The sequence below is a fragment of the Homo sapiens genome, chromosome 11 (genome assembly GCF_000001405.40).
Source record: "Homo sapiens chromosome 11, GRCh38.p14 Primary Assembly".
Classification (NCBI taxonomy): Eukaryota; Metazoa; Chordata; class Mammalia; order Primates; family Hominidae; genus Homo; species Homo sapiens.
Window position 1 is genome coordinate 47,938,102 of NC_000011.10, and position 282,900 is coordinate 48,221,001.

Sequence of the window (282,900 nt, forward strand, 5' to 3'; positions counted from 1 at the left end):
TGGCCCCTGCCCACCTTCCTGACCTTATCTCCTACCAATCTCCCTTGCCCTCGTTACTTCCTTCAATTCACCCCGAGGACATGAGAAGCTTGTTTTCAGGGGCCTTTGCATTTGCTTTTTCTTTTGTCTGGAACACTCTGCTTCCAGGTCTCTGCATGGCTGTCCCCTTCCTACTCAGGTCTTCCTTAAATGTGTGCCCACAGAGAAGACTTCCTGACCACTAGGTCCAGCGCAGCCCCAGTGCCTTTCTGTCACTGCACCCTGATTCATGACGTTGTGTGTGCTCCTGCTATCACAGCCTGGCCCTCATCACTGTCTGCAATAATCGTACTCCTGTGTTTGCTTGTTTATTGTCCATTTTTCCCTCTAGAATGTAAACTGCATGAGGATAGAAATTTCTCTTGTTCATCACACCAGTGCCTACAGCTATGAGTGTTTGGCAATAGTAGGGATGTAGGCCGGGTGTGGTGGCTCACATCTGTAATCCCAGCACTTTGGGAGGCTTATAAGGTGGGTGGGTCACCTGAGGTCAGGAGTTCAAGACCAGCCTGGCCAACATGGTGAAACCCCGTCTCTACTAAAAATACAAAAATTAGCCAAGCGTTGTGGCACATGCCTGTAATCCCAGCTACTTGGGAGGCTGAGGCAGGAGAATCACTTGAACCTGGGATGCGGAGGCTGCAGTGAGCCAGAGTACACCATTGCACTCCAGCCTGGGAGGCACAGTGAGATTCCGTCTCAAAAAAAAAAAGTAGGGATATAATAAACAGTTATTGAGTGAATGGAGGGATGGGCTGAATTGATTGGAACAAAGAGTTCTGGTGAAACAAAGAAGTGAGTGGGTCAGGGAGACATATTTGAAAGGATTAGGGCGAGATTGAGGTGAGGTGGGCCTCAGATGGTAGCTGAAAGCCTCTAACTGTTTTCTGTGGGCAGTAGAGAGCTGCTGAAAGTTGTTGATTTCCTGAAAGCAAGGTTTGCTTAATACTAGTGTGTAGGATGGATTAGAGGAGTGCCTAGGGGTAGGCAGTTAGGAGAGTTAGGAGACTACTGGAAATCCATAGGCCGGGTGTGGTGGCTCATGTCTGTAATCCCAGCACTTTGGGAGGCTGAGGCAGGAGGACTGCTCGAGGCCAGGAGTTTGAGACCAGCATGGGCAACATGAGAAAACCCCATCTCTACAAAAAAATACAAAAATTAGTTGGGCATGGTGGCATGCCTGTTGTCCCAGCTACTCGGGTGGCTGAAGTTGGGGGATCACTTGAGCCTGGGAAGCGGAGGTTGCAGTGAGCTGAGATCATGCTATTGCACTCCAGCCTGGGTGACAGAGTGAAACCCTGTCTCAAAAAAAAAAAAAAAAAAAAAAAAATCCAGGCAAGTGAAGAATGATTTATTTTTAAACTAAATAAATTGCCTGCTTTGACCATATAACAACAATAATGATAACGACTCTTGCTTGCACAGAACTTACTGTGTGTTTTTGTTTGAGTGTTTGAGTGTCTGAGTAGACCAGCTGGAATGTGTCCCAGTGGTGGTGGGGTCTGAATTGAAATGAGATGGGGTGGTACCAAGGTATCAGCTTGTCCTTATTCTGAAATTACGGTTTGTGGGTAATATCATTTGAGTCAGTCTTTAAAAGGTTAACAGGCTGGGCGTGGTGACTCATGCCTATAATCCCAGCACTTTGGGAGGTCAAGGCGGGACAGATCATTTGAGGTCAGGAGTTCGAGACCAGCCTGGCCAACATGGTGAAACCCTGTCTGTACAAAAAATACAAAAATTGGCCAGGCTTGGTGGCACACTCTTATAGTCCCAGCTACTCAGGAGGCTAAGGCAGGAGAATTGCTTGAATCCAGGAGGCGGAGGTTGTAGTGAGCTGAGATGGCGCCACTGCACTCCAGCCTGGGTGACAGAGCGATCATTTGTCTCAAAAAAAAAAAAAGGGGGGTTAACAATCAGGTCATAGGATTTAAGAATTTAAAGTCTTAGCTCCAGAAGAGACCCAGTCCAAGTCTTTTCATTTTACAGATAAGGAAAAATGAGATTAGAGAAGGGAAGTGACTTGCCCAAGGTCAAGAGGCCAAAAGTGTTTCTTCTGTTTTCCAGAGATATTTCTTCTCTCTGAGTTAGGTTTCTTCATTTCGAAAATACAGAGTCAAATCCTTCTGCACAGGGCTAAATTAATATTATTATTTTATTTTAATTTTTTTTTTTAGACACAGGGTCTTGCTCTGTCACCCAGGTTGGAGTGCAGTCATGTGATTATAGCTCACTGCAGCCTCGAACTCCTGGGCTCAAGTGCTCCATCTGCCTCAGCCTCCCAAGTAGCTAGATTACCTGCCATCCCACCCAGCAGGATCAAATAAATATTATGAGAGGCCTTTATAAATATTATGACACCTCATCTCAATCAAAACCATAAAATGAGGGGCTCACTTGATATTTTATTATTATTTGGCCATAGCTGCGAGCTTGGCTTTAGCTCAGGCCCAGATTCATTCTTTTCTTTTCTTTTTTTTTTGAGACGGAGTTTCGCTCTTGTTGCCCAGGCTGGAGCGCAATTGCCCAATCTCCGCTCACCACAACCTCCACCTCCCAGGTTCAAGCGATTCTCCTGCCTCGGCCTCCCGAATAGCTGGGACTACAGGCATGTGCCACCACGCCCGGCTAATTTTTGTATTTTTAGTAGAGATGGGGTTTCTCCATGTTGATCAGGCTGGTCTCGAACTCCCAACCTCAGGTGATCCGCCCGCCTCGGCCTCCCAAAGTGCTGGGATTACAGGCGTGAGCCACTGCGCCCGGCCTGATTCATTCTTTCAACAAATTTTAGTGCCTACGAATGCAGGTCTTGTTCTCAGCACTGGAAATGCTACAGTGAATCCAGCATTCACAAGCCCTATCCTAACAGTGCTTTCATGCTAGTGAAATGTGTGTGTGTGTGTCTGTGTCTGTGTCTGTGTTTGTGTTCTGTGATGATAGGTGCTATGGAGAAAAATCAAGCAGGAAAGAGGAGCAGGGACTTGCCAGAGGCAGGGGAGGGACTGGAATTGTAAATAGGGGGATCCAGGAGGGACTCTCAGAAAAAGTGACGCAGATTCTGGGCTGCACCTTAGCACAGTGAAGGGGGACACTTTTTAAAGAACTATACTTGTTCTTGGGTAGCAGAGTCCTGAGGGAAGACTGACTTTGCTAGGATTCGGGGTGATGACCGTCGACACTGGCTTGGAGCAGAGGCTACAGAAATGAAATCTTCCCTATCAGCACTCTTCTAGACCATCAGATGTTAACTTTCTGCTTCCTTCTTGAAAACCAAACCCAAGCTAAAGACTTCAGGGGGTAGCAGAAATAATTTGCACTACGACTCATCTTCAAGTCTTCTTTGGGAAAGGGCAGGGACTGACATTGGTCCATTCCTACTATATGCCAAGTGCAGTGCTGGCCTCCTCCATACACCGTCCCATTTTATCCTCCAGGCAGCCCTGCAAGGGGGTATTTTTGTCCCCATTTTGGAGATGAGGTAACTGAGGCTCAGTGTGCGCATGTGACTTGCCCCACGTCGGCACAGCTGGTCAAAGATAGATCAGAGATTCAAATGCCGGGCCAGTTGGCCTGGCACCATATCCTGTACTCTCTCTGTGGCATCACAGCCTCTTCCGCAGATGGAGAGCAGGAGTGGCTTGAAAGCCACTACTGAAACCTTTCCCAAAAGGCAATTTAGAAATTGTATAGTCCAACTCCTTCATTTCACAATGCAAATGAGATAACGTGTGAATGCCTGCCTAAACACCTTATAAGCATACAATGAATGTTGGTTTTCTGTCTTTGCAGGTTAGAGATGTGGTTGCTTGCCTGAGATCGCACAGCAGGTTAGCAGCAAAGCTTGTATTCTAAAGCAGCCTCTGGACCTCCAGATCCCTCTGTCCTAGATTCACTACCCTCGGAGCCACTTCATGTTTAGTGGTCAAAGACTGTATTGTCAATGACAAAGAGAAAGAGGAAGAACTGTCAGGCTACAGAGGGCCAGATGCCCAGTTCTCAAGACCCCATGGGCAGGAGGGGAACAAGAAGAAAGTGGGAAGCTCTGCCCTACTCCTCCCCATCCCCAGATGGGGAGGGATGGAGAGGCAAGAGAAAACCTCTCTAGATGGCCTTTGTTCACACTTACAGCCAAGCGGTATTTATTCAGCACCGTTGGGTGCTAGACACCGAGGATCAGGAACTGCATGCAGGAGCAAAACTCATCTCAGCCCTTGGTGCTGGCAGGTTAGTTAGTGGGAGGGACAGAGGAGCAAACAGATTGTGAAACCTACCACTGGGGTCAGCAGAAGGATGAGTGATGTGTTCAAGGTTGCAGGACTGTCAGGTGATTCCTGTGATGTCTTCACACCGTTGTTTCTGGCAGAAATTGCCTAAAAATATTCACTCCTTCGTCAATGAGCTGTGATCATGTAAGGTTTCTATAAAAATGATGATTATGGCCAGGCAAGGTGGTTCATGCCTGTAATCCCAGCACTTTGGGAGGCTGAGGAGGGAAAATTGCTTGAGCCCAGGAGTTTGAGACCAGCCTGGGCAACATAGTGACACTTCATCTCCACAAAAAAGAAAAAAATTAGCTGAGTGTGATGGCGCGAGCACACCTGTAGGCTGAGGTCACTTGAGCTGGGAAGATTGAGGCTGCAGTGAGCCGTGATCATGCCACTGCACTCCAGCCTGGGTGATAGAGAAAGATCTGGGCTCAACAAAACAAAATTACTTTTTTAAAAAAGGATAATTATGGCCGAACGCGGTGGCTCAAGCCTGTAATCCCAGCATTTTGAGAGGCTGAGACGGGCGGATCACTTGAGTTCAGGAATTTGAGACCAGCCTGGGCCAACATGGTGAAACCCTGTCTCTACTAAAAATACAAAAATTAGCCAGTCGTGGTGGCGGGCACCTGTAATCCCAGCTACTTGGGAGGCTGAGGCAGGAGACTCACTTGAACCTGGGAGGCGGAGGTTGCAGTGAGTTGAGATCACGTCACTGTACTCCAGCCTGGACAACACAGTGAGACCTGTTTAACACACACACACACACACACACACACACACACACACACACACACACACACGGGGTCTGCTGAAATCTCAGTGAAGCTGCACAGACACGCATCTGTTACAGTGAATTTGCTTTTCCAAGTTCTTTGCTTTAAGAGGCAGGGTGGCGGTGGGTACTGAGAGCTGGCGTGGGGCTGGCTGTCTTGGTTTCACATTCACTGGAGTAACCCTAATAACAATAATAATGGCAATTATTATTAGTATTACTATTTTCTTTTAGAGTCGGAGTTTCGCTATCGTTGCCCAGGCTGGAGTGCAATGGCGTGATCTCCACTCACTGCAACCTCCGCCTCCCGGGTTCAAGCGATTCTCCTGCCTCAGCCTCCCGAGTAGCTGGGATTACAGGCATGCGCCACCATGCCCGGCTAATTTTATATTTTTAGTAGAGACGGGGTTTCTCCATGTTGGTCAGGCTGGTCTCGAACTCCCGACCTCAGGTGATCCACCCGCCTCGGCCTCCCAAAGTGCTGGGCTTACAGGCGTGAGCCACCCGCTCGGCTAATAATGGCAATTATTATAGGTGGGAGGGGGTGGGGGGAAGACAGAGAGAGGGAGGGGGACAGGCTAAGGGTGGGGGTGGGCCAAGTCAGGAGAAGGCGTGGTTTGCATTTAGTTTTCCCAGCAACCAATTAGGTCACTCCATTATTCTTGCTTTTTCACAGCTGAAAAGACACAGGCTCAGAGAACTCCAAGGCCACACAGCTGGTGAAAATTCTAATTTAAAGCCATGTAGGCTCCATTTCTCCATCTATGTGTGTGTGTGGGGGGGGGGGCGGGGTGTGACACGGGGACTTAATTCCTTCTCTTTTAATGAGAAAATGCCACGTGGCGGAGGTGGGGAGGGTGGGAGGAGTCCCGGCGATTTCCGTGTCTAGGACTGAAGCCTCCCTACTTTTGGAGCTGCCTGGCTTTGTTTGGAAAAGTCACCAGGAGGGCCTTTCTGAGAACTCAGGGCAAATCCCCGCCCATTGTCTTTGAGGACGAGGGTGGGGTCACCCCAATCTCGCAGTTGCAGCGGACTGCGCTAGGAGTTCTTTTTAGTGATGTGAATTGGGTGTCTTTTTAGCAGACCTTCACCCTTGGGGAGTCAGGGAGAAATAGTATTCCTGGAGGGAGATTCCAACTGGACAGTGGTTCCTCCCTAGGAGGTTACTGGAGATTAAATAATGGAGACTAAGATTCAATAATGGAGACTAAGAAGATACCGTGGGCCCTTGTGACTGCCTCCTCTGAGCCATCACGTTTTCATTCACTCCCTCACTCATTCCCTTGTGTCAGGAGCTCTGCTAGGCTTTGGGAAGGCACTGGTGAGTTACCCCCAGCTGAATCTTGGAGGAATTAAAAGGGCAGCACATTAGCCCAGAATAGAGCAGCTAGTAAGGATTGGAACTGACTGTTGAACCTGTGAAGCCACCTGGGGTCTTGATGTCATGGTAGTGCCCTCATGGAGGAAAAACATTTTCAGAAGAATAAAGGGCTCTGAATCATATTAATATTTGGATATTTTAAAATCAGAAAGATCAAGTGGGAGATAAGAGAAATTTACAGTTACAGACTGGAACCAGGGAATGCAGCCTAGAGAGGTGGTTGGCTGGTTATCTTTTGAATCTAAATTAAGTTCTCTTTTAAATTTGAATTTAAATGCCTTTAGGTGGGGGTTGAAAACTTCCTTGGTTCTCACCACTGTCTGTTGATTCACATACAGTATTTATTGGCCATCTGCCTAAAAAAAAATGGTGAATAAGTTGACATTCATTTCCATTCATTCCACATAGGTGTATGTACACACACACACACACAAACACACACACACATATAGTTGGTTGGTTGTTTTGTTTTGCTGGGGCTCAAGTGATTCTCCCACCTCGGACTCCCGAATAGCAGGATAGCAGGAACTACAAGCGTGTGCAACCATACTTGACTAATTTTTTTTTTTTGTGAGACAGAGTCTTACTCTGTCGGTCAGGCTGGAGTGCAGTGGCGCAGTCTTGGCTCACTGCAACCTCTGCCTCCTGGGTTCAAGCAATTCTCTTGCCTCGGCCTCCCAAGTAGCTGGGACTATAGGCGCATGCCACCACACCTGGCTAATTTTTGGATTGTTTGGTAGAGACAGGGTTTCACCATGTTGGCCAGGCTGAGGGTTTTTTTTTTTAAGTTTTTCATTTTTGGAGACGGAGTCTTGCTTTGTTGCCCACCCAGGCTGGAGTGCAGTGGCACAATTTTAGCTCACGGCAACCTCTACCTCCTGAGTTCAAGTGATTCTCCTGCTTCAGCCTCCTGAATAGCTGGGACTACTGGTATGTGCCATCACGCCCGACTAATTTTTGTATTTTTAGTAGAGACGGGGTTTCACCATGTTGGTCAGGCTGGTCTCCAACTCCTGACCTCAGGTGATCCGCCCGCCTCGGCCTCCCAAAGTGTTGGCATTACAGGCGTGAGCCACTGCTCCCGGCCTTTTTTTTTTTTAGTAGAGACAGATTTTCACTATCTTGCCCAGGCAGGTCTCAAACTCCTGAGCTCAAGTGGTTCTCCTGCCTTAGTCTTCTGAAGTGGTAGGATTAAAGATGTAAGCCACTGAACCCAGTCTTTTTTTTTTTTTTTTTTTTTTTTGAGACTGGGTCTCTCGCTCTGTGGCCTAGGCTGGAGTATAGTCATTATGATCAAGGCTTACTGTAGCCTCGACCTCCTGAGCTCGAGCAATCCTCATGCCTCAGCCTCCCGAGTAGCTGGGACTATAGGCAGACACCCCTACGCCTGGCTAATTTTTGTATTTTTTTATTTTGTAGAGACAGGGTCTCACTACGTTGCCCAGGTGGGTCTTCAACTCCTGAGCTGAAGCGATTTTCCCTCCTCAGCCCCAAAGTGCTGGAATAACAGGCAGTGAGCCACCCTGCCTGGCCCCCTATATGTATATTGAGAACTGCTATGTGCTGGCACTTTTCTAGGTCTTGGGAATACAGCAATGAAGAAAACAGACAACAATGGAACTTAAAATCCATTGTGGTTGGGGAGAGATCAATAGAGAAGATACATGCTAGATGGTGATAAGTGCTAAGGAGGAAAAGTGGGAAAGGGGTTAAAGAGTATTGGAGGAGGAGCAGTTAGAAGGGTTGGCCATTGTAGGCTTCACTGGGAAGATTAATATTTAGTAAATACCTGAATTAGGTGCGAGAGCTGGCCATGTGGCTGTCTGAGGCAAAAGCATTCTAAGCATAGAAAACAACAAATGTGGCGGCTAGGCGCGGTGGCTCACACCTGCAGCCCAGAACTTTGGGAGGTCGAGGTGGGTGGATCACCTGAGGTCAGGAGTTTGAGACCAGCCTGGCCAACATGGCGAAACCCCGTCTCTACCAAAAATACAAAAATTAGCCAGGCATGGTGGTGTATGCCTGTAATCCCAGCTACTGGGAGGCTGAGGCAGAATTGCTTGAACCTGGGAAGCAGAGGTTGCAGTGAGCCGAGATGGCACCACTGCACTCTATCCTGGGTGACAAAGTGAGATTGTGCCTTAAAAAAAGAGAGAGAGAGAAGGGAGGGAAAAGAAAACAACAAATGCAAAGGCCTTAAAGTGAGACCAGGTGTGTTAGAGGAACCCCATGGACATGCCACATACTATTCTAAGTTTTCTCACTCCTAGGAGGGAGATACTATTATTGTTCCCATTTACAGATGGGCAAATTGTGACCAGAGATGATAAGAAACTTGCTCCAGGTTGCATAAGAGGCAGAGGTAGCTGCTGAGGAAGGCAGAGTTTGTGCTCTTAAACACTAAGCTATTAAATCATTAAATAAATGATTTCATTAGCCTGGGTAGACCCAGGTACCAAAGATTTATACCTCCAGCTCCCAGTGAACTTTCCAAGCCCTTAAGGAAAACCCCGGGTGTGGTTGTAGGGGAGGGAGTGACTCAGGCCTTGGCTGGCTTCCTGCTGAGTCACTACTCCTGGGCCCAGGAGGGAGGCTCAATCCTCATCTCTTCGCAGTGGCAGGTTCCTGCCTTTTTGGGGGAAATGTCTGGCGCCAGGTCTTAACCGCACACCATCGGTGGATGAATTTGTCTGACTTTCCTAACAGCTTCGTTGTGAAATTGTGGGTGCGCTCCATTTCCTAATGTGACCCTTCAGCCAGCAAGAGGGAACTTTCTGCCCAGCCTAGCACTTCATTCTCCAAGGTGTCCTCGATGGACAGGTTCTGCCCCTTGACAGGCTGGCTGGCTTCCATCTCAGGTCAAACAGCTGTGTGCTTGGCACGCTCAAGACAAAGTTGAGCAAGATGCCAAGGGAGCCACACGCATTATCCTGGGCCTGGTGATGCTCACTCCAGACACATTCACAGATACAGCAAAGAAGAAATGGGTAAGGACTGTGATGTGGATGCCAAGTGCCATGCACCAAGTTGGTTAATACTTCAAACCAAGAGTCAGCCAGGCATGGTGGTGTGTGCCTGTAGTCCCAGCTACTTGGGAGGCTGAGGCAGGAGGATCACTTGAGCCCCGGAGGTAGATGCTGCAGTGAGCTTTGATTGTGCCACTGCACTCCAGCCTGGGTGACAGAGAGAGACTGTCTCTAAAAACAACAAACAGGCTGGGAGCGGTGGCTCACACCTGTAATCCTAGCACTTTGGGAGGCCGAGGCAGGTGGATCACCTGAGGTCAGGAGTTTGAGACCAGCCTGGCCCACATCATAAAACCCTGTCTCTAATAAAAATACAAAAAATTAGCCAGACTTGGTGTTGGGCGCCTGTAATCCCAGCTACTCGGGAGGCTGAGGCAGGAGAATCACTTGAACCTGGGAGGCGGAGGTTGCAGTGAGCCGAGATCGCTCCATTGCACTCCAGGCTGGGCAACAAGAGTGAAACTCCATCTCAGAAAACAAACAAACAAACAACCAGTGATTCATGAATAATAATAATAGTTAACATATAGTGAGTATTTAAAGTGTGCCAGGCAGTATTCTAAGCACGTAACATGTTTTATTTCATTTTTGTAAACCTCACAATAACTTGGAGGAACTTCCTATTTTATAGATAAGAAAACGGAGGCACAGAGACATCACAGCTAGGAAAGGGCACAGAGGACAGCAGGGACAAAATCCTGGAGTCAGGAAAGTCTGGGCTGGATTTAGGGAGCTGCAAGGAGCTGCTGTAAGTGGGTGGAGGAGGAGTTACAGTGAGAGATAAGGCTGGAGAGGACAGTAGGGCCAGAGTCAGAATTTGGACTGGAGTTCATGGCTGGTAGGGAGCCACTGAGGACTTTTGAACATGTCTTTCCTTGGTGCTTCTGAGTTGCATCTTTTTTTCTTTTTCTTTTTTTTGAGACGGAGTTTTGCTCTTGTTGCCCAGGCTGGAATGCGATGGCACGATCTTGGTTCACTGCAACCTCCACCTCCCGGGTTCAAGCAATTCTCCTACCTCAGCCTCTGGAGTAGATGAGGTTACAGGCGCTCACCACCACACCTGGTTAATTTTTGGTATTTTAAGTAGAGAACGGGGTTTCACCATGTTGGTCAGGCTGGTCTCCAACTCCTGACCTCAGGTGATCTGCCCGCCTTGGCCTCCCAAAGTGCTGGGATTACAGATGTGAGCCACCGAGCCTGGCCAGAGCTGCATCTTTGTTCATTTGGTTTAGCGCCACCTTGGAGAACAAAGAGTGAGGATTGAACAAAAACAGTAGAAAAAACTCAGGCTCTTTGTGTGATGAGGAGCCTGTCACTTGCTCACCCAGAATTTTCTGTATTTGTTGTGCTCCTGCTCTGGAATATCCTCTAGATAAGAAATGTATGTTCCCGGAAATGTTCCAACAGGTGTTTTCCACAGCTGGACCATCCTCTCCTTTCGAGCCATGCCCACCTACCCTGATTCAACTCACTTTTCCTGACTTTCACTCCTTGTTCCCCAACTCTAATGTGCACATTAGTTGTTTCTGGCTAGCTAGCATTTCCACTTCTGTAAAACTTCTCCTCATCCTTGTTACAAGATCTGGTGGCCAGGTGCCATGGCTTACTCCTGTAATCCTAGCACTTTGGGAGGCCAAGGGGGACGGATCACTTGAGCTCAGGAGTTTGAGACCAGCCTGGTCAGCATGGTGAAACCCCATCTCTACTAAAAATACAAAAAATTAGCCGGGCATGATGGTGCGCGCCTGTAATCCCAGCTACTTGGGAGGCTGAGGCAGAAGAATCACTTGAACTTGGGATGATTCAACCTGCGGATGTTGCAGTGAGCTGAGATCGGGCCAGTGCACTCCTGTCTGGGCGACAAAGCGAGACTCAGTCTCAAAAAAACAAAAACAAAAACAAGATCTGGTGAGGTTGCCTCACAATATTTTCTTGTGGTAGACACCATTAGTGACCTACCCAATGCAGTCTCCCTCCTTCCTGGCTCAGGAAATACCAGTTTTGCTGGGCACAGTGGCTCATGCCTATAATCCTAGCACTCTGGGAGGCCAAGGCAGGAGGATTGCTTGAGTTCAGGAGTTTGAGACCAGCTGGGTAATGTAGTGATACACCATCTCTACAAAAAATACAAAAATTAGCTGGGTGTGGTGGTGCGCGCCTGTAGTCCCAGCTCCTTGGGAAGCTGAGGTAGGAGGATTGCTTGAGCCTGGGCGGATGAGGCTGCAGTAAGCTGAGATTGTGCCACTACACTCCAGCCTGGGTGACAGAGCAAGACCCATCTCAAAAAAAAAAAGAAAGAAAGAAAGAAAGAAAGAAAAAGAGGCTGGACGTGGTGGCTCATGCCTGTAATCCCAGAACTGTGGGAGGCCAAGGCAGGTGGATTGCCTGAGGTCAGGAGTTTGAGACCAGCCTGGCCAACATAGTGAAACCCCGTCTCTACTAAAAATACAAAAAATTAACTGGGTGTGGTGGTGGGTGCCTGTAAACCCAGCTACTCAGGAGGCTCAGACAGGAGAATCGCTTGAACCCACAAGGTAGAGGTTACAGTGAGCCGAGATCACACCATTGCACTTCAGCCTGGGCAACAAAAGCGAAACTCTGTCTTAAAAAAAAAAAAAAAAAAAAAAAAAAAAGCCGGGCGCGGTGACTCACGCCTGTAATCCCAACACTTTAGGAGGCCAAGGCGGGCAGATCGCAAGGTCAGGAGTTCAAGACCTGCCTGGCCAATATGGTGAAACCCTGTCTTTAATAAAAATACAAAAAAATTAGCCGTGTGTGGTGGCATGCACCTGTAGTGCCAGCTACTTGGGAGGCTGAGGCAGGAGAATTGCTTGAACCCGGGAGGTGGAGGTTGCAGTCAGCCGAGATGGTGCCACTGCACTCCACCCTAGGCGACAGAGAAAGACTCTGACTCAAAAAAAAAAAAAAAAAGGAAAAAGAAAAAGAAACACCAGTTTCAGTTTCGTGGCCAGCCCTGGGTGGTAGATTCTTACATGCCTAAGCCAATAATGACGCTCTGTTTCCCACTTCCCCAGCCCCCCTTGCAGCTTTACCAATAAGACCTAAGGGGAGGTCTACTCTGGGGCTTCTGAGAAAGCTTTTGATTTTTTGACAAGAGGAAACATTTCCTACTTCCTCCCTTGGGACCACCCTGCCTCTCTGCCCCAAACTTAAACATAAGGGCTAGAACTCTGTGCAACTGGAAGGGTATGATCTGAGGGTTGTCAGCAGCAGTCATTTGCTAAAAGCCTGCTTGCTGAGGGGCTGCTACGGGCAAACACAGAGAGAAAAACAACAGGCCAGAGGGGGAGAAAAGTTGAGGCCTTATTTGAATGTCTAGATCCATCCATATCTAAAACCAGCATCATCCCTGAAATTCCAAGTGATGTGAGCAATGCAATGCCTTCCTTTTTCCCTCAGGATTATTTGAGATGGATTTCCATTATTTGCAACCAAAGGAGTCTGACCTATACTCCCTAGGCTCAGGTTTCCTGTCTTTTTTTTTTTGAAATGGAGTCTCACGCTGTCACCCAGGATGGAGTGCAATGGCATGATCTTGGCTCACTACAACCTCTGCCTCCTGGGTTCAAGGGATTCTCCTGCCTCAGCCTCCTGAGTAGCTGGGATTACAGGCATGCACCACCATGCCCAGCTAATTTTTGTATATTTAGTAGAGATGGGGTTTCACCATGTTGGCCAGGCTGGTCTTGAACTTCTGACCTCAAGTGATCTGCCCACCTTGGTCTCCCAAAGTGTTGGGATTACAGATGTGAGCCACCGCACCCGGCCAGGTTTCCTGTCTTTACAGTGAATGTCTAGTAGGGCTTCAGCCTTCCTCTGCCTGTGACACCTGGTGACTTTGACCGAGTGTTACAATGTGTGAGGGCTGCAGGTGCGCGTCCATCCCCCTGCCTATTCTCATCCTCAGCAGTTCCGCCCCCGAAGATAACTCTACTCTAGCCTCTTGGTCAAAAAGTGTCTCAAGGGAATGAGGATTGAAGAAACCTAGGATGTCACCACATACCAAGGCCACTTCAACTCCACAATGTCCTCAGAATGCCATTGCAACACTCTTGTTTGAGAAACACTGGGGTTAAGACATGGGAGTCAAAGAAAAGCAAGCAGGCTGGGTGCGGCGGCTCACGCATGTAATCCCAGCACTTTGGGAGGCCGAGGTCGATGGATCACCTGAGGTCGGGAGTTCGAGACCAGCCTGACCAACATGGAGAAACCCTGTCTCTACTCAAAATACAAAATTAGCTGGGCGTGGTGGTGGGCGCCTGTAATCCTAGCTACTCGGGAGGCTGAGGCAGGAGAATCGCTTGAACCTGGGAGACGGAGGTTGCAATGAGCCGAGATCGGGCCACTGCACTCCAGCCTGGGCAGCAAGAGTGAAACTCCGTCTCAAAAACAAAAAACAAAAAGCAAAAAAACAAAGAAAAGCAAGCAGAGTAGGCAGGGGCAGAGCGGCGTGGAGTTCATCTGATCTGTGAAGTACATTAGAGATTTCTCACTTGTTTCTTCATTCATGCAACACATTTTTGTTGCGCATGTTTTTTTTTTCTTTTTTTTTTGAGATGGAGTTTTGCTCTTGTTGCCCAGGCTGGAGTGCAGTGGTGTGATCTCAGTTCACTGCAACCTCTGCCTCCTGGGTTCAAGTGATTCTCCTGCCTCAGCCTCCCGAGTAGCTGAGATTACAGGCATGTGCCACCACTCCTGGCTAATTTTGTATTTTGAGTAGAGACAGGGTTTCTCCATGTTGGTCAGGCTGGTCTTGAACTCCTAATGTCATGTGATCTGCCCGCCTCAGCCTCCCAAAGTGCTGGGATTACAGGTGAGAGCCACCACACCCAGCCTTGAGCACCTACTTTGTGCCTGACTCTAAAATGTCCCTGCCTTCTCAACGTAGGTTGGGAAATGTGAAATACCTTATATGAAGGGTAGAAAAGAAAGAAACTGGTGAGTTTCTCTCTTCCCTTGGGCTTCTCAAAGAGAAAATGGCCTCAAAACAATTGAAAACTAGATTTGCAATGAGAGAGCCTTACTGTTGATTAAGACTCGGGATGTTAAAATGAGGTGTCACATTGGGATTTAGGATCTCCTTTCTAAATGGAAATCTTTAGGAATGAAGACCTAAACCATTGACTCCTTTTAAAATTAATTAATTAATTATTTTTTCATAGAGATGGCAGGGGGGTGGGGGGTGGGGGGTGGCGGTCTCACCAAGTTGCCCAGACTGGTCTCGAACTCCTGGGTTCAAGAGATCCTCTCATCTTGGCCTCCCAAAGTGCTGGGATTGCAGGCATGAGCCACTGCACCCAGCTCCATTGACTCATTTTTAATGGAAAGCTTCATGAGTAATGCATAAAGAAAGGGCTTCTGGGTGAACAGACTTAGGTTCAAATCCTGATTCCTTTCTTGAAATATGTGATTTTTGACAAATTCCTAAACCTCTCTGGGTCTGTTTCCTTTGGGTTGTGATGAGCATTGTATGAAGATGATAAGACCACCTAACATTTATCTTCTGGTTCTGAGCTAAGTTCTATATGTGTATCAACTCATTAATCCTCATTTAATCACAACAAATGGGGAAACCGAGGCATAGAAAGATTAAAATACCTTGCTGAGCAGTTGCAGAGCCTGACTTTGAATGTTGGTCTCTGGAGTCTTTGCTTGTAGCCAGATCATTTACTGACACTCCCACTGATAAAGCGGGGGGATGCCTCACTCATGTGATACTGTTCATCTATCTCTACTGAGAGATGATGGTGAAGTGGTAAAATGCACGGATTTTGGAGCTGGACTGCCATGGTTCCAATTCTAGGCTTATCTTCCGTAATGTGTAACCTGAGTTATTTTGAGCAAGTTATGTAACTTCTCTACTCCTGTCTTGACTTTCCCTTGTGTAAAGTGGAGCTGATAATAAACTTCTTAGGGTTTTGGGGAGGATTGAGTGAGTCAATATGATAAACTTAGAATCGTATCTGGTCCATAGTAAGTGCTCAATAAATGCTGCCTACTGTTAACTTTCGAGTCTCGTCACTTCCTTAGGGAGGCCTCTCCTCCTAATCTTAATTATGTTTTCCTTCCCTGTTATTCACTCTCGTAGCACTTAGGACAATTTGCAATCATATATAAGAGTAAACATCGGGCTGGGCACCATGGCTCACACCTGTAATCCCAGCATTTTGGGAGGCCAAGGCCTCCCAAATCTCAGATCACGAGGTCAGGAGTTCAAGACCAGCCTGACCAATGGTGAAACCCTGTCTCTACTAAAAATACAAAAATTACCCAAGCATGGTGGCACATGCCTGTAATCCCAGCTACTCCAGCTGAGGCAGGAGAATCTCTTGAACCTGGGAGGCAGAGGTTGCAGTGAGCGGAGATCATGCCACTGCCCTCCAGTTTGGGTGACAGAGCAAGACCGTGTCTCAAAAAAAAAAAAAAAAAAAAGAGTAACCATCTCATGGGCTTATTATGATGAATAAATAATAAGATGTGAGTAAAGCATGAATTTTGTGTATATTTGGCTCTCAATATATGTGAATTTTTTTTGTTATTATTATTTACACTGGATTCCTTCCTGGGTTAAAATCACTGACATGTCTACATTATTGGCAATTTCACCAAATCTAAGGCACCATCAATTGTAACCTACACCCTTACTGATGCGTTTCTAAGAAATAGGAAAACCGTGACACAAAGCTTTCCCATCACTTAAAAATTTCATTTTATGCATATTAAAAGAGCTCTTTTAAGTCTTATTTAGACATAGATTTTTATCGACTATCAAGCTGCTTGTTTCCTTACCCTTTTTAGTATATAATAATTTTTCATTTCAGTGCTGAATCAGTGTGGAATGTTTTTGAAGACATTGTAAGTAGTGATTAAACTCAATACCTATAGTGCTAACAGTGCACACAGCTTAAGGGAAAGGTTGGCAAGAGGAAGAGTTGTGACCAGCCCTGTGCACGTGTGGGCAGTGACTATGACCTGGCTGTCAGCAATTCATCAACAATTTGAGATGCCATCACTTGCACATCAATTTACACATCGGTGTAAAAATGTGAAAAAAAAGGTGTTGCAAATTGATGAAATTTAATATTAAAATGTGAATGTCCCCCCTAACAGTTGTATGGTTCCCTATATGGTTTTCCCAAAGCCACCATGGTTTAAATAAAACCTATTAGGTTTTTCCTATTTATTTATTTATGAGACAGAGTCTTGCTCTGTCATACAGGCTGGAGTGCAGTGGCATGATCTCTATTCACTGCAACCTCCGCCACCCAGGTTCAAAGGATTCTACTACCTCAGCCTCCCTGGTAGCTGGGACCACAGACGTGTGCTACCATGACCGGCTGATTTTTGTATTTTTAGTAGAGACGGTGTTTCACCATGTTGGCCAGGCTGGTTTCAAACTCCTGACCTCAAGTGATCTGCCTGCCTGGGCCTCCCAAAGTGCTGAGATTACAGGTGTGAGCTACCGCGCCCTGCAGGTTTTCCTTTTTAGTAGTGACTTCATCTGTCACATTGAACTTTATGTTGGTTAAAGCAATTCTAACTGCTGTAACAGCTAAAACCTCATCAGTTAATGCTATAAAGGTTTGTTTCTTGCTCATGTAGAGTCCAAATCAGATGTCTCTTATTGACAACAAGAGCTGTACTCCACGTTGCCGTTCAGGGATCCAGACACAGAGATTCTGTCAGTTTCACCAGGTCATTTGAAGGGTTGCCCTGGGCCCATAAGCATAAAAGGTTTTATGGGCTAAGCCTGGAAATAGCTTGCAAAGCACACTTTTGCTCACATTTCACTGCTAGAGCTTGAGCACAGGGCAGCATCTATCTGCAAGGGAGTCTGGGAAATGTAGTCTAGCTGGGTCACCAGGAAGAAAAGGAAATGGATTTGGTAATCAGGTAGCAATATCTGCTCTAAGCTTTATAGAGAATTAAAGGACTGTGATGGGCATTCTGTATAAATTAATTCATTTTGCCCTCACAATAACACTTCAAGTGGGCATTGTCCTCACTTTACAGATAAAGAAACTGAAACTCAAAGAGGTGAAAGACTTGCCCAAGGTCATATAGCTTTACAGTCATGGAGCTAGAGTTAAAGTCTTATCTGCCTATGTTCTTCTCATTACACCCATTTGCCTCTTTGAATTATACAAGAAAGATGGAGGGAGAGAGAAACTACATATCTATAGTCCTTTTCCTATGAGGCTGATCCACATATAGGGTTTCCTTTGGTTTTCTCCAAGGTCATGGATTTTACCCATAATCAGTCGTCTCTTACCAGTGGATAGGGGAGGACCAAACTACAGCATTTGGTACCCACAAATAGCCTGGGTTTCACTTGAGTGGGTCTGGCTAGGATGTGTCCTTTTTCTGGGTACATGACATTTGGGAACAGTCATTTGAACAATGGACTTATATCTATAGATATACATGTAGATATAGATGTAGATGAGATATAGATAAAAAATACTTAGAAGTAAAAACAACCAAACACAATGTGTAGACGATGATTGGATCCTAGTTTGAAAAAAAAATACAGCAGTAAAAAAATATTTTGGGGGTGGGTGCAGTGACTTACGCCTGTTATCCCACCACTTTGGGAGGCTGAGGTGGACCGATCACTTGAGCTCAGGAGTTTGAGACCAGTCAAGGCAACACAGTGAAACCCGCCTCCATAAAAAATACAAAAATTAGATGGGTGTGGTGGCATGTACCTGTAGTTCCAGCTACTTGGGAGGCTGAGGTAAGAGGATGCCTTGAGCCTGGGAGGCAGAGGTTGCAGTGAGCTGAGAATGTGCCACTGCACTTAAGCCTGGGCAACAGAGCCAGACCCTGTTTCAATAAATAAATAAATATATAAAAAATTATATATATATAGTTATATATAAACATCAAAGAGTTAATTATATATAATACATAAAAGGTTATATATAATTGTATATTTACATATATGTTATATATATGTAATATATACCATATAATACATATATAATATATATAATATGTATCTATATTACATATATACATATGTATATAGGTAGTGTCACCCAAGCTGGAGCACAGTGGCATGATCTCAGCTCACTGCAATCTCTGCCTCCCGGGTTCAAGTGATTCTTGAGCCTCTGCCTCCCAAATAGCTGGGATTACAGGCCTGCACCACCACACCTGGCTAACTTTTGTATTTTTAGTAGAGACAGGGTTTTGCCATGCTGGCCATGGCTGATCTTGAACTCCTGGCCTCAAGTGATCTGCCCGCCTTAGCTTCCCAAAGTGCTGGGATTACAGGTGTGAGCCACTGTGCCTGGCCAAATTTTTTATAGAGATGGCGGGCGGCGGGGAGGGGGTCTCACTATGTTGCCCAGGCTGGACTTGAACTCCTAGCTTCAAGTGGTCTGCCCGCCTCAGCCTCCCAAAGTGCTTAGGATTACAGGCATGAACCACCATGCCCGGCTGGATGTTTATGATATTATTCTTCCTTATGACATTTGCTTTTTGAGGTAAGACAATGAGGATATTTGGATGAAGCTTAAAAATGGATAGCACTTATCACTATCTGAAATTTTTATTGTTACATATGTTTATTTATTGATTGATATATTTTCTCTGCCTGCCCCCAACCTGACTGTAACTCCGTGAAAACAGGGACCTTGCTAGTTTTGTTTGTTTTTTTGAGGCAGGTTTTTCCTCTGTCACCCAGGCTGAAGTGCAGTGGTGCCATCATAGCTCACTGCAACCTCAACCTCCAGGGTTCAAGTAATCCTCCTACCTCAGCCTCCCGAGTAGCTGGGACTACAGGAACGTGTCACAACACTTGGCTAATTTTTTTTTTTTTTTTTTTTTAGAGGGAGTCTCGCTCTATCGTTCAGGCTGGAGGGCAATGATGCGATCTCGGCTCCCTGCAACCTCCGCCTCCCAGGTTCAAGTGATTCTCCTGCCTCAGCCTCCTGAGTAGCTGGGATTACAGGCAAGCACCACCACACCCAGCTAATTTTTTTTTTTTTTGAGATGGAGTCTCGCTCTGTCTCCCAGGCTGGAGTGCAGTGGCGCTATCTCAACTCACTGCAAGCTCTGCCTCCTGGGTTCACGCCATTCTCCTGCCTCAGCCTCCCGAGTAGCTGGGACTACAGGCGCCCGCCACCGCTCCTGGCTAATTTTTTGTATTTTTAGTAGAGACAGGGTTTCACCATGTTAGCCAGGATGGTCTCGATCTCCTGACCTCGTGACCCACCCTCCTCGGCCTCCCAAAGTGCTAGGATTACAGGCGTGAGCCACTGCACCTGGTGGCTATTTTTTTTTTTTTTTTTTTTTTGAGATGGAGTCTCGCTCTGTCACCCAGGCTGAAGTGCAGTGGCGCGATCTCGGCTCACTGCAAGCTCCGCCTCCCAGGTTCACACCATTCTCCTGCTTCAGCCTCCCAAGTAGCTGGGACTACAGGTGCCCCACCACCATGCCCGGCTAATTTTTTTTTTGTATTTTTAGTACAGCTGGGGTTTCACCATGTTAGCCAGGGTGCTCTGGATCTCCTGACCTCGTGATCCGCCCGCCTCGGCCTCCCAAAGTACTGGGATTACAGGCGTGACCCACCGTGCCCGGCCTATTTTTTTTTTTTTTTTAATTTTTAGTAGAGAGGAGGTCTTGCCATGTTGCCCAAGCTGGTCTTGAACCCTTGAGGTCAAACTATCCCCCAAAACGTTGGGATCACAGGCATGAACCATTGTACCCAGCCGACCTTGCTAGTTTTGGTTAACTCTATCCCTAGCACCTATCAAAGTGCCTAGTATGAAGTCGAGTGCTTTATTTTTATTTTTTCTGCTAAATTAAATTCTCACTGATGTAGTTGGCTCTCATCCATCATTGCTGGCCTTTTAGTTCTCCCTGGTTCTGGCTGCATCTCTGTTTCTTCAGCTTCTGTTGTCCACAGCCCTAGCCTGCCTTGTCTTAATCTATCTCTGGTCACAGGCCCAGTTAGGCAGGAAGTAAAAGGCTGCTGGTGGTCCAGGTGCCCCCATAGTCTCAGCAGTAGCCTGTAGCTATCTCCTACCATCCTGGTGACTTGCTGCTATCACACTGTTGACTCCTTGGGAGTTGCTGAATCAGGTGGCGCCATACACAACTGGTGCTCAGAAATCATTCCTTGATTGATCACCTGTACCCATCCTCCTCTTGGTCCCACTTCTCCTCTCGCTCTCTCTCTCTTTTAATTTGAGAAAGAGTCTTAAGACAAAATATTAAAAAAAAAAAAGAGAGAGAGAGAGAGACAGAGTCTTGCTCTGTCACCCAGGCTGGAGTGCAGTGGCATGATTATGGTTCACTGCAGCATCAAACTCTTGGGCTCAAGTGATCCTCCTACATCAGCCTCCCGAGTAGCTGGGACTACAGGCATGCACCATGATGTTCGGCTAGTTTTCATGGGTTTTTTTTTGTTTGTTTTCAGAGATGAGGTCTTGCTATGTTGTTCAGGCTGGTCTTGAACTTTTGGGCTCAAGCAATCCTCTCACCTCTGCTTCCCAGAGTTCTAGGATTATAGCTGTGAACCACTGTGCCTCGCCCACTTCTCTCTTTCTCAATGAGAAATGATTTCATATATTAATTTCTTTTATCTTCTTCTTATTATTTTTGAGATGGAGTCTCACTCTGTCACCCAGGCTGGAGTGCATGGCGCAATCTCAGCTCACCACAACCTCTGCCTCCCGGGTTCAAGTGATTCTCCTGCCTCAGCCTCCTGAGTAGCTGGGATTACAGGCACCCGCCACCACGACCAGCTCATTTTTGTATTTTTAGTAGAGATGGGGTTTCGCCATGTTGGCCAGGCTGGTCTCGAACTCCTGACCTCAGATGATGCACCCACCTTGGCCTCCCAAATTGCTGAGATTGCAGGCATGAGCCACCGTGCCCAGCTAATTTTGTATTTTTAGTAGAGACGAGGTTTTTAATTATACAAATAATACAAAGTAATTGTAAAAAAATTAGAAAATGGAAATAAACTAAATGAAAAAGTATTAAAATGACCTAAAATTTCATCTTCTATTACCATTTTGGCACATTATTAACATTTCTCTGTGCATATATTAAAATGTTTTTATTTTTTATTTTATTAAAATATTATTATTATTATTTTTGAGACGGAGTCTCACTCTTGTTGCCTAGGCTGGAGTGTAATGGTGCGATCTTGGCTCTCCACAACCTCTGCCTCCTGAGTTCAAGTGATTCTCCTACGTAATCCCCCTGAGTAGCTGGGATTACAGGCATGTGCCACCATGTCTGGCTAATTTTGTATTTTTAGTAGAGACAGGGTTTCTCCATGTTGGTCAGGCTGTTCTCGAACTCCCAACTTCAGGTGATTCACCCGCCTCAGCCTCCCAAAGTGCTGGGATTACAGGCATGAGCTACCACACCCAGCTAAAATGGTATTATTTTTATCCTGCATTTTTTACCCAAGAAAATATTGAGAATATTCTTTCAGAGGAATAGGTATAAATCTATTTCATCATTTTTTTTTCTTTTTGAGAGAGGGTCTGGCTCTGTCACTCAGGCTGGAGTGCTGTGGTGCAATCATAGGTTTGCAGGCTCAAACTCCTCATCTCAAGTGATCCTCCCAGCTCAGCCTCTTGAGCGGCTAGGACTACATGTGCATGCCAGCATGCCCTACTAATTTCAAAAACTCTTTTGGGTCGGGCGCGGTGGCTCAAGTCTGTAATCCCAGCACTTTGGGAGACTGAGGCGTGCGGATCACCTGAGGTTGGGAGTTCAAGACCAGCCTGACCAACATGGAGAAACCTCATCTTTACTAAAAATACAAAATTAGCTGGGTCTGGTGGCTTATGCCTGTAATTCCAGCTACTCGGGAGGCTGAGGCAGGAGAATTGCTTGAACCCTGTAGGCGTGGAGGTTGTGGTGAGGCGAGATTGTGCCATTGCACTCCAGCCTGGACAACAAGAGTGAAACTCTGTCTCAAAAAAAACAAAAAAACCAAAAAACAAAAAACAAAACCAAAACAAAAAACTCTTTTGTAGAGATGGGGTCTTGTTATGTTGTCCAGGCTGGTCTTGAACTCCTGGCCTCAAGTGATCCTCCTTCCTTGGCATGTCAAACTGCTGGGATTACAGACATAAGCCACTGCACCCAGCCTCCATCTTTTTTTTTTTTTTTTTTTTGAGACAGAATCTGACTCTGTTGCTCAGGCTGAAGTGCAGTGCAGTGGTGTGATCATAGCTCACTGCAGCCTTGATCTCCCTGGGTTCAGGTGATTCTCCCACCTCAGCCCCCCAAGTAGCTGGGAGTATAGACGCATACCACTACAGGTGACTAATTTTTGTATTTTTTTGTAGAGACAGGGTCTCATTATGTTGCCCAGGCTGGTCTCGAACTCCTGGGTTCAAGCAGTCCTTCTGCCTTGGCCTCCCAAAATGGTGAGATTACAGGCGTAAGCCACTGTGCCCAACTCATCTTTTTTTTTTTTTTGAGACAGAGTCTGGCTCTGTTGCCCAGGCTGCAGTGTAGTGGTGCTATCTCAGCTCACTTTAATCTCCACCTCCCAGGCTCAAGCGATCCTCCCACCTCAGCCTCCAGAGTAGCTGGGACTACAGGTGTGCGTCACCACACCTGGCTACTTTTTCTTTTGGTAGTAGAGATGAGGTTTTGCTATGTTACTCAAGCTGGTTTTGAACTCCTGGGCTTGAGCAATCCACCCGCCTTGGCCTCCCAAAGTGCTGGAATTACAGGTGTGAGCCACTGTGCCCGACCACACTAGCTTTTAATACATACTGCCAAACGGCCTCAAGAGAGACTGGATTGGTTTCCATTTCCACCTGCAATGTGTGAGCCTCCTGTGCTCCCTCCCACCACTGTCCTTAAGAGCCAGCTCCAGACAGCCTCTGGAGGGAGGTGTCCAGCAGTGTGTCCACATCTATTTCCTGCTCACTCCCTCTCCCCCTCCTTCTGGGTTCTCTCATTGGCTACATACCTTGTCTTTCAGTGTCAGCCCCGGCCTTTCAGTGTGGCAGCCTTTGGCGCTGCCCATCTCTGGCTCCTTGACTCCAGCTTCCCGCCTGCTCTGAGCAGGCCTTTGGTTTTGAGGTTCCCTGCAAATCTTCCTGCCATTTACCATGGCACCACGCAGTGCTTCCCACAGGATCAACCACCGACTCAATGGTCCCCAAGTGGAGGCCTTAGACAACCAGAGGGCAAGAAGCAGGCTGGAGTCTGGGGCTTCATGGCTGAAGGCAGGTTTTTATCTTTCCTCTGCTTTCCTGTCCAATTTCATCAATACTCTCAGGAACCAATCAGGGAATCTTCCTTGATCTGCATAGGAGGAATAGCCACGGCTGAAATTTAATCTTAACCCTTGGCCCAGGTCCTTCTAGGCCTACAGGAATATCCCTTGCATCTAAGGATTAATGTGGAGTGAGCAGGAATGCATTTGGATGGTGGGAACAGGGGGATCAGTGGTCCTATGGAAAGAGCATTCTGTTCTGAGAGTCTGGACACTGGGTTGGAGCCCTGATTCTGCATGCCCTGTGTGACCATAGTAGATAAACTTTGGGGCATCTGCTCAGCTCAATGCTACCTCCAACTGTGCATCTGCTTTCCAGTGGGGTGCTCTTTGGTAGCCTTTTTTTTGTTTTTGAGATGGAATCTTGCTCTGTCACCCAGGCTGTAGTGCAGTGGCGTGATCCTGGCTCACTGCAACCTCTGCCTCCCGGGTTCAAGCCATTCTCCTGCCTCAGCTTCCTGAGTAGCTGGGAATTACAGGTGCATGCCACCATGCCTGGCTAATTTTTGCATTTTTAGTAGAGATGGGATTTCAGCATGTTGGTCAGGTTGGTCTCGAACTCCTGACCTCGTGATCCACCTGCCTCGGCCTCCCAAAGTGCTGGGATTACAGGCGTGAGCTATCGCGCCTGACCTTGGTAGCCTTTTAACATTTTTATTTCATTTTTTTCCTGTAGCTCCAGCTTAAAGGAAGTAGGCACCTCCCCCCGCCCCACAACCTTTTTTTTTAAGAGACAGGGTCTTACTATGTTGCCTGGTCCGGTATCGAATTCCTGGCCTCAAGCAGTCCTCCCACCTCAGCCTTCTGAGTAGCAGGGACTGCAGGTGTGCATCACTACACCAGGTGATAGCCATTTTTACACCATATGACCCTGTCCCTTTAGCCACATTGATGGGACCAGGGGTGGACATGGGATCCAAGCTGGGCCAATCAGATTCCCTTTGAGAATTAGGATTTGGTTTTTGTTTTTGTTTTGTTTTGTTTTGTTTTTTTGAGACAGAGTGTTGCTCTGTTGCCCAGGCTGGAGTGCAGCGGCATGATCTCAGCTCACTGCAACCTCTACTTCCCAGGTTCAAGTGATTCTCCTGCTTCAGCCTCCTAAGTAGCTGGGATTACAGGCAGCCGCCACCACACCCAGCTAATTTTGTTGTATTTTTAGTAGAGACCAGGTTTCACCATGTTGGCAAGGCTGGTCTTGAACTCCTGACCTCAAGTGATCCACCCGCCTTGGCCTCCCAAAGTGCTGGGATTACAGGTGTGAGCCACCACGCCTGGCTTGGGAATTGGGATTTGAAATGGACTAGGAGTCACTATAAGAACATGAAATAGAGGTCAGGGAAACTGATGAGAAGGTCACGGAGATGCAGAGAAGGGTGGCCTGCTAGAGAGAACCAAGAAGCAGATGTGCAGACAGAAAGAGAAACAGCTGGTCTGGGCTCCTGGTGGTTTTCCAGTTCTTGGTGCCAGGCCTTGGGGAGTCCCTGCTGTGTCCCTGCCCTGGGTACGGGAAGTCTATGAGACACTCCAGTGCCCTCATAATAAAGCCCTTCTTTGCTTAAGCTACTTCTGCAACCTGCACACAAGCAACACAAATCTTGTTTAAGGTGGTGAATAGGGCTAAATATTAATCTTTTTTTTTTTTTTTTTTTTTTGAGACGAGTCTCATTCTGTCTCCCAGGCTGGAGTACAACGGCATGATCTTGGCTCACTGCAGCCTCCGCTTCCTGGGTTCAAGCAATTCTTGTGCCTCAGCCTCCCGAGTAGCTGGGATTACAGGCATGCACCACCACACCCGGATAATTTTTGTATTTTTTGGTAGAGGCAGGGTTTTACCATGTTGGCCAAGCTGGTCTTGAACTCCTGACCTCAGGTGATCTGCCCGTCTCGGCCTCCCAAAGTGCTGGGATTACAGGCATGAGCCACTGCTCCCAGCCTAAATATTAATCTTTCTGAGCCTCCACTTCTGTGTCTGTTAAGATGTTGCGTTAGGTCATTCTTGCACTGCTATAAAGGATTACCTGAGATGGGGTCATTTAAAAAAATTATATTTAATTGGCTGAGGGCTCTGCTGTCTATTCAGGAAGCATAGTGCCCAGCATCTGCTTGGCTTCTGGGGAGGCCTTGGGCTGCTTACAGTCATGATGGAAAGCAAATGGGGAGCCAGCATCTCATATGACAAGAGTGGGAGCAAGAGACAGGGAGAGGGCGCTACACACCTTTTTTTTTTTTTTTTGAGACAGTCTCGCTCTGTTGCCCAGGCTGGAGTGCAGTGGTGTGATCTGGGCTCACTGCAACCTCCGCCTCCCGGGTTCAAGCGATTATCCTGCCTCAGCCTCCCAAGTAGCTGGGACTACAGACTCACGCCACCACACCCGGCTAATTTTTTTTTTTTTTTTTGAGACAGAGTCTCACTCCGTCACCCAGGCTGGAGTGCAGTGGCACGATCTCAGCTCACTGCAACCTCCATCTCCTGGGTTCAAGCAATTCTCCTGCCTCAGCCTCCCAAGTAGCTGGGATTATAGGCACCCACTACCATGCCCAGCTAATTTTTGTGTTTTTAGTAGAGATGGGGTTTCACCATGTTGGCCAGGCTGGTCTCAAACTCCTGACCTCAAATGATCTGCCCACCTTGGCCTCCCAAAGTGCTGGGATTACAGGCGTGAGCCACCGTGCCCAGCACTACACACTTTTAAACAACCGGATCTCCCGAGAAATTATTCACTATCGTGAGGAAAGCCCTCAAAGATGGTGCTAAACCATTCATGAGAAATCCACCCTCATGATCCAACCAGCTGCTACCAGGCTCACCTCCAACACTGGGGATTACATTTCGAACATGAGATTTGGCAGGGACAAATATTCAAACAGTATCAGGTGGGAATAGAAACAATGCCCATTTCTCAGGGTTGGTGAAATGCCAAATGTATTAATATCTGTAGGGCTGCGAGCTGATGCTCATCCTGATTCATCAGAACCTGTGCCCGACTGGCTAAAATAGTTTGAGTATTACTCCTGATCATATGTGAAAGAACTTTGTAAACTTTAACATGGTATAAAATTGTGTGTGTTTGTGTGTGTGCATACATGTTTATACCTACATAGACAGCAGCCCCTGCTTATCCATGGGGGACATGTTCAAAGACCCTCAATGGATACCCGAAGCAGTGGATAGTACCAAACCCCATATACACTATGGTTTTTTTTTTGCTTGTTTTGAGACAGGGTCTTGCTCTGTCACCCAGGTTGCAGTGCAGTGTCTCGATCACTGCTCGTCCCACTGCAGCCTCAACCTCCTGGGTTCAGGTGATCCTCCCACCTCAGCCTCCCAAGTAGCTGGGACTACAGGTGTGTGCCACCACACCCAGCTAATTTTTTGTAGAGACAGGGTTTTGCCATGTTGCCCAGGCTGGTTTCAAACTCCCGGGCTCAAGCAATCCTCCCACCTTAGCCTCCCAAGGTGATGGGATTATAGGCATGAGCCACTGCGCCCAGCCTACACTATATTTTTTCAATACATCCATACTTATGATAAAATTTTAGTTATAAATTAGGCACAGTAAGAGATTAACAGCATTAACTAATAATAAAATAGTGCAATTATAACAATAAGCTGTAATAAAAGTTACGTGAGTGTGGTCTATCTCTCTCAAAATAATCTTTTTTTTCTTTGAGACGGAGTCTTCCTTTTGTCACCCAGGCTGGAGTGCAATGGCGTGACCTCAGCTCACTGCAACCTCTGCCTCCCTGGTTCCAGCAATTCTCCTGCCATCCTCCCAAGTAGCTGGGATTACAGGCGCATACCACCACACCTGGTAAATTTTTGTAGTTTTAGTAGAGATGGGGTTTTGCCATGTTGGCCAGTCTGGTCTCGAACTCCTGACCTCAAGTGATGCGCCTGTCTCGGCCTTCCAAAGTGCTGGGATTACAGGCGTGAGCCACCGTGCCTGGCCCTCAAAATATCTTATTGTACTGTACTCACCCTCCTTGTGATCAAGGGAGATGATGAGCTGCCTGTGTGATGAGATGAAGCGAAGAAAATGAGGCAGGCATTGTGTTGCAGCGTTCGGCTACTCTTGACCCTCTGAGAGCCAGAAGGAGGATCATTTGCTTCGGGTGATCCTGGAGCACTGAGCCATGACAATGTCCATGGTTGGATGTCAGGAACACAGGATGTGGATGACTGACGTTAGGTAGTGGTAGCGTATACAGCGTGTATATGCTCAACTCAGGCAGGACAGAGCGGTATGGCGAGAGATTTCTTCACACTGCTCAAAACAGTGCACAATTTAAAGCTCAGGAATAGTTTATTCCTAAATTATTCCTAAATTTATTCCTACATCATTCCTGTTTGAGGGTGACTGTGGGTAACTGAAACCATGAAAAGTGAAACCATGGATGAGGGGGGACTACTATATTCCACATCCCATCCCTGTCCTCATTCTGACTTTTCCTGTAAATTTTCCTGTGGCCTTACCCAAGTTGTTATCCTTCTCTGGGCCTTTATTTTATTTTTAATTTTATTTATTTTTTTTGAGACGGAGTCTCACTCTGTCCCCCAGGCTGGAGTGCAGTGGTGCGATCTCGGCTCACTACAACCTCCGCCTCCCAGGTTCAAGTCATTCTCCTGCCTCAGGCTCCTGAGTCACTGGGATTACAGACACATGCCACCACGCCCGGCTAATTTTTATATTTTTAGTAGAGATGGAGTTTCACCATGTTGGTCAGGCTAGTCTTGAACTCCTGACCTAATGATCTGACTACCTCGGCCTTCCAAAGTGCTGGAATTACAGGCGTGATCCACTGGGCCCGGCCTCTCTGGGCCTTTTTTAATCATCAGTAAATCAGGGGTTGAATGCATGACTTCTAAACTCTCTTCCAGCTGACAGCCAAAAGTTGAGTTGGTTGGCTAACACCTGGATATGGCCCAGGCGTGCAGGAAGCATATCTACCTCTGGCTGGTGCTAAAGGCCCTAAGGCCGGGAAGCAGGGAGCCAGGGATCCTCCCAGATAACAAACTCCAGGGTGAGTTGGGGAGTAAGGCAGGATCCCTTCACTGCTCTCCTTTGTTTGGGTTTATAATTCTGCAATGTAGATGTTTTACCCCAGGCATAATGATCCTCCAGGTTGGGTGGGGCGTGGTGGCTTATGCCTGTAATCCCAGAACTTTGTGAGGCCAAGATGGGTGGATTGCTTGAGCTCAGGAGTTCGAGACCAGCATGGGCAATATGGTGAGACCTCCGTCTCTGCTAAAAATACAAACATTAGTCAGGCATGGTGGCACACACCTGTAGTCCCAGCTACTTGGGAGGCTGAGGTTAGAGAATTGCTTGAACCAGGAGATGGAGGTTGCAGTGAGCCAAAATAGTGCCACTGCACTCCAGAGCAAGACTCTGTCTCAAACCCCACCGCCCCGTTAAAAAAAAAAAAAAAAAAAAAAAAAAATTAAAATGATCCTCCAGGCTAGGCGCAGTGGCTCACGCCTGTACTCCCAGCACTTTGGGAGGCCGAGGCAGGTGGATCACCTGAGGTCAGGAGTTCAAGACCAGCCTGGCCAACATGATGAAACCCCGTCTCTACTAAAAATACAAAAAATTCGCCAGACATGGTGACAGGTGCCTGTAATTCCAGCTACTCAGGAGGCTAAGGCGGGAGAATTGCTTGAACCCAGGAGGCGGAGGTTACAGTAAACGGAGATCACGCCACTGTACTCCAGCCTGGGCAACAAGAGCAAAACTCCGTCTCAAAATAAAAAAAGTGATCCTCCAGGTTGTCATTGTGTCAGTGGGGACCAGATTAAGGCAAGTCTAACATTGCCAGGAAAGCCAGGACACCTGGGACGCCTGCTGTAGCCTCATCTACACCAGGATCATGATTGGACGATGGCCAGGTTAGAACCAGGCCCAGGATGAGCTAAGCCCAGGCTGATTCCCCAGGGTCCAGAAGCCCAAGGCAAAAAATGCTTAACATTCTCTACATCTTTGGTGACTACAAACTTCAAGACTTGGCTAAATCAAGCATTCAAGCATATTGACATTTCTTTGTTTCTTCTTTTTCTTTTTTCTTTTTCTTTTTGAGACAAGGTCTGGCTCTGTCACCCAGGCTGGAGTGCAGTCGTGTGATCTCTGCTCACTGCAACTTCTACCTCCTGGCTTCAAGCCATCCTCCCATCTCAGTCTCCTAGGTAGCTGGGACTACAGGCACATGCCACCATGCCTGGCTAATTTTTGTATTTTTTGTAGACATGGGCATTTTGCCTTGTTGCCCAGGCTAGTCTTGAACTCCTGAGCTCATGCGATCCACCCACCCACCCACCTCAGCCTCCCAAAGCGCCGGGACTACAGGCATGAGCCACAGAGCCTGGCCGACATTTCTTAACAGCCCAGAAATTAATGGAGGTCAATTCAGAAGGGTGGGGGCCCAGAATGAGGAAGATCTCATTTTCTTCCCTGACAGTCACACAAAGGAGAACGAGCCATGTCAAGGAAGATGACAGGACAGAAGCCTCATGGCTAAAGTGCTGCTGATTTCTAGATCAGCTGTTACCATTTGCAAGTTACTTAACCTCTCTGAGCCTCAATTTGTTCATCTGTAGAATGAGCAGGTTGGACTGGATTTCTCCAAGGTTCTTTGTCATGTGTTACATGTTACAACTCCCTGAACCTCGGAGCAATAAACTTCAAGAGCAGCGGCAGCAGCTTTTAGTAGAGTGGATGCAAGGCTAAGAAAAAAATGCCTGATGAAAATGTTACCGGGGCATGGTGGCTCACACCTGTAATCCCAGCACTTTGGGAGGCCAAGGCAGGCAGATAGGCTGAGGTCAGGAGTTTGAGCCTCACCAACATGGTGAAACCTCGTCTCTACTAAAAATATAAAAATTAACTGGGTGTGGTGGAGGGTGCCTGTAGTCCCAGCTACTTGGGAGGCTGAGGCAGGAGAATCACTTGAACCCAGGAGGTGGAAGGTGCAGTGAGCCGAGATCGTGTCAGCATGAGACTCCATCTCCAAAAATAAAAAATAAAAAAAGAGGTCGGGCATGGTGACTCACGCCTGTAATCCCAGCACTTCGGGAGGCTGAGGTGGGTGGATCACGACGTCAGGAGATTGAGACCATCCTGGCTAACACGGTGAAACCCCGTCTCTACTGAAAATACAAAAAAAATTAGCCGGGCGTGGTGGCGGACGCCTGTAGTCCCAGCTACTCGGGAGGCTGAGGCAGGAGAATGGTGTGAACCCGGGAGGCGGAGCTTGCAGTGATCCGAGATCGCGCCACTGCACTCCAGCCTGGGCGACAGAGCGAGACTCCGTCTCAAAAACAAAAACAAAAACAAAACAAAACAAAACAAAAAAAGAATCAAGGGAGATGAAGAATTTCTATGTCTATGTTCTTGTCTTGAAATGGTTCATTTATGATGTGCATTCAGTGAGGTCAGGGGTGTCTGTAACATGCTGCCCTTTCCAAGAAGCTGGAAGTTAAAGGACCATGTAGGAGACTGCCCAGGGCAGAGGAATTCTTCAGAACGCCCTCCTTAGGCTAGGGATGTCTGTCCTGAAAAGTAGATCATGTACCGGTTAACACAAGCTTGGGCTTGGCCTCCTGTGTGTCGTTGAGCAAGTTTCTTAAACTGCGCATGGTTTCCGTAGCCATAAAATGGAGATCATGCTAGTGCCTGTGGTACAGAGTGGTGGTAAGGATTAAATGAGATAAAGTGTATGTGATAGCTTGCCCAGACCCGCGTACATAGTTAGCTGCCCGTAATGGTTTTTGCCCTCTCCTTATCTTGGGTTATGGTTTCCAAGCAAGTAAAGGGAAACTCTCTACGCTCTTCTGCTTAGATGTGGTAGTCTAGGCCTTTTAACATTCTTTTTGCATCATAGAAAAATAAAAAACCAGATGGGGCATGGTGGCTCATGCCTATAATCCCAGCACTTTGAGTGGCCAAGGCTGGAGGATCACTTGAGCCCAGGGATTTGAGACTAGCCTGGGCAACAAAGCGAGACCGAGTCTCTACAAAAAATTAAGAAATAAACTTAGCCAGGTGTGGTGGCATGTACCTGTAGTCCCAGCTACTTGGGAGGCTGAGGCAGGAGGATCACTTAAGCCCAGGATTTCCAGGCCAGCCTGGGCAACATAATGAGACCCTGTCTCTACAAAAAATTAAGAAATAGACTTAGCGAGGCGTGGTGGTGAACACTATAGTTCCAGCTACTTGGGAGGCTGAAGTGATAAGATTGCTTGGGCCTGGGAGGTTGAGGCTGTAGTGAACTATGATTGCACCAGTGCACTCCAGCCTGGGTGACAGAGTGAGACCCTGTCTCTAATAAATAAATTAATTAGTTAAAATTAAAATAAATAAAAAGGAACAAAAAACAATTCAGAAAAAATTGAGGCTATTTTCTCAAGGTGGGGTTGGAGGAAGCTAACTGCATGTGAATTACCTGTGTGCCTCTTACTACAGATTCCTGAGCTCTCCCTCCAGACTCTAACTGAGTCCCCTGAGGGTGGCCCAGGCATAAGCATGTTTCACCAATCAAGGCCGAGCTCCAAGCTCGTAGGCAGCATGCTGCCCTGCCACCCAACAGACTAGGCTAGTGCTTCTCAAACCTTAATGTTCCTAGGAATCTAGATCGTTAAAATGTAGATTCTGGCCAGGTGCAGTGGCTCACGCCTGTAATCCCAGCACTTTGGGAGGCCAAGGCAGGTGGATCACAAGGTCAGGAGTTCAAGACCAGCCTGCCCAAGATGGTGAAACCCCGTCTCTACTAAAAATCCAAAAATTAGCCAGGCGCGGTGGCAAGCACCTGTAATCTCAGCTACTCAGGAGGCTGAGGCAGGAGAATCTCTTGAACCCGGGAGGCGGAGGTTGCAGTGAGCCGAGATCATGCCACTGCATTCCACCCTGGGCAACAGAGTGAGACTGTCTCAAAAAAAAAAAAATGTAGATTCTGATCCAGCAGGTTTGGTGTAGGGCCAGAAATTCTGCATTTTCAACCAGCTCCCAGGTGGTGGCCATGCTGCTGTCTGTGGACTCCATTTTTGTTATTATTTTTGTTGTTGTTGTTGTTTTTATTTTGAGATGGAGTCTCACTCTGTTGCCCAGACTAGAGAGCAGTGGCGCGATCTCGGCTCACTGCAACCTCTGCCTCCTGGGTTCAAGCCATTCTTGTGCCTTAGCCTCTTGAGAAGCTGGGATTACGGGCGTGCACTGCCATGCATGGGGGTGGAGACAGGGTTTCACCATGTTGGCCAGGCTGGTCTTGAACTCCTGAGCTCAAGTGATCCACCCACCTCAGCCTCCCAAAGTGTTGGGATTACAGGCATGAGCCACTGTGCCTGGCCTGTAGATTACATTCTTTTTTTTTTTTTCTGAGACTGAGTCTTGCTCTGTTGCCCAAGCTGGAGTGCAGTGGCGCGATCTCGGCAACCTCCACCTCCCTGGTTCAAGCGATTCTCCTGTCTCACCCTCCTGAGTAGCTGGGACTACAGGCTCGTGCCACCACGCCCGGCTAATTTTTTTTTTATTTTTAGTAGAGACAGGGTTTCACCGTGTTAGCCAGGATGGTCTCAATCTCCTGACCTCGTGATCGGCCCGCCTCAGCCTCCCAAAGTGCTGGGATTACAGGCTTGAGCCACCCGCGCCTGGTGATTACATTCTTAATAGCAACATTTTAGAGACTCTCTGATTGTGGTGGTTATTAATGCTGTTCAGCAGCCATTTCTCACCCTGCTTTCTGACATATGATAGGATTATACTTCCCAGCTTGTGTGTTAGGTGGGGCCAAGTGACTTGTTCTGGCTAATGAGCTGTGAACAAGAGATGCATGTCACTCCCAGGACTGGACAGTTAATTGCTGGTTCCAGACCCTTTCAAGGTCTCTTTCCCTTTGCCATGGCAACTGGCAGTGTTTCGGTGTCTGCTCTAGCAGACAGGCCCTGAAGTGAGGATGGCATGGAGCACAGCCCTGTGCTGACCTGTGATGGACTTGCAGCGAGAAAAAGACATACAGTTTTGTTGTCTTAAGTCATGAGATTTGGAAGGGTTGTTTGTGACTCTAGCCTAACCTAGCCCATTCTGACTGGTACGCCAATCTAACCCACATTTTATAAAAGAAGAAACTAAGCCCAGGAGGAGTAACTTGTCTGTGCTCTGATACCTGCTTAATGAAGTCTCAGGGCTCTGACTTCCAATCTCCTTTCCATCAGTTACTGTCTTTACCACTCGGGTCTCCTGGAAAATGTGCCAAGAACTTCGTATGTGTTATTTCCTTTTCTTTTTACAGCTCTTTGAGGTCAAAAATCATGGGCCAGGTGCGGTGGCTCATGCCTGTAATCCCAGCACTTTGGGAGGCCGAGGTAGGCAGATCACCTGAAGTCGGGAGTTCGAGACCAGCCTGACCAACATGGAGAAACCCTGTCTCTATTAAAAGTACAAAATTAGCCGGGCGTGGTGGCACATGCCTGTAAGCCCAGCTACTTGGGAGGCTGAGGCAGCAGAATCGCTTGAACCCGGGAGGTGGAGGTTGCGGTAAGCTGAGATCATGCCATTGCACTCCAGCCTGGGTGACAGAGCGAGACTCTGTCCCAAAAAAAAAAAAAAGAATGAGTTTATTTTTAATTTTTTTTTTTTTGAGACGGAGTCTCGCTCTGTCGCCCAGGCTGGAGTGCAGTGACGCGATCTTGGCTCACTGCAAGCTCTGCCTCCCGGGTTCACACCATTCTCCTGCCTCAGCCTCCGGAGTAGCTGGGACTACAGGTGCCCGCCACCATGCCTGGCTAATTTTTTTGTATTTTTAGTAGAGACGGGGTTTCACCATGTTAGCCAGGATGGTCTCGATCTCCTGACCTTGTGATCTGCCCGCCTCGGCCTCCCAAAGTGCTGGGATTACAGGCATGAGCCACTGCACCCGGCTATTTTTAATTTTTATTTATTTATTTATTTTCAAATTTTTCTGAGAAGGAATCTCGCTCTGTCGCCTGGGCTGGAGTGCAATGGCGCGATGTCGGCTCACCGCACCCTCTGCCTCCTGGGGTTCAAGCGATTCTCCTGTCCCAGCCTCCTAAGTAGCTGAGATTACAGGCATGTACCACCACGCCCGGCTAATTTTTTTTTTTGGTATTTTTAGTAGAGATGGGTTTTCACCATGTTGGCAAGGCTGGTCTTGAACTCCTGACCTCAAGTGATCTGCCCGCCTCGATCTCCCAAAGTGCTGGGATTACAGGTGTGAGCCACCGTGCCTGGCTACCATATATAATTTTCATTTGCTTATTTAGATTGCAGGTACTTTTCCACATGACACAAATGGTCCAAGTTAATTTAGAGACCGAGGTGTTCTATGCAGCCAGCACAATGTGATTAAGAATTTTTTTCAGCCTGAAAAAAAAAAGAACATTCTTTTCAAGTCTGGAAAAAAATAATTTATTTCTAACAAGCCTGGAGGACCCAGATGCAGAGAAGCCGTGGGCCTCTGGCCTTGCGCCCTTCTTGTCTTTGTACCTCTCAGTCCTTTCTTTGTTTGAGGTGATGGTTCTGCTGCAGGCTTGACTGCCTCCTGCCCACTGCTTGCCACTTCTGGGCTTTGATTTTTTTTGAAATGGAGTTTCACTCTTGTAGCCCAGGCTGGAGTGCAATGGTGTAATCTCAACTCACTGCAACCTCCGCCTCCTGGATTCAAGTGATTCTCCAGCCTTGCCTCCTGAGTAGCTAGGATTACAGGGATGCACCACCATGCCTGGCTAATTTAGTATTTTTACTAGAGACGAGGGTCTCACCATGTTGGCCAGGCTAGTCTCGAACTCCTGACCTCAGGTGACCCATCTGCCTCAGACTCCCAAAGTGTTGGGATTACAGGCGTGAGCCACCATGCCCAGCTCACTTCTAGGCTTTGTATAGAAGTTGTTCTCAAGCCCTGGACAAAAGCTCCTTGCCCTCTAGGCCTCGACTCTCCTTGTCACACACTCCCTGTGTTTTCAGATATCCTGAAACCCTGTGTCCTGGGTCTGTCCTGCCAGACATGCAGGTACTGGGCTCACTGGGGGTTTGACTCAGATCCTAACAGCTCAGGAGGTGGGCTGGGGCACAGAGGCCAGTGGGTTTCTGACATGGGGACAGGGTGGGGACCCTTGACAGCAATAGCCCTGTTTCTGCTCTCCCAGACGTTACAGGGTTTTATTCCCCTGCATTGAAAATCTGGGGAAATTTATGGTTAAAATATGATTGTTGGGTTCTGACTGGGTTGCATTCTAGTCTCTTGCTTTTGGGGTTTGGCATGCAACTATCTCTTTGGAAGTCAAACTTTGTTTCTTATCTCAACACACACACACACACACACACACACACACACACACACGCAGGCACGCACACACTAGAAAAGAATTGGGAAAATGCTTAATGTTGCAAATGCTTGAAATGAGAAACAAGAACAGGACTGCCAAGGCACTCCCGAGCTCTGTGCATGGGCAGGTGACTAAGACAGTGTTTAGAGAGGAACTGAGGTCTGGTGGACAAACATGGAGTTCTAACCACAGCCCAGTTATTAGTCCACAGGAAACATCCTGTTACTATTATAAAGATGAAGTGCTACTTTTTTTTTTTTTAAAGAATTTTCTAAAAGTCTTCCTTTCCATTCTGATTCAGTTCAGTCTGTGAGGCAGAAAGGTCTCAGGGCAGCCATGCCTGCAACATTAGCTAATCAGACTCCCAAGAAACATTCCATTCCGCTTAGGAGGGCTTTGGAGAATGGTTTGCTCATGGTGGCTTTTAAAATACACTGAGGGTTGCCAGGCTGAATGGGATCCCTGCGGGGCTGGTGACCTGGTTCTAGGCTGGTGCTCAGCAGAGCTGCCTCCTGGTGGGTTAGTGGACTTGTTAAACATAGTTGCCTCTCCTATTCCCTGTTCTTGGGGGATGAAGAAGAAAGTCTTGTACTCTATCCCTTCCCATTCTAAAATTGGGGTAACGGAGGCCCAAGAGAGTAATAATATAAGAAATAAGAGCCAACACAGATCACTTTATGTTAACTTGTCTACAAATGTCAAGGGGAGGAACATCATGGCATAGTGGCAAGAAAGATATAGTTTTAGATCCTGGTTTTTGCCAGTCTGAAACTGTGTGACCTTGTGTAAGTAAGTAAGCCTGAGACTCAGTTTCCTTATTTGTAAAATACTGATGATGATGCCTATTATACAGCATTGTTGTAAGGAGTAGAAATAATGGATGTAAAGTACCTGGATGAGTGCTGGCATCCAGTGGGTACCTGATAAGTGGTCTGTATTTATTTATTTATTTATTTATTTTTGAGATGGAGTCTCACTCTGTAGCCAAGGCTGGGGTGCAATGGCACGATCTTGGCTCACTGCAACTTCTGCCTCCTGGGTTCAAGTGATTCTCCTGCCTTAGCCTCCTGAGTAGCTGGGATTACCGGCATGCACCACTACGCCCAGTGTGTTTTTGTATTTTCGGTAGAGACAGGGTTTTGCCATGTTGGCCAGGCTGGTCTCGAACTCCTCACCTCAGGTGATCTGCACCTGCCTCGGCCTCCCAAAGCGCTGGGATTACAGGCATGAGCCACCGTGCCCTGCCTTCTTTCCTTTTTTTGAGATAGGGTCTCACTCTGTCACCCAGGCTGGACTGCAGTGGTGCAATCTCGGCTCATTGCAACCTCTGCCTCCCGGGCTCAAGTGATCCTCCCACCTTAGCCCCCCAAGTAGCTGAGACCACAGGGATCCACCATTATGCCTGGCTAATTTTTGTATTGTTTTGTAGATGGGGTTTAGCCATATTGCCCAGGCTGGTCTCAAACTCCTGAGCTCAAGTGATCCGCCTGCCTCGGCCTCCTAAAGTGCTGGGATTACAGGCATGAGCCACCATGCCCAGCTGTAAAATTTTTCCTTTTAGAGAACAGGGTCTTGCTGGGTTTGCCAGACTGGAGTGCAGTGGCTATTCATAGGCAATGACCGTGGCATACTATAGCCTGGAACTCCTGGGCTAAGGTGATCCTCCTGCTTCAGCCTCCTGAGTTGCTGGGACTACAGGCACCCAGCAGATAAACAATGTTTTGTAATCATGCCTGACAGTAAGAATTTTCCAACGGCTAGTTAAAAATACAGATTCCCTGGCCAGGTGTGGTGGCTCACGCCTGTTATCCCAGCAGTTTGGGAGGCCGAGGTGGGCACAGATCACTTGAGGTCAGGAGTTCAATACCAGCCTGGACAACATGGAGAAACCCCATCTCTACTAAAAATACAAAAATTAGCCAGGCATGGTGGCGGGCACCTGTAATCCTGGCTACTAGGGCAGCAGAATCACTTGAACCTGGGAGGTAGAGGTTGCAGTGAGCCGAGATCGGGCCACTGTACTCCAGCCTGGGTGACAGAACAAGACTTTGCCTAAAAAAAAAAAAAAAATACAGATTCCCAGGCTTCACCCTCTACAGTCTATGGAAAGGCATGGGAATCTATATTATAACAAGCCATTGAGTTTCTTTTTCTTTTTCTTTTTTTGAGACAGAGTCTTGCTCTGTCACCTAGGCTGGAGTGCAATGGCGTGATCTCAGTTCACTGCAACCTCCGCCTCCTGGGTTCAAGTTATTCTTCTGCCTCAGCCTCCTGAGTAGCTGGGATTATAGGCGTGTGCCGCCACCCCCAACTAATTTTTGTATTTTTTAGTAGAGACAGGGTTTCACCATGTTGGTCAGGCTGGTCTCAGACTCCTGACCTCATGATCTGCCCACCTTGGCCTCCCAAAGTGCTGGGATTATAGGTGTGAGCTGGCACTGGGTGGCTTCTATGAGGAAGTTTTGGAATGCATCCAGGAGCCCTCCACTCCAGGTTCTTGGTTTATTAGCCTTTTGGTCCTCTATTTATCTAGCCCTCTGTTCAGTAAAGCTTTAGGTTTGTTTGAAGGAGACATGATTAGAAGGTCAAATATTGTATATTCTCAAGGCGAATGTGTCCTGAACTTTGCATAGTAGAATTTATTCCTGAAAAGTTGTTTGCAGATGGAATTTGTTTTGTGCGTGAGAGAACAGGCATATACAGAATACCTTAGTTTGCTATTTAATTTAAATCAATATTATCTGAGTGACTGTTATTTGCTGAGGATACAATGATAAACAAGATGCAGACCCCATCTTCAAGGGTCTTAGAGTCCAGCGAGGAAGGTGGTCAAATAAACAGGCAATTACAAAATTGTGGTTAGATAAGGTTAAGCACAGGGAGCTATGGTGGATGGAGGAGGAAGTGCACCCAACTCAGTGTTGGGGCATCTTGGAATTTCTAGGTGAAGTGACATGTGATGGAGAAACCTATAGACTGGAATATAGTCTCAAATCCATTGCAAAGGGAATGATCCTTCCCCAACTTATCTTCGTGGAAAAATAAACTTTCTTTCTTTCTTTTTTTTTTTTTTTTTTATTGAGATGGAGTCTTGCTCTGTTGCCCAGGCTGGAGTGCAGTGGTGCGATCTCGGCTTACTGCAACCTCCGCCTCCCAGGTTCATGCCATTCTCCTGCCTCAGCCTCCCGAGTAGCTGGGACTGCAGGTACCTGCCACTGCGCCTGGCTAATTTTTTCTACTTTTAGTAGACGGGATTTCACTGTGTTAGCTAGGATGGTCTCCATCTCCTGACCTTGTGATCTGCCCACCTCGGCCTCCCAAAGTGCTGGGATTACAGGCGTGAGCCACCGCGCCCAGCCGAAAAATAAACTTTCACATCATGTTACCCCTGGATACATTTTTGTGGCCATGCATCTGCACGAATATTCAATCCCTGCTACAGGCAAGACACTGAGTGGGACGTTGCAGGGCTACCAAGGTGAGGAGGTCCCAACCCCTGTCCTCAAGGAGTTGATGTAACACCTACCCAGGATTAATTTCATTTCTCTCAGAGGTCATTAATCCAGTGTGATCTGTTTATGGCTGAAGAGGTAGTTTATTATTCAGGTCTTCACTCCCTTTCCTGAAAAGGCTGTTTATTTTGTTTCATCACTGTGCAGTGGCGAAATCCAGTTCCAACCAATACTTAAGCTGGGCATACATTTTACCCAGGAGAAAACTGAAGGGCGTGCAGGAGTTCACAGAGCTGTTTGCTGACCCAAGCCATGAATCTGTGGAGACCTGGGTCGGTCTTCAGGGTTAGTAGGGTCTGTAGGGTCTGTGAGGATCCGAGGCAGCCTGCAGACCTACTATCATCTTCTTTTTCTTTTTTATAATTGGCAATCATCCTTGGCTACCCAGTAGCATCTTTTTTTTTTTTTTTTGAGATAGAGTTTCACTCTTGTTGCCCAGGCTGGAGTGCCATGGCGCGATCTCTGCTCACTGCAACCTCTGCCTCCTGGGTTCAAACGATTCCCCTGCCTCAGCCTCCCGAGTAGCTGGGATTACAGGCATGCGCCACTACACCCAGCTCATTTTGTATTTTTAGTAGAGACAGGGTTTTTCCATGTTGGTCAGGTGGTCTTGAACTCCCGACCTCAGGTGATCCGCCCACCTTAGCCTCCCAAAGTGCTGGGATTATAGGCGTGAGCCACTGTGCCCAGCCCCCTGGTAGCATCTTAAATCAAGCTTTCCTTCCCTCTGGGTATCATGGACATGAACACCTTTTATGTCTCTGCCTCAAGAGGGGAGGAGGCACAGAGGAACAAAAATCCTTGTGAATTATGATAATTACATAGTGTTTAAATGAAGGGTGGCAAGGTGTGTAAGTCCATAGGTAAGGTTTCTTTTTTCTTTTTCTTTTCTTTTTTTTGAGATGGAGTCTCACTCTGTCACCCAGGCTGGAGTGCAGTGGTGCAATCTTGGCTCACTGCAACCTCCGTCTCCCGGGTTCAAGCGATTCTCCTGCCCTCAGCCTCTGGAGTAGCTGAGATTACAGGCACGCCATCACGCCCAGCTAACTTTTGTATTTTTAGTAGAGATGGGTTTTCACCATGTTGGCCAAGCTGGTCTCGCACTCCTGACCTCAAGTGATCTGCCTGCCCCGGCCTCCTGAAGTGCTGGGGTTACAGGTGTGGTGTGAGCCACCACGCCCAGCCTCTTCTTTTTTTTTTTTTTTTTTTTGAGACAGGTTTTCACGTTATTCCCCAGGTTGGAGTGCAGTGTTGCCATCTTGGTTTACTGCAGCCTAGGTTCAAGCCATCCTTGTATCGGCCTCCCAGGTAGCTTAGTCTACAGCTGTGTGCCACCACACCCGGCTAATTTTTGTAGAAACTGGGTTTCACCCCGTTGCCCAGGCTGGTTTCGAACTCTTGAGCTTAAGTGATCTAGTCACCTTGGCCTCCGGAAGTGCTGGGATTACAGGCGTGAGCCATCGTGCGGCCTGGCAAAGTTTCTTTATCCTCAGTGCTTGTCTGGGTGTGTTGTCTGGTGGGAACCACTTAGACCCTGTAAGTGAATGTGTATTCCCATCTTGTAGATGGTAACCTGAGGCCCAACGGGTGTCTGGAGGTAGTGTTGGACACCTCGTGGTCTGCATCTTGCTGCACACAGAATCCAGCCTAGACTCATTATCCTGGCCTTTGAAGTCTCCCCCAGTATGAATCCCCCAGCCTCCCATTCCTGTTTCTCCGAAGGCCAAGCTCGAAGCATCTGCTGCCTCGTTTCTGCCAAGTTGGCCCCACCTCCTGAGACACTTCTCCCCTCTACTGGCCTGGTGAAACTCAACACATCCTTCAAAGCCCAGCTCAGGTGTCACCTCTCTCCTGGTTGGAATTAACCTCTTCCTCCTTAGCACTCTCTGGTTTGGCCCTTTCTCTTGCGGCTTCTCCTGGGCAAGTGGCATAGCCTCCCTGATCCTAGTGTCTTCCTCTGTGCATGGGCACAGGAGTAATATCTGCTGTGATCTTTAACTCCTGTCAGTTCATTGACCTCTTTAACAACGTGATGAAAGCTTCCAGAAGAGCTAATGTATGTGGAGTCCCACGATGTGTCAGGCTAGGTGTTTAGGACTTTACTAACTACTGTCTCGTTTAATCGCGAATGCAGTGGACCTCTCTCTCCACACGTCCTAGTACGATCTTTATTTCACACGGGAGGAGAGGAGGGTGGGTGGGGTCGGCCAGAGAGGAGAAATGCGTCTCCAGAGTTCACAGGGCTGGTACTACCAGCAGAGCCCCGTCCACCATATGCCACAGCTGGGGTTCTAATCCCTGGACTGGCTTGTACTGGGCTCTCTGCCTCCCTGGCCGGCGCTCGGGGGCTGGGGGACAGAACACAATGTACAGCGTGCCTTCTACAATTTCGGGGTTCACGCACCCCCAAGCCCACCCAGGGCCAGGTCAAACGCGCCTTCGCCGGGTTGCTGTCTACAATCAGGCTTGGCTGCGCTCTCAGTAGGGGTCTCGGTCAACCTCTGCCCACCCGAACCCGGCGCCGTGGACCTGGTGTGAGGCTGGGGAGCCCGTCCTGAGGGGTGCCGGCTCGAGGCGCTAGAGCCACGGAGCCTGGTCCCGGGCTCCAAGTCCCAGGAATGTGGGAGGGCTGGGCGGAGGGGCGGGCGAGGCGGGAGCGCTTCCTCTGCCCGCGGGAGGGGATCCGCGGCCGGCTCGGAGGGGGCGGGGGCAGCGGCGGGCGGCGGCGAGGGGCTGCGGAGCTCCGCAGCCGCCGGGCCGGCCGGGGCGGGAGGAAGCGATGAATATTCAGAGGGGGAGGGGAAGGGAGGGGGCCGAGCGCTCGCCGCGGCTCCCTGCAGCAGCCCCAGCCGCATGACGCGCGGAGGAGGCAGCGGGAGCAGCCGCGGGAGCCGGGACCGGGTAGCCGCGCGCTGGGGGTGGGCGCCGCTCGCTCCGCCCCGCGAAGCCCCTGCGCGCTCAGGGACGCGGCCCCCCCGCGGCAGCCGCGCTAGGCTCCGGCGTGTGGCCGCGGCCGCCGCCGCCGCTGCCATGTCTCCGGGGAAGCCCGGGGCGGGCGGAGCGGGGACGAGGCGGACCGGCTGGCGGAGGAGGAGGCGAAGGAGACGGCAGGAGGCGGCGACGACGGTGCCCGGGCTCGGGCGCACGGCGGGGCCCGATTCGCGCGTCCGGGGCACGTTCCAGGGCGCGCGGGGCATGAAGCCGGCGGCGCGGGAGGCGCGGCTGCCTCCGCGCTCGCCCGGGCTGCGCTGGGCGCTGCCGCTGCTGCTGCTGCTGCTGCGCCTGGGCCAGGTAAGCGCCGGGTGGGCTCGGGCGGGGGGCAGGAGGCTGGGGCGGGACTGGCATTGACTGCACCTGCCCGAGCGTACCCCCCCGGGGGGTTCCGGGGAAGGGGGCGGGGGTCCGGATCCCCGGATCCCCGGAAGGCGACTTGCGGGGACCCCGGCCGGCCTCGCACGCCGGCGATCGATCCCTTTTCCGGCTGCCCAGGATCGGGGGAGAGAGGCGGGATCCGGGTGCCGCGGTGCCCGAGCCTCCCGGGGAAAGCCTCCGCGCGGGCTCCAGGCCGTCCCTGGCCCGGCTCTTCCCGGCGCTGGGCACATCTGGCGGGCACGGGCCCGGCTTCCTAGCCGGAGGCGGCCGGAGGGGGCGTGTTTGCGGAGGTCTGGGGACGCAGAGCCGGGCGGCCTGGCTGAGCCTTTGCCGACAGACCTCCGACCCGGCCTGCAGGGGCCCGAGGGGCGGCGGGGGCGACAGGGCAGGGCCAGGCGCTGGGCAGTGGGGCCCTGGGCGAGGCGCGGGACTCCGGGCCGAGGGCCCTGTTCCTGGGGAAAGTTCCCAGGCCGGGGAAAAGGTGGCCGCACGCTGGCTTTTCTCAAGGCAGCCGGCCCTCTTGGCGTCGTGCTTGATTTCATGGGTGTTTAATTCGTGCTTTGTGGGCGCTGGCTCCCCCTCCCCACCCCACCCTCACCCTCTTTTCTGGCTTCACTTTTCAGATAATGCTGTCCCTGGCGTTTTGGTGACCGACCTTTCCCCTTCCTGGCATTTCCATAGGGGCTGAGGCAGAGCAGCTGAAGGGGCATTCCCATTTCACAGATGGGGAACTGAGGGAGAGAAGTGAAATAGCGGAGCACCCAGCCCGTGCCATGGGAGCTGAGCCAGCGGGCACGTCCTCTTAGCCTCTGGAGCCTGTTGGGGTTTGAACCCGCAGGGGAAGCGGTCTAGGGCTGCCTTGCTGTGCGTTTCTGCAAATGACCATCTTGCTTGTTTTATACAGACACCATCTCTGAGGAAATGAGTTATTGGCTGGGGATGGAACCTGGTTTCAGGGAAAACTTCTCCAGCGCGAATACAGGAGAGAGCAGAAGCATCACCCTGGGGCAGCAATGCCGCCTAGCAGGCTGTAGGAGAAGGGGGCTGGGGCCTGGGGGCTGCGTGACCCTCGGCACCCAAGGGTCTCTCCTCGCAGTTTCCCCAGCAGGTTCTGCACAGGCTCTCCTGGGGGCCAGAAGGCAATGTGACCTCCTGCAGAGAACCTGGGAGTAGATGTCAGGAGACTGGCTCCAGGGCCGGGCCACAGGGCTGGACTTGCTCTTCAGGCTTCTCTACCCTCAGTTAACCGCATCTGTAGAATGAGTATAGCACCCTCTGCCCAATGGAATTGTTTGAGGGGCTTCCACTGGCCAATGTCTAAAAGAACTTTGTAAATATTAAGGGTTTCCACATGGGATTCTCATTATTAAGGTACAGTGCCTGTGGGGGCTGTCTTCTCCCTGTCCATGTAAGGAAATTCAGGGAAGCAGTGTCTGAAGTTAAAAAAGCCTTGTATTTGAAGATTTCTTGTATCAAAAGTTTATGCTAAAACAAAAACCACAAAAAACAGAAAACCCCCAAACTTAAAGCTTCATTTATTTTTAAATGTATAATATATGTAATTTTTTTTTTGCTTCAGCAAAAAAATTTTAAATTATATATATATAAAATTTATTTATTTTTGCTCCAGCCATAGTGGTTGCTAGCTGTGTTCTCAATCAGCAAAAAGTTTCTTGGGTAAATTTATTGCTTGCTCAATCCTTCCTTGTATTTCATTAGCATATTGCCACTCTACACTTGTCCTGTATTTAGATATTTCCTTCCTCTATGGTTTGTTCTGTAGAACCTCAAAAGGACTCTCTTATTTCTTTTTTTTTTGGACACATTATGAAATAGGAAGTCTAAAAGGCTCCCAGAAGAAGCATCTTCAAAATCCACATTCAGCAGTTCATTTTGATAATGGATATTTCAGGGAATCAGTGCATTTTTGAGCTGGACCAGACTTTCAAGACAGCTGAAACCCCTCAGAGCTCTTAGATGAGGATATTGATGTCCAGAGAAGACAGGGAGCAGGCTGAGGTCACCCAGCAAGGTATTAGAGAAGACAAGATGGGAACCTGGGTCACCGGCCTGGGCCTCATATTTTCAAAGTGCTATTTTTTTTTTTCCCGTGTTTTCACTTTGATCTTACTTTTAATGATAGGGACGTATCACTGTGTCTTCTCAAAATGGTGGGTGTGAATGGAATTTTTCAAAGTTGAATCAATTTGAGATATTTCTGAAGTTTGTTTAGGAAACAAGTATGTGACTACCTTCCTAAGAGCTGACTGGTTTTTTGAGGCCTGGATTGTGTGTGTATGTGCTTATGTGTGTGTTATAAAATGGAATCAACTATACCAGGTTAAACAAATGGACAAGTCATGGAAAAGACACAGCTCTGTTTGGACATTAATAAGGGCGGGTGTGGAAGCTGGAAAGCTGAGATGCCGGAAGGCTCAGTGCTTAGTAGGCCCGGAAAAGCAATTTTTGAACTGGCATCTCATTCCCCTTTTCTAAGACAGGAAGGACGGTCAGAGATGATTCCAACATGAGGACTTTGCTAGTTGCAGTGTCTGACTCCTCCCATTCTCATAGCAGTTTTGCACAGTAGTTTTGGTTTGTGTGTATGTTTTAGGCAATGTGACAAAGCAGTTTTCCTCCTGCCTCCTTGAGAAATTTAATCCTGACAGGTTCTTTAAGAAATCAGCTTGATGTGGGCTGATTTTAAAAGAATAAATGAAAAAAAAAAGCTGGTGACTGATAGCTGTTTTATTGGTCTTGTAGTGTTTTGGTTTTGTTTTATCTTCACTTTCTTGTTTCCTGGTGAATAATAACTGGGTTTATTATCTCTCATGGCTAATCCTTAAGCCTGATTCCTTACCTGTTCCATCCAGAGTACAAAGTATATTTTGACTCCTCTTTAAACTGCTTGTTAGATTCTCATATGAGTGACTTTAAATATTTTTGTTTTGCTTCAGGACAACGGGAAAACCAAACGATTATGTTTTGTTTGCAGACAGTTTACGAAAACAGCAAATTGGTTTATGGTTAGACCGTGACTTTGAGCTGACTTCAAGTTGGGCCCCACGATAAAGATAACCATGGAATACCCAAGCTTTCCTAAGCAGAGAGGATCCTGGCTTCCAAATGAGCAATTTTGGTCAGCAAAGGGGTTATTTAGCTCCTAAAAGTAATTTTTGCTTGAGGTTGGGGCTGAGGCAGAGTGGCTGAACAACCGTAGGCCTGGGTGTAGCCAGAGGATCATCAGTAATTACTTCTCAGTTCATTCACTTCTTGGGCTAGGGAATTATTTTGAGTGCAGGATAAGAGGCAATTTTCTGTGTGTTTCCCTTCTAATATAATGCCACTGATGATATTATAATTAATAGGTAACATTATGCATGACAGGCACTGTGTGCTAAGGGTTTTAATGCATTATTTCATTTGGCCATTTCAGAAATACCAAGAGGTAGGTGCTGTTCTTGTTTATTTGTTTGTTTTTTTTTTTGATAGGGAGTCCCACTCTGTCACCCAGGCTGGAGTGCAATGGTGCAATCTTGGCTCACCGCAACCTCCACCTCCTGGGTTCAAGTGATTCTCTTACCTCAGCCTCCCGAGTAGCTGGGATTACAGGCGTATGCCGCCATACCTGGCTACTTTTTGTATTTTTAGTAGAGATGGGGTTTCACCATGTTGGCCAGGCTGGTCTTGAACTCCTGACCGTAGGTGATCTGCCTGCCTTGGCCTCACAAAGTGCAGGGATTATAGGCGTGAGCCACTGTGCCCGGCCTTTTTTTTTTTTTGAGATGAAGTCTAGCTCTGTTGCCAGGCTGGAGTACGGTGGTGTGATCTTGGTTCACTGCAACCTCCGCCTCCTGGGTTCCAGGGATTCTCCTGCCTCAGCCTCCCAAGTACCTGGGATTACAGGCACGTGCCGCCATGCCCAGTTAATTTTTGGATTTTTATTAGAGACAGGGTTTCAGCATGTTGGCCAGGATGGTCTTGATCTCCTGACCTCATGATCTGCCCACCTCGGCCTCCCAAAGTGTTGGGATTACAGGCGTGAGCCACCGTGCCCGGCCTGTTTTTGTTTTTAAGAGACAGGGTCTTGCTTTGTCACCCAGGCTGGAGTGCAGTGGTACAAACGTAATTCACTGCAATCTCAACCTCCTGGGCTCAAGGGCTCCTCTCGTTTTAGCCTCTCAAGTATCTGGGACTAAAGGCGTGTGCTACCATTCCTGGCTAATTTTTTTTTTTAATAGAGATGGTGTCTCGCTATGTTGCCCAGTCTGGTCTTGAACCTCTGGGCTCAAGTGATCTGCCCACCTTGGCTCCCCAAAGTGTTGGGATTACAGGCATGAACCACTGCACCCAGCCATGTTTTTATTTTATCTGAGAGAAAACTGAGGTTCAGAACTTAACTGTATACTTCTGGAATCTTCACAGAGAAATAAAAAAAAAGAAAAATAATTTACTATAGATTCATTAACTACTACGTGGCGGAGCCAGGGCTGATGTCTCCACTGCCCCAATTTACCATCCTGTGCTGTAAAAAGTCATGGAGAAGGTTTTCTGTGTGCAGCTAAGAGAGGAGGTGGCAGACATTTATTTATTTATTTATTTATTTATTTATTTATTTATTTATTTATTGAGACGAAGTCTCACTCTGTTGCCTGGGCTGGAGTGCTGTGGCACGATCTCGGCTCACTGCAACCTCCATCTCCCGGGTTCAAGCGATTCTCCTGCCTCAGCCTGCTGAGTAGCTGGGATTACAGACGTGCGCTACCATGCGCAGCTAATTTTTGTATTTTTAGTAGAGATGAGGTTTCGCCATGTTGACCAGGCTGGTCTTGAACTCCCAACCTCAGGTGATCCGCCCACCTCGGCCTCCCAAAGTGCTGGGATTACAGGCCTGAGCCACCGCACCTGGCCCAGACATTTTTTAGACAGTCTTGCTGTGTTGCCCAGGCTGGACTCGAACTCCTGGGTCCAGTTGACATCCCTCTTCATCCTTCCAAGTAGCCAGGACTGCAGGGACATGCTACCTTTATTTTGGGTTCTTTGTGTCCTAAACCCTGTATGATCTGCTCCATTTGTAACACAGAGAACCCAGGTGCCCTCTTTCCTGCTTATATTTCTTTGGGGCCTCAGTTTACAAGGCAAGTCTGCCTTTGTGGAGATAGACTGGGGTCTGGGATGGAAAGACCTGGGTTTGGGTCTTTGCTCTGCCACTGCATAAACTCAGCAAGTCACTTAACCTCTGTGACTTCTCATTTCCTTATCTGGAAAATGGGACTAACACTTCCTGCTTCACTGGGTGGTTGAGAGGATCAAATAAGATAGAAAAGGAATTGCTACGTAACACCTAAAGCAAGGCCCAACTGCTAGTTGTGGCTGCTGCTGTTACTTGGAGAGAAGAAATGAGGCCCCAGATCATTAGTTCATATGACAATTTTTTCTTTTTTTAAGACGGAGTCTCACTCTGTTGCTTAGGCTGGAGTGCAGTGGCGTGATCTCCACTTACTGCAACCTCCGCCTCCCGGGTTCAAGCAATTCTACTGCCTTAGTCTCCTGAGTAGCTGGGACTACAGGCACGCTCCGTCATGTCTGGCTAGTTTTTGTATTTTAGTTGAGACGGGGTTTCACCACATTGGCCAGGCTGGTCTTTAACTCCTGACCTCAGGTGATCCACCTGCCTTGGCCTCCCAAAGTGCTGGGATTACAGTCTGAGCCACCACGCCTGGCCCATATGACAAATATTTATGAAGTGTTTTCCACAGAGTAGTATGGAATAACTCTGGGTGTGTGCAAGATGAACTGAGCTCAGTCACAATACTTTTTTTTCCCCTAATGTTAAGAATTATTGGCTGGGCAGGGTGACTCATTCCTTTAATCTCAGCACTTTGGAAGGCAGAGGTGGGAGGATCAGGTGAGCCCAGGAGTTTGAGACCAGCCTGGATGACAAAGTGAGACCTTGTCTATACAAAAAATTAGCTGGGCATGGTGGTGTGGACCTGTGGTCCCACCTACTTGAGAGGCTGAGTTGGGAGGATGGCTTGAGCCCTGGGAGGTTGAAGCTGCGGTGAACCTTGATAGCGCCACTGCACTCCAACCCAGGCAACAGAGTGAGACCCTGTCTCAAAAAGAAAAAAAATAAAAAATAATTTATTTTAGGGGGTCTTAGTAAAGAAAGACCCCCAAAAGTCCATGATTTTATAGGTCGAATGAGGTGAAAAGTGGTATCATGATAAATAAATTTGTTTAAATATCATAAAAAGTTGGTCTAAAGAAAAACATTGGGTAAATAATTATGTGAGTATGATGTGGTTATGACCAAATTGTAAAGATGATCAGTTTCTTAAGTCTGGGGGACAGGCACTGAGCAGAGGCCGTGGTGGGGAACAGGAGCCTGTCTTCATGGCTCTTACTGGCCACTGGGCAAGACTCAGATAGCACCAACCAACCAGTCACAGTTGTGATGTAGGATGTGACTGTGAATGACATCCCTGCTGCCCGCTTCAGAGAAAGGGCTGCCACTTGCCAGAGAAGGAATGGTGATAATGAGGGACAGCCAGTCCCTAAGTGGAGATCCCTGAAAGTGGTGAATATCTTAGACCAGAGAAGCCCAGAGCAGTTTTTTTACCACCTTGTATGGCTGGTTTTCCAGTGGCTTTACTGGTGCCCCCTCGGAGGACAGGGGCTGTAGGAAGTTTGTTATTACTTCCTTATTAGTGACAGCTGCAGTCATCCTATTGTCTCAGAATTTCCCTGGCATGTAAATGGTAGGATAAGGGGTGGTGGTAAGCAGATGGGGGGCATTTTGAAAACGAGGCAGTGTCAGCTCCCACAGAAGGTCTAATTTTAAACATGCAAATAATTTTCAGTTCCACTTTTCCTTCTTCCTGTTAGAGGGAAGTTGTCCCCTGTTGCCATTTCTGAAACTTGGGCGGACAATGTCGTTATTGTGTTACAAACGATTTGCGTCTCCAGGGCAGGAGTTGGGTGATATTTTTCTGGGAGCCTGTGCCAGGGCGTAGCCCAGTGTTATCTCATGGTTTCTGAGTGAATGAGTGAGTGAGTATTAAAACTTCATATCAACATGGAGCCTATAACACAGTGGTTCTGAATCTTTCTTGGGGGGGAAAAGAAGAGATACAAGACCCCTAGAGAGTATAGAGAGTATGTAAAAGGGAAGAATCCTTCCCCAAAAGGGAATGCACATATTTACAATATTGTATCCAATTTCAGAAGGTTTTTTTAAAATTTTTAATTTTATTGTTTTTTTTTTGAGACACGGTCTCAGTTTGTACCCCAGCGTGGAGTGCAGTGGCATGATCTTGGATCTCGGCTCACTGCAGCCTCTGCCTCCTGACCTCAGGTGATCCACCCACCTCGGCCTCCCACAGTGCTGGGATTACAGGTGTGAGCCACCATGCCTGACCATGACTAGTGTTTTGATGTGTGGATTTACTACAATTTATTTGACCATTCTCCTATCAATGGACACTTTAGTTGTTTTAGTACACCTCCCTGTCCCGTCACAAATCATACTTTGTAATGTTTCTGGTGGATATTTCTTGTAACCTTCACAAGTTTATCTGTAGAGTAAATTTCTAGTTTCAGGATTACTGGATTGGAAGATGCATGCATTTAAAAGTGTGATTGCTGTTGTCAGGTTGTCCTCCAAAAGTGTCCCCTCAGTTTGTACCTGTATCCATAGGTTTGGAGAGTGTCTGTTTCTCCATACCGTCTCATCTGAAATGAAAATTTTTACATGTTTGCTAGTCTGAAAGGTGAAAAATTGTATCTTGTTTTTTTTTTTTTTTTTTTTTTTTTTGAGACGGAGTCTTGCTCTGTTGCCCAGGCTGGAGTGCAGTGGCGCTGGGCTCACTGCAAGCTCCGCCTCCCAGGTTCATGCCATTCTCCTGCCTCAGCCTCCCGAGTAGCTGGGACTACAGGCGCCCGCCACCAAGCCCAGCTAATTTTTTGTATTTTTAGTAGAGACGAGGTTTCACCGTGTTAGCCAGGATGGTCTCGATCTCCTGACCTTGTGATCCGCCCGCCTCGGCCTCCCAAAGTGCTGGGATTACAGGTGTGAGCCACCGCGCCTGGCCGTATCTTGTTATTTTTATTTATATCTTTAATTTTGAGTTAGTTGAGTTTTTTGGTCATTTGCCTCTGCTTCTTCTTCTTTTTTTGTTTTCTTTTTTTTTTTGAGACAGAGTTTTGCTCTTGTTGTTCAGGCTGGAGTGCAATGGCGTGATCTTGGCTCACTGCAACCTCCACCTCCCAGGTTCAAGTGATTCTCCTGCCTCAGCTTTCTGAGTAGCTGGGATTACAGGCGTGTGCCACCACGCCCAGCTAATTTTTTGTATTTTTAGTAGAGATGGGACTTGTTCCTTAGGAACCATGTTGGCCAGGCTGGTCTTGAACTCCTGATCTCAGGTGACCCACCTGCCTCGGCCTCCCAAAGTGCTGAGATTACAGGCGTGAGCCACTGTGCCAGGCCCCATTTTTTGTTTTTTGGTTAACTCCCTGTTCATTAAAAAAAAAAAATCTATATCTATAGATAGATAGATATAGATATAATCTTTGTTATCAATTTGTATAAGCTCTTTGGAAATTAGTCCTTCGATTGTCATTTGTATTGCAAACACATTCCCCCTCCCCCATGCCAATTATTTTAGATGTAGCACTTGTTCCTTAGGAACTCAGAGATAAATAAGACCCTAGGGTGGTGAAGAGAGCATAGAATTTGGAACAAGACTCCTTTGTTGGAGTCTTGGCTCTACCACCTCATTAGCTGTGTGATCTTGGGCAGGTATCTTGACCTTTCTGATCCTTGCTCTTCATATTCCAAAAATGCTAATAATAGGAGTACCTCTGACACAGGGTAGTTGGAGAAGCTAAGTGTGATCATATTATGCTAAAATTCCTTGTAAATGGCTATGGAAACATAAACACAGCATTTTATAAAATACCACGAGGTATTCCATTTACTGAAGAGTTACATCAGAAGAGTATTTCTGATTGTGCCACTGCACTCCAGCCTGGGCGACAGACTGAGATTCCATCTCAAAAAACAAACAAACAAAAAACTAGCCAGTCATTTATAAGAATGAGTTACAGCTATAGGTGCAGGCGGTAAATACTCTCCAAGATATCTAAATAAATTAAAAGGCTATGTAGAGAACAATGTATATATAATGTTACCTTTAAAGTGACAAAAAAAGGTGAATATAGATACTTGTGTATCAGAAGAGAGAGGTATTCCATTTACTGAAGAGTTAGGGCAAAGACCATAATATTGTAATTATCAATAATTATGAATTGTCAAAATTATGTCATGAAACCTCTTTTTTTCTTTTTTTTGAGGGGGAGTCTTGCTCTGTCACCCAGGCTGGATTGCAGTGGTGTGATCCTGGTTCACTGCAACCTTTGCCTCTGAGGTTCAAGTGATTCTTCTGCCTCAGCCTGGGATTACAAGCATGCGCCACCATGCCTGGCTAATTTTTGTAGTTTTAGTAGTGACAGGGTTTCATCATGTTGGCCAGGCTGGTCTGGAACTGCTGACCTCAAGTGATCTGCCTGCCTTGGCCTCCCAAAGTGTTGGGATTTTTTTTTTTTTTTTTTTGGAGACGGAGTCTCACCCAGTCACCCAGGCTGGAGTTCAGTGGCGCAATCTTGGCTCACTGCAAGCTCCACCTCCCGGGTTCACGCCGTTCTCCTGCCTCAGCCTGGCTGGGACTATAGGCGCCCGCCACTATGCCTGGCTAATTTTTTTGTATTTTTAGTAGAGACAGGGTTTCATTGTGTTAGCCAGGATGGTCTCAATCTCCTGACCTCATGATCCGCCCGCCTCAGCCTCCCAAAGTGCTGGGATTACAGGCATGAGCCACCGTGACCGGCGGAAAGTGTTGGGATTACAGGTGTGAGCCACCGCGCCCGGCCCCATGAAACCTCTTATATTGGGTTTGAGATTAAATCCACAATGGATTGTGTGTATTATATATACACACACAGACACACGCAAATGTATTAAAATGTATAATATGAAGCAGTGGAACTTCCCTGATAGCACAATTTAAATATTTCCTTTTTGACAAACGTGCATAGTTAAATAAATTAAGTGACCACCAGGTGTGACTGAAGAGTGGCCAGTGTCTATTCCTAGCCCCGAAGGAGCACAGGGATATTGACTGTGTCCCTTAAAAAAAACAAAACAAAACGTAGGGCTTTCTTTGTATTGGTTTGAACATTTCTCTTTATCTTGTGACCTGGCCAACTCTGGCTATGGCTGCCTCCTGTCTCTCGGTACATTTTCTGTGGCGGTCAAGAGGAGTTATTTTAAGCCACCAATGGGAAAGTTTAAAGACATAATCCTTGGCTGTAATTGCGGGAGACGGGAGGCTGAGAGTCTGTGCTGACTTGCCACCTGTTTCCACGGCAGCAAGGTGATTGTGCATTTCCTGCTGCTGGCTGAGGGGCCAGCAAATTTTCATGTCGTTGTGTCATGGGGAAGTTTTCCTGTCTCAATGAGAGCACACCGTGCTTGTGGTCTTGTTCCTGTGACCAGGACATGGAGAACTATGGGGAGATTGTTCTGGGTGTGAAGGGAAATTGCTGGCCAGTGCTTAGTGCACGGGCTTTGGAGTCAGAGCCAACTTCTCCACCTCCTACCTGTGTGACCTTGGGCCTATCCTTCTAATGCTTGGAGTCTCTTCTGTCCTCATCTGTATGATGGGGATAACAAGAATACCTACTTTATAGGATTGCTGTGGAGGATTAAATGGATCTGCATGACAAATGCTTAGCATGAAAAAATCCCTCAACAGATATTGGCTGCTATTTTATTATCTTATTGTGCTGAGACACTGGCATAATTTACAATTCAAAAATTAAATTTTTTTAATCTTATACTGTAGTTTACAAGGCCCTTTCACATATATGAGCTTGTTCAATCCTCACAGCGTCCTTGAGTTTGTCATTGTTATTGCCATTTAAAAAGGTATGACTCAGAGTGGCTGTAATTGACTTGTCCAATTCAGGTTTCATCTGTCTTTTGCAGAATAATAATCATGTACGTTCATAGTATAGGCCACCTCTTTTTTTTTTTGTTTTTTAAGACATAGTCTCGCCCTGTCACCCAGGCTGGAGTGCAGTGGTGCGATCTCAGCTCACTGTAACCTCCGCCTTCTGGGTTCAAGCGATTCTTGTGCCTCAGCCTCCTGAGTAGCTGGCATTACAGGAGCCCGCCCACCATGCCTAGCTAATTTTTGTATTTTTAGTAGAGACAGGGTTTCACCATGTTGGCCAGGCTGGTCTGGAACTCCTGACCTTGTGATCTGCCTGCCTTGGCCTCCCAAAGTGCTGGAATTACAGGTGTGAGTCACCGCGCCCAAGTATAGGCCACTTTTAAGAATTACTCAGAGTTAGCTTATAAGAGGCGAATCAGTGGAGTCCTCCAGTTTGGTTCACACATAATTATTAGGTTGAACCATATAAAGTTACTGTTTTTGGTCCTGTGAATATTAGTATTTATATATGGTTCCAATCTGATATGTTCCAGAAAATACACACTTAAGTAAAGTTTGGAAAACCAAATCATAGACTTACATACTGTAAGGCGGTGTATTTGAAACTGGGATGTAAAATCAATTTAGTGAGTTATGACCTGCATTAAAAAAATGGTAGAATATCAGAGTTTGCTGGTAAGTATTGTAAAAATACCAGAGTTTGCTGGTGAGTATTGTCCATTTCAGTTATATATGTGCGCACGTGTGTGTGGTGTGTATGTGTGTATACTAAATTGCATATAAAATGAATTTCTTATCATGGGTTCACCTGTTGCCAGAAAACACTGGAAGTCACTGTTCCAGGGAATGGAATGGTGGAAGATGCCTGGTGGGGGATGGAGGTGGATTCTGTTTCCAGACACAGTAAAAAAAACCAGTATAAAGTCCCCAATTATGCATTGTCAGTGTCTCTATGTGTAGCTGGAAACCATTCCTGCAGCAGGTAAGCAGGAAGAACCAAATTGTCGAGAGGCACTTCAGGAAGGGAAGTGGGCCGACTGAAAGCTTTGGAGGCCTGCCTTTAAGTAGCTGCTTTTCTGGAAACTTCAGGGTGACCAGCCTAGTGAACAAGCTATGGGTCAGCGTTGTGTGTTCCTTTGGTAAATGGATTTGGTAGAGAGCTAACACTACTGCATTTGTAGTTTATTTGTTTGTTTGTTTTCTTTTTGAGACGAGTCTCACTCTGTCACCCAGGCTGGAGTGCAGTGTTGCGATCTCGGCTCCCTGCAGCCTCCACCTCCTGGGTTTAAGTGATCCTCCTGCCTCAGCCTCCTGAGAAGCTGGGATTACAGATGTGCACCACCACACCCAGCTAGTTTTTGTATTTTTAGTAGAGACGGGGTTTCATCATGTTGGCCAGGCTGGTGTTGAACTCCCGACCTCAAGTGATCCTCCCATCTTGGCCTCCCAAAGTGCTGGGGCTATAGGGCTGAGTCACCGTACCCAGCCTGCGTCTGTAGTTTAAATGATAACTTAATGACCACCATCCAGTAGCTGAGGCTCTAAGAGGGAGGTCTGAATAGTGGGTGACTCAGCTCAGCCCTGCCTGACCTCTAGCTCTAGGCTGTGCTGTCTCTAGGCTCCGGCACTGATTTGCATGGGCCTGAATGAACCTTCTGGAGATTGTTAGCCCAACTGGCTGAAGGATCCTGATCCCCAGGTTAATTTGATTCCCATCAAACAGTTCATTTTTTTTTTTTTTTGAGAGGCAGTCTCGCTCTGTTGCCCAGGCTGGAGTGCGGTGGTGGGATCTTGGCCCACTGCAAGCTCTGCCTCCCGGGTTCAAGCAGTTCTCCTGCCTCTGCCTCCTGGGTTCAAGCAGTTCTCCTGCCTCAGCCTCCTGAGTAGCTGGGACTATATGTGCAGGCCGCCACACCCGGCTAGTTTTTTGTATTTTAGTAGAGACGGGGTTTCACCATGTTTTCCAGGCTGGTCGTGAACTCTTGAGCTCCGGCAATCCACCCGCTGCAGTCTCCCAAAGTGCTGGGATTACAGTTGTGAGCCACTGTGCCTGGCCTTTTTTTTTTTTTAATATAAAAAAATTGAAAATACAGATAAAAGGAAACAAAATTACCTGTAATCTCCACTCATCCAGGTTAACTCCTGGTACCTTTTTGATGCGATTTCTTTGTCTTTTTAAATGCATGTTCTGTCTATTTATACTACAATAGGATAACCTCCTACATGTGCTTTGTAACTTACATCTTTTAATTTTTAACAGTTGAGGTGGGCCGGGCACCGTGGCTCATACCTGTAATCTCAGCACCTTGGGAGGCCAAGGCAGGCGGATTGCCTGAGCTCAGGAGTTAGAGACCACCCTGAGCAACATGGTGAAACCCTGTCTCTACTAAAATACAAAAAATTAGTGGTGGTGCACGCTTGTGGTCCCAGCTGTTTGGGAGGCTGAGGCATGAGCATCACTTGAGCCCTGGAGGTGGAGGTTGCTTGAGTCCTGGAGGCGGAGTGAGCCAAGATTGCGCCACTGCACTTCAGCTTGGGCTGCAGGGTGAGATTCTGTCTCAAAAAAATAAATAAATAAATAAATAAAATAAAAAAACAATTGAGGTGGATGTCTCCCTAGGGGTACCCCAGGAAGCCACAGGATAAAAAGCAGGCATCTTGCTGGAGGGTCTCTGTTGCTCAGTAGAAATTATTTTGTAATGTTTTTTGAAAACCACAAACATGGACATATTATGGACTGGATACCACATTTGCATCAGGATTTTTTTTTCAACCAGTACAGTACATAACAAAGAAATCTCTACCCTGCAGACCCTCTGGGGGTGTGAGAGCGCTCCTTGCTATTCTCAGGGTCAATGTATGGCAATCTGTGAAGGACTGACAATATATTGCAAACGTTTCCCCCTGCCAGTAAATATTCTTCTTTTGTATAACTGTTAGCTGTTGCATCCATTCCATTATGTGGAGGTACCTTAATTTATCTAATAAGTCCTGTGATTAGTCTTATAGTTTGTTTTCAAAATTTTTTTTGTCACGATAGGCCCTATTCAGTTGACTTTGTGATCAGCTCTGAACATATAATCTGGTGATTGCCTTAAGATAAATTGAATAATAAAAGTAACAATAGTAGCTACCATCGGTTGAATATTTATCATCAACTGTTGTGAGCACGTTGTACATATTAACTCATTTAATCCTATGACGTAGGTATAGGGAAGGAAACTGAGGCTCAGAACCTCTGCCAGCTAGTTGTGGGCTTCCTTTGAGGCACAGGGGAGCTGAATGGGAGGGTCTACATAGGACAGGGCGTGTCTGAGTCCAGGAAGGACAGCTGGACTTGGGCCAGTCTCACAGGTGGGAAGGCTGTCTTTCTGTGAGGATGGGTGACTTGTTGACCTTTGATCCTCAGAGCCCTGATGCAGCAGGAGTGAAATGATTCCCAGAGCCACAGAAAACAAGAGTATCTTTGTCTTGGATTTTAGATCCTGGAGCTATCAGGTGGTAAGAAGGCTGTCTGACCCAGATTAAGTGATGTCATGGTATCATGTTGGGGTGTGGGCCTTCCTGTTGTAAATTATTTGGGATTTCATAGAGATCGAAGTCATGTGTGGATGACATGACTTCAGGATGTCCCATTAGAAGAGGAACGTGGGGGTCAGGCGTGGTGGCTCACGCCAGTAGTCCCAGCACTTTGGGAGGCTGAGGCGGGCGGATCACGAGGTCAGGAGTTCAGGACCAGCCTGACCAACATGGTGAAACCCTGTCTCTACTAAAAATACAAAAATTAACAGGGTGTGGTGGCACATGCCTGTAATCCCAGCTACTCGGGAGGCTGAGGCAGGAGAAGTGCTTGAGCCCGGGAGGCACAGGTTGTGGTGACCTGAGATTGTGCCATTGCACTTCAGCCTGGGCAACAAGAATGAAACTCCATCTCCAAAAAAAAAAAAGGCTGGGTGCGGTGGCTTACGCCTGTAATCCCAGCACTATGGGAGGCCAAGGCGGGTGGATCACAAGGTCAGGAGATCGAGACCATCCTGGCTAACACGGTGAAACCCCATCTCTACTAAAAATACAAAAAAAATTAGCTGGGCATGGTGGTGGGTGCATGTAGTCCCAGCTACTCGGGAGGCTGAGGCAGGAGAATGGCGTGAACCCGGGAGGCGGAGCTTGCAGTGAGCCAAGATCGCACCACTGCACTCCAGCCTGGGGGACAGAGCGAGACTCTGTCTCAAAAAAAAAAAAAAAAAAAAAAGAGGAACTTGGGAAAGAGCATGGGCTTTGGTGTCAGCAGAAGCATGTGTCCAGTTCCATGCTCTTCCCTTATAGCTGTGTGACCCTGCTATCTGCACAGGGACTTGAGCCTCTCAGAATCTGTTACTGCATCTGGAAAATGGAAATCTGGAAATGTCACTGCATCTGTAGCAACAACCAGGCCATTTTGTTACTAGGTTTAAGTGAGGGAAGGCATGTAAGGCACTCAGTCCAGATCATGGCACTTAGTAGGCCTGAGCACATTTGCTCCCACCTCAGTGACCTCCTTGTTAACACGACATCTCCTGACTTTGGGGCTGCAGAGTGATGCAGAGCACTGGCCAGTGTTGCCATGCACCCAGGGTGCAGGGAGACCTGTCTTGCAGGTGTTCAAACAACTTTTGTCAGCCTCAGTGTCAGGGACTTTTGTTGCGTAGAGCAGTCACCAAATCCTATGGTGAGAAGAGAAATCGTTGGAGATGGGGGTGCAGGGGTGGAAGCTCTTATTTCAGAAGACCTGTTGTGAGGTAAGACTCAGACCCTCAGCTTCTATCCGGCCACAGAGTTTGGGACCAGCCTTTCGATGTCTTTTGGAAGATGCACATGGAATGCTTAGCCTTTGCTCTTCCCTGGAACCTGGCTTAGGCTTTGCACCTATCCCACCATGTGGTTGGGGTGAGTGAGGACAACTTCTTTTCCTCCAGAACATGGTTTCTCCATCTCAGCCCTATTGACATTTTGGGCTGGATAACTCGCTGTTTTGGGAGGCTGTCCTGTGTGCCCCGTAGGATGTCCTGCAGCCTCCCTGGCCTCTGCCTGCTAGGAGCCAGTAGCGCCCCCTCCCCCACAGACAAAAATGTCTCCAGATATTGGCAGATGTCCCCTAAAGGGCAAACTACCCTTGCTGTAGGTAATACTTGCTTTGAAGTACTGGTGTGGATGGCCTATGCCCTGGCAGTCTTACTAGGTGGGACTGGCTGTCCTCTCATTCTCATGGGATTGGCCTCATGCTGGTAGCTGACTTCCTCCCCGTGAGACCGTAGGTCTAAACTAACAAGGTTTACACATGTGACAAACATCCAGGTTGCCAGGGCTCAAAAGAGGGTTCACATCGACTCCCTTCTCATTCACTGAGTCCTTTTTCGGGAGCTTTGGCCGAGTTTGTGCTGCGTCTGGGCATCTAGGTGTCGAGTTCTTCCCTAGTGTTTTCAGCCTCGGCTTCCTCCTCTGTAAAATGGGAGTAACTGATACTTTTCCTGTCTGGGTGGGAAAGGAACCCCGTGCTAATGTGATTGATGGTGTGGTGCTAAGCTCTGCTGCAAGGGATGTGAAGTTGAGGGAAAGGTTTACCATTTATTAGGAGCTTTGAGACCAAGTTCCTTCCACACAAGAGATATGCCCTGTCAAAGGGAGATCCCATTGCAAAGAGATTCACTGCCAAGTTCCCCCTCCCACTAGCTCCCTGGAGCAATTTTCAGCTTTTAGAGTGTTTAGAGGCCTCAGGGTGTAAAGCGAGAGAGAGAATGCCTTCCAGCCAGCGAGAGAGAATGCCTTCCAGCCGGTGACATTGAGAATAGCAGGAAAGAGGCAGAAGAAGAAACTGACTTGAAGGGTGATGCCAGCCAGGGGTGAGTGGAGTGAGGTAGGATTTGCTTTCTGAAAACTGGGATGTGCACACAACCTATCAAGAATACTTCACTTTGTGAGGCCCAAAAACAGCTCCTAGCACAGTGTAGAGCAGACTTGGTCAGAACTTCAATCCTTGATTTTTTTTTTTTTTTAACCCGAATTTCATGAGGTTTTTCTGAGACATCCACTGGACTGTCATATACCGTGTGCTGGGCTCTCATTTTATCCTTACAATTATTATGTTCATTTTAAAGACCTCATGTTAGCTAGATCAGTAGGGTGACTACAGTTTACAGTAATCTACTGTATATTTCAAAATAGCTAGAAGAGAACAATTTGGTTCTAGCATAAAGAAAAGACAAATATTTAAGGTGATACATATCCCAAGTACATTGATTTGATCTTTACAAATTGTGTGAATGTATTAAATTACCACATGTGCTCCAAAACTGTGTTCTTGAAAAAATTATCACGCCCATTTTAGAGATGAGGCACAGAGAGGTGGAGGGACTTGCCCAGATCCAGGTATGTGGCTCTCCTGTAATCTCGCTTCTATTGCTTTGTGATCAGCAGCAACTTAGTAGCTTTCAAAGCTTCAATTTTCTTGTGTGCCAAATGGGGCTAATAAATACCTTAGAGGATTGTGATCAAGATTCCGTGAAAAAATGTATGCAGTGCCCCCGGCAAGGTGCCTGGCATACAGAAAGTGCTCTGTACGCACCAGCTGCTGTCATTATTATTGTTTCAACTACCAGTGATCATAAAGGATGCCTGCTTTGATGAGCTTTTCCAGGAATATGGACTGGTCTGCCCTGATCTACTTGAATAATCTGTCTCAGGCCCTATTCGGTAAATACATGTAGGAGGTGCAGCTGCCAGGGAAGGGAGGGATGTTACCTGGAGAGGACAGAGTCTGAAGTTCAGGAAATACAGCAAGAGCCTTCCTCAGGGATGAAACATGTGATCTTATGGTCTGACTAGCCTCAAGCCAGCTGAGCTCATTGCCATGCAACTTGGTAGTTAATGATTGCTAGTAAGAAGTTTAAAAGGATCATCCCCTCAAAGAATGTCAGAGTTGGAAAAGACCTTAGGGACATTAGGCTAGGAAAGACAATGTCCTAGTGAGTGACTGCTTGGGCCCTGTATAGAAGGGATTCTCAGATCACTTGGGATGTCCTGGCTCAGCAGGAGGCTAAGGTGGGATCAATTAGTGATGTCTGCCATGGCCACAAGAGAGGCAAGGAGTGGCACATGTGCTGTTTATTTGCTGTCTTTGGCTGCAGCTGAGGACACTGAGGCCCAAGACTTGCTTGCTTACTGGACGATCACCCAAGTCATTAAACCACAAAAATCTCTTTTGGAAGGAATCTGTTAAGAATGTCTGATTATAAGAGTTGCACCTTTGAGCAAGTATTTTTTGCTTGATAGTCTTCAGTGAGGAGGAACTGTCTTCAAAGAGCACATTCTGTCTTTTGGCAATTCTCCCAATTAGAACTTAGACCACTGAGGTAGAAAGGCCTTAGAAGCCCCTTTAAGTGGGCTCTTCTCAACTGGGGCTGCACCTGAGAAGCTTTTGGAAAATACCAGTTGGAGGCTCCCTCCCCAGACCAGTGGATTCTGGATATCTGGGTGTATGGACACCTCTTGCCCCCATTGGTGTTTTATTTTCCAAGCTCCTCATGTGTTGTTAATATGTAGCCAGGGTTGAGAACCACTGAGACCAAAACTCTTTGGAAACAGAGACCCAGAAAGGGAGAACATGATTGTCTATGGGTATGTAGGGCTAGTGGCACAAGGAGAAGGAAAACTAGGGGGGAAAAGGCCTTTATCAAATGCCACCCATATGCTAGTCTCTTTTACTTTCATGCCGAGATTCTTCTTTTTTTTTTTGAGTCAGAGTCTCGCTCTGTCACCCAGGCTGGAGTGCAGTGGTGCGATCTCGGCTCACTGCAACCTCCGCCTTCTGGGCTCAAGTGATTCTCTTGCCTCAGCCTCCTGAGTATCTGGGAGTACAGGCTTGTGCCACCACAGCTGGCTAAATTTTTTGTATTTTTAGTAGAGATGGGGTTTCACCATGTTGGCCAGGCTGGTCTTGCCCTCCTCACCTCAGCTGATCTGCCTGCCTTGGCCTCCCAAAGTGCTGGTATGCCTGGCCCTTTTTTTTTTTTTTTTTTGAGATAGGGTCGTGTTCTGTTGCCCAGGCTGGAGTGCAGTGGTGTGATCACAGCTCATTGCAGCCTCAACTTCCTGGGCTCAAGCGATCCTCCTACCTTACCTGCCTGAGTAGCTGGGACTACAGATGTGTGCCACCTCTCCTGGGTAATTTTAAAATTTTTTTTTTGTAGAGATGGGGGTCTCACTATGTTGCCACAGCTGGCCTCCAAGTCCTGGGCTCAAACGATCCTCCCGTCTTGGCCTCCCAAAGTGCTAAGATTATAGGTGCAAGCCACCTCTCCTGGCTTGCTTCTTTCCCGTAAATTGAGGTGTGTTATTCCACTGCTTAAAAGCCTACATGGCTTCATATCGCTGTTAGTATAAACCCAAACAGTGGTCTGCAAGACTCTGAACCTTAGATCAGGATGATCAGACCCCTCCCTCCCCTCCACCCTCCGACCTCATCCTGGCTACCCACTCCCTGTTCACAGACTACAGTCACCTGGCTCTAGTACAACAGACACTTGAACCTACCCCGCCCCTCTCCCTCAGGGCCTGGTACTATCCTCCTCGCTCCTTCTTATCACTCAGGCCCCTCTATCCCATCATCCTCCTTCATTTCCTCCCATCCTTATCACCTACTCATTTCTGTCTGTCTCCCCACCTCTTGGATTATGAGTTCAGGGGAGTGGGACCCCCTATGTCTGATTTCCTTATGTGTAGGACAGAGCGTGCCTCAAAAGCATGCTTGCTTGGTGAATGAATTGAAAGAACCACCCTGACATGGAGCTGGTATTATCCACAGGTTACAATGGACTGGACCTCCTCTTCCAGTCCCATATAATTTTTTTTTTTTTTTTTTTTTTTTAAATTTTGAGACAGAGTCTCACTCTGTCGCCCAGGCTCGAGTACAGTGGTGATCTTGGTTTACTGCAACCTCTGCCTCCCAGGTTCAAGCAATTCTCGGTCCTCAGCCTCCCCAGTAGTTGGGACTACAGGCATGTGCCATTACACCTAGCTAGTTTTTGTGTTTTCGTAGAAACAAGGTTTCACCATGTTTGCCAGGCTGGTCTTGAACTCCTGGACTTAAGTGATCTGCCTGCCTTGGCATCCCAAAGTGGTGAGATTACAGGCATGAGCCATTGTACCTGGCCCCATATCACTTCTTATTATCTCATAATATTCTTACCTTTTGCAGTGACAGCCCCAAAGTGTGTGTGTGTGTGTGTGTGTGTGTGTGTGTGTGTGTGTGTGTTTGGGGTGGGGATCATAATAATCCTGCAGGTGGGGTTTAGCTCTGGTGAAAAGAGCACAGATCCTTTGATTTGGGTTTGAATCCCAGCACTTCCTCTTACTAAGCTGTGTGATCTTGGGACATTACTAACCTCTGTGAGGTTCAGTTTTTCTTGGCTGCAAAATGTAAGCACAATACTAATAAGTAACTGACAGATGCTGTGCTTCTGCCAGACACTGTACCCAGTGCTTTGTGTGTATTGGCTGAGTGAATCCTCATGACACCCTAATGAGGTAGGTCTCTTCTCTTCTTGCTTTCATTTTACAGGAGAGGAAAATGAGATGCAGAGAAGCTAAGCAACCAGCCTGAGGCCACACAGCCAATCAGTTGAGAGTCAGAGTTCAAGCCTAGGCTGCTTGCTGCCAGAGTCAGAGTGTTAGGTAGGACTTTATGAAATCATGCCCACAGGCCCCGGAACAGGTAGTGGTGCAGACACTTGGTAAACCGTAGTTACCCCTCCCACTTTGACATTTACTCTCCTGGTGACATTTAAGTTTTCTGACTGTTTTGTTGTTCAAGTTGGTGACAAAAGTACCAATTTCCTGCCTGCTCACTTCCAAACACAGCTTCTGTTGATGAGAACTAAGGGAGTACAACTTTTCAGGCCGGGGGTGTGCATGGTGTTTTGGGCCTTGGTGCTCAGGAAGTGTGGGCACTCCCTTAAATTTTTTAAATGGGCAAATGAGTGCATTTTCCTATTTAAATTTTTTTTTTTTTTTTTTTGAGACAGAGTCTCGCTCTGTCACCCAGGCTGGAGTGCGGTGGCGCCATCTCAGCTCACTGCAACCTCTGCTTCCCGGGTTCAAGTGATTCTTGTGCCTCAGCCTCCCGAGTAGCTGGGATTACAGGAGGCTGCCGCCACACCTGGCTAGTTTTTGTGTTTTTAGTAGAGATGGGGTTTCACCATGTTGGCCAGGATGGTCTGGAACTCCTGACCTCAACTGATCTGCCCACCTCGGCCTCCCAAAATGCTGGGATTACAGGCATGAGCCACCATGCCTAGCCTCACTCCCTTAAATTTTTAAAATGGGTAAATGAGTGCATTTTCCCATTTGAAACATTTTCTGCTTCAAATCCTTATTGAGCACTTTGTGCTAGGCATTGTGACTATGATCAGTATAAAAACCCCAAGAAAACAAAAAAACAAAAACAGTAATTCACTGTCCTGTCACCCCCAACTCATCAATCCTTTGCTTTTCCATAACTGGTTACCTGGGTGCTTTTCTTCGTTGTGATTATTTTTTATTGGAAATGCAGATTTGTGACTGTGATGGGCCTGAGGTCAGGTCACCTTGCTGAGGCGAGTTTCCTGGGCGGCTTTGCCCTGTTTTGATAAACAGAAGAATGAGCAGCTGGAGCTGCATTTCAAGTGGCTGCTTTAGTTGAGGCAGGCAGGCCTCAGTGTTTATGTGACACCGAGCAGCTTCAAAATGAGCTTGGTCATTTAAAAAAATTTATTTTTTCCTAGTTAGGTAACAGTGGTATAACAACATTAAAAGAAATGTAGAAACTAGAGAAAGGAAAAAAAAAAGCCCTTTATCCCCCCCATCACAAAACTATTATAATTTCAAAATAGTTACAAGTACAATGTATTCCAAGTGGCTTCTTATTTAAGATAATTATATTCACAGAGCAGGGACCGTTTCAGGTCCTTTAATGCTGAAAGGCTAAATAAAGAGAACTTTTTATTTTTTCCATGTTAATACATGGATGATATTAACCATGATGTTTAATAGCTACAGAATACTGCATGAAATGGATGTACTATAATTCATTTAGCCTTTTTCGTATTTAGAGATTTAAGCAGTAGCCAATTTTTCACCATTACAAGTGGTGCAAGGACCAATATCTTCATGAATACAGCATTTTCTGTAAAGCAGAAATTCTTTCTTCAGGATTAATTTCCAGATATCTTTCTGGTATTAGACACATACCACTTGCCTAATAACGTTCCAAAAGGAATTCATTGTTTACATTGCTATTAGAACATATGAGATTGCCTGTTTCATTATGTCCGTCCCAGCACTGGGTATTATCATTAAAAAAAAAAGATTTTAAATTTATTTATTGAGTTATTTACTTGAGACAGAGTTTTGCTTGTCTCCCAGGCTGGAGTGCTGTGGCACGATCTTGGTTCACTGCAACGTCCGCCTCCCAGGTTCAAGCGATTCTCCTGCCTCAGCCTTCCAAATAGCTGGGATTATAGGCACCCACCACCATGCCCAGCTAATTTTTGTATTTGTAGTAAAGATGGGGTTTCATCATGATGGCCAGGCTGGTCTCGAACTCCTGACCACAGATGATCCACCCACCTTGGCTCCTCAAAGTGTTGGGATTACAGGCGTGAGCCACCGTGCCCAGCCAATATTTTAAATTTAATGTTTACATTTGCACACATGCCAATTGGGCTTCATGGTGGCTGCCTCACACCACTTTTTGTCCGTGTGTGAGACTCACATAGAGGCTGTTTTCTGTGATCCTTTTTTAAAAAATAATTACATTTTTTTAATGCTCAGGGAAAATGTCAAATAATTGTTTATGTTTTGTACTGAAATCTGCACTGGTCTGATGGTACCCAGAAAAACTCTTAACTGTAGCCAGAAACCAGCTGAGCCTAGTTGTATGCAACCTGACTGCAAAGGTCATCAGGTGCTCTCATTTTATTTTTAGAGCTATATTTTAGCTCTAACGTGATTGTTGGGTGAACACTTGCAGAATGAAATATGACTGACACCTACCAGCTGTCTACACATTCCTGGTTATATCTTAGGAAGGCAGTGTGTGCTAGCACCTTGGGAAGAGAATGTTGAGTTCAAATCCTAGTTTTGCCCCTTGCACCAATACCTTGATCAGATTCCTCCCCTGCGTCCTCCCTACCCTTTCTTCAACTTCACACCTTAGTTTCTTTACTTGTAAATTGGGTTGATAGTGGGCTGCTGTCAGAATTAAGGACATCGTTTTGTCAAGGATTTTGCATACAGGAAGTCATGGTGACAGCTGTTGTTACTGTTGTCCTGAGGAGTGGGGACAGGAGAGGAGGAAAACAGGCTGGTCCAGGTGTCTTTCCTTAAAGGAGGCTCCAGCTTAGTTGGGGAGATAGATGGGCTGGTCAGAGTTTCAAGTCATAGGCAGTGCAGGCCTCAAAGGAACAGCCAGGACTTGAGACAAGAATCAGGCCAAGTGAGTAACTGTTGCTGCTGTGGCAGTGAATGTTAGCAGCCCAGGCCTGCAGGGGGGAAGACTCATTTGGGGTACAGTGAGAGGTCTTGCTGGGCAAATGCAGGGTGTTTGCGGCAAGGTAGGCTGGGGCTGGACTTGGAGGATGCCTGCGTGATTTAGATTCTATCTTGTAGAGAATGAGGTATCATGGAAGGATTTTCTTTTCATGTTGTAAATATTAATCATTTTATTGTTTTGTATTTTTGATGGCAATATAAAAATACCAGCTTTGTTGAGATATAATTTACATACAGTAAAATTCATCCATTTAGAAAGTATACAGTTCAAAGCTGGGCGCAGTGGCTCATGCCTGTAATCTCAGCACTTTGGGAGGCTGAGGTGGGTGGATCACTTGAGGTCAGGAGTTCAAGATCAGCATGGCCAACATGATGAAACCCCGTCTCTACTAAAAATACAAAAATTAGCCAGGCATGGTGGTGGGTGCCTCTAATCCCACCTGCTTGCGAGGCTGAGGCTGGAGAATCACTTGAACCTGGGAGGTGGAGGTTGCAGTGAGCAGAGATCATGCCACTGCACTCCAGCCTGGACGACAGAGTGAGACTCTATCTTAAAAAAAAAAAAAGCATACAGTTCAGTTGTTTTTAGTATATTCAGAATTGTGCAACCATCACTGCTGTCTAGTTCCAGAATATTTTCGTTACTCACAAAAGAAACCCCATGCCCACGAGTGCTCACTCCTGATTTCTCCCTCCCCCACCTCCTGGCAACCACCAATTTGCTTTCTGTTTCTGTGAATTTACCTGTTCTATGTATTTCATGTGAGTAGAATCATACACTGTGTGTCCTTTTGATTCTGGCTATTTCGCCTAGCATAGTGTTTTCAAGGTCCATCCATGTTGGAGCAGGTATCACTGCTTTGTTCTTTTTTTATGGCTGAATGATATTTCATCACAGAGAGATACCATGTTTTGTTTATCCTTTTATGAGCTGATGGTCGTTTGGGTCATTTCTACTTTTTGGCTATTGTGAGTGACACTGCTATGAACGTTTGTCTACCAGTGTTTGTGTGGCCACGGGTTTTCAATGTGGGAGGATTTTGAACTGGGGAGTGGTGTTTGGAGCCTTTGGGTGGGGTGGGCTGTGAGGAGCCTGTGTGTGTGTCTGCCCTTACTGGGCTGGGTTTAGGGCAAGCTTCATGTGCTTCCTTTCTTTTAAGGGACTCTCTGAGACAGGGTTATTATCCCCTTTTTGCAGATGAGGGCACTCAGGCTCAGTGAGGTTAAATAAGCTGCATGGCTAGACAATGGCAGATAGCAGCCCTGTCCGGCTCTTAGCCAGCTTGCAGCCACCTGCCCCTGCTGGGCCAGGCGATTGCAGTGGTCTTGGCTGGGAGGGGCCCAGAGGCTGTGTGGTGCTGGAGAGAGGCAGCAGGCTGGACCTGGTTGGGCAAGGCTGAGTGGTTGTGGGATAAGAGGAGATGTTTCAGAGCAGCACCCACAGAACCGCTGTGATGGGAGAAACAAGACTTCGAGTTAGGAGAGTGGGTTGGACTCTTGGTGCAGCCTATGTGACCTTGGGCTGATCTTGTCTCTTTTGAGCATCACTTTCCTCATCTGGAACCTGGGGCTCTTGTGGCTTCCTGCCTCTCTCAAGGGTGATTCGGGAGGAAGAGTGGGAGAGAGAGAGAGAGAGGGAGAGGATGGAGGCGAGAGAGGTGGAGTGGGAAAGGAGGGCAGAATCTGCTAGAACCTGCAGAGCTCATAATCTAGGGGCGGGGAGGGACATGCAGCAGGTGCAGGCAGGTGTGGGAGGAAGTAGCCTGGTCATCTGGATGGACATCCCTGCCCATTCAGAGAAGCTCTGAACCCTGCAAAAGCTCCCACGTGGAGGCCAGTGAGCTGGTTATAATCCAGAGACTGTCAGTTTTTCCTAGTACATATTTGGACCTGAGCCTTTGTTTCTGCAAAGAGTCTGGTACTGACTCACACAGTGTCAGCAGCCCCCTTCCATCCCCTGGCACACCCCTCCCTCATTCCTACTGAGCATTACCTTAAAACCAGTGAGGTCTTTCTGGGTCTTAAAGGTCACCCAGTGTCCTTGCCTATCTGGGCCTGTCTCTGTTCAAGTGGCAAGGCGGACCATCCCCTTTATCACTGACTTGCAGCTTGCCTGGGTTTTGTAAAAAGCTTGTCATTGCCAGTTAGAAAATAAAGACAGAAACCTCCCCTTTGGCATTGGTATCGTGATGACTTGCTCTTGTTCTGACTCTATTTTGCTGGCTTGTTATGAGTCAGTCATTTTTTTTTAATGAAATGAATACCTTTGTCTTAATATGAAGCTAGGCATATATGATAAAGGTTAGATGATTTTTCAAATATGAAATCAGAATTCTACCCATACTCCCAAATTAGAGAGCAGTCTGATGTGTTCCCCTTTACTGTGACCAGTGGCTTCATAGGGGACCTAGTTATGAGTCCTGTTTCTTTTTTTTTTCTTTTTTTATTTTGAGACTGAGTCTCGCTTTGTCTCCCAGGCTGGAGTGCAGTGGCGCAATCTCTGCTCACTGCAAGCTCCGCCTCCCGGGTTCACGCCATTCTCCTGCCTCAGCCTCCCGAGTAGCTGGGACTACAGGTGCCTGCCACCACGCCCGGCTAATTTTTTGTATTTTTTTTTTTTTTAGTAGAGATGGGTTTTCACCATGTTAGCCAGGTTGGTCTCGATCTCCTGACGTCGTGATCCGCCCACCTCGGCCTCCCAAAGTGCTGGGATTACAGGCATGAGCCACCACACGGGGCCAGGCCTTTTTCTTTTCTTTTTTTTTTCCTCACTGTGTCACCCAGACTGTAGTGCAGTGGCACAATCTTGGTGCAACCTCCGTCTCCCAGGTTCAAGCGATTCTTGTGCCTCAGCCTCCTGAGTAGCTGGGATTACAAGCATGTGCCACCACACCTGGCTAATTTTTCTATTTTTAGCAGAGATGGGGTTTTGCCATGCTGGCCAGGGTGATCTTGAACTCCAGACCTCAAGTGATCTGCCCGCCTCCCAGAATGCTGGGATTACAGGTGTGAGCCACTGCACCCGGCTGAGGCCTTTTTCTTCTGTGCGTTCCTGCTGTCTTCCCTCCAGGCAGCAGCAAGCTGGTAGGAGCTGTACTTGTGAGTTGACATCATGATGTACAGTCACTGGTCACTTATAAAACTGGGCAGGCCCAGAGCAGGAAGGGTCATTGAGGGTCATCTAATGCAAACCGTTTACTTTAGAGATGTTGAAACCAAGGCGCAGAGAGGGGAAGTGACTTGCCCAAGACCACACAGCTAATATCACTGTGAGCCCAGGTTCCTGGCTCCAGTTCCTGGTTCTTTCTGCCCCCTTCTTCCCGACACTAAAGATACAGTGGTGAGCACACAGGGTATTCAGTAACGTATCTATTTTTGACCTGTTTTTAATGGAGGCTGAATTGGGCTTTTAGGGTTGAGTTCTGACACGTGCCAGGTGATCTGCTGGAGGGAAATCTGTTACTTCTGGGGAAGAGTTGAAGGTGTCTTCTGAACTCTGGAATCTGTTTTGAGGGGAGGCTGAGCCCATGCGTGGACCCTTAGGCTGAGCCCATGCCTGCTTCAGATGTTCCACACCTTTCACCACAATTTATTTATTTATTTATTTTTTGAGACGGAGTCTCGCTCTGTGGCCCAGGCTGGAGTGCAGTGGCGTGATCTTGGCTCACTGCAACCTCCGCCTCCTGGGTTTAAGCAATTCTCTGCCTCATCCTCCCGAGTAGCAGGGATTACAGGCATGTGCCACCACGCCCAGCTAATTTTTGTATTTTTAGTAGAGACGGGGTTTCACCATCTTGGCCAGGCTGGTCTTGAACTTCTGACCTCGTGATCCAACTGCCTCGGCCTCCCAAAGTGCTGGGATTACAGGCGTGAGCCACCATGCCTGGCCTATTTATTTATTTTTTATTTTTTTGAGTTGAAGTTTTGCTCTTGTTGCCCAGGCTGGAGTGCAATGGTGTGGTCTTGGCTCACTGCAACCTCCGCCTCCCAGGTTCAAGCGATTCTCCTGCCTCAGTCTCCCAAGTAGCTGAGATTACAGGCATGCGCCACCACGCCCGGCTAATTTTTGTATTTTTCATAGAGGTGGGGTTTCACCATGTTGGCCAGGCTGATCTAGAACTCCTGATCTCAGGTGATCCACCCACCTCAGCTTCCCAAAGTGCTAGGATTACAGTCGTGAGCCACCATGCCTGGCCACACCCCGGTTTATTGCATTTGCTTCTAATAGAGAAATCAACCCAGTAAACAAATGAATTATTGTTAGCAAAACTGGGGGGTGGGTTGGGAAAGGAAAGTAGTTCCTTCTATAATAAAACTTGCTGATATTTCGTTGAAAGTCATTGTCTTACTCATCCTTGTATAAGATAAGTCACACAATGAGTGGTATCAGGGTTGCAGGGTTTCCCCCTGTGAGGACACAATGGGATGAACCGTGTGTGGGATGGTCTGTTAAAGAAAAACAAGAAGCCATGTGTTGGAAACAACCTAAGTATTGAGCGGTGGAGGATTGCTGAAATTGTGGACTACTATGCAGTCATTACCAACGCACTGAAAAAATGTTCCATGATATGGCAGGATGTTTATGCTATAAGAAATTTAAAGACGCGAGCTTCAAAGTAAAGTATAAACCTAATTTGGTCAAACAGGCTGGGCGCAGTGGCTCACGACTGTAATCCTAGCACTTTGGGAGGCCGAGGCAGGTGGGTCGTTGGAGGTCAGGAGTTCGAGACCATCCTGGCCAGTATGGCGAGACCCCATCTCTACTAAAAATACAAAAACTAGCTGGGTATGGTGGCTCATGCCTGTAATCCCAGCTACTCAGGGGTCTGAGGCAGAAGGATCACTTGAACCTGGGAGGCGGAGGGTGTAGCGAGCCGAGATTGTGCCACTGCACTCCAGCCTGGGCAATAGAGCGAGACTCTGTCTCAAAAAAAAAATATTGGTTAAAGAAACAAACGTTAGACTTGAAGCCGTGCTTTATATGGATATGTGGTGCACTATAATGTGGTGCTTAAAAAGCAACTTAGGCAGACCTGGGCCAAGTCTGGGCTCTGCCACGTAACTGCTATGTGCCCCTGGGCAAGTCACTGGATCTTTCCCAGTTCAGGCTTCTCAGCTGTTAAGTGGGACTAGTACCTTATCTCTTTGGGTTGTTGTGAGAATTAAATGAGCTATCTGGGCTTTCAGAGAAAGGGCTTCATGTGCCGTGGCTCTGATCAGACCAAACAAGTTATCTACTGCTCTAAGCCATCAAGGCCCCCCATGCCTGTTGGATACTGTTGAGTTATTTGGGTTGGCATGTAGTGCAGCGTTTCTGGACATACATACTCTGGGGACTCCCCATCCCAAATTTCTTACAGTCTCTCCAGTGTGCCACACGCTTTCTTGCCACTAGGTCCTTGCATGTGATGGAGTAACTCTTGTACCTCTGTCTCCCTAAATAGACGGGGTTCTCCAAGGACATCGTGCCACAGGGCCTGGTAACCCAGTAGGTGCTCAGTAATTTATTTATTTATTTATTTTTTTTGAGACAGAGTCTAGCTCTGTCGCCCAGGCTGGAGTAGAGTGGCGTTATCACGGCTCACTGCAACCTCCCACTCCCAGCTTCAAGCAGTCCTCCTGCCTCAGCCTCCTGAGTAGCTGGGATTACAGGCGGGTGCCACCACGCCCGGCTTATTTTTTATATTTTTAGTAGAGATAGGGTTTCGCCATGTTGGCCAGGCTGGTCTCAAACTCCTGACCTCAAGTGATCCGCCCGTCTCAGCCTCCCAAAGTGCTGGGATTACAGGGTGAACCACTGCGCGGCCCATTAGGTGCTCAGTAATTTGTTGAATGAATTGAAGACATGGGACTTGAGTTAGGCTTTTATTATTATTATTATTTTTTGAGACGGAGTCTCACTCTGTCACCCAGTCTGGGAGTGCAGTGGCGTGATCTTGGCGCACTGCAACCTCCGCCTCCTGGGTTCAAGTGATTCTCCTGTCTTAGCTTCTTGAGTAGCTGGGATTACAGGCATGCCACCACGCCCAGGTAATTTTTGTATTTTTAGTAGAGATGAGGTTTCATCATGTTGGCCAGGCTGGTCTCGAACTCCTGACCTCAGGTGATCCACCTGCCTTGGCCTCCTAAAGTGCTGGAAATATAGGTGTGAGCCACCATGCCTGGCCTATTATTATTATTATTATTATTATTTTGGAGATAGGGTTTTTCTGTGTGGCTCAGGCTGGACTTGAATTCCTGAGCCCAAGTCATCCTTCCGCTTCAGCCAATTGAGTAGCTGGGATTACAGGTGCACTGTCCCTCCCAGCAAGTTGGGTCTTTAAATAAAGAGTGGGGTTTGGTGAGCAGGGTGGGTGCACTGTTCTAGGAGGTGGGCAGGACAGAGGTCAGTGGTGGTCCCTACTGCCTATTCAGGGACCAGGGCCCCTGGGCAAAGGCAGAGATAACATTGGCACAATCTGCCTTTCAGCTTTCATTGTCATGCGGGAGTCACCATGCTTTGTAAGACATTTAATCTATAAGACTTGATTAGTTTTGCTACCTTTCATAGCTTGGGGCTGTGTATGCCTGTTTGTAAGAGAGATCCATCCAGATCAAGCCTGTGCAGCAATAATGTATGTGCACAAGGCCTCTTGTGTTGTGCTGATGGTAAGATAGGAGCTGGACTTGGAGGCAGGAGGTGGCCTGGGTTCTGTTTCTGGACTTACCACTTACTAGACGGGTACTCTTGAGTGGAGTCACTTAAGAAAGTAATGCCGATCAGGGGCTCAGAGTGTCCCAAGTGTTTTCTCTTGCCTTATTCTCATTAAACAGAAGTACAGCTCAGAATATGATGGGCCAGTCTTATGTGATTGGTGTTAATAAGGCAGTAGAGAGTTGGGGGTACTCTGGCAGACCATGAGAACCTGCCCTGTTTGAAGGAGAATGCTGCCTCCTCTTCCTCCTTTTAAAATTCACACATATGATGCTCACTAAGTGTCTGGCACCCTTTTTTCTTTTTCTTTTTGGGGCAGAGTCTTGCTCTGTTGCCCAGGCTGGAGTGCAGTAGCACAAACACACCTCACTTACTGCAGCCTCAAACTCCCTGGCTTTAAGTGATCCTCCCACCTCAGCCTTCCAAGTATCTGGGACCACAGGCACATGTCACCACACCTGGCTAATTAAAAACATTTTTTTGTAGAAATGAGGTCTTACCAGGTCGCCCAGGCTGATCGTGAACTCCTGGGCTCAGGTGATCCTCCTGTCTTGGCCTCCCAAAGTGCTGACATTATAGGTGTGAGCCACTGTGCCCCGCCTCAGTTTTTAAAAATACTTGCTTAAGGAGAGAGCACTGAAGGAAGATTTAGATCTGCTCTGTTGAAGTGACAGAGTACGGTGGTTTCCATTTATGCGTATTTTGTAGTTCGGATGGCTTCTTGTGGGGAGTCCTGTGAGTTCACACTTGGGGGCATGGTGTGGGGGACCTGTGAAGTGGGTGTTCTGGGGTGAGTGCGATGCTAGTCACTGTCCCAGTTTTCTTCTCATTTCTTTTTTTGTGAGTGCTTGGCTAGTGGCAGCCTTGCAGATCAGCTAGTTTTGACCCACATCCTCCCTCTAAGTGGTGCTCATTGAATTGAGCCACAGCCCCAAGGTCATGTTTTCAAGGTTGGCATTTGGGAGGCCTTGTCAGAAGGTCTTATACCATATTCCAGTCACCCAAAGTGCTGCCCGCCATGCCTGTTCGTTCAGCAGGATTTCCCTGAGCACCTGCTCTGTGCCAAGCCCTATGCTAAGCACCAAGGGAGTAAATATGGAGGGCAGTGTCCCCAGAGTCCAGGAACTCGTGATCTAGTCGGGGAGGAGAGGGGTACCTACTCTGTCTTTTACACAGCAAGTGTAACCTCTGAAGAATGATGTTCCAGGAGGCAAGAGCAACCCTGGCGGACTGGTGGAGCTGGGAAGGGAAAGATGCTTCTGGAGGGGCCTTGGGAGAAGAGTCCTCCAGGGTGAGCCCCTTGAGAGAGGTTTCAGAGCTCTCATCCATCTTCATATCCTGGCACTTAGCCCAGGCACTAAAATTTGCATATTTTTGATGGCAATTAAAAAAATACTAGCTTTACTGAGATATAATTCACATACAGTAAAATTCACCCATTTAAAAAGTATACAGTTCAAGGTTAGGCACGGTAGCTCATGCCTGTAATCCCAGCACTTTGGGAGGCTGAGGCAGGTGGATCACCTGAGGTCAGGAGCTTGAGACCAACCTGGCCAACATCGTGAAACCCCATCTCTACTAAAAATACAAAAATTAACCGGGTGTGGTGGTGTGTGCCTGTAATCGTAGCTACTTGGGAGGTGGAGACAGGAGAATTTCTTGAACCGGGTGGGGGAAGTTGCAGTGGGCTGAGATTGTGCCACTGCACTCCAGCCTGGGCAACAGAGTGAGACTCTGTGTCAAAAAAAAAAAAAAAAAAAAGGTTCCATTCAAGATGTCAAGCCCCACGGGACTGAGGGTAACATGAGGGTAACAGACAGGTGATGTTAAATTCCATTTGGGCTCATGTTCACCCCCAGGCCCCTTATTTTCTTTCAAACACATGGAATGGGCATTTAGAACTAGGAAGATCATGAATCTGGTGGCTGTGTAGATGCCATACCAGGTATGGACCACAGGCTTGGAGCGCAGCAGCATACAGGGGTCAGAGGTCAAGGCCAGTGGTCTATCAGAACCCAGTTCCTGCAGGAGCCAGTGCCGGTACTAGGTAGACTCAGATGACTGAATGGTCCTCGGGATCTGAAGGCCAGTGGGGGAGATGAGGCCTGGCCTCCCGGAAGTGCTCAGTAAACATTTGTTAATCATTTCCTGCCTAGGGAAGCTCTGTGGTATGCTCAGGAGAATCTTGCTTCTCATGGGGGAATGGGTGGTTGTCATTTGGGTGGCCTGACTGCCAGCCTGCTTGCTGGCTCTCTGGGAGTTGGGGTGGTGGCATCAACCTGCAGAGGCGGGGCAGTGGGGCAGCTCACGGCTGTGTGGGTAAGTAAGCAGTGAGCACAGTGAGGGAGCTGTTGCCAGGAGCCTCTTGGCTTAGTGAGCCAAGCAGAACCATGTGATGCACCCTGTGGGCGGCCACCTGGGGACTCAGGACATGCACCCAGATCCCTCCTCCCCTACCCACTTCAAAGAAAGTGCTGCCCTCCCAGTGGTGATGAAGACCTTCCGCTGGCCCCAGCCTCTGGGATCTGGCCTTTACTTGGGTATTCATGTGGCCCTGGGGGTTGGCTTTGCTGAAGTTGGGCAGAGCAGGTGGGTTCTGGAATGTGCAGGGGCAACCAGAGTGTCCATCTGTTTGGGTGAAGCCAGCTGTTTAGGTCTGAAGGATCTGTTTGATTTTTAGAAACATGATGTGTTCCAGAGTTAGTAGGTGGTGGTGATGGAGGGTATTGGCGTGAAGAGTGTGGATGCTCTTCGTTCCTTTGCTGTTTTGGGACTATCTCTCTATGGGGTAGTGGCCCCTTTCCTTGTTAGGATCATTTAGAACCCCCTGGGATCATGAGAATGAATGTGGGTCTATCCTTCCTTCTGTGTGAGGAAAAGGGGAGGTATTGTGGTTAAGCAAGTTTGGAGAACTCTGGCCTGAACAAAATCAAACAGATGTCTTTCTTGCAGGACTTAGAAGAAACTTAAATCTGTTGGTAACTCTTTAAGAGGGAAGGGGATATAAAACCCTTGTTTTCCCTAGATTTTTGTTTTACTCTATAGCTGTCTCTTTTTAGAAGCATCTCATGAGACTAATGTTTTTAGGAACCTGCTGTAGGAAATTCATTTATTCAAAAAATATTTGTTGAGCATCTGTTATGTGCTAGTGACTGCTCCAGGTGCTTGGGATACAGCAGTGACCACCTCCAACCAAGATCCCGCTTTCAAGAACTTCCATTCTAGCAGAAGTGATGAACTCATTTTTATGGAGCACCTACTGTGTATTAGGCATGTGAGTTATCACACATTATCTGCTTTACCCCTCACAACAGCCTGGTGAGGTAGATGGACTATTTTATTTTATTTTATTTTATGACAGTGTTTCACTCTTGTTACCCAGGCTGGAGTACAGTGGCGCAATCTCGGCTCACTGCAACCTCCAGCCTCCACCAGGTTCAAGCGATTCTCCTGCCTCAGCCTCTCGAGTAGCTGGGATTACAGGCATGCGCCACCATGCCCGGCTAATTTTTTTGTAGTTTTTAGTACAAATGGGGTTTCACCATGTTGGCTAGGCTGGTCTCGAGCTCCTGACCTCAGGTGATCTGCCTGCCTTGGCCTCCCAAAGTGGTGGGATTACAGGTGTGAGCCACTGTCCCAGGCCAGATGGACCATTTTAAAGATTAGGTAACTGAGCTCTAGGGGTCAAGAGACTTGGCCACTTTGGCAGCTGCATTGTCGTTTTTGGATTATGTCATCAAATTGCAAGGGGAGGTGGTGAAATAAGGAATTTCTGCAACAGAAATTGGAGTCTGCGGTGGGGATGCTGCAGGCCTTAGCTGCTGTATCACTGTGTCCGTTTATGAAGGCCCGATGGAGAAGAGGCTCTGAATCAGGCCGGGAAAGAGGTATTTCTCTGGAACAACTGGTTTGTTTCTGTGTTATGGGCACCGAGAAGCGTGTGGCTCATCATGTTTTCCTTTGGCTTTGGTTACTAAGCACCTGAGAGCTAGATTTGTGGCCCATCTTGACACTTCTGCAGGATGGGACCATATGGCATGCATTTCTATGTGCTGATCTTACCCCAACCTCCCGCCCTCCATCCCGCTTTATTATTTTCTCTATACTCATTTTTGCCTTGCCTGGTTCTCTTGTTTGTTTTATTCTTTTGTGTTATTTGTATTATTCTAAACCACCACATATACTTGGTGGGATGGAGCTGGGTATAGTTAAATTTTAAAAATAATGGTGAGGGCCAGGTGTGGTGGTTTATGCCTGTAATCCCAGCACTTTGGGAGGCTGAGGCAGGTGGATCACTTGAGGTCAGGAGTTCAAGACCAGTGTGGCCAGCATGGTGAAATTAGCCGAGTATGGTAGCGTGCACCTGTAATCCCAGCTACTCGGGAGGCTGAGGCAGGAGAATCCCTTGAACCTGGTGGAGGTCGGAGGTTGCAGTGAGCCAAGATCATGCCACTGCACTCCAGCCTGGGCAACAGAGTGAGACTCTGTCTCAAAAAAAAAAAAAAAAAAAAAAGAAATAATACTAATGATGAGATGACTTGCATAAGATCCCCCAGCTACTCTGTGGGGAAGTCGGGCTCCAAGCCAGCTCTCCTGGCCCCACCCTCTTTCCAACATACTCAGTGCCTTTCTGGATTAGGATCCACTGCAAGGTTCCTTTGCAGTGGGAGCCAGGTCTGTTTGGCTTTTGCAGCCATTGTGTTATGGGTTCCAGTGGAAGCTGGGCTGGCTGGATTGGAGGTGTTGAGGGGCTTGGATTGACCTAAGTGTCACCTGTGGCTCAAGCAAGGCTCTGGACTGTGGATTCCTTCTTGGTGAGGGCTGTTCAGCCTCACCCAGGAGAGAACCCATACCTCTGCTTCTTGCTTGTGAGGCATCAGGTTTCAAGCAGGGGTCAGACCAGATGAGCACTGTTATGTTCTTCACAGCTGCTTCCCACTCGTTATCCTCATAGTAGCCCAGGGTAGAAAAGGAGAGGATGAGTGGGTGGTATTGATGAAGAAACGGAGACCTACAGAGGTGAAATGACTTCACCCACCAGGTGATGGCTGAGTCTGCAACCCAACAAAAAACTCTGGCTTGCTGGCATTTCTCAGGCCAGACAGTTCCAATGTGAACCCACGGTACCTTCTGCGGGAGAAAAGGTGGCATGGGAAGCAGGAAGAGCCTAGGATTTGGGAGTTGGATGCCATGGACTTGAGTCCTGGCCACTACTATGTGCATATGGGGAAGTCACTTTTCTGAGCCTCAGCCGCCTCATCTTTAAAATGTGGGCCCTAATTTCTGCCCTGCCAGCCTCACAGGATGGTCATGAGAAACTGAATGAGAAGATGAACATGGAAGCCTTTTGTCTGGCATTAACCACATGTGCCTGTGTGCTGGGTTCTGTCTGCATTGTGCTAATGATGGTGGTGATGGTATTAATAGTAATAATAGTGAACATTTAAGGAACACTGCCTCCTATAATAGTCACCATGGTAAACTTTACATACATTATCTTAATGAATGCAGAAAACAAGCAGATGAGCAGGGACCGTCTATTATTTTCCCATTTATTTTTGTTTATTTTTAATTTTTTTTTTGTAGAGACAGGGTCTCATGTTGTGGCCCAGGTCTTGAGCTCCTGGGCTCAAGCAATCCTCCCACCTCGGTTCCCCAAAGTGCCAGGATCACAGGTGTGAGTTACCTCACCTGGCTGTATTTTCCCATTTTTACAAGTGGAAACAGGGGGTTCAAAAAAGTTTATGTAATTTGCTTAAGGTTGTAGAGATGTTACATAGTGGAGTCCAGATTTGATCCCAAGTAGGTGACCCTACTGTGGTATCACTGCTATCAGATTGGAAACAGCAGAAGTCTAGGACCTTTTTGGTTTGGTTGATGACATCTGTGCACATCATTCTGGTAGGTAGGGGCCATCTGGGGGCAGGAAGTTGGGTGTGGGTAGGGGTTGGCCCTGGAGAGGCAATAGAAGCTGGGGCTTGGCTGGATAACAAGCCTGGCACACTGAGTTTGTCTCTGAGGTTTAGTTTCTCACCTGTAAGATGATGATATAATAATGTGCCTCATGGGATTAAAGAAAATAAGAGATGCCTAGATACTTATACATTGCTATAAAAATGTCTGTGTTATAAGAGTGACATGGCATTCCACAAAATGCAGTGTAGATGTAAATTAGTTGGAATGGTGACCTCACCCCTGCTAGGTAGCACTGGCTTATGTCCCACCTGAGAGTAGTAGCATCTGAGGGCTAGCCACACTGAACAAGCCACACACCTGACCTCAGCATCCTCTTCTGTGAGGGGAATGCTCTCTGCTCTTCTACCTGCATGCACCGTGTTTGTGGAAGTGCTCTGTGTAGGACAGGGAAAGCACCTTGCAGAGAGCAAGGGCCCACTGGCTGCAGAGAGCCTGGTGGGTGATGGACCAGAGATAAGGGTGAGGGACAGTTTAGAGTGTCACAGTTTCTCATAGAGCTTTGGGCAGTGACACCAGTATTAGTCTCAGGACCATCATTGACTCCTGGTTAGTTTTTCTGTTTTCAAAACACTTTATCAGCTGTAAAGCACTTAAAAATGTAAATTAGTTCCTGCAAAAACAAAATGCACAAAAAATGATGGCTCTGCCAGGCTGGGTTGGGAGATGAATGTGTATGCATGTGTGAATGGATTCATTTCTGATGATAAAAATACTTTATGCTTATTTATGTGAAACTTGGAAAATAGAGGAAAAGTATAAAATTGAAACTAAAAGTCATCCATAATCCTTCTAAGTAGCTTTATCATTTAATGTTTTAGTATATTTCCTTCCTGTTTTTTTTTTTTTCCTTAATTCTGGGTGTATGCAAAGGATTTTGTAACCCTTTACATTCTGGAAACTGTTCAACATGACTTCTTTTTTTTTTCTTTCAACCAATTTGTGGAGAGTCCATTTTGCAAAGCCTTAGCACAGTGCCAAGCACAAGCTACACACCCGGGATGCTGCTGAATGCAGATGAGAGCATGCCAGCTCTGCTGAAGTTGGGGGCTGGGGGCAGTGGATGGCTGTGAGTGGTGTGAAGCCCCGGGCCACAGTGAAGACCCTGGAATGGCTGAGAGACTGGGATTCCAGGAGACCGAGGTTTGAGGGGAGGCTTTTCATTGTTTGATTAGCTCTTTTTTTCTTACCACATGTAAGTCATCATAATACTTAAAAAATTGCTGTAAAAAGCAGCTAATTAAAAATATAAATACAGTCTTTTTGGAGACTAGAAACAGTCACAAGAGAAGCAGTTTCAGTGAGAACCAGATCCTTTGTCAGTGTCAGCGAGGGGGAGGGGCGTCGGGGCCCAGCCAGCAAATCCTTCCCTCCGAACTGGGGGTGCGGAATGTGGCACTCCCTTTAGTTAGACTTGATGAGCTTTGGATTTGAGTAAGTGACAGCCCCTTTTATTTCCTGCTTTGTTCTCTCCCAGGTACCAGTTGACCACAGTTTTCATTCATGCAAATGGAAGCTGACAGCTGCCCAGGGAGGGTTAGATACCTGGGAGGATAGAGCAGAGGCCCTCCTTCTCCCCGACCCCTCGCCTCTGCAGGCTGGTGGGGAGGGGGGCAGGGGAGTCGAGTTACCCTCTCTCCACGCTTTCTTCTTGTGTATGTGTGCGTGTACGTGCGTGTGTGTGTTGTGTGTGTGTGTCTTGGGGGATGGAGAACCCCTCTCAGGAGGGCCTGTGGAAAGGCTGGGGTAAGTGGAGTGAGCCCGTGGGTCCTGCCCTTCCAGGCTGCCAAGAGTTTAAGTTGCTGCCTCCCGGTCTCTGTGCCCTTTTCCTGCCTGTGGAAGGCCCTCTCTCTGTTTAGGAACGTGGATGTGGCAGGGGCTGGGCGGGCACTTGGCCTTTATAACAACAGAAGAGGATTTTCAGTGACGAGGAAGCATCCCGCCCTTCTGGTTCCCTGTCTTCCACCTGGCCCCACTGCGACAGCCTCTCCAGGCCTCTGACTTCACTAGAATCTGCCCCTCCACCCCACCTTCCCCCGAACCCCACCTCCTTTCTCTGAGCCTGAGAGGAGTTAATTGTGTTAGAGTGCACTGAGAAACCTCCAGGAAGGGGCCCTAGTCCCTGTGTTGCCTGTTCAGCAATCACATTTGCTCACGTCTAGAAAGTACAATATAATGACTCAGGTTAAGGGGTGAAAAAATGTGGTGGACATTTTGCCAGGGTACTGTGTTAACTGTTCCAAGGTATCACCCTGTGTGAGACTCAGGAACATTCAGTGTTTTGGTTTCCCCCCTATTGTACTGAATGCCGGCAGCTTTCCCCTTCTAATTATTTATCTTAATAATTTGAGGAAAGTTGATTTGCTTTTTAAAAACTGGCATCCAAGCGTACCCTATCGCACTGCACACAGCTGAGAGATTAAGGCAGTTCTTTAGAATTCCTAGTCCGTGTTGTGTACACAGCGATAGGCTGGGGTAGTGGTTCTGGGTGCAACTGGGGACAGGCGAGGAACCATAAATTTGGCAGGAAAGATTTGTGTTGGTACCCTGTTATATTTGCTTTGCATCACATATTGTTTAAAAAGAGCGATATTTTCGTTAAAGGAAAAGGAACTGTGTATTTGAGATAAGAAGTAGAATAAAATGAAATGAATAGTTGGGTTTCGTCCTGTGGCCTTCAAAATGGCGTTATTTCTGAGATCCCTGTTTCTATGCTGTTCCAGTATTTATACGGAACTTATAAAATACAAAGTATAGGCATGTCCCGAGATCCTGGCGAGGCTGTAATTTATAGTGTTGTTCTTTTTCTTTTGTTTTACAGAGCTGAGTTTGGTGAAACTTCAGGAGGTTTTAGCTAGTGGCGATCCAAAGACATTAAATATTGCTTTGTGGGTACGTCTCCACCTTGCGTCTTACTTGGTGACTGTTCAGTGGTAGGCAAATGTCAGAACCCAGTATGCAAATGTGGAAGTGGACAGATTTGAGTCAGTTATCTCAGCTGGTGTTATGAAATACGGAAATTTTTGGCGTTGGTGGTGGAGGGCGTTGGCATAGGAGGCGTGAATGCTCTTTGTTTCTTGCTGTTATGGGAGTATCTCTTGATTGCCCCATCATCTTGTTTGGTGTGGCCCCGTTTCCTTCTAGAAGTTGAGTTCCCTGGGCTTGTGAGAACCCTTGTACATCTGCCTCCATTAAACTCACATTTGGAGATCTCGTAAATGAACGCAGTGCAGTCCGGGGGCAGAGTGAAGGCTCAGACTGCAGCCGGACATGGCTCAGTTACCCTAGGTGGGTTAGCAGCTGAGCAGGTACTGGTCTCAAAACCCTCTGAAGCGAAGCTGCCTGTCGATTCCACAGTTGCCAGCTTCCAGCATGGAGCTTCTGGAAGTATCACGGACTGAGTTGGGTCCCAATGCTGGATGTCCCTACTCTTCCTCCTGCCCCTCCCACGTTTGGATGGGCAAATGCACTAAGAACAGCCCGTGGGCAAGTGAATGAAACCAAAAAGCAGCAAGGGATTTGGACAGTCCACCTCAGAGTATCTGACTTTATTTTGAGGGGCATGTGTCAGAGTTGGGTGAAGAAAGAGATTCTCAGATGGAGATAGAGAAAGATCCCCAAAAGGGCAGGCTGGCTACCAGTGATTTATTTTTATTTTTCTTACTTTTTTAAGAGAATGCAGGGCATTTTACTCTTCTGTGGTAGGAGAGTAGACTGGCCACAGCCCAGCCCAGAACCCTTAACAAAAGGTTAAGCTGCTGGGCATGGTGGCTCACGCCTGTAATCTCAGCACTTTGGGAGGCAGAGATGGGTGGATCACCTGAGGTCAGGAGTTTGAGACCAGCCTGTCCAACATGGTGAAACCCTGTCTCTACTAAAAATACAAAAATTAGCCGGGCGTGTTGGCATGTGCCTGTAATCCCAGCTACTGGGGAGGCTGAGGCAGGAGAATCGCTTGAACCCAGGAGGCGGAGGTTGCAGTGAGCCAAGATCACGCCATTGCACTCCAGCCTGGGCGGCAAGAGCAAGACTCCGTCCCTAAAATAAATAAATAAATAAATAAATAAATAAATAAATAAATAAATAAAATAAAATAAAATAAATAAAAAAAGAGGTTAAGGTTTATACGCAGGCCATTTCTAATAGATGTTATGGAAGCCCCAGGTTTTGGGGCATCAGGGTTGGAAAGGAAGCCAAAAATGGGTGTGTCCAAAGGACAGATGCATTGAGAATGGGTTGTAAAATTTCAGCCATTGTGTAGATTAACCAGCACGGCACCCTGCCCCTCAGCCATTGTGTAGATTAAGGAGCACTGCACCCTGCCCCTCCTCCCCCAAGCATGCAGCACCTGAGAAAGAAATCTGACAAAGATGCTTTAATATGAGTCTAGCGCTTTGAGCCTTTCATTGTCATCTCCAGTGCAATTGTCTGTGGGTTTTGTTTTGTTTTGTTTTGTTTTTTCATTTTTATTGGACTTTGCTTTGCCTTTTAAGGGAAACTCTGGATGATATACTTCATTATTTCACTTGTCAGATGGTTAGTAATATGGTATTGCCATTCCTGACCTAAGGCAGCAAGTGATTCCTTCTGGCAAACTCTTTAAGAAACATGGGCATGGAGCCTGGCTGCCTGAGTTCAAACCCCTGCTCTGCTGCTTACCAGTTGGGTGACCTTGGTCAAGTTACTTAATCTCCGTGCCTCAATTTCCTACTCTGTAAAATGGAGATAATAATAGAACCTGTGTCATTACATTATTGTGGGAATTAAATGTGTTAGTCTACGAAGAGGGGTGCCTCAGGCCCATGGTAAATTTTATGTAAGTGTTGGTTGTATATAAGATGATGAAGTCCGGGCGCGGTGGCTCATGCCTGTAAATCCTAGCACTTTGGGAGGCCGAGGCAGGCAGATCACCTGAGGTCAGGAGTTCGAGACCAGCCTGGCCAACATGGAGAAACCCCGTCTCTACTAAAAATACAAAATTAGCCAGGCCTGGTGGTGCATGCCTGTAATCCCAGTTACTCAGGAGGCTGAGGCAGGAGAATCGCTTGAACCTGGGAGGCAGAGGTTGCAGCGAGCCGAGATCGTGCCATTGCATTCCAGCCTGAGTAACACGAGCAAAACTCCATCTCAAGAAAAAAAAAAAAAATTAAGATGATGAAGATGCAGCGTGGGGCCATGAGAAGAGTCCTGGTCTGGTGAGTTTGGAAACCTGGCTTCTGGCCTGTTTCTAACACTGTATGTCCTTGGGCCAGACCCTTTCCCCTGGGGTGCTGATTTCACACCTGTAAAATGAAGAAGTTTGACTTGCACAGTGCTTTTCTTAGACTGTGGTAAGGGGTGGATGTGGGGGTAGTGCCAAGACCAAGTGAAAGAGGCTTCTGGACCTCCATCCTTGCTTCAGCCAGAGCAGCGTGGGTTCATTTCATTTTTGGATTTTGGTTTGTGGGAAGAAAGGGTTCTCTTGCCGGTGTGTGTGTTTCTGATAAACAAAGAAGTGTGGAAGTGGCTGAATGAGATGACCCAAGGACTCTTTCTGGGAAGATGCAGGAGGAAGTAGGTGAGCTGAGGGGAAGCTGGTGGGGATAGGCCTGGTGGGGCCTGGGGAGAAGGATTTGAAGGCTCAAGTCACACGGTGCAGGATGGGACTCAATATAGGGTGGGATAGGGCGGTGGGTAAAAGCCGTTACAATTTTGTCCAAATGGTATGGGCTGATTTACTTATTAGGGAGGTACAAATGGCTTCGTGTTATAAAGTGTCAAGATCCTTATTTGGATAAGGCAACCAGAGTGTAGACGAGAGAGTAAGAGTAAGAAAACAAGGAGAAAAATGAGTGTCTTAAGGATGTAGAAATTTAGTTTGCTGGAAGTCTCTGCAGCCTGAACAAAACAGCTGTTAGGTTTGCCAGAACTTAAACCAGAGGGTGCCTGCCAGTGGTTCATATTCTTGCTACCTCTTCCTCCTCTTGTCTTGTTTTTCCTTTCCATTCTAATAATCACGATGAGTTTCCCTGACATGCACGCCCCTTCATTCATTTGTATGATCACTTAGAGATGAGGAGCTGCCTTGCCAGGTAGAAAAACCATTCTCAGGATGAATCTTTGGCTTTCTGAATCAGAGTTTTCTTTGGGTTTTAGAACTTCATTCTTATTAAAGTGGGAATTTACCGGCCGGGTGCGGTGGCTCATGCCTGTAATCCCAGCACTTTGGGAGGCCAAGGCAGGCCAATCGTGAGGTCAGGAGTTCGAGACCACCCTAGCCAATATGGTGAAACCCCGTCTCTACTAAAAATACAAAAATTAGCTGGGTGTGGTGGTGCGCGCCTGTAGTCCCAGCTACTTGTGAGGCTGAGGTAGGAGAATCACTTGAACCTGGAAGGCAAAGATTGCAGTGAGCCGAGATCACACCATTGTACTCCAGCCTAGGCGACAGAGTGAGACTCGGACTCAAAAATAAATAAATAAATAAATAAATAAATAAATAAATAAATAAATTGGAATTTAATATCTCTTATCATTTCTTCAATTCCAGTTTTTATTAGATCCACAACTTTTTTGGTCAAAACCAGAATTTTGATTATGTGTGCCATCCTAGGCTACCTCACCATCCAAAAATCCTCTTGGAAAACCCCACGCTTATCAGGAAAAGGAGATGGAAGTGAAAAAATAAAAATATATATAAAAAAAGGAAAACCTAGTGTTAGCACCCCTTATCCAGCAGGCCCCCCACCTGGACCCCCACCTGTATTCACATTCCTCCCACACTTACAGTCAGTGGCTTCATTAATCTCTAAGGTTCCATGTTCTGCTCCCCAAATAGACTGTTTGCTCATTGAAGACAGGCACCACACTTACATTTTTTTTCTTTCTTTCTTTTTGTTTTGAGATGGAGTCTCACTCTGACGACCAGGCTGGAGTGCAATGGCGTGATCTTTGCTTATTTCAACCTCCGCCTCCTGTGTTCAAGGAATTCTCCTGTCTCAGCCTCCCGAGTAGCTGGGACTACAGACGCATGCCACCACAGCCGGCTAATTTTTGTATTTTTACTACAGGCAGGGTTTCACCATATTGGTCGGGCTGGTCTCGAACTCCTGACCTCAAGTGATCCACCTGCCTTGCCCTTCCAAAGTGCTGGGATTACAGGCGTGAGCCACTGTGCCTGGTCTTATATTTCTTTTCTATTTTTCTACCCTGATCAACCTTTTCTTTTCTATCTCTCTCACTGTTTCTACGATCAAAGTAGTGGAGTCAGTTTCCTTGCATCTGTCCCAAGCAGCCGTTGCTAATGGGAATGAGTGTCAGGCACTGTACATCAGCCCTGTTTTGAAACTCTGTGCCTGCTGCCTCATTGACTAGCTGGAGAGTGTTGAACATTTGGTTGTAGAATGTATGTGGATTGCTGAGTTTCACGCATGAGCTGTGTTGTCATTTCATTCATTCTGAGTGGCATCTGCGCCAGGGCTACCTGGAGTTTTTCCAGCTCCCCAGGCCTAGCAAAGGCAGGGATCCTGTCTCATTCAGCTGCATTTCTTGAGCTGTGCTTAGAAGGCCTGCCACACAGTAGGGAATCAGGAACAGTCGCGTTTACAGAGCTCTCGGGTGATAGAAGGGAAAGTAAAGGTATATTAAATTTCTTCTAGGCTTGCTGCCTAATCCCCTAAGGGGCCTTCTCATTTCTTTCAGCAGTGCCATCTGGCAGGCCTGAGAGTATATGGGAATAAGTGGGGTGCTGGATCTTGTGGGCAGGCTATGGGATCTGGGAAAGGGGTTAGCACCTGGGCCTGGAGGGACCTGGAATCTAGGGGGGGCATACATCTAAGCTAAATGTGGCTGTGGCTTGCAAACTCAGAGGCCTTTCGGGCAGCCTGGTGAAATGATAAATGGGCAGTTGCTGTTTATTCTCAGTCCTAGAGATTAAAAAGAGGTGCCCCCATTGGAAACTGGAGGTTACATGTTCTACCCAAAGGGAGCAGCTGCCAGTCGGCTTCTTGCGATGTGAAAGTACAGCCCCAGAAAACCCAGGTTAAGTGATGTCCCCTAATTTTTAAAAGTTGGCAACCAATTCAACTATAAAATCATGCCTGCTGGCCTCTGAGCAGTAGGCAGGGCTGGTGTATGCCGGAGGCCACCAGGGGACATAACACCTGCCATAGGGTCAGAATAGGTGGGTGTTAGTCACCATCCAGATGGTCAGATACCGGAATTGCCACAGAAATGAACATGACATGCAGAGCAGGCAGAGCAGGTGCCAAAAGTTGGTATCAAGGAGGCGAAGGTCAAGTTCTTTGCCCACCAGAAAGCCTTCTGTTCCTTGTCTCCTTCCCTTCCTGCACCTCCAAGGACTCTCCACTGCTCCCTACAGCTTAAGTCCAAATTTCCCTGTCTGGCATTCAAGGTCTTCCATACCTTCCTTACAAGTGCCCTTTAGGCGCTCTAAATGGCGCGTCAGCTCCTATGTGTGGCCTCAGCTTAGCAGTCCAGTGTTCCCTCCCCCTGAATCCCTCCAGACTGCCCAGGCTGCATCTGCCTCAGACAGCCGGGTGTTCCCAAGACATGCTGCACTTTCTTCCCTCTCTGATTTGCTCATGCTGCTCCTCTTCCTGGAATGCTCATCCCCCCAATTATGGAAATCCCACTCCCCACTCATCCTTCAAAAGGCTCTGGACAAAAGGCACATTCTCCCTGAAGTCGGCTACCCTCCCGACTCTGTAAATTTGGAATAAATCACATCTTTCAGCTTCTATAGCACTCACCCTGCATCTCCACCACAGCCCTTATGACATAGCTGTTGAGAAAGGTCTGTCTTCCTTGGTAGATGATGAGGTCATTGTGGAAGGTTCGAGTCTTACTTACTGTGTCCACAGCATTTGGCTCAGGGCAACAGTCAACAGAGGCTTAGTGACTTAGACACTTGATGGTAGAGTATGGAAAACTGATTCTCATGAGGAAGGTGCTTAAGGTCTTTGGTAAGCCTGGGAAAGGGGCAGTTGGCTGGAACAGAGGGTGTGAGAGGAGCAGGTAAAGCTGGATCCAGCTCTCTTTCAGCCCAAGGCAATACCTAAAACCCTATCTCTGACTTGGAAAGGCAGTATCCTGCTGTCTTCCTGCTGTGGCCATGAGCCTCACTGGGGCTTGACTTGAATGTTAGGACTTTTTTTTTTTTTTTGAGACGGAGTTTCGCTCTTATTGCCCAGGCTGGAGTGCAATGGTGCGATCTTGGCTCACCGCAACCTCTGCCTCCCAAGTAGCTGGGATTACAGGCGCCCGCCACCATGCCCAGCTAATTTTTGTATTTTTAGTAGACATAGGGTTTCACTGTGTTAGCCAGGATGGTCTCCATCTCCTGACCTTGTGATCCGCCTGCCTTAGCCTCCCAAAGTGCTGGGATTACAGGTGTGAGCCACCGTGCCTGGCCATGAGTAGGTTCTTTAGTGGTGATTTGTGAGATTTTGGTGCACCCATCACCTGAGCAGTATACACTGAACCCAATTTGTGGCCTTTTATCCCTCACCTGCTTCCCACCCTTTCCCTCTGAGTCCCCGAAGTCCACTGTGTCATTCTTAATGCCTTTGCATGAGAGGGAAGGCTTTTTAAAGGGCCCTTTTCAAGGTTTGAAATAAGGCTCCATGACAATGGCCTGATTTGGATGGGTCTTGGAATACCCTTTTTTTTTTTTTTTTTTTTTTTTTTGAGACGGCGTCTCGCTTTGTTGCCCAGGCTGGATTGCAGTGGCGCGATCTCAGCTCACTGCAAGCTCTGCCTCCCAGGTTCACGCCATTCTCCTGCCTCAGCCTCCAGGGTAGCTGGGACTGCAAGCACCTGCCACCGCGCCCAGCTAATTTTTTTTTGTATTTTTAATAGAGATGGGGTTTCACCGTGTTAGCCAGGATGGTCTTGATCTCCTGACCTTGTCATCCGCATGCCTCGGCCTCCCAAAGTGCTGGGATTACAGGCATGAGCCACCGCGCCCGGCCCGGAATACCCTTAAAATATAGCCAGAAAGGGCTGAGGATGGGTAAGAACCCAGGATATAGAGTCTTCCCATAAAAGGGAGGGCCATCATGCAAGATGAACAACTTGGTCCTGATATGGATGGGGCTAGAATCTCCGTATTGTTGCTAATAAGGTGGAACTGAATCCCCTCCCTGTTCCCCAACACAATAAAACTTCAGTGTCGTCTGGGTGCAGTGACTCACGCCTGTAATCCCAGCACTTTGGGAGGCTGAGGCAGGTGGATCACCTGAGGTCAGGAGTTCGAGACCAGCCCGGCCAGTGTGATGAAACCCTGTCTCTACTAAAAATACAAAAAATTAGCTGGGCATGGTGGCACATGCCTGTAGTTCCAGCTGCTCAGGAGGCTGAGGCGGGAGAATTGTTTGAACCTGGCAGGTGGAGGTGCAGTGAGCAGAGATCATGCCACTGCACTCTGGCCTGGGCAACAGAGTGAGACTCTGTCTCCAAAAAAAAAAAAAAAAAAAAAAAAAAAAAAATCTTCAGTGCAGGGCCTGTCTGCTCTCCAGGGAAGGCTGCAGTATTGTCAGGTTTGTTTCTTTTTCCCCACAAAACTGCTTCGGAGAGCTCTTAGGTCCCAAGTTTGCCTGCATCCAGGGTCCAGATGCTTCCAGGGTCCAGATGCTTCCAGGGTCCAGGCAGTGAGTGGAAGTGAAGGAGGCTCCTCTAGTGAAAGAAAAAGGCATCCAGTGTTAATAGTATTTCTTCCCAGTTGCATGGGGCTTGCATATTAGAGATAAAGGAAACATCTTAGCTACTACTGAGCCATAAGTGGTCTCACCTTTCTTGAAACATAAGGCCGTCTTGGTTTGTTGTTCTGTTTTGTGCTTTTCACAGAGGCATGGACACTGAAAGACGTTTCTCTGACAGTGGAGATATAGGACTGAAGAGTGACATGGCTTGCAGAGCACTACCTGTCCCCCTAATCCACACTGTCCTCTCTCCTCATGGGCAGCCTGAGAATGTGGACCCAAGGTAGCCCATCATGCAGTTCTTCATGAAATCTGGAAATCTTGGCATTTCATGGGAAATCTCATCACTGCTAAAGTAGGCTTAGATTTGTTTTAAAACCTTGTGTGGGCTGGGTGCAGGGCATTTTACTCTTCTGTGGTAGGAGAGTAGACTGGCCACAGCCCAGCCCAGAATCCTTAACAAAAGGTTAAGCTGCTGGGCGTGGTGGCTCACACCTGTAATCCCAGCACTTTGGGAGGCTGAGGTGGGTGGCTCACCTGAGGTCAGGAGTTTGAGACCAGCCTGGCCAACGTGGTGAAACCCCGTCTCTACTAAAAATACAAAAATTAGCCAGGTGTGGTGGCGGGCACCCATAATCCCAGCTACTTAGGAGGCTGAGGCAGGAGAATTGCTTGAACCCAGGAGGCAGAGGTTGCAGTAAGCAGAGATTGTGCCACTGCACTCCAGCCTGGGCAACAAGAGTGAAACTCCGTCTCAAAAGCAAACAAACAAACAAAAAACCTTGTGTGGGTGAATCAAACACGTCTGCAAGCCTGATTCAGCCTGTAGCCCACCAGTTTGCAGCCTTTGTTTAGATCCGTAGTGGAGAAAGAGGTTAAAGCTACAAGTTAGGACCCCTGAAAATGAAAGATGGTTTGGAAGTGAATCTGAAGTAAATTGTCACTGTATGGTTTCAGACCGTTTTCTGGTAGTATGTGCTGTGTGACACAGGTTGTCCCTGTGTTGTGCAGTGGTTTTGAGCACAACATTGGCCCTAGGCCTGCAGTGTGGGGTGCAGGCCCTCTGCTGAGGGCTGCAGATGCTGCCGGGAGTGCAGTGGATGAGGTCCTGCCCGCACAGCCTCATTCGGCGTTGATACCCATGCCTGGAGGATGTGGGCTCATCTTCTTGGGTCAGGTGAGCCTCTTACACCTGTGTTCATTGCTTAGCTCTTTTGATGTCATTGCATATTGGTTCAATTACTTTTCCCTTTTCAGAGCCATGAATAATAACTATGATTTTGCTAGAGGGAAAAAATGAAATGATCAAGGTAATGCATTTACATGTTACATAAAATTCATATCATACAGAAAGGCAGAAGGAAAACAGGGAGAATTACTTGTTCCCTTTTCTCTCTTCCCCTCCCAATTCCTTTAACAGGAAGAATGTCTCACTAGTCATGTGATCTACAGCAAATCCTTTAACCTCTTCAAACCCGCATCTCTTATATGTTACAGGACAGTAATAAAACTTAACTCATATTATTGTTATTTTTTATTTAATGTGGATTAAGTTAGTTGGTATGAAATTCTCCAAATCCTATGCATATATAAAGGGTGCTCATAGAGCTTTTTTCTTCTTTTTTGTATATCCAGGATTTCTTTAGCGGTCTTTTGTAATTATAGTAAAAGCACTGAGGTTAGATTTATGGGTTTTTTTTGAGGAGGATAGACTGAATCCCTTTCCCGCCTCAAGGCTATAGTGGGTCGGCACAGTTTGTGTTTGCTAAACATATCTTTAGCTGCGTAAGAGAAAGAAGGAAAATAGTAAAGATGAACAGTACTGTTTTCTACTTGAAGTTCTAGTTGGCCCCCACTCCCTTCCATGTAGGAACCTTAGCTTGCTTTCCACACCCTCCCACCACTGGACTCACAAAGGCCCCTGATGAGTGCCTCCGGTAAGACAGGGGGAAATTTTTATCTTAATTAGAAAAAGGCTTAGTATCTTGATTGTATGTTCTCTGGAGCCAGTGATAGAGATAGTATAAGAAATTCTGGACATTCAAATGTAAAACAGATTAATTTGTAGGAATGTTGGATTTTTATCTGGACAGATGTTTTGTCTTTTATGGAGTTGGTTGGGATTAAGAAGTGGGGGCAGGGTCATGTTGGTATTTTATTTTTGCTTTGGGCTTATGTTACTTAGGATTAACTTTAGCTGTGTATAACAACAGCAACAAATCAGATTTATAGTCAGTTAACGGAGGCTTAAGTGATGTAAAGTTTTATTTCTCTCTCACATAGAAATTAGTTAGAGGTAGTAGTTTAGGGCTCTTAGAGGCCCCAGGCTGTCATATTCTACCTGCTTACACATGGCTTTCAGGATCTAGGTCACCTCACAGTCCATGATGGCTGCTGGGGCTCCATCCCCCTTGTCTGAGTCATATGTTGGCAGAAGGAGGAAAGGCACAGATCAAGAGGAGGCCTTTCAGCTGGGCGCGGTGGGTCACCTGAGGTCAGGAGTTCGAGACCAGCCTGGCCAGCATGGCGAAACACCATCTCTACTAGAAATACAAAATTTAGCCGGGCATGGTGGTGTGTGCCTGTAATCCCAGCTACTAGGGGAGCTGAGGCAGGAGGATCGCTTGAACCTGGGAGGTGGAGGTTGCAGTGAGCCGAGATTGTGCCACTGCACTGCAGCCTGGGCAACAGAGCGAGACTCTGTCTCAAAAATAAATAAATAAATAAATAAAATAATAAAGAGGAGGCCTTTCCTGCTGCATCAGCTCTCTCTGAGCAGCGTTCCTGGGAAGTTCCATGGAACACTTCTGCTTATCTCATTGGTCATAACTCAGTCAGATGCACACACTGAGCTGCAAGGGAGGCTGAGAAGTATAGTCTCTTAGTCCCAGATACAATATGTATAAAATTCAGAACAAGGGTCCTTTTACTAAGGAGGAGGAAGAGACTGGATGTTATGGATATGGGCAGCAAGCAGTGTTTTCAAAGTACTGAAACAGATTGTAGAACTTTGTAAACTGGCTGCCTTTCTACTCCTCTGCTCACCTCTAACCAAAGAGCCACCTAATTGTTCTGCATGGTGACCATTGCCTGTTAGATTCTTGGTGAATAGATTCCTAGCCTCATCTTTTGTTATTTTTATTTTTTTAATAAATGGTAGAATGAGGATGCAGGAAACTTGGAAAAGCAGAGTCAAAGTTCAACTAGCACAGGAGCAGAAGGTAAATTCTGTTGGCTTATAGAATGAGCCCAGACCCTGGTGTCAGAAGACCTGGGTCAGTTCTGGTCTGTCCTCTCCTGGGACTCAGTAAAGTCTCTTGGCTCTCTGAGCTTTCCACATCAGTAAGATGGGGAATGACAACCCTTATGGGACTGCAGTGAGGCTTAGCCAAGTTGGTGCTGTGGAAGGCCCTACTGGATTCCAAAGCATGATACAGATGATGAATACTTTATGTGGCTGAGGTGCTTCCAGCAGGCACGTGGGAAGCATCCATGTAAGATTGGGGTCATGCAAAATGGGGTGGGATCACATCGCGGGATGAAGCACTTGGATGCAAAGGCCTGTGTGGTCCAGCCTGAGTCTGGCTCAACACACAGGGTCGGATCCTGGCTGCGCTCCTTACTGCTGTATGTACAGATTTGGCTCAGAGGGAATGCAGGATTGGCAACATGCATCTAGTCTTTCTTGTGGTCTCCTGGTGCCTCTCATGGTGTGCTTATTCTTATTCTGCTACGGAGAGTGTGACTTAAGCATGTAATTTGCATATAGCGTGGCTCCTGAATGCAAGCCACTAACCCATTATTTTACTTAGTAAGTTCCAGTGTTGGGGCTTGGGGGATGGTGTGTCCTTTGCCAGTGAATGCTTATGTTGGTACATTTCAAGGGTTATTTTGCTTATGCACCCTCCCCACCCCCGTCAACGTTAGAGCTTAGCATCATATGAAAGGCAGTGTCCCTGTGACTGTATCATAGGGTTGATGAGGATGAAATGAAGTAACTGCAGGCAGTGTCCAGCCCAGTGCCCAGTGCTCTGTCCAGGCTCAGTGAGTGACCTTTGCTGCTGCTGCTGCTACTGCGTCCAGCTGGCTACATGGGGCTGGTGGCAGAGGGTGACTCAGTTCTCAGTGTGTCTTTTCCTGCCCCCTGCCAGGTTGCTTCCCCTAGCCTAGTTCCCTTTTTTTGTGAAATGCTCATCCCTCAGCTCTGGACTTCAATGTACTGTTGGTTTCAAAACCTTATGAAACACAACATCAATGGGGGAAGGGAGAAGAGAGAAGCTGAGAAGCCTAACCCAACTCTGACAGCTGAGCGGCTACAGAGGACTTCTCAGTTGGGCTTCAATACTTCTTAAGAACTTTCAAGTTAGGCCTCAGATGTGATTTTGTTTGCTGACTTTCTCTTTGCTACCTTGGCTTCTATTTAGTTAACAAATCTAGGCCGGGTGCGGTGGCTCACGCCTATAATCCCAGCACTTTGGGAGGTGGAGGCAGAGGTGGGTGGATCGCCTGAGGTCAGGAGTTCAAGACCAGCCTGACCAACAAGGAGAAACCCCATCTCTACTAAAAATACAGAATTAGTCGGGCGTGGTGGCACATGCCTGTAATCCCAGCTACTCGGGAGGCTGAAGCAGGAGAATTGCTTGAATCTGGGAGGCGGAGGTTGCAGTGAGCCAAGATCATGCCATTGCACTCCATCCTGGGCAACAAGAGCAAAACTCCATCTCAAAAAACAAAACAAAAACAACAAAAAACCCCAAATCTAATTCATTCATTCAGCGTGCACAATTTATTCAACACAGTTTGTTCCAAACACTGGGGATATGCCCCAAACAGACCAAGTTCCCTGTTTCATGGAGCTTACGTTTGGTGGAAGAGAGACAAATATAGAAACAAAAGTGTAGGCTGGGTGCAGTGGCTCACGCCTGTAATCTTAGCACTTTGGGAAGCCGAGGTGGGGAGATCACTTGAGCCCAGAAGTTCAAGATCGGCTTGGGCAACATAGTGAGACTCCGTCTCTATTAAAAAAAAAAAAACAAGTCTAACATCAGGTAGACTTCAGGGCTGTGAAAGAAGTGACATAGGGTAAGGGAATACAGCGTGTTGAGGGGATGGGTGCTATTTTCCAAGGAAAGCCCCTCCTGGTGGGGGGCCATAGGAAACAGCTGGTGCAAAGGCCTGGAAGACTCACTGGCATCTTTCTGGAATAGCAAGGATCAGCTTGGTGGGAAGTGGAATGAGCTGGGGGTGGAGTGGGGTGGGGTGGATTTTGGAGTCTGAGCTTGAGATACCTGCTTGGAGATGCTGAGCAGTCTGCAGGAACCAGGAGCCCGGAGCTGAGGGAGGACATGAAGGCTGGAATTGTAAGTTTGAGAGAAATCAGCTTTTTGAAGCTGTGGGACGGGGTAAGATCACCGTCATGTGAGAGGATGGGACTGGCCAGGTGGTGCATGTGTCCAGGCTCAGCGGATGTTCCTGGGATACAAGTACCTGTTCATCTTGTTGACATCTAATCTGTATCTGCGCATAGTGACCAAGGATAAGCCACTGAGCTGCTCCAAACGTGTGCTATGGGATGGATTAACTGTGTGGGTGTGGAAATCCCTCAGAATGATGAGACAGGGAGCAGTGGAGAGGAAGACAGTCGATCATTGATCGGTGAGCCTGTACTTGAGATCTGGCCTGGATAGTTGTGATGGTAGGTGGTACCCACAATGATGGCCCTTCAGGGGATTTGAAGATTGTGAAGGAGGACCAAGAGGAGCTGTTTGGACCACCTGTGATCCAAGGCGGGAACTAGGAAGACACCTACCGGAAGTCTTTGTGGATCTTTTGGGATTGGATTGGATTAGCAGATACAGAGCGTTTGACCTATAGTAACCAGCTGACTGTTCAGCAAACGCTTCACTTCCTAAAAGGCTTCTTCTTTCCAAGGCAAACTGGGGCATGTGAGGAACAGGAACTTACAAGAGCTTCTAGTCTGAACTCCAGGTGCTGACACTGTTAACAGTTGCTGAGTGGAGTCCTTCTCACTTGGGTGGAAAGTAACCTGTAAACTTGGCCCAAGTCTCCCTTTTCCTGTCCTTTGGCCCATGCTGTTCTGGTGCTAGATGTTGGCTCTGGCCTTTGCACTGACCATCTCCTCGAGATGGCACGTGGGGAGGATGTGCTGTGTTGAGAAGAACTTGGCTGGATAGGCAAAGACTTGAGCTAGAAAAAGAACAAGTGGTTATTCATTTGGTGCTTCCCTTTAACCAGGGCCTTTTTTTTTCTTTTATTTTAAAGGAAACCTTTAAGAAAGGAGGGCTCTCAGGCCTTTCTTAGAATTTAGGTCTCAGTTTTACATCATGGGATTCTGTTTTTCTTGGGTTTCCATTAGAAGATTAAATAACATAGTGGCTATGAAAGCATACTATAGATACTAGGAACTGTTGCTTTGATTGTGTTAAAGGATACCTCTATTCCCCAGGTCCTTTATTGATTCATCTTATTTTTATTTGTATAATAAATCATTAGAATAGTGCCTGGTGCTCTATTGCACTCACTTGCATATACTGTATAAAGCTTTGTACATATTACTTGTTTAGTCCTCACAGCAGCCCTAGGAGGTAGGTACTATTATTTTGCTCATTTTGCAGGCAAGAAAACAGGCACAGACAGTTAAATAAGGTCACCCAACTAACAAGCAGTAGAGCTAGGATTTGAACTGGGGGAGCCTGGCTCCATGTTCTAGGTTCTTCACCATTATACTCCAAGGCCTGTCGGTTTTCCCATCAATCTCTACTGAAGAACAATGGCGATGGCCATACTGGTAATTGTTGTGCTTTATATGCTGTGCACTGTGTTGTGTATTTCAGATGCACGAATGAGAATCTTCATCCCCGCAAGATATTAAGAGCCCGTTTTACAGAGGAGGAAATGAAGGCTCAGAGAATTGAGTAACTTGCTTGAAGTCCAAAGCTGAGGAGTGGAGCCAGAATTCAAACTCGAGTTTGTCTGGCTTCCGAATCCTGCTATTTCCTCAGCACAGTGGCCGTCCTCCAAGGCTGTCACATGTTCCTTCCCTGGTGATTCACGGCACCTGGCTACCTCCTTTTAGACTCACTTTGTGGCCCATGGCACCCAGTTGTGTCATGACAGGACAGTGGCTCCCATTTCTCCGGGCCTGACTGTGAGGCCACATGAGCCACCCCAGGGAGGCCAGCAGAGTCAGAGCTTGGCTTTGAAAGCTGTTAATCGACCTGAGCCCCTCCATGTCCCTTGCTCCATTTTAAGCCTAGGGCTTTCCTAAAGCACCGCAGATCTCCTTTTCTTGTGAGAAGAGATTAGGCAGATGTATACATACACGGTAATGTGCAAGTGTCTAGTTTCTTGTCAGCATCGGGATGAGCTGTTTGTAGTGAAGAGCCTGGGCCTGGTGAGCCCCCGGGATGATGGGTGGGGACCATCTGTGCTCTCCTGGAAAGGAAATTGTGGTTTCTTTCTTTTCTTTTTTCTTTCTTCTTCTTTTTTTTTTTTTTTTTTTTTTTTTTTAGTTTATGGGAAAGGGAGACTTGTGTCTCAATTGAGTCTTTGTGGCGTTGTATTACAGAGAGTCACAGAAAATGTTCTATGTAAATGACTATGTGCTCTGATTAGAGCCTCAATGGGCACCATTGTGTCATATTGCTATTATTGGCGATTGCAGGATACTAAATGATATTCTCATCAGGCTGAAAAACTTCAGTGTTAGCAGTGAAACTCGGGGTTAATTATACTGCTCTGAATTAGAGCATGGAATTAAGTTGTAGGGAGAGTAAGCCTATTGCTTTCTTCCCCCTCTGTCTTCCTCTTCAAGATTCTTGCTGGGGGTTTGATCAGAATAGTTTTTAACCCATGTTCTATATCTGTACTACTGGCATTTTGTTCTCCATGAGTTACTACCCCATTTGGGGTTGGGAAACACAGGACCAATTTATAGGACAGTGGGAGAAGGGGAGACATGGTCTACTTAATAGTGCATTCTTCTCAGTCAATAGCTGGGTAAAAAATAGCATGAAGATTGAAGTCTTAGGGGAATGCTGGACTCTCTAGAGGGGCCTCTTTAATTTAGCTCTTGTCTCTTCTGCCTTTGAATTCTCATCTCTTCTGATCCTGACTCACCTCTTTGAAGAAATGACACACTGACCTACATCTTGGCTGAAACAGATAGAAGAGTCTATCTCTGTTCTGCCCCTTCTTGGCATTCCCAGCACAGCCTCCAAGGGAGTCTGTCCCAGAGCTGAGGCAGGCCCTCTCGGGTTGCATGCCATTGACTTCTCAGCTTTGTTTTAACTGCAGAGTTTCCAGTGCTCTGCTCTTCTTGAATTGCTCCTGATTGTCACCTTCTTGCATTCCTTTCTCTCATTTCTTTTTCTGTAAATTTCATGTCACTGGTATCAGGTTTAAAGTCGTATTTTTTAAATCCCTTTCAATGTTACGTGGGTTGTAAATGTAATTGTTAATATTATTTAAAAATTTTTGAAAAGTGATTTTTAGTGGTGGCCTTATCATATCTACATATTATTACTCCACCATTTTGGGATGTTTAGGTCGAATCCTGGTTTTTTCTTCTTTTGCTGTTGTAAGTCATGTATATTGGCAATTAGCCTAGGAGAGATTCCTAGAAATGAGTTCACTGAGAATATGAGCTTAAGAGAAAGTGAGGATTTAAAGCCAGATCTGTCTGCCTTCAAATCCAGCGCTCTTTATACTGATGTGAGTTCTCCTGTCTTTTTTACCTATCAGAATTCTAGAACTCTCCCAGAGAAACCAGGCAGATACTGCTCCACACCGGTGAGCTGCTTCTCACCTGGGTAGTCTAGGGTGGTTTGCTCCAGAATTGTATTTCTGCTTTTTCTTTTTTTAACTTGGCAGTGGTTAACCATTCCCTGGAGCAGCACCAGGTAAGTCAGCTTGTATCAGAGTCATCTGCTTTACCTGACATGAGCACACGTTGTCATATATTTGCACATGCAGATATCATATGTTAAACAATATCACATTGTTGAAGAAAATTACACTGGAAAGCGTAAAATATAGTTTGGATGCCATATTGAGTGTAACTTAATCCACCCGATTCAGAACTTTTGTAGAGTGCCTCGGAGTTCCTATTTGGAAATATCAGTTAGCAGTTTTAGTCAGTAGAGTAACATATTTTCTATATTTATGATATATCAAAGAGACTTTCTGAAGCAGAACCCTGATTGACTCAAGAGTCTTTTCCAAATTCTGTATTCTCTCAGAACCAGGATTTAATAGGAGGTGGGTGGGGGGTGGTCCTTGGTCAAACTGGGGAAAAGCCTCATAATGAGATTGCCAAAGCGCTTACAGCATTTGAAGGCTCAGAGAGATGCCGTGGTCAGGAAGCTTGTTTGAGTCTGTCTGGAAGCCAGTAAGTCCCACAGAATACCTACTGATAATCCTGTGGAATAAGCAGCATATGGAATGTTGCTGAGCTAGAATTAAAGTCCACACACGGCCAGGCGCGGTGGCTCACGCTTGTAATCCCAGCATTTTGGGAGGCCGAGGTGGGCGGATCACTTGAGTCCAGGAGTTCGAGACCAGCCTGGCCAACATGGTGAAACCTCATCTCTAATAAAAATACATAAAATTAGGTGGGCGTGGTGATGGGCATCTGTAATCCCAGCTACTCAGGAGGCTGAGGCAGGAGAATCGCTTGAACCCAGGAGGCAGAGGTTGCAGTGAGCCAGGATTGTGCCATTGCACTCCAGCCTGGGCAACAAGAGCAAAACTCTGCCTCAAAAAAAAAGAAAAAAATATATTCCACACACCTAGTTTTTCAGCCCTATACAGGCTGACCCCATACCTGCCATCTCCTTTTCACTTCCTGTTCTTTCTGGCCTCCGTGAGTCCACGTGTGCCCTTGTCTCTGCTTGCTGTGCCTTTCTCTTTCCTCCACGTTGCTAAATTCCGTCCATTTTTCAAGGCTCAGTTCAGATCATCCTTCTTTGCTTTATCATTTTACATACTGTGTATGGTTTGGCCTCTTGGTCTGCTGCTCTCTGTGTCTGTTGTATGGAGCGCTTTTCTATCTGGTATTACGGTTATTTGTGTGCATGTCTTTTGATTCATCTACTTGAAGACAAGAGCTGGTCTTGGGCTGCCATTCCTGCAGTGTAGGCTCTCACATTGCCTTGCACGTAGTAAGTGCTCAGTAAATGCTTGGTGAACAAGTGTTCATGGCGTAACTTAATACTTCCAGTGGTGAGAGTTCCTGTCAAGAGTGTTGGCAGTGAAGTTGTTCCCCTTGGCAATTTCTATGCTGATCTCGGGTTACTGCATGAGACACAGAATCTGCGTTTCCCTCCCTTCAGCATCACTGGGGAGGACAGCCTTACTTTGGAGTTTTTTTTCTGATCAGTTACATGATGGTTTCATCTTTAAGACTACTGATAACAGGCAGCTCTGCCTATGGAGTAGCCATTCTTTTTTTTTTGAGATGGAGTCTCGCTCTGTCACCCAGGCTGGAGTGCAGTGGCATGATCTCAGCTCACTGCAACCTCCGCCTCCCGGATTCAAGTGAATCTTCTGCCTCAGCTTCCTGAGTAGCTGGGTCTACAGGCGCACGCCACCATGCCTGGCTAATTTTTGTATTTTTAGTAGAGACGGGGTTTCACCATATTAGCCAGGCTGTTCTTGAACTCCTGACCTCGTGATCCACCCACCTTGGCCTCCCAAAGTGCTGGGATTACAGACATAAGCCATGGTGCCCGGTGGAGTAGCCATTCTTTATCCCTTTACTTTCCTAATAAACTTGCTATCACTTTACTCTAAAAAAAAAAAAAAAAAGACTGACCAGGTGTGGTGACTCATGCCTGTAATCCCAGCACTTTGGGAGGCTGAGGCAAGTGGATCACTTGAGGTCAGGAGTTCGAGACCAGCCTGGCCAACATGGTGAAACCCCCGTCTCTACTAAAAATACAAAAATTAGCTGGGTGTGGTGGCGGGTGCCTGTAGTCCCAGCTACTTGGGAGGCTGAGGCAGGAGAATCACCTGAACCTGGGAGGCAGAGGTTGCAGTGAGCTGAGATCATACCACTGCACTCCAGCCTGGGTGACAGAGCGAGAGTCTGTCTCAAAAAAAAAAAAAAAAGAAAAAGACTATTGGTAACAACCCTCATTTTTTTGAGCACTTGCTATGCTGCTAACTGCTTTATGCACACTATTTCTTTAATCCTTAACACTATTTCTTTAATCCTTATATCTACCCATGAGATAGGGTTTTGTTATTCAGGCAGTGGCAAAACCTGCGGCTTAGAGAGGTTAAAAAAAAAAAACAACAAACTGCCTCAAACAAAGTCATATAGTAAATGGCAGTGCTGGAGATTAAATTTAGGTCTGTCTTGTTCTGCAGTCCATATACCATATAACTTTGCCAAATACAACACTATGGTGTGTGTGTGTGTGTGTGTGTGTGTGTGTGTGTGTGTATGCACATGTGTGGCCTTTATTGAACACTGTGGTGTGTGTGTATGCACGTGTGTGGCCTTTATTGACTTATTGAATTGATCCTGAATCTTCCCTACTCCTTTCCTGTCTCTTTTCTCTTTCTGAATAACATCATTTCTTTTTCTCTACTGGACATGGTCTCTGTGGGTTTCACCCCTCACCCCTCTTATTTTTGAAGTTTTATTGAGGCACTGGTTGAGGCTTTAGGGCTCCCACTGTTAAGTTTGACAGTAATAGGTAAGTGTCCCCCCAGTCTCCCTTTTGCCCTTTCTTTTTTTTTTTTTGAGACAGAGTTTTGCTATTGTCATCCAGGCTGGGGTGCAGTAGTGTGATCTTGGCTCACTGCAGCCTCCGCTTCCCGGGTTCAAGCGATTCTTCTGCCTCAGCCTCCCCATTAGCTGGGAATACAGGCGCACACCACCATGCCCAGCTAATTTTTGCATTTTTATTAGAGACGTGGTTTCACCATGTTGGGCAGGCTGGTCTTGAACTCCTGACCTCAAGTGATCTGCCCGCTGCAGCTTCCCAGAGTGCTGGGATAACAGGCGTGAGCCACACCGCCTGGCCGCTTTTGCCTTTTCTTGACATTGCCAATGCATCCTGTCCCCGAGCGTCTCTGAGTTTTAAGTCTCAGATTTGTTTTCTTTGGAGACAAACTGCAGGTAGGTGTTACTTCTCACCGAAGTTCCCAGATAGCACAGGCTTTGCTAAACAACACAGCACCAGGAACTCCATCATAGAGACCGCAGGATGCTGTGTGCGCGCACATGCGTGTGCACCTAGTGAGATGTAAACATTTACCTGGAGTAAAAGAAATTCTTTCCCCAGAGCCCAAATTTGGCTAGTCTCCTTATGTACACAGCTTTGACAGGGATTCCATATGTTTTGCTCATCTTTGCTTTTTTGCAGCCTCCACAAATTTATTTTCCGTACCACTGCCACTAAACAGAGTTGTTTCTAAAGTGCAGATCTGGTTGTGCCATTCCACCGTCAAAAATTATTTTTTGGCTCCTTGTTGCCTTCAGGGTGATAGGACAGGTGACTGCTCACCTCTCCAGCTTCTCTTACTTTCTTTCTTCTTCTTCTTCTTCTTTTTTTTTTTTTTTTGAGACGGAGTCTTTCCAGGCTGGAGTGCGATGGTGCAGTCTCGGCTTACTGCAACCTCCGCCTCCTGGGTTCAAGCAATTCTGCTGCCTCAGCCTCCTAAGTAGCTGGGATTACAGGCACCTGTCACCATGCCCGGCTAATTTTTGTAATTTTAGTAGAGATGGAATTTCACCATATTGGCCAGGCCGGTCTCAAACTCTTGACCTCAAGTGATCTGCCCGCCTCGGCCTCCCAAAATGTTGAGATTACAGGCGTGAGCCACCATGCCCCTCTTACATTCTTTTCTTCTGTTCACTACAGCCGTGGAGAGCTCCGGGTTGTCCTGCACATGTGCACTGCCCTCTCTTTTATGGACCTTTTAGGCTGGCTGCACCCTCCGTCTGTGTCACCCTCCTGCTCCTCCTCCACCTGGCTAGTTCCTGTTGGCCACTTTTGGAAATTCATGCCAGTCCAGTCCACCCTGAGTACATCCTCTTTCTGTGTCACTGAGCTCACTATGCTGGGTTTTATCTATGTCTCCCTCGCAACTAGATCATTCACGTCTTGAAGTTAGGCATCATGCGTTCTTCATTTCTGTACCTCCCAACTCAATGCTTAGCACCCAGCAGGGGCTCAAGACTGTGTGTGGAATGAAGGATTCGTGTGAAAATGCAGGGAGATGGAAGGCTGAGCGTTTCTGTTCCTTGACCATTCCCGGGTTTGACTAATAACTCTCATACACACTGCTACTCATTGAAGGCCTACTGTGTGCATGCATTCCATGTGTGCTATACAGTTTATTTATTGTTAACCCACGTAGAATTCCCAGACACATAGCGTTACTACAAACTTCATCACAAAAATAAAGAAACCAGGGCCCTGTTTCTCTTTGTTTCTCAGATGAGAAGTCTCACCAGAGTTGACTGTGGCTTCTGAGCATTATGAGGCACATGTAGGATTTAAAGCTGAAAGGCTTTATCCCTGAGACTCAGGGAAATATGACAATCTTTTATTTTGTTTTAATTAATATTTTTTGAGTCAGCGTCTTGCTTTGTCACCCAGGCTGGAGTGCAGTGGTGCAATCATGGCTCGCTGCAGCCTCAACCTCCTGGGTTCTAGCGATCCTCCCACCTTAGCCTCCTGAGTAGATGGGACCACAGGCACGTGCCACCATGCCTGGCTAATTTTTGTACTTTTTGTAGAGATGGGGTTTTGCTGTGGTCTCAAATTCCTGAGCTCAAGCAATTGGCCTGACTCAGCCTCCCAAAGTGTTGGGATTACAGGTATGAGCTACCGCACCCAGCCTGACAATTTTTTAAACAGAATTTTAGGTGCTTGGGCCCTGGAAGGTTCCCAGTTGTCCAACTCTTGAGGTGGGGGGTGGGTGGGGGGTGGAGAGAGAGAGAGAGAGGAAGGCTTTTCCTTCTCAAATAGTTTGCATTTACACGAAGGCCACGGTGTACTTGTTTATTGAATCAATAAAGATACAATCTCTTTGAATAGTTCAGAATCTGATATCCCTGTTAGACTGAGTTCACCTTTTGTGAAGGACACAGGACTGCTGGATAGGGTGTTGCAGCAATGAGGAGTTATGTTATAAGGGGTCTCTTCAGTGTCTTTTTGGTCATATGAATTTTATTTGCCCAGTAGAACATGACTGATGAGGCTCTGAATAGTCAAAGAAAACATCTCTCTTATGTTCTGCTCATGAATAGAACACTCTGTGTCCTGAATTGTTGCTCCACTGGGGCCAGCACGTGGTGTATTTTTCTAATGTTTGAACCAATGGGCTTTTTCATTTTGGGGCAATCAAGGTAAAGATTTTCTGGTGCTCCTGTGTGACAGGGAAAGCATGTCTTGTATTTTCTCTCTCTTTCCCTTCTGTCTTTTGAGTTTGGAAAATTATATTTTGAGTTACATGACTAATTACATGAGTAATTTTAGCAAATTTACTAGAAATTGATGTTCTGCCAATGATTGGAAATCCCTTCCTCCCCTCCACTCTTCTAAACCAAAACAGTGCTGTGTCCTGAAGCTAGAGGGGTGAGTATTCAGTATTGGAGTACAGCGGTTTAGAACATTGGAGACATTTACAAGGATAAATCTATGGCCCTGGGTTCTGACTTTCTTTTGCCTGTGTGTGTGTGTAGGGGTGTGTGTGTGTGTGTGTGTGTGTGTGAGAGAGAGAGAGAGAGAAAGAGAGTAAGAGAGAGCGAGCTGGGTTTGGGGCTGGGAAGGAAGAATGATTGATTAGGAAGCTGTTGTGCAGAGTAGAACAGGACTTCCTGAAATGTAAGACCCAAAGAAACATAGATAGCCATATTTTCCAGTCCTGGAATCAGACTCAAGTCTGATAAAAGGTTTTCTTTTGATTTGTGATTCTGATAATATGAAAAGTCTTACAAAAGTATAGAATTGTAGCTGGTAGGCTGCTTTATGAGAAAGAAAATAAACTCCCACAGAGTGGGCATTGACCTGGGAGATCTGGAGCCTGGTGCAAGTGCAGACCATGGTTTTCACAATCTTTGATCACTTTCCTTTTGTGTTGAACTTTCTCTTTTAGCTCCATATTTATAAATGGGGTCATATTTAGCCAGATATTTTATTTTTATTTTTATTTTTAAAGAGAGGCAGGATCTTGCTGTGTTGCCCAGGCTGGAGTGCAGTGCCATGATCATAGCTCACTGCAGCTTCGAACAGGGCACAAGCCATCCTCCCATTTCAGCTTCCTGAGTAGCTGGGATTACAGGCAGGAGCCACATTTCCTGGCTTCTAGTTGGGTTTTTTTGTTTCTGGAAGAACAGAACCATACTCCTCAGGCCAGGAAGACCTAGGTAGAGCAAGACCAGCAACCTCTTGGCTAGAGGGCTGTGGGAGCTGAGCATCAGTGAGTGAGGGGAAAGCAGTGGTTTTTTGTCTTGAGAAGAAGTTCAGCGCTCAGTTAACCAGAACAAGTGCCACCTGTATAAGACAGCAGACGGTCAAAGCAGAAGAGGGAAGGAAATGGTTGAATAATTCTTTTTTTCCTTTTGTTCCTTCTCTGCCCTGAGTCTCCCCCACCCCCAAAGAGATATCTCAAAATGTCAAGGTCCAGTGAAATGGACGGTGGGATCCTTGAGGAGGGGTCTGTGGGGTGGGGGTCTCTGAAGGGGCTAAGCCATGGTGGGCTAATGGCTCTGTTTACCGAGTGCATGCCCTATGCCTGGCATTGTGCTTCTTTCTCGAAACCATCCTACAGGTGGAGGAAGCGGGGGTTTAAAGGGAGCCAGCAGCCAGCGACTCTCTATCTTACAGCTTCTAATTGGCTTTGAAACCACACAGGCTGCTGCTGGAGGAACCTTTGACATCCTCAGTGTGCAGCCCTCTCCCCTCCCTCTGAAGGGAGGCATACTCCTTCACTGTTGCTTTGACACTCTAGGATGTTCCAAAACTAGGTGGTCAGCTTACTCAGAAGGCTCTGGGCATTTTTCCTCCTGCAGGAGGGACTGCGCACATGCGAAAGACATGAGGAAGCTCTGATGCTCAGGGCTGTGGGGGCTTTGGCCTTGGCCCGCACAGCCTTCTCTGGTATAGTGAGGTCTCCTTTTGGGTTTTTCACTTGTGTTTGTTTTGAGGCGTATGTGCTTCATATGGTTGAACTCATTCCTCGCCCAGCTGGACATAGAGTTGACTGCCTCAGTGGGTCCCACCTCGGGGGTGGGAAATGTAACCTCATGAGGGCCACTGTATGGTTGGGCAGATTCACAGCTGCTCTGAGGTCAGGCCTGGCAGGTGGCGAGGGCCTAAGAGGAATTGGATCACCCTGGAACCTAGCTGGGGCTAGGATGGTTGTTGCATGTGATTTTCAGCAGGACTCTAAGGGATCTCCAAAGCTGGTTGGCTGGCTAGCGAGGTTGGGCGAGGGAATAACTCATTTGCTTAACTTTTCATATGTAACAACTGGGTTTTGGGTTTCACAAGAGACAAGGTAGGCAGGCAGGCTCAGGTGGTTCTGTATACCCCATTTCATACATGAGAAAATGGAGACTTGTTTCAGATCGTAAGGTAGTTGGACCGCAGCTACTCTTCCAAGACTGGTATTCGTTCCTCTACTCTGTTAAAGCCAGAGAGAGGATGCAGGCCAAGTCAAGTGACCAAAGCTAAAGGGGAAGGAAGGGCTGGCTGGACTTAGCAGTGACCACAGACAGAGTTGAAGCCTTCACGGTTGGCGTTGGCCTTGTTCACTGCTGTGTGCCAAGCTGCTGACAGCATCTGGCTATCGCAGGTTCGTAATAAGTGTTTGCTGAGTGAATGAAAGAATATTGGTGTTGGGGATGATCTCTTTTTCACTTGCTCAGCACCTTCCAGAATTTTGTTCTTCTCTTTGCCACTCCCTTTTTTCTCCTCCCTGGGTAACACCTCTTATTGCAGGAGTAGGATCAGGTTTTGAGTAGCACCTTTGGGGTACCCATTCAGTTCCTCTTTTCCCCCGTAATTATGGGATTTGGGATTGCCCTTTGGGAGAATTAGGTAACTTTAGGTTCTGTATGTTAATTTGAGGCCTGGATTTTGAACTTCCTTCTGATGCAGATAGACCTTGGAAGGGAGTCCTTACTTAGAACCTCTTTATTTTATCTCCTCACTGGGAGAGTAGATCCCAGACAGGTTTTGGGAACCACCTGGTGTCCCCAAGCGAGCAGAGGCAGAGTTGGGCTTGAATCTCCTCCTTCATTGCAGTGCTTTCTCTGCCCTGATCCCATTGGGTGACCCTGGACTATGAATATGGATTATGAGTGGGCCCTGAGAGTGATCAGAGACATCCTTCAAGATTGAAGCTGCTTTGGTTCCTGCCACATGGAACTGAGTGGGAGAATGTCTCAATTCAGGATGGTGGGAGTGTCTCTTTGTCCAAGTAATAAATGGAAACCGTTTGCTCCCGACTTTTGCAGATATCAAGGGCTTGTCTTTCCAGAGTTTGGTTTTCTTCCCTTCTCTCCGCCTCCCTTTTCTCTGCCCGCCTGTGGTTTTGAGCCCCTCATGGCTATCTGGGCAGTGATGGGTGGAAGGGAGCTGGTGCAGTATTCGAGTAGAGAAGTTCTGCTGCAGTGAGTGTGGGGCAAGTTTCCCAGACCCTTGTTGGGTCAGGGCAGGTGGTTGTGGCCCAGTTGTTTGGCCTTCTGCAGGCTGCACCCCTGCCCTGCTGCCTGCCAGTGGGGTGAGGGCCTGGCCACCTGGTACTTAACAAGTTTGGTTCTACATGTGTTCCCGTGAGTGGAGGACAAAATGAAAATACCTCCTGATCGTGTTCAACCATTAGTTGAACAACCATTTGAAATGGTTATTGCAACCATTTCAGAGTTTTCTTCTGTTTGTGATGTCATCTGTGCCTTATAAGGGGTGACTTGCTACCTTATGGAGCACCTAGGTTGAGGCCCGGGTTGAGCACAGTTCCATACGTTAGCTCATTTATTTATTTTGAGACAGGATCTCACTTCTGTGGCCCAGGGTGGAGTGCAGTGGTGCAATCACAGATCACTGTAGCCTTGACTTCCCAGGCTCAGGTGATTCTCCCACCTGAGCCTCCCGAGTAGCTGGGACTACAGCTGTGTACCACTATGTCTGGCTAATTTTTTGTATTTTTAGTAGAGATGGGGTTTTGCCATGTTGCCCATGCTGGTCTTGAACTCCCGGCCTCAAGAGATCCTCTTGTCTCCAAATCGCTTCGCAGAAGTGCTGGGATTACAGGTATGAGCCACCATGCCCAGCCAAGTTAGTTCATTTAATCTTCACAGTGGTACAATGGGCTAATATCTCTGTCTTATAGGTAAGGAAATGGAGACTAAGAGCTCTTTGCCAAGGGTTGCTGTCATCCATTTATTCATCAACAGGTAGTTATTAGGTATCTACTCTGTGCTGGGCCCTGGCCTGAACTTGGCTTTGGTGGATGAGACTGACAAGTTCTCTGTTCTCACAGAGCTGAGAGTCTGGGGATAAAGATCCCTTATTATGGTTTCTTTTGTGGTGTTGTGGGGAGAGGGTGATGATTAGGGTTTGGGTACTGGAGAGAGAATTAGGATTTTAGCTCATTTTACTCAAATGCTTTATATTGCACCATGTTACTACATTTTCCCCTGTGCTTCCCCCCTACCCTATGTGGATTATTACAGTTTACTTGTGTGTAAACTTAGGCTCAGAGAGGCTGGGTAACTTATCCCAGCTTGCACAAAAGAGGACCTGAATTTGAGCAGACCGTAGGTTGAATTCTGTCCTTCTATGCTGCCTTTCTATGAATAATATGTTTACATATATATATATATATATATATATTTTTTTTTTTTTTTTTTTTTGAGATAGAGTCTTGTTCTGTCACCCAGGCTGGAGCGCAATGGTGTGATCTCAGCTCACTGCAACCTCTGCCTCCTGGGTTTAAGTGATTCTCTTGCCTCAGCCTCCTGAGTAGCTGGGATTACAGGTGCGCACCACCACGCCTGGCTAATTTTTGTATTTTTACTAGAGATGGGGTTTCACCATGTTGGCCAGGCTGGTCTTGAACTCCTGACCTCAGGTGATCCACCTGCCTCGGCCTCCCAAAGCACTGGGATTACAGGCATGAGCCACAGTGCCAGGCCTTACATAAAAATTGTTTAAAAAGCAGTTTGCAGAAGAATTATCAATCCTTTTGTTAACATTTTGGTGAACTCTTGAACACATTTTTTAAAAAGTTGAGAGTTGCTAACAAGTAAAGTGAAGTCCTGTGCCTGTTGTAATTTGGACTGAGGAGTGTGAGTTGTCTTGGTCTAAAGGTCAGAGTGAGGGTCTCTGCCTGCTGCAGGGGTCTCCCGGTTAGGGTTAGGGTGAAAAGCTTTTTAAAATAAACCTCTCAAATTTGTTGTCAACATTAACCTATGGTAATTTTTTTTTTTTTTCTTTTTTTTGAGACAGGGTCTTACTCTGTTGCCCAGGCTGGAGTGCAGTGGTGGGATCTCAGCTCACTGCAACCTCTGCCTCCCGGTTCAAGCGATCTTCCTGCCTCAGCCCCCCAAGTAGCTGGGACGACAGGCGCGTGCCACCATGCCTGGCTAATTTTTGCACTTTTTTGGTAGAGACAGGGTTTTGCCATGTCACCCAGGCTAATCTCTGGTAATTTTTAAACTCTGCTCAAAGTTTTAGAAAACATAAGTCTGGAAATTCCAAGTTGAGCCACTGGTGACTTGTGAGCATGAGTATGGCATGGGATTGGGGGTGGGGTGGGGCTGACGTGGCCTGGGGCAGATGCCGGGTGGTTCTGTTTGGAAACAGAAGTTCCACTGCACATGCAGCCTTCACGTCTTGTGGGGGCTTTTGTGGGGGCTGTGTACTTCCCAGTTTGGTTATTAGTAACTTTATTTGGTTCTGGTCATTAACGGCTTTTGGGGGCGTTTTGGGGGCCTGTTTGAGGCCCCTGAACATGCATTTTTCAGTTGTCGTTGTCCATGTTATTAAAAGGATATGTTGGAGGGGGTTGCAGTTTAGTCTGCTGCTGTTTCGAATCCTTTTCTTTGATAGTGTTTGCCTTCCTCCCACCAAATGCTGCACTGAGAGTCTCTGGTACCTGGGTCCCTCCTTCCCTTGCCTTTGCTTGGGAGGTCAGTGCCTTCATCCAGGACATCTTTGGGCATACAGGTAATCCCAAGCAGCTCTGCTCAGTTGTTGATACCCCTTCTCACAGAACCTGATCTGCCTCAGCTCTCCTTGCCTCCTAAGTGGCAGTGCCCCGCTGCTGGGAAGACTCCTCTCTCTGCTGGATGCTTCTTCAGGCCTGCTGCTGCACAGCTTACGGCCATGATGACTGCTGCAGTGCAGAAGGCATTTCAGTTGGCTGTTTGTTTTTCATGCATTTTGTGTTTGTAGTGTGCTGGCCACGGGAGCACTCTAAACACATTATGGGCCGGGCGCAGTGGCTCCGGCCTGTAATCTCAGCACTTTGGGAGGCTGAGGCGGGCAGATCACTTGAGCCCAGGAGTTCGACACCAGCCTGGCCAACACGGCGAAACCCCGTCTCTACTAAAAATACAAAAATTAACCGGGTGTGATGGCGCGTGCCTGTATTCCCAGCTACTAGGGAGGCTGAGGCAGGAGAATCTCCTGAACCTGGGAGGCAGGGACTGCAGTGAGCCAAGATTGTGCCACTGCACTCCAGCCTGGGTGACAGAGCGAGACTCCATCTCAAGAATAAAAATAAAAACAAAAATAAACATAAAAATAAACACTTTATGTACACAATCTCACATCACTTTCACAGTCTTGGAAGGCAGATATTTCTGTTATCCTCATTTTACAGCTGACGCCTATCTAAGGCTTGTATAAAAGTCAGTCACTGTCCAGGCTCACACAGCCAATGCTGGAGGGCTGTGTGGCACCCAGAGAGCACAGTTGCTGCTTGGAATAAACCTTCACTTATAGTCCGGAGCAGGGTGGTTCTAAAGCTCCCTTAGCTTTCCCACTAGTAAGCTTCCAGGTTCTGGTACAGTTTCTCAGCCTCGGCACTACTGACGTTTGGAGTCTGATGAGTCTTTGTTGTGAGCGCTGTCCTGTGCATTGCAGGATGTTAGGAGCATACTTGGCCTCTATCCACTAGATGCCAGTAGCACCCCCCTCCCAACTCTGCCCAGTTGTGACAGCCAAAATGTCTGCAGACATTGCCAGATGTCCCCTGGGGGACAAAATCTTGCCTAATTGAGAACCACCGAGTCATGGCAACCATTTCAAACCCTAAGCCAGGATGTACGTGGAGATGGAGAAAGGTACAACATTTAGAATTGGTACTGTTGGCTGGGCACGGTGGCTCACACCTGTAATCCCAGCACTTTGGGAGGCCAAGACGGGCAGATCACCTGAGGTCAGGAGTTCGAGACCAGCCTGGCCAATGCGGTGAAACCCCGTCTCTACTAAAACAAAACAAAACAAAACAAAACAAAACAAAACAAAACAAAACAAAACAAGTCGGGTGTGGTGGCGCACTTTTGTAATTCCATGTACTCGGGAGGCTGAGGCAGGAGAATCGCTTGAACCTGGGAGGTGGAGATTGCAGTGAGCCGAGATCGCGCCATTGCACTCCAGCCTGGGCGACAATAGTGAAACTCTGTCTCAAAAAAAAAAAAAAAAAAAAGAATTGGTACTATCTTAGAAAACCTGGAGCACCCTGCTGCTTTAACTGCAGCCCTCTGTGTGGGCAGACAGATTGACAGTGGGCTTAATGTGGGGTAACCTTTCATCATGAAAATTAAATTACACTGCAGGCCTTTTGTAGCCCTCCTATATGAAACCCTCTTAAAATATTTTCTTTTTGCAATGGAAGCTTGGGGGAAAAATCATAGTCTTAGATTTATTGAAGTTTTGTGGATAAAAGCACTTTTTATTAAAAAGAACCAGGTGAAAACTAGAAGGGCCTCTTTTGAGTCTGCTGACAGACACGTGGAGAATATATAGTCAGCGGAACATTCCTGTGCTTTCCGTAAAGCTGTGGATGAACCTGCCTTTCAGGTTTCGTAGCCTCTTCAGTCAGATGGTTTGAGAATGCGTGTTTTGTGGTGTATGCACACAGACTGTATGAGTTTGTTTTTTTACACATGACTAGTAAACCTGTCACATTTTGTCAAATGTGATTTTCTTTCTTTATTAAAATAGATTTTATTTTTAGAGTAGTTCTAGGTTCACAGCAAAATTGAGCAGAAGGTGCAGAGATATCCCATATACCCCTGGCCCCCACATATGCACGGCCTCCCCCGTTAGCAACACCCCCACCAGAGTGGAACAATCAATGAACGTACATTGACATATCACTATCACACAAAGTCCATAGTTTCTGTTAGAATTCATGCATAGCATTCTACATTCTGTGGGTTTGGACAAGGTATGATGACATGTAACTGTGATTTCCTCAATTCAATATGTATAGTTCCTGTTCACACATTTCTTCACACATTTGTTCCTCAGTGCTCAAATGCCTGCTGTATTCCAGGCTGTATTTGAAGCCCCTGAGCCTTTATTTGGAGAGTTCATTGAACATTAGAGCATGCAGTTTGCTGAGATGTCTTGTACTTAGAAAATCCAATTTATAAAAAACCTCAAATAGAACAGTAAATTTAGGGAATTTTTTTTTTCTGATGATAAAATTAGATAACTCTGTTGCATGGATTCTGTAAAACACAGCTCCCTCCTGTTACGCCATGAATTGGGTTCAATTTACAACACCCCTTTAGGCATACTTTTTCAGCAACACATGTCTGAGCCGAGGTGCACTGTGCCTCTTTCTGTAGCAGGCAGCTTTTAGGGGGTGTCCTAGTGGTCTTATGTTTTATACATCTCATGGGAGTGGCTGGTTTCTAGGAAATAGCTCACTTGCCAGTTTTGGTAACCCTAACAGAGCTGTTTTGCCAAGGCGTCTGGTGAATATTTCTGTCTTCCAGTCAGGACTAATATAGTACTTTTCAGAGGTGATAGCCAGTTAACTGATGACTTTTTTTTTTTTTTTTTTTTTTTTTTTTTGAGATGGAATCTCGCTCTGCCACCCAGGCTGGAGTGCAATGATGCGATCTTGGCTTACTGCAACCTCTGCCTCCCGGATTCAAGCGATTCTCCTGCCTTGCCTCCTGAGTAGCTGGGATTACAGGTGCGCACCACCACGCCTGGCTAATTTTTGTATTTTTGGTAAAGTCAGGGTTTTGCCATGCTGCTCAGGCTGGTGTCGAACTCCTGGGCCCAAGTGATCTGCTCACCTCGGCCTGCCGAAGTGCTGGCATTACAGGCGTGAGCCATTGCACCTGGCCGTGTTTTCTGTTTTTTATTTAGAGGAAGTCACTTGATCATGCTTTTCCCCCCACCCATGGCATAGGAAAATGATTCTTTTGCTGATTGTGCTGATTAAATGTGATGTGGAAAAACCTACTCCTGGTGTTCAGAGAGGTTTTCCAGGTCACAGTGGGGTGGGTCTCATCTGGACATCAGAATCATTATGTTAATGATAACTAAGAGCAGTTGACTGCTTACTATAAGCCAGCCACTGACCTCAGGGCATTGCATAACTGGCTTCCTTTACTCTTCACATCAGCCCTGTGGGCTTGGGAGTGAGACCTCTACCTAGTTTTTAAACAAATTACATAAACTTTTTGGGGCTCAGCTCCCTCATCTGAAAATCAGAAAATGATACTTCTCTGGCATTTTGAGCATGAGTTCAGGAGTCAGACTTCCTGGGTTTGAATTCTAGCTTCTTCTATGACTTTGAGCAAATTACTTTAACTTTGCTAAGCCTCAGGTTTCTCGTGTTGCATAGGCAGATGATAGTCATATCTGAATGTAACGAGAATCAAATGCAACCTGGGACACAGTGAACACTTGGTGAACGTTAGTGCCTTGGTAACAGTGATGATAGTGACAATAAAGATCGATGATGATGATGATGGCGATGGTGCTTAACCCAGTATGAAGGTGAAGTGTCTAAGCTTCTTGAGGGCAGAGTTTTGTCTTCTTCTGCACTTTCTTTCTAGTGTCTAGAATTGCCTGTAGGTTTACCCCTGGATCCCGTCAGGATGGGGCTAAATTTAGAATTTTTGGAAAGATGTGAGCTAGCCCGTCTACAGTGACATCCAGCTCAGTGTGTATGTTTGGTCTGTGAACATAGTAGAGGCATGATTCAACTGTGAGTTTGTGCTGGGAGCATAGATGGATGCTTTTCAGGCTCTTGAAATGTGCAAGTGTGGTTCCCTTGCAGCAGGCATTGCCTCTCCCTCGTTAATCAAGATCTTTTCCTTGCCAGGACTTCAGGAGATCCTGGACATCCTCTGGAGCCCAGGGGTGGCCTCACCCGCTCCTTGCTTTAGCCTGGAATGCAGGCCCTCAACATTCCAGCCTTGGGTTAGTGCCAGAGCTGTGAAAGCAGGGCAGGCATTTCCACCTTGCTTGACAAAGGCTTTTGCTCTCTGGGTGGTTGGGGGTGCCTCTGAAGCCAGGCGAGACCAGAGATCTCATGGGTTTGTGTTTCTTCATTGATACTTTTAAGGGGAGCAACTTAATCAGTGGGAAACCAGATCTCAAAGGATGGGACAGATAAACGCAGGGTACAGAGAAGAGCTTGGGGGAGTGTCAAGCTTATTTGCCCAAAAGGGCTGACCCTACCTTACCGCCATTAATACATGTCCTTCATGCATCCCTGGGTAACAGGGAAGTAGTACCAAAAATCTTACAGTGCAATAAACACTTGGCAGAAATGGAGAAACTAGTAATGGCTGAGCAGCTGTGCCCTCTCCACCACCTCACTATGCAGTACGTGGGCCACCAGCCGCTAGGGGCCTGGCAGCCACAGAGATGAGGGAAGCATGCTGAGGACCCTGGTGTGGAGTTGGAGGGGTCATGTCCTCTGAAAGGTGGCCACCACTCATCGCCAGCCCTTACTGTCATGTGAGAATGTGGCTCTGTGTTTCCAGATATTGTTTTTTTTTTTCCCCTCCAACAGAAGCAGGAAATATAAAAAATTTATATAATATATATAAAATATATTATATATAAATATATAAATATATAAAAATAAATATATATTATATATATAAAAATATATAAATATATATAAAAATATATAAATATATTATATATAATATATTAAATATATTATATATAATATATTTATATAATATATATAATATATTATATAAATATATAAATATATAAAAATATATAAAATATATAAATATATAATATATATTATATATTAATATATTATATATTATATATAAATATATAAAAATATAATATATATAAAATATATATAAAAATATATGATATATAATATATATAAATATATATGTATAAAATATATATTATATATTATATACTATATATTATATATAATATATAAAAAATATATATAAAATATATATATAACTTCACGGAAACTCTGAAGGAGAGGTCAAATATAATATTATATATTTTATATATATAATTTATATATATATAAAACTATATATATATATTTTTGAGAGACAGTCTTGCTGTGTTGCCCAGGCTGGAGTGCAGTGGTGTGATCTTGGCTCATTGCAACCTCTGCCTCCCAGGTTCAAGCGCTTCTCCTGCCTCAGCCTCCCAAGCAGCTGGGATTACAGGTGTGTGCCACCATGCCTGGATAATTTTTGTACTTTTAGTAGAGGCAGGGTTTCACCATGTTGGCCAGGCTGGTGTCGAACTCCTGACCTCATGATCCGCCCACCTTGACCTCCCAAAGGGCTGGGATTACAGGCATGAGCCACCGTGCCTGGCCAGGAAATTATATTTTTATGAGAAATATTCTGTTGTTTAAATTCTGGCACCTCGTTCTTTTTTTTTTTTTTTTTTTGAGACGAAGTTTCACTCTTGTCGCCCAGTCTGGAGTGCAGTGGCATGATCTCAGCTCACTGCAGCCTCTGCCTTCTAGGTTCAAGTAGTTCTCCTGGCTCAGCCTCCCGAGTAGCTGGGATTACAGGTGCCTGCCACCACGCCTGGCTAATTTTTGTATATTTAGTTGAGATGGGGGTTTCACCATGTTGGCCAGGCTGGTCTTGAACACCTGACCTCAGGTGATTTGCCCGCCTTGGCCTCCCAAAGTGCTGGGATTACAGGCGTGAGCCATGGCGCCCGGCCCTAGTTCACAAAATATATATGGCCAAACAAAACATGTCTGGGGCTAGACTTGGACAGGGGGCCCCATTGTGCAACCTCTTATATAGCAAATTAGAGTTTACCAGGAAGTTTCTGCCCTTCAGGCCCTCTGCTCTCACAGAAACTCTATGAAGGAGAGGTCATCTTGTCTATGTTTGTAAGAAGTCACATTGAGAGAAATGACATCTTAGCTCCTCTTATGTGCCAAGTAGTTTGTCTGCGTTATCTTCTTAGATTGGCTCCATCTCTCAGGTGAGGAAACAGACTTGGAAAGGTGAAGTGACTTGCCCACCTAGTTAGAAGCACATCATCTTCTGATTCCTGTCTCATTTCATTTCACCGCTTGTTTGCCCTCTCTGTGGTCTTGCCCACGGACTTGTAGTCCCTGATGTACGCCAGGCCTCTCACAGTGTGGCCCCCGGGATTCCCTTTTATGAAAAAAAGTTGAGCATGAGCTGTAAGTTAGAGTAGGTTTTAATTCTGTCCTACCACGGAGTCTGTTTTATATGAGAACAAGTTATTTAACTCCTCTGAGTGTTAATTTCCTCATTTTTTTCCTTTCTTTCTTTTTTTTTTTTTTAAAGGGCCAGTCCCCATTCTCACAGGGTGTTTGGAAGGAGTAACTGAAGGGGGGTATATAAAGCCGCTGGCAGCCAGGCATGGTGGCTCACGCCTGTAATCCCAGCACTTTGGGAGCCTGAGGCAGGCAGATTGCTTGAGTCTAGGAGTTCAAGACCAGCCTGGGCAAACATGGTGAAACCCTGTCTCTATAAAACATGCAAAAATTAGCCAGGCATAGTGGTGCATGCTTGTAATCCCAGCTACTTGGGTGGCTAAGGTGAGAGGATTACTTGAGCCAGGGAGGTTGAGACTGCAATGAGCTGTGATTGCGCCACTGCACTCCAGTTTGGGTGATGCAGTGAGATCCCATCTCTAAATAAAAAAAAAATAAATAAAGCCCCTAGCATGGTGCCTGGCACATGGTAGGCCCTCAAAAGATGACCCTCCAAAGTGGCCAGGACTCACCATGCATTCAGGGAATATGGATTCTTTTGGTGGCAGCAGGCTGCATTTTTGCCTGGCTGAATGCCTGCAAGCATGGGAACTTTTGATGCAACAGTAATCCTTGGGGTCTGAAAGGCCCCAAATCTCCCGCCAGATCTCTGAGGTTAACATCCAGTCAACCTTTTGCTTTTCATTCTTGGCCTCTTTCCTCCTCACCTCCACCAGTGTGACAGTCATATCCTCTCTATGTTTCTGGTAAGTTCTGGCCTTGAGGGCTGGTCTTATGACTGACAAGTGAAGAGCAGTGCCACCCTCTACTCCACATTCTCAGAAGCGTCTCTAGGTTCCATACTTTAAGGCAGGCTAGCTTCCAAGGCATACTGACAGACATCCCTGTGCAGTCCTGGGGGCACGAGGGTCCCATTCCACCCTGGGGCTTCAGGGTCAGGTGAGGAAGGTAGATCCCTGAAGTTGGGTCCAGAAAAGGCCACTGGGCTAGCCTGTCTCTCGTTCTGGTCACTGACCTCAGGATCCAGCAGGACGCTGCTAGCTTGCTTGGCTCAGCTCTGCGAGTGCTGGGAGCAATAAGCAGTGCTGAAAACGCGATGCATTTCAACCCAAAGCACTCTGATCCCTTTCCAGGCTTTGGGAGAATGTTTTTTCCAGCTCGGTTACTTGCTGGCATGCATAGGTCAATATACAAGGTGTTCTCAGAGAAGCCGGAGCTGAATGTTGACTTTTGTGCTCCCTGGGGTGTGTTCTGGGGAGGAAGTGGGTTTTCAGGTTGTGGTGCGTGTAGGATGTGGTCTGGGATGATTAGTATCACACACTGTGGATAAAGTTAACACGCATTGTGGAGCTTTTTTCCTCTTTTGTACTTTTGGGCGAAGGTGCCTCAAAAGCAGCTTTGTTTATCAAGGAGGTGCCCTTGATTCTGTATGCATTTTTAACATCTGAATAGAAGTTAGACGCACACATAATTGCTTTACTTGATGCAGTAAATACGTTTCAGCCAGATAATCCATAAGACCCTAGTTCAGATCCTGACTTTGATCCCTCTTAGTTGTGTGAGCTCTCACCAGTTTACTTGACCTCACTCTCTGAGCGTCAGATTCCTGAGTGTAAAATAGGTACAAAAACTCAGATTGTTGTAAGGTTTCAGTGAGTTGTTGCGTGTAAAGCATTTAGTATACAGTTCTTGTCACAATGTTTAGTAATGGCAGCTATTATCTTAACTATTAGAGCGGCAGTTTGGCGTGGCACTAATAATGATGATGGTGACAGTTTCACTGAGTGCTTACTACCTCAGCTATTCTTCCAAGTACTTTGCATCACTTAGCTCATTTAACCCTCACAATAAAGCGATAAGGTAGGTGCTGTTCTAATCTCTGTTTTACAGATGCTAAAACTCGGCAGCCAGGTGTGGTGGCTCATGCCCGTAATCCCAGCACTTTGGGAGGCCGAGGTAGGCGGATCATCTGAGGTCAGGAGTTCGAGACTAGCCTGGCCAAAATGGTGAAACCCCGTCTCTACTAAAATACAAAAGAATTAGCTGGGTGTAGTGGTGCATGCCTATAATCCCAGCTACTCAGGAGACAGAGGCAGGAGAATCGCTTGACTCCGGGAGGAGGAGGTTGCAGTGAGCCGAGATTGTGCTATAGCACTCCATTCTGGGCGACAAGAGCGAAACTCTGTCTCAAAACAAAACAAAACAAAACTCAGGCACAGAGAGGTTAAGTAACTTGCCCAAGGTAACCCAGCTCATAAATATGAAAAGAGCAGGGACTTTAGAGTCAGAAGACCTGGGTGGCACGCTTGCATGCCGTGTCCTGGTGGTGTGGCCTACCGCAGAGTGACTGACTCTGATTGCCTTCCCAACTGTAAAATGGTGCTAATGATACAGACCGCCCCCCATTGCCTGGTGTGGTGCGCGGCTGTGAGTGCTTAATAATAGGTGCTTAGGCATCATTTGCTAATTAACTGACTGTGTTAGGTTATTAGGAAGTTCCAGTGGGCTAATAAAAGCTCTGGGTAAACGTTAGTTGTTCTTTTAAATGTCCTGAGGTGCTTATGATTGGAGTTTAAACAGCACACCTGTTTTTCAGATTTCGGAACCACTTAAGAGAGGCACAGTGTAAAGAAGGTGGAGATGAGAATATCACCTTTACTCCTGATACAGTCTTGGAGAATGCAGCTTAGTTGTGGGGCAGCATTAGCTTTCTGATATGAAGCTGAGATTAGGTGGATGTACCAGGCCAGTCACGGGCAGCCTTGGGTACCCAGAGGCCTTCTCACGTGGGTCGAGGCAGGTGGTGGAGGTGGTGGCAGCGGTAGCCCCCATAATACTTCTAGGTGGAAGAACAGACCACCTGAGTGAGAGAAATCACTCCTGAGCCCTGGGGGAGAACTGTGTGGAGGGGCAGATGGGAGCCTGGAGTTTTGAGGGAAAAAAAACTTTCCTTTTGGAAGCCAGACGTAGGGAAGAAGCATATTGATCACAATGACTATTAAAGAAAGCTCCCCAACACCCCAGCAAAACACCCACAAAACAAGAAACTACTTCTGCCAATGGTTCTAGCCAGTTTTCTTCACCACAGTTCATGACTGCTTCATCCTTTTAGGTGATCACACCCAAAACTTTTGGGTCTTCCTGCCTTTTTTTTTTTTTCTTTTGAGACCAAGTCTTGCTCTGTCACCCAGGCTGGAGTGCAATGGCACGATCTCGGCTCGCTGCAGCCTCCGCCTCCCGGGTTCAAGTGATTCTCCTGCCTCAGCCTCCCGAGTAGCTGGGATTACAGGCATGTGCCACCATGCCTGGCTAATTTTTGTATTTTTAGTAGAGATAGGCTTTCACCATGTTGACCAGGCTGGTCTTCAACTACTGGCCTCAAGTGACCCACCTGCCTCTGACTCCCAAAGTGCTAGGATTACAGGCATGAGCTACCACACCCAGCCTTTTTTTAAAACAAAACCAAAACCAAAAGAGACAGGGTCTCTGGTGTGCAGTGGTGTGATCATAGCTCACTGCACCTTGACCTCTTGGGCTCAAGCAATCCTCCTGCCTCCACCTCCTGAATAGCTGGGACTACAGATGTGTACCATCACACTCATCTAATTAAAACAATTTTTTTTTTGGTAGAGATGGGATCTCGCTATGTTGCCCAGGTTGGTCTTGAGAACTCCTGGCCTCAAGCGATCCTCCTGCCTTGGCCTGCTAAAGTGCTAGGATTACGGGTGTGAGCCACTTTACCCAGCCTTGGGTCTTCCTTGACTCCTGACTCTCAAACCTCATATTCAGTCCATCTGCCAGTCTGTGGGTTCAATCTTCAAAGCAAACCCAGAACCTTACTACTTCTCACCTCTCCCCAGCCACCGCTCTGGTCCAAGCCACCATCGTCTCTCACCTGGATTAGTGCGGGGCTCTCTTCCTGGTCTCCCCACTTCTGCCCTTGTCCCTCTTCAGTCTATTTCTATGAGGCCACCAGAATTATCTTTTTTAAAAACTGAAGTCAGATCATGTTGCTCCTCTGCTCAAAGCCCCGCAGTGATTCCCTGGCACGCCGAGGGGAAAAGGCAAGATCCTCCCAAAGGCCTGTACGATCTGCCCCCGGCAGCTCCCTGGCCTCTTCATTTTGTGCCTCCTCTGCCCCCTCTGCAGAGCCACACTGGCCCTGGTAGTTTCTAGAACACGTCACGTTCATGCCTGCCTCTGGGCTTTGCATGGGCCTTCTTCCCAGGCACAACGTGGGGCTCTCCCCACTTCTTCCACCCTACAGAGAGGCCGGCCCTGATCAGCTGTTTTATAATAGCTCCTCCCGATCAGTACTCCTGATCGCTCCCTACTGTGCTGTGCCTTTTTTTTTTTTTTTTTTTTTTTTTTGAGGCAGAGTCTCACTCTGTCCATTGCCCAGGCTGTAGAGCAATGGCGTGATCTCAGCTCACTGCAACCTCTGCCTCCCGGGTTCAAGCAATTCTCCTGCCTCAGCCTCCCGAGTAGCTAGAACACAGGTGCCCGCCACCACATCCGGCTAATTTTTTGTATTTTTAGTAGAGGTGGGGTTTCATCATGTTGGCCAGGCTGGTCTGGAACTCCTGACCTCAGGTGATCCACCTGCCTTGGCCTCCCAAAGTGCTGGGATTACAGGCGTGAGCCACTGCGCCTGGCTGCTCTGCTTTTTACCCATAGCTCTGGCTCTAATATATGACACTGCCCCTCCCTGAATTAGAATGGAGGCTACAGGGGGATGCTGGTCTGTTAGTTGACTGATGCATCTTCAGCACTTAAGACAGTGTCTGGCACAGAGTAGGAACAGAATATGGTCCTGTAACAAATACTGAAGGTTGTGCTCTGTGCACCTGGGATAGAGCAGGAGCAAGACACATCATTCCTGCCCTCACAGGGTTATGGTCTCCTAGGTGACAAGGTAGTGCACACTTCCATAGGTCTTACTCTGGGACAAGTACTGTGCCAAATGCTTCCTCCCAGCCGCCTGATGAGGTAGCTACTGTTAGTTATCAAGTCTGATTTACAGGTGAGGCAAAGAAAGGATAAGTAATTGACCCAAGGTCACACCTAGCAGGTGGTGAAGCTGAGCCATGGGTCTTGGCTTCAAGAATCTGTGCTCTTACCCACCATACCTGCTGCTGCCGGATTCAAACCCGAATTGCATTAAGGAATCATCATAACCTGTTTGATTGAAGCTATAAGGGAACTTTGAGCATGGTGAATGGGGCGCTCTATGGAAAAGGGGTTCTGGGAAGCCTCTGTGGAAGGGAGGTTTTGTTAAGTGAACTCCCCTGGTAAACGGAGTGATTGGCCCCCAATTAGCTTGCTGTTCGGATTAACTGTAATACATCACACTTTCGAAAGTGAAGATATGCCTATTTTTTCCCCTCTAGGTCTATAAAGTAGATTTTTGCCATTAGTAAAATTTAAAGTGATTGGGGGCTATGGTTACTGAGAATTCAAGAGGTAGATTGACGAAATAATATTTGAATGCAATTTTATTTTTTGAAAAATGTTTTCGAGATGTCCTGTTTTTAGCCAGGAAGCAAACTCCAGGAAAACTCTCTTTTCCATTAAAGTGTGGATGGTGTACTGTAAACAAAGACTAGCTCTCTTGAGCTGCCACGTTTCTATAACTTATAGAAACAGAAGCTGTTTTTTTTTTCTAAAGATCCAAACTCATGTTGCCACACAAACAACAAAATAAACCAGTGTGTTCCAAAAACAAGCATTTGCTCTACCCACACGCACAGTTGGAAAGATGCAGGTTTGATTGAAGAAGTCGGAAGCCAGTGAGGTAATGGCAGATTCTTTTAGGGGCTCCTGTTAATTTTAGTAAGCTTGGAAGAAGCTTCTAGGTTGTTTAGTGTTTCTATTAGAACCATCACCTCAACGAATTTGTTATTGTAGAGATTGATTAGGGGATCTGCTTCCTTTGAGCAGCCAGGATCCCCCAGCTCCAGCTTCTAGCCTGCTTTTCTTCCTCATCTCTACTCTTTCAGAATAATGCATGGCTTTCAAGTCCTGTGTGATAGGTGGCTTCTTAGCGGGCCTCTGAAGGGGCTGAGATTTGTTCCTGGGGCTGAGACTTTGTTCCTTTGAGGGTGCAGAGGCTGCTACCTGCTCAGGCTGCCCCCAAATTGCTCTTGTGTGCAGTGTGCTGCTTGGGGACCAGTCCTGGCTCTGCCACCATGGCGGACACTACTGGCTTCCTCTTAATCTCAATCTCTTCTTCTCCTTTCTTTCTTTTTTTTGGAGACGGAGTTTTGCTCTTGTTGCCCAGGCTGGAGTGCAATGGCGCTATCAATCGTTCAAGCGATTCTTCTGCCTCAGCCTCCCAAGTAGCTGGGATTACAGGCATGTACCACCACACCTGGCTAATTTTGTATTTTTAGTAGAGACAGGATTTCACTATGTTGGCCAGTCTGATCTCGAACTCCTGACCTCAGGTGATCCGCCTACCTCGGCCTCCCAAAATGCTGGGATTACAGGCATGAGCCACTGTGCCTGGCCCTCTTCTCCTTTCTAACACAAGCCTGCTTCTCAGTTTCACGCACACATAGGAGTGGCCACCTGACCCTGTGTTGGCAAATGATTGCAGGCTGTTGTCACCGGTGGGGCTCCTGGAAAAGCCCTCTATGGGGGATTGACTCTGGCATGACTGGGGTGTGGATGCTGTGCTCAGAGGTGCTGCAGTAATGGTTCTGCTGCTGCTGATAGTAACACAGGCAGTGCTGTGTCATGCACAGTAATCCTGTAAGGGAGATACTATCATGATCTCTGTTCGGTGGATGAGGAAACAGTCTGAGGAAAGGCACCTGACCTGTTCAGGCCACACACTAAGTACAGAGCTGGGATCCTGGCACCAGCATTTGCTCTCACCACCTCTCTGTTATGTACCTCTCACACAGGTGCGAGTCCCACCCCAGAGGGGCCTTGAGAGGCTGCAAGTGTCCTGGGTGGGCTGCCTGCTTCAGGAGGACTTATTATTGGGGAAAAATACCCCCCCTACTTATTACTAAGGGCCGAATGCTTTATGTTCACACAACAACTCCATGTTGTGTGACTTTGGACATGTTCCTTAACTTTCTTTATCTTGGTCTTCTCATCTCTGTAAAATTGGGATCATAATGGCACCAACTTATAGTTTTTTTTTTTTTTTTTTTTCTTTTGAGTCAGGATCTCACCCTGTTGCCCAGACTGGAGTGCAGTGGTGTGATCTTGGCTCAGCCCTTGGGCTCAAACGATCCCCCCACCTCAGCCTCCTGAGTAGCTAGGACTACAGACATACACCACCATGCCTGGCTAATTTTTTTTTTTTTTGGTGGGTTTTGCTATGTTTCCCAGGCTGGTTTCTAACTCCTGGACTCAAGTGATCTGCCTGCCTCGGCCTCACAAAGTGCTGGGACTACAGGCATGAACTACCATGCCCGGCCAAACTTCTAGGTTTCTTAAAAAAGTGCCTGGCAGGCCAGGCGCGGTGGCTCATGCCTGTAATCCCAGCACTTTGGGAGGCCGAGGCGGGCGGATCATGAGGTCAGGAGATCGAGACCATCCTGGCTAAAACGGTGAAACCCCGTCTCTACTAAAAATACAAATAATTAGCTGGGCGTAGTGGCGGGCGCCTGTAGTACCAGCTACTTGGGAGGCTGAGGCAGGAGAATGGCGTGAACCCAGGAGGCGGAGCTTGCAGTGAGCTGAGATCATGCCACTGCACTCCAGCCTGGGCGACAGAGCGAGACTCCATCTCAAAAAAAAAACCAAAAAAAACAGTGCTTGTTGTTCTTTTGTTGTTATTGTTAAAGGATCATTATCTCATTATCAACAACATTGGCAGGTAATTGAGCAACTGTTTGTCTCCTTGTCAATGTGGAGATAGAAAATTGCCTACGAGGTTGGACAAGGTGCTGGAGCAGCGTCAAGGAAGAGAGATCGAACAAGAAGACTGCTTTGCCCTTGGACAGCTTTGTTTCTGAAGCACTTTCTCATATTCTCCCATTTAATCATCCCCTCCCTGCCAACTTTTCCAACAGGTGCATACTTAGGTAGAGCTATTCTTTATCAGCCTGGGGCTAAGATTTGTTCCTGGGCAGGTTATCTTTGTCTCTGCCTGGATAGAGGCAGGGGCAGTAGAGTTGTCATGCATTCCAGACTACTAGCTATGCAGAAGCAGGAGCAAGGTAAGAGCAGATTTGTATGAATGAGGGTGTCAGGGAATATCTTAGATGTCCATTTAGTTGTTAAAAAAGAGAACTGATGCCTATATTTCAAAACCCAACTTTGATCTGGATGCAGTGGCTCATGCCTGTAATCCCAGCACTTTGGGAGGCCGAGGTGGGTGGATCACCTGAGGTCGGGAGTTTGAGACCAGCCTGGCCAATGTGGTGAAACCTTGTCTCTATTAAAAATATAAAAATTAGCTGGGCGTGGTGGCACACGTCTGTAATCCCAGCTACTTGGGAGGCTGAGGCAGGAGAATCGCTTGAATTTGGGAGGTGGAGGTTGCAGTGAGCTGAGATTGCACCAATGCACTCCAGGCTGGGCAACAGAGCAAGACTCCATCTCAAAAACAACAACAACAAGAACAACAAGAACAAAAGAAAAAACCCCTAACTTTGGAGAGGTTATCTCCTGAAAAGGAGGGTTTTGGTCTCTTTCTCGCACTGCTCTAAAATAGTGACTGGCACATAGTAGGTAGTCAGTAAATATTTGTTGAATGAATGAATGAATGAAAGGTAATTGGCCTTCCCTGCTCAGTTCTCATTAAAAATTCTGGTTTTCACATATATGGGCAGTGTCCCAACAGGCTGCTGGGGGGTGGCCGTTTGTGATGGCCTCACCAGTCTTTCCCAGAGAGGGAAGTGCACATTTTTAGGCTACTTTTGCTCTGACTGATACACTTGGCTGCCTAACAAAAAGCCAGAGAAGAACTAAGATTTTTAGCATCATTCAAAATGCTTGCCATTCCTTTTGCTTTGTGAAATCATGAGCTAGTTATTTTGAGTTCACATAAAGGTCAGAACTTGATCTGGGGAAGGAGGTTCCCCTTGGTTTATGTGAGGGGAACTTTTTCGCCCTTCTGTTTATTTTATCCAAAGGCTTCTGTTTTTCTCCCAAGCTAAAATCTGGCATTTGTTGTAGAAAGTTCTCAGCTTATGTGTGTGTGTGTGTGTGTGTGTGTGTTTTTAAAAAGAGCTCATATTTTGGCTTTAGTTTTGATTCTCAGTGATTTTTTTTTTCTGCCTGAGAGTTGATTTTCTGCTTCTTCAAAGTCCAGCTCTCAAGTGGGTGCCTAAAGTTGTTTCGTTTTAGAGGTGACTTAATCATTTTTTAGGCCTTTAAGTGCTGCTCCCAGCTTGTGTTTCCTTCTGTTTTTAGTTTTTATGTGGGGCAGGGTCTCCAAAGTACACGGGCTCTTTTCCCCACCCCTCTACCCTCATTTTAACTGTGCATCAAATGGGTCCTGTTTCTTCTTCATGTATAATTTTGTGAGTCAGGGAAGGTGGTGAAGGCCCTTGAACCCTGGCTTTGTCATGGCCCTTCCTTAAGGACCTGAAGGTCTCTTCTCCTAAGGGCTAGGTTGGTTCAGAAAGTGAGAAGGGCTGGACCTTTTGTGGGGAGAGGATACAGCAGGGTCCGAACAGCTGGGCTGACACCGGGCAGCAGCCCAGCAGCAGTCGGAGCTGCAGGGTCAGCTCACCATGGGCTGAACTTGGGCATTGCCTGTTTAGGCAGAGTCTGCCCGAGCCTTTCCTGCTCCCTGAGAATCCTCAGCATGTTTTCCTGCTGAGCAAGGAGTGAGGAATGAAGCCCACTACGAAGCCCGAGCTGCAAATGTATTTATTTATTTATTTATTTAGAGACAGAGTCTTACTCTGTCGCCCAGGCTAGAGTGCAGTGGTGAGATCTCAGTTCACTGCAACCACCGCCTCCTGGGTTCAAGCAATTCTCCTGCCTCAGCCTCCTGAGTAGCTGGGATTACAGGCGCCCACCACGGGCCCGAGAACTGAGTCTCGCCCATCTAATTTTTGTATTTTTAGTAGAGACAGGGTTTTGCCATGTTGGTCAGGATGGTCTCGAACTCCTGACCTCAGGTGATTCACCCACCTTGACCTTCCAAAGTGCTAGGATTACAGGCGTGAGCCACTGCGCCCGGCTCTGAGCTGCAAATTTAATAGGGAAACTGAAGGAAGAGGTTCTCCACAGCACCAGTGGGGCTGAGACCTGTTTTCCTCAACTACCTTTTTTTTTTTTTTTTTTTTTTTTTTTGAGACAGAGCTTCACTCTTGTTGCCCAGGCTGGAGTGCAATGGTGCGATCTCATCTTACTGCAACCTCTTCTTCCCAGGTTCAAACGATTCTCCTGCCTCAGCCTCCCGAGTAGCTGGGACTACAGGCATGCACCACCATGCCTGGCTAATTTTGTATTTTTAGTGGAAAAGCGGTTTCTCCATGTTGGTCAGGCTGGTCTCGAACTCCCGACCTCAGGTGATCTGCCTGCCTCTGCCTCCCAAAGTGATGGGATTACAGATGTGAGTCACTGCGCCTGGCCAACTGCTTTGGTTTCTGAGTCCTCCCTCCTCTAAGCCCGCTCAGTGTGTGTCATTCCTGGGAGGCGGTGGCTCTCCCAGGACCCCATGCCGAAATCTGCCTTCTTCTTGTCTTCATTCCCCCACCTGGGGTACCCCTCAGTGTTTTCCCATTACACAGATTCACGTTTACATGTTCTAGAAACATCTGTAAGTCTTTTTCCTGTTTGTAAATTGTATATCCTCTGTTAGATTAAAAAACTTTTAAAAGTAAGTGTCTTTCTCTGTGGTGACCTATTTGTGTGGCATAGTATAGGTTACAAAGCCCTTTTCATGCATTGTTTTACTTATAAGTAATGTTTATAGATGATACCGAGGTAGACCCTATGGGGTGCTTACTATGCCAGGTCTGTTCTAAGAATGTTATACACATTACCTTACTAACCCACCCCAACCATCCATTGTGTTATTGTCACCCCTGTTACAGGGTGGAGAGAAGAAGGCAGAGAGAAGTGGAATGACACTCCTGAGGCTAGGCATTTGCCAAGTGAGGTCTGGGATTTGAACCCAGGCAGCTGAACTTCAGAATCCTGGTGTTTAACCACTATACCATGCTGGCCTTCATGTTATTGAGCAGGATAAGGAATTGTCACTCTTGACTTGTTTTTGAAACATGAAAACCCTTCTCTTAAATTCAAAAGTAATACATAGCTGGGCACGGTGGTGTGCACCTGTAGTCCCAGCTACTTAGGAGGCTGGGGAAGAGGATAGTTTGAGTCCAGAAATTTGAGACTGCAGTGAGCTCTATAGTCATGCCACTGCACTCTAGCCTGGGTGGCAGAGTGAGACCCTGTCAAAACAAAGCAATAACAAAAAAAACCAAAGTAATGCGTATTGCAGCAAGTACTTAAATAATGTAGATGCATAAAAGCAAAAAGTGAGAATCCCCACTCCTCCTCCAGTGCTCTGAGATAGACTGAAGTAACTCTTCAGGGATGAGTGTAAACACAAGGGATGTCCTCGAAGACTTTCCACTTGGAAAGCTTGTGTATTTTATACATTAAGTATCATAAATATGTAGTTACCCTAATGGGTCCCCGCCATTGCTCTGCAGGCAGTGGGCTGAGGTTCAGGAGTTAAGTCAGCCCCAGGGCACAGGGTGGTGCAACAGAAGAGCCTGAGTCGAATCCAGATCTCCCCTCTCCACTGTGACTGTTTCCTGGGAAACTAGTCAGGGGCTGGTTTTATAGGAATTATCCAGTCGTATTATTATTATTATTATTATTATTATTATTATTATTATTATTATTATTGAGACTGAGTCTCGCTGTGTCGCCCAGGCTGGAGTGCGGTGGTGCCATCTTGGCTCACTGCAACCTCCGCCTCCCAGGTTCAAGCAATTCTCCTGCCTCAGCCTCCCAAGTAGCTAGGATTACAGGCTTGAGCCACTATGTCCAACTAATTTTTTTATTTGTAGTAGAGATGGTGTTTCACCATGTTGGCCAGGCTCATCTGGAACTCCTGACCTCAGGTGATCCGCCTGCCTCGGCCTCCCAAAGTGCTGGGATTACAGGCGTGAGCCACCGCCCCCAGCCTTCCAGTCGTATTCTTGACAAATGGTTTTCCATGAAGTTGTGGACACCTTCCAGGGTCACAATTAAATGGTTAAATGAGTCACGATTAAATAATGATTGTGGGTACCTCCCAGAGTTTCAATGAAAAAGGGAATTAACTTTGGACACAGACAGAATAATGCAAATCTTCAGTTTTGGTTTAGAAAATCTGAAACCTGCAGTGGGGAATACAGAAAAGAAGGAAGTAGAAGGAGTCTGTCCCCAACCCCGCCCCTTCCTTTTTTCTCTCCTCTGGAGAGAGAAGGGATTAGGAGGCCTCCTGGAAAGGAGTCCCTTTCCTGTGATCAAACTCACCCCTTCCCTCCACCAGAGCAATTACAGAGCCTCCGGCCTGGAACCTTCCTCACCGGCCTGGAGGAGACACCATTCTGCGGACAATGGGGGGAAGGAAAGGAAAGCAATGCCGCTGCCAATGGTGCGGATGACTTCCTCAATGCCAGACTTGCTTGCACTTTCAAAGTCCCTCCTCGGAGGTCCCCTGGTAGGACCTGGAGATAGGATGTGCTTTCACTCTTTACAGACTATTGTCCAGGAAAGAAAGTTTCAGACTTTCTTAGGCAGGGAAGGGCCCTCTGACTGTGAATTTATTTGGAAATTTGAAAGAGAAGAGAGTCTTATCCTAGGAAGTGTTCTTTTTCTTTCCCCCTGGATTTGACAGGCCAGGCAACAGCAATTATCCAAACCACTGCTCTGCACCAAGAGGCAAACCACAGGAAAAAGAAACCCGAACAAGCAAGGAGAATAGAAGTTCCCCAAAGCATGCCTTCTTGTTTTTCTCAGAGGACAGTCTTTTCATTCATGTTTTACAGATTGGTCCAACAAGTGCAGTTCTTCTAGTCTCCTATCTAGATAAGCAGGATATTAGAAGGAATAGGAGAGGCCTGCAAAAAGCTATGATAGGGTGGAAATAGGATAGGAGAAACTGAAAAAAGGGGAGGCGTGCGCTCCAACACCTCCATAGCCCTTGGGGACGGGCTTAGTTTCTAATGAGAATACAGAAGGCCCATGTCTCAATAGGCCCCGAAAAATATTAATCCAGCCCAATATGAACAGTCTGCTAATTATATGACTGGGCCTGCTTAGGAGATCAGGGCAATATTACATTCAGAGTACTCAGTTTAGGAAGATGACACAGTGTAATACATACAGATTTCCATCATTTCTTTTATTCCTCATTTGGAGAGGCAACAGGGCTGAGATAGACATGTTAGCGATGGCTAGATTGATTGATTTATTGACTGAATGAATGGCCTGCTTTAGGCAGCGGGAACACTGAATGAACATTTTAAAATCAGCTGGTATAGGTCAGGAACTGTGCAGGTTGCTGGGAATGGGTAGATGAAAAGACATTGCTATGGTTTGGCTGTGTCCCCACCTAAATTTCACCTTGAATTGTAATCCCCATGTTTCAAGGGTGGGACCAGGTGGAGATAATTGAATGGGGGGGTGGTTTCTCCCATACTATTCTGGTGGTAGTGAATAAGTCTCACGAGAGCTGATGGTTTTATAAATGGGAGTTCCCCTGCACAAGCCCTCTTGCCTGCCACCATGTAAGATGTGACTTTGCGCCTCCTTCCCCTTCCACCGTGATTGTGAGGCCTCGCCAGCCATGTGGAACTGTGAGTCAATTAAGCCTCTTTCCTTTATAAATTACCCAGTCTCAGGTATGTCTTCATTTGCAGCATGAGAACAGACTAATACAGACATGGACCTTGGCTGTAGGGAGTTTGCACTGTAGTGACGGCAAGAGCTCACGTGATCCATTTTAAGATAGAAGAGCGAGCTCAGGCAGAGGAACACAGAGCCAGGATGGTCCATGCACGGAATCTGGCCCTGCCCTTACTTTCTCCAGGAGCATGGGCTGGGTCCCTCTCCTCCCTAATCCTCACTTTGCTCATGTGTGAAATGTAGATCAAGTAAGTTCTACACTCAGAGGTCTCTTGTGAAGATTAAATGAGAAAAGGCATGGAAACTGCCTTTGCACACAGCCTGGTATATCCTGATGTCTGCTGATACTCTTATTTTTATGTTCCTTGACATTCCAAATCTGCCCCAGGGAGAATTCCAGGACAGCTCTGGAGAGGAAGTGATCTTTGAATCCAACCTTGAAATCACCCTAGGAGATGCAAAGAAGGTGACACCAGTTAAGAATAAGATGTGTACCCATTTTCAAATGTTCTTTTTTTTTTTTTTCAGATGGAGTCTCGCTCTGATGCCTAGGCTGGAGTGCAGTGGGGTGATCTCGGCTAATTGCAACCTCCGCCTCCCGGGATAAAGCGATTCTCCTGCCTCAGCCTCCCGAGTAGCTGGGATTACAGGCGCCTGCCACCATGCCCAGCTAATTTTTGTGTTTTTAGTAGAGATGGGATTTCACCATGTTGGCCAGACTGGTCTTGAACTCCTGACCTCAAGAATCCACCTGCCTTGGCCTCCCAAAGTGCTGAGATTACAGGCATGAGGCACTGCACCTGGCCCAAATCTTCTCAGTTCTAAATGGCTGTGATAAAAACTACATTGATAATTTTTTTTTTTTTTTTTTTTTGGAGATGGAGTCTCGCTCTGGTGCCCAGGCTGAAGTGCAATGGCGCAATCTTGGCTCACTGCAAGCTCCGCCTCCTGGGTTCACGCCATTCTCCTGCCTCAGCCTCCCGAGTAGATGGGGCTACAGGCGCCTGCCACCACCCCCGGCTAATTTTTTTTGTATTTTTAGTAGAGACGGGGTTTCACCATGTTAGCCAGGATGGTCTTGATCTCCTGACCTCGTGATCCGCCCACCTCAGCCTCCCAAAGTGCTGGGATTACAGGCCTCTGCGCCTGGCCTTGCATTGACAATTAATTTGTTTATGGAAAGCCAGTTATCCAATGATGGTGAACAAATGCAACTTGACTGTATAATACTTATTTTGGTTTTGGACCAAAGTCACCATTAAATATGCCAAGTTCTTGTTCAAGGAAACAGCTAATGTCGTGGACTTGCATCTCATTTGTAGTTGGTTCTCCCTGAAAAGTCAGTGGTGTGGGAGAAATGATACTTAGTCAAAATCATCAGTGAAAATCATTGCTTGGATCATCCCAAAATATAATGAACAAAAGTGATATTTATCTGCCACATTGAGAAACATTCACCATATCTCAATAAGCTCTCCTCAGCCAGTTGGTCCTTTTGTGGTTGAAAAAAGTGCCATATCTTTGGTTGGGCATCCAATAAAATATGGTATTTAGGGGCTACCTGTATGGAAAATCCATATCCTTAAAGGTTAGCTCACCAGGAGGATGTTGAGAAATGGCACAAGGGGCTGGGCGCGGTGGCTCATGCCTGTAATCCCAGCATTTTGGGGAGGCTGAGGTGGGTGGATCACTTGAGGTCACGAGTTCGAGACCAGCCTGGCCAACATGGTGAAAGCCCATGTCTACTAAAAATATAAAAATTAGCCAGGTGTGGTGGTGGGCGCCTGTAATCCCAGCTACTAGGGAGGCTGGGCAGGAGAACTGCTGGAACGCAGGAGGCGGAGGTTGCAGTGAGCTGAGATTGCACCACTGCATTCCAGCCTGGGTGACAGGCAAGACTCTGTCTCCAAAAAAAAAAAAAAAAAAAGGCACACAGGAATTGGGTTGGGACTCAGTAGATCAGTAGATTTAGATCTCCCAGCTTAGTCTCATCTCCATAGTGTGGGTGGAGTAGTACTCACACTATTTAAATTATTTTTATTTCACTACCTGAATCCCCTCAGCAAGTATAGTTTAATTCACCTGAGTAATACGCTTATGCGAGGGGATTTCTCCATGGGCCTTTTGTTTTTGCTCCTGCTGGTGATCTGATTTTAAATGTGAACGTGCCATTGCTAAGAGTTTTTGTTCTATGTATTATTCTGTGTGGAAAATTTCTTAAATGGGATTATTGAAGTATACTTCATTATTTATCTTCTGGCAATTTATCAACAACAGCAAATATCATTCATTATTGTTTGGAGGACAGAACTATTTTTATATTCTTTAATTAAAAATGGCTTTGACATTTTCAAATTCAGAGGGAAGTTGATAATTTAGTGCTGTATGATAGGACCTTTAGTTGGTCTGAATGTCACATAATTGTACAAATTGCTGTTAAAGTATATTATTACTTATTTTCTGAGAGGTAGAGGGACTTGGTTATCCTGGGATTGCATAATTATTGGTTCACTAGAACTACAGATGAGTGAAAAGAAGGGTTAGATACTCTCTAGTTCACTTTTCTTCCAGTGCAGGGAACATTCTATGGGGTTCCGAACAGATATAATAAGCTCATAATAACAGTGGCCATTGATTGAACTCTTTCTATCAAACAATGTGAAAAACATTAGTAGAGGTGATATCTTAGTCTGCTTTTGCTGCTGTAACAGAATACCTGAGACTGAGTAATTTTTTTTTTTTGAGATGGAGTCTCACTCTTCTGCCCAGGCTGGAGTGCAGTGGCGCTATCTTGGCTCACTGCACCCTCCGCCTCCCGGGTTCACGCCATTCTCCTGTGTCAGCCTCCCGAGTAGCTGGGACTACAGGCTCCTGCCACCACGCCCGGCTAATTTTTTGTATTTTTAGTAGAGACGGGGTTTCACCGTGTTAGCCAGGATGGTCTCGACCTCGTGATCCTCCCGCCTCGGCCTCCCAAAGTGCTGGGATTACAGGTGTGAGCCACCGCACCCAGCCTTTTTTTTTTTTTTTTTTTGAGATGGAGTCTCGCTCTGTTGTGCAGGCTGGAGTGCAGTGGCGCCATCTTGGCTCACTGCAACCTCCACCTCCCGGGTTCAAGCAATTCTCCTGCCTCAGCCTCTCCAGTAGCTGGGACTACAGATGCATCACGCCCAGCTAATTTTTGTATTTTCAGTAGAGACGGGGTTTCACCATGTTGTCCAGGATGGTCTCGATCTCTTGACCTCATGATCTACCTGCCTCAGCCTCCCAAAGTGCTGGGATTACAGGTGTGAGCTACCACGCCTGGCCATTTTTTTTTTTTTTTTTTTTTGAGACAGAGTCTCACTCTGTCACCCAGGCTGGAGTGCAGTGGCATGATCTTGGCTCACTGCAACCTCCGTCTCCCGGGTTCAAGCGGTTCTTCTGCTTCAGCCTTTTGAGTACTTGGGATTACAGGCACCTGCCATCATGCCTGGCTAATTTTTGTATTTTTGTACAGACGGGGTTTCACCATGTTGGCCAGGCTGGTCTTGAGCTCCTGACCTCAGGTGATCCACTCACCTCATCCTCCCAAACTGCTGGGATTACAGGTGTAAGCCACTGTGCCCAGCCCCAAGACTGAGTAAGGGGTGAGCAGAAATTCACTGGTTCACAGTTCTGGAGGCTGGGAAGTCTCGTATCAAGGTGCCAGCATCTGGCCAGGGCCTTCTTGCTGTGCTATCCCATGGCAGAAGTACAGAAGGGCAAAGAAAGAGGGCTGAACTTGCCCTTTTATAATGGCACCAACCCCACCCATGAGGGTGGAGTCCTAATGGCCTAATCAGCTCTCTGAGATCCCATCTGTTAATACTGTTACAATGGCAATTAAATTTCAACATGAGTTTTGGAGGGGACAGACATTCAAACCATGGCAGGTGGCAAGAAGTATCAAACTACTAGATCCTTGGGATTGTGCTTTGTACTGGGGTGTATTTTTTCCAACAATCCTAAAAATCATTTGAATAGAGATAGCAATATATATCTTACCCATTTGGAAATGCACAGAGATTCAGGAGTGTTCACATAGAAACAGAAGATCATTGGCTTTTGTCCATTCCCAACGCCAGTGATCTGTTTTTCTTGACTCTTTTTGATCTGTGTTTCTGAATGTGTTGATATACTGCGCTACTGGTGTGCAGGATGATTTTAAATGTTGCACAGATGAACATTAATAGTCATCTATTTTAATATGTATTAGGAAAAAGCCCATAAAACAATGAAGCCCATTAAAACCCCATGGTTTCTTGGATAGTATTACATAGGGTGAAGCTAATTTTATTTCAGTAAAAAATATGCAGGTCAATTTAAATAAAAAAATAGATAATAGTATAAATGGCTTGTGGCTACAGTAAAAATGATGATGGTACTTGAATGTCCAAATTAATTTAAGTGATATATGTGTTCATAGATACCATTTCATTTTAACGTGGTTCTGCTGGTCAGAACAGTCTTACGATGGGGGTGGTCTCCAGGCTTCACCTTGTGCCCACTGGCTCTGTTTGGTTCCTCTGGGCTCACACACAGGGAGCTACGTATGTCTCTCTCATTTCCTTTGGTATGTTCTCTGGGTTAAATGTCCCCAGCTATCTGATCTGTTCCCTGCGGGCCTTGGCCATTCCTGTCCTGGCCTTTACTGGCAGTCTCTATTCTAAAATGTGGGCATCCCACATGAGGTCCAGCTTCTCCTGAGATCCCCGGAGGTGCAGCTGCTGTGATGGTGACCTTGTTTAGCAGATGCTCCCTGCAGTCCAAACTCCCACCCATCGTCCTGCCCTTTGATCCATTTCCCATGAACTGCTTACCTCAGTTTTCTCATCTGTAAGATGGAGAGATAACTGTAAGTGCTTAGCACAGTGTTTACTAGCACAGACTACTGCTATTACTGTCAAGTCACTTTTCCTTTGCTGCCAATAGGTCATTTTCTGTTTATGGCTTCTTCAGTATGAACTGATCAACTGTAACTTGAAAATTTCCAGACTTAGGACTTTTGGACTCATAGTGAAAGGATCCTTTCCCAATTCCCTTGATCGGTTTTTCCTTTAAAAAAAAAAAAGATATTTGACATCTTTTCACTTTCAAGTTCAGTTTCTCTTCTCCTTTTTTTCTGGGTGATGGTTTATTATTTAAAAAATTTCTATGTATATGTGATTTAAAAGTAAACCCACGTAGCTGAAAATGTCTCATAGGTTTTTCTTGCATTTTCAGTTGACCCATTCACTTTGCAAATCTTTAGAGTATTATATTTAAGACAGCTTGCAGCTGTTTTCTTATATATATTTTACATGACAAAATTATATTTAAAACATATTAAACTTTAAAAAACCATAGTTTATAATTTATAAGCCATGTAGCATATTTCTATTTTTGAGACAGGATCTTACTCTGTCACCCAGGCTGGAGTGCAGTGGCTCGATCATGGCTCACTGCAGCCTTGACCTCCTGGGCTCAAGTAATCCTCCTGCCTCAGCCTCCCAAGTAGTTGGGACTACAGGCACATGCCACCATGCCCAGCTAATTTTTATATTTTTTGTAGAGATGGGGTTTCACCACGTTGCTCAGGCTGTAATTTTTAAAAACTAAAAAAAGAAAAAAAAGTGTTTACAGGACTTTAAATTGAGAAACTTAAATATCTTTACATATTCTGTGTTCCTAATTTATTTTTGCAGCAGTAATTATTTCAGCTGTCTTTAGTATTGACATGTTGGAACCTCGGATTAATTTGTGCATGGATATATTTAGAGCCTTTTACTTGACAAGAATCATGTATATCATGACTGAATTTGTAATTTCCCAGCATGAGACCCAAATTAATAGACAGTATTTAGATTCTAGGCAACGATGCATTATATAAACCAGCATCATTTAGGGAGTGGCAAAGACTCTCTCCCCACCAGTTCTGTGAACTTGGGCAAGGTGTGTAATCTTTCTGAGCCTTAATCTAATTAGACCCTTTCTCCTGTAACCCAGAGGGGGTGTTAGTAAAGTTGGTGTGAAAAAAGTCAATTATTGTACTGATGCAATTTGGGTGAAACTGTGAAGTTCAGTGTTCACATGATGGTTGTGGAGACACTGAACCTTAATCCTTAGGCCAGGGATTCAAAGTTTTTTTTGACTCTCATGTTGAACGTTGTCTAAAGTGCAGTGTGCCCTAGTTTTTAGGTAATTCTGAGAATTCTAAGGCCCTTGCTGGAATAATTAATGAGAATATGAGATTTCAGCAAATTAGGGCCAGGAGTCAGTGCTCTCAGCATGGAAGAATCTCACCTCCAAAAATTTTATGTGGGTTTTACACATTAAGCAAGCATAGGTGAGGTGCAGTGAAGGGGAAGTGATGGCTGTCAGTCGTTTGGCCAGGTTCCTTTGCATACAGGGGAGCTAGTGGGTGTATACCAGCTGAGACAGCTGAAGGAGGAGAACATGAAGAATAGTTGGAAACTATTGAACCTCCAAGATTTTTCTGTCTTTGTTAACAACTAGCAGTTACATGCTAGCATTATTTATTTATTTAGTTAGTTAGTTAGTTAGTTCTTGAGATGGAGTCTCACTCTGTCACCCACGCTGGAGTGCAGTGGCATGATCTCAGCTCACTACAACCTCTGCCTCCTGGGTTCAGGTGATTTTCCTGCTTCAGCCTCCTGAGTAGCTGGGATTACAGGGGCCCGCTACCACGCCCAGCTAATTTTTGTATTTTGAGCATGTTGGCCAGGCTGGTCTTGAACTCCTGACCTTGTGATCCCCCTGCCTCGGCCTCCCAAAGTGCTGGGATTACAGGTGTGAGCCACTGTGCCTGGCCTTATTTATTTATTTTTGAGACAGGGTCTCACTCTATCACCCAGGCTGGAGTGCAGTGGTGCAGTCATAGCTCACTGCAGCTTGGAACTCTTGGGCTGAAGTGATTCTTCTTCCTTAGCCTCCCCAGTAGCTAGGACTATAGTGCCACCATGCCTGGCTAATTTAAATTTTTTTTGTGTGTGTGTGTGTGGTGGAGATGGGTTCTCACTGTGTTGCTCAGGCTGGTCTTGAACTCTTGGGCTTAAGCGATCTTCCCATCTTGGCCTCCCAGAGTGCTGCGATTACAGGCGTGGGCCACCACACCTGTCCTGTGCTAGGCTCTTAACGTCCTTCCCAGATGTTATGTCCCTTCCCTTGGTGGCTGCTGCTTTCTGCCACATTTTACCTTGCCTTTCCGCACCTTCTACCATGTCTCCTTTTCCAGCCTCATTCCCTGAGATGTAGCCGGAGTTCCAGTTCAGCCAACCTGCCCGTTGTTTTCTCTCCTGGAACTGGGTGTTTGAGCCTCCTGCATGGAGTGTTCTTCCTTCCCAGCTAAAGTCCTGGTCATCCCATTTCCATCTGAAAGGCCCCCTTGTTCATGAAGCCTCTCATGGTCCTTCCCCCTACCCCAGCCAGGTATACTTTCTCTCCTCTTGGAATTACCCTATAGGAAGAACATGGTGGCTTGACCTGGGTTCCAGTCTCACCCATCTGTTTACCTGGGGAGTGATCTTGAGTGGGTCAATTTATGTTCTCAGTGCCTTACAAAATGGGGCAGAGGATACCTAACCCCCAGGAGCTGGTGTGGCTGGGGTACCTTACACAGGGCCTGACTGTAGTAGCTTCTCTCCAAGCATTGGTGTCTTACCTCTTCTGTTTCTCTAATGGTGTTTTGCACATTCATTGTTGTATTAGAGTTTGTTTTTTTGTCTTACCTTGTTTTAATAAATTATAATCTTATGGGAGATGACACTGTCTTTTCTTTGTTTCATATATAAAAAGTGTTTTGCTGATATACGTAGAATCAAGTTGGTCTGGAGTTACTCTGGATAAGGGATGAAATCAGGGAGCTCTTGTGTTCAAAGGGGCCTTCTTCCCTTTTTTGGTTCTTTCTCCTCATTTTTTAGCTTCCATTTTTACTTCCTTTAGTATTGAGAAAGTACCAGGCTCACTTCAAAGAGTTGACTTCAAAGCTCCCACCAGCTCAGACATACTTGCCACTGAAGCCTGTAGGAATTGGCATCAATGGAAGACCCTGTGGCGGTTGCATTTAAGATTTTTTTTGGGACTTCTATTTTTATAATTCTTTTAAATGGTAAAGGGGGAGGGTTACAAAATATCTGCGCCTTTAAGATATCAAACATAAGCCAGTGAAGTTCCAAAAAAAAAAAAAAAGATGTCTTAGAGAAATGAAAAGGATTTTACAATTGGTAGAAAAGAACAACTCTTTTTTCTTTTTCTTTTTCTTTTTTTGTTTTTGAGATGGAGTTTCGCTCTTGTTGTACAGGCTGGAGTGCAATGGCGCCATCTCAGCTCACTGCAACCTCCACCTCCCCAGTTCAAGTGATTCTCCTGCCTCAGCCTCCCGAGTAGCTGGGATTACAGGCACGGGCCACTATGCCCGGCTAATTTTGTATTTTAGTAGAGACGGGGTTTCTCCATGTTGGTCAGGCTGGTCTTGAACTCCCGACCTCAGGTGATCCACCTGGCTTGGCCTCCCAAAGTGGTAGGATTATAGGCATGAACCACTGTGCCTGGCCAAGTCTTTTTTCTTTAAAAAAAAAAAGGTTACTTTTACTGTTTTGTCCTAGTTACAAGATCTTAGGACAGAAATAAAGCCTTAACTTGTATGTAACATTTTCCAAGATGGCTAAGTGGAGTTGCAGGTTACATAGCAGAAAACAGAGGCTTGGGCCTGTTGAGACCTCACACCCAGTTCTTCTTGGAGCTGTGGGTGTGGGCTGAAAGAGAAGACAGGGAGATTAAAGACCAGTGATTTCCCTCCATGGACCCTTTGATGCTCTTGTTTGTTGACTTTTTGAGGCTTGGAGTGACCGACTCTTCCAGGAATGAGAAATGGAATCCCTCCCAGTTTTGATGGTCGTCCCAGGACATATTTCCTGAAGGCCTACTCTGTGTCTCAGCACCATTCCAGGACTCCCCCCGACAGCCTTACGGAGCGTGCTACAGTCTTCCTGATCCAATATCCTGCCACCTGCCCACTCATTCACCCTCGGCCCTACCCCATGCCTTTGCACGAATCTTTCCAGCCTGAGCAGCCTGAGATGGGTCTTTTTCCCTGCTCCGAAATCCTGACCTCATAATGGCTCATGAATCCCTATTCAACCTTCAAGACCTGGTTCAAGGGTTAAATCCTTTAAGGAGACTTCTCCTGATTTTTCCCCAGCTGGTTGCTTTGTTCTCCAGCGATTTGTAACCTTGTGAACAAATATTCTACTCATTTTATTCTACTGGAATGATCTATTTACACTTATCTCCCTGCAAATTGTATCCTGCCCTTCAATGGCTAAGTGAATGGCATAAACAGATGCTATAGGAATTGAGACTAAGTTGGAGCTGGGTGATCAGGGAAGGTTTTAAGGAAGAGATCTGGGACAAATAGCTAAAGATGGATTCAGTGTTTTTTTTTTCTTTTTCTTTTTTTTTTTTTGAGGCGGAGTCTTGCTCTGTTTCCCAGGCTGGAGTGCAATGGTGCGATCTTGGCTCACTGCAACCTCTGCCGCCCAGATTCAAGCAATTTTCCTGCCTCAGCCTCCCAGGTAGCTGGGATGACAGGAGCCCACCACCACGCTTGGCTAATTTTGTGTTTTTAGTAGAGACAGGTTTTCACCATGTTGGCCAGGCTGGTCTTGAACTCCTGACCTCAGGTGATCCACCCACCATGGCCTCCCAAAGGGCTGAGATTACAGGCATGAGCCACCGTGCCCGGCCTGATGGATTCAGTTTATGTGCAAAATTTAAGAGGATGGGTTTCGGCAGTTCAGGTTGTTAGGAGACAAGGGTGGAAAGGTGTCCTGGAGCCCTACAGAGATGGGCTTCAAGTGCCAGCCAAGGTGTTTGACCATTTTTAGAAGAGGAATGAGATGATTAAAGTGGAACTTTTAGGAAGAGTAGGAGTGAGCGGGATGGATTTAAAAGGCGGAGTGAGAGGCATCAGGAAGGCTGGGTAGGAGAGCATTGCTACAGTCTAGGAGGGAGGTGGCAGGGGTGTAGACCAGGGATCACAAAGCAATGGCTTGCCATCTGCTTCTGTATACCCAGAGAGCTAAGAATGGTTTGTACCTTATTAAATGGTTGAAAAAATCAAAAGAATATATGCTGTGATATGTGGAAATTCTGTGAAATTCAAATGTCAGTGTCTGTAAATAGTTTTTTTTTTTTTTTTTTTTTTTTGTGGAACACAGCCATACTTTTCATTTATGCATTGTTTGTGGTTGCTTTCACACAATCATGCCAGCCCTGAGTAGTTGCTGCAGAGACCATATGGCCTGCAAAGACTAAAATATGTACTTATGTACTATCTGGCTCTTTCCAGAAAAAATCAGCAGACCCCAGGTGTAGACCAACCAGGGTGAATGAGTGTATGACTGGAAATGCAAAGACGGGCAGGATCAAGGGACAGTTTAGAGCAGGGGTGTCCAATCTTTTGGTTTCCCTGGGCCACACTGGAAGAAGAATTGTCTTGGGCCCCACATAAAATACACCAACACTAACAATAGCTGATGAGCTAAAAAAAAAAAAATCACAAAAAATCTCAAAATGTTTTAAGAAAGTTTATGAATTTGTGTTGGTCTGCATTCAAAGCCATGGTGGGCTGCATGCGGGCCATGGGTTGGCCAAGCTTGGTTTAGAGGCGGATGCAGTACGGGAGAGTTTTCCCTTCTCTTCTGATGTAACTCCATGTCTTGGTGGCGGTGTTCTAGATGTAGGCATCTTTAGGCAGGGGAGTGTGCGTGGAAGGGTGAAAGGGTTGTGCCTTCATGACGCTCGTGTGTGTGTGTGTGTTTGTGTGTGTGAGTGATGCTGAGCTAGTCTTAGAGTAAATGCAGACACTGGATGGTAGCGAGTTCAGTGCAGTTTTTATGGAGGGACAGCTTGCTGCCTGCTGATGAAGCTGGACAAGACTGGGTAGTGAAGTCAAAGGCCCACACCTAACTCTGAGGCTCTTGGGGGCAACTGTGTTGTGCAGAGAAGGTAGGAGGGCAGAGGAAGAGGAGGAGCGGCCCCTGGGAGAATGCCTTCTACCCAGCTGCAGCTTCTCAAGGGTGTGTTTGCGTCTGACCTAAGGTGTTGGAGCTCTTTGTTTCTGGCTGTGTTCAGGCTTTCCCCCGCTTGCCTTTAGGGGAAGCTGATGACTGCTTTAGCGTAAAGAGAGGGCCAGGAGGTCAACTTCCCTACAGTCCCGTGCCTGCTTCTGGGTTGGGGCTGGGGAGAGTGCTGCCCACTGAACTCTCTAAATGTTAAAAGATACAAAGAGGAAGCACAGAGTGAAAAGGGAGACCCCAGAGGACAGCAGAACATCCCGAAGCATATCCCCCATCAGAGAAGAGGCATGATTTTCACCTGGCTTGCAGGTGCAGGATGGGCATCTCAGATGCTGTGAGTCTGAGGGCAGATGCCCATCAGTCCAGGACAGTTCCTGGGGACAAAAGCCTCTTCTCACCTTTAGAGAAATTAAGTCTTATTGGTAGAAAATATTTTAGAGAGGTTCTGGTCTAAGCCTCTCATTTTGCAGATGAGAAACCACCCAAGGCCCAAGATGGATGGATTTATCAAAGCCGGTTGGTACTGGAACTTGGATTTAATTTCAGGTCTTTTATTATTACTATGGAACAAATCTTAACTTTTTCAAGTGCATACCATGTGCCCGGCTATGTGCTGGATGTAGATGCTTTATCTGCAGGTTTAATCTTCACTACAACTATGGGAAGTAGCTATTGTCTCTCTTTTGCAAGTGTGAAGAGTGAGGCTTAGAAAGGCCAACTTGCCTGTGATCGGGTAACTCAAGAGGGAAATTGGATCAGAGTCCATCTGAGACTGACTCCAGAGCCAATGTTCTTAGCCAATAGGGGCACATAAAACTGTTCTGAGTGGCTTCCTAGCTCCTGTTTCCAGTGTCCAATCCATTCTCGGTTTCTGTTCATTCATCAGATGTGCACTGAGTACCTGCAAGAAGTCAGAAGGGTGTTGGGTTGGTGAGGACAGATTGTATACCATCTTGGCTTTGGCCGAGCCAAACAGAATGCCAAAGATCGGCAAAGATAGGGAATGATTGTTCTTGGCCTCAGCTCCACGCTCCCCTCCTCTGTAAAACTGCCCCTGACACCCCGGCAGGATTGAATTCCTCCACCTTTAAGCTCCCAGAGTACCTTAGCTCTGTCTTTAGCACTTCACACTGTGTCATGCCTCCCCTTGGGCCCTAAGGCCAAGAGCATGTGCCATTTATTTTTGTATTCCTACTTCTATAGCCCAGTGCATATTGGGGGCACTCAGGAATTGCTGAGCGAATAAAAGAATGAATGAATACAGACCCAGATTGTCAATGATTCTCAAACCTTATTTTACAAAAGAATCACTTGAAAAGCTGGTTAAAGATCAAAACTCCTGAGCCCTACTCCTGGTGATTGACTCCTAGGTTTGGGGTGGGACCCCAGAATCTGAATTTCCCGGAAGCGCCCAGGTGTTTCTGATGCGGGTGGTCTGCAAACCACACTTGCAGCAACCCTGGCACAGGTGCCCAGCCTTCTGGAATAAAGACAGGAACTAAGCATTAAAAATAGCACGCCATTCATTTGCTTGTGCCGAGCCGCCAAGTGCCCCCTCCTGCCGGCGACAGGTCCGGATGTGGGCCAGTTCTCAGCCCAGGGAAAATGAACAGTGTCTTCTCCGTGGTGCCCAGAACAGTCTGAGTCAGTGGAATGTGCTGGCCAGTCAGGCAGAAGGGAACTTCCACTTCTTTTTTAAAACCTTGGTGGAAACTGTGCTGGCAAGGCAAACAGGGAGGAGAGGAAGCTCCATGTGGGGCTTGGGCTTGGCGGACGACTTGGGGCTGGCCGGACTTTGGGTGGCCGCCGAGGACCATTGCTAAATATGCCCCTTTCGTCCTGAAATAGTCACTTCCCCGGCTGGCTTTTGTGTTGGTCGGTCGCCACAAATGTGTGGCTGTTGTTCAAGGAGGCCTCCTGGGATATAAAAAGAGAGAATGGGGCCAGGCTGCGGCCAGGGCTGTGTAGGAAGACAGGAGAGCTGCCTTTTCTCCTGTCCCACCACGGACTCATTGTAAGATTCAGAGGGAGTGGCTTCTGGGCCCTGGGTTTACTTTTCCATCTGTAAAATGGGTGGGGGGAAGGGGCAGCATCATAAAGCTTCTTTCTTCTCCTGAAAGGGATGTTTTAAGGCCCATGTCAAGATTGAACACAGGGCTCTGTTGTTGGGCTGATGCTACTGATGAAGTCTCAGGAAGCTCGAAGTTTGTAGTTAACTCTTTCAGGGTAGATGTGGTGAATAGTCTCTTGGTATTGTGTTGATGGTGGCCCACTAGAACAGAAGGTCCCAGAGGGCAAGGGCTTGGTCTTTCTTCTTCCTCTCTGTATCCCCACTGTTTAGAACTGGGCTGGGTGCAGAGTAGTCTCCATAAATGTTTATGGGGCCAATATCTCCAAATATTGGCACCTACTAAGCGTCAGTCCCATCTCTCTTTTGTCTTCTTCACAGGTTTAACTTGCTGTTTGAGAAGAGGCGATATGAGGAGCAGGGCATTTTTGGAGGAAGAAACTTTACCTCTGTTTTCAACGTTTCATCCAGTTTCTCTTCTTTTTACTTATTTGGAGACATGGTCTTACTTTGTTGTCCAGGCTGGAGGCTGAAGTGCAGTGGCACAATTATAGCTCACTGCAGCCTCAAAACACCTGGCCTCAAGTGATCCTCCTGCTTTAGCCTCCTGAGTAGCTGGGACCACAGGCTTACACCACCATACCTGGCAAATTTTTTTTTTTTTTTTTTTTGGAGAGGCAGAGTCTTGCTCCGTTGTCCAGGCTGGAGTGCAGTGGTGTAGTCATGGCTCGCTGCAGCCTCTGTCTCCTGGGCTTAAGCCATTCTCCTGCCTCACCCTTTGAGCCTCCTTAATTTTTTATTTATTTATTTTTTTTTTGTAGAGACAGGGTCTCATTATGTTGTCCAGCCTGATATTGCTATTTTTTTTTTTTTAATGGCGATGTAGTAATCTTGCTTTGTTGCCCAGGCTGTTCTGGAACTCCTGGCTTCAGGTGTGTGCCACTGTGCCTGGCCCAGTTGCTCTTTACATGGTGGAATATCAGAGGTTAAAGACTTGGTAAAAATTCATGCGGTGCAATAAACCATGTATTACATAATAGGGGTGACACTTGTTAACTTCTCCCAGGCTCAGTTTCCTCATGTGTAAAATAGGTGAATAGTATCTACCCTCCAGGAGTTGTACAAGGCTCATGTATACATAGTGTATGTGAATGTGCTGTATGGGTGCAAGGGGTTGCAGAAGTGATAATGTGTGTAAACAGATGGTGTGGTTGGCTCATTGGAGGGGTGGAGGCCCTAAGTGAGATGACCTCTGAGGTTTACTCTTCCTAGAGTAGTTGGAAAGCAATTCAGCCTCAGTGGTAAGCTCTCAGCTCTTCTAGGGCAGGTCCCTCTTCCACCACCCTGTGTCTGCAAGCATTTTGGTATTAAGTTGTTTTTCTAAGGCTGGGTGCGGTGGCTCACGCCTGTAATCCCAGCACTTTTGGAGGCCGAGGTGGGTGGATCACCTGAGATCAGGAGTTCGAGACCAGCCTGACCAACATGGTGAAACCATATCTCTACTAAAAATAAAAAATTAGCTGAGCGTGGTGGTGTGCGCCTGTAATCCCAGCCAGCTACTTGGGAGGCTGAGGCTGGAGAATCGCTTGAACCCGGGAGGCGAAGGTTGCAGTGAGCTGACATCATGTCATTGCACTCCAGCCTGGGCAACAAGAGTGAAACTCTGTCTCAAATAAAAAATATTATTTTTCTAAAAAGCTCTTATTTTATTGTGAAACACTTAAATTAGCAAATCTCAGGCTTGCTGAATAAGGCTTCCCAGGCAAACCACATCCCACATGTGCAAATGTCTGGTGACACAGTGCTTCATTTTTTTCCACTAGTACTTACTACTACCTGACATTATAGTGTAAGTTTACTTGTCTATTTGTGTATGGTCTGCCTCTCCTATGAGAATGTGAGCTGCATGAGGTCAGGACATTGTTTTGTTCACTCATGAATTCCCAGCACCCAGGACAGTGTCTGGCATGTAGTGAGTACCCAGTAAATATTTGTGGAATGAATGAATGAATACTTAAGTGGGTGGGAAGTTCTTGGACCTTAGTCTAGACCCATGGTTCTCAAAGAGTGGTCCTGGGACTCTTGGGGATTCCTGAGATCCTTTTAGGGATCTGTGAGGTCTGTGAGGTCAAAGTATTTTTATAATAATAGTAAACTATTTGTCCTTTCACTCTCATTCCCTCATGTATGCAAATCTCAGTGAACTGATATTTTCCAAATAACCAATGCATAAGGCCACAAAGCCATGCAGGGTAAAAAGAGCTATGAACAAAAGTTTTCTAGAGAAGAATTTGGAGGAAAGAGAGTTTATTCTAGTGAACAGATCGCAAACTGGGAGATGCTGCGTTGGTGTAAAATGAAGGTGCATTCCAGAGAGCAAAGAGAGAATCTAGTTTTTTGTTGTTGTTGTTGTTTTGTTTTTTAAATTTTGAGATGGAGTCTTGCTCTGTTTCCCAGGCTGGAGTGCAGTGGAGTGGCGTGATCTTGGCTTATTGCAACCTCTGCCTCCGGGTTCAAGCGATTCTCCTGCTTCAGCATCCCGAGTAGCTGGGACTACAGGCACTTGCCACCACGCCCACACACCCTACTAATTTTTGTATTTTTAGCAGAGACGGGGTTTTACCATGCTGGCCAGGCTTGTCTCGAACTCCTGACCTCAAGTGATCTACCCGCCTCAGCCTCCCAAAGTGCTGGGATTACAGGCATGGCAGAATCTAGGTTTTTATAGCAAAATTTCTGGCCCATGTCCCCAATCAGGTTTGATTATGCAAATGAAGGGGGCGGGTCAAACTTGCTTAGTTCTGATTGGCTGACACAGCTGAGTTCTGATTGGTGATACAGCTGAGCCCTGATTGGTTGATACAGCTGAGCTCTGATTGGCTGAAGCAGACGAGCTCTGACTGCTTGGTTCATGTGAGCTCTGAAAGTCCCAAGTCAAAAGGGTGTGGGGTTTTGTGAAACTTGGAGTACGTAGTGTGACCTCTAGTCAGCAAATGGCCACTTGGCTGTATTTTAAATTTAGGTACACTTTGCTGCTTGGGGTCCATCTTGAGGGGATTGCCTTTTTCAGGTTCATGTTTGTTCACAGAGCCATTCAAAGTGCAGTGGATACATTATAAATTGTACAATTATTTGTAATTAAAAAAAGAACAACAGCAAAAAACCCAAAGTGCAGTGGATGCAAAGACCAATGGATTTTCATGTAACAGAATATGAAAAGTTCACCGACACAGTTTCACATTCCACGATGCAGAGAAGTTTTTAATAACTGCCATCCACATGTTGAGTTTTGGTGTAACAGCAAAGAAAAATATCCACAACTACTGAAAAGGCTGAGAAAATACTCCCTTTCTCAACTGCATGTTTTTGTGTGAGTCCAGAATTTCTTTACATTATTGTAACAGAGTGAACGCAGAAGCAAATATGAGAATCCAGCTGTTTCTTACTAAGCAGACATTAAAGAGATTTGCAAATATCTAAAATAATGCTATCTCTCTCACTTTTTTTTTTTTTTGTATTGGAAACATCATTTTCCATACAATGTCATTTATGTTAACAGGTGACAGATTTATTTATTTTTATTTTTTATTTTTTTGAAACGGAGTTTCACTGTGTCACCCAGCCACCCAGGCTGGAGTGCAATGGTACAATCTTGGCTCACTGCAACCTCCGCCTCCCGGGTTCAAAGGATTCTCCTGCCTCAGCCTCCTGAGTAGCTGGGATTACAGGCACCCGCCACCACACTTGGCTAATTTTTGTATTTTTAGTAGAGACGGGGTTTCACCATGTTGGCCAGGCTGGTCTCGAACTCCTGACCTCAGGTGATCCACCCGTCTCAGCCTCCCAAAGTGCTGGGATTGCGGGCTGGGATTGCGGGCATGAGCCACCATGCCCAACAACAGATTTATTATAAGCAAAAGCTCTTTGGGGTCCTCAATAATTTTAAGAGCATAAAGGAGACCAAAAAGTTTAAGATGTGCTGGTCAAGACAGAGCCCTGTGGACTATGGAAGGGATTGAAGCCATTCTGTGGATCCTATAGGCTTCTTTTCTAAGCGAATGATTAGTGTTTATTCAGTAGCCCTATGTCAGGTGGTTTCTGTATGAATGAGAGGTTTGCCTTTCCAGCTGCGGCGGGGCTTTGGGCAAGTTGCTGTCTCTGTGCTCCTTCGTTTGCTCATGTGTTAAAAACTGGCCCAGGGGTCTGGGGGTGGGGTGGTAAGAAAATGGGTTGAGTCTCCTTCATCTCTAACATTTTCATGTTTAATTCTTGGAACCTCCACTTGTTAGCTCTGTTCACTCCTCTGAAAGAGATTGGTGAGAATTGAAACAGTGAAAGAAGATTTTAGAGAAAAGGTGACATGTAAAGCTGAACAAGGGTTGCCTGTGAGGCAGGCAAAAAGGACATTTATTATATTTAAAAAAAATTTTTTTTTTGAGACGGAGTCTCTGTCGCCCAGGCTGGAGTGCAGTGGCATGATCTCGGCTCATTGCAACCTCTGCCTCCCGGTTCAGCGATTCTCCTGCCTCAGCTTCCCGAGTAGCTGGGATTATAGGCACACACCACCATGCCTGGTTGATTTTTGTAGTTTTAGTAGAGACGGGGTTTCACCATGTTGACCAGGCTGGTCTGGAACTCCTGGCCTCAGGTGATCCACTCGCTTCGGCCTCCCAAAGTGTTGGGATTACAGGCGTGAGCCACCGTGCCCAGCCCAGAAAGGACATTTATATGTGGGGACCACTGCATCTTGCAGATGGGTAAACTGAGGTAGCGACAGGTGAAGGCTCAGTTACATTCATCCTGGGTCCCAGACTGTCTCCAACCTGTAGCCTGAAGCTTTGTTTCCTTCCTCCCTAGCCCAGGATGACAGCAGTGACCTTCCATGGGATCTTTTCCTGGGATTTATTGAGCCACTGAGGTCATTGGCCTCAGGCCACCTGCGTCTCTCGACTGACCAGTTATTCTTCAAGGAAGACACTGTGTGTGTGTGTGTTTTAGTTGCTCTTCTATAACTTCCGGGTGCTCTTCTCAGAGCAGCAGTGCTTTAAAAAATGTCTGTGTGTGTATTTCCCCACTTTGAGCCATGAAATATGTTCAGTCTGTTTTTTTTCTAGTCCAAAGTATTTCCATATCATTGTGCACCTGAGGAAATGCATACTTTGATAGAAAATGGACAAAAAAGTTGTATTGGTAGAATTAAATGAACTAATGCATGTCAAGCACTGAGCACTTTGACTCAATAGTAATAATAATAATAATAACACAATGTATCATTATGATAGTGTTATATCTCTTTAGCAATCTTGATAGTTGACTTGTATAATTCACAGTACAGAAGCTTATTCTAAAACTAAAATGCTTTGGTTCTCCTGTGTGCCAGGAACAGCAGTAAACTTTATGTCCTAAGATTAGTATGGTTGGAAATGCATGTGGCAGTGGTTCCCAAACACTGGTGTGCAGATGGAACACAGCCCGTGAAGTTTTCAGCGGTCCTTGTTAAAAAGAGATAAAGGAAAGAGATAAAGGATAAAGTGCTGAGATTCTCGTGAAGCTAAATGAAGCTAAATAAACATCCTTCAATGAGAATATGTCCTTCCTATAGTTTTTGGAGGAAAATATTTCCTTTTGTGAGACAAAAGTGTTAGTAGGTGGTAAGTACTTTTTATTTAGCATAGTACAAAGTTGTGGCCCTCTGTCAACCCTTCACATTTTGGTGTGTGTAATGTTTGAAACTGCATTGGTCTGTAAAATCCCAAACCCAGGTAGATAAAACCAAGAAGTGACAGGGCTGGAAGGGATCTTAGGAATTAGTTCATAAAGAACTTCAGGCTCAGAGAAGACATGTGAGTTGCCTAAGGTCACACAGCAAATCTGAAGCAAATCAGGGCTAGAAACCCATAGACGATGGTCATGAGCACTGGTTTTGAGTCATCCATTTGAACACACCTGTGTTCAGATTCTACCTCTGTTACTTATGAGCTGATTTCTTACCTGTGAAAGTGGGATACCTACCCAAGGGGTTCACGGGAGGATTTAATAAGATGATTTGGATTAGGAAAAACTGACAAATTTCCCCTTCCTTCTTCTCCCTGCCTTCCCCTCACCTGTTAATAAATAGATCCTTGTGAAAGGTCAGTGAGCAGCATCAGCCAGAAGGGCTTTGTTTTCAGCAAGGTCCCTGCATGTATGATTACAATCCTAAGTAATATCAGCTGTTGCTTGCGTTGGTTTCTCAGCTCTCTCTTGGTGATCTCTCTCTTTAGCTGTTGAATGAGTTCAAAGATCTAGGAAGAGCTTTGAAACCCCTCTAGCAGCATTTCTGTCTCCAGTCCCAGCACAGGTCTTTGGAGGATGAGATAAAAAGGGTTTTGCCCAGGGTCAAATGCTGTGTACACGCTTGGTCACTCTTCCCTTTCTTGAGATGACATGTCCCCTTCTTGGAGACCCAAGATGATTGACAACAATAACATTCCTTTACAACGTTTTCTTCTCATCTAGAGCACTGGGAGGCTGCCTTTTAACAGAGATATCACAGAGTAGCAAGCATGCAGACATTCTCATGACATCCTGGCAGATATCAAGACCAAAGAACATCCCATGTTCCCTCTTGAAGGCTTGTAATAACTGCCATAAATTATCTTGTGGGAATGGAGTGGCCCTGGCCTAAGCTGTGCTGTACCGGACTCTCCTGGTGACAGTTTTAGTGGCTGCATATGTTTGCAGAAGAAGGAAGCGTGGTAACTTGGCAAACAGCTCCAAACGCTCCTGGCTTGCTGCCACAGGATTGTCCTTGAGACTTGGGCACAGTGATGTGTGAAAAATGCCCACCTTTGCTCTTGGTGTCCAGTGGGCCTTCTATGGGCCCTCTATAGAGGTCATCACCTGGGGATTCCTGACTCTGGCCAGGTCCTGAGGTCTTTCCATGTTACTCTCCATGTTACTTGAGTAACATAAGAGCTTCTTATGGCTCTTATGTTCTGCAGGACGGATGAACTAGGTACCCAGGACAGGTCTGTTTGTGCACAAGGCTGTCTCCTTCTCCCCCTCCTTGGTTTTTCTACTGAGGCTTTGTTGTGCTTGGCTCAGGGTGATGTTAGCAAATGCACTCTCCACCCTGCTGTGCCACATTAAGGAAACGCATGTTGTATTGGCTTCTGCCAAGTCAGCTCACATGCTTTGTTTTAGTGACTCTGTGAAGAGCTCATCATCTATTATTTATTCAGGTAACACACTTCTATCTCCTAATTTCGGTGCTACTCCCATTTTTCATCCCCGGTTAGCGTGCTGTGCGCCAGGAGGGCTGCCTGTTGTCTTTAAGAACCACTTTGAACATTTTTGCTTTGGTTATTTATTCATACCAACATGTTGTTGTTAAATGACGTGAAATAAAACCCCATTTTAAAAAGAAATTGTAAAAGGAAGCTATGTCCTGTGTGGAAATCATGACAAGCCCAGAAACATGTTACAAAAACATTAACCAGGAGCGGTGGCTCACGCCTATAATCCCAGAACTTTGGGAGGCCAAGGTGGGCAGATCACTTGAGACCAAGAGTTTGAGACTAGCCCGGGGAACATGGTGAAGCCCATCTCAACTAAAAATACGAAAACTATCCAGGCATAATGGTGCAGGCCTGTGATTCCAGCTACTCAGGAGGCTGAGGCAGGAAAATTGCTTGAACCCGGGAGGCAGAGGTTACAGTGAGCCGATATTGTGCCACTGTACTCTAGCCTGGGCAACGGAGCGAGACTCCATCTCAAAAAAAAAAAAAAAAACAAAAAAAACCCACACACAACAAAAAATAAATATTGCCTGTACCTATCACCTGAGGAGCCCATTGTTAATGGTTGTGTGTCTTTTTAGTCTTTTAAAAAATGTGTTAAAAAATGTAGTTGTCATAATGTCCGTATATAAATTTTTAAGTGGAGTTGATAGATTTCATTTGAAGGGCTGCTGTGTCATAAATGTAAAATGCTTAGCAAGGTGCTTGGCACCTGGAGCTGTTCACAGTAAATGGAAGGAATTTTTATGGAGGGTGTAAGGTAGAGTGGGCTCCTGAGCCAGACTGCCCTGTTCCAGGCCTGGCTCTGCTATATCTGGCTGCTAGAGCCTCGAGCCAGCCATTGAAGTGCAGTGCCTTCATTTCCCCACCTGTAAAATGGGGGTAATTATCATATACCCCAAAGTGCTGTCATAAGGATTTAATGAAATATCCCATGTAAGATCCTTAGAGCACTGCTGCCGGATGGTCATCTCATAGTAGGTATTGGTTGTTATTATTCAGGAAAATGTTGGAAAACACATTTTTAAACAAAGCTGGTGTTCAGTCCCCTCCCTCCCCCCAACCAAGGAAACTCTCTTTAATTCCCAGTCTGCTGTGATTCAGTGCTGGCCTGGGAGCAGCCCTCGAGGGCAGACACAGCACTTGTCCCCTACCCAGCACAGCACCTGCCTGTGCATCCTTAGCTGATGAATGAGGCTCACAGCCCCAGGCGCCCTGCATCCTTCCCTTCTTTCTGGTACCCTCTTTTGTCTCCTCCAAACACTTGCTACTCAGGCTTCAGGGAGGAAGTAGGAAGTAGGAGGTGGTTTCTCCCTCCCAGACCCCCAGCTCACACTGGTCTTGAAGGGCGTGGCATCTGACAGAGCCCGGTGGCTGGTTTTCACGTGTCTCCTGAAGCCACCCCTAAGGAGAAGGCTTCGATGTCATCTTCTGGTCAGAGCCGAGCACAGTGGTCCTCTTCAGAGACAGATCCGTGCAGCAGGATGGCACCTCTGTTGTCCTCCCAGACTAGCAGTAGGTACACGTGGGCTTCGCAGGCTGTTTTCTGCCCTGGAATGCTGCTGTTTTTTAGACCCAGCATACCTCAGTGTCAGAGAAGGCTGGTTTGTTTGAAACGGTCAGAATGTCATAAATACCTTATGATGAACATTTTCCCAATTCGCTTAAATTCGAGAGGCCAGGAGTGTACCTTTCCCTTTCCTGAGAAGAGCATGGGCCACTGGCTTTTCCATCTTTGGTTCTCTCAGGTGCCTGTGCCCTGGAGCTGTCCGTCCCCTGGTCCTGCCCGCCTGGTCCTGTGGCCAGCACTCTCCACTGTGAGTCATTCAGGCCCAGTCCTTGTCCTGGTGGTGCATCTGCCTCATGATGTCAAGCACTGTGGGAAAGGCACCCAGCCTGCCCCACTCCAAAGGATGAGTATGGGGAGGTGGTGGTGCTTCTCAAACCCAAGGCTGTTTGTCATACCACATTCCGAAGACTTCAGATGAGGGCATTTACCTGTTTGCCTAGGAGGGGTTCTTCAATCTGCAATCCAGCAAACCCCTCCTTGATGAAAGGCGGAGGGTGTGTGGGCTTTTAGGGAACAGTTGTGCCCCGAGGAGGAAGGCGGGGCAATGTTAGGAGCCTCTGTGCCTTGGAGCTGCAGGCGAGTTGTCTGGTCTTGGGTGATTCCCTTCCTATGTTTGCATCTCAATTTTCCCTCTTGTAAAATGGAGCTGAGAGCATCCCTTATATCACAGGAATGTCATTAGGATTACTTAAGGTGTTGGAATGTTTCCTGGCCTAGGGGAAGAGCTCAGTAGAAGCTTGCTATTGCCCTAATATCATTACTATCCCAGATATGCATTTTCTTGTTATTTCCCTGTTAGGCGTTAAGTGTGTGAAAGTGTGTGTGTATATTTAAAAGGTCAAAGTAAAATTCTTTAGAACCTTAGGGCAGGATAGCTCTTGTTTAGTTAGGGGTGTTTGGTGACTGCTGGAGAAGTCACCTACCCAGCTGATCTTACAATTACTGTCTGCTTAAAGGCAGCTCTTGACTTGGCCTTCTCTAGGGGAAAAACATGTAGTTTATGCAACTTTTCTTTTCCCTTTCTGCTCTGGATTTGACCTTTTGTTCCTTCAGGTGATTGAAAAAATTCGAAAAGTCACCTGTTTCCTCAGAATTGCTTTAAGACAAGACTAAGTGAACCAACAAGAATGAAGTCAGCTTTTTGGAAATACCTCCCAAGAGGCCTTGCTCTTTATGCAGGACTGTTATTTCAAAGGATGGTGTCCCCTCCCCAACCATAAGAACGATCCAAACCTGTTTTCTGGGGCCCAGAGTTTGCTGAGGATAGGACTGGGCTGAAGCTTTCATTGCTGGTCTGTGGGGTAGAGGTAAGCCTCCCCTGTGAAGCTGGTAGGTTACATGCTTTGGCAACATGAATTGTTATTTCTGGAGTCCCCTGGGTGCTGTTTAGAAATGCAGGTAGGTGGCTGGGTGCGGTGGCTCATGCCTGTAATCCCAGCATTTTGGGAGGCCAAGGCAGGCAGATTACTTGAGCTCAGGAGTTCGAGACCAGCCTGGGCAATATAGTGAAACCCCAACTCTACAAAAATACAAAAATTAGCCAGGGATGGTGGTGCATGCCTGTAATCCCAGCTACTCAGTAGGCTGAGGCAAAAGAATTGCTTGAACCTGGGAGGCGGGGGTTGCAGTGAGCCGACATCGCGCCACTGCACTCCAGCCTGGGCCACAGAGCAAGATTTCATCTCAAAAAAAAAAAAAAAAAAAAAAAGAAAAAGAAAAAAAGAAATGCAGGTAGGTGCTTCTAGCTACTGCTGTGGGATAGCAAGGTAGTTACCAAACTGATAAGGGTAGCATCTTACTTACTGCTGAAAAATTCAGTGTCTTTTTTCTTTTTTTTTGAGACAGAGTCTTGCTCTGTTGCCCAGGCTGGAGTGCAGTGGCGAGATCTTGGCTCACTGCAACTTCTGCCTCTTGGGCTCAAGATATTCTCTTGCTTCAGCCTCCCAAGGAGCTGGGATTATAGGCACTCGCTACCACACCTGGCTAATTTTTGTATTTTTAGTAGAGACAGGGTTTCACCATGTTGGCTAGGCTGGTCTCAAACTCCTGACCTCAGGTGATCCACCCACCTCAGCCTCCCAAAGTGCTGGGATTACAGGCGTGAACTACTGCGCCGGGCTTGAGTTTGACTTTTTGAAAATATTCCACCTATAAGTGAAGTTGTGCAGTGTTTGTCTTTATGTGTTTAGCATATTTCACTCAGCATAATGTCCTCCAGGCTCTGATGGGCACTTGGCTTGTTTCCATGTCTTGGCTATTGTGAATAGTGCCGCAATGAACATGGGCAAATTGCCGTGTTGAGTTAAGGAAGCTCTTTTCCAGTCTGAGTTTGCAAATAGCTTTTCATATATGAGCGTTGAATATTATCAAATGCTTTTCTGCATTCACTGAGATGACTTTATGTATTTAAAAAAATCTGATGGCCTATATTTTCTATTTCTAAACTACTCGTGTATTCCTGGTATAAATCAACTCAGTGTGTTACTCTCGTTTTTATACATAGCTGGATTCGTTTTCACTAATATTTTGTTTGAGATTTTTGCCTCAGTGATCATGTATGTGATTGCTCTGTAACTTTTCATTCACATTTTGTCCTTGTCTGTCCTGGTATCAAAGTTATATTGGCTTCATAGAATGAGGGAAATGTTTATCCTTCTAAAAATATTTAGTAGAGTGGTCTAAGATGAGAGTGTAAGTGAGTAAACTTTCTCAATCAAATATTTTGTGATATGTTTCAGGAATTTCATTACATGTTTGGTTCAATTTTTAAAGCATTTCTTTTTATTATTTAAAACTTTTAGCATTGGTGACCATCCATGTGCTGCTTTTATTGCCAGCTTAACTTGTTTTTATGACATCTTCAGGAAGAAAACCTCTGCTGTCTATTTAATGGAGATGAATTGTTAAACTTTTACCATTTGCAACTACACGTCTCTATGAGTCAGACTTTTATTGATCGTGTACAACTAAATGAAACCCGGAAATGAAGGAAATGTAACAAGCGATTTTATGTATTTTTTGTTTGCTCAAATTGCCTTTATAAAATAGATTGATACTCTATAATAAGCAAATGTTGTGAATTTGGAATTTTCAAATTGAGGCTTACTAATAATGTTAACTATTTTATCCGAGTTTATTTGGGTTTCTTATAAAATGTAATTTCTCAAGAAGATTTTGCTGCCCTAAAAAAAAAAAAAAGAAAAAGAAAAAGACAAAAAGGGAAGCCACTGGTTGCTAATGGCTCCTGCGGCTCTGACGATCCTCGATGAAGTGTTCTTTGATTAAGTGTCAAGATGAGTGGTGCAGACCTTTGACAGACACATGATTGTGGTTGGAGAAAGCCCAGCATTAACTGCTGACCTTGCCATCTGTGAGCAGGTGTTGAATGAGCTCAGTTCCCTCCCAGCCCTTCTTTTTCCCTGGTGGGTCATTGGCTCCTGAGTAAGATAGATGCATGCAATAGAAGAGCTGTTAATAGCATTTACTCTTTCTTAATCCTTATTAATCCCATTCATATTTCAGTGTCTGAAACTTGGCAGGATGTCAAGAAGCCACAGTGCAAGTAGGGAAATTGAACAGCAAGGACCAAGTACAATGTTCCCCTGATATTTAATTTGCTAAAACATGTAAGAAGAAGAAAGTTCTTACATTGTTAGGTCCCAAAGAGAGTGCCACTAAGCAACCTTGCCAAAACCACCTTGCTGGAGCTTCTTATTATCTTTTTTTAGCGAATGGCAATAAAGTCATTTTGTCAAGCTAACCAAGTACCATAATGAGATCTTTGTGGCATAAATTAACCGAGTGGGGAAATAACTTTGACAGGGGTTGATGTCCGAAATGAAGTGTTGTTTGTCTGATGTCAAGCCTGTGGGGAATTTGAACCTTGCACTCTTTCCTGATAAGACATTAACCTCTGCATGGGCTTGCTGGCCCAACCTTTTGATTAACTGGACCTATTTTCTTGTAGATCTAATACAAGGATTTGGAGAACCCCAGTAAAATGCTGGAGGGACTTAGACTCTGATCTCTATTGGGATGTGTCAAATTGGAGATTTGGTGGGCTTTTCTGCTGTGTTTACTGCGATGGGTGTGTGTATTTGAAGTCTGTATGTGGCCTTTAAGGATGTGTTTGGGGCGCAGAAGTTCTGGGTAACAGAGAGGCTCTCAAACGTTAGATTTTGGATTAGACTTTGGGTCAACTTCAGGGTAGCAAGAGGATGGATACCCGAGAACATGTTTTCTCCGACTTCCTGGCCCCTGTCTTCTAAGTTCTGGGTAGTGATGGGTCTTTGGAGGGGCAGCCCTTTCTGCCATGTGAATCTTTGCCCAGCCCTGAGGGGGTGAGGGCTGGCCAAGGGAGCCGGGCCATGGTCGGAGAGAAGGCTGAGGCTCCTTGAGAAGCATTTGGAGTTTGAGTCAGTTGTGTCTTTTAAAAAAATTACCCATTTTGGACTTGCCTGTGGAAGCAATTAGAGAGATCACAGGACCGTTTCTGATTCCCAATTCTGTCCAGTGTCTATTCAGAAAAATAGAAAACAGTCAACTGGAACAGGGGATTATTTGAGCACACACAGAGTCCTGTTGTCTCAGCAGCGTGCCCTCAGACAATTTGCCTTTTAGTGAAGTTTAAGCCCATGAAAGGAAATAAAAAGTGTTTTATTAGATGGCAAAGAAAGATGGACTGGACTTATGAGACTTTGAGAATTTTTGCTTTTTCTTTGTTAATGCAAACTTTGGAAGAGAGCAACTCTTTCTGTAATGCAATTTATTTGTACAATGTGGTAGTTATTGTTAATAGCTAATAATGATCTTCAACTGGGTAAAATACCATTGTGTGTTTGAGAGGGAGAGAGAGAGAGAAGGGTAGGAGGAGAGGGAGAATATCTTTTGTTCAAAGCCAAATGTTGCTACTTCTGAAGACGAGTGCACCTTATGGGTATAGCCAGCTATAATGTTTATCAAACATATACTTTTTTTTTTTTTTTTTGAGATGGAGTTTTTGCTCTGTCACCCAGGCTGGAGTGCAGTGGCATGATCTCAGCTCACTGCAACCTCCACCTCCCAGGTTCAAGTGATTTCTCCTGCCTCAGCCTCCCTCGTAGCTGGGATTGCAGGTGCACGCCACCACACCCAGCTAATTTTTGTATTTTTAGTAGAGACAGGGTTTTGCCATGTTGGCCAGGCTGGTCTTGAACTCCTGACCTCAGGTGATCCACCCACCTCGGCCTCTGAAAGTGCTGGGATTATAGGCATGAGCCACCATGCCCTGCCTCAAGCATCTATTTTGTGCAAGAGCTTGCAGAAGTTCTTTCCTGCCACAGCCGTGGTTGGCCACATTGCTCCCCCATGAATATGTGGAAACTGACACTTCAGGAGAATTGGTGGCTCACCCATGGCATTCAGCTAGTGGGTTATGGGGCAGAGACTCAAACTCAGCCCTGACTCCCACAGCATTGTTCTTTTTCTGTAAATTGCTGACTTACTCAGTTGATCACAGTTCATTGCCGTTTACAGAATTTGTCTGCACCCATTGTGCCTTTTAAGTGTCGATTTTCTTTCCTGAAAGCACACAAAGCAAAGCACGGCTCTGCAGTGTGACCCACCGTGTGCTGTGTGGACAGATGATGCTGGTCAGCAGGCAGGAAAACGATCTGCCAGGCGCTGGGGGTGGGGCAGAGGATTGTTCTTCCTGACCTTGGTATGAAAACCGTATGGAGTTCTTAGTGAGGAAAATCACTCTTAGCCCAAATTCCTGCGAAGGCCGATGGGATTGTTTTTAAGATTTGTTGGATTGCTGGATTTGTTGAAGGGAGAACTGGAAGAAGCTATCAGAAGTTTACAGGGCATCGGAGGGAGACACTCCCTTTGGCCACTTTCTCCGCCAAAACTATCCTGGTTTTAGCCCAACAGTTTCCCACGCCCGCCCCCACCCCCACAACCTTGTTTGTTTAAAGACCATTAAAGAACGTCTTCAATTTATTCTGGATTGAGTTTTCCTCAAACCAAACCACCCCTCAGTTCACCCCCCAGAGCTGTTGAGGCCCTTCCTGGGGGCTTGTGGCTGTGGCTGCCTCAGATCAGAGCAGACCCTGGGCTGCATCATCCTTCCACATTGTCTCTCTAAAGTACCTGAAGCCAGTAGTTCTCAAACTTTGGAGAGGGTTTTGAGTCACCTCGAGAGCTGATAAGAACAGAGGCCCAGATTGAAGTTGAATAGTGCTGGGCCTTTGTTTTTACCAAGTTCCCTGGATGGTTCTGCTACCTCCTAGCCTGTGAGAACTACTCCTTTGTGATTTCTTGCCATTGAAATTTTTTCTCACCTTCTTCTTGGCTTGAGTGCTCTTCTGGGTTCCTTCCGGCTGTCCAAATCAAATTTAATTTTCACACCCAGACCTTGTCCCTGCTCTCATCCTTCAGCCCACCCTCCTGTTCCCCATTCAGCCAGACCCCCTGCCAGTCAGTTCAAGTGCTAGGCATGGGGTATCGAGTCTCAGGCCGGTCCACAGACATTCCAGCACCTGGTGGTAAGAGGTGAGTGCTGCGTGGACCCACTGAGGAAGGCTCTGGCTGTGCTGGGGGAGGGGAGTTTATGCTCGTCCTCATAGAAGGATAAGCAGGAATTAAGTGGGCAAAGGAGGGAGTGAGGAAGCTCTCACTTTCTAGGTAGTAGGACCAGCATGAACCAAGGTAGGGGATGACAACATGGCTCATTCAGGGAATTTGAGGTATGTTGATACATGGAAAAATGTACCTGAAATGTGAGTCCTGCTTTTGTGACTCACCCTTTCCTTTACATAAGCATTGATTTACATCTGTTGTTTTTTAAGATAGTGTGTATGTTGAAAAGTTCAGAACAAGATCAAGTGGAGACATAAAATGGTAAGATGTGAAAAGTTGTTCTTGCCAGATTAAATGGTTCCACCTGAAGAAAATTTTTTTTTTTTTTGAGATGGAGTCTCACTTTGTTGCATGGGCTGGAGTGTAGTGGCGTGATCTCAGCTCACTGCAACCTCCGCCTCCCGGGTTCAAGCAATTCTCCTGCCTCAGCCTCCCGAGTAGCTGGGACTACAGGTATACACTGCCAAGCCCGGCTAAGTTTTTGTATTTTAGTAGAGACGGGGTTTCACCGTGTTGCCCCAGGCTAGTCTCAAACTCCTGAGCTCAGGCAATCCCCAGCCTCAGCCCCCCAAAGTGCTAGGATTACAGGCATGAGCCACCGCACCCGGCCTGAATTTTTTTTTGTTTTGTTTATTTATTTCTTGGTTTTGCTGGCCTTTAAGCAACCCAAGACTAGGGGGCTTTCACTCCGTCCCTAGAGAGCTCAAAGGGCCTGACTTAGGGGACACAGTCAGTGAAGGGGATGAATGAATGAGTTTCAGATCCAGGTGTTCTGGATAAGTCACTTTACCTTTCTGGGCCTTTTTCCTCAACTCCAAACAGAGGATGTCGGTATAGACAATCCCTAGGATCTTGTCCCCTTTATGACTGATCACACAGTTCCACTGCTTGCCCTTGAGGCTTTGGTGTCCGCGCATGCCTATTCAGTCTGACCCACAAGAGGCCAGGCCAGCTCTGTTCCAGGCCCTGAAAATCCCATTAAAACTCCACTCACTAGCCTGTTCCCTGGGGGTGCTGAATCAGCATTTAATGGGGAAGGCCACGAGCTAGGCTCTGGTGGGTAGGAAGTGTGTGACTTCTCTTACCTCAACAGTTTCTACTGTAACTAGCGGGATAAGGTAAATCTATGGAAATGCAAGGCTTATGCCGAGGCTCACAGAGTGGGCCAGGCTGCATAAGTCCTGGACACCACAGGGCCTGCTTTGAGAAGGCAGCTGTGGTCCCACAGCCTTGACCACCAGGCACCATCCTCTGTTGCCAGTGGACCCACATTTCAAATCATTTTATCTCTTTTTTTTTTTTTTTTTTTTTGAGACGGAGTTTCGCTCTGTCGCCCAGGCTGGAGTGCAGTGGCGCGATCTCGACTCACTGCAAGCTCCGCCTCCCGGGTTCACGCCATTCTCCTGCCTCAGCCTCCTGTGTAGCTGGGACTACAGGCACGCGCCACCATGCCCGGCTAATTTTTGTATTTTTAGTAGAGACGGGGTTTCACCGTGTTAGCCAGGATGGTCCCGATCTCCTGACCTCGTGATCCGCCCGTCTCGGCCTCCCAAAGTGCTGGGATTACAGGCGTGAGCCACCGCGCCCGGCCTTTATCTCTTAAATAACCTGTATTCATTTGTTCCTTCCCATGTCTTATCCACCAAAAATCTCCAATTGGAAATTCAGACAAGGATTGAGACCCTGTGTTCTTAAATTGGGTTGATTGAAATCTAGAAACAATGATAGTAATAACAGAGTTATCTTCTCTCGAACATCTGCCTCCTGCCTGATGTTATTTCGCTTAATTCTCTCAAGGGCTTGAGGAGAGTCCTGCCATAATCCTTCCTTTCAGAGGGGAAGATCGAAATTTAGCTCAGATCTCAAGCTAGTAATCATCAGAACCAGGATATAGAATCAGGACTAGACCACATGGTCCCTGCTCTGAGCTGCTGCGGGTCCATCCCTGTGGCTCTGTCCAGGGTAAATGGATGATTCAGGGGAAGGGTCAGCAAACTATAGCCCATGGGCCAAATGCAGCCACTGCTTGTTTTTGGGTGGCCCAAGAGCCAAGAATAGTTTCCACATTTTTAAATGGGTGGAGAAAACAAAATCTACAAAGAATAATGTTTCATGACACATGAAAATTATGTAAAATATACATTTAACGCTTGTAAGTAAAGTTCTGTTGGAACTCAGCTACAGTCGTTAGTTTACATATCATCGATGGCTGGTTTCGCAGTACAAGGGCACAGTTTAAAGCCTGCCAGGCCTAAAATGTTTACTGTCTGGCCTATTACAGAAGACGTTTGCTGACCCCTGATTTAGGGCATTCATGAGGCTTGATGAGATGTTGAAAATCAGCTGTCTCCTCCCGTCACTCTCTTCTGATTGTGGGTAGGCTCTGGTGCACCAGCTCTCCAGTGATCTCCTATCTGATGCTCAGAGTTCTTTTTCCATTGCATGGATGTCAAATAAAAGTGTCTGCTTTGTGGCATTTCTGGCTTGAGAGTACCTGCCCAATGTGATTTGCCAAGGTGCCATTTTATCAAAAGTCTTAGGATGACTGGATGGGTTTGCCTTGAATTTGTTTTGCCTTTGCTGATGGTTGTATTTAGGTTATCATTGAAAGAGGATTGCAGAACAGCGGCAGTTTCCTGTGCTGTCTGGATTGAAGTTGAATAATGCCCTAACTTTTAATTGAAAGGGACTGTTGTAGGCGGGAGACTGTCTAAGAGCTGACCTGTCACCACCACCTGAGATGTCTGAGCCCACCCTTGGACTTTCTTGGCACGTGGGGAAGAGGGGGCCTGGGTCCTGGGCTCCCACCTAAACTCAGCAGACCCCACTGGCAGGTGTGTGTTGTGGGGGTGATGGAGGCTTTTTGGAGGGCATTGAGCTCCTTGGGTGGAGGTGGGGTGGCTGCCTTGGGGGCTCAGTGCAGCTCTGGCCATGATGGACAGAAGGAGACAAGAATGTAGCTTCTTGTTCTGAGAACTTCAGCCCAAGTTCCTCCTTTCATGCAGCAGAATCCAAGACACTGACTTGCCCCTCTCTGCTGTTGAGGCTTCTGTGTTGCAGAGATACCTTCTGGCCCTGCTTTATCCTAGTGAGGCAGCTCACCTCTCCCGTGTTTCACTGCTCGAACTCTCCTTCCCAAGGCTGTGCTAGTGGTAGTGATGACAATAATAGCTACTATTTATTGTGTGCCCCTCGTATGCTAAGTGCTTCACGTAGATTATATAATTTAATACTTGTCACAACAGTCTTATGAGGTAAATACTGTATATATATTTAAAAAGACTATTTTTAGAGCAGTTTTAGGTTCACAGCAAAATGTAGAGGAAGTTTCACAGAGATATCCCAAGCACCCCTTGCCATTTTCTCTTAGTTATGAAAATGATCAAATGGGCTGGGTGTGGTCCCAGCACTTTGGGAGGCCAAGGCGGGTGGATCACCGGAGGTCAGGAGTTTGAGACCAGCCTAGCCAACATGGTGAAACCCTGTCTCTACTAAATACAAAAAATTAGCTGGGTGTAGTGGCACATGCCTATAATCCCAGCTATTTGGGAGGCTGAGGCAGGAGAATTGTTTGAACCTGGGAGGTGGAGGTTGCAGTGAGCCGAGATTGCGCCATTGCACTACAGCCTAGGCAACAAGAGCAAAACTCTGTCTCAAAAAGAAAAAAAAAAAAAAAAAGATCAAATAGACTTCCAAGTGCCCATGTCTCAGGTTCAGTACTGATCAGCATTTTACCCTCCTTTGCTTCAGCTCCCTCCTGTCATTGCTCATTGCTGAGAGTGGGTAAGGGGCTTTCTCAGGTTCCTGTAGCTGGTAGGATCCCGCTGTCCTCAAAGTTCCTGCACTCAGTGGCTGACGGTGCCAGGTGACTCCCCCTTTTGGGGTCCATGACATTTGCTGCTGTTTCTAAAGCCCCTACTGTGTGCTGCTAATCCCCTCACCAAGCTTGCAGAGCGGATGGTAACTGACAGGTGAAAAAATGCAAGAAGTTAGGTCACGGGTCCGGGGACATCCTGCTAATAGGTGGTGGTGCCAGGCTTCAAACTCAGGCCTGACTTCAAGTCCCGCAGCTTCTCTGCCCCACCCTGTCTCTGTCCTCCTCACCTCTGTAGTGTGGTGGGACTCGGTGGGGTGGTCGTTTGACTGTGGGAACTTCTGTTTGCAAAGCCTTGGAAGGACCCAGGTGACTGCAGATAGTTCCGTGAGAAGCATCTGGGACTGTTGACCTCACTGCTGATCTTCCTTGTGAGCCTGTGATAGGGCTAACCCTTGGCTTTCTGGCCAGAGTGTAGACAGAGACCCGATTAGCATTTTGTGGTCAGTCAGAGGCAGTTTGTGAACCTGGAACTTGGAAGCTGGTTTCCTCCTCTGGGAGGGATGTGGAGCCTGGGGAGCCAGGAAGGCATGGACTGAATATACACCCAGCTGGGCAGTGGGGAAGGGAGGATTCCGTGGGGAGCTAGCCCTGAACACAGCAAGCATTTGGTAAATGGTGCCTGTTAGCTGTTTTTATCCGTATTCTAAGGTGGACGAGCGGCGCAGGAGAGAACTGGTAGGATTAATGGAGTGGTTTCATTATTCAGATTTAAGTGCATGCAGCCAGAAGTCTTCAACTGAAGAATTGAAACTCTCTGCTCTTTTTTGGGGGTCATGGTGGCAGTGTGAGGGGCTGGTTCATGAGTGAGGAGAAAAGGTAGTGGCAGGCAGAATGGTACATTTTATATTCATATTGTGCACATTATTCACACCTGACATGGGCCAGAAATCCTCTCCTAAGAGAGACACTTGGAAAGTAAACAGTTTGTTAATCATTTCAACCCGTGGACTTTGGTTGCAGGGTGCATTTTGATCAAGGGTTACAAACACCAATGTCTTCAGGGACATTTGGGGACATAAATAAAGGGAATGGACAAAAAGATGGAAAAGCATACTGCCTCTCAGTCTTTCGCATGCTCATGTTTGATAGAGAAAATCAACATCGTGGGGGCAGTGTTGCTTGGCAACTGCCATTTGTCCTCAGCGTTGGGGTGACATTACTAGGGAATGGCTGTGAACTCCAAGCACTTCCCCCCGGGAAGCGAGGCTGACACTCAGATCCAATTCATGTCTTTAATGTGGCCAAATGAGAAAGCCAGATGTATTTCTGAGAAGCCAAAAAACAAGATTTAAAAAATGCTATCTCCCTAATTTTTTTTTTTGAGACAGAGTTTTGCTCTTGTTGCCCAGGCTGGAGGACAGTGGTGCGATCTTGGCTCACTGCAACCTCTGCCTCCCAGGTTCAAGCGATTCTCCTGCGTCAGCCTCCCGAGTAGCTAGGATTACAGGCCACCATGCCCAGCTAATTTTTGTATATATATTTTTTTCAGTAGAGACGGGGTTTCACCATGTTACAGGCCAGGCTGGTCTTGAACTCCCTTGAACTCAGGTGATCCACCTGCCTCAGCCTCTAAAAGTGCTGGGATTACAAGTGTGAGCCACTGCACCTGGCTTCTATCTCCCTAATTTTTAAATACTTAAGATTTTAAGAAACATCACAGGTCAAGCAATGCATGGCAGTGGGCTAGATTCAGACAGGGGAGCCTCAATTTAGGACCCCCAGATTTATCATACAAGGTGGAGGAAGGGTTCAGATAGGGACTTGGGGATTGCCAACTCTGACCCTCTCTTCAGATGAAGAGATTAGCCCTGTGGAGGAGTCCAGGATTTGTATTTTAGTCTTGGTACTGGGTGTTCTGGGTTGAGTTGCTAGACCATTCTGGGACAAGTTGCTAGACCATTCTGGGACTTACTTTCTTCCTCCATAAAGTCAAAGGGTAGGTAGATCACACATTTTTAAAGTGTGCTCCTTGAGGTGTGTCAGGGGTTCCATAAGCATTTGCTTTCAGTTTTATTAAAAGCAGCCTGTACTCTCAAATTTGAGTATATTTGAAATTGTAATGAGAGCAGTTGCTCAGGATGGAGTGTGGTGGCTCATGCCTGCCCCACACTTTGGAAACCTGAGGTGGAGGAAACCTTCAGGCCAGGAGTTTGAGACCAGCCAGGGAAGTATAGGGAGACCCCATTTCTACAAAAAACAAAAATATTAGCTGGGTATAGTGGGACACATGTGTAGTTTGAACTACTCGGAAGGCTGAGGCTGGGGGATCGCTTGAGCCCAGGAGTTTAAGGCTGCAGTGAGCTATGATTGTGCCATTGTACTCTGGCCTGGGCCACAGAGTGAGATCCTGTCTCAAAAAAACAAAAAACAAAACAAAAACAAATTAAAAAACAAAACAAACCAAAAAAACCAACCAACACATTTGCCCAAATAGTGAATCACATCAAATTTTAAAATTCGCTGGAAACTATCTGCTTCTTAATTTGATTATACATCAATTATGTTCAAAGTAAAAAACAAGGTAATTTGAAACAGCTGCTTTTATCCAGGTGTATACACGGTGTATACATACACAGATATGTATGAAATGTGGAACTCTATACCCGTATGTATGGAGTTCCTCCTAAGAGTCTTTTTGAGAAAATAGTTCCATTGCTAAAAATACCCAATGGAAACTTCTGGCCTGGGATTTCCAAGTTCACCCTCGGCTGTGCGTCTCAAAGTCCACACAGCCTCACCAAAATAGCCCTTCTGGGTACTTTTTTCTGTGTGTTCTTGGAGGAGGCCATCGTGCCTCCAGCTCCCTAAGGCGGAAGATGAGCCAGCGGGGATCTTTGCAGGGTGGTTGGTTCTCGTTCCTTCCACCGAAGCCTTCCATGGCATTTTTGGGACCTGGAATTGTGAATTATTCTGCCTCTTCCCCACAGTCCCTGATGACAGCATGAAGTTCAGAGAGTTTATTTGCAGATGAGGCAGGGAAGCCGGCCTGTTCTCATCTTGCTGTGCCTGATGCCTTGTGCTTGGGGCACTGTTCACTGTGCTGCCTGCTGGCCTGCTTGTCTCTGCCTTTTGGATGGGAGATAGGCCACCCCACAGTGCCACACCTGCCTTCAGGGAAGCTTTTGGGTGTTCCTTGTCTGGCTTCTGGGTTCAGTGGGAGGGCCCACCCAGCCTGTCATTTTAATGATTTACCTTAGAGGAGCCAGTTTTATAGGGAGTTGTTGGATAATCTTCACAAGGCAGATAAATGGGAGAGCAGGAAGAATGATGGCCTTTCAGAGTTGAAATCTGTGCTGCTCCAAATCCCATAAACTGCTATTTGATTTTAAACATTGCTTGAAGCGGTTCACATTTTGGTTAATTACGTCAGTGGGTAAAAATAACTATTGTCATATGGTGTGTGGGCTTGGCTTTAGAAGGATAAAGAGTCTATTGTTACCCATTGTGCTATTCAGTCACTTATTACCCATCCTTAAAAGCCCAACGTGGATAACAGAAAACCTGGAGAGCTTTGTCACTTGCTGAAATCCAAGCTGCCCTGTGAATTTATCCCCAAACACTGCTCCTTTTGAGAAACTTGTACAAGCTGCCTTAATTTAGTCAATTCAAATGGGTTGATGGGGGCTGTTCCCAAGGCCCAGGACAGGCAGGGGTTTGTGACCTGCAGCCCTGGAACTGCCTTTGGGTTTCATGGTCTCAGTTGAGACCTGCCCAGGGTTGAACCAGCTTAGTGCTCCCTGGGGGTGGTTAAGTTCAAGGACTTCAGGGTCCGATTGACCTTGGGCTGAATCTTGACCTGGGGCTGTAAGATGCTCGGTCAGGACCTTAACTTTTCCAAGGCTCGGTGTCTACATCTGGAAAATGGGGATAAACACAGTTCCTCCCTGCTGGGATTATTGTAAGGCTTGAATGAGATGATAAATACAACATCTGACTTGCGACTGGACGGTAGCAAAGGGTTTAGTTAATATTATAATAAGTAGAATGGAACAGCATTAGATTCTCACACAGGGTCACTATGTTGTTTTCTCCCATTCTACCCCTGCATATTACCCTGAAGCACCCCCAAGCCTCTCCCTCCCCATCCCTCAAGCCCCTCCCTCCCCATCCCCCAAGCTCACCAGGTCCTGGCGCACCCAGATCTTTCACTGCTTTTCTTGCCTGTGAGCTCTTGGGGAGTCAGGACCACCTTAAGCACCCTCTGCATCTTTGGCACCTAACCTGGGGCCTGGGGCCCTGCAGGGCCACAATTAGCAGCATGGACAACAGCATGGACGGAGAGGGTCTCAGAGCCTGGAGAGCTCCTAGGGGCTGGAGCAGTCACAGGAAGTCACCAAGTGAATTGAAGGGTGGTGGCTTTGGAGGTTCAGTGAGGCAAGAAGAAGGCTGTTAGGCTGGGAATTAAGGAACCTTGTGTTGTTCGAGTCTCAGGACAACTCAGATATGGGGTCTGTATTGCAAATGCCCCTGCGTCATTTTACAACTGATGAAAACAATGGCTCCACGAGACCCTCAAGTGCCAGAGCTCATGAGTGACAGTGGAAGTTGAACTAACCTTTTAACCACCCTAGTCCACACCTGTCAGGCTGACGGGCTTTCAGTGGTGATGTGTTGGGAGCTCTGTGCCGCAGATCTCTGTGTGCTCCTGAGACTCTGCCCGCCTGTCTCTACCCTGCTGTGCCCACTAGGAGGAGGCTGACCTTTATGTTCTACACCAGTGGGTGCCCTTGGTCTCCAGCTTCCAGTGGGCCAGTCTGGCGAGAGACCCTAGCTGGAGATGAGGGGAGGTAGCCTTGGCCTCTCTCCTTGCCCTTCCTCGCTGCTGCTACCCCAGGATTCTTGCCCATCCCTTACTGGTTTTCCTTAACCCCACCCTCACCCTTGAAAACAGACTCTTTAAAACTCTCCTCACTCACCCTCATTGAGTGTGTCATCTGCTCCAGCTAGGATATTGGCTAATACCGCATGTTTCAGAAAGAAAAATTCGCAGTTCTATTTATTTTTTTACTGTGGATTGAAGGGAGAGGCAACCAGGTATATGGATGAAGGAGTAGGGCCTGGCTGTCACCACTGGTGTTCACAAAAGGCTCCCGTTTAAGTCCTCTTATATTCCAAATGAGGGGTTATAGGTCGAGTCAGGGCGTTGCTCTAACAGAAGCAAAACCAAAAATACACGGCCGTAGATACAACCCTGTTCTGGTACTTCCTAATTTTGTGTGTACATGTGTGCACCTGGAGCTTCAAGAAATGAAAATGGAAATGGCCTGAGTGTTTCTCAGCCCTAGGATGAGGCTGTTTCTGTGATTTAGGGCTGGAGGTTATGAAGACTTGGTTTACAATATGCACAGTACAGAAGCGGGGAAGTCAAGGTGTGCTGGGCAAGGAAACATCTTTATGTGACCCACAAAGAGTGAAGCAGAGGGAAGAACCAGAAGTTATTCTGGTTTGCAGACTGGGAGACAGGTTTAATGACACAGTCATGTCAGAGAGAGGGGAAGAGGAGAATACGTAGGGGGTCTGTTTTGATGTGTATGTACATGTAGGATTTTCATGTAGAGGAGTTGGGGAAAATTTTAGAAGTTTTAGGTGTAAATGCAGCTGGTAAGATCCTTATGACTTAGTTTCTTTTTTTTCTTCTTTTCTTTTCTTTCTTTCTTTCTTTTTTTTTTTTTTTTTTTTTTTAAGACAGAGTCTCACTCTGTTGCCCAGGCTGGAGTGCAGTGGCGCGATCTCAGCTCACTGCAACCTCCGTCTCCCCAGTTCAAGCAATTCTCCTGCCTCAGCCTCCCAGAGTGCTGGGATTACAGGTGCATGCAACCACACCTGGCTAATTTTTGTATTTTTAGTAGAGTTGGGGTTTCACCATGTTGGCCAGGCTGGTCTGGAACTCCTGACCTCAGGTGATCCACCTGCCTTGGCCTCACAAAGTGCTGGGATTACAAGTGTGAGCCACTGCTCCCGGCCTTAGTTTTTGAGTGGGAAGAATCTAGTGTTCAGAGTGGACCACTGATGTCATAGCTGCAGGTTTGGCTGAATTGGGATGGTGCAGAAAGCCGTGTTAACCATTTCTTTTTCTCTGAGGCCTGGAGGAGGATCCTTGTGACTGGAACCACAGTTGGGACTGGCAGTGGTTTTTCCTGCTGGCAAGGAAAAAAAAAAAGAGAAAAGAAAGAGTTCGACTTATCAGCACAAAGAAAGGAGGATGTGAAACTAGAACCATCTCTAGGGCAGTTCTAGCAATGAACAAGGCTGGAAGGCTCACCGGCGAGGGGTTTCCCCTCAGGAAAGGGGACAGAGAAGCTTCCACCTCCTGGGTAGCATTGGGTGTTCCTGGGCACATCTGGGTGACTAACGGGTTTTCTGCCACACAACTGGGGTATATAGGGAAGTCTTTGGCCAGAACTGTGGGCCGTACTGCATTCTTCCCGTGTCTGTCACTGCTGAGTCGTGAGCTTGATCTCTTTTCTTAGTGTTTGCTCCTTTTGTCCAGCTATGGGGGCCAGCAGAAGCTTTGGGTCATCTGTACCAGTGACTTTGCTGTGAAGATGTAAGGGAGAGTGGTTGAGGTCAAGATCTGGGTTCTGGTTCTTGTGCCTCCTCTCTGGCTGTGTGTCCTTCAACAAGCTGCTTACTGTCTCTGGGCCTCCGTGCCCTCTGCAACTGGGTTGTTGGTCTATTTAAATACTTGGAGAAAAAAGCTGGGCATGGTGGCTCATGCCTGTAATCCCAGCACTTTGGGAAGCCAAGGTGGGAGGATTGCTTGAGCCCAGGAGCTTCTGACCAATCTGGGCAACAAAGTGAGATGCTGTCCCCATACAGAAATAAAAAAATTAGCTGGGCATGGTGGTGCATGCCTGTAGTCCCAGCTACTTGGGAGGCTTAGGTGAGAGGATCGCTTGAGCATGTGGGATCAAGGATGCAGTGAGCTGTGATTGCACCACTGCACTCCAGCCTGTGACAGAGTGAGACCTTGTCTCTTAAGAAAAAAGTTATTCAAAAAATACTTTGGAAAACAATGCTGGGGAGAGTATGAGCTTCAGATTGCACATTGGTTTCTATCAGGAGGATCTGAGCCTCGGTGGTGTTACCTGTAAAATGGGGATAAAAATACCTCACAGGGTTGCAGTGAAGATGTAAGGATGATGATGATGACAACAGCAGCTCAAATAGATCATTTAACTTAATTCTCGCCAAAGCAAGGCAGGTACAAAGATCATCCTGTTGGCAGATACAGACAGGGAGGGACAGAGAGGTTAATTAAGCAAGCTACCTGCCCGCAGTTACATGGCCAGAAGCAGTGGCACTGAACGACTTCCTTCAGGCGGTCTGAGTCCAGGTCTCAGCTCTTAGCCATCACTCCATGGTTCTGTGCTGAGACAAGGGATGTAGAAAGCCCAGCACAGTGTCTGTTACATAGTAGGTGCTTAGTAAGTTAGAGTTCCTTTTTATCCTCAGAATGCGTTTGCAAGTATAGCCTCCCACAGTGCTTTTACTTTAATCTTTCCCCTTACTGGGCAAAAAAATGTTTGCTGCCCTGTGCGACTTGCCTAGCTATTGACTTCTCTTTTTTCTGCCTCTCTCCTATGATCCATCCTAGACTGTGGATTGAGGCTCAGCCTAGATTAAAGGGCAGGGGCTGGAGGAGGAAGATGAGCTGAAAAAGGGTAGGCCTGAGGCGCGAAGGAGTTGATGGTAGGGTGGAAGGTGGGAATGGGAAGTTTGAGAATTGGAGGACCTGGGGGCAAGACTTTCCCCCTCTGGGCTCGTTCTTTCCTTCCTGTGCCGTTTATTGAGTGCCTACTGGGTCCACCATTCTAGGCATGGGGCACAGACAAGATCTCTGTTCTCATGGAGCACACAGTGTGGTTGGAGGAGTCAGTGATGGACAGAGAGTGAGGGGTGTTGGTTTCCATGGCTGCTCGGAGAAGGACTTGCTGAGGAGGTGGCGTTTTGGGCAGGCCATGAAAAGGTCTGGGCAGAGTGTGTTTGTGGGAGGGAATAAATATGTAAAGGCTCTAGGGGAGAATCAGTTTCGAGAATGTGAGGGGGCAGTGAGACCAGAGGGGCTAGTGGGCTGTGGCTGAGTTTGAATTTTATTCTAAGTGTCATGGAAAGTAGGAGGACGGTTTTTTCCACCAGGGTCCTTTTTGATTATTTTATTCTTCGTGACGATCCTACTTAAAAAAAAAAATCTTATTCACCAAAAAGGTGTGTTTGTGAAACAATAGAGTGTACAACCTTGAATCACTTTAGATTTTTAAAGTATAGGGAAACAATTATGGATCACAATGAATATCCTTGAGGGCTGCTCCCCTCCCCAGCTGACACTGTCAGCTAAACCTTTAAGGCCTCTTGTGTGTCAAGCATTAATTCTTCCCAAAGCTGCTTGACATGTGATTAAAAATTTTTACTGCCACCTACTGATGGAAAGAAGAAGATGAATTTTTGTACAATGAAAATCCCAAACACAGTGGATTTCTGGTTTCCACTGTGCTGTCAGGACTGGGAAATGGGTCTGGGGAAGGGGTGTGCTGGGCTTGGTATCCCCCCCACCCAACCCCCTTTTTTTGGCCCTGACAATCTGGTCTCTGCTTCTGTGTCCTTCTGCTTCAGCTCATCGCACAGTGGGTGGAGGGAGGTGCTGACCTGGGGAGTTGCTCCGGGGAGAGGGCTGGAGGTGGGGGGATGTGTCTGGGGAGAAACACTGGGCACTGGGAGTCAGCAGCCGCCAGCCCCCACATAACCCAGTTAATCCTTTGTAATTGACCCCGAGGTTGCAATGATTCCCTGTGTTTAATGTCCCAAGACGGCCTAACCCTGACCAGCAGACCTTTGCTTAATGTGCTTCTTACCACCCCACCCCCATTATTAAATCCTCAACTGCTTTATTTCTGATTTGCATTTTCCATGGCTGAATGAATCTGCTGACTTCCGTTTTCTTTTTCTGTTTCAGATCCTGTGCGCAGGTGGCAGTGAGTACCCTTTTCCTCTCTATTCTTGTGTTGTTCGCTACTGCCCCCTAATGGACACACAGCAACATTAACAGCAATGTGAAATGCTAATTTATTAAAACCTGCTCGGTTTCCAATTTTTCTTTTTCTTTTTCTTTTCTTTTTTTTTGAGTTGGAGCCTCGCTCTGTAGCCCAGGCTGGAGTGCAGTGGTGCCATCTCGGCTCACTGCAACCTCCGCCTCCCGGGTTCAAGTGATTCTCCTGCCTCAGCCTAGCAAGTAGCTGGGATTACAGGCACGTGCCACCATGTCCGGCTAATTTTTTGTATTTTTAGTAGAGACGGGGCTTCCCCATGTTGGTCTTGAACTCCTGACCTCAGGTGATCCGCCCGCCTTGGCCTCCCAAAGCGCTGGGATTACAGGCGCGAGCCACCACGCCCGGCCCCAATTTTTCTTTAGAAGTAGGAGTGAGGGTGGAAACAACAAATGAAAGAAAAAATTTTAATTAATTGTGCAATCATGATGAAAATTTATATTTTCTGTAATTTTTTTCTAGCCTCATCTGTGGGCGATTTAACTTAGTTGAAATTGTAATACATTATTTGTATATTGTTTATGTGCTGTTATCCTTTAAGTATTTTCTTGTGTTGCTACATTGCCCTTTTGTTGCTACATTGCTACATTTAAAGAATGGGGTGGAAGATCGTCATAACCTTTGGAAAATGAGACCTGGACTCCCGCATGTTTTGCTTTCATGCACAGGGCTGAGTCCCAACTGCTGACAGTGCTGGTTCATTCCCTGGTAATAAAATGAGAAAAATAAGGATATGACTAGAAGTTTTTTAAGGAAGCTTAAATATATTCAGTTGAAAGCACCATCCATCCCTGGATTATGTCCTTACTAATTTTTTGGTCATAAAACATTTCTATAAGAATTGAAGGCCGGGCCTGGTGGCTCATGCCTGTAATCCCAGCACTTTGGGAGGCTGAGGCAGGTGGATCACCTGAATTCAGGAGTTCGAGAACAGCTTGGCCAACATGGTGAAACACCATCTGTACTAAAAATACCAAAAAAATTAGCCAGGTGTGGTGGCATGCACCTGTAATCCCAGCTACTTGGGAGGCTGAGGCAGGAGAATCGCTTGAGCCTGAGAGGTGGAGGCTGCAGTGAGCCGAGATCACTCCATTGCACTCCAGCCTGGGCAACAAGAGTGAAACTCCATCTCAAAAAAAAAAAAAAAAAAAAAAAATTAAAAATAATAGTAGTTGGTAGTTTTTTAAAAAATGTACCTTTTAGGAAAAAAAAAAAAAACCATGGTTTTTGTTTCTCCCCAAAATTTGGGAACTTTTTTTTTCCTGATTGGTAAAATCTCAGTTTGTGAGATAAAATAATTAGATTGTACTCATGGAAGCATATATGGGCAGATCTTGCTGAAATCTTCTAATAAAGCAAATCTCAATTAATAATGGTAATTAGAGCCTGTGCAAACAATGGGAAGAGTACTGCCGTTGGTTTTTCTTCCTGTTAATTAGTTTAATAAATAAACTGGTGGGTACCTTGTACAGGCTTGAATCACTGCTGCAGAAGAACACTTCTATTCAAACATCTACCGTAGGTAGTAGAATTGCGGGAAACAGAAATCATGAGCTATTTTAACTGAAAGGATTTACCCTGGGAAGTGAGAGTTTACAGAGTCATTGGAAGGGCCGCTGTATTAGTTTGCCAGGGCTGCTGTAATAAGATCAAGGTCTTGGGGGTTAGGACTTCAACATATGAATTTGGGGGTGGCGGAGCACAAGTCAGCTCATAACAGCTGGGGAGGAGGCTTTAGGCCTGGCCCTGAGAAATTACTCCCAGACTAAGGCTGCAGAACTGACCCCCTAGAGAGTCACCACCTTGGTCATAGACAGCAAGCAGAGAGGGAGGAATCAGGAAGTCCCTGCTGTAGTTGCTGGATCCAGCGGTGAATGTTCTGAGCTGTGATCCTGGGATCAGGAAGCTGCAGCCACTGCCACAGTGTTGGTTCTAGAGCCAGGCAGCATGAGATCCAGTCATCGCATCCACACTACAGCTATAAGAAGGAGGAAGGGCAGAAGGTTGTGCTCCACCCTTTAAGGACACTTGCTAGAAGTCAGACAGAACGTCTGGTCACACTCTGTTTGACAGAAGTTAGTCACATGCAACATCTAGCTGCATGGGAGGCTGGGAAATGTGGTCTTTGTTCCCAACAGCTATGCATATACAGGGCCAAAAATCTCCAGGAGTATGATGAAGGGAAAATGGGGGAATGGAGTTTGGGGGTCAAGAGTGGTCTCTGCTGCACCTCCCTGAACAGAGACTCTAGGAGACTAGTAATGAATTCAAGATAAAGCAGCCAGTGTGGCCAAGGTTCTCCTTCAGTGCCTGAGCTCTTGGCCATAGGAGCTCACGCCTCCTCTCCTTTCCTGTGAATGACTGTGTGCAGTGTAAGCATGGAGCTTCTGCACTCTCGTGGCCAGGTACTCTCCATGTGGCCAGAAATGGCAGTTTCTGAGGGGCTCATGTTGTAGGTGATGATACAAAGAAGAGAAAGAGAGGGATCAGTTTTTCCAAGTGTGCATTTCATTTCAGTGTAAATATTTTGTGAGGTGGGGCATCCCTGTCTCCTGGAGAAATATATTTTTAATCTAATTGTTTACTTTCTTTGCATAGCCCCTAGTCCAATTCCTGACCCTTCAGTAGCAACTGTTGCCACAGGGGAAAATGGCATAACGCAGATCAGCAGTACAGCAGAATCCTTTCATAAACAGAATGGAACTGGAACACCTCAGGTGGAAACAAACACCAGTGAGGATGGTGAAAGCTCTGGAGCCAACGATAGTTTAAGAACACCTGAACAAGGATCTAATGGGACTGATGGGGCATCTCAAAAAACTCCCAGTAGCACTGGTAAGCATAGGCTTTTCTGCCAGTCATGTTTCTTAAAGGAAATCGGTAGAATTTATAAATGTCATGTTTTCCAAATACTGTTCTTCTTTTAATTACCTAAGAAAATCTTTTTAAAAATTTTTATAAAGATAGTAATGCATATTCATTATATAAAACATAGACAAGAAAAGAATAACAAGTAAATCATTAACTGGAGATAACCATTGATCACTTGATATACGAGTTTTATAATTTTAAGATATATGCATGCCTGTGTGCATATGTATATACATATATATGTTTTATTTTGTTTTACAAATATCAAGGTCATCCTTTACATGTAGCTTCTCACCAATATATTACAAATATTCTTCCCTGTTAGTATATACATTTCTACAGGACAGTTTTAATACCTGCCTGGCATTCTATTTTCTAAATCAGGGTTGGCAGATAATAATGGTCCTTGGGCCAAATATAGATCACTTTCTGTTTTTGTAAGTAAAGTTTTATTGAGTCTGCCTATGGCTGCTTTCATGCTAGAATTGAGTAGTGGCAATGGAGAATTTGTGGCTTGTAAAGCCTGAAATATTTATTCTGTGGCCCTTACAGAAAAACATTGCTGATACCTGGGTTAGATAATTGATTCTAAAACTGTGGTTCAGAGATCTCTAGGGGTCTCCTAGATTCTTTCAAGGTATTTCTGGGTATTGTTTTCATAATACTACTAACATGTTATTTGGCTTCTTTACTCTCATTTTATCATGAGTGTACAGTGGAGTCTTGCAGATTCTATATGATTTGGGATGACACTGTCACTCTTACAGCTAATGGAATGTATGCTTTCATATTGTTTAAAAAACTTTATCTTTTTTATTTCTAATACAGTATGGTAAATATTAATCAATATAACCCATATAAACAAAAATTCTCCGGGAGCCTTAATAATTTTTAAGAAGTTAAAAGGGCCCTGAGACCACAGTGTTTAAGAATTACTTGTCTAAAAGCATTGTAAATTATTTAACTGCTCCCCTGTTGTTGGGAAGGTAGATTATTTATTTATAATTTTTCATAAAAAACATTGTGATACAATAGTTTTGTTAGTTCTAGAAGTATTGATAAAATCACATACACAGTTAAAATAAGTCATTGAATTATTTCTAGGGTAATATGAGAAACTTTTAGAAATTCCTAAGGGGCTGGGCACAGTGGCTCATGCCTGTAATCACAGCACTTTGGGAGGCTAAGGTGGGTGATCACCTGAGGTCAGGAGTTCAAGGCCAGCCTGGCCAACATGGCAAAACCCCGTCTCTGTTAAAAATACAAAAATTAGCCGGGTGTGGTCATGCATGCCTGTAATCCCAGCTACTCGGGAGGCTGAGGCAGGAGAATTGCTTGAACCCAGGAGGCAGAGGTTGCAGTGAGTGGAGATGGTGCCACTGCACTCCCGACAGAGTGAGACTCTGTCTCAAAAAAAAAAAAAAAAAAAAAAAAAAAAAGAAAAATTCCTAGCAAGCTTATGTTAATTATTGTTACAAAAATTTGGGCTTAGAGGTTGGGACCATACCAGATGGTCTTCCCAGAAATCACTGGACAGGCTTACTGTTGAAGGGCATTTCCAGAGGAAGCCAATCTACAATGATTGGAATAAGAACCTACTTCTTCAAATATACAGACATCAACACAGAGTCACAAGGATCAAGAATAATCAGGGAAACGTGATATTACCAGAGAAACAAAATAAAGTGCAAGTGGTTGACCATAAAGAGATGGGAGATGTATGAACTGTCTGACAGAGAATTCAAAATACATGTTTTAAGGAAGCCTAGCAAACTTTAAGAAAATACAGATAAAGAATTCAAAGAAATGAGGAAAACAATAAGTGACTAGATTGAGATATTTAACAGAGAAGCAAACAGAAATTCTGAAGCTAAAAAATACTTTGAACAAAATGAAAAATGTAATAGAGAGCACCAAGAGTAGAACTGATCAAGTAGAAGAAATAATCCTTGAACTTGAAGACAGATTATTTGAAAATATACAGAGGAGGAAAAATAAAAAAGTGGATAAAAAGGAATGAAGAATGCCTATAGGATTTATGCAACAGCATCAAAAGACGTGGTATTTGAATTGGAGTTCATCTAGGGGAAGAGAAAGATAAAGAGGTAGAAAGCTTATTTAAAGAAATAGTAGCAGAAAACTCTCCAAACCTGGAGAAAGATATAAATATCCAGGTACAGGAAGGACAAATGACTCCAATCAGAGTCAATTCAAACAAGACTACTCCAGAACATAATCACACTGTCAAACATCACAGACAATGGGGATTTGGAAAGCAAAAAGAGAAAAGAAGCAAATAACATGTAAGGGAGCTCCACTTCAGCTAGCAGCAGACTTCTCAGCAGAAACTTACAGGCCAGGAGAGAGTGGGATGATATATTCACCATGCTGAGGGAAAACAACCTGCCAACCAAGATTGCTATACCCAGCAGAACTGGCCATCAAAAATGAAGGCAAGATAAAAGACTTTACCAGAGAAACAAAAGCTGAGGGAGTTCATCACCACTAGACATGTCTTATAAGAAATGCTAAAGAGAGTTTTTAAGCTGAAAGAAAAGGACACTAGTGATTAATTGAAAACATATGAAAGGATAAGACTAGTAAAATAAATACACAGTCAAATTCAGAATACATGAATACTGTAATGGTCATACATATCTTTAATATGAAAGTTAAAAGATAATACTTAAAAAATAATAACTACAATAACTTGCAGGGGGGATATGCAATATAAAAAGATGTAAATGGTGACATAAACAATTCATAATATGAGTGGGGAATGGACTAGAAGTGTAGAGGTCAATTTGTGTGTGTGATCAAAGTTGTCATCAGCATAAAATAACCTGTTATAACTATAAGATTCTTTTTATAAGCCTCATGGTAACCACAAAGAAGAACCTTTAGTAGATACACAAAAAATAAAAAGCAAGGAATCAAAACATACTACTAGAGAATATCACTTAACCTCAAAGGAAGATAGTAAGAGAGGACGGAAGGAACAAAGAGTCTATAAAACAACCAAATGGCAGTAGTAAGTTCTTACCTATCAATAATAACCTTGAAAGTAAAGGGTTTAAATTCTCCAATCAAAAGACATAGAGTGCGTGAATGGGTTAAAAAAAAAAACCGATCTCAATAGTATGCTGTCTACAAGAGACTCACCTCACCTGCAAGGACATGCCTAGACTGAAAGTGAAGGGATGGAAAAAGATACTCCATGCTAATGGAAATCTAAAGAGTGGCAGGAGTAGCTATACTTATGTCAGATAAAATAGACTTTAAGTTCAAAACTTTTAATGGAGACAACAAACATCATTTTATAATGATAAAGGGATCAATTCATCAAGAGGTCTTAACAATTATAAATATATATGCACCCAGCATTGGAATGCCTAAATATATAAAGCAAATATTAATGGATCTGAATGGACAGATTGACTGCAATGCATTCATAGTAGAGGACTTCCACCACCTTACTTCCAGCAATGGACAATGATCCAGACAGGAAATCAATAAGGAAGCATCAGACTTAAACTACAGTTTAGACCAAATGGATGTATCAGACATATACAGAACATTCCATCCAACAGCTGTAGAATACACACTTTTCAACTGCACCTGGAACATTCTCCAGGTAGATCATATGTTAGACCACAAAACAAGTGTTAACAGATTTAAGAAGTGTGAAATCATATCAAGTATCTTTTCTGATGATGGCATCAAACTAGAAATAAATAACAGGAGGAACTTAAGAAAATTCACAGATATATGGAAATTAAACAACATGCTCCTGAATAACTAATGGGTTGATGATGAAATTAAAAGGGAAACTAAAAAATATCTTGAGACAAACATCACTTCTTAAGCAATTTTGTTAACATATTTCTTTTTCTTCTTTAAAATGGTGCCATAACCTCCTTCATGAAATTGCTGTGAGACATAAATTAGAAAATGCTTGTACAGCCCCTGGTATAGGATCTGTCCCCAGGTCACTTACAGCAGGTCCCCAGCAGGGGTCATGCTGATCTTGCCATCTCCCACAGTAACTATTGTTAATTGTTTTGTCACAAATGCCCCTGAACAATCAATGGGTCAGTGAAGAAATTAAAAGGGACATTTAAAAATTTCTTGAAGCAAATGAAAATGGAAACACAATATACTAAAGCCTATGGGATACACCAAAAGCAGCCCTTCCAAGAAAGTTGACAGCAATAAACTCCTACATCAAAAAAGAAAGCTCCCTGGGCACAGTGGCTCGTGCCTGTAATCCCAGAACTTTGGGAGGCCGAGATGGGCGGATCACTTGAGGTCAGGAGTTCGAGACCAGCCTGGCCAACATGGTGAAACCCCGTCTCTACTAAAAATACAAAAATTAGCTGGGTGTAGTGACACACACCTGTAATCCCAGCTACTAGGAAGGCTGAGGCAGGAGAATTGCTTGAACCCAGAGGGCAGAGATTGCAGTGAGCCGAGATCGCACCACTGCACTCCAGCCTGGGCAACAGAGCAAGATTCTGTCTCAAAAAAAAAAAAAAAAAAAAAAAAAAAAAAAAAAAGCAAGCTCATACCTCCAGCCTGGGTTTTGAGAGCCTGTCTGAAAAAAACAAAACAAAACCCTCAAGTAAATAACCTAATGTAGCACGTTAAGGAACTAGAAAAATAAGAACAAACTAATCTTCAAATTAGTAAAAGGAACAAAATAATAAAGGTCAAAGCTGAAATAAATGAAATAGGCACTAGAAAAACAATAGAAAAGATCAATAAACTAAGTTGTTTTTTTGAAAACAAAGAACATTGACAAAGCTTTAGCTAGACTAAGAAAAAAGAGACGCTACTCAAATAAGAAAATCAGAAATGAGACATTATAAACTGATACCACAGAAATACAAAGGAACAATTATGAACAATTATATGCCAACAAATTGGATAACCTAGAAGAAATGGATAAATTCCTTGCCATATACCATTTACTATGATTGAATTATGAAGAAATAGAAAATCTGAATAATCCAATAATGAGTTAGGAGATTGAATCAGTAATAGACCATCTCCCATTTCTATTTATTACTGTTGTTATTCTAAGAGACAGTGACTCCCTCTGTCACCCAGGCTGGAGTACAGTGGTGTGATCATAGATCACTGTAAGTTGAACTCCTGGGCTGAAATGATCCTTCTGCCTTAGCCTCTCAAGTAGCTGTGGCTATTGGTGTGCACCACTACATCCAGCTAACTTTTAAAATTTTTTTGTAGAGATGGGGTCTCACTGTGTTGCCCAGGCTGCTCTTGAACTCCCAGCCTCAAGTGACCCCCACCACCTTGGCCTCCCGAAGTGCTGAGATTACAGGTGTGAGCCACCCAGTCCTCTGCCAAACCTTTAAAGAAGATCTAATGACAGTTCTTCTCAATTGCTTCCAAAAATTGAGGAGGAGAGAATACTTCCAAACTCATTTAACAAGAGCAGTATTACCTTGATACGAAAACCAGACAAGGATACAACCCAAAACACTATAGGCCAAGATGCAAAAATCTTTAACCAAATACTAGCAAACCTAATTTAACAGCATATTAAAGAGATCATTCACCATGATCAACTGGGATTCTTCCTAGAAATACAAAAAGGGTTCAACCTGTGCAAAACAATAAATGTGCTACACCATATTAACAGAATGGAGGACAGAAACCATACAATCATTTCAGTAGATGCAGAAAAAACATTTGACCAAAAAATATTGTTAACTGTGCTTTCTTTTCTGAACTTAAGAACTTGCTTTTCCAAAACCTTCCCAGAATCCCTGTATGAATCAACAAAATTTAGTTCTTAACACATTTCTCCTTCTTTAAAATGGTGACATTAGCTGGGCATGATGGTGTGTGCCTTTAATCCCAGCTACTTGGGAGGCTGAGGCAGGAGAATCGCCTGAACCCGGGAGGCAGAGGTTGCAGTGAGCCAAGATCACGCCACTACACTCCAGTCTGGGTGACGAGCAAGACTTCGTCTCAAAAAAAAAAAAAAAAAAAAAAGAAATAATGGTGCCATACCTTTCTCATGAAGTTGTTGTGAGGCATAAATGAGAACATACTTGTACAGCATCTGGGACATGGACGGCCTCTCAAAAGGAGTGCTGCTGTTCTTGCTACCTGCACCACTGTAACTGATGTTGTTTCATCATCCTCGTCACCATCATTGTTATTGATTGTAAATGGAAGCACAGTGGTCATCTTCCAAATATGCCACTCTGACTCTGTGAACTTGTCACTTTATAAAGAGGAAATTCAAGCTTGGAGGGGCCTTCTGGCATGACGTTTATTGAATTGTGGGGCACAAGATGCTTCCCTGCTTGTTCCATTTTCCTTTCTCTTGTTTATTCTCCTGCCTTATTTATTTATTTTTTCTTTTGAGACAGAGTCTTGCTCTGTTGCCCAGGCTGGAGTGCAGTGGTGTGATCTTGGTTCACTGCAAACTCTGCCTCCTGGGTTCAAGTGATTCTCCTGCCTCAGCTTCCCGAGTAGCTGGGATCACAGGTGGCTGCCACCATGCCCAATTAATTTTTGTATTTTTGGTAGAGACGGGGTTTCACCATGTTGGCCAGGCTGGTGTCGAACTCCTGACCTCAAGTGATCTGATCTGCCTGCCTCAGCCTCCCAAAGTGCTGGGATTACAGGCATGAGCCAGTGTGCCTGGCTTCCTGCAGTTTTTTTATTGATTGGATGAATGTTTGTATATCCCATGAGCCAGATGAGGCACACTGTCCATGCACATAGCAAGATGGTAACACTTACACCATCTTTACTCTTTTGGGATTAGTCCCAAGCTCCTTGAGAATGACTGCCGTATCACCTGGGTTTTACTCTTCGGTTTCTGGTTGTTACTCCTCAGTCTTCAGCTCAATTAGGATGCATCCATTTGGTAGTTTTACAGTTAGTAACCCTGATGGCTTCCACTGGTTTACGATCTTGTACATCTAAGATGATGAAACTAAGGTTCAGAGAGGTGAGATGACTTTGAGTAAAATTGCATGGTGAGCAACTAGCAGAATTGGACCCTGAAACCAGATTTCTAATGTCCAAATCTTGTCCCTTGTTTATCATATCATGGTGGTTCAATAATAATTCTTCGTGTTTAGTGTGGTGTACTAGAGCTATCAACAGAGAAACTTGAGACTGAGAGGTTTGAAGGGACTAATTCTAGGTCACACAGCTAATGGATGGAGCAGGTCTTTAATCCCAGATCTGGGTTCCAAGACCAGTCCTTTTCTCTTTACGCTGCTCTGTCCCTGCTATCTTTATGTCAGAAAACCACTGAGCTTCCTTCTAGATGTCAGGGTTTGGCAAAAAAGTTATCATGTGCTTCTGCGTCATGCAGCGTTTTCTGAGAATGGGGAGAGGGACTCATTTTGCATCTTTGATCTCTCTTTTTTATTTTGAGATGGAGTCTCGGTCTTGTCGCCCAGGCTGGAGTGCAGTGGCGCGATCTTGGCTCACTGCAACCTCCACCTCCCGGGTTCAAGTGATTCTACTGCCTCAGCCTCCCGAGTAGCTAGGATTACAGGTGACTGCCACCACACCCAGCTAATTTTTTTTTGTTTTTTTTGTTTTTTTAGTAGAGGTGGGGTTTCACCATGTTGGCCAGGGTGGTCTTGAACTCCTGACCTCAGGTGATCCACCCGCCTTGACCTCCTAAAGTTTGGTCTCTTTTTGTATCAGCTTCTATACAGACTTAACCCCATTTTTAAGTCACAGCCAGCATGGTCAACTTCTGTCAGTTTTGCTTCTGTTCCAAAGGCTTCTGTTTTACTAACATACACACATACATGTATGCATATGGATTTAAATAAATTCTGGTGCAGGGAAGTCTAGGAGGCAAAGAGAGATAAAACTCTGTGATTGGAAAGTCACTTCTGGAAACTAGACATATAGAGCAGACCTCACTCTTACATTTCTTTTTGAAGTGCAATAATTTTTTTTTTTTTTTTAACAATATAGGGCCCAGTCCTGTGTTTGACATTAAAGCTGTTTCCATCAGTCCAACCAATGTGATCTTAACTTGGAAAAGTAATGACACAGCTGCTTCTGAGTACAAGTATGTAGTAAAGCATAAGATGGAAAATGAGAAGACAATTACTGTTGTGCATCAACCATGGTGTAACATCACAGGCTTACGTCCAGCGACTTCATATGTATTCTCCATCACTCCAGGAATAGGCAATGAGACTTGGGGAGATCCCAGAGTCATAAAAGTCATCACAGGTAAGATGACTGGCTCCCAGGGATGATGACAAACCATTTCTTATTATGGTGTATTCTAGGGCCTTGTCCGTTCAAGTTGCCTGTTGGAAAGAGAATGGTTTTCATAAACTAGAAGAGGAGAAAAGGTGCTATGTTGTTTCAAGCCTGGGATTTCTGGTGGCCACATCATTCAGTATTAAGGCCCTATGTGTTTTGGGAAGTTCTAACTACTTCTGTTTGGTTTTTAAAATCTTTTGTTATTGTTGGTTAACACCTACCTTTCTGTTAAGACTCAGGAGTAGAGACTTCCTTAAAAACGCGTGTCTTCATGGTAATTACCAGCCTTTTAAGCTCCCAGGAAATTGATGCTGTGTTTATATTCCCAGGAGTTTCTGTTGGGCAGGAAAGTTTGGTGTATTTTATAGGGGAGTGTGTGTTTCAAATGAAATAAGAGTTTGATGATATTTAAATTTTAATTCAGATTTGACAGTTTAGATTTTGATTTATCTTAGATGTCAATACCGAAGCCATCTATTATAGCTGCAAACTTAGCTTTTTTTTTAAGCTGAAAAGAACCAAACATTTTAAAAAACAGGTGGAGAAACTTTTTTAAGGTGAGGAGAACCAAAAATTGAAGAAAGAGGTCCTCTGTTAGTTTTCTGATCTAGGGGGCTGGGGAGTGTGATCTCAGGGGCTGGAGTCGGCCATGGGCGCCTGAGCTCTTGGAGCCCACGGCTGGAGGTGAACGAGGTCCAGCGTGGAGCAGCAAATATGAAACCAGTGGCTTCCGACATTTTAAGTCAGGAAACTATTTCTTTAAACAAAACCTTGCCCAGGAGCCCAAAAAGTAAAAATAAAAAACTGGAGAGAAAAGAGCCAAAGAAATGGGAGTCACGGGCACCCTGACAAAACTCCTGGAGCTCCTCAGAGCACTATTTTAGGGGGGAAAACCTGCCATAAAGGTTTGCTCTGTTACATTGTGAAAGAGAGGGAAAGGAGAGCACAGAGAGATGACAGAAGAGAAGAGAATGAGAGAAAAGAGCATAGAACTTGGAAATGGTCATGAGGACAAGGTGACCCCGAGGGGGTGGCTGTGGGAAAGGGGATGCGGAGGTGCAGGAAGCACCGGTAGAGGGGCTGAGTGTCCTTATCTAGCTTAAAGCCCTGAGCACAGGGCTGCATGGGAGCAGGTCCATCAGCTGCTGCGTATTGAGCACGGCACATGTGCCTCTCTGTCCTTAATGTTATTTTGTCCTCACAGTAACCCTGGGGGCTGCAGCAGAAGACACTGTAATGTGGAGAAGTTAAGTTTCTTCCGGTGTCTCAGAGTTACTGAGTATCAAGTGGTGGGGCTGGAACCCGGAGTCTAACTCTAGACCACTGTGGTGCAGTGATGTTCATAACAGCTATCCACAGTCACCGAGCTGGGAATTTATTGGTTCTGCATTACTTAATAAAACAAAAAGACGCATGACTGACCTGATTTAGAACTCTTTGCATGAGAGACATGTGCTGTGAAGAATCATCTTACCGTTTCGGAGCTGGACGGTGCCTTAGAATCATCTAGGCCGATGTCTTTACCTTCAGGCCCCTGCAGCCCTCAGGAGGGGTTTTGCTCTATCTGCAGCACTACCTGTGCTTTTCTGTACATGAAGCTGCAGCCCTGGGTTCTCCTGTCCCCACTGCTACCAGGAGTGTGTGTTCTTGAGCAAGCCCCCCTGCCTCTCTGGGTCTTCGTGTTCTTATTGGAAAAGTGAGGGGAGTGCATGTCATTTTGGGTGAAGTGGTTTGACTTATGTCACCATCAACCAAATAACGCGATGGGAGGAAGGTCCAGGATATAGTGGAGATGGAACGTCTTCTGAAAAATCCCCTTGGTGCTGGGATATTGAATGTGCTGCTTACTTGAAATGTCTTGGTAATTTAAAATGATATTATTTGCATTATCTTGAATTGAGACCTTTAGATTAGTAAACAGTCACTTTATTTGAGGCTTTGTTCCTGATATCTAAAACACATACAATTAAATGCTACCATTTAAAAGGGACAGTTTAGAAGAGTGTCCAGTCACTATTGGGGTTAATCTTGGAGAACAGTGTGGATCCTAAACAATTTCAGTTTTAAGGTTTTTTTCTTCTCTTCCGTGTTATTATTTTCTCCCCCAGCCCTGCTGTGAAATGATGGAAATGCATTGGGCTCTGATAGAAAGGAAGTATTTTTAGTGAGTCACATTGGGACATCAGTGACCTCAGTCATTCTTTCTTTTTTTCTTTTAAAACCCGCTCCCAGCACTGAACCCCAGTCATTCTTAATGAAGGTGACTGCATATATCTTGTTCCATTAATGCATGTTGTATTTTTAAAATAGAGCCGATCCCAGTTTCTGATCTCCGTGTTGCCCTCACGGGTGTGAGGAAGGCTGCTCTCTCCTGGAGCAATGGCAATGGCACTGCCTCCTGCCGGGTTCTTCTTGAAAGCATTGGAAGCCATGAGGAGTTGACTCAAGACTCAAGACTTCAGGTCAATATCTCGGGCCTGAAGCCAGGGGTTCAATACAACATCAACCCGTATCTTCTACAATCAAATAAGACAAAGGGAGACCCCTTGGGCACAGAAGGTGGCTTGGGTGAGTTACAAAGGGTACCTTCCGTCTCCCTTACTGGTTCTTACTTTCAGTAACTAAATGTTCTAAAAAATAAATTGCTCTTCCATGTGTATGGAGATTTAGAATTTATAAAGGGCTTTTCCTCCACATTTTAGTTTGATCCCCCACCTGCATGAGGAAGGAAGGAAACGTGTTCTGATTTTACAGGGGAACACATTGGGGCTGAGAACAGCAATAGGAATTGAAACTTTTTAGAGTCTGGCACCCAGGAAAGTTAGAGGCCCCTTTAGCTTTCTATCTAACAGCTGTGTCAACCCAAGTTGGGCCTTCAGAGGAACTTATCACGTCTGCTGGTTGATGTTGGCGTTGTCATTTGCAGGTTTCATAGCATTTGCAGAGGATCCCCAGGATAACTCCATGAGGAGGACAGGCACTTAATCTGCATTTTATACTTAAGAAAACAGAGCTACAGAGTGGGTGTCAGGATCCTTGCTTGCGAGTGACAGAAACCAGACTTTGGATAGCTCAGACAGAAGGAACAATTTATTGGCTCATGTGGATTTTCCTGCTAGCGGGAGGCCTTAGAGAAAGAGATGAGGCAATTCTCATCCCTCCCTCTTGCTTCTTTCTGTTCATCAGCTTCATTCTCAGAGCAGCTCCCTCTGCACACTTAAGGAGCCCAGCTGCTCCTGTTTCACACCCTGCAGCTGCCCCACCAGCCAGCTGCCCCACCAACCAGGGTCTGGTCCAGGGAAACGTGTCTTGAGTGGGGTCTGATTAGCAAAGTCTGCTTCACAGAGCTGTCCCTGGAAATCCATGCTGGGACAGGAGAAGATAACAACCCAAAGAAGGGAGAATGACCTGAAATAAGCAGAGTTTGAAAGAGAAGCACCAGATATCTGTGGTGCTACTGGAATAACAGTACAAATGGAGATGGAGCTATCAGGCCTTTTTATGGGGCTGCCTCTCTCTCTGGAGGAGGAAGGGAGCAGATATTGATGGAGCACCAACTGTGGCCACTGTCTGATGGCCATCTGATGGGGTTGGGGCTCCGAAGGAAAATGGGGGATGTGTCCCTCTTGTGGTTGATGTCTTTTTGTCTCCTGTGCTTGAAACAGATGCCAGCAATACAGAGAGAAGCCGGGCAGGGAGCCCCACCGCCCCTGTGCATGATGAGTCCCTCGTGGGACCTGTGGACCCATCCTCCGGCCAGCAGTCCCGAGACACGGAAGTCCTGCTTGTCGGGTTAGAGCCTGGCACCCGATACAATGCCACCGTTTATTCCCAAGCAGCGAATGGCACAGAAGGACAGCCCCAGGCCATAGAGTTCAGGACAAGTAGGTTGAACTTTGTAAAATGGTGGCAGCCAGAGTTTCCTAGCACAATGTTCTGTCTCCTGTGATTCTGATTCTGAGTGATTTCTTGCATAACAGCTAGTTTTGATGTCAGAGGGAGCTTCCTGGAGGAGATTTTGGACAGAGCAGATCTGCTCAGTTTCTTCTTAACTCCATGGGCAGTGCACATCTCTCATTAAGTGAAATCAAATACATGGAGCAGCCCCTGTGTGCGGGCACCAGGCACTGCCTCACGCCATCTTTCACAGCTTTGCGTGGTGGCTGATGAGACAAACTGGCATCATACTTTCCTCTTAAAAACAAATAATCATTGCTTGTTTTTCCTTTGCTTTGAGTTAAGAAAGTTATGAAAGTGAGTTTCATTTTTTCACCCGCCTTGTAATTCATACCGATCTTTCTGTTGAAATGCTTGTTGACATGCACATTGCTGCTTCCTCGCTATAATTTATCAGCACTTTCACTCTGTAAGTTCACCAATATTTGGAGGCTTTGGTGAAAAGAGCGGGAGGTGAACACATTTGGGAATACTTAGAGGTAGTTACTGGCCAGGCTGTGTTACTTGTACAGGGCTAGAAGTTTTGGCAAGACATTGGTGAGAAGCCATTCTGTAAGGAATGACAGTTTTTCCTGGTATCCATGTTGAAGGAGGGTCCATTTGTGTCCTTCCTTCCCTTTGTACTTGTTTTGCTAATGTGGGAGTGGGTGGGGAGGATGCGGCCGTAGGACAGGCTGCCTGACCTCATGGGGCCTGCAGTGACCTGGCAGGAGTGGCAGGTGGGAGGCTCTCGGGTGAGGAGGGCTTGGATTCCAGAGGGTGGGTTAGTTGGAGGAGGAGGAAGGGGCTCCTATGTGGGTGCGGTTGGCAGTGGTGGGGTGTCCTGCACATGGTAAGCTTGCGTGAGAGAGTGAAAGGGGCTGAAATCTGGTCTGTGTGCCCTGCGTCAAGCCATGCACCCAGGGCTGGGTCCAGCCAGGGGAAGGTCCCTTTGACTGATTTGCTAAAAGGACTTGTAGATTTGTGTGGGCCTGGGGTCCCTGCTTTTTAAAGCAGTTTGAGCAAAAGCAAAGTAGTAGTGATTACATCTCAGGCTCTTGGTGGTGTGAATTCACACACATCCTGCTTTGGGTTGAACTGTCTTCATGCTTGGTAAATAATCATTATAGTAGCCTTTCCCTCTCTATAAGGGGCGAGTGTGTGTGTATAGATAAGTCTTAGTCAGTTTGGGCTGCTGTAACAAATGGCCATGCACTAGATGGCGTAAACAATGAACATTTATTTCTCAGGGTTCTGGAGGCTGGAAGTCTGAGACTGGGGTGCAGCATGCCTGGGCTCCGGGTGAAACACCCTCTTCCTCTTCCAGGTTGCAGACTCCCTGGGTCTTCACGTGGTTGAAGGGGTGAGGGCGTGGTTTCTCTCCAGCCTTTTTGATAAGGGCACTAATACCATTCAGGAGGGAGGTAATTCATGATCTAATTACCTCCCAAAAGCCCCGCCTCCTAAAAGCATCACATCAGGGGTTACAATTTCAACATAGGAATTTTATGGGGACAGAAACATTCAGTCTGTTGCAACACACACACACACACACACACACACACACACACACACACACACAGATAAACACACATTTCCACCCACCCCAGAGCACCCTGCACTTTTCAAGTGACTAGTTAGGTGGGGCAGGGTTAAGGAAACCATCAGAGGACATTGTTGAGGCACCCAAGACACGACAGAAAGCCACCTCTAGGGCTGAAGGGCTAGAGGAGGACAGGGTGTTTCTGGAGCCCAGTGAGAGCTGGGGCAGTGGTGGACACAGCTGTGTCAGGACAGGAGGCCCAGAGCAGGAGGTGATGGAGGAAGGCACTGACTCCTTTCTCCTGTGGCCCTTCAGGGGCCTGCCCATTGGCTCATAGTGGAACCCGGTCACAGCCCATGTGGCAAGACCCCCCATGATGCCTTGCACAAGGTCAGCCTCCTGGGCCCAGAGCAGGTGAGGGAAGGGCAGTGGATATGTCGGGAGGGTGGAGTGGGCAGGTGGTGAATAACTGGCACTCGGGTTATCTTTTCTTGAGGTTAGGATTGCTCTCCAGTTTTATAGGTGAGGAAGCTGAGCTCAAGTGGTTTTCCTGTGGCCCACCTGGGTGTCATAGCAGAGTGAGCCCTGGAACCCAGGCCTGCCTCGTCCTGACTTCTGTGATCTCGGGCGATCACATAGATCGCAGTGTTCGCTCTTGCATCATGTGTGTTTGACAACTTTTCTGGGTGCCCCTGGCCCTAGGGTAAGACATGCATAGAGTCCAAGTCATCATTTAGGTCAAATCTCTAAAGTCAACTTACAAAAAGGAACAAAGAATAACCCTGCAGGTGCCATTGGCCAGGTTGTTTCTTCACCGCCCAATGATGCCTGACTTTGGCTGGGACCGTCATGCTTTCCTAGCCACGGTTGATGGTGCAGAGGAGGAAGGAACACTCCCCCAGGAGAGTTTGCTGGGCTTGACAGCATGCCCTGATGACCTCTCCCTCCCTCTGCCTTGGCCGTTCTGGTTATTTTGAACTCCTCTTGTGTTCTCACAGATGCTATTCAGGTTTTTGACGTCACCGCTGTGAACATCAGTGCCACAAGCCTGACCCTGATCTGGAAAGTCAGCGATAACGAGTCGTCATCTAACTATACCTACAAGATACATGTGGCGGGGGAGACAGATTCTTCCAATCTCAACGTCAGTGAGCCTCGCGCTGTCATCCCCGGACTCCGCTCCAGCACCTTCTACAACATCACAGTGTGTCCTGTCCTAGGTGACATCGAGGGCACGCCGGGCTTCCTCCAAGTGCACACCCGTGAGTTCATGCCTGGCTCTCACCACCCTTTCCTGCTGTCCTGCTCCGTGCCAGGCCCAGACACAGGATGCATGATGTAGTAATGGTGACTGTTGGCTGACCACACGCCAAGCTTCGTGTGACATGCTTTCCTTGCACTGGCACATTGTATGCTCACAACAGCCCTGTGATGTGGTTGGAAGTAGCCTTATTTTATAGATAGGAAGCCAAGGCTGAGAGAGGTGCTAGACAGGTATCACAGCTGGAAAGTGGCAGAGGTGAGATTAAGCCTCTGGTATTTCTCACCTGGAGCCTGCGCTTGTAACTCTCTTTCCAGTGTGGAGGAGACCTAGAGTGAATTGATACAGGGAGACAAAAATGACCTGGTATTCATATCCCCTTGTGTCTTGGGTGCTGACATTATAACGAATCACTGGCACAGCTGTATCTCATCTTTGTTTGTTTAAATGTCCCTTAAAAATAAGATTTTATGCAGCAAATAAAAAGCTTTAGGTTTCAAAGAAGGTCCGATAATGTAAAATAAAACAGTAATGGTGCACTAGTAGTACAGTGGTATAATATTGATTATATACTATTAAACAATAGTAGTGACACCAGCACTGCATTTTGCACTGTGCCATGAGATTTATAGACACTGTAGTGGCCTCCGAGGTAGGTATTGGGGTCCCCTTTTACAGATGAGGAAATGACACCCTGATGGCTGAACAGTTTGCCCAAAGCCACAGAGCTAGTGAGTAGCAGAGCAGGACTTGAACTCAGGGGTGTGTGGCTCTGGACCCAGGCTTATCCCACAAGAATGTCCATTCCTTCGCAGGAAGCACACCTTAGCATTCTTATAGATGTATTTTGGACTGGATCTTTGGGAAAATGAAATATGCTTGCATTTCTTTACCTTTTACTCTTTTACTATTTATTAGTTAGGATTAGGTTCAGCCACGAATAACACCACCAAAAACAACAACAACAAAACCCAAGTATCCGTGGCTTAAACAAGACAGGGGTTTATTTCTCTCTCCTGTAACAGAAGCCCAGTGCTAGGCAGGATGGGGATGATAGAGGTTATCCAAGGCTCAGTTGTATGAAACAGAAACTGTGAGCTATTTTAACCAAAAGGGATTTATCCTGGGAATTGAGGTTTTGCAGAATCATTGGAAGAGCTGGTGTATTAGTTTGCTAGGGCTACCAGAACAAGTACCAAAGGCTGTGTGGCTTGAACAGAAATAGACTTTCTCATAGTTCTGGAGGCTGAAGGTCAAAGATTAAGGCAACGGCAGGTGTGGTTTCTTCTGAGGCCTCCCTCTTGGCTTATAGATGACTGTCTTCTCCCTCACATGGTTGTCCTTAGTCTGCGTGTGCCTATGCCCTCATCTCCCTTTATAAGGACACCAGTCTTGCTGGATTAGGGCCTACCTTCATGACCTCACATTAACTTAATTACCTCTTTGAAGACCCTGTCTCCAAAGACAGCCACATTCTGAGGTCTTGGGGGTTAGGACATAAACATACACATTTGGGGGTGAGGGAGCACAAGTCAGCTCATAACAGTTGAGGAGCAGGCTTTAGGCCTCGCCCCAAGAAATGACTCCTGGACTAAGTCTGCAGAACTGACCCCCTGGAGAGTCACCACCTTGGTCACAGACAGCAGAGGGAGGAATCAGGAAGTCTCTGCTGTAGTTGCGGGATCCAGGGGTCTATGTTCTGAGCTGTGATCCTGGGATCAGGAAGCTGCAGCCACCGCTGAGGTTTTGGTTCTAGAGCCAGGCAGCGTGAGCTCCAGTCATTGCATCCACACTACAGGTATAAGAAGGAGGAAGGGCAGAAGGTTGTGCCCCACCCTTAAAGGACACTTCCTAGAAGTCACCCAGTACCTCTGCTCATGCTTCGTTGAGCAAAACTTAGTCACATTGCAACATCTAGCTCCATGGGAGCTGGGAAATGTGGTCTTTGTTTCCAACAGGTATGCACACACAGGGCTAAAAATCTGGGTGGGTATGATGAAGGGAAAATGGGGGAATGGATTTTGGGGGTCAAGACTGGTCTCTCTCTGCTGTCCCTCCCTGAACAGAGGCTCTGGGAGGCTAGTAATGCATTCGAGATAAAGCAGCCAGTGTGGCCAAGGTTCTCCTCCAGAGCCTGAGCCCTTGACCACAGGAGCTCACGCCTCCTCTCATTTCCTGTGAATGATTGTGTGCAATGTAAGCACAGAGCTTCTGCACTCTCATGATCAAGTGCTCTCTCCATGGCCAGAAACAGCAGTTTCTGAGGGGCTCATGTTGTAGGTGATGATACAAAGAAGACAGAGAGAGGGATCAGGTGTCCTAAGTGTACATTTCATCTCAGTATTTTCTGAGGTGGGGCATCCCTGTCTCCTGGAGAAGTATATTTTTAATCTAGTTGTTTACTTTCTTTGCATAGCCCCTGTTCCAGTTTCTGACTTCCGAGTGACAGTGGTCAGCACGACGGAGATCGGCTTAGCATGGAGCAGCCATGATGCAGAATCATTTCAGATGCATATCACACAGGAGGGAGCTGGCAATTCTCGGGTAGAAATAACCACCAACCAAAGTATTATCATTGGTGGCTTGTTCCCTGGAACCAAGTATTGCTTTGAAATAGTTCCAAAAGGACCAAATGGGACTGAAGGGGCATCTCGGACAGTTTGCAATAGAACTGGTAAGCAAATAGGCTTTTCTGTTAAACCATCATGTTTCTTAAAGGAAATCAGTATAATTAATAAACATAATGTTTCCAAATATTGTTTTTCTTTTAATTATCTAAGAAAAAACTTTAAAAATTTTCATAACACTAATGCTTATTTATTATATGAAATACAGACAAGTAAGTAGAAAAAACTTACATGGAAACCATCAAGCAGAGATAATCACTTTTGATGTATGACATTTTACAATTTTTAAACATATACATATAGATACACAAATATATGTGTGAGTATACATATATTTAATACATATATATTTAATATTTAATACACACACACACACACACACATATATATATATATATATATTTTTTTTTTTTTTTTTTTTTTTTTTTGAGACAGTCTTACCCTGTCACCCAGGCTGGAGTGCAGTGGCATGATCTTGGCTCACTGCAACCTCCATCTCCTGGGTTCAAGTGAAGCGATTCTTGTGCCTCAGCCTCCTGAGTAATTGGAATTACAGGTGTGCACCACCATGCCTGGCTAATTTTTATAGTTTTAGTAGAGACAGGGTTTCGCCATATTGGCCAGGCTGGTCTTGATCTCCTGATCTCAAATGATCTGCCCACCTCAGCCTCCCAAAGTGCTTGGATTACAGGTGTGCGCCACTGCACCCAGCCCACAAATATATATTTATTTCTTTCACAAACATTGAGGCCATCTGTACATGTGGTTTTGTAATCTGCCTTTTCCCCAACTTGCCAATTAATTATGAATATTCTTTCCTCTTAATAAAATATTTCTACAGGATGATTTGAACACCTGCCTGGAATTCCATCATCTGAAACAGAGTTGGCAGATAAGAATGGCCCCTATGCCAAATTTGGCTCATTGTCTGTTTTTGTAAATAAAGTTTTATTGGATCACAGCCATGTTCATTTGCTTATGTACTGTCTATGGCTACTTTGGTGCTAGAATTGAGTAGTGGCAGCAGAGAACGTGTGGCTTGTGAAGCCTGAGATATTTATTTTCTGGCCATTACAGAGAATGTTTGCTGACCTCTGGGCTAGATCAGTGGTTTTCAAATTGTGGTCCAGGGCTCTCTAGGGATCCCTAGGTTCTTTCAAGGGGTCTCCAAGGTAGTATTATCATAACAATACTAAAATGTTATTTGGCTTTTTCATTCTCATTCTCTTTTGGAGTTTTCCAACTTTGATCCGATATGGGATGACATTGTCTCTCAGGTCTAATGGAATATATGCTGTGGATTCTTACATTTTAAAAATTTCTTCATTTTAAATCCCTGATATAGTAAATATTAATAAATATAACCTATGTAAATACAAATTCTCTGAGAGCCTTAATAACTTTTAAGATGGTAAAGAAGTCCTGAGAGCAAAAAGTTTAAGAACCTCTGGTCAAGATGTGTTAGAAATTAACTACTGTGCTGTGTTGGGCAGGTGGACTGTTCACAGTCTTTCCTAAACAACACTGTGATGAGATACTTTGTTAGTTCTAGAAGGCTAATTGAAATTGATAAAATCATTTTATAGTCAGCTACGGTGGCCTGCACCCATCGTCCCAGCTACTTGAGAGGCTGCGGCAGGAGGATTGCTTGGCCCAACAGTTGCAGACTAGCACCAGCCTGGGAGACCCTGTCTCAAAAAAAAATTTTTTTTTATAGAAACAGTTTAAATTATTAAATTATTTCTAGGCCTACAGGAGAAACTTCTGGGAAATCCTAGAGAGTAATGTTCATTATTGTTGTTTTAAAATTTTGAAATAATTGTTTTTTGGAAAGGTTGAAAAACATACAGTCTTCCTTGATCTAAGATTCAAGATAGTTGAAATCTTTTATACAGAGGGTAGAATAAAGATATACCTAATGTAAATGATGAGTTAATGGGTGCAGCACACCAACATGGCACATGTATACATATGTAACAAACCTGCACGTTGTGCACATGTACCCTAGAACTTAAAGTATAATAAAAACATATATATATATATAAAAGAAATGGGACAGATTCCTTGAAACACACATGAAATGAGTTACGCTTTTGAGATTCTCCTTGAAGAAGCTTCTTCAACTGTGCTGGTTGGGTTAAGCACCGATAGTCACTCAGAGGATCTGCTTCTGAAATAAGGGATCTACTAAAATGCATCCCTCAGATGAAATGCAGTATTCCCTTTGCAAATCTGCATTTCAGACTGTTGACATGACGTCTTAACGTCAACATGTTTCTTCTGTCTTTTAAGGATGTGGATAATGGTAAGAGGATCACCACTGAGGGAGATGCATGATGTTGTGCTACTTGCTATTGCCCAGAACTTACTGTAACAATAATATAATATGCTGGGGGTCTGCGAAGTGCTGAGTGCTCTCATACTGCATTTTACATTTTTAACACAACTTCATGGAGCAGGTATTATTATCATTTCTGTCTTACAGAGTAAGAAATGGGGGCTCTGCAAACTTAAGTAACTGGCCCAGAGTGACAAGGTGGCAAACTGACCTGTGTCTGCTGTCTAAGACCAAGTGCTTAACCACCATGTAGATTGACACTTTGATGTGGTACAGCAGTAAAGTTTAGTATTAGTGAGGAGAGGGCATCTCTTTTACTATAGTTTATTGTGAATATTCTTTCCTCTTAATATCAGTATTTCTACAGGGTAATTTTAACACCTGCCTGGAATTGCATTGTCTCAAAGGACCCGTTTCATTCAATGGTCCCATTGAATGAAAGTCAAGAAGGCTTGCTATAAGATCTAAACTCTTAGGGGGGTTACCTTTCTATTATCAAATAACCTTTATTGTTATTGGAAAAAGTCAGCTTAACAGCATTAAAAGCAATTTCAAAAAAAGGAAACGAATACCATATGATCCAGTAATTCCAGTCCTATGTATATCTCCAAAAGAATTGAAAACAGGCCCCTGGACAGTTATTTGTACATCAGTGTTCATAGTAGTAGCATTGTTCACAGTAGCCAAAGGTGGACCCAAGATCCCATCAACAAATGAATGGATAGATAAAATGTGGTTCATCCATACAACAAAATACTATTCAGCCATAAGAAAGAAAGAAATTCTGATTTATGGTACAACATGGATGGATCTTGAGGACATTATGCTAAGTGAAGCCAGACACAGAAGGACAAATACTGGATGATTCCACTTACATGAGTACCTAGATTAGGCAACTTAATATTCTACAGAAATTAGAATAGAGGTTACCAGGGGCTGTTCAGAGGAGGGAGTGGGCATTATTGTTTAATGGCTACAGTTTATGCTGGGGATAATGACAGTGTTTTGGGTACAGGTAGTGGTGATAGTTACACAACATTGTGAATATTGATGATACCGAATTGTACACTGACAAATGGTTAAGATGATAAATATTATGGTATGTATGTTTTACCACAATAAAAATGAAAAGGAACAAATATCTCTATTTTTCTAACCCAACTGAATTCCTTTTCTCTCTGTGTCCACAGTCATACATTTTGCTTGTATACTGTAATTATTATACAAATACTTTTATTTTGTATTTGAATTTCTTTTTACTCAGTCTATACCACAACTTTCCCCTATAGTTAGCATGGCCTTCATATTTTTAGTGGCTAAAGAGTATTTCATCATGCAGCCAGATCACAGTGCCCACAGCCCTCCCCATGTTATTGAATATTTAGGTTGTTTCTAGGTTTTTATGTTTATAGACAAAGGCTGCCTTTCATGGGCTTTTGTCTGTGGAATCCCTTTGACATCAGGAATCTGCTGGTAGGAAACAAAGGCTCCTCCCAGTGGCTTCTCTGTAAGGAGAATCCACTTAAAATTAAAAAAAAAATTAATTTTGGAGTAGATAGTACGTAAACATGGCACAATTTTTTTTGTTTTTTGGACAAGGTGTTTGCAGTGAAAGCATTTCCCTTTTTTGTCCCCTACCTGCCCATTTCCTCTCCCTGGAGGTGACGTTTGTTGCCAGGTAAAGAGAGACAGGGTTGAAAGCCGCGGTAGAAAATAGGCCCAGCCTCCGCGGTTACTTCCGGGCCTCTATGTAGGCATCCCTGGTGCAGGTGGCTGAGTGGGCAGCGGGAGATGATCGGAGGATGGGCTCCTGTGGGAGATTCCATTTCTGACTCTGCTCTGAAGGTGCAGGGTGTGCCTGTTTTCTTCCCTTCCTCATCCGTCCTCAAATGCTGCAACTTAGTAAAGGTCAGCTCTCCATTTCAGTTTTCCTCTTTGGTATGTAAGGCTGTGTCACGGGAAGATGTTTCCTTCTGAGTGACTGATTTAAAAAACACAACAAAACAAAAAAACCTCTTTATTGAGATATAATATACATACCGAAAAGGGATGTATCCTCAGCACATAGCTTCATGAACTTTTACAAACTGAACACATCTTGTTACCAGCACCCATATAAAAAAACTGAATGTGATTTCCACTTCAGATGACCCCTTGAAGGGCTTTTTTTTTTTTTTTTTTTTTGAGATGGAGTTTCGCTCTTGTTGCCCAGGCTGGAGTGCGATGGCGCGATCTTGGCTCACTGCAACCTCTGCCTTCCGGGTTCAAGTGATTCTCCTGCCTCAGCCTCCCAAGTAGCTGGGACTACAGGCATGCACCACCACGCCCGGCTAATTTTGTACTTTTTTTGATAGAGACGGGGTTTCTCCATGCTGGTCAGGCTGGTCTCAAACTCCCGACTTCAGGTGATCCGCCTGCCTTGGCTGCCCAAAGTGCTGGGATTACAGGCGTGATCCACCGCGCCTGGCCTTTTTTTTTTTTTTTTTTTTTTTGAGACAGAGCCTCATTCTGTCGCCCAGGCTGGAGTGCAGTGGTGTGATATCGGCTCACTGCAACCTCTGCCTTCTGGGTTCAAGCGACTCTTGTGCCCCAGCCTCCCGAGTAGCTGGGATTACAGGCGTGTACCACCACACCCAACTAATTTTTGTATTTTTAGTAGAGATGGGTTTTCACCATGTTGGCCAGGCTAGTCTCGAACCTCTGACCTCAAGTGATCCATCTCGGCTTCCCAAAATGTTGGGATTACAGGCATGAGCCATTGCACCCAGCCTAAGGGCTCATTTTTAAGACAACAACAAAAAACTGGAGAACTGGTAAGATAAACTGGGAAGTTCATGTGCGTCACAGAAGAGCTGAAATTCTTGAGAGCACTGAGTGTGTGCATTTCTCAGCTCGATTTTGGAGTGTGCCTTTTGTGAACTCATTAGAAAGCGTAATGGCAAAAGAGCAGGTCCTCTCGACAGCACTTGGAGAGGAAGCTGGGCGTCATGATAGTAACAGTTTTCCCTTCTCCTTCCTTTCTTCTGAGCAGTTCCCAGTGCAGTGTTTGACATCCACGTGGTCTACGTCACCACCACGGAGATGTGGCTGGACTGGAAGAGCCCTGACGGTGCTTCCGAGTATGTCTACCATTTAGTCATAGAGTCCAAGCATGGCTCTAACCACACAAGCACGTATGACAAAGCGATTACTCTCCAGGGCCTGATTCCGGGCACCTTATATAACATCACCATCTCTCCAGAAGTGGACCACGTCTGGGGGGACCCCAACTCCACTGCACAGTACACACGTAAGTCTCTTAGGATGCCCTTCTAAGGAACAGCCTCTCTAACTGTCTCTTGGAGGAGGCACTGGTTAAATGATGGCCAGTGTGCTTCTGGGATCCAGGTTGACTCTGAAACTGCTGAAGTTGAAAACATTGGTCTCAGCAATGGTTCTGCTGTCACCATGGGGCACTGTTCTTCAAGCTATGTGAACTTAGAATTGTCATTAGAAGGAAGAAATGATTCCTTGGGAATGGTGACTGAAATGGTTCTAGTCATTCCTTGAGAATACAGAGTAGAGAAGGGTCACCTTGTCATGTTGGTATTGGAAGATACTGCCCAGATGAGGAGCTTCGCCTGCAACAGTTAGGGAGGTGTTTTGCGAATATTTGAATTAAATACATGGTAAAGATGTTAGTTTGTAATATGTTTTTAGTATATTTTTCTCCATCTATTAGATTTAAAAAACAGATTAGAAATTAAATGTTAAAAATATATTTGAAATAAACTTGAAGTATTAAAAGAAGCCTAAATTAAACTTCTTTTGAGACTTAATCTGTATAATTATTTTCTTGATGTGTTTTTGGGAAGTTTTCCATCTTTTGAGCCAGCAAATACTAGTTTTATTCATTCTTTCTAAAACGAGCCAGGCTATTTTTGGATATAGTAAATAGTCCTGGAATTCTACTTAATCTGTGCTTTTACATGAATTGCCTTTTTTTTAAAATCAAGGGCCCAGCAATGTGTCCAACATTGATGTAAGTACCAACACCACAGCAGCAACTTTAAGTTGGCAGAACTTTGATGACGCCTCTCCCACGTACTCCTACTGCCTTCTTATTGAGAAGGCTGGAAATTCCAGCAACGCAACACAAGTAGTCACGGACATTGGAATTACTGACGCTACAGTCACTGAATTAATACCTGGCTCATCATACACAGTGGAGATCTTTGCACAAGTAGGGGATGGGATCAAGTCACTGGAACCTGGCCGGAAGTCATTCTGTACAGGTGAGTGTAGCCCCAACTGCCTCTTGGACTCCTCCCTGAGTGGTGCTGACCTTGCAGGTCAGTCCTCCCAAGTCTGTAGTTTGTCTGGTTTTGTGTGATGTGCAGTGATGGACATTGAGCTTTCCGAGGCATCCTGTTAGCTTATCGGTGCTGTCTCGATGCCCTCATCATTTCTGCATTCAATAAATATTTATTGAGCATATACCATATGCCAGTCAAGTCCTTGCCTTCTTGGAACTTTTCGAAGGAGGAAGTGGGATGTTTACCTAGAGTGCTCAGGAAAGGCCTCAATGACAAGGTGACTTTTGAGCAAAGATCTGAATGAAGGGAAGGAGCCAGCCATGTGGATATCAGGGCATGAGAACATTACAGGCAGAGGCCTGTGCAGAGGGGCCTGTGCAGCATCACCACTGTATCTGGAGGCTGGAGGAAGAGCAGGAGGCAAGGGTGGGAGGAGTGGACCCGCAGGAACAGGAGGATATAGGTGGGAGGTGAGGCCTGAGTGGGGCTGAGCCAGGATGTGGATGATATCTGGCATTGGTTTGTCTTTTGTGCTGGAGAAGATGAAAAGTTTATTGAAATGATGCCCAGCCTTTGCATCCTTCTTGATCCTCACCTATCTCACAACTGAAAATGTGTGATAAAGAGAAGAGCCCTCTGTGTAATTGAGGATGCTTTCAGGGCAGCCCAGGAAAGGCTTTGCAGACAGTGGTGGGCACTTCTGCTCACAGTGCTGACTGTGGCACCTTTATCACTCAGCACCCGTGCACTACTCATTTTCTGCCCTTCTCGCTCCTACCTCTTCCCTTTTTAGCCCAGGCCATTCAGATATGTTCAGGCTGATTTGGAAGTGATGGTCTCATGGGATCAGCCTCCCTGGTAGTATAGGAGCTCCAGCCTTGATGGCCTCTGGCTTTTCAGTGGTGAGTGGGGTGGCCACAGAAATCCCTGCAGCTTTGGGTCACTTCTGCTCCATCCCACCTGGTCTAGACACCCATCTTTGATATTTGGGTGCCTTTCATTGCTGATATTTATCTTAGCTATAGTTATTTGTAGCCTATAGCAAGAGAAAAACTGTATCTGAGCATTTATGACTGGGTGTGGGTGGAACAGGAGCTGTAAAAGTGGGTGCAGTGTTCAGGTTACCTTTCCAGGCCCTGGGTGGCAAATGTGGGTGTTGCACTAGGTGCCTTGGTAGAGCTTCTCCTGCTCTAAAATTCTGTGACATTCAATTAATGATAATACTGTCCTCCAGTTGTAATATGGAGTTTTCTATTTACATCAGTTTGATGTTAGTCCTCAGTAAAAATCTAATGGCCCTCAGATAGAGACAAATAACACTCTATTTTGAAGATGAGGAAACTGATGCATCATCAATGGATGATGCAGTATGTTATGTGAGTAGAGAGTGTCTTGAACTTAGACTTAGAAAACCTGGGATCTAGTTTTGGCTTCACCACCTGCCATGTCATCATCAGCCAATTACTTAACCTCTCTGAGCCTCTGTGGATTTATCTGCAGATGGGACAGTATAGGCCTCACCTGTCTCAGAAGTATCATCAAGAGGGCCTTGGCTGGGCTGGTGGCTCACACCTATAATCCCAGCACTTTGGGAGGCCAAGGTGGGTGGATCAGGAGGTCAAAAGATCGAGACCATCCTGGCTAACATGGTGAAACCCCATGTCTACTAAAAATACAAAAATCAACTGGGTATGGTGGTGCATGCCTGTAGTCCCAGCGACTTGGGAGGCTGACACAGGAGAATTGTTTGAACCCGGGAGGTGGACGTTGCGGTGAGCTGAGATTGCGCCATTGCACTCCAGCCTGGTCGACAGAGCGAGACTCCGTCTCAAAAAAAAAAGGGGGTCCTCATGATGAGATGGTGCAAGTGAGGAGGTTGCTACTTCTCACAGGATGATACAGCTGACTCTCATGGAGCCCTGGTCTCTTCCAGGCGTCTTTCTTGGTGCCTGACATCATTGTTCAATTTACTCTTCAAAGAGTCCTGCAGCTGAGGCTCAGAGCAGTTGGGTGACTGACCCAAGCTCACACAGTTTGGTGTTGCCCAATTTAGGGTCAGCCCCTGCCTCTTCCACCACATCACCCACCCACCTTCTCATCCCCAGGATTCTGCTACTCCCTATTTCCATGTTTGCAAAGGCAAAAGTCCCGGAATCTCATGCTGTGCTGTACTTGCTTTGCAGATCCTGCGTCCATGGCCTCCTTCGACTGCGAAGTGGTCCCCAAAGAGCCAGCCCTGGTTCTCAAATGGACCTGCCCTCCTGGCGCCAATGCAGGCTTTGAGCTGGAGGTCAGCAGTGGAGCCTGGAACAATGCGACCCACCTGGAGAGCTGCTCCTCTGAGAATGGCACTGAGTATAGAACGGAAGTCACGTATTTGAATTTTTCTACCTCGTACAACATCAGCATCACCACTGTGTCCTGTGGAAAGATGGCAGCCCCCACCCGGAACACCTGCACTACTGGCATCACAGGTGGGCTACAAGGCAGGGGCTGGTCAGTTGGCACTGTGATCACTCCTGGAGCGGCTGACCCACAGTGGGTCTGCACGTGTGGACTAGAAATCTGTTTTTGTTTTTTTATTTCCCCTAAAATATTTGCTTTTACTGACATAGACTGGTTTCTCATTCTATAGAAATCAATCTAAAAAAGCAGAGTAAGAGGGGCTCATTTTTTACATTCTAAAAGATTCCTTTTCTTTACAGCATAACTCATTGCCTCATTGCCATGTTTTCTTTTATATTTTTTTGAGATGGAGTCTTGCTCTTGTCACCCAGGCTGGAATGCAGTGACGCAATCTCAGCTCACTGCAACCTCTGCTTCCTGGGTTCAAGTGATTTTGGTGCCTCAGCCTCCTGAGTAGCTGGGACTACAGACACATGTCACCACGCCTGGCTAATTTTTGTATTTAGAGATGGGGTTTCACCATGTTGGCCAGGCTGGTCTTGAACTCCTGACCTCAAGTGATCCACCCGCCTTGGCCTCCTAAAGTGTTGGGATTACCCACGTGAGCCACTGCGCCTGGTCGTCTTTTAGCCCACATCTGTTGGTGGCTTACTGTGTGCTATGGTGAGGGATACTATGGTGAGTAGGGGCGACAGGGCCCCTGGAGCATAGGACTGAGAAGAGCATTGAGAGGGAGAGGATTTCCAGGTCTGGTGGTGGGTGAGCTAGCATGCTGCTGCCAATTTTGCAGCAAGGACCTGGGGATGGACCTTCTCTGGCCAGCTACAGGGTATAGAGCTGGTGGGAAATGCAGGAGCCTGTGCTAGCAGTTGACCATTAACATGGGAACGCCACCTCCCAGCGGGCACTGCTGCCGCATACTTGCGAGGTTGCTGAAGCTTGTAGTTTAGAGCAGGACCATCCCACTAGATGTGCAATGTGAGCCTCAGGTATAATTTAAAGTTTTCTAGAAGCCACACTGAAAAAAAAGTGAAAAGGAATAGCCGAAATTGGTATTAATAGCATTTTACTTAACTTAGTATATTAAAAGTATTATTTCAACATGTAATTTCTGTGAAGTATTAATGAGTTATTTTATGTCTTCTTTTGTACTAAGTCTTTGATATCTAGTCTGTATTGTGTGCTTGTAGCACATCTGAATGCAAACTGGTCACCTCTCAGGGGCTTGGCAGCCGCATGTGGCTAGAGGGCTGCTGTATCAGCACAGGTTTAGACAATTATGTTGTGGTTGTTTTGGAGTTCAGATTTCTGTCTCCTTGAATCTTGAATATATATAATAATGAGAACAGGCTGGGCGTGGTGGCTTATGCCTGTAATCCCAGCACTTTGGGAGGCTGAGGTGGGAGGATTGCTTGAGCCAGGAGTTTGAAACCAGCCTGGGCAACATAGCGAGATCCCATCTCATTTATTTTTTAAAAATATATAAAAAAAATGGGAATAACCCAAACTGTATGTGTGAGATGAATTTAGGTAGAGAGAGAGAGTGTGTGGAGTGGATCATCTTTAATTCAGTGTGTTCTTTCTTTTGTGTTAGTTCAGAGAGTGGCTCCATACCCTGGCTTGGAAAGGGGGGGTGTGCACAATCATGGAGGCCATCCATGGAGGGTCCTGTGGGGGCTTTTCTGGTTTCTGGGAAGAGGATCTGTTGGGTTTCTCTAGGTGGTATTTGAGACCAACTCTGGGAAAAATGTGGGGACTGTTTATGAAGAACACAGAGAAGTGCTGTGCCCAGGTCTCAGCAGAAAGTGTGTTCTCTCCCACCTCATCTGTGATTCTTCTCCTTGGACATTTGCTCCGTCTTTGCTCTCAGCTGACCAGCTGATCCTGGGGCCAAGCCAAGTCCATGTGGTGTCATTGTGCAGCTCCCAAGGCCACACCTTAGAGTTCCACCACAGTCTCTTTCTCACTCTCCTTCTTCCACCCCAGATCTCAGGATAATGAACCCGGCTCATCTTGAGTCATATGGGACTGGGGGAGAGGACAAGGGCAGGTTAGCTTCCTCATGCAAGGATACTAGCTTCTTACTCTAATGATGGTTTCTTTTACTGTGCAAAACCTTTTCAGTTTGATTTAATCTTGCTTGTCAATTTTTGCTTTTGTTGCTGTGCTTTTTGTGTGGTATCCAAGCAACCATTGTAAATACTATGTCAAGAAGCTCTTCCCCAATGTGTTTTTTTTTTTTTTTAAACAAATTTTACAGTGTACAGCTTTAGGTCTAATGTTTAAGGCTTGAATCTATTCAGAGTTTATTTTTGTGTCTGGTGTAAGATAGAGGTCCAGTTTTATTATGCTCACGGATACACAGTTTTCCCAGCACCATTTGTTGAAGAGGCTGTCTTTTCCCCATTGTGTCTTCTTGACATCCTTGTTGAAGATAAGTTGACTGTATATGTGAGAGTTTAATTCTGGGCTCAGTATTCTGTTCTATGGGTTGATGTCTGTCTTTATGCCTTTAATATACTGTTTTAATTACTGTAGCTTTGAATAAATATATCTTGAAATCAGGAAGTGTGAGGCCTCCAGCTTTATTCTTTCTCAACGCTACTTTGGCTATTCCTGGTCTTTGATTGTTCCATGTGAACTTTAGGATTTTTTTTTTATATTCTGTAAAAATTGCCATTGGGATTTTGATGGAGCATTGAATTTATAGATCGCTTTGAGTAGTGTCAAGTCTTCCAACAATGTGAAGTCTTCCAATCCATGAGCATGGGATGTCTTTGCATGTATTTGTGTATTTGTATCTTCTTTATTTTATCGATGTTTTGTGGTTTTCACTCTACAAGTCTTTCATCTCCTTGATTGTATTCTAATTATATTTCAATCAATCTGTTAAAAAATAAAATAAAAGCATGTACTGTTCAAAACAACAATAGCAAAACCAAACAAGGCTGCTGGGTGCCTGCCCTGGGGATTTGGCTGGATGCCCTGAAGGGGTCATTGTGAGCTAGGTGGGTTTCCCAGGATCTGCTGTCTCTGCTCCTCACCAGTTTCCTTCCCTGCCTTTTGCTTCTGGATTTGCTGTTTTGCACGAGCCCAGCATGTAGCTTCCAGAGTAAGATCTTGAGGAGGTTGCTGAAGCATGTTCTCTACCTAATGTGTTGCTTTGGTTTTCAATATTGGGTGATCATGTTTTGTTTTGTTTTGTTTTAGATCCCCCTCCTCCAGATGGATCCCCTAATATTACATCTGTCAGTCACAATTCAGTAAAGGTCAAGTTCAGTGGATTTGAAGCCAGCCACGGACCCATCAAAGCCTATGCTGTCATTCTCACCACCGGGGAAGGTAAGGAGAGGCCTCCGTGGGTTAAACAGCCCATGAGTGATGCAGTGACCAGAGCTTTCTCTGTGCCCACTGAGGCATGTGAGTAATGCAGACACACGCCTGTCTTCTCACTGCAGCCTATGCTGTGTACTCAGACAGAGAAGGAGGGTGAGGTATTTGCCTGATGGTTGACAAACTTTCTGGAAAGGGCCAGATTGCCAATATTTTAAGCTTTGCAGGTGGTATAGAGTCTGTTGCAAGCATTCGACTCTGCCATTGTAGTGTGCAAGCAGTCACAGAAGATACAGAAGGAATGAGTGGGACCATTCCCACTAGATGTTATTTACCATGGCAGGTGGATTTGGTTTGTGGCCCATAACTTGCTGATCTGTGATCTAGGTTTTTCTTCTCTTTTACCTCACTGGGCCTTTTAGGTGGTAGAATATTAGTTTTAACCAACTCTGTCTCTCTCTCTCACTCTACACACGTACACACATGCCATCCTCAGAGGATGACTTTCCTTTGAAAGAAAATAGAAAAAGATTTGCATTTGCTAGTGGGAATTTGCAGAGTATCTCCTTAGCTGAGAGAAGAGGTGGATTAAAAGCTGCTTTTCCTTAAAGGGCTCTGTTACATTCTTTTGTGGTAGGAAAGGAATCATTCGAGAGTCTCTTCGGTAGCTGTGTTTGAGTGCTTGCATAAGGCCTAGATTTAAAAGCCCAAGTTTTGTTGTGGGGGTTCCCTCCTCCCCCTCCCCTCCTCCCCCTCCCCTCTCCTCCTCCTCCCCTTCTCCTCCCCCTCCCCTCTCCTCCTCCTCCCCTTCTCCCCTTCTCCCCTTCTCCTTCCCTTCCCCTTCCCTCTTTCTTTCTTTTAGAGACAAGATCTCACCATGTTGCCCAGGCTGGTCTTGAACTCCTGGACTCAAGTAATCCTCCCACCTTGGCCTTCCAAAGTGCTGGGACTAGACTACAGGCATGAGCCTCTGTGCCTGGTCTGGGAGATTCTTTATGCATGAATAATGCAGTGTTTCCTCTGCCCACTCTCTCCTACTGTGGTGCTGTCCTCATGTCCTTGAGGAGGATAGAGACCAAACACACTGTCGGGGTTAGGGATCTGGGAGGATAGAAATTTGCTGGTGCCATAACCTGTGGCAAAATTTCAAAAAGTGAGGTTGAAATCTCTATCTTTTAATTTTGGGTCTGTTTCCAGCTCTTAGTCATTTTGCTGTGATGCTTGTCAGCAAGTCCCATTGAGGAAGGCCATGTTGCATAGCAGCCAGACTGACCAGTGCTGGCCTGTGATTAGATGAAACCTTGGGCTCTGAGCCCGATGCCCTGGATTGGGAACCCAACTCTACCTCATAGGCAGTGTGACCTTGTGCCTGGTCCTGTTAGCCTTTTGTACCTTCGTTTTCTTGTCTGTAAAATGGAGACAATAAGCTTATGTGATGGGATTCATGGGGATGAAGTGAGTTACTGTAGGTGAAACCCTTAGAATTCAATGTAAGTCAAACCTGGCACAGAGAGATACTTGAGAGATGGTTGCTGATCACTATCACCCAACATCACCACCATGTAGATATGCAGGAGAAGAAATCTCTCTGCCATCACTTTCTTATGATTCTCCTTCTGTGTACCTTTCTTAGCTGGTCACCCTTCTGCAGATGTCCTGAAATACACGTATGAGGATTTCAAAAAGGGAGCCTCAGATACTTATGTGACATACCTCATAAGAACAGAAGAAAAGGGACGTTCTCAGAGCTTGTCTGAAGTTTTGAAATATGAAATTGACGTTGGGAATGAGTCAACCACACTTGGTTATTACAATGGGAAGCTGGAACCTCTGGGCTCCTACCGGTAATGTCTTCTGGTTCTTACTCTTTGGGGGCTGAGCCTCATGAGCATAAAGCTCTACATGCCTGCGGTCAGACACGTCTCAGGGACCTCTTTTTGCTCTTTGTTATCCCACAGGGCTTGTGTGGCTGGCTTCACCAACATTACCTTCCACCCTCAAAACAAGGGGCTCATTGATGGGGCTGAGAGCTATGTGTCCTTCAGTCGCTACTCAGATGCTGTTTCCTTGCCCCAGGATCCAGGTAGGGAGAAGACAACAGTCCTGGCACTGGTTCAGTGGCATTTTGCTCCACGTGTCCATAGAAGGCCAGCTGTGTACATGCCTCCCTCAGACCTTCAGGAGGGTTGGTGTGCCCAGCTCTCCCCTCCCAGAGGTTGAGATGTCACTGGGTCACCGGGCTTACTGGGCTTCCTCCTCCGAGGTCCCACAGCCTGGACCCCACACTCTCCCTTCTCTAAGTGCCAGTTGTTCTTCCAATCTGCAAAGATTATTGACTCCCCTTATCTATGTGTGGTCACTTGTGGGCCCATATGCCAGGTGCACAGTTTGACACATTGCATTGAATCCTTAAATAGTAGAATCAGAGGAAGCCACATAAATTGTCTTGTTCAATCCTCTGTTTATTTTTCTTCATAATTTTAATTATGTTTATTGATTTGTTTATTTTATTTTATGTTTTTTTTTTTTTTTTTTCAGACAGAGTCTTGCTCTGTCACCCAGGCTGGAGTGCAGTGGCACGATATCTGCTCACTGCAACCTCTGCCTTCTGGGTTCAAGCAATTCTTCTGCCTCAGCCTCCTGAGTAGCTGGGATTACAGGTGCCTGCTACCATGCCCAGCTAATTTTTGTATTTTTAGTGGCGACGGGGTTTTGCTCTGTTGGCCAGGCTGGTCTCGAACTCCTGACCTCAGGTGATCTGCCCACCTCGGCTTCCCAAAGTGCTGGGATTATAGGCGTGAGCCACCATGTCCAGCCTATTTATTTTATTTTTGAGACGGAGTGTTGCTCTGTTGCCCAGGAGTACAGTGGCATGATCATAGCTCACTGTAACTTTGAATTCCTGGGCTCAAGGGATCCTCCTGCCTCAGCCTCCCAGGTGGGACCACAGTTGCTTACCACCATGCCTGGCTAATTTTTTGTAGAGATGGGGTCTTGCTATGTTGCCCAGGCTGGTCCTGAACTCCTGGCCTCAAGCCTCCTTCCACCTTCTTCCAAAGCTCTGGGGTTACAGGTGTGAGCCACTGTGCTCTGCCTGCTTTTTGGAAGTGAGACTTTTAAGGCCTAGAGAGGGGAAGTAACTTGCCCAGGGTTACACGATGGCTTTAGAGGCAGGCCTGAAATTCTGGTCTTGGACCCTTGTTAAGTGCTTCTACCCTTTATCACATAGACCTAGGTGATACAGGAGCTTCAGGGATCCAAGAGGGGTGCATCCCCTACCTTCAAGCCAGAGGCTAATGGACTGGCTGGTTTGTTAGTTTGTCTGCTTTTCTTTCCTAGTTGGTGGTTGTTGGGCGCAGGAAAGAATGCCTGCCCCAGAAGCAAAGTTTAGGGAGTCCCCACATCCTTCCCCGGTAAACAAATGGGTTTCCTGTCACCTGAGCATGGATGCTGCTGTAGGTACCTCTGCTCATATGTGGGTGCTAGTCTCAAAATGTCAGAGGTGGCAGGAAAAATATCTGAAAATCCAGCCCAGTTCCCTAAATTTGCAGTTGAGGAGACAGACCTGGAGAGGAACAGTAACTTTCTCAAGACCATCCAGGTAGTAGTGGATTGGGAACAGGAACCTGGCTTCTGCATGCATAGACTAGTTTTAGGTCCAAAGCTATTTAACTCCCTTGTGTGTGTGTGCGCCTGTGTGTGTGTGTGCATGCATGTGTGTGTATGGTATACACACTTTAACTCTCTGGTGTTAGGGTCCCAGGCCAGTTTTTAGCACATTGTGTGGTCTGCATGAACACCTCTTGAAGTGTCTCCCATTTGGACTTTTCTCAGGTGTCATCTGTGGAGCGGTTTTTGGCTGTATCTTTGGTGCCCTGGTTATTGTGACTGTGGGAGGCTTCATCTTCTGGAGAAAGAAGAGGTGATATTGCTTATGCTAATAATAATACTCTGGTATTTAAGGAAGCTTTCTATTAAGGAACATTTCAAACTTTGACAGATTCAGAAGGAATGATATGATGAGCGCCATGTTCCCTTCACCCATAGTGTTCTGCATTTGGCCAGTCCTATTTCCTCTGCGCCCCCAGCTGGGCGATGTTAATGTGCTCCCAGCTGTCACATCAGGCCACTGATAGACGCCACAGTGTGGGATGCTACTTTCAAATGATATGTTCTTGTTTACAAGTCAGTTTCATAGTATTATGATGTTAAGAGATTTCATTTCAGAGGTAGCTAAGTTTGAACACCAGCTCTGTCTTTGACCAGCTGTTTAGGAAGCTTAGCCTTAATGTCCTCATCTATGATAGGAGGATAATCATTGTGCCTAACTTGTGAAGCTGAGGAGGATTGAATAAATAAGGCACTTCTCAGTGTCTTGTGCCTTGTATGCTATTACTATTATTTTATCTGTACAACTACCCTGTGAGGTCATTAAATGGTAAAAGTAGCAGCCCTGTTTTGAGTGCTCACCGTGTGCCTGCATCTGTGCTTTCTGTGAATTATCGCATGCATGAGGCTCTGCGAGGCAGGTCCAGTAAGTCCCTTCCAAGGATGCAGAAGCTGAGTCAGGAAGTGTGGAAATAGAACTTGAACCTGGTCCTTGCACTTCATGGCACGCCCTCTTGTCTGTGTAGTGTGTGAAGCCTGTGTGTGTTAGTTGGGATTTCTTTGCTGTAAGGTGCTGCCAACCAGGGAATCTCCATCCTGCCTTAGGGGTCCTCATGCGGCCCAGGCCGGTTCCTTGTGCTGCCACCCTGCCCTGTTGGAGTGACAGGCAGAGCTCATGCTCCAGCTTTTAGGTTAGGTTCTGTTTTTTTTTTTTTGAGATGGAGTCTGGCTCTGTCCCCCAGGCTGGAGTACAGTGGCATGATCTCAGCTCACTGCAACCTCTGCCTCCTGGTTCAAGTGATTCTGCTGCCTCAGCCTCTTGAGTAGCTGGGATTACAGGCACCGCCACCACACCCAGCTAATTTTTGTATTTTTAGTAGAGACGGAGTTTCACCATGTTGGCCAGGCTGGTCTCGAACTCCTGACCTCAAGGGATCTGCCCGCCTCAGCCTCCTGAAGTGTTGGGATCACAGGCGTGAGCCCCTGTGCCTGGCCAGATTAGGTTCTGATTTTGGGGGGGGAAATGGATCAGTCAGTGGCTGGATAAAACAGTTTTATTGTTTCTTGTTAAAAATAAGAGTAATACATGCTTATGGCAAAAAATATAGAAAAGAAGAGCAAAAATAAATAGGAAATCTGCAATCGCAGAACCCACACAAAACTACTCTTAACATTTTGATGTGACCAAACTCACACACAAATGTGTGCACACACATGGAATCATGTTACATGTTAGAATCAAGCCTGCTTTATTCAGCTTAGACATTGTTGGCAGCTTCATTTCATCACAATTTTTTTTTTTTTTGAGACAGAGTTTCGTTCTTGTTGTCCAGGCTGGAGTGCAATGGCGTGGTCTTGGCTCACTGCAACCTCTGCCTCCTGGGTTCAAGCGATTCTCCTGTCTCAGCCTCCCAAGTAGCTGGGATTACAGGTGCCCGCCACCATGCCTGGCTATTTTTTTTGTATTTTTAGTAGAGATGGAGTTTTGCCATGTTGGCTGGTCTTAAACTCCTGACCTCAGGTGATCCACCCGCCTCGGCCTCTTAAAGTGCTGGGATTACAGGCATCAGCCACCGTGCCTGGCTCATTTCATCATCATTTTAAGTGGCTACAGAGTATTCAACTGTATGACAGTACCATGATCTAGTTAACCAATTTCCTAGGTGTTTCCAAGTTTTTTTTCTTGGCCACAGTTACTTATCCTTGTGCCTAAATCTTTGGGCACATTCACGATTATTTCCTTAGGCTAAATTCCAAGCTAGGCAAGTGCTGGGTCAGTGGGTATGCGTGCTTTCAGTTTTGATACATACTGCCAAATTACCTTCCAGAAAGTTTTTCTTAAATACCAATGCAGAGTTGAGTCAACAGTGCAGGAGTGTGCAGATGCCTCACCAACTTGCCAGTTCCGGATCTGATATGTTTTTTGGTTTATTGCATTCATTTATCAGAAAAGCTTTCTCAAAAACAAAGTATGAAATAACAAGTCTTGCTTTACATTAAAGTAATGCCACTGCTATATATTTGCAAGGAAGTTCTTAAAAGTGACTTGGATATGATTTTTTTCATTCTTTTAGATAGTACAAAAGAAAATAACTTCACAAATTTGTAATTAGCATTTGCAGCTTGGGTCATTAAGTTTAGTATTAGGGGGCAGGATTTGGTGTCAGCTGTGAACTAATGCCTGAGGAAAAGGTGTAACACCTTTATTTCATAGATGACATCAACTCCAGATACACAAGGGAAAAGCACAGGAAGGAATCCTTTTTTGTCTAATGGGTCTCTTTTCTCTTAAAACAGGAAAGATGCAAAGAATAATGAAGTGTCCTTTTCTCAAATTAAGTAAGTCTCTCAAATTATGAGCTTTATTTTAAATCCTCCAATCTGTTCGGTGACTATCTATAAATAATTTTTGATGGAACTTGCTGTCATTTTTCCTGATTGGCACATTTTGACCATGACCATCTGGAAGTTTTTGCTAGCTCTGTTTTCTGCAAGGAATCTATGTTTTATTAGTCTCCTGAAGCTGGCTTCCTTGTCATGTTCTACTCTTCTACCAATAAATACGGATTTCTTGATTAAAAAAACGTCAAATAGGTTATCAAGATCCAGGGGAGAGAAGAACTTACTTAAAGTCACAAAACCAATTAGTTACAAAGTAGGGTCTAGAAATCAGATTTCCTGAATCATATTTTAGTGTTTTGTGAATAATAGTACTCTGACCCCCTCTTGCCAAATTATACCCTGGGTTTTGTTGTTTTGGGAAGATTGTTTACTGTCATTTCTAGAGTATGAATGAGTCTTTCTAATTGCATATTTTTTCTTTCCCTTTCTATCATGAAGACCTAAAAAGTGAGTAATCTCTTTATTTTTTTTAATAACTTGTACTTTTCTATTGAATATGGACTTCACTGAATGTAAAAAATCCTGATAAGTTTTGTTTTCTTAGATCTAAGTTAATCAGAGTGGAGAATTTTGAGGCCTACTTCAAGAAGCAGCAAGCTGACTCCAACTGTGGGTTCGCAGAGGAATACGAAGTATGTTGCTGTAAATACTGTTTTTAATTGTGTCAGGTTCCAACCCAAGCTGGGATCTGAGGGGAGTTGGTGGATGGGTGGCAGGTAGCTGAAAGAACACTCGAGGGACTGTAGGCAGTTGGGACATGGCTTTATTCTCTCTCCTACAGAGTCAGCAGTGCAGTTATATTACTCACAGACAATAGTGGCTCAAAGCCAGGTATGAACTCACACAAACAGGTTACATTAAATGGCTATATAACGCAAGGGGTTGTTGCGCTCCAAACCCTTTGCGTCATACTGTCCTGGATGTCTACCTTGGACTACTCCTGACTGAAGCACAGCCACTTTCCTTAGAAATTGGCTTGTTTTTCCTGAAAGTTAGAAAACTGTTAACAGAAACTAGGAATTCAAGTCAGGGAACTGTTAGCCACAATACTTAGGAAGCTATATGAGCTGGAAAGAAACCAAATGGGCATGTAGAGGTCTGGGGCTTGATGGCAGTGTGGCCTAGGATGGCTTGTGAGGCTCACTTCTGAAGCCCTGCACAAGGAATTTCTTGGCCAGTGTCTGCCTTTCAGTTCCCCATGCTGTGCTCCAACCAGCCCAGGAACCAGCCCTGCTCAGAGTGACCATGCACACTCGTCCTCCTGTGCTGCCCTGTCCAGCATCTCTGCCTTTGCTCTCTTGAAATCCTGCTCAGCACTCAGCACAGTGCACATGCTGCTTCCTCCATGGGCATTCTGGGATCCCATTAGGAGGACTTGAGTTCTGTGTGCTCAGACTGCCTTGTTTCCCCTGTTGCTTGTTACCAATATTCAGCATTTCTTTAATTCTGCCTTTTTGTAATGTTAGTTTTTTCTGTGTACAGTACACCTCTCCTCCAGGTTGCAACTGCTTGAAGGCAAGGGTTATCCTTTTTCCTATATTCTAACCTTTGTATTAGTTCTCTAGGCTGCCATAAAAAAGCACCACAAACTGGGAGGCTGAAAACAACAGAAATTTACTGTCTAGAGGCCACAAGTCCCAAATTAAGGTGTGGGCAGGGTCACACTCCCTTCTAAACCTCTGGGCAGCGCCCTTCCTTGCCTCCGCAGCTTCTGGGAGCCCCAGGCGTCCCTTGGTTTTGTGGCAGCAACACTCTGATGTCTGCCTCTGTGTTCACATGGCCATCTCCCCTCATGTGTCTATGTCTCTTTGTCTCTTTTCCTCCTATAAGGACACTAGTCATATGGGATTCAGGGCCCACTCTAATCTAGTATGATCTCATTTTAATTTGTTTACATTTGTAAAGAGCCTTTTTTTTTTATACTTTAAGTTCTAGGATACATGAGCACAACATGCAGGTTTGTTACATATGTGTACATGTGCCATGTTGGTGTGCTGCACCCATTAACTCATCATTTACATTAGGTATATCTCCTAATGCTATCCCTCCCCCCACCCCATGACAGGCCCCGGTGTGTGATGTTCCCCTCCCTGTGTCCAAGTGTTCTCATTGTTCAATTCCCACCTATGAGTAAGAACATGCGGTGTTTGGTTTTCTGTCCTTGCGATCGTTTGCTGAGAATGATGGTTTCCAGCTTCATCCATGTCCCTACAAAGGACCTGAACTCATCCTTTTATGGCTGCATAGTATTCCATGGTGAATGTGTGCCACATTTTTCTTAGTCCAGTCTATCATTGATGGGCATTTCGGTTGGTTCCAAGTCTTTGCTATTGTGAATAGTGCTGCAATAAACATACATGTGCATGTGTCTTTATAGCAGCATGATTTATAATCCTTTGGGTATATACCCAGTAATGGGATGGCTGGGTCAAATGGTATTTCTAGTTTCATATCCTTGAGGAATCACCACATTGTCTTCCACAATGGTTGAACTAGTTTACAGTCCCAACAACAGTGTAAAAGTGTTGCTATTTCTCCACATCCTCTCCAGCACCTGTTGTTTCCTGACTTTTTAATGATTGCCATTCTAACTGGTGTGAGATGCTATCTCATTGTGGTTTTGATTTGCATTTCTCTGATGGCCAGCGATGATGAGCATTTTTTCATGTGTCTTTTGGCTGCATAAATGTCTTCTTTTGAGAAGTGTCTGTTCATATCCTTCGCCCACTTTTTGATGGGGTTGTTTGATTTTTTCTTGTAAATTTGTTTAAGTTCTTTGTAGTTTCTGGATATTAGCCCTTTGTCAGATGGGTAGATTGCAAAAATTTTCTCCCATTCTGTAGGTTGCCTGTTCACTCTGATGGTAGTTTCTTTTGCTGTGCAGAAGCTCTTTAGTTTAATTAGATCCAATTTGTCAATTTTGTCTTTTGTTGCCATTGCTTTTGGTGTTTTAGACGTAAAGTCCTTGCCCATGCCTATGTCCTGAATAGTATTGCCTAGGTTTTCTTCTAGGGTTTTTATGGTTTTAGGTCTGACATTTAAGTCTTTAATCCATCTTGAATTAATTTTTGTCAGTTTCAGCTTTCTACATATGGCTAGCCAGTTTTCCCAGCACCATTTATTAAATTGGGAATCCTTTCCCCATTGCTTGTTTTTGTCAGGTTTGTCAAAGATCAGATGGTTGTAGATGTGTGGTATTATTTCTGAGGGCTCTGTTCTGTTCCATTGGTCTATATCTCTGTTTTGGTACCAGTGCCATGCTCTTTTGGTTACTGTAGCCTTGTAGTATAGTTTGACGTCAGCTAGCATGATGCTTCCAGCTTTGTTCTTTTGGCTTAGGATTGTCTTGGCAGTGCAGGCTTGTAAAGAGCCTATTTCTAAATAAGATCCCACTCATAGGTATTGGGGGCGAGAAATCCAACATATCTTTTTGGGGCACAGTTTAACCCATATCACCTCTACATTTCCACTTTGTTCTTTTGCTACCAAAACACCACGGGTTTGGTCTAGGTCCTGCTCCTCACCTTTACAGAAAGCCAATCACTGAGATGACAAATATTGCCGGGGAAGAAAGCTTTAATCGGGTGCTGCAGCCAAGGAGATGGGAGCTGAATCTCAAATCCATCTCGCTGACTGACTAAAACCAGGGGTTTATACAGCAGGAAAGAAATGTAACAATGTGTAAGAAAACAGGAACTAGGGGCTGGGCATGGTGGCTCACGCCTGTAATCCCAGCACTTTGGGAGGCCAAGGTGGGTGGATCACGAGGTCAGGAGATCGAGACCATCCTGGCTAACATGGTGAAACCCCGTCTCTACTAAAAATACAAAAAATTAGCCAGGCGTGGTGGTGGGCGTCTGTAGTCCCAGCTACTCGGGAGGCTGAGGCAGGAGACCGCGCCACTGCACTCCAGCCTGGGCGACAGAGCGAGACTCTGTCTCAAAAAAAAAAAAAAAAAAAAAAAAAAGAAAACAGGAAGTAGGGAGGGGCAAGGAGGCATCTGGTGCAGTGATCTGACTAGTTTCAGTTCTTTGTTACTCCCTGAAGGTCCTTTCCTGAGAAAGGAACTCAGATAAAACAAATACAAGTTTCAGGCTTTAATAGCAGAAGGGTAAATTTCTATGTTTATTCAAAAACAACTTGTCTATGGGACTGTTGGGCTGGTTTCACTGTCATATGCTATGCTAAATATGAATAATATTTGAAGACTAAATAAATGAACACCTCATTTGTTTTGTTTTCAGGATCTGAAGCTTGTTGGAATTAGTCAACCTAAATATGCAGCAGAACTGGCTGAGAATAGAGGAAAGAATCGCTATAATAATGTTCTGCCCTGTAAGTTATTTTATCTACAGCATCTTCTCTGTGTTCCATCAGTGGCCATCACATCTCTAAGTGTAGAGGGGAGGGAATCAGTGATCCTAAGTAACCACTTCCACAACCATTCATTAGTCACCTACTTCCACAACCATCCATTATTCACCTACTATGTGCTAAGCACTATATTTAGGTGCATTCTCTTAAATCCTCACAACAGCCTTATGAAGTAGGTAGTAGAATATTTGTTTTGCAGATGAGGAAAATGCACAGAGTGGTTAGGTGATCTTTCCAAGGTTACACAGGTAGTGACGGGAAAACTCGGCTTTGTACTAGGTCTGTCTGTCTCAGTAAGGGAAAAGGCCAGAGTCTGTGTTCTTAACCCCTCTGTCTCACAACTATTTATTTCAGTTCTATAATTCTGGAATGAAAGTGAGCAGAGGGAGACGGGGAGTCACACTCTCTGTGTCCAGACACATGGGCTGAGTGAATTCCACAGCTAAGTATGACTTATATTTAGCTCATTTCCTGTTTTTGAGAATTAACAATGTCTGCATCTTAGTCAACAGGATTACAGCAAATTGAGTTTAAAATAAGAATTATTTATTACATCAAACCATTAGATGAAATGTAAATAATTCTCCATTGAAAGTTCCTTGTAATCTCTCTTTTGGGTGGGGATTAGGGCACAGAGAGGAGCATAAGCAGATTGTAGCCATGTTCTGATGGAGCTGAAATTGATAGACTTTGCAGATAATTTTTACATCAGGACGTCATCATCTTTATTCGAAGCCGTGTTTTTCATTCCTGGACTAAAACATTAAGTTCTTTTTAAATTCAGCATTTTCTAGTTCTTGGGTTCTTTCTCTCCATTTATTTCCTTGTACTTGACAAGGAGTATTGGCCCATGTTCTGAGGGAAATGCTTTTAAAACTAGGCTGGGGGTATTGCCCTTGTAAGGGTAATTTGGGATTATTGGCCCCTTTTTGTGAATGTCTGTGGAGATTCTCAGATCTGGAGTGGGAGCTGGGAAGTGGGTGTTTGGGTATTGTTCTTATTGGGAAGCCTTTAGGCTGAGACTCAGGTCAGTACTAGACTTAGCATTGTTATGTTATTTTGTCCAGAGGAGGGTGAGGTAGTACAATCAGAGACGGGGAAACTGAGGTGGTGCTGCTTCTGGCTCAGCCTGACACTTGCAGTTCTAAGGTTATTATTTCATCTCTTAAGTTGGGCAAGTTTGTGTGTATGCTTTTGAGATGACAATAATATTTATAAAACATAATTCTGTGTTTTAGACCCTCCTACTCATAGTAGTCTTATACATTCAATTTATACTTGAACTTGGTACTCTGTTTTTATAACAACTTGTTTATATGAGAATAGAGGCAGAGTAGAATGGTTAACCTAGGGACCTACCCCGTCCTAGTGGAAGGGGCACTAGATTTGAATTTTGACTGCCCCTCACCAGATATATGAACTTGGAGAAGTCACTTAATCTCTGTAACCCTCAGTTTCCTCATCTGTGAAACAGGGCAGTGGCTTGTAGGGTGGTTTTGAGGAGTAAATAAAATTGTTTAGCATATTCCCTCATGGTAGACACCTGAGGATGCTAATAGTAACAGGTTCATTTTATGTGAGAAGGCATCTGGTGTGGTTAAGATCTTGGGTCCTGGTGTCAGGCTGCAGGTTCAAATCCTGGCCCTGCCACTCATTAGCTCTGCTCTGGTGATCATGTGACTTCTCTGTGCCACGGTCATATAGAGTGACCATGAGGATTAAATGAGGTGGTCTATATGAAATGCCACACTGTGCATCTTCAAAGACACAAGTCCCAGTTTTGCCATTTTGAATTTCATTTTTTTTTCTGTTTTGTGTCCAACTTTACTAAAACATTTGCTTATAATGGGGACCTTTTTTCTTTTAATGTCACAGATGATATTTCCCGTGTCAAACTTTCGGTCCAGACCCATTCAACGGATGACTACATCAATGCCAACTACATGCCTGTAAGTTGGGGGACGGTCTCACAGCACTGGACTGTTTCGATGAAATCTTCAGTGTGCTTTGCTTCTTTCTGTTTCTTTGAGGTTGACTATGTGCTGTTTCCCATTTTTAGGGCTACCACTCCAAGAAAGATTTTATTGCCACACAAGGACCTTTACCGAACACTTTGAAAGATTTTTGGCGTATGGTTTGGGAGAAAAATGTATATGCCATCATTATGTTGACTAAATGTGTTGAACAGGGAAGAGTAAGTATCTTTTTTAGTTTTTAAAATTTAAAATTACATTAATTGCTTTTTATTGTGGCAGAAGGGTATCTTAAAAACCATTTGTTTCTTTAAAAAAACTCAAACATTAGCACTTTATTCTTATAAACTTGTTTTCTGTCTTTTTTTCCCCATAAGAGAAATGTTTAAAAACATTCTTTAAACAATTCTATTTTGTCATTATCTTTTTTTTGGACAAATATCAGTGTCTTCTGTTTATTACGTTGCTGCTGGAGTTAGTAAATAGCAAAATCTCCCAGGCCTAGTGCAAGATGCTGTTCACGGTGTGGCTCTGTTCTTCATTGGCCCCATGAACACGGACAAGCCCATCATGTCTCTAAGCAACCGGTGTCTTCATCTGTGAGATGAGGGTTTTCATCAGCTCCATGATTTTCAAATTTAGGTTGAGCACTGAACCCCTCCTGCCTCCACCCCAGGGTTTTTTTTTTTTTTTTTTTTTTTTTTTTTTTTTTTTGAGACAGGGTCTCCTCTGTCAGCCAGCCTGGAGTGCAGTGGTGCGATCATGGCTCACTACAGCTTTGAATTCCTGGGCTCCCTCCCACTTCAGCCTCCTGTGTAGCTGGGACTACAGGCGTGCACCACATGCCTGGATAATTTTTTTTATTTTTAGTGGAGGCAAGGTCTCACTGTGTTGCCCAGGCTGGTGTCAAACTCCTGACCTCAAGTGATCCTGCTTCCTTGGCCTCCCAAAGTGTTGGGATTTCAGGCGTGAGCCATCACACCTGGCCTGGAACCATTTCTTTAAGCAAAATCTCAGACTTATCCCTGGATAAGCCTCAGCAGCCTCCTCTCTCCTGCAACGTCCTGAAATCCCTCTTCTGCTTCCATCAAAGATAAGATTTTTTTTTTTTAGATGGAGTCTCACTCTGTCGCCAGGCTGGAGTGCCGTGGTGTGATCTTGGCTTTTGCAACCTCCGACTCCCTGGTTCAAGCGATTCTCCTGCCTCAGCCTCCCAAGTAGCTGGGATTACAGGCAGGCGCCACCATGCCCAGCTACTTTTTGTATTTTTAGTAGAGACAGGGTTTCACTATGTTGGCCAGGATGGTCTCAATCTCCTGACCTTGTGGTCCACCTGCCTTGGCCTCCCAAAGTGCTGGATTGCAGATGTGAGCCACCGCCCCTGGCCAATATTTTTTATAGTAATAAAATTCTGCATTTCCATGAATTGATGTGAAGAGAACTGAAAAACACATGCTAATCTAAAAAAATGCTGTGCCTTAGGAATGGGACTTAATGTTGCTTTATGAGTTGTTTTTAAGTGTAGGTTCATTGCTTGAGGAATAGGATTCGATTCCTTAAGCCAGTGGATCTCAAACTTTAGCATCCATCAGCATCACCAGGAGGGTGGTTCTACCCTCAGAGTTTCTAATTCGGAATTGCGTTTCTGCCAGTTTCTGGGTGATTCTACTGCTGTGGCACCAGGGTGCACACTTGGAGTGGTACTGTCCCCAGGATAGTGGGAGCCCTTCAGGCATCATTTCTTTTATTGTTCTTTAATTCATGGTAAGCTAGCAGATGTTTATCCAGCCCCTGGTATATGTAAGATCCTGTGCTAGGGGCTGAGGATGGAGGAGGGAAAGATAACAGAGCAGTAAGAGATGACGCCCATCCTCATGTTGCTTGTGATAGAGGGTGGGCTCCTTACCCTCTTGTTGAATCAGGAGAATAGGCTGTAATAGAAATAAAAGCGTTTTTAAAATGAATGCTGATAGGCTGGGTGCAGTGGCTTACAGCTGTAATCCCAGCACTTTGGAAGGCCATGGTGGGCAGACCACCTGAGGTCAGGAGTTTGAGACCAGCCTGGCCAACATGGCGAAACCCATCTCTACTAAAAACACAAAAATTAGCCAGGCGTGGTGGTGCATGCCTGTAATCCCAGCTACTTGGGAGGCTGAGGCAGGAGAATGGCCTGAACCCAGGAGGCGGAGGTTGCAGTGAGCCAAGATTGCACCACTGCACTCCAGCCTAGGCAACAGAGCAAGACTCTGTCTCAAAACAAAACAAAACAAAAAAAGAAGAATGCAAATAAGCTTTTTAATACTGTTGAGCCCAGGGCCTTATACATGAAACATTCTTATAAATCTATCTGTTAGACAAACAAAAATGACATAATTACATTAATGGAGAACATGAAGATGAATTTAAATGGTCTTTTGTTCATCTAAAATCAAGATTGAAGTTAGTCTTAGTGACCCTGGGTGAATGGGGAAGGGAGTGTATTTTCTGCACTAGATTCTCCATATATGTTATTTTTTTTCTGTAACAACCCTGTGAGGTATTATGATTTCATAGATGAGGTAACTGAGGCTTGGGGAGTTTAAGAACTTGCCCACAAGGTAGGAACAAAAATATACCTGGTAAGAGGCTGAGCTGGGAATCAACTCCATGTCAGTGTGTATCCAGATCCTGGGTTGTTTCTTTGGAACCTGGGTCTTTAAAGAAATACAGATCCCGCAGCCAGAGTCAGAATCTCTGGAGGTAGAACCCAGGCATCTCTTTTTAAACAAAACAAGGCCAGGCACAGAGGCTCAGGCATGTAATCTCAGCACTTTGGGAGGCCAAGGTGAGAGGATCACTTGAGGCCAGGAGTTCAAGAACAGCCTGGGCAACATAGTGAGACCCCCATCTCTACAAAAATACAAAATAGCTGGGTGTGGTGGCACGTCTCTGTAGTCCAAACTCCTCTGGAAGCTGAGGTGGGAGGATCACTTGAGCCTGAGAGGTTGAGGCTGCAGTGAGCCGTGATCGTGCCATTGTACCCCAGCTTGTATGACAGAGTGAGACTGTCTCAAACAAACACACAAACAAAAAACAGAAAACAAAACCCAAAACAACTCAAACTTCTCAGGTGAGTCAGATAATCAATTAGCTTTGAAAACTACCAGCAGTAGAGCACACCTTAGAATACTGAGTGTGTGTGCGTGTGTGTGTATGTGGGGTGTGTGTGTGTGTGTGTATGTGGGGTGTGTGTGTGTGTGTGTGTGTGTGTGTGTGTGTGTGTGGTCATTTGCCAAATGGGTATTCAGATATTCTTGGAGAGCAGGTGTTTCCTGGTTATTTCTGTTCACATCTGCCCACCAACTTTATAGAAATCAAAGACCCCAGAATGATTTAATTTGATTTTCTTTATTGGTGTGTGTATTTGTATTGCAACCGATGTATATCTGAAAGCCTTGGGAAAAAGTCCTCATTTCTTCCAGCTGTCTGGGGTTATGGGAGAAGATGAGGTCAGTGAACAGTTGTGGTGGCTACTCTAGGGGCAAAGGGAGCTGGATGGGGACTGTGTCCTAGGTCAAGGGACAGCTGCTGCTCTGCTCTAAATCAATTTTCATGCTGAAAGCAGGGCCTGTTGTAGGCAGATCTGATTTTTAAAGAGAAAATAAGTCTGGATTTTTATGAGAAATTTTAAGAGTTGGCAAGAATTGTAAATTAAAAAAAGAAAAAACAATTCCAACAGGTGCTGTGGTGTGCCCATAGACCCAGCTACTTGGGAGGCTGAGGCATGAGGATTGCTTGAGTGCAGGAATTGGAGGTGGTAGTGTGCTATGATCTCATTTGTGAATAGCCACCACACTCCAGCCTGGGCAGCATAGTGAGACCCTGTCTCTATAAAATAAAATAAAAAAATTCGAAGGGTCAAACAAAACCCAACTAGAAGGTCTGATTCCATCTCTGATGCCAGTTTTCAATAGCCAGTCTCCCTTGTGAGGTTTTAGTGATGGCAGATGGCATGATCTGAGTCTTCTTATAAAAATGCAATTTTGTTCTAGACCAAATGTGAGGAGTATTGGCCCTCCAAGCAGGCTCAGGACTATGGAGACATAACTGTGGCAATGACATCAGAAATTGTTCTTCCGGAATGGACCATCAGAGATTTCACAGTGAAAAATGTAAGTAAGAAGTCAGGATCAGTTGAGCTCATGTAATTACCATATGTTAATTTGGGGGTGATATGTTTTAGGTTGATATTAACTAATATGTTTTCCTATGCAGTGAGAAATGTTTTGCTGCTTTCCTTTCAGAACAGAACAATCCATATGCATGTATACTCCAAGGCAACCCCTTGACTTTTCTGGGAAATTTACTTTCTTGGGAATAACCTAAGTTATTTCTGAATAAAATGAATCTTAAGAGCATGGCTCTACATCAGGAACTCTTTCCTTTCTTTCCACTTCCAGGTGACTTGCTCATAGATTTTACAGAACAAACTGTAGCCTTTTGGATTATTTGGTTAGAAATATGGCATCAGGAGCGGCCACTTGCTGTTAGGAGTAATTGATAACAGTTACATTAATAGGATTCCAGGGCATATGCACATGGCCTTCCTTCCCCTCAAAATTTACAAAAGCAAATCCAATTAAATTGTGCAGGCATTCTAGGAAGTCAAGTTTATGTGCTTTTTTTCTTTTTCAAGGATGCTTTGAAAATAGAGGCAGTGCCATGAAGCAGCATTGGTATCTGTTGATGGGTGTGTGCATTGGCATAACTCTCTGCTGTTTATATCACAGGCCTAAACATTAGGCATGTGCTGGCTTGAAGTCTGAGACTATCCTAAGGAAATAATCTGAAATGCAACCAAAGGCTTATTCAGAAAGACGAGTCTCAGCATTATTTATAATAGAGGAAAACTTTGGAAACCATGCAGACATGGTTTTGTAGCTTTTGTAGCTTTTGCAGAATGGATAACTTAACTATGACTCGTCTGCTTATAATATCATTATTCAGCTATTAGAAATGATGGCCCAGGTGCGGTGATTCTAACCTGTGAGGCTAAGGTGGGAGGATCGCTTGAGCTCAGGTTTGAGACCAGCTTGGGCAACATGCTGAAACTCCACCTCTACAAAAACAAAACCAAACCAAACCCAAAAATTAGCCAGGCATGCTGGTATACACCTGTAGTCCCAGCTACTTGGAAGGCTGAGGTAGGAGGATGGCTTGAGCCCAGGAGGTCGAGGCTGCAGTGAACCGAGATTGTGCCACTGCTGCACTCTAGCCTGGGTGACAAAGCAAGACCCGGTCTCAAAAAAAAAAAAAAAAAAGATAAATAAGGGATGGGTAGACTATATAATTACCATGGGGACATGGTAGGATGTAATGTAAGAGAAACATTCTAGGAGATGAAAATGTATGCATATTATGAATAGTGCATAAAAGGAAAGCCGGGAAGTATAGATTCACTGGAGTTGAATCTTGAATCTTTTGGGTGGGTTTTGGGGGTTGATGGGTTAGGGTCTAGTTTATGAGATTATCCTTGAAGATTCCACAAGTCATGGATAAAGTATAGTATATTAAGTAGTAATTCTTTACTAATTGCTGTGTCTCAAAGGGTCTGGCCTCAATATTTCAGTTCCTCCTCTGGAGATGCCATCAAAGCTGTTACCATGATCTGGCCACCTAAATAATGCAGCTCACAGTAGTAGAAAAATGTCATGCTTATTTCTTTTCTTTTCTTTTCTTTTTTTTCTTTTTTTGAGATGGAGTCTCTCTCTGTCATCCAGGCTGGAGTGCAGTAGCACAATCTCAGCTCACTGCAACCTCTGCCTCTCGGGTCCAAGTGATTCTCCTGCCTCAGCCTCCTGAGTAGCTGGGACTACAGGCACCTGCCACCATGCCCAGCTAATTTTTTTTGTATTTTTAATAGAGATGGGGTGTCACCATATTGGCCAGGCTGGTCTTGAACACCTGACCTTGTGATCCACCTGCTCGGCCTCCAAAAGTGTTAGGATTACAGGTGGGAGTCACTGTGCCCGGCCTGTCATGCTTATTTCTATAGATTTTGCTCATTTGAACTGACTGGCTTCTCCTTGGTTGCCTCCACTGCTTGGGGCTTACCTTGTGGAGGGGAATTTAGGATGGAGTTGTCCACATCATTTTTAAAAATTGCTGTTACTATGATTATTATTTTTTATTAACTAAACTCCAGACTTTATTCAGATTTCATGTTTTTCCACTAAAGCCTTGTTTTGTTCCTGGCTCTGATCCAGGACACCACATGGCATTTAGTACCATGTTATTTTTTAATTATACAAAATGCCTGAATACATTTTCCTTTAGAAAATCGAGAAATTACAAACAGAGCTAAAGATTTCCTTTGACTACCACCCCTAACCTGAGCCCCTTTGCCCCTCCACGAAGATAATACTAAGTATAACCCTCCTCACTTCTCCCTCTTCCTCTCCCCCTCCTTCTCCCCTTGCCCGCTCCCACTCCCTTTCCTCTCCCTCCTCCCTCTCCCTCCTCCCTCTCCCTCCCTTTTTCTTCCTCTTCCCCCACCTCCATCTCTCACAGCTGGTTTCTGTCTTTGGATCAGTACTTCTGGTTAAATGTGTGAATGTTAACTTTATCTGTGATGAGGTCTTCTAGCACCTCTCCCTTCACTCTGTCTGTTTTTCCTGTTTTCCAAATTTTGAATACTGCACATTCTTATCATGAATATACATTTCAAAAAATGAGTGTCAAAGGGCAGCTGTCATAATGGAGATGGAAATGCCTGCAGTGCAGATGTAGGTCACATGGGTACGGATGTAGGTCACATGGGTATGGTCATTCCCTGGTATGGGCATAACGAGTACAGCTGAGTCAGGGACAGGACTCGCCCCAGCTGGGGTGGGCTTCTGGTGCTTCAAGGTATATGCTTTGGTATGAGGTAGGGAACCAGTCTGTGTAATAATGAGCTCTATTGTCTTTCAGATGTTGAAATGGATGGTTTTTTGGGGGAGTCCTTTCTCAGCTCTCTCCAATTCTAAATATTTGCATGGTGCTTGCTAGTGGCCTGTCACTTTATTCACTTCTCTAGGGGACATAGTGAATTATGAGGCCATTCTTGCCTAGAAGGCACTGATTATCATGGTGTATTTGAGTAAATTATTTTTGGTTTTATTGTCAGTGACATTCCCAGGGGGGCTCGGGGATGGGGCTCATGCAGCTCTAAGGAGGTGCAGGTGTAAGAATGTGAGTTCATTATTGATAGGCAGCTGTGGCAGGAAGGGAAGGATCTGAATGCAGAATTGGAGGATGAGGGACTTCTGTTGCATCTGAAATCAGTGTTGGGGAAATGACTTCACTTCTGTGAATCTCTGCTGCCTCATCTTTAAAGGGGGATAATAAACTCTCCTTCTTGAGCATATTGTGAGGGTTTGATGAGCAAGCACTTTATCAGCTGCTGTGCAAATGTAAAGTTTAATTTTTAGTCATTACAACTCCTGGTTAGTACTCAGGCTCTGCTTGATTTCCCCTGCCTTTTTGATGTTGTTAGGCAGCCTTTCTGTCTGGATCTAAATCATTTTCTGGGCTTTTAGATCCAGACAAGTGAGAGTCACCCTCTGAGACAGTTCCATTTCACCTCCTGGCCAGACCACGGTGTTCCCGACACCACTGACCTGCTCATCAACTTCCGGTACCTCGTTCGTGACTACATGAAGCAGAGTCCTCCCGAATCGCCGATTCTGGTGCATTGCAGGTACGCAGATGGCACGTCACGTGTGACAGATTTCAAATGTCATTATATATTTATGAGCACTTTACAAAAGCAAAGCCTAAGAGGGAATGTAATAGGCATTTATGAATTCAGGAAAGGTTTGGATAAGGAACCATGGACTTACTCCCTAAGCCCTGAGCTTCCAAAACAGGGGTTGGCAAACTGTAACCCATGGATCAAATCTGGTCAGCTGCTGTTTTTGTAAATAACATTTTCTAGGAACACAGCATGCCCATTTATTTATATATTGTTTATGGTTGCTTTTCTGCTACAGTGACAGAAAGAGACCATATGGTTTGCAAAGCTTAAGATGTTAACTATCTGGCCCTTTACTGAAAAAGTTTGCCAACCCCTAACAATAAGAAGTTAGCTTTGAAGCTAAAGGAATTAATTTAGGACAGAAGACAGGAGGGGCTCTGTTGCCCAGTGGGGAAAAAATGGCTAAAATGTGCCGCCATCCTGGGTTATGGGCAACTTGAATGGAACTGAGATTGAAGAAGCTTGAGCAAAGGGTTATATGTGTGGCATCTGACTCAAATGTGAGTTTGGGACTTAGGCCCCAGTCCCAAGCTAGTGCTGTCTGACTTGCTGAGGCTTCAACTGAGCAAATGTGTACTGATCCTGTGCATTGCCCTCAAAGTGTGACAGTGAAGGAAAGCAAGATATATGTACAAATGAGGAACTCTAAGAGGGTTGCAGTCGAGGGAACCCACTGTAATAGGCTTATTTCTCTTTTCTCTCAGTGCTGGGGTCGGAAGGACGGGCACTTTCATTGCCATTGATCGTCTCATCTACCAGATAGAGAATGAGAACACCGTGGATGTGTATGGGATTGTGTATGACCTTCGAATGCATAGGCCTTTAATGGTGCAGACAGAGGTGAGGCCAAGATCTGTATTTGACATTCCACCCTTCCCCTCCATTTTTTTTTTTTTTTTTTTTTTTTTTGAGACGGAGTCTTGCTCTGTCGCCCAGGCTGGAGTGCAGTGGCATGATCTTGGCTCACTGCAACCTCTGCCTCCTGGGTTCAAGTGATTCTCCTGCCTCTGCCTCCCAAGTAGCTGGGATTACAGGCACGCACACCATGCCCAGCTAATTTTTGTAATTTTAGTAGAGACGGTGTTTCTCCATGTTGGCCAGGCTGGTCTCGAACTCCTGACCTCAAGTGATCTGCCTGCCTCAGTGTCCCGAAGTGCTGGGATTACAGGCATGAGCCACTTTGCCTGGCCCTTCCCCTCCATTTTTAAAAGGTTGCATTGTGTCATGCACTTGTGTTAAAATATGTCACCCTTCCAGATCTTTCCAGCTCTTGGCTGTGAACTAACACTGGATTTCTTTGCAGACTTTAAGCTGACTTGGAATTAAATTACCCAATACAAGTGACATAGTAGTACTGATGTCAGTAATGGAACTACTACTGAGATAGTGTCAGGATTCTTTACCTTGCTGCCTCTGACTCATTAAATAATCTTAGGACATCTTTGAACTTTGGCTTCCAGGTTTTAAACTCATAAAACTGGTATTTTCCAGTCTTTGTTTCTAAGAAGGTCTGACCATCTTTAAAATAAGCTAATGAAACAAACTCATCAAACATTAATGATGTGACATATCATAATGCTGCTTAAATGTTAATACAGCAATTTATCCTCACCCAGACTTGTACATTTTAAAGACTATCAATTATCATAGCTACAGAAGGGTGGCTGACCAGCGGAGAAAAGGAACACTTAATATCTATGGTATAGTTTCTGTACTACTGCTGGATTTGGTTTTACCCAAACTGTTACTGAGAAGTGTTTTTGAGGCATGTTTTCAACAGAACATATTGCAAAGTTGCTTTCCTCAAAGGGGTGAATGTTCCTTGACCAGGATGAGAGCAGAATATTAATTTTGTATCAGGCTATCGTCCTGTACCGATTTAGAACTCTATGAATATGTGCTGTGTTTTTGAGTCTAGCAGGGAATGTTCTAGATGCCTGGGTACATTGCGTGCTCTGGGGTGAGCTTGGTGGTTGTTGTGGAAAGAGTGAAATTCAACTCCTGTGTTGGTCAAAAGAGAGATTTTCTTTTTTCTGCTATAATTATATAAAGTAGTATTTCTCAATCTTTTATCCTTTTTTGAGAAACATAGAACTCTTATCCCTGCTACTAGAGTCTAATCTCTTTTTTATATTTTGAAAACAATACTTATTCATATGAAAGCATTTGACAATATATTTTTCTCTCCTCTTTTTTTTTTTTTTGAGACGGAGACTTGCTCTGTCACCGGGCTGGATTGCAGTGGTGCGATCTCGGCTCACTGCAACCTCTGCCTCCTGGGTTCAAGCGATTCCCCTGCCTCAGCCTCCCAAGTAGCTGGGACTACAGGCGTGTGCCACCATGCCCAGCTAATTTTTTTTTTGTATTTTAGTAGAGATGGGGTTTCACCATGTTGGCCAGGATGGTCTCGATCTCCTGACCTCATGATCCGCCCGCCTCGGCCTCCCAAATTGCTGGGATTACAGGTGTGAGCCACCGTGCCTGGCCTCAATATATTTTTCTCTTACTCTTCCTTCCCCAATCCTGCTTCCTGGAGGTAGCCAATGTTTATAGTTTGGTGTACATCTTTATAAGACTCTTTATGTACATCTGTAAACACACACACACACACACGCACACACAGTACTTTGAAAAAATTGGATGCTGTTTTTTTTTTGAGATGGAGTCTTGCTCTGTTGCCCAGGCTGGAGTGCAGTGGTGCCATCTCAGCTCACTGAAACCTCAACCTCCTGGGTTCCAGCGATTCTCCTGCCTCAGCCTCCTGAGTAGCTGGGATTACAGGTGTGTGCCACCACGCCCAGCAAATTTTTGTATTTTTAGTAGAGACGGGGTTTCACCATGTTGGCCAGGCTGATCTCGCACTCCTAACCTGAGCCGATCTACCTGTCTTGGCCTCCCCAAAGTGCTGGGATTACAGACAGGAGCCACCGCGCCTGGCCAGATCCTGTTTTATGTATGTTGCTTCTCTGTGATTTTTTTTCTCCTCTTATAATATCATGGATATTTTTCTGTGTCAGCTTATACCCTTGTTTCCTCTTTTCTTCATCACTATCCACAGATTCTGATATACCTACCTGAAGGATAGTCCTCATCCAGCTCCACCTGATCATCTCCTTTTAACCTCGCTCCTCGGTTGAGCATTACAGTTGATTCTTACTCTGTACAGTCTCACTAGCCAAGGCAATCTTGTTGGACATTTGATTGTTCGAATGTGTGTGTGCATTTTTTCCTCTACATTTCCTCCTTCCTTTGCCCTTCCCTGAGACTGTGGCATTTTTCCTTGGGGAGGGGAGGTGTGGAGTGTGCTCTTCTGGTTGAGAATCATTGAGGAAGGACATCTTGCTTCTGTGATTTCAGATTTCACTGCAATGTTGTTACCTCTTGAAACATGTTCGCTTGAACCGTTTGCTGTTGGGTGGATGGGGTTTGGGAGTTGGGCGGGGGAATGACCTGTTTGAAAATAATTTTGGGTGCTAATTTCTGGGACCCATGTTCATTTTCTGTCTCTCTCTTTCGTTTTTCTATCAGGACCAGTATGTTTTCCTCAATCAGTGTGTTTTGGATATTGTCAGATCCCAGAAAGACTCAAAAGTAGATCTTATCTACCAGAACACAACTGCAATGACAATCTATGAAAACCTTGCGCCCGTGACCACATTTGGAAAGACCAATGGTTACATCGCCTAATTCCAAAGGAATAACCTTTCTGGAGTGAACCAGACCGTCGCACCCACAGCGAAGGCACATGCCCCGATGTCGACATGTTTTTATATGTCTAATATCTTAATTCTTTGTTCTGTTTTGTGAGAACTAATTTTGAGGGCATGAAGCTGCATATGATAGATGACAAATTGGGGCTGTCGGGGGCTGTGGATGGGTGGGGAGCAAATCATCTGCATTCCTGATGACCAATGGGATGAGGTCACTTTTTTTTTTTTTCCCCCTTGAGGATTGTGGAAAACCAGGAAAAGGGAGCTATGATTTTTTTTTCCAAAACAATTTCTTTTTTAAAAAAGACTATTTTATATGATTCACATGCTAAAGCCAGGATTGTGTTGGGTTGAATATATTTTAAGTATCAGAGGTCTATTTTTACCTACTGTGTCTTGGAATCTAGCCGATGGAAAATACCTAATTGTGGATGATGATTGCGCAGGGAGGGGTACGTGGCACCTCTTCCGAATGGGTTTTCTATTTGAACATGTGCCTTTTCTGAATTATGCTTCCACAGGCAAAACTCAGTAGAGATCTATATTTTTGTACTGAATCTCATAATTGGAATATACGGAATATTTAAACAGTAGCTTAGCATCAGAGGTTTGCTTCCTCAGTAACATTTCTGTTCTCATTTGATCAGGGGAGGCCTCTTTGCCCCGACTCCGCTTCCCCTGCCCCCTGTACATTTGTGCTCCATTTTTTCTTCCCTTTTCCCTCCCAGTTTTCTCCAAAGACTCTTCTGTTGGCAACATTTTCAACCCATTGGTTGGGTGAGAATGGCGACTCAAATATCACCTTGAGAATTTCTGTGGGTGGGAATGGGAGAAGCAGAGGAATCCTACAGTGGCAGAAATCCTTTTCTTGTCCCTGTATTATCCTTTTTCTCATGTCTGTATTTGGTATGAAGGATTATTTAAAGGTGCAATATGTGAATTAGTGATTCATGATGTTCTAGGTTTTTAGTAACGTTTTACTCAGGTTGGCATTTTATGTGTCTGTGTCTGTATGTGTGTGTGTATGTTCAGAAGCGTGGCAATCTGTGAACACTTCAGCGTGAATTCAGTGTCAGATTAATCCCTCCTTCCCCAAAGTCCACTGGCTTTCGTCTCTCTCTGCCGTGACACATATCGGAATCTACTGTGTATATATATATATATATATATATATATATATATATATATATATATATACACTAAGCTCTCAAAAACAGTCATTCCTATGAATTGAGGTGTACAAAGTTTGAATTTGTATCAAAGATGTAATTATTATTTTTAAAACCTTTTCACTATACTGCTGCTGTAATTACTTTGATTTTTAAAATGTAGATTAATTTTTTTTTTTTTGCTTCAGGTGTGTATCCACCAAGAATTTCAAATTTATGTGGATTTATTTTATTGGTACATAATCTGTAAACTTCTTAAGGCATTAACATGAAAAGATTTTTTCTTTTTATTTTATATTGTGGCTCAGGTTATATTTTGAAGATGTTTTGAGTTTATCCTCCAATAGGCAATGAAGTTGACAAGGTTTTATGAAGGAATAACCAAGTCCCTGGAGTCCTGTGGCTGTTGCCACAGTAATGTGTCCTGCTGTAAACAGGACAGGTGTGTCCTGTTGAGAATGTGAGCGGGCTCTTCCAGCCTCCTGGTCCCTCCTGACTCTGCCACGCCCCTCACCTCACTGGCACTTCGATAACTGACTGGACGTGTTAATGGGTCTTTTAGGGTTCTAAAGGGTGAACCACACTTTTAAAGCCCCGGCTGTGGTTCGGAGGGTTAGTGCTGTATGCCTTTTATTTCCCTTTCCCTTTGAGGTACTGAAAGGATGAAAAGGTGGTGTCATGTTTTGGGGAGAATCTTACTTCTCAAATGGAAATTGCACTTTTTGCTGAATCCTTTGCATTTTTTTGGTAGTAAGCAGTTCATTGAGTATCAGGTCCTCAAAGGAATGAGTTGGCCCGGCTAGGGTGGGCCCTCTTGACCTAACTTCAGAGGGGGCCTTGGCTCAGTAGGTGTGAATCAGGGAAGCCACATTGTCCTCAGGGTGCTGTATGAAGCTGGGTGTGGGCGGATTCCTCCCACACCTTCACACTGGCCTGCCTCCAACTCATACAGATCTCGGAGCGGTCGGTACTTCATTCATAGGTCCCTGTTCAGGCAGCAGTTCTGTGGGCTGTGGCCCTCTCCCCTCCAATATGTCCGAAACCATTGTGATGGGTGGCAAATCCCAGGGAGCTCCTAAGCCCTGCTCTGCCCACATCACTGCCACAGAGAAGTCAGAGGAAGGGACTTGTTGCTAAAAAATCCTTTAAAAGGTTAAATACTTTAAAAGATTAAAGCAACATAACTGTAAACATATTGTATAAAAATGAAAAACACAGGAACCCTCTTCCCTTCCGCCTGGTGTGGGCTTGGGAAATGGGCAAGCGGCCCCAGCAATCATGGGAGGAACTCTTGCGGGGGAGCGGTCTGGGATTCCAAATGGGCAGGTCACACGAAGGTCACGATGCTTCTCTGCATCCTGAAAAGGGCTGGGGACAGGGCCAGTGGGGGTGGTAAGGGTATTTATAGCACAGTGCTTGAAAAGGGAAGATTAATGTGTAAATATAAAGGACACACAGGCTGGGGGTTGGTCAGAGGCAAGAGGAGGGTGCCTCTGAGCTTCAACCCCTCCCAGGAACAATGAGCTCAAATTGGAAGAGTCCAGTGGAATCGGGGGGATGGTGTGAGCACCCCTGTTCAGTCTTTGACAATTGCATACAGAAAAGCAGCTGGTATGGGTTTGGGTGTCAATGAAAGGGCCAAAGACTGGTGGCCAGCTGGTTTGGGGGATTTGGGCCATTGATAGCATCTCCCAGGAACAACGACTTTTTGCCTCCAAAGTTGGATCTAGTGATGATCAGCACCAGCAGGAAATGACATTTGGTGTCTGCCCACTGCAGCCATACTGTGACCTCCAGCCAGACTTCCGCCTAATTGACTCCACTGGATTTGTGCTCTGTTGAGTCAGAGGCTCCCGGGGGTTGGGGATCGAGGGGCGGGGGTCAGCTATGCAGCCCATCACGTGTGTTTTTCATCTGGGATGAAAAAGCCTGGTTCTCTTTTGAAATGCTTGATTGTACTTATTGAGCTAAACAAGTCTTGGTGACTGTTGTTGATTTGCCTCAAAAGTTTTAAGTCCTGGGTTTTCAGACTACTGTGTAGCAGCTGTGTGTTTAACATACTGTAGCTTTTTCTCCCTTGGGGGCACATACAAATAGGATGTGTTGATGTGGACTCTAAACTGTAATTTTCCTGTAACTATTTTGGAATGATGCATATTTCTAATGTTTGTTATACTTGTACAGAGTATTGCTGTTGGTTGCTTTTTTTTTTTTTAAGGAAAAAATGGCCTGAAAACATTTTTTTAAAGACTTACAAATACCAAATATAAAAAAATGTCAATGCATTATGCCTTTGCTTCTTTCTTTCTTCTTTTTTCCTTCTTACAATGTGCCAAGCAGTTTACTGGCCTGCATTTTACTTGGGCATCCTTAACAAAAACACATTTCTCTTTGGGATTTCCGGATTGTTTTAGTTTTCTAGGGCTGTTGTAACAAGTACCACCAACTGGTGGTTTAAACAGCAGAGATTTACTTCCTACAATTTTGGTGGCTGAAATCCAGATGTGGGCAGGGTTGGTTTCCTGTGAGGCCTTTTTTTTTTTTCTTTTTTTGAGACAGAGTCTCACTCTGTTGCTCAGAGTGGAGTGCAGAGGCGTGATCTCAGCTCACTGCAACCTCTGCCTCCTGGGTTCAAGCAGTTCTCCTGCCCCAGCCTTCAGGCGCCTCTCTTCGTAGCTTGCAGATGGCTGTCTTCTCCCCATGCCTCCACATGGTCTTCCCTCTGCTTGTCTGTGTCCTAATCTCCTTCTTTTTTTTTTTTTTTTGAGATGGAGCCTTGTTCTGTCGCCCAGGCTGGAGTGCAGTGGCATGATCTTGGCTCACTGCAACCTCTGCTTCTCGGGCTCAAGCGATTCTCCTGCCTCAACCTCCCGAGTAGTTGGGACTACAGGTGCCTGCCACCACACCCAGCTAATTTTTTTGTATTTTTAATAGAGACAGGGTTTCACCATGTTGGTCAGGCTGGTGTCGAACTCCTGACCTCGTGATCCACCCGCCTTGTCCTCCCAAAGTGCTGGGATTACAGGCGTGAGCCACCGCTCCCGGCTAATCTTATAAGGACACGAGTCATACTGGATCAGGGCCCACCCTATTGACCTAATTTTACCTTAATTACCTCTTCAAAGACACTCCAAATGTAGTCAAATTCTGTTTTAGTGGGGGTTAGGACTTGACCATATGAGTTTTGGAAGGGACCCAGTTCAGCCTGTAACACATATTCAGGGCAATTTAGTGAAGAGGAGGCTTGGAGGAAGTGGCTGTGTGTCTTAAGATTGTGTGTGTTCCCAGAAGGTTGGAGGTATGAGCCTGCAGGTGGATGGATACCCAGTTGGTTGGGGGTGTGTTATGATATAGTTAGCTCTCCTGGGCTTTCTGCTTAGGGACAGCGCTTGGGCTGCGGATAAAGTATCCATCATCTTCCTGTTTTGATTCAGGCCAAAGTTGTCCCAGAACTTTTCTGCCCACAGTGTTGGTTTAGAGGAGGCAGGGAGACACTGTATTGCTGACCTGTTATCTGCATACTTAAAAAAAAAACAAACCAAACTAGGCTACCCTGCAAAATAGCACAGCATTCTCTGCTCCTAGCACTTAGTTTGATAAAAACTACCTTACCCAGGTATAGCCTAGGAATTGAGATATTGTGGGAAAGAAAAACCGAATGATCACCTGTGGTTTTATAAAATGTAAAGCTTAAGTGAGAAAACAAATTCATAGAACTATAAACAGAGAACAATCCCAATAAGAATTAAATAAGTGCATAGAAGAAAAGAAACACAACTCTAGAATAATATAATAGTGGGATTAGGAGTGGATTTTATTTTTATATTCACCTGTTTATAGTTTCTAACTTCTCCCAATGAATATGGAGTACTTAAGAGTAACTAGTTTAAAACTTAGCACTTTTCCCTCCTTGCCTCAAAAAAGTGAAGCTACAGTATAGTTTTAAATTTACTAGTCAAGTTACAAAATTCTTTTTTTTTTTTTTTTTTTTTTTTTGGAGACAGAGTCTCGCTCTGTCACCCAGGCTGGAGTGCAGTGGCACGATCTTGGCTCACTGCAAGCTCCGCCTCCCAGGTTCACGCCATTCTCCTGCCTCAGCCTCCCTAGTAGCTGGGATTACAGGCGCCCGCCACCATGCCCGGCTAATTTTTTTGTATTTTTAGTAGAGATGGGGTTTCACCGTGTTAGCCAGGATGGTCTCCATCTCCTGACCTTGTGATCCGCCCGCCTCGGCCTCCCAAAGTGCTGGGATTACAGGCGTGAGCCACGACGCCCGGCCAAGCTTCCAAGTTCTGATAGCCATCCCATCCCTTCTGGGGTTTCACAGCTCTATTTGGGGCTGAACGTGGCAGATCTCTGGGGCCTCCAACATGAGAGCCTGGGCTTTACATTCCTGCAGGCAGGTGAAGCCTCCTGACCCAAAAGGTGAGTAGTGGGCCCCTGTTGGGGCCAGCAGTTTTGGATGATGCCACTAGATGGCGGCAGAGAACTGGGCTGTGGAAGCAATCCTTGGCTAGGCTGTGGCAGGGCAGTGGAGCACATAGGATTGGAAAAGAAACCAGGAGGTCCGTAAGGCAAGGCTAAAAACCAGCAACAGGGCGAAGGAAGCGCCCTTGCCAGCAGCTGGCAGCTTTCCGTATAATTTGTTAGATAATATGTTCATGGTAAAAAAATTTAGGAAAAGAAGGAAAATAAAAAAATCCTATGTTGTCACCATTCAACAAGATGTCCCCCAATAATCCTCCCGCCTGGTATTCACATTTTTGTGTAGCCCCTCCTCCACTGTAGCAGGGTTGGTCTGTGTGACTGGTAGATTGCAGAGAGGTGATGGCATCCCACTTCTGAGATAAAACTGTGCAGTTTCTCTCTCGCTGTCTCTCTCCCTCCAGCCCCCCTCCCACGGCACTCTCTCCAAAACCAGCTGGCATGTTCTGAGCAGCCTTGAGAGAGGCCCACGTGGTGGGCTTCTTCTGAACCTCCTGCCAACAGCTACATGAGTGGGCCTGGAAGCAGATTCTCAGGTCAGCCTTTGGATGACAGTAGCCCTGGCCGACAGCTTGACTGCAGCCTCCTGGGAGACCCCAAGCCAGAACCTACCCAGACTCCCTGACTTGCAGAAAGCATCTGAGATGATAAATGTTTACTGTTTCAAACTGCTCTGTTTTGGGATAATTTGTTACACAGCAAGAGATAACTAATATGGGCTAATATATCCCACCACATAGGAAATACCACTGTTAACATTTTACTGTAAATAATTCTGTAACCTTTAGAATTCTCACAAACACCACACACACACACCCCCCATATGTGCACACATGCATACATCTTCATCTTCATGTATTTGCTTTCATCTTTTTGCAAAACTGGAATCAAACATGTTCATATTTCTTTTTAAGATTAACATATTTCTTTGAGTAATATTTCTACTGAAGCGTAATACAGACAGAAAAATGCACTAATCATAGGTTGGCTGTTTGAATAATTGTCCAAAAATGAACACACCCATATAACCAGCACCCAAATTAAAAAGTATATACGACCAGCATGCCATAAGCCACCTTGGTGCCCCCTTTCAGCCACACCCTGGCAAAGCTAACCACTATCCTGGCTGCTAACCTTTTAAGTTGGTTCTGTGCTCAATTTTTTGAAACTTGCTTCTTTTTTAAAATTAAAAATTTTTATTTTTAGAGACGAGGTCTCACTCTGTCATGCAGGCTGCAGTGCAGTGGCACTGTAATGGCTCACCGTAGCCTCAGACTCCTGGACTCAAGTGATCCTCTCACCTCAGCCTCCTGAGTAGCTGGGACTACAGGTGCGTGCCACCACACCTGGCTAATGAAACTTGCTTTTTTTTTTTTTGAGACAGAGTTTCGCTCTTGTCACCCAGGCTGGAGTGCGATGGTATGATCTTGGCTCACTGCAACCTCTGCCTTCCGGGTTCAAGCAATTCTTCTGTCTCAGCCTCCCAAGTACCTGGGACTATAGGCATGTGCCACCATGCCTGGCTAATTTTTTTGTATTTTTAGCAAAGACAGCGTTTCACTGTGTTGGCCATGCTGGTCTTGAACTCTTGACCTCAGGTGATCCGCCCACCTCAGCCTCCCAAAGTGTTGGGATTACAGGCCTGAGCCACCGTGCCTGGCTGAAACTTGCTTTTTATACTTGACATATTGTGAACTCTTTCTGTGTTATTAGGTATTCATCCTGTTCACCATTTTAAGAGCTGCATAATACTCCATAGTATGGACACATACCACTCTCGAGTTAACTACTCTTTTATTGATTGCCATTAGATTATTTCTGATTTTACTCTCCTGTGAATAAGGATGTGGCATCTATCACAGTAGCCAGATCTTTGCAGACATCACAATTAATTTCTTAGTAAACTTTTCTATAAAATTAATGAATCGAAATATATAAAAAGGTAGGGCTTTAGGCTGGTCGTGGTGGCTGATGCCTGTAATTCCAGCACTTTGGGAGGCCAAGGCAGGTGGATTGCCTGAGCTCAGGAGTTTGAGACCAGCCTGGGCAACAAGGCAAAACGTCATCTCTACCAAAAAATACAAAAAATTAGCCGAGTGTGGTGGCACATGCATGTTGTCCCAGTTGCTTGGGAGGCTGAAGTGGGGGGGATCACTTGAGCCTGGGAGGCAGGTTGTGCCAAGATTGTGTCACTGCACTCTAACTTGGGTGACAGAGTGAGATCCTATCTCAAAAAAGAAAAAAAGGTAACGCTTAGATGAAATTCTGCTAAATTTTTCTCTAGATAGCAATTTACACTCTCATTATAGTGTGTGAGAATGCCTGTTTCTTTACAGCTTCATCCACAATGAACATTATAATAATGAACACCCCGCCCCCCTCCTTTTGTAACTTGAATAGGCAAATGAAAAAGAAGCAAACTGTGCTAGGCCTTTCTTGGATTGCTGTAAAGAAACACCACCTGAGACTGTTTAATTGATAAAGAAAAGAGGTTTTAGTTTGGCTCATGGCTCTGCAGGCTATACAGGAAGTGTGGTGCTGGCATCTGCTTCTAGTGAGGGCCTCAGGAAGCTACAATCACGGAGGAGGGTGACCGGGAGCCAGCATGTCACATGGCAAGGGCAGGAGCAAGAAAGAGAGGGTGACAGATGGGGGGACGTGTCACATGCTATTAAACAACCAGATCTTGCGTGAACTCGGAGGGAAAACTCGCACTTCACCAAGGGGATGGCTGTGAGCCATTCACAAGGGATTCGTCCCTATGATTGGAGCACTTCCCACCAGGCCCCATCTCCAACACTGGGAATTATATTTCTTCCTTTTTTTTTTTCTTTGAGGCGGAGTCTCCCTCTTTTGCCCAGCCTGGAGTGCTGTGGCGCGATCTCGGCTCATCACAACCTCCGCCTCCTGGGTTCAAGTGATTCTCTTGCCTCAGCCTCCTGAGTAGCTGGGATTACAGGCTCCCACTACCATGCCCAGCTAATTTTTGTATTTTTAGTAGAGATGGGGTTTCACCGTGTTGGCCAGGCTGGCCTCAAACTCCCGACCTCAAGTCATCTGCCCATCTTGGCCTCTCAAAGTTTGTGATTACAGGTGTGAGCCACCATGCCCAGGAGGAATTACATTTCAACGTGAGGTTTGGAGGGGACAAACATCCAAACAATATCACAAACTCAAAACTTCTGGGAGCCTTTATATGGAGTTGGGAGCACCGGTTCGAGTCTCCCACTTAGTGAGGGCCACACATCCAGGATCTAAGGAATTCTGTCCTGTGTTTCCACAGCTGCAGTCTTGGGTGTGAGACCAGGTGTCATATCAGGAGACCAATTTTGTTATGTCAAAATTGCATGCTCAGGGGTCATGGTTGTGTCTTGGACAACCTGATCCAGACTCATAGGCCCTGATGCTGCAGCCTTGGCAGTGTGAGGGTCCTTCTGAGGCATTTCATGTTCCCTGACATGGGCCATAGACTCCCTAGATGGGAAGAATCCGTGAAGGCCCTTTCAACAAATCCACTGGTCCTATCCACTCCACCTAGCCTGGAGGCTTAATTACTTCCAGAACCTTTAGAGGGAGGGAGATGGCATGGCTCTTTCTTGGAAAGTCTGGAAGGACACCATGGGCTAGAGGGGACAGACACATGCCTCATGTGGCCTCACAGGTCAGCCTAGGACCTGTGACAGTGACAGGGAGACAGGTTTGGCTTAACACAAGGAAGGGCCTTTTGAGGAGCAAACTCCCCTGAGGGGTCAGCCCTCTCATGGGAGCAGCTCAGGGGAGAAGGCTCAGCCTTGGCTGCTGGGAAGGCCTCTTTCCTGGAGCGTGACTGATGACTTTGTGCCTCCCTCTGCTCTACCTCCTGGTGTAATGTTGTTGGTCCTGGGGGCAGTGAGATGGAAAGAAGGCATCAGGGAACAAGATGGATCTGCCCTTTGCATTTGCTTCTGATGGGGAGGGGGTCATCTCAGTCACTTCATGGTAACCAGCTGAAGCAGGAGGGTATCTGGGGTTGTGGATGGGACATGGCTGTGTCCCAACCACCAGCCTGCCTCCACTACATTCTGCTCAGAATCCACCCTCCAGCCATAATAAACCACTTACACATGATTTCTACACATGAGATTGTTGGATATAAAATGCTCCAGGAATAAATGCTCGGTGCAGCGAAGTAAAACCAGCACTCAGGCAAAAGTTTAATTCTCTCAGCAAGGCAATTTACTTCTGTAGAAGGGTGTCACTTGCATCAGTAAAAATCACAAGAGCACAGAGAACAAAGGAGACCAGGGAGTTTTTATCCTTAATGCAGTCCCTATCTCTGTGTCACTCCCCCATGGGCTGGGGTCAGACTGCAAAATCTGAGCTGACCCAGTTGGCTACTTGTACATATTTTCCTAAATATAGAAGGGGAGGGGGACGTGAGGTACAGAGGTGGAACGTGTGAGATGTGCAGTTTCGGGGGAACAATGGGTAGAGGTCACCAAGGGAACAGATTTATTGATTAGAGCTAACGGACATGGGGTAGGCTGTTTATGCTAACTAGGGGCAAGGAAGAACAAGAAAGTTGAGTTTGCGAACGAGGGATAAGGAAGTTAACAGGCTAAATCCTTTGAAGAGAAACTCAGAAAGATTTATTGTATCTTACAAGGTATCTTCTTTTTGCTCAAATTCTTGTATGCTTCCCCCTTTCCTTGGCCAAACTCAGCTTTAGTCATTCCTCACTCTAGAAAGCCTTCTCTTACTCCTTTCTATTTAGACTGTGCTACCATAGAATCTCACACATGACCTTGGGGCCCAGCTGGCTCTCCCGCATAGAGCTGTTGTCAACGTTAAGCGAAAAGATAGTGCCTGGAACATAGTAAGTAATAAGTAAATGTCTGCTACTATTTTTATCATAGCATTTGGAACACAGGATTGTAATTGTGGCTTCACAATTCTGTGGGGCAGGAGCTATTTCTCATTTATCCCTGGATACCCGGAGGCCAGCACATGGCCTGGCATCTGGATACACAGTGTGTTTGCTGAATGCATGCACGCCTGAGTACATGACTGCATGGATGGAGCAGGCCTTCTCCACCATAGTACAGTTACAGGGTGTCAGGAAGAGCCTTCCACCCAAACACGTGTATTGCATGAAATCCCAACCTTGGAGGAGGAGAACAAGCTGATGTTCACGGAGTGCCTGCTCTGGGTGGGGCTTGACACTGCCGAGCACTTGACATATGTTCTATTAATCCTAGGAGACGAGTTTGCTGAGGGTTCCAAAATGTGCCCTGCAGCTCAGGTGAGTACCTGCAGAACAGCACCCTGGATCGTTTAGAGCTGATCTCACCTTGCTGTCAAGCCCCGTCCTGCTGATGGCGAAGGGCTGCGGAAAGCATGGACTTGTCAGTTAAAGGTGGTTCAGTGTCTTCTGGTTAAAAGCTTTTTTACACAGGAACAGAAAACCAAAGACTGCACGTTCTCACTTATAAGTAGGAGCTAAATGTTGAGAACACATGGATACGTAAAGGGGAACAACACACGCGGGGGCCTGCTTGAGGGTGAAGGGTAGGAGGAGGGAGAGGATCAGGAAAAATAACTAGTGGATACGAGGCTTAATACTCACCTGGGTAATGAAATAATCTGTACAACACACCCCCGTGACACGTTTACCTGTACAACAAAACTGCACATGGATCTCTGAACTTAAAAGTTAAAAAAGAAAAACAACCAAATTGTTTTTTAGGTAAACTCAGGTTCTCTTTGATAAATGCTCAGTCTTGAAAGTTTTCTCCATCCACTCTCCTCCTTTGATTTTTTCCAACTTTTTAAATTTTTTTGAGATGGGGTCTTGCAATATTGCCCACGCTGGTCTTGAACTCCTGGGCTCAAGCGATCCTCCCAACTCGGCCTCCTGAGTAGCTAGGATGACAAGCGTTGGCCATCAAGCCGGCTTCCTTTGTTTTTTTTTTTTTAAGATGGAGGCTAGAGGAGGGGGAAGCCTGTGTCTTCTCACGGCGGTGGGGCGGAAACCCTTCTGGTCTTCAGGCCATCCTGTGGCCTTCACTGGCTCTTGCTGATATGTCTTACCCTGTGTATCTCCAGGCATTGCCTGTTATTGTTGAATCTGATGGAGATGAAATTGGTCTCCTTCTGCCCTTGGCCATGTTTGTTGCTCCTGGCCATGGACTCTGTCATTACAGAGGATTAATTAATCATTAATTAATGATTCTCCTTAATCCATTATTGAGGACAAGGCTGCCTCCTTGTCCGGACCTCAGATCTCATGGTCTGTGCGGCTTCAAAGCATCCCTGGGATAGGGTGCATGGGAAGTTCTCGTTCTCTTGCACATGCACACTGCAGCTCTGCTTTCACCCATGCAGCTCTGCTGCTCCTTTGCTGTGCTGGAAGTGGGGATGAAGCTCATATGCGGATGTTCTCAAAATCTTTTTCAGCCTTATCTGGAATTTCTTCCTGACTTTTTGTTGCCTTGAGTCCCAATTCCCCTGCAAGAGGGCGGGATGCTGGCGTCTTTGTTGGGGGCCCAGGTGGTGTCCTCAGGGACTCTAGTCTCATCCCTTCTGAATGCCTCTTTCCACTGCACCTTCAGCCAGAGCCTCTTCAGGCCCTCCCTGTTTTATCCTCAGTTTTCTCTCCCCATGGTTAGAATAAAATTGTTTGCTCAGATTCTGAGCTTTCCTCTTAAAAAAATTTTTTTTATAAGACAAGTTCTCACTGTGTTCCCAGGCTGGAGTGCAGTGGTGCAAACATGGCTCACTGCAGCCTTGACCTCCTGGGCTCAGGGCTCAAGCAATCCTCCCACCTCAGCCTCTCCTGGGTACCTGGGACCACAGGTGTGCACCACCATGCCTGGCTTTTTTTTTTTTTTTTTTTTTTTGTAGAGACGGGTTCTCGCCATGTTGCCCATGCCGGTCTCAAATTCCTGGGCTCAAACGATCCTCCTGCCTTGGCCTCCCAAAGTGCTGGGACTACACTTTGAGCCACTGCGCCTGCCCATTCTCTGGATAAGTAAAGACAGTTTTTGGAATTTAGGAATCCCTTTATCCTTCCACTAAACTTGGCTTTCCAGATTATTTTCACATGAGAGGTTCAAAAAGTCTATTTTAACAGCTATAACCAAACTAGAACTTTTTATAGCCAGGGCCTACCCTCCACATAAAATATTAAAATTCTTATAGACCTCTGAGTTTTACACACACACACAGATATACATAGATACATAAACACATTTTGAGACATGGTCTCACTCTGTCACCCAGGCTGGAGTGCAATGGCACAATCTCGGCTTACTGCAGCCTTCGCCTCTCAAGTTCAAGTGATTCTCATGTCTCAGCCTCCCAAGTAGCTGGGATTACAGGTGCACGCCACCATGCCTGGCTAATTTTTTGTATTTTCAGTAGAGATGGGGTTTCACCATGTTGGCCAGGCTGGTCTTGAACTCCTGACCTCAAGTGATCCTCCCACCTTGGCCTCCCAAAGTGCTGGGATTAGAGTGTGAGCCACTGCGCCCGGCCATATCTGTTGGTTTGATGTGAGGGAAGCAGAAGGAACAAAGCATAGATTGATTTAGCAGGAAAATGCAACAATCATCAATTTCTGTCAGCGCCTGTGAAGTCCTTATTTAAAAAGTGGAAACAATTAGTGTCTTGCCAAAGCCACACAGCTAGTAAATGGCAAGCCTGGGAATTGAGCTCCCATCTATTGGGCTTAAAAATCTGGGCTCTGTCCATGACTCTACCCCAGCTTTGCAAGAGGGAGTTACTCCTAAGATGCAGCTTTCAGATGCTGACATTCCTGCTGACTTAGCGTAAGTAGCACGGTCAGGAGACATAAGATCACTTGGGAGCAGAGAAGCTGGGAAGGGGAAAAGGAAAACCCTAGGAAAGGGGTAGGGTGGGGAAGAGAAATGTGAAACGTACCTGGTGGATTCACGGGGCTGACGGGGAGGTGGGTTTAGGTACAAGCTTTAGGCTTTGGCATTAGATGGTCCTGGCTGACCATCTGCTAGGTGTGATGCTGCAGGCAAGCCACCCCGTCTCTTTGAATCTCTGGTTCTTCATCTGCAAACTGAGAACGATGGTAGCATTTACTTACAGTTTTAAATGAGATAGTGTGTGCATTTTCAAGATGAACTGCTAGCCTTTATATAGACAGAGGCAGAAGGTTTCCTTGGAGTAGAGTCTCTGTTCTAAGAAGTTAACTGAATGCTCTGCTTAACAATGCAGAGATCGTGAGTGTAGGAACCTATTACGTGTTTCCTGAGGCAGACTACTCTCCCCTGGGTAGAGACAGATTTTCATCCAGAGCAAGGGGCTTTCAGGAAAGGAAGGAATGAGACCCTGTCTTTTGTTTTGTTTTTGAGACGGAGTCTCATTCTGTCACCCAGGCTGGAGTGCAGTGGTGTGATCTTGGCTCACTGCAACCTCTGCCTCCCAGGTTCAAGCAATTCTCCTGCCTCAGCCTTCTGAGTAGCTGGGATTACAGGTGCCCACCACCATGCCTGGCTAATTTTTGTAGTTTTAGTGAGATAGGGTTTCACCATGTTGGCCAGGCTGGTCTCGGACTCCTGACCTTGGGTGATCTGCCCACCTTGGCCTCCTAAAGTGCTGGGATTACAGGTGTTAGCCACCATGCCCAATGAGATCCTGTCTTTTGCTCTCTGAGATTTGCAATTAAAGAAACCTATTTTTGTGGTTCAGGATGATCATATTGACCATGATTCATCTGCATAGAAGAATATTAGAAGCCCCTAAGGAATCCTACCATGAGGGAAAGGGGTACCTGTGTTGATGCTGTAGGCTCAGCACTGGGGTTTGCGTGGGAGTTTTGATTTGATGCAACATGCTGGGGCTGGAAGCTTCTCTGGATCCAACCATCCTAGACCACTGTGTTTTGGGGATCAAGAGCTGAGCATGTGAGAATGAACAAAGAGAACAATGACCTTGGAGCACAAGTAGGGAAGCTAACCTTGGCATGGCAGAAGTCAGACCTGCAGCAGCATCACTGCAGCAGTGGGCGGAAGACACAGGCCCACCAGATTATATGGGACCAACTGCATGGTAATGACCGAAAACAAGGATTAGTCAGATTTTTAATTTTCTCTCTTCACACATGGCTTTTTGGAAGCAGGAGTCCTTTTGACTGAGTTTTCCTGGGAAGTTCTTGGAAAATTTGGGATGGAGATGGGGTCTGGCATTGTGTGAGAGAGAATGAACTTCCTACTAATAAGACAGGTGAGGCCTTGAGCCATTAGTTGGATTAAAAAAAAGATGTGATTTAATTTTTATTTTCCAGGAGGTGAGACAGATTGTAGGAAATGGAGTAAATTAATGGCTGCCATAACAAACAACCCCTTGATCTCAATGGCCTATTCTCATACCCCAGTTTCATGTGGTTGGCAGCCACTCAAGAACCTAGGCTGGTAGGGGTTGTACGACCTTTAACCCAAACCTCTCAAGGTCACCCAAAGTGTCATTCAGCTGGTAGACAAAGAAGAGAAGGCCAAAGACAATGTGTGGGAGGTTTTTATGGCCAAGTTGGGAAGTGACATACAGTCGATTCTCTGTATTCATGGGTTCTGCATTCACAGATTCAACCAGTTGCAGATTGAAAATATTTGGAGAAAAAACCCATCAATAAAACCCACAAACATTTAAAATAAAAATAAAAGTATAGCAATATAATAATAAAACATAAAATAAAAGATACAATATAACAGCCATTTAGATAGCATTTGCACTGTATTAGGTATTATAAGTAATCTAGATGATTTAAAGTGCAGAGGAGGATGTGCATAGTTTATATGACAATGCGACACCACTTTATATAAAGGATTTGACCACTCATAGATTTTGGTGTCCACCAGGGTCCTAGAACCAATCCCCTGTGAATACCAAGGGACATCTGTGTATGACTGTCATCCACATTCCATTGATAGGGAAATGGCATTTAGCTGCATGCCCGGGAAGAAGATAACTGGATGTTCGTGAGTATTGGCATTCTCTGCCACATTTGTCAGGAGGTTGAATATAGTGCTTGGCCCAGTGTCCGGTGCACAGCAGGGATTCCATAAATGGCAGTGTCCTCTCCCCTTCCAGAGCAACCTGTGTGGGGAAGGGGTAGAGGAGAAATGAATGACCTCTGTTTTTCTGCATTGGCACAGTGGCCCAGCTGCTTCCAAATGTGTTGTTACGGACCTTAAAGGGGTACTGGTTAAAGATTATGTCTTAATTTTGGCCCACAATATGTTTACAGGAGGAATCTGGAACCTTAAGTCCTGGCTTATCAGTGACCTGAACATTTAATGAGGATGTTTTTTCCCAACCTCCAATCATGCCTTTAATTATGTAGCTGGAGCTGCTGAGAATCTCAGGGAGGTAAAAGAAGTTCTCAGGTAGCTCTGAAGAACCCTCAGGGGATGACATTAATTTACTTCTTTGACAACTTTTCCTAACTCTCTGCCTCAACTCCTTAGGGTGTAGTTAGTTGCCAAAGGCTGTCACCATGCCATAAAACCTGGGTGTGGGCCCAGAGGGCAGAGGGCTGAATGATCATCAAAACTTACAGAAAGAAGAACTAATTGGCCCTTTTTCTCCCCTTGATGATCCCTGTAGCAGCAGAGAACATTTTCCACTAAATTCAAAAAGGTCAATATCTGAGTTGTGGAGGGTTAGTGGAAACAACTGAATATGTGGATTCAATCTACAAGTTTTTTTTTCACTTACAGTATTATGTTTTGCAACTTGCTTTTTTGATTAACTAACAATATATTTTGGAGCTTTTTCAGTGTCAGTATATGTAGATGTATCCATTCTTTTAACTTTTTCATAGTATTTTATTTTACACATGCACCAAAATGTGTGTGTGTGTGTATGTATCAATCTCAAGATTGAGCTAATTATACTCTTTGTTTCATCACTGATCCATGTACAGTCTCATTTATTTATTTATTTTGTCTTTCTTCTTTTTTTTTTTTTTGAGATGGAGTCTCACTCTGTTGCCCAGGCTGGAGTTGAGTGGCACAATCTTGGCTCACTGCAACCTCTGCCTCCTGGGTTCAAGCGATCCTCCTGCCTCAGCCTCCTGGGTAGCTGCGATTACAAGAATGTGCCACCAAGCCCAGCTAATTTTTGTAGTTTTAGTAGAGACAGGGTTTCACCATATTGGCCAGGCTGGTCTTAAACCTGGCGGATCAAGAGATCCGCCAACCTCGGCCTCTCAAAATGCTGGGATTACCGGTGTGAGCTACCGCGCCTGGCCTGTCTTCATTATTCTCTCATCTCCTATATCTTCCAAATAAGCAATATTCTACTGTGTTTAGGTAGACCTTTTTTGGGTACATTGCAAATAATGTTTTATATGATAAGCAATGCTACAGTGTCTTTGTATACATCACTCTTGGGCCATTTGCAATATTACTTTAGGAGAGGTAACCAGGACAATTGCTGGCTCACTGGAATGCACATTACATTTTCAAGAAGGAGGCCAAGTTGTCCTGCTAGAAAGCTAAACAACTCAGTTTTTTACATTAGGATAGGTCATGGCAGCAGATGGTCCAGAAAACTCCAAGGGCTTAATCAACATCAGGTGGCAGTGCTGAGTAGTGTCAGGTTGGTGGGTGGCTCTTGTCATTCAGGAATATCAACTAAGGCCTCTGCATTATCTGCACCCAGGCAGTGGAAGAGGAAGGGCTTGGAGTGTGTGCACATAAAGCTTTTATGGTCAGGCCTGCATGTGGCTCACATCACTTCTTATGTTCTATTGGAGAGAACTTATTTACCTGCACTCCTGACTGCATTAGTGGCCAGCAATGTTGTCTAGCTGCGTGCCTAAATGAGGGGGATAGTGACCTTTGGTGGACAATTAGTGGTCTCTGCCCCAGTTATTAACTTACAGGCTGTCTTTGACCATTTTTGTTACTATAAAGAAATACCTGTGGCTGAATAATGTGGACTAAACTCTGATTTTTTTTTTTTTTTTTTATCTCGCCCAAATTCCTTTCTAAGGGGTCTGGGGAGTGATGCCCTACAAACCACAAATTCTCATCAGACGGATTTTATTTAACCCTATAGATTATGACTTACTTTCCAATTTGACTCTGGCATAACATTACGTGACAAAGAACAAAGCCAAAATATTTTCCAAAACATGTTTCTTTGGCTTGTTTTGAAATGGTCCTGCGAAGCTGTCCTTTGTGGGGGAAAATGTGCATCTATAAAGAATCTCTAATAACATAGCTAGATCTTTTTCTTCCATGCCCTCCCAATTCTGAATAGATTAAGTAAGAGTTTATCATCTTTTTTTCTTTTTTTAAATTTTATTATTATTATACTCTAAGTTTTATGGTACATGTGCACAATGTGCAGGTTTGTTACTTATGTATACATGTGCCATACTGGTGTGCTGCACCCATCAACTCGTCATTTAGCATTAGGTATATCTCCTAATGCTATCCCTTCCCCCTCTCCCCACCCCACAACAGTCCCCGGTGTGTGATGTTCCCCTTCCTGTGTCCATGTGTTCTCATTGTTCAATTCCCATCTATGACTGAGAACATGTGGTGTTTGGTTTTCTGTCCTTGCAATAGTTTGCTGAGAATGATGGTTTCCAGCTTCATCCACGTCACTACAAAGGACATGAACACATCATCATTTTTTTTTTTGCTTTGTGATATATTTTCTTTCTTTTTTTTTCAGTGTTTCCATTTCTTTTTATTTATTTATTTATTTATTATTATTGTACTTTAAGTTTTAGGGTACATGTGCACAATGTGCAGGTTAGTTACATATGTATACATGTGCCATGCTGGTGCGCTGCACCCACTAACTCGTCATCTGGCATTAGGTATATCTCCCAATGCTATCCCTCCCCCCTCCCCCCACCCCACCACAGTCCCCAGAGTGTGAAGTTCCGCTTCCCATGTCCATGTGTTCTCATTGTTCAATTCCCACCTATGAGTGAGAATATGCGGTGTTTGGTTTTTTGTTCTTGCGATAGTTTACTGAGAATGATGATTTCCAATTTCATCCATGTCCCTACAAAGGACATGAACTCATCAATTTTTATGGCTGCATAGTATTCCATGGTGTATATGTGCCACATTTTCTTAATCCAGTCTATCATTGTTGGACATTTGGGTTGGTTCCAAGTCTTTGCTATTGTGAATAATGCCACAATAAACATACGTGTGCATGTGTCTTTATAGCAGCATGATTTATAATCCTTTGGGTATATACCCAGTAATGGGATGGCTGGGTCAAATGGTATTTCTAGTTCTAGATCCCTGAGGAATCACCACACTGACTTCCACAATGGTTGAACTAGTTTACAGTCCCACCAACAATGTAAAAGTGTTCCTGTTTCTCCACATCCTCTCGAGCACCTGTTGTTTCCTGACTTTTTAACGATCGCCATTCTAACTGGTGTGAGATGGTATCTCATTGTGGTTTTGATTAGCATTTCTCTGATGGCCAGTGATGATGAGCATTTTTTCATGTGTCTTTTGGCTGCATAAATGTCTTCTTTTGAGAAGTGTCTGTTCATATCCTTCACCCAATTTTGATGCGGTTGTTTGTTTTTTTCTTGTAAATTTGTTTGAGTTCATTGTAGATTCTGGATATTAGCCCTTTGTCAGATGAGTAGGTTGCAAAAATTTTCTCCCATTCTGTAGGTTGCCTGTTCACCCTGACAGTAGTTTCTTTTGCTGTGCAGAAGCTCTTTAGTTTAATTAGATCCCATTTGTCAATTTTGTCTTTTGTTGCCATTGCTTTTGGTGTTTTAGACGTGAAGTCCTTGCCCATGCCTATGTCTTGAATGGTAATGCCTAGGTTTTCTTCTAGGGTTTTTATGGTTTTAGGTCTAACCTGTAAGTCTTTAATCCATCTTGAATTAATTATTGTACAAGGTGTAAGGAAGGGATCCAGTTTCAGCTTTCTACATATGGCTAGCCAGTTTTCCCAACACCATTTATTAAATAGGGAATCCTTTCCCCATTGCTTGCTTTTCTCAGGTTTGTCAAAGATCAGATAGTTGTAGATATGCGGCATTATTTCTGAGGGTTCTGTTCTGTTCCATTGGTCTATATCTCTGTTTTGGTAGCAGTACCATGCTGTTTTGGTTACTGTAGCCTTGTAGTATAGTTTGAAGTCAGGTAGCGTGATGCCTCCAGCTTTGTTCTTTTGGTTTAGGATTGACTTGGCTGTTTTTTGGTTCCATATGAACTTTAAAGTAGTTTTTTCCAATTCTGTGAAGAAAGTCATTGGTAACTTGATGGGGATGGCATTGAATCTGTAAATTACCTTAGTCAGTATGGCCATTTTCACGATATTGATTCTTCCTACCCATGAGCATGGAATGTTCTTCCATTTGTTTGTATCCTCTTTTATTTCCTTGAGCAGTGGTTTGTAGTTCTCCTTGAAGAGGTCCTTCGCATCCCTTGTAAGTTGGATTCCTAGGTATTTTATTCTCTTTGAAGCAATTGTGAATGGGATTTCACTCATGATTTGGCTCTCTGTCTGTTATTGGTGTATAAAAATGCTTGTGATTTTTGTACATTGATTTTGTATCCTGAGACTTTGCTGAAGTTGCTTATCAGCTTAAGGAGATTTTGGGCTGAGACTATGGGGTTTTCTAGATATATAATCATGTCATCTGCAAACAGGGACAATTTGACTTCCTCTTTTCCTAATTGAATACCCTTTATTTCCTTCTCCTGCCTGATTGCCTTGGCCAGAACTTCCAACACTATGTTGAATAGGAGTGGTGAGAGACAGCATCCCTGTCTTGTGCCAGTTTTCAAAGGGAATGCTTCCAGTTTTTGCCCATTCAGGATGATATTGGCTGTGGGTTTGTCATAGATAGCTCTTATTATTTTGAGATACGCCCCATCAATGCCTAATTTATTGAGAGTTTTTAGCATGAAGGTTGTTGAATTTTGTCAAAGGCTTTTTCTGCATCTATTGAGATAATCATGTGGTTTTTGTCTTTGGTTCTGTTTATATGCTGGATTATATTTATTGATTTTCACATGTTGAACCAGCCTTGCATCCCAGGGATGAAGCCCACTTGATTGTGGTGGATAGGCTTTTTGATGTGCTGCTGGATTCGGTTTGCCAGTATTTTATTGAGGATTTTTGCATCAATGTTCATCAAGGATATTGGTCTAAAATTCTCTTTTTTGGTTGTGTCTCTGCCCGGCTATGGTATCAGGATGATGCTGGCCTCATAAAATGAGTTAGGGAAGATTCCCTCTTTTTCTATTGATTGGAAGAGTTTCGGAAGGAAAGGTACCAGCTCCTCCTTGTACCTCTGGTAGAATTCGGCTGTGAATCCATCTGGTCCTGGCCTTTTTTTGGTTGGTAAGCTATTATTGCCTCAATTTCAGAGTCTGTTATTGGTCTATTCAGAGATTCAACTTCTTCCTGGTTTAGTCTTGGGAGGGTGTATGTGTTGAGGAATTTATCCATTTCTTCTAGATTTTCTAGTTTATTTGCATAGAGGTGTTTATAGTATTCTCTGATGGTAGTTTTTATTTCTGTGGGATCAATGGTGATATCCCCTTTATCAGTTTTTATTGCATCTATTTGATTCTTCTCTCTTTTCTTCTTTATTAGTCTTGCTAGTGGTCTATCAATTTTGTTGATCTTTTCAAAAAACCAGCTCCTGGATTCATTAATTTTTTGAAGGGTTTTTTGTGTCTCTATTTCCTTCAGTTCTGCTCTGATCTTAGTTATGTCTTGCCTTCTGCTAGCTTTTGAATGTGTTTGCTCTTGCTTTTCTAGTTCTTTTAATTGTGATGTTAGGGTGCCAATTTTAGATCTTTCCTGCTTCCTCTTGTGGGCATTTAGTGCTATAAATTTCCCTCTACACACTGCTTTGAATATGTCCCAGAGATTCTGGTATGTTGTGTCTTTTGTCTCGTTGGTTTCAAAGAACATCTTTATTTCTGCCTTCATTTTGTTATGTACCCAGTAGTCATTCAGGAGCAGGTTGTTCAGTTTCCATGTAGTTGAGCAGTTCTGAGTGAGCTTCTTAATCCTGAGTTCTAGTTTGATTGCACTGTGGTCTGAGAGATAGTTTATTATAATTTCCGTTCTTTTACATTTGCTGAGGAGTGCTTTACTTCCACCTATGTGGTCAATTTTGGAATAAGTGTGATGTGGTGCTGAAACGAATGTATATTCTGTTGATTTGGGGTGGAGAGTTCTGTAGATGTCTATTAGGTCTGCTTGGTGCAGAGCTGAGTTCAATTCCTGGATATCCTTGTTAACTTTCTGTCTCGTTGATCTGTCTAATGTTGACTGGGGTGTTAAAGTCTCCCATTATTAATGTGTAGCAGTCTAAGTCTCTTTGTATGTCACTAAGAACTTGCTTTATGAATCTGGGTGCTCCTGTATTGGGTGCATATATATTTAGGATAGTTAGCTCTTCTTGTTGAATTGATCCCTTTACCATTATGTAATGGCCTTCTTTGTCTCTTTTGATCTTTGTTTGTTTAAAGTCTGTTTTATCAAAGGCTAGGATTGCAACCCCTGCCTTTTTCTGTTTTCCATTTGCTTGGTAGATCTTCCTCCATCCCTTTATTTTGAGCCTATGTGTGTCTCTGCACATGAGATGGGTTTCCTGAATGCAGCACACTGATGGGTCTTGATTCTTTATCCAATTTGCCAGTGTGTGTCTTTTAATGGAGCATTTAGCCAATTAACATTCAAAGTTAATATCATTATGTGTTAATTGGATCCTGTCATTATGATGTTAGCTGGCTGTTTTGCTCATTAGTTGATGCAGTTTCTTCCTAGCTGTGATGATCTTTACAATTTGGCATGTTTTTGCAGTGGCTGGTACAGGTTGTTCCTTTCCATGTTTCGTGCTTCCTTCAGGAGCTCTTTTAGGGCAGGCCTGGTGGTGACAAAGTCTCTCAACATTTGCTTGTCTTTAAAGTATTTTATTTCTCCTTCATTTATGAAGCTTAGTTTGGCTGGATATGAAATTCTGGGTTGAAAATTCTTTTCTTTAAGAATGTTGAATATTGACCCCCACTCTCTTCTGGCTTGTAGAGTTTCTGCCAAGAGATCCACTGTTAGTCTGATGGGCTTCCCTTTGTGGGTAACCCGACCTTTCTCTCTGGCTGCTCTTAACATTTTTTCCTTCATTTCAAGTTTGTTGAGTCTGACAATTATGTGTCTTGGAGTTGCTCTTCTCGAGGAGTACCTTTGTGGCATTCTCTGTATTTCCTGAATCTGAATGTTGGCCTGCATTACTAGATTGGGGAAGTTCTCCCGGATAATATCCTGCAGAGTGTTTTCCAATTTGGTTCCATTCTCCCCGTCACTTTCAGGTACACCAATCAGACGTAGATTTGGTCTTTTCACATAGTCCCATATTTCTTGGAGGCTTTGTTCATTTCTTTTTATTCTTTTTTCTCTAAACTTCTCTTCTTGCTTCATTTCATTCATTTCATCTTCCATCAATGATACCCTTTCTTCCAGTTGATTGCATCGGCTACTGAGGCTTCTGCATTCATCACATAGTTCTCATGCCTTGGTTTTCAGTTCCATCAGGTCCTTTAAGGACTTCTCTGCATTGGTTATTCTAGTTATCCATTCATCCAATTTTTTCTCAAAGTTTTTAACTTCTTTGCCATTGGTTCGAATTTCCTCCTGTAGCTCGGACTAGTTTGATCGTCTGAAGCCTTCTTCTCTCAACTCATCAAAGTCATTCTCCATCCAGCTTTGTTCCATTGCTGGTGAGGAGCTGCGTTTCTTTGGAGGAGGAGAGGCACTCTGATTTTTAGAGTTCCAGTTTTTCTGCTCTGTTTTTTCCCCGTCTTTGTGGTTTTATCTACTTTTTGTCTTTGATGTTGGTGACGTACAGATGGGTTTTTGGTGTGGGTGTCCTTCCTGTTTGTTAGTTTTCCTTCTAACAGACAGGACCCTCAGCTGCAGGTCTGTTGGAGTTTGCTAGAGGTCCTCTCCACACCCTGTTTGCCTGGGTATCAGGAGCGGTGGCTGCAGAACAGCGGATATTGGTGAACCACAAATGCTGCTGCCTGATTGTTCCTCTGGATGTTTTGTCTAAGAGGAGTACCCAGCTGTGTGAAGTGTCAGTCCACCCCTACTGGGGGGTGCCTTCCAGTTAGGCTACTTGGGGGTCAGGGACCCACTTGAGGAGGCAGTCTGCCCGTTCTCAGATCTCAAGCTGCATGCTGAGAGAACAACTACTCTCTTCAAAGCTGTCAGACAGGGACATTTAAGTCTGCAGAGGTTACTGCTGTCTTTTTGTTTGTCTGTGCCCTGCCCCCAGAGGTGGAGCCTACAGAGGCAGGCAGGCCTCCTTGAGCTGTGGTGGGCTCCACCCAGTTCGAGCTTCCAGGCCACTTTGTTTACCTAATTAAGTCTCGGCAATGGCGGGTGCCCCTCCCCCAGCCTCGCTGCTGACTTGCAGTTTGATCTCAGACTGCTGTACTAGCAATGAGTGAGACTCTGTTGGTATAGGACCCTCTGAGCCAGGTGCGGGATATTATCTCTTGGTGTGCCATTTTTTTAAGTCTGTTGGGAAAGCACAGTATTAGGGTGGGAGTGACCCGATTTTCCAAGTGCCGTCTGTCACCCCTTTCTTTGACTAGGAAAGGGAATTCCCTTACCCCTTGCACTTCCTGGGTGAGGTGATGCCTCACCCTGCTTCAGCTCATGCACAGTGCACTGCACCCATTGTCCTGCACCCGCTGTCTGGCACACCCCAGTGAGATGAACCCGGTACCTCAGTTGGAAATGCAGAAATCACCCGTATTCTGTGTCACTCACGCTGGGAGCTGTAGACCAGAGCTTTTCCTATTCGATCATCTTGGCTCCTATCCCGGAAATCGAGTCTATCACCTTTTAAATGTCTGAATAGGAAACATTTGTCATTTATTGTCTCTAAGGACAGCCACTATGAGATTTCAAAAGAATCTTGGTCTCTGCAATCTTTTATCTTAATGGCAACATTTCCTTTCTGTTGATCCCATGTCTTTAGACAAATTCAACCAATTGTCAATCAGAAAATGTTTAAATTTACGTATAGCCTGGAATCCCCCTGTCCCCCCACCCCCACTTTGAGTTGCATACCTTTCTGAACCAAACCAATGTATTTCTTAAATGTATTTGATTGATGTTTTATGCCTCCCTAAAATGTATAAAACCAAACTGAACCCTGACCAGCTAGGACACGTGTTCTCAGGACCTCCTGAGGGCTGTGTCATGGGCCATGGTCACTCATATTTGACTCAGAATAAATATCTTCAAATATTTTACAGAGTTTGATTCTTTTTGTTGACAGTAATTTATATATATATATACATGAAAACAGGTTTATTTGGGTTATGGTTCTGTAGGGTGTACAGGAAGCATGGCACCAGCATCTGCTTCTGTTGAGGGCTCCTGGCTGCTTCCACCATGGCTAAAGGGAAAGGGGAGCCAGCATGTATGGAGGTCACATGGCAAGAGAATGGAAGCAAGAGATACAGGGGAGGAGGTGCCAAGCTCTTTTCAACAACCAGTTCTCACAGAAACTAAGACAGAACTCACTCACTCTCATGGGAATGGCACCAAGCCATTCATTAGAAATCTGCCCCATGACCCAGACGCCTCTTACCAAACCCCAGCTCCAACACTGGGAATCAAATTTCAACATGGGACTTGATGGGGTCTAGCAAATCATATCCAAATCATAGTACAGGTTCCCCCAGTAATATCTGAGGGTACCATCATTCCCTGCTGTACCAACAATGGATATTATCAACTTTTATATTTTTGTCAAACTAATAAAGATAGTAAAAATAAAGATGTATTTTAAAGCAATTTATTTTACCTGACTATGAGTTGAGAATTTTTTCATATTTTATTGGCCATATATTTTCTTCTTTGAATTATCTTTTCATAAGCTTTGGTTGTTGACCTTTTCCTTGTTGATTTATAGAAGATAATATACAGTATGGGTTATGATTCCTCATTCTCCTTTGTTGATTTGGGCCCATATTGGCTATACAACACTCGGAGTCTCAGTCATGTTCTCCATATGGCCCTTGGTTTACAGTGTTGGTCTCTCAGTGCCTGTGGTAGGGTATTCTCACCATTGTTGCCCTCCTGGAAGATTCCCTGACTCTCAACTTAGCCACCCTTCACTTTCCTGATAAGGGATAACAAGAATTAATGGATACTTGCATGTCACATGGATGTGCTATACATTTTACTTACTATTTTACTATATTTTGTATCTATCACTGTACCAATACTTCCCTTATTTCATTATTATAATTTTTAATATGTTTTGATATTTACTTCTTATCTTTTTCCATTAAAAAGAAAGTTTGTGAAGGCAGAACTACCAGAAAAGCTGTGTGAGGAACTCATAATGTTTATCTCTAGGAAATAACAAAGAAACCTGGATAAAATTATTGAAAATAATGATTAAAAGACTGGATATTGAGTAAAAGCATACAACAAATTTGGAAGTGCTTATTCAAGAAAATTTACCCAACCTTAGAAAGAAGAGTGGGAGCCTCTGGCATTTTATAGTGAGGCTGCCCCCAGCCCCTCACTCCCCAGCTCCTTGGTGCAGAAGTTCTATTAGGGCAGAGCAGCAGGCTGTAAGGAGAGTAAGCTCCACTGCTGGAGGGAGCTGACTTTATTTGGAGCAGATTAAGGAAAATTTCATGCCTGGGACATTGTCAAAAACAATAGTGATCTCAGTGGCAAGCAATCAGACAAGTGCAACATTTCAGTAGCCTGAAACCTTGAGTCTTGTGGGGCAAACAACAATCTGGTAGACAAGCCAGGAATGTAACAGGAGGATCCAGGGGATGAGAAAGCCAAAGAGGGCCTTGATAAGATCCTTTTTATCTCTTGTGGTCTGGAATACTGTGTTTATGTGAAGGCTGCACGTATGGTCATGAGAGACCAGAGAGAACCCTAATAACTACTTGTCTCTAGCTGAATGTGAGACCTCATGAATGCAGAAAGTAAAAGCTAGGGCAGACTTATAAATGGTCTGAAGCCATCTGAGTCATACACAGATCCACTGGCAAGGGGCAGAAGCCTTACTGCCTCGAGATGTTTAAATTCTTCCTCTGACCAATCATTGACTCACCACAAAGCTACACTGACCTAGAAATGACCTATGGTAAGTCAGGCTTAAAATGTAAAGCAAGAATAAAAAGAAAACTGGAAGAAACATCAGTAGTTGTACACTTTTGGAGGAGCAGACTCCACAAAATTAGTTCAGGCGTCACTAAACAAAAAAATAAATGAAAGATAGTAACAACCTTGTCCCTACATATCCAAAATGTTCAACACACTCCCAGTAAGAAATGCAGAGATTTACATCTATACACAATGTAGTCAAACCCTTGAAAGTCAAAGACAAAAATCTCAAAAGCAGTACGAAAAAACCTTAACTCATTATTTACAAGGGAACCACAATGAGATTAACAGCTGGCTTCTCATCAGAAACTATGTAGGCCAGAAGGCAATGGGATTGCCTATTCAAACTGCTGAAAAATAATTATCAATGAAAACTCCTATATCCAGAAAAACTATTCTTAAAAAAGAAGACAAGGCTGGGTGTGGTGACTCACACCTGTAATCCCAGCACTTTGGGAGGCCTAGATGGGTGGATCACCTGAGGTCAGGAGTTTGAGACCAGCCTGGTCAACATGGTGAAACCCTGTCTCTATGAAAAATACAAAAAATAATTAGCCTGGCATGGTGGCAGTTGCTGTAATCCCAGCTACTTGGGAGGCTGAGGCAGGAGAATCACTTGAACCCAGGAGGCAGAGGTTGCAGTGAGCTGAGATTGCGCCATTGCACTCCAGCCTAAGGGACAAGAGTGAGAGATAATTTTATTGCTAATAGATCTGCTTTACAAGAAATATTAAAGGAAGCTTTTTAGGATCTGACATCAGGTGGTAACATAAACGCATATGAAAAAATTTAAGAACATCAGTAAAAGTAATTATGTAGGACATTATAAAAGATAGTATGAATGTTTATATATCTTTTTTTCTCTTAACTCACTTAAAAGACATTAGATAATTAATAATTATAAAATTATATTGTTGGGCTTATAACTTTTAAAGATGTAATATATTTTAAAATATACAAAGAAAGGGAGAGAAAATGGGTGTATATTAGCACAGGAAAATTACACCAGATGATAACATAAATCCATAAGAAGAGATGAATGATACAGGAATTGATAAATATATAGCTTAATATAGGGGACTTATTTTTGCCTTTTTTCTCTTAGCTTCTTTGAAAGATACAAAATTGCATAAGACAATAATTGTAATACTGTGTTGTTGAATTTATAACATATGTACTAACATACATATGTACTAGAATATGTATTATAATTCCTAGAAAATAGACACTAAATGTTCCTGTCCCTTTTCTGCACAACTTCTTGGGGAAGTAGAGGTTGGAAGTGTTTGCATGCCCCTTTAAACACTTAAGTTGAAGTAGATTGTGAAAAGTTAAGATACATGTTATAATTCCTAGAGTAATGTCTAATCCCATCCTCCACCAAAACATTAAAAAAAAAACAAAGGGATTAAATAGTACACTAGAAAATATCTATTTAATAAAAAAGAAGGTGATAAAGGGGAAACAAGAAAAAAGGACATACGACATATGGAAAACATAGCAAAATGTCAGACATAAACCCAACTGTATCAATACTACCATTAAATGTAAATGGAGTAAACACAGCAATCAGAGGCACAGATTGTCAGACTAGATGGAAAAACAAGATCCAATTACATGCTTTCTACAAGAGACACACTTTAGATTCAAGAACACAAACAGATTGAAAGTAAAAGGTTGAGAAAAGATCTAAGAGAGGAGCACCTATATCAGACAAAAAAAAACCTTTAAGAAAAAATTATACTACTAGAGACAGAGAATATTTTATAATAACAAAAAGGCAGCTAATCAGGGAGATGTAACAATTATAAACATCAATTACAAACTTTTTCCCCTGGATTTTGAATATATCAACCCATTCCCTTCCAGCTTGTAAGATTTCTGCTAAAAAAATTTGCTGATAATCTGATGGAGATACCCTTGTATGTAACAATTTACTTTTCCCTTGCTGCTTTCAAAACTCTTTAAATTTGACAATTTGATTATGTTGTGTCTTCATGTGGATCTTTTTATATTCCTCTTGTTTGGTGTCCTTTGGGTTTCCTGGATCTGGATTTCTATTTCCTTCCAAGGCTACTTTTTGCCATTATGTTTTTGAAAGTTTTCTGTCCCTTTCTCTCTCTTTCCTTCTGGTACATCAATAATATGTGATATGGTTTGGCTGTGTGTTCTCATCCAAATCTCATGTTGAATTGTAATCCCCAATGTTGAGGAAGGAACCTGGTGGGAGGTGATTGGATCATGGGGGTGGATTTTTCCTTTGCTGTTCTTATGATCATGAGTGAGTTCTCATGAGATCTGGTGGTTCAAAAGTGTGTAGCACTTTCCCCTTCATTCTCTCTCTTTCTCCTGCTGACATGTGAAGATGTGCTTGCTTCCCCTTCACTTTTCCACCATGATTGTAAGTTTCCTGAGGCCTGTACAGCTTGTGGAACTGTGAGTCAATTAAACGTCTTTTCTTTATAAATTATGCAGTCTCAGGTAATTCTTTATAGCACTGTGAGAATGAACTAATACAACACGTATGTTGTTATGTTTGATGGTGTCCCATAAATCCCTTAAACTATCCTCACTCTTTTTCATTTTTTTTCTGCTCAGATGGTATGATTTCCATTGACCTATTTTTGAGTTTACCGATCTTTTTTTTTGCCTGATGTGGTTTGCTGTTGAACCTCTCTATTGAATCTCTACGTTCAATGATAATATTCTTCAGCTTTATGATTCTGTGTGTTACTTTAAAAATACTTCCAATCTTTTTGTTAAAATCTTAATTTTGTTCTTGAATTGCTTTTCTGACCTCGGTCAGCATCTTTATGATTATTTTGAATTTGCTGTCAGGTAAATCACATATCTCCACTTCACATGGTTGGTTTCTGGAGTTCTGTTTTTTTTTTGCTTGAAATATATTCCCCTGTTTCTTCATTTTCCTTGACTCTTTGTATTGGTTCCTGTGCATTAGAGAAGACAACTACCTCTCCCAGTCTTGTCAGACTAGCCTTATGTGGGAGAAGAATCTCATCAATCTGTTGGACTAGAAATCTTGAGATGACACTCAAATCTTTGTGTTTGTCTGGTAGAATGTGCCATGTTGTGTCAGTACCCCAACACTGGTAAGGTAGGAGCTAGACTTTCTAGATATAGCCACAAAGATTAGGGTGTTGGATGCATGTTCAAGTTTATTTTATCTTCATGGTGAAGCTGAACATGGGCATTTATCTCCTATTCTCTCTGCACTAAGCTGAGGAGGGGATTTGTACCAAAAGCCTGTGCTCATGTCCAGGCTGCACTCTCTAATCCTGGGGAGATAGCTGCTACAAGTGAGCTAATTGCATGTCTACCTGTTTGTTTTCTGTCATCTAGGTCCATTCAGAAATGCAAAGCCTCATCAAGTCTGAGATCCATGGTCATTAAGGAGACAGTCCCTTGGGTGGGAGCTATAGAAATTGTGGTGCTTGGCCGGGCGCAGTGGCTCATGCTTGTAATCCCAACACTTTAGGAGGCTGAGGTGGGTGGATCACCAGGTCAGGACATCGAGACCATCCTGGCTAACACGCTGAAATGCTGTCTCTACTAAAAATACAGAAAATTAGCTGGGCATGGTGGCAGGCACCTGTAGTCCCAGATACTCGGGAAGCTGAGGCAGGAGAATGGTGTGAACCCAGGAGGCGGAGGTTGAAGTGAGCCGAGATCGTGCCACTGCACTCCAGCCTGGGTGACAGAGTGAGACTCAGTCTCAAAAAAAAAAAAAAAAAAAAAAGAAATTGTGGCACTCAGTAGATGGCCAAACTCCTTCCAGGAAGAATGGATAGGACTAGATACATCACTGGAGTGAGTTGGAGGGAAGGCTCGTAAAGTGAGCTCTGGCTCCAGCTGCTCTACGGCTATTGTTTGTTTGCCCCTTTAGCACCCTGCTGCAAATACCTACCTTAGAAGCCAGGCTGTCAAGTTGCCATTGGAAGTGTATGCTGTAAGCACTTTCCAGAGAGAAAATAGAAACTGAATGTTCCTGTCTCTTTTCTGCACAACTTCTTGGGGATGTAGAGGTTGGAAGTGTTTGCATGCCCCTTTAAAACTGCCTCTCCTGGCTAGGCACAGTGGCTCACACCTGTAATCTCAGCACTTTGGGAGGCTGAGGCAGGGGGATCGCTTGAGCCCAGGAGTTTGAGACCAGCCTGGGTCTCGAAGTAGAACCTCATCTCAAATAAATAAAACTGCCTATTCGGTCTGTGATTTAGGGAGACTTGTGTATGCTCTGTTCCCAGAGCTGAGAGGTTTAGGTTAGAGTCCTTTAGGAGGTAGCTATAAAAGTTGGGGAACTTGATGTATGGCATAAACCCCTTCCAGAGAGAAACAGGACCTACTTAATTTTTTTTTAGATCCTTTGCTTTATGTTCATTATGTACATTCTTTTAAAAAAATATTCACAACTTTTTTTATTTCAATAGTTTTGGGGGAACAGGTGGTTTTTGTTTACATGAATAAGTTCTTTAGTGGTGATTTCTGAGATTTTGGTGCACCCATCACTTCAGCAGTGTACTCTCTATCCAACGTATAGTCTTTTATCCCTTACCCCCTTCCATCCTTCCCCTTGGGTCATCAGATGCCATTAGATCATTCTTATGCCTTTACATCCTCACAACTGAGCTCCCACTTATAAATGAAAGCATACAATGTTTGATTTTCCATTCCTGAGTTATTTCATTTAGAATAATGCTCTCTAACTCTATCCAGGTTGCTGCAAATGCCATTATTTTATTCCTTTTTATGGCTGAGTAGTATTCGGTGATGTATATCCCATTTATTATATATAGCCAGTTCTTTATCCAGTCGTTGGTTGATGGGCATTTAGGTCGGTTCCATATGTGTGTGTGTGTGTATATATATATCCCACTTATTATATATATCCCATTCTTTATCCAGTCATTGGTTGATGGGCATATAGGCTGGTTCCACATATATATATATACATATATATATGTGTGTGTGTGTATACATATATATACACACATAAGTGTATATATACGTACATATATACACACATATATACACGTACATATATACACACATATATACACGTACATATATACACACGTACATATATACACGTACATATATACACGCATATATACACGTACATATATACACACGTACATATATACACGTACATATATACACGCATATATACACGTACATATATACACACATATATACACATATATATACGTACATATATACACATATGTATATACACATATATACACGTACGTATATACACATATATGTACATATATACACATATATACACGTATGTATATACACATGTATATACACATAGGTATATACACACATATATACACATACGTATATACACATATATATACACATATATGTGTGTATGTGTTATATGTATATACCTCCCATTCTTTATCCATTTGTTGGTTGATGGGCATGTAGACTGGCTCCATATATATATATGTGTGTGTGTGTGTGTGTGTGTGTCTTTGTATGTTATATATGTATATATCTCCCATTCTTTATCCATTCGTTGGTTGATGGGCATTTAGGCTGGTTCCATATTTTTGCAATTGTGAATTATGCTGTTATAAACATGTGTGTGCAAGTGTCTTTGTCTTTTTCATATAATGGCTTTTTCCTCCAGGTAGATACCCAGTGGTGGGATTGCTAAATCAAATGGTAGTTCTACTTTTAGTTCTTTAAAACATTTTCTTACTGTTTTCCATAGTGGTTGTACTAGGTTACATTCCCATCAACAGTGTAAAATTGTTCCCTTTTCACCACATCTGTGCTAACATCTATTGTTTTTTAATTTTTAAACTTTGGCCATTCTCCACCCAACACAAAACTAGTGCAATACAACAAGGACTACAATAAAGGACCCTCACAGAGTCCTCTTCATTCCCCTGTTACCTCCACTGGAGCAGGTGCTGGTATTCATGGCAGAGAGACCTGAAGACAGTTCATATCACAGAAGTATGTGCAGACACTCCCTAGTACCAATCTGGAGCCCAGTAGCTCTAATGAGTGGCTAGATCCAGAAGAGAAATAAAAATCACTACAATTTGGCTCTCAGGAAGCCACATCCCTAGGGGAATGGAGAGAGCACCATATCAAGGGAGCACCCCATGAGACAAAATAATCTGAACACCAGTCCTTGAGCCCTAGATCTTCCCTCTGAAATAATCTACCAAAATGAAAAGTAGCCAGAAAAACAATTTTGGTAATATGACAAAAAAGGTTCTTTAACACACCCAGAAGATTACACTAGCTCACCAGCAATGAATCCAAACCAAGAAGAAATCTTTGAATTGCCAGAAAAAGAATTCAGAAAGGTGATTATGAAGCTAATCAAGGAGGCACCAGAGAAAGGTGAAGTCCAACTTAAAGAAATAAAAAAAATTATACAAGATATGAAGGGAAAAATCTTCAGTGAAATGGATATAATAAATAAGAAACAATCACAGCTCCTGGAAGTGAAGGACACACTTAGAAAAATGCAAAATACACTGGAAAATCTCAGCAATAGAATTGAACAAAGTAGAAGAAAGAACTTCAGAACTCAAAGATAAGGCTTTCAAGTTAACCCAAGAAAAACAATAACAACAACAATAAAGAATTTAAAAAATGGACAAAGTCTCCAAGAAGTTTGGGATTATGTTAAATGACCAAACCTAACAATAACGGGTGTTCCCAAGGAAGAAGAGAAATTTAAAAGTTTGGAAAACATATTTGAGGAAATAATCAAAGAAAACCTTCCCAGTCTTGCTAGAGATCTAGACTTCCAAATACAAGAAGCTCAAACATCAACTGGGAAATTCATCACAAAAAATCATTGCCTAGGGACATAGTCATCAGGTTATCTAAAGTCAAGATGAAGGAAAGAATCTTAAGAGCCGTGAGGCAAAAGCATCAGGTAACCTGTAAAGAAAAACCTATCAGATTAACTGATTTCTGCAGAAATCCTACAAGTGAGAAAAGATTGGGATCCTATATTCAGCCTCCTTAAACAAAATAATTATCAACCAAGAATTTTGTATCCAGTAGAACTCAGCTTCATAAATGAAGGAAAGATACAGTCTTTTTCAGACAACCAAATGCTGAGAGAATTTGCCACTACCAATCCAGCACTACAAGAACTGCTAAAAGGAACACTAAATCTTAGAAAAAAATCCTTGAAATACACCAAAATAGAAACTCCTTAATGCATAAACTTCACAAGACCTATAAAACAAAAACACAGTGAAAAAAACCCACAATGTATTCAGGCAACAAATAGCCCAAGGAATATAATAGTACCTCACATCTCAATAATGATGTTGAAAGTAAATGGCCTAAATACTCCACTTAAAAGACACAGAATGGTGGAATGGATAAGAATTCACTAACCAAGTATCTGCTGTCTTCAAGAGACTAACCTAACACATAAGGACTCTGATATGGTTTGGCTGTGCCTCTACCAAAATCTCATCTTGAATTGTAGCTCCCATAATTCCCACGTGTTGTGGGAGGGACCCAGTGGAGATAATTGAATCATGGGGGTGGTTTCCCCCACACTGTTCTCATGGTAGTGAATAAGTCTCATGAGGTCTGATGGTTTTATAAATGGGAGTTCCCCTGCACAAGGTTTTTGCCTATTGTCAGGTGAGACATGACTTCATTCCTCCTTTGCCTTCTGCCATGATTGTGAGGCCTTCCCAGCCATGTGGAACTGTGTCAATTAAACCTCTTTTCTTTATAAATTACCCAGTCTTGGATATGTCTTTATTAGCAGCTTGAGAACAGACTAATACAGACTCACATAAACTTAAGGTAAAGGGGTGGAAAAAGATATTCCATGCAACTGGACACTGAAAGCAATCACAAGTAGCTATTCTTATACCAGACAAAATGAACTTTAAAGCAATAACAATTTAAAAAGACAAAGAGGAACATTATATGATAATAAAAGGCCTTGTCCAAAAGGAAAATATCATAATCCTAAATATATATGCACCTAACACTGGAGCTCCCAAATTTATAGAACAATTATTACTAGACCTAGGAAATGAGATAGACAGCAACACAATAATAGTGGGGGCTTCCTTACTCTACTGACAGCAGTAGACAGGTCATCAAGACAGAAAGCCAACAGAGAAACAATGGATTTAAACTATACCTTAGAACAAATTGTCTTAACAGATATCTACAGAACATTCTACCCAACAACTGCCAAATATACAGTCTATTCAGTAACACATGGCACATTCTCCAAGAAATAACATATAATAGGCCACAAAACAAGTCTCAATAAATTTAAGAAAATTGAAATTATATCAAGTATTCTCTGAGACCACAGTAGAATAAAATTGGAAATCAACTCCAAAAGGAGTGTTCAAAACAATGCAAATTCATGGAAATTAAATAATTTGCTCCTGAATGACTGTTGGGTCAGCCATGAAATCAAGATGAAAATGAAAAATTCTTTGAACTCAATGATAATAGTGACACAACCTATCAAAACCTCTGGGATACAGCAAAAGCAGTGCTAAGAGGAAAGATCATAGCCTTAAATGCCTGCATCAAAAAGTCTGAGAAAGCCTATATAGACAATCTAAGGCTACACCTCAAGGAACTAGAGAAACAAGAACAAGCCAAACTTAAACCCAGCAGAAGAAAAGAAATAACAAAGATCAGAGCAGAACTAAATGAAATTGAAACAAAAATAATACAAAAGATAAATGAAACATAAAGCTGGTTCTGTGAAAATATAAATAAAATTCATAGACCATTAGTTAGATTAACAAAGAGAAGAAGAGAGAAGATCCAAATAATCTCAATTAGAAACAAAGCAGGAGATATTACAACCAATATCACATGAACACCTTAATGCACATAAACTAGAAAACCTAGAGGAGATGGATAAATTCCTGGAAATATACAACCCTCCTACATTAAACCAGAAAGAAATAGAAACCAGTACAGACCAATAACAAGCAGAAAGACTGAAATGGTAATTAAAAAATTGTCAACAAAAAAGAAGTCCACGATCAAATGGATTCATAGCTGAATTCTATCAGGCATTCAAAGAAGAATTGGTACCAATCTTATTGACACTATTCTACAAGATAGAGAAAGAGGGAATCATCTCTAAGTCATTCTATAAAGCCAGTATCACCCTAATACCAAAACCAGGAAATGATATAACAAAAAAAGAAATGTGCAGACCAATATATCTGATGAATATAGATGCAAAAATCCTCAACAAAATACTAGCTAACTGAATCCAACAGAATATCAAAAAGATAATTTGCCATGATCAAGTGAGTTTCATACCAGGGATTCAGGGATGGTTTAACATATGCAAGCCAAGTAAGTGTTTGGCTTCATTTCTGGGTTTTCTATTCTGTTCCATTAGGTTATGTGCCTATTTTTATACCAGTACCATGCTGTTTTGGTAACTATAGCCTGTGGTACAGTTTGAAGCTGGGTAATGTGATGCCTCTAGATTTGTTTTTTTGCTTAGTCTTGCTTTGGATATGTGGGCTCTTTTTGGATTTCATATGAATTTTAGGATTGTTTTTTCTAGTTCTGTGAAGAATGATGGTGGTGTTTTGATAGGAATTTTATTGAATTTTTAGATTGCTTTTGGAAATATAATAATTTTCACAATATTGATTCTATCCATCCATGAGCATGGGATGTGTTTCCATTTGTTTGTGTTGTCAATGATTTCAGCAGTGTTTTGTAGTTTTCCTTGCAGCGGTCTTTCACTTCCTTGGTTAGGTATATTTATAAGTTAAAATACTTATAAAATTTTTTTGCAGCTATTGTAAAGGGGTTGAATTCTTCACTTGGGTCTCAGCTTGGCCATTGTTTTATAGCAGCCTACTGATTTGTGTACAAACTCATTTTGTATCCTGAAACTTTGCTGAATTCATTTATTGGATTCAGGAGCTTTTTGGTGAAATCTTTAGGACTCTTTTCTTTTCTTTCTCAGAGTCTTGCTCTGTCACCCAGGCTGGAGTGCAGTGGTGAAATCTAGGCTCACTACAATTTCCACCTCCTGGGTTTGAGCAATTCTCTTGTATCAGCCTCCTGAGTAGCTAGGACTACAGGCACCTGCTACCATGCCTGGCTAATTTTTGTATTTTTAGTAGAGACGGGGTTTCACCGTGTTGGCCAGGCTCGTCTTGACCTCCTGAATGCAAGTCATCTGCTTGTCTCAGCCTCCCAAAGTGCTGGGATTACAGGCATGAGCCTGACTGACTATTTTTAGGGTTTTCTAGGTATACAATTATTTCACTGGTGAACAGCAACAGTTTGGCTTTCTCTTTACTGGTTTGAATACCCTTTATTTCTTCCTCTTGTTTGATTGCTCTGGCTAGGGCTTCCAGTACTATGTTGAATAGTAGTGAAAGTTGGCATCCTTGTCTTGTTCCAGTTCTCAGGGGGAATGCTTTCAACTTTTCCTCATTCAATATAATGCTGGTTGTGGGTTTGTCATAGATGGCTTTTATTACTTTGAGGTCTGTCCTTTCTATGCCAATTTCACTGAGGGTTTTAATCATAAAGCAATGCTGGATGTTGTCAAATGCTTTTTCTTCATCAATTGAGATGATCATATGATTTTTGCTTTTAATTCTGTTTATGTGATGCATCACATTTATTGACTTGTGTATGTAAACTAACCCTGCATTCTTGGTGTGAAACCCACTTGATCATGGTGAGTTATCTTTTTGATATGATGTTGGATTTGGTTAGCTAGTATTTTGTTGAGGATTTTTGCATTTATGTTAATCAAAAATGTTGGTCTGTAGTTTTCTTTTTTTGTTATGTCCTTTCCTGGTTTTGGTATTAGGGCTTCATAGGATGATTTAGGGAGGGTTCCCTCTTTCTCTATCTTGTGGAATAGTGTCAATAATATTGGTACAAGTTCTTCTTTAAATATCTGATAGAATTCAGCTGTGAATCCATCTCCTCCTTGACTTTTCTTTTATTGGCAATTTTTAAATTACTGTTTCAATCTCACTACTTGTTATTGATCTGTTTAGAGTTTCTATTTCCTTCTGGTTTAGTCTAGGAGGATTGTATGTTTCCAGGAATTTCTCCATCTCTTTTAAGTTTTCTAGTTTGTCCATGTAAGGGTGTTCATAGTGGCCTTGAATAATCTTTTGTGTTGCTGTGGTACTGGATGTTATGGCTCTTGTTTCATTTCTAATTGAACTTACCTGGATCTTCTCTTTTCTTTTCTTGGTTAATCTCACTAACGGTCTATGAATTTTATTTATCTTTTTTTGTTTAAATTTCATTTATTTTTGCTCTGATCTTTGTTATTTCTTTTTTTTTTCCTACTAGATGTGGGTTTGGTTTGTTCTTGTTCCTCTAGTTCCTTGAGATGTGATCTTAGATTGTCTATTTGTGCTCTTTCAGACTTTTTGATGTAGGCATTTAAGGCTATGAACTTTCCTTTTAGCACTGGTTTTGCTGTATCCTAGAGATTTTGATAGGTGTGCCACTATTATCATTCAGTTCAAAGAATTTTAAAATTTTCTTCTTGAGCTCATGGCTGACCCAACAGTCATTCAGGAGCAGATTATTTAATTTCCATGTATTTGTATAATTTTGAGGTTTCCTTTTGGAGTTGATTTCCAATTTTATTCCACTGTGGTCTGAGAGAGTACTTGATATAATTTCAATTTCCTTAAATTTATTTAGACTTGTGTTGTGGCCTATTGTGTAGTCTGTCTTGGACAATGTGCTGTGCACTGATGAAAAGAATGTATATTTTGCAGTTGTGGGCTGGAAGCATCACATTACCTAACTTCAAACTATATTATAATGCTATAGTAACCAAAACAGCATTATGCTGGTATGAAAACAGATGTACAGACCAATGGAACACAATAGAGAACACAGAAATAAAGCTGCACACCTATAACCATTTGCTGTTTGACAAAGTCAACAAAAATAAGCAATGGGGAAAGGACTCCCTATTCAATAAATGGTGCTGGGATAACTGGCTAACCATACGCAGAAGAATGAAACAGGATTCCTATGTTTCACAATATATAAAAATTAACTCAAGATGAGTTAAAGACTTAAATACAAGACCTAAAACTATAACTATAATAGAAAAAAGCCTAGAAAATACCATTCTGGACATAGGCCCTGGCAAAGATTTCACATTGAAGATGCCAAAAGCAATGGTAACAAAACAAAAATTGACAAATGAGACCTAATTAAATTAAAGAGTATTCTGCACAACCAAGAAACTATCAACAGAGTAAATGGAAAACCTATGGGATAGGAGGAAATATTTGCAAACTATGCATCTGATGAAGTTGTAATATCCAGAATCTATAAGAAAATTAAACAATTCAACAAACAAAAAACAAATAACCTGATTAAAAAGTAGGCAAAGGACATGAACAGACACTTCTCAAAAGAAGACATGCAAGCAGCCAACAAACATATGAAAAGATGCTGAACATCATGAATCATCAAAGAAATGCACATCAAAAGCACAATGAGATATTATCTCATGCCAGTGAGAATGGCTATTATTAAAAAGTCAAAAAATAGCAGATGTTGGCAAAGCTGCAGTGAAAAGGGAACACTTGTACAGTCTTGGTGGGAATGTACATTAGCTCAACCACTGTGAAAAGCAGTTTGGAAATTTCTCAAAGAACTAAGACTTGAACTACCATTTGACTCAGCAATTCCATTACCAGGTACATATCCAAAGGAAAATAAGTTGTTCTACCAGAAAGACATATGCACTCATATGTTCATTGCAGCAGTATTCACAATAGCAAAAACATGGAATCAACCTAGGTGTCCATCAATGGTGGAATGGATAAAGACAATGTGATGCATATATACCATGGAATACCGTGCAGCCATAATACTCATGCTCTTTGCAGCAATGAAATCATGCCCTTTGCAGCAACATAGATGCAGGTGGAGTCCATTATCCTAAGTGAATTAATGCAGGACCAGAAAATCAAATACTGCAGATTCTCATTTACAAGTGGGAGCTAAACATTGGATACACATGGACATAAAGATGGGAACAATAGACACTGGGGCTACTAGGTGGTAGAGAGAGAAAGGGGAACAAGGCCAAAAAGCTACCTATTGGGTACTATGATTACTATCTGGGTAACAGGATCATTTATTCCCTAAACTGCAGCGTCATGCAATATATCTATGTAAGAAACCTGCACATGTATCCACTGAATCTAAAATAAAAGTTAAAATAAAAAAACACTTTATTTCCTTTGGTTGATTTTCTGTTTTACTTTTTTACTCTTTATTATATTTTAATTTGAATATTCTCCATTTGGTACCTTAACCTTTATTATTGATATAATTTTTCTTTTTGTCCTATATTTTCCTGAATTCAATCAAGTCTCATTTCATCTCTTTGTGATCTTAAAATTCCATTTCTGTTCTTAATTTTTATGTTCCTCAAAGTGTTATTTTTATATATAAATTTTTGTTTGAGGATATTTAATTCAGTTTTGAGTACTGTGTTGCAGATTTCTTCAGCTTTGCAGTTGCATTTTAAAAAAGAATTTACATCGCTTTATTAGCTGAGTGCTTTTATTCACATTTTCATGTCTTTTCACAAGACTTTTGTTTGGATATAGTTTTCCTCCTTTTTTTCCTATGGGCATGGTTTTGATTTTTTAAATTTATTTATTTATTTATGTATTTATATATTTATTTATTTATTTATTTACTTTGCAAGAGTGATATAGCTCCTGCTCCTCTAGTGTCCCATCCTTACTGTCAGCAGGAAGAAGAAGGAAGGCAGAAAAGTCAAGGATGAAGAGCAAAGTGCTGACTAAACAAACCAATTAAGTCTGAACTCTTTAGAAAGTTTCCAGATGCTTATCAAGTGACCTTTGCTTGCGTTTTATTGGCCGGACTTGGATCACATTGCCACATCTAGCTTCAAGGGAGTCTGGAAATGTGACTATTTTCCTCTGGGCAGGATTAGAAAAGAATAAAGCCAGTAAAGGCATTAGCAGTATTTGCCATAGAAGAGGAGGAAAAATGTTTTTATTAGACACTTCCTTGTTCATGGAAGAAATATTAGTAATTATTTTTGGTGCTCCTAATTTGATTTTTAATTTATTGCCTTTTTGCTATGAAATGTGATGCAAAGACCTACACATTAAACTGGATAATAGTCCAACTGCATAAATTTAAAATCCAAATAAACACTTATGGAACCTCTACTATGTATGAAGCATTGTGTTAGATAACCATTTAACATAGGTTATTTCATCTCCCATCTAACAATCCTGAAGGTATGCATTATCGTGGCCATTTAACAGATGAGAAAGGTGAGACTAAAAGCTGCTAACTAAATTTGCTTTCTTTTAAAAATTTTTTTTAAATTATACTTTAAGTTCTGGGGTACATGTGCAGAATGTGCAGTTTTGTTACATAGGTATACACATGCCATGGTTGTTTGCTGCACCCATGAACCCATCATCTACATTAGGCATTTCTCCTAATGCTACCCCTCCCCTAGTCCCCCACCCCGTGACAGGCTCCAGTGTGTGATGTTCCTCTCCCTGTGTCCATGTATTCTCATTGTTCAACTCCCACTTATGAGTGAGAACATGCAGTGTTTGGTTTCCTGTTCTTGTGTTGCTGACTTAATTTTCTAGGGTTACCAAGCTAGTAAGTGGTGAAAACAATCTGACATGCGTTTTTCCTGATGCAGCCTTTCCACAATGCAGTTTTTTTCAAAACTGAACATTTTTTAAAGATCACTTTTAGTCAGGTGGTATATCTTCACTAGTATATAAATGCTAGTAATTTGTTCCAAAAGTTCCCTTTCCTCATAGGTACAAAAGACATCCCACATGACGTTTGCAATATTTCCCTAAGAATTGGCATCTACTCCTCAATGTGTAATTAAAGGTAGAGAATGATGCAGCTCAGAGAATTCAGGAGATTATTTTTTGTTATTGTTATTTATTTATTTTTTTTGAGACAGAGCCTCACTGTTGCCCAGCCTGGAGTGCAATGGCACGATCTTGGCTCAGTACAACCTCTGCCTCCCAGGTTCAAGCGATTCTCCTGCCTCAGCCTCCCAGGTAGCTGGAATTTCAAGCACACCACCATGCCGGACTAATTTTTGTATTTTTAGTAGAGATGGTGTTTCACCATGTTGGCCAGGCTGGTCTCAAACTCCTGACCTCAGGTGATCCACCTCCCTCGGCCCCCCAAAATGTTGGGATTACAGGCATGAGCCACCACACCAGGCTGCAGTTTTCTTGACACTCTTCTCTTTATGGTGCTTGCTGCTCTTCTAGGTCTCACTTGGCGGCCCTCTGGAAGCTCATGATTCCTCTTTGTAACAAAGTGGCTGCAGCAGTTCTAGACCTTCGCTCAACACTATTCAGAGCAAATATTTCTGTCTCTTCTGGTATCTTCTGTTTAAGATAGAATAAAGATAGAATAAGCTTTTTGTTTTTTTTTTTTTTTCCTGTAAATACCTCAAATGCCTTGCTGTCTCCCTGACTAGGTTACTTTCCATCCCTGAACCAAAGGGGTGGTTTTTGTAGATCTGCTTAAGCCAATTAAAGTCCATTTCTAGGTGACCAACATTATGCAAAATACATGGCTGGGGCTGGGGTGGTGTGCTTTCACCAAAGAAAATCTGGGTAGTTTTGACAGCAATAGAAGAAAATAGTATCGACAGAAGAATAAAAATGCTCAAGAAGCAAATTGCAGAGTTGCTGTCAACATTAAAGACAATGACTGCAAAATGTTTGGGATAGTGCCTGGCACATAGTAGGTACCCAATAAATAGCAGCTATTATTATTATTGGGGCCATCATCAATATCTTCATCACTTATGGGGCGCTTAGGAGAACAGAGTCTAAGTGATCTTGAAGTGTAGAATGTTAGAACAAGAAGGGATGTGAAAGATAATTGAGACCAATTCTGTCATTTCATGGCTGTGAAACTACAAACCATGGAGGCGATGGAACTTGCCTAAAGTCCCCCTGCTGGCGGCCGGTCACCCTGACCTATCCTCTCTTTTCTTCTCCCTTCAGTTGCATATTTCCGTGGTTAACTCAGAAAACTCTCCTAATGTCTCTAGCTGCCTTCTCTCAGAGCGTAACTACCAGATGGTTGGGACTTCATAAACGTCTGTCAATGAATTAGTTGAAACACATTTTGGAACTTTTCCTAACTTGCAGTTTATTGGCAAAATTTCACACTAGAGACAAGAAATTCCATTGGGAAATTTAGTTCCCTGATTACAGCTTGTGGGTCAATTTATTTCAAATAGTTCAAAGCATCTCAATGTTGAAAAACAATCATTGGTCTTCTAGTGAGTGGGTGGGTTTTCTAAACTAAAAACCAGAATTAAAAAATCATTATTTAGTTGCTTCCTGTAGTTTAGTTTTTTCTGTTTCTCAATAGTTGATCCAAAGATTGGCCAGGGGATTGGTTTCCTGAATCCTTCCTTTTGTAATTTATCCACATCAACATAGGCTGTTCATTTTATGAAAGATCACAGGACCCCGGGGAATTTTGTTGTGTGGAAACAAGATTTACTTGTTCATTGGCAACAAAAATCATAAAATCAAGATCACTAGAAAGGAATCCCAGGGTCATGGAAAGAGCACTTATTTGTACCTCAGCAACTTGATTAATAAATAATGAGCTGTGTAACTTTGAAAGGTCAATTAAATTCTCTGGCCCTTTATTGCATCATCTGAAAACTAAGGATATTGAATTGATGGTCTACAAATTTATTCAGCTCTAAAATTTCTTTGATTTCACCTGATGCCTTAGCTAAGATGAAGTGGTTTAATCTGCTGGGGTGCTTTCAATGCAGATGCAGAAGCTGAGTGGAAGATTCTTGTTCTGAAGAGGGGCCTCCTGTGTTGCAAGTCACACTCCTTCAGTCCCGTCAGCCCTGGACACCCCTCTGAATGATGAGCACTTGCCACCGAGGAAGAAAATTTTCCTCAGCCTAGGGAGAAGGAGCCTCCCATTCCATTCCCTGTTCTAAGGCTGAATATTACCCAAGGAAGGTAGGTAATGCCCTATCCAGAAAGAGTTCTCAGGTTCACTGAGCATGAGTTAGAGGCGCCAAATCTCTGTGTGACCTAGGGTGAGTCGCTTTCCTAGGCTCAGTTTCTGACTCTGTAGAAAGGAGAGGCCTGGATAGGATGTGTCTTAAAGTTCTGCCCGGCTTTCACTTTCTGGGATTCCATGCAGTACCACTTGGGGGTCCAAAGGGGTGGTGGGAAGGAGACCTTGTGATGTGGCTTTGAGCTCATAGCAATGGGTCTTCCAGGCTCTCTCTCACTTACTGCTTCGTTCCTGTTGTACTTCTCTCACTGGGGCTTCACGTTAGAGGATACAATTCTACCTAGTTAGTGTTTAGATGATAATTTTCCAACCTAAGCTTTTACATGTAATCCATGACCCAATGGTGAGGGATTTATTTGGGAAAGTGCTGGAAAAAAGAGGTGGTAATTTATTATCAAATAGCTGCTTTTATCTTGGGGAAGGTGGAAAGAGAAAGCAGAAAGAAATGTAAATAAATACCAGAAAATCTGAGCTAAGAAAAGCTACTATTTATGGAAAGTTTTGTATTTGCTGGGCAACCCTGTGAAGTACTTTATATATTTTATCTCACATCTAATTCTTGCAACAACTATGCCAGATATAAATTGCTACTCTATTGAAAAAAAAACTGTTAATAAGGGCACATGATAGGTGAGCGGTAGAGCTAAGAGTTGGCTCCCAATTTCAACACCCACCCTCTTTACCACTGCTTTAGACCAATTCCTGAGAAGAGTGAAAGGCAGCTTAGCCAGGGGTCCTTGCTTTGTTTTCATCTGTCCTTTAGAGGACGCTGAACCATGAACTATTTCCTCCACTAAAAGGCAGGTCACTTGCCCTTCTGGATTCATCACCTCTGTGCTCTCACGATGACTTCATTAAGCCATCTGACATAATTGTATTAAATTCCCCTAATAGGCTTTTTTGTTTGTTTTTAAAATATATATCATGTGGCCCATTATGGTAACCTTCTCAGCATAAGGACTTATGATGTGTGCGTGTGTGTGTGTAAGAGATTTAGCACTTTAAGTGAGAACTGGGCAATTCATGTCCAAGTAACACTGGACAAAAGAAAGGACAAAAAATGTCTTCTGGAAAACATAATGATGTTAGGGTCCTCCCCACTCAGCTCATAGAAGATAATCTAGAAGTAGATAAAGTATCTCAATTGCAAAATTGCAGCATGTGTGACTTTGACCCAGTGCAGTTAAATGCTTATTTCTGAAATAAAAATGATCTACATTGTTCATAATTTTATATACTTGGTGAGAAAGAGTCTCAGGTAGGTTATAAGAGGTCAACAGACTTAAAAGAAAATGTAGAGAGATAGCATTAAAGAATCTAGTTTTTTTCTTATCAATCTACTGGTTAATCAGTTTATCATCAACCAAGGGTCTACATATATACTGTGTACCATCTGTGAGGCTGACATTTAGGTGCTGTGTGGGTTCAAGGCGTAACAAACTTCAACTCTTTTTCTAACGACAAACAGATGACTGTAATGCCACAATGAGAGAGAGAAAAAAAGAGACTGTATAAAGATAAAGTGTGATGCATTTTGTGCTTTCAACTGTAGGTGGTAGAATAACTTCATTTATGTATTTAAAAATTCAATTAAATGAACATTTGCCGAGAAGTTATTTGGAGGATTCAGAGATGAATAAAGTCAGCAAAGAAGACAGATACAGAAACAAAAATGACAATAAAATATGCTAACTACTTCAGTAGAAATATGTAAAAAACATGGAAGAAGGCTGGGCATGGTGGCTCCCACCTGTAATCCTAGAGCATTGGGAGGATCACTTGAAACCAGGAGTCTGAGGCCAGCCTGGGCAACATTGTGAGATGCCATCTCTACAAAAAAATTAAAAAATTACCTGGGCCTGGTAGCATGCACTTATAGTCCTAGCTACTGAGGAGGCCAAGGCAGAAGGATCCCTTAAGCCTAGGAGTTCAAGATTACAGTGAGCTATGATCATGCCACTGCACTCCAGCCTGGTTGAAACAGTGATACCTTGTCTCAAAAAAGTAAAACAACAACAAAAGCAGGCAAGAGGTGTTTCCTGGCAGTGCAGCGATGGGTGGTGTTTGACCTGAGTATTAAAACAAGAAGAAAAGTTAGAGAGTCAAGGCATGTGCACCAACCAAGCAGAGGGATTAGTTTATGCAAAGAGACAGTTTTTTAGAATGATATATCATTCAGAATGGCTGGAGTACAAGCTCCAGTTGAGAGTGATGGCAACTGAATATAGAAAGATGAACAAGCTCCAGTTCTGGAGAGTCTTAATGTCATGCTGATGGTATTGGATTTAATCTCGTAGTCAGTGGAAAACCGTTGCTAGATTTCAAGTCAATGCATGACTTGATCAGATTTGCATTTTAGAAGTATAACAATCATAATAACTTACATTCTTTGAGGGCTTGCTATGAAATGAATACTGTGTGCCTTCTTGCATTTAGCAGAAGGATGACTTAAACTGATTTCCAGAGTTGAGAGCAGAGATAAATAGTAACCAGAGAAAGCTTCCTAGACAGCGGACCTTGTAGACTAGCTGGCACTTGGAGAGGGAAGCAAAAAGGGGTGATACATCAGGTAATGTGAAAAGTAGGAAAGATTCACCTGTGTTGGGGATCAACTTGTATTTATGAGAAGGTGAGGAGACCTCTGAATAGAACTGAGATTGTGTGCGGTTTAGTGCCCCGTAAAGTGGGTTCGAAGGGGCCTGTGGAGGTCCTGTAGAGGTTTCTAAAAGTCAGATGGAAGAATTTAGGATGGATTACCAGCCAACAGGGAGACAATGGCAATTTCTGAATGACTTGGAACTGAGGGAAGAGGAAGAATTTCTAACGTGAGTATGTAGAATAGACTGGGGATGAAGACTGGGGATGTCTGGGGACAGATGAAGTATGTAGGTGTCTGCAGTCATCCTCATGTGAGTTTATGTCCTACTTGAAGATGGCAGCTGCAGGAAGACAGAGGAGGAAACTGGTGAAATCAACAGGACATAAAGATTGTGTAAATATGACAGGTGGAGGAGGCATGAATTAGATGTGACTCCATGGTTTCAATCCTGAGGGACAGGGAAAATGATGGTGCTGCTATAAGGCCCAGTGTGAGAGGGGTTTCTTCAGCTCACCTGCGCTGGAAGAGAATGACAGATTCCATAGCTTGGTCTCACCAGCTGCAGTTCTGCCTCCCACCAAAATCCTTGCCTTTGGGTAAAGTAGGAGAGGGGAATCCCTGAGTCTCACACTCTGCGCAGGATCCTACATGGTTTCTTGGTCTTGCATGATCCAGAAATGGTGGAAATGGAACATTCCCAATAATGTAGAGTTTCTAATGATGCTCCTGCTATTCACAGGGTGGGATTAGTAAATGAATTTGGCCAAGTTTTGTATTGACCATAGGTCTTGATGCTATTTCTCCAAGGCCCTGGGGTGGCTAACCCCTTTCTCCTCCAGCTGAGGTGTGGTGGCTCTCCACTACCCTTATTTACATAGGCTCGGTTTCAGCTATGGCTCAAACACTCGCAAGCTATGTTTCTTTGGACAAGTTACTAAACTTCTGTAAGCCTCATTTCTCTCATCTAATAATTAGCTACCTCAAAGAGGTACAGGAAGAATTAAATGAGGGGATGACTGTAAGATGCTTATCACAGTCTAGCACACAGTAGACCCGGAATACACAGCAGCAGCATCTGCAGTTGTTGTGGTTGTTAGGAAGACAATGACAATGAAGATGGTAAACATCTGGTAACCACCATGTTCACCATCTTCATCATCATCCTAACAACCACATGATGGCAAACATGAGCTAACAAGATGCTCTAGTTCCTCCAGGCCACCAGACCCCTTGGCAGCCTTCTTGTGTTGTTTTTGAAGCTTCCCTTATTTCTATTCCTCTACACCGGTAAGAGAGTCCCATCTTGCTTTCTCTTTCCCTTTCAGTTGTTTTCTTGGGTACCTCTTTTTTTTTTCTTCACCAATTAATACTCCACTTCATCTCCAGTTTTAGCCAAGCTCCTTACTGAGCATCTTTCAGCAGATTTTTACCTTGTGTTTCTCTTCAAATTTTCACTATGAGAGAAATTGGGGAGGAAAAAGTATTGAATATTTTCAAATGGAAGCACAAGTGGAAGAAGGAAAAGTAAGGTGAATAAGAGATACTTCAAAATAATTTTATTTTATTTAATATTTTTTGAGACGGAGTTTTGCTCTTGTCACCCAGGCTGGAGTGCAATGGTGAGATCTTGGCTCACTGCAACCTCCACCTCCCGGGTTCAAGTGATTATCCTGTCTCAGCCTCCTGAGTAGGTGGGATTACAGGTGCCCACCAGCATGCCCGGTTAATTTTTGTATTTTTAGTAGAGATGGGGTTTCACCATGTTGGCCAGGCCGATCTTGAACTCCTGACCTCAGTTGATCCACCCACCTCGGCCTCCTAAAGTGCTGGGATTACAGGCCTGAGCCACTGCTCCCGGCCCGAGATACTTCAACATAGTTTTGAAAGCAGAGAAAATCTTGAAGTTTTTCTCTCCTTCTTTTCATAAATGTGTTGTTTAATCATTTGAAGTTACAAGCCTCTTCAGGCTAGAACCATGTTCCATTCTCCTTTCCTATGTCCTGAGTTGCCTAGGCCTGTGGTAGGTACTTAATAAAATCTTTGGTTTAAAGAGTTATTTTAAAAGAAATCCTGCACCTTCTGCTGACAAAAATGTTTGCTAATGGCAAGCAAACTGGAAGACAGAAACAAGCAAAGTGGTGTTGTCCATATGTTATATTCAAACTATTGTTTGATAGGGAGCTATTCTCCAAACAACTTCTGGATGTTCACTTAGCTCTCAGCTGCCAACATTTTCTCAAAATGGTTGTAAAATTCATGAAGCTATAGGACTGGGCAAAAACCATAGGGTCTGAAAGAATTCAGAAACTTACATAGTTCATGTAATGAAAACATCAAAGATATTCCCTAAAATGGAGATGTTTCACTTAGATTGGCATTTCTGGGGAGTAAATAAATGGAGGAAACAAAAGAGTCAGGAGCAGAAGGTCACTATACAATCTCTAACACAAAGACATGACCAGAGAAAATGGAGAATAGGAGAAATGTTAGTAATTAATATAAATGGTTTTCATGCTGAAAGCGGTAATTTTTTTTACTTAAAGTAATGTATGAGTTGGAATAATATGACCTGGGAGGCTTGGCTAATTCACAAATTCTCTGAGCCTCAGTTTTCTTACTTGTTATATGGGGATCATAGAGTTTTTGTGGGGCTGCTTGACCAGTGTCTTGCATAGGGTAGGCTATTGAGCACCAAATGAATAAACATTGACTATATAAATAAATAAACAAATGAGTCAGAAAATATGCATAAAAGGGTTTTATTAACAAGCAAGTGCTAAATAAACATGAAGGATTAGCGTTATGATTGCATGTGCTTTGTCACAGGGCTCTTCTCTGAGATCTGTCTTCTCTGAGTGGAATCCATGGCCAGTACAAGTAATGTGACTGAGTTGATTTTCACTGGCCTTTTCCAGGATCCAGCTGTGCAGAGTGTATGCTTTGTGGTGTTTCTCCCCGTGTACCTTGCCACGGTGGTGGGCAATGGCCTCATCGTTCTGACGGTCAGTATCAGCAAGAGTCTGGATTCTCCCATGTACTTCTTCCTTAGCTGCCTGTCCTTGGTGGAGATCAGTTATTCCTCCACTATCGCCCCTAAATTCATCATAGACTTACTTGCCAAGATTAAAACCATCTCTCTGGAAGGCTGTCTGACTCAGATATTCTTCTTCCACTTCTTTGGGGTTGCTGAGATCCTTTTGATTGTGGTGATGGCCTATGATTGCTACGTGGCCATTTGCAAGCCTCTTCATTATATGAACATTATCAGTCGTCAACTGTGTCACCTTCTGGTGGCTGGTTCCTGGCTGGGGGGCTTTTGTCACTCCATAATTCAGATTCTCGTTATCATCCAATTGCCCTTCTGTGGTCCCAATGTGATTGACCACTATTTCTGTGACCTCCAGCCTTTATTCAAGCTTGCCTGCACTGACACCTTCATGGAGGGGGTTATTGTGTTGGCCAACAGTGGATTATTCTCTGTCTTCTCCTTCCTCATCTTGGTGTCCTCTTATATTGTCATTCTGGTCAACTTGAGGAACCATTCTGCAGAGGGGAGGCACAAAGCCCTCTCCACCTGTGCTTCTCACATCACAGTGGTCATCTTGTTTTTTGGACCTGCTATCTTCCTCTACATGCGACCTTCTTCCACTTTCACTGAAGATAAACTTGTGGCTGTATTCTACACGGTCATCACCCCCATGCTGAACCCCATCATTTACACACTCAGGAATGCAGAGGTGAAAATCGCCATAAGAAGATTGTGGAGCAAAAAGGAGAATCCAGGGAGGGAGTGAAAAAAGAGCTTAGGGATGAAAAAGTGATACAAAATGTATGTCTGATTACTCTCTGTTCTTGAAATGGATTTTGATTTTAGTGGGATATTCAAGAATGACAGAAACAAATATAAAGGCTTAATGATACTGCTGCTGTGATTCTGCTTAGTAGCCAAAGACACTTGGTATGCTGGTGTAATGTTTGAAGGACAGAGGTCAGATAGTCTCGCAGAGTCTTAGAGAACTTGATTGGCTTCATGATATCCAACAATATCATGGGCTTGGGTAATATGAAGCCTCAAACCAAGTGCAAATGCAAAGGAGAACATGTTGATAAATGTTTTTTAGATTAAGTCACTTCTTCCTGTTACCTCCTCCCTTCCTCACTTCTTTTCTTTCTCCCTTTTGCTCTTCCTCCTTCCTCCCTCCCTTCCTTCTTTTCTTCCTTCATTCTTTCTCCCCTCTTTGTTCAAACTCCCTCATGATAACAAACTCTATTTCATTAAAAAAGGAAACCAACCAGAGGAATTATCAGGGAATATTTAGGAAGGAGGGCACCAATCTGATCTACAATGTTGACAAGTATGTCTTTGAAAATTACATCCAGGGACTTTTCTTTTCTTCTGGTTGGCTCCTGGTATCTTGTACCATGGACCATCTGACCATAAGCCCCAGAAAAGTCCCTGGAGCATTTTTAGTTCTTGTGATATGTTTTCACAAGAGATGGTCCTTAAATCTGTCTGGTCTTTCTCACAATGTCCAACATTTGTAAAAAAATAATATCAAAATGACATAGATTCTACTTATCACTATGGAAAGATCAAGTCAAATATTTTCACAAATACAGTGTTTCACAAAAACATTGTTAGTCTTATCCAGATGTGAAAAATACAAAATGTTAGAAAATGCTTATTAGGCCTAACTTAAAGAATGAAGGGGAGAGTGATACTGTCCAAGCATACTTCTACTCCAGACCCTGTCCCTTGTTCTAAGTGACCATGCAAGGCCATTTCTTTTAATGCCTATTAGTATTTCTTGGTGAAGGGAGATGAGATCGTCTGTGTCTGCACTTTTGGTTAACTTCTCAGCATCTCTGCCTTACCCCATTGTTTCATATAATTGTACATAATTTATAGAATATCATAAAGTTGTTCCCTGTTGGCTTTAAAATTGCACATATTGGCATTGAATTTGCACAACATCCTCTGCTTTTTCTTGAGAATCAGGTGAAATAATTCATGCAGCTTCCCTAGCAGAGGGATGGAGTATCATGGGTGTGCTATATATCTTAGGGCTTTTTCCTTTCTATTATAGGTGCTGGTTGAACACGTAGGTAAATAGTGGTTTTAAAGGCACCAGCAAACTTCTCACTTCCCTTAGTGTTCCCATTAACCCTGTCCATAGACGACCATCATTAATCCCTGAGAAAATGTTGCTGCTTCTGCTTGGAATGACTTTACTTCCCTTTTCTGTATGGCAAAATCCTATACATTCTTCAAGACCTAGGTTCAAGTCATCTTCCTTATAAGACCTTCTCTGACTTCCCTCCTCTTTGGGTTGAATTTATGTCTCCTTTCTGCAGTCATTTTTACATATTATTGCCCTATCACTTCAATTCTGATTATTTGATGTGTTTGTCTCTCAATAGACTGTAAGCTCTCAAGGGCAGGACTGTCCACTGTCCCTTCTTCTTTGCAGCTCTAAATATCATGCACATAGTTGATACTTCTTAAGTGCATGTGGAATAACCAACCCTTTAGGCTCATGCACAATCCTTGCTATATTAATTCTTATAGGTTCCTTTTGAACACTTTCATGGTGAGGAGCACATCTTCCTGTTGAAATTTTAAGAGCTCAGGCTCTGACATTTGTTAGGCTGTTCCAATTGCCTGTGAGCCACAACCCAGGATCCAAAGTACTTAACTTCCCTGAACAACTGTTTATGCATGAGTATAATGACTAACAATACTATGAAGTTTATAAGATTATTCTGGCTGGGTGTGGTGGCTCACGCCTGTAATCACAGTGCTTTGGGAGGCTGAGGCAGGTGGATCACTTGAGGTCAGGAGTTTGAGACCAGCCTGGACAACATGGAGAAACGCTGTCTGTACTAAAAATTAGCCAGGTATGGTGGCACGTACGTGTAATCCCAGCTACTCGGGAGGCTACGGCAAGAGAATCACTTGAACCTGGGAAGCGGAGGTTGCAGTGAGCCAACATAGCACCACTGCACTCCAGCTTGGGTAACAGAGTGAGACTTAGCCTCAAAAAAAAAAAAAAAAAAGAAAGAAAGAAAAAAAAGGGATTATTCTGAATATTAAATCAGATAATATACCTGCAAAGCTTTTAGAACAGAACATGGTCATCAATAAATATTAGCCATCATCATCTTCATCATTAGAACTGATTATTAATTTTATTTTGTGTGATGACTGCATCTCACAATGATCATTCTGTCCTGTAGAGCTACTCAGAATAGGCCTTGATTCCACCCCAAAAGTGTTCAAGCATTCTAAGGCAGTTCAATAGACCTTCTCTGTCGCATGCCACGTTGCTTCTCTGAACGTAAACATTCTCTGTTAGGCCATCTACCTGGTGCATCATAGGTACTCACTTAGTATTTGTTAAATAGATGTTGACTGTAAAATAGCTTCCCTATAATCTTTTATGCTAATGCTTTTATATCTTGTTAATGTATATTTTAAAGCATTTGCTCCAGAATGAAACACAGTGAAGGCACCCTTCCTTTCTCTTGATATCTTGCTTGTATTAAAGCAGGCTAGGACTTTAGGTTGCAGGTTGTGGTAGGAGTCCCTTACTCATGGGCAGGTTTGGTTTCCTCTCTGAGAACTATGGATAGAACACCATCAGTGAACTCTGAGTGGTTGGATACTGCACAGGCAGATAATATCTATTCTAATTGAATGGTCAAAATTCTTAAGGATCATGTCACCTACTCTCAACCCTCAAGAGAGTTGAGACTTAGGTCTGTTGAGAGCTGATTACTCACTTTGTTCTGGCCTTGCTGCAAGAAGCACATAAGTTAAAGGAAAACATTTTTTCATTGTTTTAAGAGACAGAGAATGTCATAAAATTTTAAAAATGTCTTCTCAATGAACAGAAGTAGTAATAATCTAATTATACCACTTAGCACTAGAGAGCATGTAGTTAGCTCTTGGTTGTTGATTTTATCACAACATTAAAAATGTATTTTTAAGAGAATCAATATAACATGCTTTCTTTAAAGAAAAACTAGTAGAGTGCTGTAAACTACTCAGATACA

General features: G+C 44.9%; 2 protein-coding genes and 1 non-coding gene across 6 annotated transcripts, besides 30 other annotated features; all 3 read left to right on the forward strand.

The window, feature by feature from the left end:
• Positions 5,856-6,150: an enhancer, noted in NCBI's record as "tiled region #4641; HepG2 Activating non-DNase unmatched - State 10:DNaseD, and K562 Activating DNase matched - State 5:Enh". NCBI's record gives its function as "activates a minimal TATA promoter and a strong SV40 promoter by Sharpr-MPRA in HepG2 and K562 cells {active_cell/tissue: HepG2 | K562}" and the evidence as "EXISTENCE:reporter gene assay evidence [ECO:0000049][PMID:27701403]".
• Positions 8,415-8,580: a silencer, noted in NCBI's record as "fragment chr11:47968068-47968233 (GRCh37/hg19 assembly coordinates)". NCBI's record gives its function as "represses an EF-1alpha promoter that drives an FKBP-Casp9 reporter gene in an ReSE screen in phorbol 12-myristate 13-acetate-treated (for megakaryocytic differentiation) K562 erythroleukemia cells {active_cell/tissue: K562(+PMA)}" and the evidence as "EXISTENCE:reporter gene assay evidence [ECO:0000049][PMID:32094911]".
• Positions 8,415-9,615: a biological region, named in NCBI's record as "P300/CBP strongly-dependent group 1 enhancer GRCh37_chr11:47968069-47969268".
• Positions 8,416-9,615: an enhancer, noted in NCBI's record as "P300/CBP strongly-dependent group 1 enhancer chr11:47968069-47969268 (GRCh37/hg19 assembly coordinates)". NCBI's record gives its function as "activates an origin of replication core promoter dependent on BRD2, BRD4, P300/CBP, MED14 and CDK7 cofactors, with strong dependence on P300/CBP, by STARR-seq in HCT116 cells {active_cell/tissue: HCT116}" and the evidence as "EXISTENCE:reporter gene assay evidence [ECO:0000049][PMID:35650434]".
• Positions 17,216-17,510: an enhancer, noted in NCBI's record as "tiled region #13015; HepG2 Activating non-DNase unmatched - State 24:Quies". NCBI's record gives its function as "activates a minimal TATA promoter and a strong SV40 promoter by Sharpr-MPRA in HepG2 cells {active_cell/tissue: HepG2}" and the evidence as "EXISTENCE:reporter gene assay evidence [ECO:0000049][PMID:27701403]".
• Positions 17,255-17,344: an enhancer, noted in NCBI's record as "active region_4710". NCBI's record gives its function as "activates an Ori minimal core promoter by ATAC-STARR-seq in GM12878 lymphoblastoid cells {active_cell/tissue: GM12878}" and the evidence as "EXISTENCE:reporter gene assay evidence [ECO:0000049][PMID:35858748]".
• Positions 35,904-36,563: an enhancer, noted in NCBI's record as "OCT4-NANOG-H3K27ac hESC enhancer chr11:47995557-47996216 (GRCh37/hg19 assembly coordinates)". NCBI's record gives its function as "activates a minimal SCP1, AML or CMV promoter by ChIP-STARR-seq in naive H9 embryonic stem cells {active_cell/tissue: H9 hESC(naive)}" and the evidence as "EXISTENCE:reporter gene assay evidence [ECO:0000049][PMID:30033119]".
• Positions 36,564-37,223: an enhancer, noted in NCBI's record as "OCT4-NANOG-H3K27ac-H3K4me1 hESC enhancer chr11:47996217-47996876 (GRCh37/hg19 assembly coordinates)". NCBI's record gives its function as "activates a minimal SCP1, AML or CMV promoter by ChIP-STARR-seq in naive H9 embryonic stem cells {active_cell/tissue: H9 hESC(naive)}" and the evidence as "EXISTENCE:reporter gene assay evidence [ECO:0000049][PMID:30033119]".
• Positions 42,369-42,958: a silencer, noted in NCBI's record as "silent region_3339". NCBI's record gives its function as "represses an Ori minimal core promoter by ATAC-STARR-seq in GM12878 lymphoblastoid cells {active_cell/tissue: GM12878}" and the evidence as "EXISTENCE:reporter gene assay evidence [ECO:0000049][PMID:35858748]".
• PTPRJ (protein tyrosine phosphatase receptor type J) lies at positions 42,458-232,738 on the forward strand. Of its 4 annotated transcripts, none has more exons than NM_002843.4 (25): positions 42,458-42,907; positions 171,957-171,975; positions 174,646-174,882; positions 182,902-183,165; positions 185,512-185,769; positions 186,867-187,085; positions 189,679-189,942; positions 192,358-192,615; positions 197,938-198,195; positions 198,902-199,180; positions 201,385-201,675; positions 204,818-204,949; positions 206,574-206,784; positions 206,899-207,023; positions 208,775-208,862; positions 211,346-211,387; positions 211,889-211,897; positions 211,995-212,082; positions 215,695-215,785; positions 217,700-217,773; positions 217,884-218,018; positions 221,829-221,948; positions 225,357-225,517; positions 226,279-226,414; positions 229,103-232,738. In NM_002843.4, exons 1-25 carry the CDS (start codon positions 42,812-42,814, stop codon positions 229,259-229,261), a joined length of 4,014 nt encoding a protein of 1,337 aa, NP_002834.3. In that variant the 5' UTR covers positions 42,458-42,811; the 3' UTR covers positions 229,262-232,738. The 4 variants fall into 4 exon arrangements, with proteins under 4 accessions (NP_002834.3, XP_016873574.1, XP_047283330.1 ...); XM_017018085.2 differs by having other exon boundaries at positions 42,458-42,517; XM_047427374.1 differs by lacking the exons at positions 208,775-208,862; positions 215,695-215,785; positions 217,700-217,773; ... (3 more) ...; positions 226,279-226,414; positions 229,103-232,738.
• Positions 43,059-43,488: a silencer, noted in NCBI's record as "silent region_3340". NCBI's record gives its function as "represses an Ori minimal core promoter by ATAC-STARR-seq in GM12878 lymphoblastoid cells {active_cell/tissue: GM12878}" and the evidence as "EXISTENCE:reporter gene assay evidence [ECO:0000049][PMID:35858748]".
• Positions 55,459-55,674: a silencer, noted in NCBI's record as "fragment chr11:48015112-48015327 (GRCh37/hg19 assembly coordinates)". NCBI's record gives its function as "represses an EF-1alpha promoter that drives an FKBP-Casp9 reporter gene in an ReSE screen in K562 erythroleukemia cells {active_cell/tissue: K562}" and the evidence as "EXISTENCE:reporter gene assay evidence [ECO:0000049][PMID:32094911]".
• Positions 68,595-68,739: an enhancer, noted in NCBI's record as "145 bp enhancer 240 fragment used in the MPRA reporter construct; PK_construct_4095". NCBI's record gives its function as "activates an SV40 promoter by MPRA in K562 cells {active_cell/tissue: K562}" and the evidence as "EXISTENCE:reporter gene assay evidence [ECO:0000049][PMID:23512712]".
• Positions 68,658-68,675: a transcriptional cis regulatory region, noted in NCBI's record as "GATA motif; enhancer activity is reduced when this motif is scrambled". NCBI's record gives its function as "necessary for full MPRA enhancer 240 activity {active_cell/tissue: K562}" and the evidence as "EXISTENCE:site-directed mutagenesis evidence [ECO:0005528][PMID:23512712]".
• Positions 73,854-73,903: an enhancer, noted in NCBI's record as "active region_4711". NCBI's record gives its function as "activates an Ori minimal core promoter by ATAC-STARR-seq in GM12878 lymphoblastoid cells {active_cell/tissue: GM12878}" and the evidence as "EXISTENCE:reporter gene assay evidence [ECO:0000049][PMID:35858748]".
• Positions 75,721-75,930: an enhancer, noted in NCBI's record as "active region_4712". NCBI's record gives its function as "activates an Ori minimal core promoter by ATAC-STARR-seq in GM12878 lymphoblastoid cells {active_cell/tissue: GM12878}" and the evidence as "EXISTENCE:reporter gene assay evidence [ECO:0000049][PMID:35858748]".
• Positions 81,275-81,324: a silencer, noted in NCBI's record as "silent region_3341". NCBI's record gives its function as "represses an Ori minimal core promoter by ATAC-STARR-seq in GM12878 lymphoblastoid cells {active_cell/tissue: GM12878}" and the evidence as "EXISTENCE:reporter gene assay evidence [ECO:0000049][PMID:35858748]".
• Positions 82,405-82,464: an enhancer, noted in NCBI's record as "active region_4713". NCBI's record gives its function as "activates an Ori minimal core promoter by ATAC-STARR-seq in GM12878 lymphoblastoid cells {active_cell/tissue: GM12878}" and the evidence as "EXISTENCE:reporter gene assay evidence [ECO:0000049][PMID:35858748]".
• Positions 90,479-91,053: an enhancer, noted in NCBI's record as "H3K4me1 hESC enhancer chr11:48050132-48050706 (GRCh37/hg19 assembly coordinates)". NCBI's record gives its function as "activates a minimal SCP1, AML or CMV promoter by ChIP-STARR-seq in primed H9 embryonic stem cells {active_cell/tissue: H9 hESC(primed)}" and the evidence as "EXISTENCE:reporter gene assay evidence [ECO:0000049][PMID:30033119]".
• Positions 93,576-93,645: a silencer, noted in NCBI's record as "silent region_3342". NCBI's record gives its function as "represses an Ori minimal core promoter by ATAC-STARR-seq in GM12878 lymphoblastoid cells {active_cell/tissue: GM12878}" and the evidence as "EXISTENCE:reporter gene assay evidence [ECO:0000049][PMID:35858748]".
• Positions 112,766-113,267: an enhancer, noted in NCBI's record as "H3K4me1 hESC enhancer chr11:48072419-48072920 (GRCh37/hg19 assembly coordinates)". NCBI's record gives its function as "activates a minimal SCP1, AML or CMV promoter by ChIP-STARR-seq in primed H9 embryonic stem cells {active_cell/tissue: H9 hESC(primed)}" and the evidence as "EXISTENCE:reporter gene assay evidence [ECO:0000049][PMID:30033119]".
• Positions 113,268-113,767: an enhancer, noted in NCBI's record as "H3K4me1 hESC enhancer chr11:48072921-48073420 (GRCh37/hg19 assembly coordinates)". NCBI's record gives its function as "activates a minimal SCP1, AML or CMV promoter by ChIP-STARR-seq in primed H9 embryonic stem cells {active_cell/tissue: H9 hESC(primed)}" and the evidence as "EXISTENCE:reporter gene assay evidence [ECO:0000049][PMID:30033119]".
• Positions 114,236-114,530: a silencer, noted in NCBI's record as "tiled region #8111; K562 Repressive non-DNase unmatched - State 7:EnhWF". NCBI's record gives its function as "represses a minimal TATA promoter and a strong SV40 promoter by Sharpr-MPRA in K562 cells {active_cell/tissue: K562}" and the evidence as "EXISTENCE:reporter gene assay evidence [ECO:0000049][PMID:27701403]".
• Positions 118,224-118,725: an enhancer, noted in NCBI's record as "NANOG hESC enhancer chr11:48077877-48078378 (GRCh37/hg19 assembly coordinates)". NCBI's record gives its function as "activates a minimal SCP1, AML or CMV promoter by ChIP-STARR-seq in primed H9 embryonic stem cells {active_cell/tissue: H9 hESC(primed)}" and the evidence as "EXISTENCE:reporter gene assay evidence [ECO:0000049][PMID:30033119]".
• Positions 123,256-123,550: an enhancer, noted in NCBI's record as "tiled region #12058; K562 Activating DNase matched - State 5:Enh". NCBI's record gives its function as "activates a minimal TATA promoter and a strong SV40 promoter by Sharpr-MPRA in K562 cells {active_cell/tissue: K562}" and the evidence as "EXISTENCE:reporter gene assay evidence [ECO:0000049][PMID:27701403]".
• Positions 133,229-133,404: a silencer, noted in NCBI's record as "fragment chr11:48092882-48093057 (GRCh37/hg19 assembly coordinates)". NCBI's record gives its function as "represses an EF-1alpha promoter that drives an FKBP-Casp9 reporter gene in an ReSE screen in HepG2 liver carcinoma cells {active_cell/tissue: HepG2}" and the evidence as "EXISTENCE:reporter gene assay evidence [ECO:0000049][PMID:32094911]".
• Positions 152,500-153,311: an enhancer, noted in NCBI's record as "H3K4me1 hESC enhancer chr11:48112153-48112964 (GRCh37/hg19 assembly coordinates)". NCBI's record gives its function as "activates a minimal SCP1, AML or CMV promoter by ChIP-STARR-seq in primed H9 embryonic stem cells {active_cell/tissue: H9 hESC(primed)}" and the evidence as "EXISTENCE:reporter gene assay evidence [ECO:0000049][PMID:30033119]".
• MIR3161 (microRNA 3161) lies at positions 158,681-158,757 on the forward strand. Its single transcript, NR_036119.1, has one exon. It is a non-coding gene; the product is annotated as a microRNA 3161 (primary transcript).
• Positions 159,525-160,025: an enhancer, noted in NCBI's record as "H3K27ac hESC enhancer chr11:48119178-48119678 (GRCh37/hg19 assembly coordinates)". NCBI's record gives its function as "activates a minimal SCP1, AML or CMV promoter by ChIP-STARR-seq in naive H9 embryonic stem cells {active_cell/tissue: H9 hESC(naive)}" and the evidence as "EXISTENCE:reporter gene assay evidence [ECO:0000049][PMID:30033119]".
• Positions 189,574-189,934: a silencer, noted in NCBI's record as "fragment chr11:48149227-48149587 (GRCh37/hg19 assembly coordinates)". NCBI's record gives its function as "represses an EF-1alpha promoter that drives an FKBP-Casp9 reporter gene in an ReSE screen in K562 erythroleukemia cells {active_cell/tissue: K562}" and the evidence as "EXISTENCE:reporter gene assay evidence [ECO:0000049][PMID:32094911]".
• Positions 238,792-238,964: a silencer, noted in NCBI's record as "fragment chr11:48198445-48198617 (GRCh37/hg19 assembly coordinates)". NCBI's record gives its function as "represses an EF-1alpha promoter that drives an FKBP-Casp9 reporter gene in an ReSE screen in phorbol 12-myristate 13-acetate-treated (for megakaryocytic differentiation) K562 erythroleukemia cells {active_cell/tissue: K562(+PMA)}" and the evidence as "EXISTENCE:reporter gene assay evidence [ECO:0000049][PMID:32094911]".
• Positions 252,903-253,439: an enhancer, noted in NCBI's record as "NANOG hESC enhancer chr11:48212556-48213092 (GRCh37/hg19 assembly coordinates)". NCBI's record gives its function as "activates a minimal SCP1, AML or CMV promoter by ChIP-STARR-seq in primed H9 embryonic stem cells {active_cell/tissue: H9 hESC(primed)}" and the evidence as "EXISTENCE:reporter gene assay evidence [ECO:0000049][PMID:30033119]".
• Positions 278,709-279,638, forward strand: OR4B1 (olfactory receptor family 4 subfamily B member 1). The gene has a single exon (NM_001005470.1). It carries the CDS (start codon positions 278,709-278,711, stop codon positions 279,636-279,638), a length of 930 nt encoding a protein of 309 aa, NP_001005470.1.
• The last annotated feature ends 3,262 nt before the right edge of the window (positions 279,639-282,900 follow it).

Excerpts from the sequence above, each read along its gene's own strand:
- PTPRJ (NM_002843.4), top strand. The coding sequence starts at position 42,812 with ATGAAGCCGGCGGCGCGGGAGGCGCGGCTGCCTCCGCGCTCGCCCGGG. Across the intron at positions 201,676-204,817 it reads CTGCACTACTGGCATCACAG|ATCCCCCTCCTCCAGATGGA; the intron begins GTGGGCTACAAG and ends GTTTTGTTTTAG. Across the intron at positions 206,785-206,898 it reads GAACCTCTGGGCTCCTACCG|GGCTTGTGTGGCTGGCTTCA; the intron begins GTAATGTCTTCT and ends GTTATCCCACAG.
- OR4B1 (NM_001005470.1), top strand. The coding sequence starts at position 278,709 with ATGGCCAGTACAAGTAATGTGACTGAGTTGATTTTCACTGGCCTTTTC.